The following is a 288,358-nucleotide window of genomic DNA, read 5'->3' as shown; positions in this document are numbered from 1 at the left end:
TGCACTGGAATGGCAGTGCATTCAGGCACTTGTGCATTTTGCCTCCATGCAAAAGCCGCCTTTGCGCCCGGGTATCGATACCGCGACCTTGGGCTCATCAGACGAACTCCAAATCCGCTGAGCCATCGTGAGGAATCACAGCGATCAGAGCTACAATGTGAACGGCACCTATGCATAATACCTCTGTGGAGGGTATTTGGTACATTCACCCTTCTCGCCGACAATTCGATTATTCATGCAGGGGTAGCCCTATTTACAGCGTTTGCCCGCTCTATAAATCAACTGCCGCATGCCTTTTACAAGACGGACTTGAGGGCAGACGAAATTTCTTTTCGCAGTCTGTAACAATGGCGAGGAAATCTTGACACCTATAGACTAGTTCAACTGCAGCCACGCCCAATACATATTTATTTCAACGAAGGAGGAAGTCACTGTTTCGAAATGTAGCTGAAGTAGTTGTATGCGAGAAAAAAAAAATCCAGCGCTTTTGTCATTCTTCGGCTTTAAGGAAATCTAAAGACTCGTTTTAACTGACGTTGTAAAACACTAAATTAAGTCAAAACAAGTGCAATAAAAGTGGTTGTGATTCAGGCCTGCGATTTATGAACAAGTTAGAGCCAGAACTGGTATTTGTTTACAAAATACACAAACAGAGTAAACATCCTTGCCACAACAATGATGATAACGTGAAGCGGTGCGCATGGTGTAATACCTTTCAATGCTTTTTTTCGGTCGAGCTTGCTTTCTTGGACGCAGCTTTAAGCCGGGACCGGTGGATGTAATCAGGCGGAGTCAAGCGGATGGCTTCTACCACAGAAAATGCAGCTTGAAACTAAAAATAGTTCACCTTTTACGCGCAAACATCACAGACATGAGGCCACAAATTTCGCTAGAGCACGGGCGACTGAAGAGGCACCCACGTCAATGAAGGTTTTCTTGAAAAAAGAGCGCATCCAAGCGGGCATGAAGACCAGTGGGCTCCCTGAACTTGAGTATCTGGAAGGAAACGGGTAACGTATAATTTTTCTGGGGTTGTTACTATAACGTGCCCCCAACACTGGATTGCCAGGAATCCGTGCATAAACTAAGCGCCTACGGGATATTGGAAATTGCTTTTCTTTCGGCTGTGGATAGACGCGTCCCAAGAATGCACCTGCATCTTGGAAGGCCAGAAGGAAAACAGTCCTGCTTTCATGAATTGGGAGCCATACTTGGGAGATTTGGGCTGACTTGGTCCGCCCACTGTTTCCTTCAGGATCCATTAAGGTCCCTTGCCGTATTCTGCGCGCAAGTGTGGATTCTCGAGAGATTACCCGCTGCGGCGCTCACTAAATTTCCAACTCGGCGACATCTGCTAGCAGGGCGTCGGCATGGAACGGGGGCGGCGTCGGGCTCCGGCTACTAGTTGGACGCTCCATGCTTGTGTGCCTTCTTTCTTGACGGCTCTCGTGAAGAGAATGGCGCCGTTGCACCCACCTTTGAACAAACAAACAAACAAGCAAACAAAGAAACAAACAAAGAAAGAAGAAACACACAAACAAATAATGAAAGGAAGAAACCAATAAAAAAATAGAAAAGAAATAAACAAATAAAGAAACAAATACACAAAAAACAATAAACAAAAACAAATAAACAAACATGTTTAGGCTGCTTCTGAGAATATTTCTGCTATTCTACTGAACTTGACCATCATTCGTGTGTGTACTACGTCAACAACGCCAGTCGAGAGAGGCCTAGATAGGGAAATAATGATTTTCGCGCGTCACCTGCGAATCTTGCACTTCTCCCTCAGTCACAGACGCTTAGAGGGCAACTGCGATGTAACTGATGTAGCGCTATCGTGGAAGTATAGCATCTCGCTCGCTTGCAAGAGGACCGTGGCTCGAATTCCAGTTCCATGGTAATTCTCCAGGTGCTAAATGAAGGAAAATTAATTCCAGATTTTATCGGTTAATCTAAATGTGACGTACGTGCGTTGGCACATTCTTTGCTTAACTTCGTGTATCTTCGTTAATCTTGGGGACTGTGCTGCCGAGGTAAAGTCGGGGGTTAAATTAAGGTTTACAAGCTTTTTTGAAGCGGAGAAAATGAGAAAGCATGCGCTCTTAAGGCTCCGCATAAATACTAATGACGAGCGCAGCAAAAACTTTCGTTATATCCAAGTCTGTTGTTGTATCCGGGTTTCTCCTTATATCTCTCATTTGTCTTTCCCACCCCTCTCCTACTAGACGAGTCTGTTGTTATATCCAGGTTTTTCCTTATATCTCTCATTTGTCTCTCCCACCCCTCTCCTACCAGACGAATGGGGAGATTTCTCTTTGATTTTCCACTTGTCAACTGCGGCAGGTGGCTATTCTGTTAATTAACCCCGAGACAAGACGGCTTTTTCCCTTGCTAGGTACTCAGCCCAAATACCAGTTCGGTGAGCGAACAGTTCGTTTTTCACTTCGGTTGAGGGTTTTGTATCCATTGCGCACGAATTGACGTTGGTGAAGACGGCGACGTGCGAAGCACAACGCGAGAGGCTTTCCATTTAGCACGCGGCGGTAGTCAAGAGGTAGCGCGCCCGAGTCGGATCGCGGCGATAGCGCTGTGGTCTAATGCAGTAGCCAACAAAGGGATCTGTTTGCGCCGTCCCGGGCTCGAAACGTACTCGTGGCAGTGAAGTGTTTTATTTTAGTTTATTTGCGCTCCGAGGCTTCATCCCCAGACAAGGCTGCTTTTTCGCTATCGAGACGGTTAGTGCTAACACACAACACATTTTAGTGATGTTGGAATTGAATAACAAAGCCCGAGTTGCAGCCAGACGACGGAGACCAGCGTCCTCTCACCAACACAGGATTTGGCCACCCTGAGGTATGTGCACAGTTACAGTAGTCCTTTACAAAATTAGCAATAAAGTTCTAGTAAGTAAGGGTGGCAAGCACGGAGACACGATCGCGCCATTGCTATTCACCGCCTGTTTACAGAAGGTGTTCCGAGGCCTGAATTGGGAACAGTTGAGGATAAGAGTTAATGGAGAATACCTAAGTAATCTGCCATTCGCTGAACATACTGCCTTGCTAAGTCACTGAAGACATGAACTGCAAAGCATGATCAAAGGGTTAGACAGGCAGAGCAGAACGGTGAGTTTTAAAATTCACAGGCAGAAAACCAAAGCAATGTTCAACAGCCTAGAAAGAGAATAGCAGTTCGCAATTGGCATCGAGGTGCTGCAAGTGGCAAAGGGATACGTTTAATTAGGGAAGGCAGTGACCGCTGACCCAGATCATGAGAGGGAAATAACTAGATGAATAAAAATGGGGATGGAGTGCGTATGGCAGGTTCTCTCAGATCCTGAATGGCAGTTTACCAATATCCCTCAGGAGAAAAGTATACAACAGCTGTGTCTTGCCGGTACTCACAAATGAAACGCGGACCGCGGAGTGCGAGACCAAAGATCCATTTTGCCGTCTGCCTGTCGTCAGCAGATATAGGCGCGCTGTTTCTTCTTGGAATCTTTTTTTTTCTGTTTTCTTTGACGTTCGCTTTCTCGTTTTACCGTTGGAGAACCACATCCGTACTTCCCAGCGATCTCAACTTGCGCACCGCTGCTTAGCTGGTGGCAGAGGCTGTAGTCTGGATGATTGAAGCCAGCGCTCTTGAATCCCTGGCCTACTGCTCTCTGATTTGTTTCTATCTTCGTCCGGTTATCAACGTCTGCTTGCGCTGCTAACAGTGAAAAAGACCGGTCGTGTGGCGGTCGGTGTCCAACGTGGCCGCTCCTGAATCACTTGTTTGTGGCGGTGAGCAAATTTTGTCGCCGTACTACCAGCAGTAATGTGGCGCTCCAGTAGCAAAGCGAGAAAACGAAGGGCAAAGAAAACAGCGGCAAAACTTTCGCAGACCGGAAGAGTGCGCCTGCCTCTGATGTCGACAGACAAATGGCGCAAGGAGAACCTTTTGCTACACGCTTCGCTGTTCGCATTTCGTTTGTTGCCGGTAGTAAGCAAGCCTTACAAGCAATGCAAAGCGGGAAAGAAACGGGTGAAAATCAGGTAATTGCAGATCTGTTGAAGGACCAGGGGAGATTGTGCTAGAAAAGCTGGCCACGCTGCACACGGAATGTCTTATGACCTCGGGCATATCGGTGTCTTGTTAGAACGCTAATATTATCTTAATCCATATGAATGGGGATGTCAGAGGTTTAGAAATTTTCACAGGGATGAGCTTAATTTCCGGTGCCAGCAATTTACTGACTGAGATAATTGCTGGTATGATCGGAACAATGTTAGATTTCATCAAAGAAAGGACCAGGTCGGAAACGCCACTGGATAATATGCAACATTCACACTGTAAATCAGGTGATAGAGAAATGCGCAGAATATGACCAAGCCCTTTATTTAACCCTCATAAATCACGATGAATCATTTGACTCTGTCATTAGAGAAAAAGGGTGCAGAAGAGGCATACATCCGCGTACTGGAAAATATCTATAGAGGCTGCACTGCCCCATTATTTTGTGTAGAGAAAACAAAAAAAATCGCTATAAGAACAGGTGCTAAGTAGAAAAAGAGAAACACGATTTATACAGCATGTTTACAGGATGTATTTTGAGATCTCGATTGGCAAGAATTGGGGATAAGAGTTAATCGAGAAAACCTAAATAATCAACGATTCGTTGACGACATTGCCTTGCTAAGTGACTCTTAGGACGAATCGAAAAGAGTGATGAATGAGCTAGAAAGGAAGATGAGAACGGTTGGTTCTAATATCAACATGCAGAAAATTAGAGTGATGTTCAACGCTCTCGAAAGGAAGCAGCAGTCTATGATAGGCAGCGATGCGTTGGAACTGGTAAGATGAACATCTATTTAGGGCAGGTATTGACCACTGATCCAAACCACAAGAATAAAATAACTAGGATAATAAGACGCGGTACAGTGCGTTTCGCAGGAATGCTTGGTTGACGAATGGCGGTTTACCGGTGTCCCTCAAGAAAAATGTATACAATAGCTGTATCTTACCTGTACTCACCTAAGCGGCACGAACGTGGAAACGAGTGAACGAAGTTTAATTTAAATTGCGGCTCACACAGCGAGGTATGGAAAGGAAAATGAAAGGCGCAACTTTAGGAGACAGGAAAAGAGCAGTGTGGCTTAGGGAACAAACGCGGGTTAATAACATCTTAGTTGAAATTAAGAGGAGGAACTGGGCTAGGGTAGGGCATGTAATGCCAAGGCAATATAACCGCTGGTCCTTAAGAGACCAGCGGTTATATTGCCGCTGTTACCTTACGGGTAACAGAGGGGATTCCAAGAGAAGGCAAGCGTGGCAGGGGATGGCAGGAAGTCATGTGGCCGAATGATATTAGGAAATTTGCGCAGATAAGGTAGACGCAACTGGCAGAATACCGGGTTAATTGGAGATATATGAAAGTGGTATTTTTCCTGCAGCAGATGTAGCTACGCAAGTGATGACGTTGATCTACACGGAGAATACCATTTTGAGCAGGCCCCTGTGAAGAGCGCACAGGCGTTCGAGGAATGCTTTGTCTCACTTAGAATTATTAGAAGGAAGTATTAAACAGAAAAAGTGAGATATTACCTACACGAGTAGTCACATTCTGAAAGAGGCAAACTGGGGTGCGCCCCGTCGCTCGACAGTGGAGGGAGGATGATGTGATGGTTCCATCGGGTGAATTTGCTGGTGGTAGAAACACGCAGTAAGCTAAACAGCAGCGCCCATTCAGCCAAGAACAGCATGCCGATATTGATGCCGTCATCGGCCTTCATCACAAGCACGTGGGACAAGCCACTCGCATGTTTCATTGCACCCAGACAAGGGACGTCAAGCAGCAAGAAATGGCTGCAGACAGATTCACCACATATTCCCAGATTATGGGCCATTATTTGGGCGTCGGAAGAAACTTCGGACCCAGATATCCAGAGACGCGCCCTTGGACAAGTCGGGGATGTTGTCGGTGGCACAAGGATATACTTGCGGTTGATGAAGACTGGATCTTGCGAAGCTGCACTCCTTCGCTGAGAATGCTGAACTGATCACCTGTCCGCGGCCTTGCCGTTTGAGAGCCGGATTCGTGCTTGTGCTTTGCATGATAGACAAACGCAACTGTCGGCGTTGTAGATCGGTTGTGGTGTCGTGAGCCTAGCGCTCGGACCTCATCCCGTCATCCAGGATTGCAATGATGACCCGCCCAGGTTTCTTTTTTGCCAATGCTACCCCCTTGATAGTCTCGCTTTCCTCGTCATCCTGCGTTGAAACCTGAATCCTGAAGCTTCGATCATATCATCCGGGAGTTGGCCACATTTTACATTTACCTTGGCAGCCTGTTAGAGCGATGTTTTTATTGACGGTGACTGCGTCGAAGGATTCACCGAACCTCTCCGCTTCTGAAGCTTGTAGCCTGCTTTAACTTTCGCAGACTGACTGATGAGTTTCACGTAAGAAAGCAACATACTGCTTCCTATGAAGCACGCCGTAGTGCAAGACTTGACATAGATTTAGGCCTCCCCGTGTCCTTCCCTGTGCACCGAAACCTAGCACTTAGCTAATTTGCCTTTTGCCTCTGTCTAAACAGGGTTTCTGAGGCCGGTATCGAGGCTCTCGCCTGTGGCTCAGCAGCAGGATGGTATACCTACAGCGCCACCACGGCGGCTATTCAAATCCCGCAGCACACTCAACCTTCCGCACTGAACCACCGTCTCACTCCTCTATTTTAATTTCTCTCTATACTTGGCATCTTATACAGCTACCTTCAGGTAGTTTCGGTAGTAGCTAAAATTAGCCTTGGTACATTGAGCGGCATGTAGCATGGCAGACGCCGCGGCACATCGGCGCCAACAGACGGGAGGAGCATAAGAAAGGACAACTGGTACGTTCGTGGTGAGTTTGAAATAAAGAATTGATTTGGTTTAAAACTGAGTTCTAGATGGGGAGACCGACGCAGGCAAAGGGAAATATAATGGATGCGTGTGGCACCTGTTTGAAGCTGTTGCTCGAGTGTGCGTTAGACGAGTTCATTACTTCTACTGAGATACGTTCGTAGAACCTCCCATAATTAGATTAAATTTAGATATATTATCCTCTAAAAGACAGAAAGTAGGTCCTATTGGCTTTTCGAAGCACACTTGAGACCTCATTTTTCAGCAGTTACGGCAGATAGCGCATTCACGATTATTTTAATTTGCATACTTGCCTCTTTTATTATAACTATAATTATTGTAGTACACTCATTATATATAGTTCTGTAATTATTTTTTATGATGCCGTACTTTGTCTTCCTGTTTTCATAGAATGATACTCTTTCAGGAAAACCCTACAGTGCAGATATGCGCCATTCTTGTGCAAAAGCTTGGCATCCCTCTGTAGATAAAGCTAAAACGAAAGTGAGCAATTAATTTTTTCTTGTTCGCATAATGGCCAAACTGTTTCAGAAACTACCACTTTGAGATATATAAGGCCCAGGAGAAAGCATATGCTTATTTTAATTTCTTTTGGCCGCATCAACATTCACTAAACTGCAACATCTGTTCAGTACCTACTGACCATGTGCTCGATACTGATATCAATCTCTTTATTCTTTGCTTGTAACGTACGTTGCTTCTATGGCCTTCTTTTATGTCTGTTCTGCACGTCTTTTGGGAAAGTACGTTCGACGACGGTCCACCTTATGCAATCTCCTCACAAAGTAGAGCCCAGGGTGTCGAACCGGAACTGAACCACAACCTGAAACCGGAACCGAACCCGAATTTTCGCCCGGAACCGGAACCGAACCGAACCTATATTTTTTTCGCCATCTTGGAACTGAACCCGAACCGGAACGATTCAAAGGAACCGTTCCCAACCGGTTCGGGACCCGGTTCAGCCCCAGTTTTTTTGCATCCCGGCATACGTCTTGTTTTCCGACAAAATGAGATGATCTATCGCATAGATTTACCCACCCGTAGCTGTCTGCGTTGGGACGTGAGAAAATTGTACCCAGTATACGAGGTCTGTTAGAAAAGTATCCGACTTTATTTTTTTTTTCCAACACCTGAAGGATATGAAAGAAGCACGCTCGCATCATCCGACCTTGAACCTTCGTGCGCATGCACGAATTTTTTCCCGCTTGTCGATAGCGTCAGTCGCTAGGACGGAGCGTTTGAGTGAGGCATTGCGCAGTGCCGTCGTCGGTTTTTTATTGCAAGGAAGATGGCGAAGCGACAGGAGCAGCGCTACTGCATCAAATTTTGCCAGAAACTGGGCGACAGACAAGTGAAAACCATTCGGAATATTCAGACGGCTTTCAGTGACGATGCTATGAGCAGTACACAGATTAAGCAGTGGTAATATTGGTTTAAAGACGGCCGCACATCGGTGCAGAGAGAGCCAAGCTCCGGTCGGCCATCAACATGCCGAAATGACCAGGTCATTGCCGAAGTGAACGCTGCGGCGATGCGGGACCGTCGTGTGACTATCCGAGAAATTGCGGAAGAGGTGCACATCAGCAATTTTTCTGCACATTTTATTATCACCGATGATTTGGCCATGGAGAGAGTTTCGGCGAAATTCGTGACGAAGCTGCTCATGGTGGAGCAAAAGCAGCTTCGTGTTGAAGTCTCACAGGACATGCTGGATTCGACAAACAGTGACCACGACTTCATCAACACCATAATCACTTGTGACGAGTCTTGGGTGTACGGGTACGACCCGGAAACCCAATCCCAGTCATCAAAGTGAAAGCATTTCACGTCACCAAGACCAAAGAAGGCCCGCCAAGTGCGCAGCAATGTCAAAGTGGTGCTGACTGCTTTCTTTGACTCGCCCTGTGTGGCACACTTCGAGTACACACCCCACAGGGTCAAACAATGACCAAATAGTACTACAGGGATGTCCCCCGTCGCCTACGTGGCGCTGTGCGGCGCAAGAGACCGGAGTTGAGGTGAACAGGAAATTGGCGCATCCATCACGACAATGCTCCTTCACATTCCTCTGACTCGATTCAGACTTTTTTGGCGAAAAACCAGACTCCTGTAGTTCAACAGACTCCTCACTCTCCTGATATGGTCCCCTGCGGCTTCTGGCTGTTTCCCAAAATCAAGAGGTCATTGAAAGGAGTGCGATTTCAGACAAGAGAGGACATTATGGCTGCAACGACAGATGAGGTAAACTCCATTCCAAAAGGAGCCTTTTCGGAATACTTTCAGCAATAGCAGCACCGCTGGCAGAAGTGTGTGGAGTCCCAAGAGGACTACTTTGAAGGTGATTAGGTTTCCAATGCTCCAGTTATGCCAGTTTTTTTTCTTCGGCCAAAGGTCGGATATTTTTCTAACAGACCTCGTATGCGACAGCAAACTTACAGGAGATGTGGTGCCTGGGAAGAAGCCTAATTGACCCTTCTGTAATGTACTACAGCCAATTCTAAACACTTGTAGAGTACGGTCCACTGTTAAAGGAAACATGCGATCGCGTGGCCTCCGCGCTTCACGGAGCGCTGCCGCCGAGAACTTGTGGGAATTGTCGGCACAAGACGCATGCGCAGTAAGCACGACGGCTGGTCACTCCGCGCATGCGCCTGATGCCGCCTATTCTTGCCGCATCCAGGCGGCAGGGCTTCCTGAAGCGCAGAGCACAAGCGATCGCATGTTCCCTTTAACAGTAGTCCGTACTGTACGTCAGGTTTATGTAAAATCTTGAGTTAGTACTCCTCCCCTTTTACATATTTGCGTAAATCTTTAATCAAACTCCTAGGACTGCGCTCATTCGATAAAGTACTATAGACACCAAACTTTTGCTTGCGTGCTTTCTTCTTTAAAAAAATGCGTTAGACGTTGCTGTACATGGAGCACCGCGTGTTATTCACCAACACATAATAAATAATGCATATTTGATTAGTTTATGGGGTTTAACGTCCCAAAGCGACTTAGGCTATGAGAGACGCCGTAGTGGAATGCTCCGGAAATTTCGACCATCTGGGGTTCTTTAGCGTGCACTGACATCGCACAGTACACGGGCCTCTGGAATTTTTCCTCCAAAGAAATTCAACCGCCGCGGCCGGGATCGAACCCGTGTCTTTCGGGTCAGCAGCCGAGACCATAACCACTGAGCCACCGCGGCGGCAATTTATATTTGAATTTCTTCTTGACTCTGTTTCGGTTTCACCAACATAACGATGGGTGACGTGTAGTGGGAATTAGGTCGCGTGAGGGGCTATAAAACGGCAGTATAACTGCTGATACGTCGTTCGTTGTAATGATAGGTCTTGAAGCCGGCTGATTTCAGTGCTACAGTGAGTCAAAAGAACGCATCAGCGTTTGTATTAGTTTTCCCGTGCCTCACGTGGCCTAATGTTGAACTCACGTAACAGCCATCATTCGGTTGATGAAACCGAAATAACATGGATGAATAAATTCTTTTCTGAATTATTTAGCGGCCGTAGCCGAATACCACACGGTGATCTATGCATTATAATATCTATGGCGTCATTTGAAAGGAGAAAACACGCAATAAAACTGGGTGCCTATAGGCATTTTAGTACCGATTGTGAATGCCTTCCTTTTCTTTGCGCCATTTCCCAAAAATAGACGAAATATTAGCGCGAGAGCCCAACGATGTTGTCATGGTGGTTTTTGAGAAAAGGAAATGGCGCAGTCGGTCTCACTTCTTGATGGACACCTGAACCGCGCCGTAAGAGAGGGAGGAAGGTGGGGATGAAAGAAAAAAGAGAAACAGGCGCAGTAGGGGTGGGCTCCGGAATAATGTCTACCAGCTGCGAATCCTTAAAGGGCAACTGCATAGGTTTTAGAAATCGACAAGCTTAAAAGGGTCGAATGTGTGAAACTTCCAGGTAAAGTATGCGAAGTCCTTTTGGCCTAGTATTTGAAACGGTGACGTAATCAACAATTAAAATTGCGACGGCCTTCAAGCTTCTCCGCAGCGCACAACGCTAAGGGGGGGGGGGGGGGACGCATGGTGACGTCATCGAAAGTATCCGTACATTTCCAACGCATAAATGCCTTTGAAAAAAAAAACCAACGCCACCGAAGTCAAAGCCCGCCGAGCGTTGTATGGCAGCGTCCAACGAGGCACGGCAGGGAGCGGCTGACTTCAGCAGTAATTTGAAATCATACCTTCCTTGACATCACATTGAACTTTGCCGCACTCCACTGTTGCTTTGAGGAGAAGTGCAAAATTTAATCGTCGATTACGTCACTATTTTAAATGGTAGTGCAAAAAACTTAGCATGCTTTCCCTACAACCTATATAGATTTGAATCCTTGAGTATCGCGAAATTCTCAAAAAGTGGCGCAGTTGCCTTTTAACGTGCTCTGACATCGCGCAGCCCACGGTGCCCTTTGCGTTTCGCCTCCAACAAAACGTGGTCGCCGGAGCCGAGTTCGAGCCCGGGTACACCGAATAAGTAACCGAGCGCCCTAACCACTGAGAAACCGCAGTAGGTAGTGCAACATTTACTTTTGTAGGCGCTCATTGTCTGAGAGAGCAAGTTCTAAATAAAACCCCTCACGATGGGTCTCTAGGGCAATAAAGAAAAAAAAATGGCTCAATGGCTATGGAGCTCTGCTGCTGATTCCAAAAATACAAAAACCAGTGTGACGTCGAAAATCCCCAGCTGGTCTCCGTTAATCTGGAGCCCTCCAACACACCGTCTGTAATGTAGCCCCAATGTCTACTCGACACGTTAAACCCGAGATATTACTACTAGTGTTACCAAAAGAAGGTTGTATAAATTGGTGCAGCTTCTTTTTCTTTTAGAATGCGCATTTCTTATTTGCACGCGACGGAAATCAGCAACGAAAGGCGGGCTCTTGGCAATGGTGGAGATGTACTAATAAGAAAAAAAAATAAATACCGATTACACAAAAGGACGATGCGGAAATACATGCGCTCGCTGGCATGCGATAGTGATTCCGCCCAAAAAGATGCTACTGCGATGAAATGTAACTACGATGAAGTGATTTCGTTATGCCGATTCGCTGAAATCGTTCTGCTTCTACGAAAGAATTGCTGCCAGTCGCCAGCGCGCGGCTCCATCCGCTGTTCTCGCACTGCTCGATCTTGAATTCTCTGTCTGGCGACAGATATCTACTTCTCGCAGTCATATTTGCCGTTCTTAGTGTCTGACACGACAGGCTTATGCTTTTTTGGCGTTTTCTTCGTAGAACGCTTGGCTGACTGAATACGTTGAGCCTTCACAACAATCTCCCTCGGCTATATCGGGTACATGCGGGTGATGAGGGGTGGAGAGATGGGTGAAAGTTTTTGAAGGTGCTTTTTTACCAATGAATGCTCTGATGTACGCCCACCGGAGTGTCAATCAAGGATGGAGGCTGCACGCACGCAGCGAAGTTATTTTTGGGAAAGCAGGCTATACTGCTTCCGCCGTAAAATGAATAACTAAAAGAGTATGCATAGTCTAACCTCTGACTCCGAGCGGGATTCGTACTAATGGCGGCGCAACAAAAAACTTTGTTTAGAGATGCTTTAAGCTATTCGGCTATCTTGTAGGCTTTTTTTTATGGTTGTTGCATGGAATATTTGGAACCTCTCTGACCCTCCTCATGCCTTACTTCACCGCGTCGATTTCAGCGATCTCGGCATAAGGCATGCCGCCATAACTCCCTGCCTCCGCCCGCACATGCTATACATATATGCATACCACGCGACTAGCATGGCCAGCAAGGATTTAAGAATTATCTAATCGCTGTTGTGAGTTTATCCGCGACCATGATCAGTAGCTTCGCTTTTGACGATGCCCCTTTCTCACGCGCACCGCGCTTCTTCCATTCGGGATGCTTTGCCGAGCCGGCGAACGCGTAGGCAATGATTGTCCTCGTTGGCCATCCACGCGGGTTTGGCCGGCGGTTACTTACTATTTGAATAGAAAATTACAGCATATCGTTACCGTGCTTTTTTTAGCGTTTACAGTGTTACCGGACGCCGGACTTAACGGTTAGCGCTGCGCACAGCAGTGCCGCCTTTTAATTCCATTTCTGGGTTGGCATGTTCTTTCCGGGGCGGCGTCGTGAGGGTTGATTTCATTTGCGTGCTTAGCGGAAGGACGACCTCTACAACCTCGGGGTAGTTCACCACGCCACCTCGTTCGCTATAACCGAGTGGTGTGGCCAGAGTTGTTCGCTCTATCTGCGACGAATTTCCGTTGCCCTTATGCATATTTTCATAGTAGCACCACACCCGCTCGCAATAAGCGAGCGTTCGTTATATCTGCGGCCATTAAAGTGGGCTCGACTGTACATCCGCTGATTTGCTTTAATACACCAGTATCAAGAAAGTCTAGGTAAGGCTGTATATGTACGGGGAGAGGAAGTAATGCCCGATCGCAACATTTGTCATCTGCCTTGTGGAGAGGCCGTACAGGTAAGTAAAAGCGAAGAGTAAGAAAACTGAATGAATCAGCACTCGCGAGCATGTCCATTAACAGGGTTATTAACGCGTTCACTGTGTCGTGGCCCACCGGTGGGTCACGCAACGCAGTCGAGCCGTGCTGGCGCAAATAACGAGGCGTTTCTTGCAGTGCAGCGACGATATGCTTCTACAAAATCATGAAAATGCGTTTCCACTATCATATCACAGATGACGGTAGAGATTAAAGCGCGCCTGTATTTACTGACATTGGCGCTTGCAATGCGTCTAATGATACAGCTGACGGTTATCAGGAAACGGCGCAGAAAATGTTCCAGCTACCTGCTCCAGCCTTTTGTTCGGGCGCTTTCCACATGCGCAACGTACTTTTGAAAAGCGCTCACAATGTGCGCAAGAGCTCAGCTGAAGAATTAGTCTGCCCTATTCGCAATATGACTTGGCTCACTCTCAGTGCCAAGCCTCGTGGTCCTCATCCTAGGGCTTTTCATTTTTTACGAGCATTCAAAAATTGTCATGGACTGTCAAAAATTCGACGGAGGTACAGAAAACCAGAAGAAAAGACCCTGCGGCGGAAGCGGATCCGCCGGGACACATGGCAGCCCAAACACGTTGTCATCCACTTCGTGCGGCACAACTTCTGCTCCAGCGAACGTTGAGTGTTCAAGCAGCGACGATGACAGCCTCGAATAGTTATTGGAAAGGTGTTCTGAACTGTGGGATGGTGAAGCGTTTGCGGTGAAGCGGTATCTGAGAATTCGGAAAGTGGTGATGTTCAGGCTTCATTACCTGCCGAAAGCTGGAATGGGATAACGACTAGAGTTTGAGCGATGTCGTATTCGAGCCCTCCTGTGCAAATCAACCTCCCGACTAGCAACGATGCTCTCAGCTTGCTTTCTCTTTTTTTGACTGATGACATTTGGGACATGATAGTCCATGAGACAAACAGGTATGGGAAGCAGTACATAGACTCGAATGTCGTACAAGAGCAATCGCGTGTGAAGAAATGGGCTGAGACAAACGTGCAACAAAATGAAAATGTTCGTTGGTGTACTAATCTGCATGGGTCTAGTAAGGCTGCCTAGTCTGCAGCACTACTGGGCAAGAAGCGATCTGTACGGCGTAAACTGCACTCGCTAGAACATGGCCCGCTACTGATTTCTGCTGCTACTAGGGTTCTGGCATTTCGCACATAACGAGGAACCGAGCGCGCAGCAGGACTGTCTCTATCTTATTCGACCCTTGACGGAAAAAATGAATCGTAATTTCTGCTCAGTTTTAGAGCCAGGCAAAGAGATTGCCATTGACGAAACGATGATTCCGTAGCGTGGGCGCCTCACCTTTAGGCAATACATCCCTGGTAAAGCCGGCAAGTATGGAGTCAAGCTACACTGGCCTGCACGAAGGAAGGCTATACATTGAAAGTGCAAATATATGCCGGAAAATCTGGCGCCATAGCGGGCATTGGGCATGCTGAAGAAGTAGTAGTAAATTTGATGGCTGGCTTCACTGGCTGTGGTCGCACACTTTTCGTCGACAACTTCTACGCGAGCAGGGTGGATGTTTGGGCGAGTTGGTTGCTCATGATGAAAAACTGTAGCGCTCGAGACGAGGACACAACGAAGACGACAACACATAGCGCATGTGTTGTCGTCTTCGTTGTGTCCTCGTCTCGAGCGCTACAGTCTTTCATCTACGCGAGCATGCCGCTTGCGTCACGCCTGTTGTAAGATGATACATTTTTATGTGGCACTCTCCGATCGAACCGAAAGGGGCTTCCGAAAGAAGTTACACAAGCTACAGTAAAAAAAAAAAGGCAAGTCATTGGTCTTGAATCCCACAACGGCGTAAAGGTGCTGAAATGGTTGGATAAACGGCCCGTTCTCATGATGCCAACGGTTGCCGAGCATGACGCCAGCCTTGTTGACGCCGGAAAAAAAAAACGAGAAAGGGTGAGCCAATCATGAAACCGCGCACAGCCCTCGACTACAACGCGGCGAAAAAGGGCGTAGACTACAGTGACCAAATGACGTCCTACTACTCCTGCCTACGAAAAGGGCTCAAGTGGTATAGAAAAGCTGCGGTGGAGCTCATCGTTGGAACTGCATTTGTGAACGCATGGGTTGTCCGTTCGATAGGGGACGGTAAAACGTCGCCAATCATCGGATTCCGCGAGGAGTTGGCACGCGCACTCTTCGCCACAGCTCAGATTGAGACCGAAAGGACACGTGGAACAAAGCGCGCCCATACGCTGGAGAAGGCCGATGGACATGCACGGTCTGTCCGAAGGAGATGTACTGGATGCTACGCATCGCTGAGAGCTCGCAGAAGCACAGAGCAGGCAAGCGTAATGCGGAAGAAAGTTGTTACATTTTGCGCAAATTGCGCGGGAAGGCCATTTATGTGTTCGCCATGTTTCAATCTTCTGCACGAATAGAACTCCGGAACATAGACTACGTTTTAGACGTCGTGATCTTGTGGCACGTAACCCGTTTAGTTGCAAATGCTGTGATTTGAACTGGTTTTTTTTTCTTCGGAAAATTATTCTGCAAGTACTTCAATAAGATATCGAGTTTGAGGTCTTGTTCTTGAGTCTTGGTGCTTAGTGAATGCTGAAACGCGGGGTCACATGGCGTTGCCCCACACAGTGGAGCTGGTCAGTGGGTAGTAAACGTAGCAGGCAACAGCTTCAAAACGCAAACTATTGTGGAAACTTGTGCATGCCCAGGAAAAGAAAGAAGAATCAAGAGCGCGAGAGCAACAAGCGCCTCTGGCACTTGTTCGGACCAGAACGACCGCCGCGCTCTGGTTAGAAAAAGCAGAAATTTTGTAGACCGAAAGGGCGCCGTTTTTCAAGGACATCCCTGAGAACGTGCTTCAGTCACGTTCACTGGGGATGGAGCGAGCAGAGTCGCGGTAATAAATGACTCCATAAATTCTCCAGATGCCATATGCTACAAGAATCCATTATCCATTTTGTTTCTATGATCCATTTGGTCCTCTACGTTAGGTCATTACTGTTCGATGACGTAGCCGTGCCGTGCAAACGTCCGAGGAAAGCGACCTGACTATTGGCTCATCGGTGACCGGACCTCACTATTGGATGCACCTTGCAGCCAATACTGAACCAGAGCACGCAAAAAATGGCGAAGGTTATCGTCAACGCGAGTATCCGCTGTCTTTCATTACTGTGATTGGTCGACTGCTGCTTTCTTATGATGATTCCATCACGCTTACGTCACGCGGAATGGAGCGAAAAATGGACAACGGATTCTTATAAATAAGGCCCCAGGTAAAGCAACTTCCCATAAATGCACGGGCCAAGTGGACCAAGCGATGACTTTCTGCGCTAGTATACATGTTTCAGGTAGCCCGCACCAGCTATAGGCCACCGGAAATGCCAGTAGAGCCATCTTTCAGCAGGTGGAAGAAATAGGTTCAGAAGTGTGCCCCACCGGTGTGTCATGCCGCACCCGAGGGAAGCATCAGGTGACTCACCGGTGGGCCACGACGCACAGAGATCAAAACTATGATAAGGGGCTAAGCAGCCAACGTGTTAAACAGAACACTTGTCTTATCTACTGGGGGAAGCAGTCGTTGCACTCGCTGCAATGCAAAGCCAAGTTGTACGACACCGCTACTTTTTTCACCCACCTGTGATGTTCGAACAATTGCTCATTGCTTCCCCAATTAGAAAGACAAGTCTTCTGTTTAATCACCCTGATCGAATTTGTAGGGAGATGGTCGAGGCCTTTATGATCAGGAAGGAAGCAGATGAGCGTGTTGCTTCACCATACATCAGTTTCGTTGATAAGGATCCAGGCTTTCTTGGCAACTGTGTGAGCTCCAGGAGATAGGGGAGCACTGTCTACTATAGCATATAGTCTTCGAATTTCGTTGAAAAAGATGTCATGACTCGAATATGATTTGCATGCGCAGTATGGTTTTTTTAGTTTTAATCTTTGCTCTTCTGTTTTTAGGATTGTTCACGGTGTCCTGCGCCTTCATATACGTTTCCGAGAATGTAATAACCTGTTGTTAGTCAGCGTCTGTGTAGTCTCCAGACTTCCTTTTGTCCTTTTTCACGAACCCTTATCAACTAGCCCAGTTTTATGTTCTTGTAAACAAATCTTTGGATTTTTTTATTTTGTACCGTGATGTGCAAGAACAAAGAAAACGCAAAGCAAGGTTTACTGAAACCCCTCGGCGTTATAATTTTTTTTTGTCCTGAACCCGTTTGAACCGGTTCGAGACGGTCCGAACCGGTTCGAACCGGAACGGAATGGCCCTCTGGAGCCGAACCCGGAACTGAACCCGAAAGGCGTGAACCCGAACCCGAATCGAACCCGAAAAAATGCCGGTTCGACACCCTGGTAGAGCCCTAGTAATACTCCAAATCACTGCACGCAGTTAACTCTGGCCATGCTGCTATGACTGAATGCGAGAGCTGCGTCTAATAGCCTTGTGACGCACGGGTAACCTTAATGCCCGTTAAGTTGATGGATATCGATGTTTTCGACGGCCATTCAGATACGCTGCTGCGATATGAAGAATCGCTACGGTCATTGAGTCATGCGATCCAAAAGATGATGTTAAGCTCAGCAATACGCAGTAAAAACGCTAAGTGGAGCAGTAATAAGCCAATAGTCGCGTGTTGATGTAAGTGTAACTTTTAATTTATTGTTTTGCTCGAAAAAAAAAACTACTGATATATTTTGCACAGCTCACAGCTTGGCACGGGCTTTAGACGGCGATAGCGGGGCGACGATGGCTAGCGATACGCACTTCGTTTTGTGTGTTTTGCTATTGAACCGAAAATAGTTTTAATGTTTATTTTCCAGTTTTTATCGCTTCCTGTTTTCAAATCCTTCGTTATTCAAATACTCATTGGCATACTCTTGAATTTATCCTCATTATGTTCAGTGGTAACTGAAAACTGCCGCCTGACACCAGGCTATCTCCATTGAGCTCGATGACCATTGACTCAATCGTTGTTGCAACTGCGTGTGCAATTATGTGCACGTGCCGGTGTAGGCTAAGAAAATTGTCATAAAGCAGACTCTACGGCGTTAGTAAATGGTTTGGTCTAGTATACTTGCGGCAAAAGCTCGTTCGACATGGCTCTTGCTCGAACATCAAGTATCAGGGCGTTTCGAATACAGCCCGTGAAAATGGTCGCACTGGGCAGTCTACATACGGAAATCGACCAAAAATTCTTAGGCAAAGAAGTCTTCAACTAAAACATTGCAAATAATCACACAGGTGCGAAGAAATCCCGCGTCTCACACGACAAAAAAGAGCAAATAGTAAAACATATACGCATTCATTAAAATATAGAACGTACACATGTGCACTAAAGTAGAGGCCACGAGAAGACTGGCAGAACTACATTACAGCATTACTTGACAGTGTGCTGCTGCTGTCGAGATATATACTGTGCGCCCTCCTTAATATGTTTACCTGCAATTATGGTATCACAGCGCTTACAGACAAGGACACAGATGCACACACACACACGAGCACACACACTCACAACCACAAAACGCGCGCACACGCACACACACACAAACACACATGCGCGCACACACACGCATACACACACACGCATACACACAAGCGCACACACACACACAAGCGCGCACGAACACACGAACACACACACACGCGCTCACGCACACGCGCTCACGCACACGCACACATACGCACACACGCGCGTGCACACACACGCGCACACAAAAATGCACACACAGACGCACACGCGCACACAAACATGCACACACAGACGCACACGCGCACACAAACATGCACACACAAGCACACACGCGCGCACACACAAACACAAACACACATACACACGCACATACACACACGCACGCACGCGCAGAAGCACACAAAGACACACACGCACACGCACGCACGCACAAACGCGCACATACACGCGCGCACACACGCACGCACACACATGTGCACACGCACGCACACACATACACACACGCACATAGACACACACGCACATAAACCCGCACACACATACGCACACACACACGCACATAGACACACACGCACGTAAACCCGCACACACACACACGCACACACACACACGCGCGTGCACACACACACACACGCACGCACACACGCTTGCGCGCACGCACACACACGCACACACAACTGCGCTGACAGTTGTGTGTTATGGGAGTTCTATTTCGTCACCGTAGTTCTGTGTGTGTGCGTCTTCTCTGTGACCTCGTCTGTAGGCGCTGTGATTCAATGATGCCTGACAAAACCGAACTAGCCCAGTGACACACCGTGCATGCTTACCTGAGCACGCCCGTGCTCTTCTGCAAGGCACGACTTGACCCATAGAAAAAACGCAACGGCCACAGGTCGGGTGCCCTTTCCACTTTTCCACACTTCTGTGCCTTTTCGCTTTCTTCATCTGTTAAGAAATTAGATGTGCTCAGGAAAATTCCTACTTTAGTTTCCTATATGAGATATGCGAGTGAGTGCAGGCCCTAAAGGAATCACGCGTGCCCACTCGCCATTTGGTTTTGCAAAAAATGGATGTTTTTGCTGTAGTAAAGAGCAGAAAAGCAGATAACTAACTGATATTCAAGAAGTTTTTGACACTCCGCAATAATAGAGAAGAAAAAAAACAATACTTAATTTTTTTTTTACTACGCTGTTCCTGAAGGGTCAACCTGGTACAAGCCATGTGCCGACGGCGTTATTAGAGAAAAAGCCACTGTCGTTTTCCGCATTCAAAATGATCCCGCAAGATATCAAGGAACTGCACGACATGCCGCTTTGATTACATTACACCAAACCGACAAAAAGCCCATTCGGCAGTCCGAAGCGACGGGAGTGGTTTTGGAGGCAATATTTTTCCTATAAAAGCCGAGGCAGGCAGGCAGGCCTTTCCTCCAATGCCAGAGTAGCAACCATCGAGGAAACCTTCTTGCCATTTAATAGAGCTGCGGACCAAAAATCGCCGAGCTGTGCAGTATTCTAGACGATGGTCTCCCATGCGTCTTTTGTACGGCAGCCAAATAATACCTTCGCTGTCGTCGATGACAGTTAAGGTGAAGGCCGTTTAGGAGGACGTGGGTTAGAAAATAACTTTTTCAGGACCATTTATAGATTGACTCTAATCCTTAGCATCAATATTTTTGGCTGCAAGCTAAAAGTTAGTTGACTCCTTTTTTTCCCCTGGTTTCTTTTTGCGACAGCCTGGGATACAGATTATCTTCGTCCACATGACGCCACCGCGACACAGACGGCAACGCTCTTCTTCCGCCCTTCCTATCGGCAACCGCCTGGGCCCACACTGCGACGCCTAAAATGGACCTTACTGCCAGTACTGCGGCGCAACAGGGACAAGCACCGACCTCTGCACATCCCAGATGCGGTGAGCGGCATCGTCCGATAGCCCAGGATAGGAAAAAAAGTCTTCTCCTTCTCATTACAGGGATCCGACGCTAACGTCGTCACATGGACTTATTATCACCACTGCTCTCCCTTATTTTAAAGGCCAACGAGCTCTCCATCAAAATCGACATTGCCATTATGAAGGTCCGACATATCTTTAAGTTTATCACGAAGTGTTAGTTTTATTTTCGTTCAGTCGGATGAAATGGGTACAGACATCAGGAGATGGAAACAAGGAAAGGATCAATATGACAGGTGTCACTAGAAAAGGCTCAACGCCTGCATATTTCAGAAGGAAGAGATAGAAAGGACGTGGAATTAGAGAAGAATGAAGAGAAATGAGGCGCCATGTTGTGACAATGAGAGCAAAAGCAACAAGGGAAGACAAGGCGCACAGAGCAAAAGAGAGATATGCGAACCAACACAAGAGGGTGTTAGAGATCTATAAATCAAACAATACTTCACACGCATGCTCTTTGCGAGTAGACGTTGCAGATAGAAAGGCGAATATTAACCGAGAAATAGAATCAAAAGAGAAAAATGTGCGATTTGCTCAGAGGGTTCCACGTGTTTCGAGCGAAAGCTATATACAGCAAGAAAGGTGAACGACATTTTGCAAGTACAGCTGAGCTCTCCCTTACTTTAGCTCCGTTTTCTTTGAGAGTCATCTAATTATTGCCCAGTTCTCTGTCTTCAGCGAAGTGTTTCGTATGGCGGACAGAAAATCCGCAAGGCCCACATCGTGTGCTTCGCCATTTGGCACCGCTTAACATTGTCTACAAAAAAAAAAAATGCACGTTGTTTCGTCACGGGTAGAGGGATGGCGCATTCAAATGTCCGATTGCGCCATGTGCTTCGTCTCCGAACGGCCCTTTTTCTCTCGCTGATTCGCTATGTCCGCCCGCGGTTGCTAAGTTATGTCTATCTCCGAAGCCAGCCAGCAGCATTATGCGAATCGTCGTAAACAATGAAAGAAAGCGAATGAAGCCTCAGCCTCCAGGCTCGAAAGACAGTTTTGCGGACCGCCGGCAGTATCCGGAGTTGCCGCAAAGCACGGACTACTCCCGTCAACCGCCCCACGTCCTCCCATCAACCGCACGAATGAAAACCTGTAGGAAAGTGGCCGTTGCAATAGCGGGGGAAATATACGAGCTGCGCGTTTCCGCGACGTGATATGCTGCCGACAAGTGCTATCAGATAGAGGGCAAAAAAAAACATAAACGCAATACGAAGTAACTGGAGTAAAGCACATTTGCCGGACTTTCTCCCCAGCCCCTTCCCCAGCCTTCGACTCTAGAGGGACTGTTTCGACGGGTATGCACTCTTTACTCTCCTGGAGTGGACGTCCTCTTTCTAAATTAAAGCGGAGCCGGTGCCACGGTAGCAGCAAGAAGCAAGAAAGTAATTTAATTAAGGTTCGCAGCTTAAGGAAACACACAGCTGGTACAAGTTCGAAGAGGAAGAAATTCTGTGCTACTCTTTACGGGGGAACATGACAACAAGCTTGGCTGTACGGGTAAAGTCCCGACGTTATGGCCGACAAAAGCACGGTTAAGAAACACTACCAACTACTGAAAACTTTATGCCGACGCGTACCCCGGTCCCGTCCACATCCTAACGTTTGCGAAGCAGATACCTAAAATAAAAACAGGCACTCTGACTCCATCTTCCCGATTATTCTATTTCAGTCTGTGTTCTGATGTCTCCTGTTCCAAATGTCATGGTCTATATGCCGGTCTAGAGAACTGCCTTTTCTGTCCTGTCACCCTATCTAATCATACCCTTCCCTTCACCCTCCTCCTGGAGTGCCTGGCTGTCGTCACCGCAGCTGGAAGAATAGGAAGCCTTGTTCAACCAGGCGGAGGTTATGACTAACGCTTATTATGCATTCTTTAATAGAGTGTATCTCTTTCTGCCACATGACGGGACGGGCGCCCAGGCCGTCATGTGTGTTCTTATAGCTCTCGATTTCTTTTAGTTGCAATAAGCTTTAATATTGAGCCATGCAAACTGTTTTGTTACTTGGTACAAAATTCGAGTAGACTTTTTTACCTGACGCCCTTCCTGGTAATGAGGCGGCTCATAACCTAGCTCGAGAACTGTCTCGTCGAGCTGGGCTGTTCAGCCCGCCTGCCCTAAACTCCGGCAAGGATAGGTTGTTTTCTTACAGAGAAATCCTGCAGCAGCACAAGCTTTCAAGACTCAGATTCCACCCAGCAGATGAAACGCTCTCCAAACGACAGGCCAAAGCCTGGCGTAAACTTCGAGCTAACACCTATCCAAATCCCCTATTGTGTAGCTTCTATTTGGAAGGACTCTACCCAGACAAATGCAAAATTTGTGATAGCAAAGCCAATCTAAATAATATGATCTGGAACTGCCCGCAGTCTTTACCCGTAAGTCACTTCATTACCGACTCTGATCATTGGGAGGCTCTAATGCGCAGTCCCGATCCGGGGACACAGGTAAAGTTCCTCCAGCTGGCTGAAGACGCCGCCGCTGCCCAAGGGATAGCGGCCGTCATTTAGGCGGGGGGCGACTTCGGGTCGCTCCTCAGCATCCGCTGGTAATAAAGTTACACCACCATCATCACCACCACTTGAAGCCCTTCGGAGGAGGTGATTTAGTGGATGAGAGATTCTAGTGCTGAGTTCTCGATTCAGGGAACGAATCCCGGTCACTGCCGTCTCCTTTAAAGTGAAGAGAAATGTTAAAGTTTCTGTGTGCGTCGCGACACCAACGACAATAAAAGACCATGTTTCTCGAGATTAATTGGAAGCTTTCTACCATAGAGTCCCACAGCCTACGGGATAAATCCCGCATACAAACAAACGTTCTTGCCTGACGTTTCTGCTGGTATATGATGTGCTAGCAAGAGAATGAAGTCAAAAGCAAACGAAGTGCTCCGTCGATTGTTACTCGTGTTGTTTATTGCTCGTTCACAGTGAACTTGCTCGATGCTTTGAACAAGTATGAAGGGTTGATTTATTGTGACACGCGGCTGATTTATTGCGACAGGCGTAGGCGGCGCGCTGGGTTGAGCGGCAGCGGTGAATGTGCCGGCTGGTTTGCGTTGCCCGTTCGTACATGAAGCAACTTTCGAAAAACACTGCGCCTGGGCCCATGTGCAAGCAGCCACTATGAAAAATGTGCAACAAGTCAACAGGCAGTAGTACAAACACTTGGCAAAGAATGCAGTGTGTCCGTAACTGGCCCCATTAAACCTAGGTTCAGCAGGATGGACACCAGAGCGGGCCGATGCAACATGTTGTTGCAACATTTCGCTTGGACACTGATATAGACAGAACGTTGATTGGTCTCGTTGATTGGAATATTAGATCGACTTACTTCACTTCATCGTTCAATGTATGGATATTGAGCAGGCGCTCACGTTTCGAATGAAAAGAAAGCAATAACGCCGACCAAAAGGCAGTTGTCAAAAGATGCAATTTGATGCTTCGGCTTCCGTACGGAAGCGGTACGGAAGCTGAACCGTCAAATTACATCTTTTAACAACTGCCTTTTGGTCGGCGTTATTCTTTTCACATATGAATCTACTAGCCGACCAGACGAGATTTCATCAAACTTTAGATTTCGTCAAGCCTGAGCAAGTAAAAATTAGCAGCAAATTACAAATGGGAATAACTGGTAATCATTTGCAGTGTTACATACAACCTTTCATGCAATTCTTTCATGCGCCAAGAAATTAAAAGGGAGTAGCAACAGACCACTGAACTTCCGAAGTCTAGTTTTCAGATGATCTCAATGCTCGGAAACCGCTACTATGTTTAGGCAAACGCCAGTGACAAGAATCGCGCAAGCTTTGCTGCAATAAAATAATAAAAAATGATTTCATCGCTTACACCTCGATTATGCCTAACTAAACATCGAACTTCGGTAGGGAGAGGGTTGGAAGGTGCATTCGTGTTAATACAAAATAAAATGAACAATGATTGAGTGGGAGTCACAGCCTGCTCGCCACCATTTAGAAAAGAGGACAAGGCAAGTCATCATGTTGGAACGATGGCCAATGAAATAAGACTCTCCATCAATCCTTGTTCACTTTGTTTTGTGTTATCGAAACAGCGAACTTGTTTTTTCATCCTCTTGATAGAGCTGTGGCTAAGTGTGAAGACAAAGTTTGCGATTTTCTGAACTGGCCTAACAAACGTTTTGGGCTAACTTGTATCATTCGTATCTTAATCAGAAGTGCAATATCATTGCGCGATCTGAAACACAATTGTACACAGAGCGGTTGACAGGCCGCCTAACAACCAGCTCATAGCTTGCTTCCGCAGCACGGTAAGATGACAGAAAAAATGGCCCTATCATAACATTGAAAACGCTTGAGCTATTACTAGTAAACCTTGCTTGAAAAAAAAAAAACAGATATTAACAATTTTGACGAAGTGATCACGTCTCATCATGAAAATACCCCAGCGACATTCGAAAGGGCCGGGAAACATCTCGGACGAAAAAACACCCCTTGGAAAGTGTTATCAACCACGTCCGTAACTACGTCACATATTGAGGCCACTGAAAACACATGGAAGACTTTTTTAAACTATATTGTCGGAAATACCGAACTGAAGCTTTAAAAGCGTGAGCTTCCTGAACCAGCAGCTCAACATCTCGAACACAGAATATTTCAGGAAAAACTGATGCAAAGCAAACATGGCTTAAATGTGGCTGTGAGCTGCAACGCTACGCAGACACCATAAACGTTTATGGGCAATACATTTCGCAGTTTATTCAAATGGTTTATCCCTTAACCGTGTATCTCCGCAAGGCCGTAAACTGAGGATGGAATGTTCAATGCAAGCACTCGTTCAATAGAATGAAGAGAAAAAACCTTAACCGAGGAGGAAGTATTGACAAACTGTAGAAATTTAGTTGCAGCGTTTTAAACAAGGGCATTGCAGCTGGTTTAAAACAACCAAACAATAACGCCAAAGAACATTCTATCGTAAACGAGTTTCATAAACTCCTGAAACACGAAATGAACGATGCAATAACTAAGTGTGAATGTCTTTGTTCTCTACTATGCGGGCAGGTGGCGTATGTATATTTAATGGAAGCCGTCTTGCGGTGGTCACCGACTATGTCGCCTCAAAATGGCTTCAGAACGTCAAGAACGGAGAAGGCCGCCTAATCACGTTGTTCCTCACGCTCTGCATTAATGATATCAACGTGGAAAGAAAACGAGGATATAGCATTGAAGAAGTCTACGCATTTTCTATGATCCCAGGAATTCCATATAGATAACTATAGGTGAGCTACAAGAACTCCAAACAGACCTCCCAGAATGCACGTATTATCGTGATCAAGAGTTCGCGGGGCCCATGTTTTCAGAAAAAAAGTGAACTGTAGCCCTGCCTCGCGACCAAGTCACGTGGTATTGTTACTAGCGGACAGTGCATGCAAGTCTCCTCGTACCCTCACATAGATCAGACGACTGGGTTACGCGACTACGCCGAAAAAATTCTGAGGCGATTCTGGGTGGATCGTTTAAATGCGGTGAAATTTTATTTTGCTCTCGAGGCTGTTGCGGTTAATGTCCATAGCTGCAGAATTGTCAATTCTCTACTTTATAATCATAAATCACTCGGAGTCCTCACACCACTACTGGCGCCATGGCGCCATGACGCAGATGGCGCCATGACGCAGATGGCGCCATGATGCAGCAATTAAGCGATGTGCCACTGCCCCGCCAGATGGCCGTTTCAAACACAGCCACCTGCGGAGGTTGCAAGACTCGGGTTGCTCTTCCTGGGCAATCTATCGCGACCAGTCGTTAATTTAACTGCCGCCTGTCAGGGCTGCCAGGTTGTGACTACGTCACAAGTACACGCGCGCGGCGGTCGCCGCTTCGGCTTCCACAGACCCTTGTAATGCTAACACATTAATATTTTTTTTCTGTACGCTGGCATCCCCTATTAGTTCTATTTCTACATTACAACAGTTTAAATGGCCTGTTCCTTCTCACAAGAAAAAGAATCAAGGAAACGTACGCGCTTTGGGAGCTGTAGCTTTGCTTTCTGAAGAGAGCCGCAATGAAGGAGTTCATTCATTTGGCTGTAGATTTTCCCCCGAGGGAGCTTTGAACATAAAGTCGAGACTTGTTGCCCTGAAGTTTCTTCTTGAAAGCCATTTTCTATCCCGGCAATGAGTCTTTTCGAGACGGCGAAAAGCAGAAAGGTTAAAAGAATTGTTTTACGAGGGCGCGATAAATCAGCCTAGGCCGTCCTAATATCCTGAGTTTAAAGAAATGAATGAAATTAGTGATCAAAATATTGCCACACTGGATGGATGGATGGATGGATGGATGGATGGATGGATAGGAGCGCCCCCTTTGAAACGGGGTGGTGGCAATTGCCACCATGCTCAGCTTTTCTTTCTTTATTATTTTTTTGTTTACTGTGTTGGCAATTCTCATTAAGATTCTCCATCACCTTTGCCTACGGTTTCCTACTATTCTAACCTTACGCCACATCTCTGCTTTTCAGCCACCAATCCTCCAATCGCTTTTTGCTGACTTCCACTGCAGATTTATTTACATGACCATTGTTATCTTTAAACCCTAGGGCCTCAGAAAGAGTGATCGTGCCTGCATCGACATCCGGATGGATACCATCACATTTGATTATGAGGTGTTCAATTGTTTCCACAGATCTACCACACACTGCACATGTGTCATCTTCGTTAAATTTCTTTTTGTAGCTGCGCGTTCTAAGACACCCTGATCTAGCTTCAAAAAGTAGGGCACTGCGTCTTCAGTTATCATAGAAAAATTCTTTCCTGATCTGCCTTTTCCAGAATCGATATAGTTGTACACTATGTTTCTTTTCCATTGAATTCATCCAATTTTTAAATTCCGCGTTTTTAACCTGTCGTTTAATGCTCTTTCTTTCTCCGTCCTCATGACCGGCATACTTACTGGTTAGTTTTCTAGTTCTTTTCCGCCACTGTGAGTCAACGTTCTTTCTGTATAAATATTTAAATACCTTAGCTGCCCATCTGTTATCGTCCAATTTCCTCAGGCGTTTTTCATATAGTATTTTACTCTTAGCTTCCCGTGCCTCGAACGATGCCCAGCCCATATCTCCTTGTACTGCCTCGTTTGTGGTTTTGCCGTGGGCACCTAGTGCTAATCTTCCAACAGCTCTCTGATTTACGTCTAATCTCGACTGAACTTCTGCCCTTAAGCACAGAACCGCATTGCCGAAAGTAAGTCCCGGCACCATTATTCCTTTCCAAATACCTCTTAGTACTTCATATTTGTTGTACCCCCATAATGCCCTATGTTTCATTATCCCGGCGTCTCTTCGTCCTTTTGCCCTAAGAGCCTGTTCATGCTTTTCCGTGTATATCTGCCCTTCGTTTAGCCATATCCCGAAGTATTTGTATTCGGCCACTTTGGGTATTTCGTGGCCTTGTATTGTAAGCACCTGATCAGTTGTATCGTTAAAAATCATCACACCTGATTTAGTTGCGCTAAAACTGAATCCTAGAGCGTCTCCTTCGTCTCCACAGCAATTAACCAAAGTTTGTAAATCTTCCTGGCTATCTGCTAACAGTACAATATCGTCCGCATACATTAAACCCGGGAGTCGCTGCTAAACTACATTTCCGCCTAATCTGTACGATAGATTATAACCCAGATTACTTTCTTCTAGCCTTCTTTCCATATTTATCACGTAAAGCATGAACAGCAGCGGTGATAGAGGGCAACCTTGCCTTAATCCTTTGTGCACCCCCACAGTTGTGGTACTTTTTTTCCCTTCCCATGCAATTTCAACTTCATTATCCCGGTAGATTTCCTGTAGAAAATCAATTACCTCATCACCAATACCTAAATCTTTCAATATGCTCCACAGGAGTTCCCTGTTCACGTTATCGTATGCACCGCTTATGTCTAGAAAGGCTATAAACAGAGGTCTATTTTCCGCCTTAGCTATTTCTATGCATTGGGTAAGCACGAACAGGCTATCATCTAACCGCCTACCCCTTCTGAACCCATTCTGAAGTTCTCCGAGTATCCTATTTCCTTCTACCCATGACTGCATTTTTAATTTCACCGCCTGCATTGCCAGCCTGTACATAACAGATGTTATCGTAATCGGACGGAAGGATTTTATGTTCATCTTATCTCCTTTCCCTTTATAAATCAAATTCATTTTACTCTGTCTCCAGCTGTGCGGAATTTGCTGATTTGTTATGACTGCCTCCAATGCTTTTATCAGCGCGTCCTTGCTTCTTGGGCCAAGTTCATTAATCAGCTTAATTGGAATTTCGTCTATCCCTGCGGATGTGGTTTTAGGAATATTCGCTTCCGCCTTTTCCCAGTTAAGACTAGTCAGTTCTAAGCTGTTCTCTTTTGTGCTGTCCTGTGTTGCCGCCTCACTTGGGGAGATTACCCCATTGGCGTCGCTAAAAGACGCAGCTATAAATTACGTAATGTAGTCCACAGCGTCGTCTCCCTCTAAACATTTTCCCTAAGCATCTATAATCTGTTCCTGCTTTCTTTGATTTGTTTTTCCCAACCAGCTTATATGGTTCCAGAATTTTCTTGGCCCCCCTTTATTTGCCTCGCGAACTTCAGCCAGCCATTTATCAGAGGACTGCTTTATTTTAGCCTGGACTAGGACCTGAACTTGCTGTTTCTTTTGTCGATAAGATTCCCATTGTTTTCCTATTTCCTCTACAGATAACTGCGCCCTCTTTGCTTCTCTGTGTTTGATTTGATTTGATTTATGGGGTTTAACGTCCCAAAGCGACTAAGGCTATGAGAGACGCCGTAGTGGAGGGCTCCGGAAATTTCGACCACCTGGGGTTCTTTAACGTGCACTGACATCGCACAGTACACGGGCCTCTAGAATTTCTCCTCCAAAGAAATTCTAGCCGCCGCGGCCGGGATCGAACCCGCGTCTTTTGGGCCAGCAGCCGAGCACCATAACCGCTCAGCCACCGCGGCGGCCGCTTCTCTGTGTTCCCTTGAAGCCACCCGTCATTGCTTGATGGCCTCCTTAATTTCCATATTCCACCAGCTTCATGGCTTCCTCTTCCCTCTCCAGCGGTTGACTCCTTTCACTTGTTTCATTTTTGTAGCGATGAGCAGTTCCAACTGATTATAATCCCAATTTTCCATGTGGCGTTTCTCAATTACTTCTTCTATATCGGCTGATATTAGCGCTATTTGTTCATCATTTAATTTTGCGTTGTCTTTTGGACTTCGTTGCATTTCTCTTTTGACTAGGGCTCCCAACTGTAGACTAATACGTTTATGATCACTTCCTAGGCTGTCCTTCCCCTCTTCGTCTATTTCCATTATTGCGAGCTTGCTATAGATGCCCTGCGACATTAGACAGTAGTCAATGGTTGTTTGCCTGTTACGGGATTCCCACGTGATTTGTCCCTCACATTTAGTTTCTCTATTGACAATAACTAAGTTGTGCCGCTCACACAAGTCTAGCATTAACTTCCCGTTACAATCTGTGTATCTATCCAGATCCTCGATGTGTCCGTTCATGTCTCCAAGCAAAATAATATCGACACCATCTCCAATCTGCTTTATATCGTCATTGAGGCACTTAACTAGATCCTTGTTTTCTTGCCTGCAATTGTCCCCGGTCCCTAAATAAACTACCCCTAGCCATGTCCTTTTGCCAGCAATTGTACCTGATACCCAGACATGTTCTTTGCAAGTTGATTTTATTCTTTGCCAATTTGTTCCTTGATGTATCAGCATATCTACTCCTCCTCCCTTCTTCTCCGTTGTTGTTCTGTTGCACCCTTCCCAGACATAGCCATCGATGAAAGGTGGATCTTCTAGATCCCTCAGATGTGTCTCGCATAGAGCGTACACACCTACTGCTTCGTCCTTTAACTGCTGTTCTATTTCTAGCCATTTCGCTCTCTTTCTACCCCCTTGCATGTTTATGTAACTGATCCTGGCGTTAAATTTCTTTTTCGTAGTTTTCTTTCTGGGCCTCCTAGTGGCCATTTTGTTGGGATCAGCCGCCATTGTTACATTTACATCGCTTCTACCTACCCCTACGCCCTGAGCCACCGTGGACCCCCTAAAAAAGCTACCGCTCGGCCTCCCAGGCGCCTGCCTATCTCTTCTCCTACCCTTCCACTGAAATGGATGCCATCTCGTCCAAAGTCTCTGCCCGAACCTGCCCTGTGCACTTCCTTGTTTATTTCTACCACCTCAAAGCCTTTCTCGAGGCCTAACTGCCTTATCTCGCGATTAAGATTCACAACGTCTTTAGCAACCTCTACATTCCTTCCTTGTACCTCCGGCACTGTACACACCACGATCTGCGCTTGCTGTGCTGTCGCCCTTATACCGTAAACTCCCTCAGCTAATGTTTTCCCAACTTGTGCGGCGTTACCATTCAGGACATCATTTAGCCCCGCCGCTACCACTACCAAGTTACGCCTTGCAGCCTTCTCGGAAGGTTCACTTTTAGTCGCTCTCAGGACATCGTCCATTGTCTTTCCTGGAAACACCCCGACTGCTACCCGCCTATCACCCTTCACCCGGTCCAGAATAGCTCTTTTGCAGCGCCCCATGTTTGAGTCACCAGCGATAAGCACTAGGGTACTCTGCCACTCCCTCCTAACTTCCGGATCTTGCTGCCTCTTATCAGCGACTGTGCCCTCATTTCCTGGAAATATCTCGGACCCCTTCTCAGTACCGCCTCTCGAATTCCCAGCTGCCACCTGTGCATAGCTGTTCCTGCCTGAACATGTCTGACCTACTGGCCCCTCGCTGTCCATGCCAGTGCAAGCCACATCCACGTGGCTGGCGCTGGAATGCCCGCCATTGTGGCTTCCAATGGCGGTGTCAGCCGTTTTTGACTCGATCTGAGATAGCTGTACTTGAAGCTTACGCTTCTCTGCCCTCTCTATCTGTAACTCTGTTTCTAGAGCATCCATCCTTAGCACTAGTTCGCTGTTTGCCTCTTCAGCCCTGTCCAGGCGTGCACCTAATACGCAGAATTTGCACATAAAATCTGCGCCTTCGGCCTCCTCCACTGAATCGAACCGCGTTTCTTTTCAATTCACCGATTCCTCACACTCCATACATCTAACCTTCAGTAGCTTAACCATCGTAGCAACACTCGATTATTGCTTGCACCAAATGCCCAGATATCTACACGCTCAAGACGAAAACACGTGCAAAATTAAAATAAAAGTCTGGCTACCGCAAATGCCGATTCATCACTTAGAAAAAAATAGCTATCTCTCTAAAAGTTAACGCACAAAAAAAAACACTGAGACAACTGCCGGTCAAATAGTCCCGGCCGAAATTAGGTCACTGACCTAAATTCTATTCCTTAACCTGCACTTCCCCTAACAGCCTAAAAAACTAAACGCACTTTTAAAACTATTAAAGGAAAGTACTCATCTATTTTACGCAGTCGCTCTCGCAGTCTGTCCGGTCCCGGTCTCCACGCGTGATCCGAAGAGCACCAAAAACGCACGTCCGCACAGCACGGCTGTTAACTGGCAAGTTAACTGGCACTCTGCCGGCGCCACCTGGTGGCCGAACCTTGGCTCCCAGCGCGTGGCTGAGCGTCGTCTTCGTTCTGCTTGAGCACCGCGGTTCGGCGGGCTTCGTCCTAGGAAACGCTGTGCTTCCCGCTTTTCGGCCGTGTTTGTCGGTGACATTTGGTGGAGCCGTGCTGGGTACCATCCCATGTACGCTGACCCCGACGACAGCCGTGACGCTTCTCCCCGACCCGCGGACGCCACACCCGTCCACAAAACGAGCCGTCGCCTGCGAGGCCTTGAACCTGAGTTTAAGCCACTAACAAGGCCTGTGAGAGCTATGACGTCCACCACTGGCAGCCAGACAGGTCAGTCCTACGGCAGTGCCCCGCCGTGCGTCCTTCTCGCACCTCGGTCGCCACCATCCTTCCACGGCGACCGGTTCGAGGATGTAGAAGACTAGTTGGCCAATTTTGACCGTGTGGCCGCATTCAACCAGTGGGAGGACGAGCGGTAGCTGCTGAATGTATATTTCGCACTGCTCGACTCGGCGAAAACGTGGTTTGAGAACCACGAGGCGTCGTTTTCCAACTGGGCAGCTTTTCGCCGTGAGAATATAATAGCTTGCTTCTGGAGCAGAACCAAGAAAACCCCGCAAGTTCTAGCGGCTACACATGTGTCGGATATCACTAAGACGCAGGTATCCTCTGGCCTTTCTGAATAGTGGTATTCCGTTCTGCCCGCACCTGTGAACCAACAAAGCGCGGATCGTGGAAGAGGCAAGGAAAGCTGCTGTTTTTAATTTTCTTGCACATCAACAAGACAACAAGATGCTTTAGGACTGGGGGTTTCTTCGATTAGATTTTAAGCTTGATAATGTGTATACTACGAGTATCTTTGACATCTCGCCAGGGAAAAGCATGGCTAGGTAGCGGAAGGGCGCCACAAGATTCCCCGGACATTGCCTTTGCATCACGAAAGTTACATGTAGAGGGTGCTTCACCTAAGGCTTTACACAATTTTAAAAAATAGGTTTTTTCAGCACCCCTCTTCTCGGCATAGCATTGTCAGCGGTGTAGTACATCAGAGTAAAGCTAAGACGTGCTAACTAGCAGGCTGGTTAACTATATATTGAATAGTTAACGTTTAACCATTAAAGAAACTCTTCGTAATTATTAAAAGGCGCGTAACCCACCGTAAGTAATAACCATATCAGTTTTTAGAATTTCTAAAAAGCGGTTACCCTCGGTGCTGTGGCCCAACATGTTTGGGCTATTTCGATAAGTTACGTGCTCTGGAGAAGTTCCTTTGCCTGCAAGCTCCTCTATAGCGCATCTAATTCGGAGCGATGTAGCAAAAATTTGTTGGGCCACAGCGCCGAGAGTAGCTGCGTTTTCGAAATTCTAAAAACTGATGTATGTTACGGTTACCTACAAACTTCACAATAATTAAGAAGCCTAACTGTAACAGTTACAGTCAACTATTCAGTACTAGTTAACCGGCGTACTAGTTAGCACGTCTTAGCTGTGCTCTGATGTACTACACCGGTGACGATGTTATGTCGCAATAAGCGCCTTCAAACTGAAAATGACTATTTTTAAAATTATGTAAAATCTTTGGAGAAACACCTTGTATATGCGGCGCCTGCAAAAAACTACCCAGTTCAAGACAGTGTTTTGCGAGTAGATGGTCTTCTGATGCTTTTTCACAGTTCTGCTACCACTCCTCCAGAAATGTGACAGTTCTAGTGGGAAGATGATGCAACATGTGGCATTTCACGAGATCCCGTGAAAGAAAAGGACGGGGACAGGCGTCTCTGCAATAAATGCGCTTATTAAGTTTGGCTTCAAGTTCGCGGCATGACGCCTCCCCCCGGCATAACATGTCTTTCCTCTCTCATTTTCACTGTCATTTTCCAGGAACCTGTCCTGCACCAACGTTAAACCAGCGAATGCATTGCCTTTGTTGCTGCGCTGTCTTGCACAGGCAGGGTGCTGCGGCATTCAAAAGAAAAATAAACAAGCGCTTGCCGGGGCTTTCTTTTGTTCTAGACTTGACGCGGGGGTAGAAATCTGAGCGTTATCGCAGGGATCTTTTTTGTTAACGAGGTCGCACTTTCATCCGCTCCTTTGTTGCGCGTGAAGAGATTCTTCGCCTCTTTGTTAGGCGCCTTCATTGTCTCACATTATACGGGCCCCACACTGCACGATGACACACTGATGTCGAAAGGATGCAGGATTTTTGCGATAAAGGGAAAAAGCCAGGCTACCTCTCTGTTCGCTTTGACCTCACCAGGCATTCTTTATTTCTCTCTACGGCGCCCTTTATTTCAGGCCCTCACGAGTGCACCGCCCTCTAGAACAACGTGGACGACGTTTGCAGTGATGGCAGATTAACGAAGTCTCTAGCTACATGGCTCGCGCACCATGAGGGAAAAAAAGTAACAGACACCACTCCAAGTTCCAGCCCGTGCCACTCTGTGTGGGGGCGCCATCTAACAAAACTCTTCTGGGGTAGAGGCCACCGCACTGGGCCCGTTTCGACACCAGAAATGTTTTGTCAGGTGGCGCCTCTACACATAGTGGCACGGGCTCGAACTTGGAGGGGTGTCTGTTACTTTTGCCTCCCATGGTACATATATGTCTTTTATGGCTCAGGCCAGCGTAGGCAATACTCGGCGGCTCATGAAGCAGAAACTTTCGGTTGCGACTCGCTGCGACGTCTACGTCGACTCCATTTGCTGAGGAAAAACGAATTTCTAGGGGACACTTAAGCTCCGCCTTAAGGATGTGACGCCATAGCGTTAGTGGGTTGATGGTCATGTATGCGGAATTGGTCATTCTCTACTTTGTAGTCCTAGATACCTAGTAGTCATACCACTCCTGCACAGTGGTGTAGCAGTTAAGCGCTGCGCCACTTTCCTGCGATGGTAGATTCTGCTACTGGTTGGACTTGCGCGGTACAGGTTGCTCTTCTCGAGATACTTCTCGCCACCATTGATTGATTTACTTGCTCCCTGCCACGCTAATCAGTTTGTTCAGAATACGGGAGGCAGGTTGTGATTACGCCAAAACTGACGCCTCCTAGGTGGCCCATTTAGGTTGCTTCTCCCATGATTTTATCGCTCACAGCGCCGACGACGACACGCCGGATTTTCTGCAGGACGGGGGAGCCTTAGAGTTATCAGGTTAAAAATCCCATCTGTTTGCTGCTGTCGCCATGCAAAAAGTACATACACCTTCCCGAGCCGGAACTGGAACCATATCCGAGGAGGTGGGGTGTCTCGGGCGAAGCTACATGGGCGTGTTGAGTGACGAGTGTCATGTGGTGAAGGTTCGCAGTGAAAAATGCAGCTGACTCTTGTAAAGACGAGGCAGCGGAAACTGACCAGAGGAGTGGGGTGGTTAAGGGAGTTCTGGCACATTTCCCCTGCTGACGCAGAATGCAAGGAGAACGAATGGTTCTCGCAGAGCCAAAGCAACACACAGCGAGAGTGTGAATAGGGCCAAAGGAATGATAACGGCGGAAGAGGTGAGTGCCTATACTGCTGGCGAGAGTGTAGCGGTTATCAGTGGCAAGCAAGGGGTGGTATTATGTAGGCTCAACTTCGGTAGTGCCAGGTGACGCTATTTTACCATGAAGTAGGAATTGTTAAAGAAATATAAAGAAAAATAAATTGCAAGCACGGCGGCACCTGCCACTAACCCGTTTCAAAGCGGACGGTATCTTCATCCGTTCGTCACCCGTCCGTCCGTCCGTCCGTCCGTCCGTCCGTCCGTCCGTCCGTCCGTCCGTCCGTCCGTCCGTCCGTCCGTCCGTCCGTCCGTCCGTCCGTCCGTCCATCCATCCATCCGTCCGTCCGTCCGTCCATCCATCCATCCATCCATCCATCCATCCATCCATCCGTCCGTCCGTCCGTCCGTCCGTACATCCATCTATCCTCCTTGTGGTCGTCAGCCTAAAATGACATCCTGTAGTAAGGCCACATGACCAGCTGTCTGCAGTCACGTGACCCATTAACTGTCAATGAAATATGCGCCCTACTGACTGATCTGTAATATGCCATATTAAACCCCGCAGATATACAGTACTTCATGAACCCTTCAATAGCTGATGCTCAAACACATGCCGGAAAACATGACGTCCGATCGACATTTTTCCTTCCAATTGTGTTTTCCGCTCGCTTACTTGTAACAAACATTTGCGTCGCTTGTTATTTGAGAGAGAGCAGCGGGCAAGGGTTTGATGCATTACAAATAGTCTGCGGTCACTGGAGGGATAACTTTAGTTAACGTTTCGTAACCGTGATTACCACGCACGCGGAAGGGCAGGCGAATGCATGAAGCTCACGCCTTATGCGAGCAGGTCTGATCCCCACAGCCAGTGCTACTGCCGCAGTTTAGTGAACGCACCGAAACATTTGTTGCTAGAGCGAAAGTACCACTTGACTAGCAGTAACCACAGCCACAAAACTGCGGTTAGGTTTGGTTTGGCTTATGGGGTTTAATGTCCCAAAGCGACTAAGGCTATGAGAGGCGCCGTAGTGGAGGGCTCCGGAAATTTTCGACCACCTGGTGTTCTTTAACGTGCACTGACATCGCACAGTACACGGGCCTCTAGAATTTCTCCTCTAAAGAAATTCAACCGCCGCGGCCGGGATCGAACCCTCGTCTTTCGGGTCAGCAGCCGAGCACCATAACCACTGAGCCACCTCGGGGGCTCCAGATATAAAGAGTGATTAGAAGGGTAACCTGTCATCGAAAGGCATGAGGGAGGAAGACACCGTTCGCCCTGTCCAAGGCGTAGTCGTAAGCATGATTACCTATGGGCTCCCTTTTTAAGAGATTAGAATCGTTGATAGAAAGGACATTGATGCTGATGATATCAAGACTTAAGACCAAGAGGAGAAGTCATCGCACGTAGTCACCACGCTATCAACCACACACTCACACAGAATAACATGGACATCAACTCGAGAAGGCCTAGCCTGAAAAGAGGTAGCGATTGATCAAGCCCGAGCTCTCAGAAACCGGGCGGGTCCCCATCCCTACCCCACCCCCCTCCTAGGACCGTATGGCGACAGGCTAGAACACTTTAGACTAGAAAGAAGGCATTTCTCACCGCCACACAAACAGCTGTTCTCCTCTGGCTACACAACTGGCCACACAAACAACTGTCGCCATTGACTGGAGGAGAATACAAACCAACACATATCCAATTCTTCACATTTTACACAAGATCATACCTACGCAATACCCAAATTACTGTCTTTGGTGCGGAGCAAGTCCCACGCTCTAACATACATCTTGGATGCCAGGACAAACTGGACAGAAAGTTAACAGTGCCACACCTGACACACGAGCAGTGGGAGGAGGCCCTTACCAGCGACAACCTGGATAAGCAAGCCTGGATCATCTTGCCAGTCCGCAGGTCAGCTGCCGCCAGCGGAGCCCTGGACCAGAGGCCCCCGACCACCCGGCTCCTGGAAATTAATCTCTTCAAATTAAAAGTGTTCTCTCTCTCTCTTTACTAGTCCTGAAGATGGCAACGTCTGTCTGGGCCTCTCAGACTCCTGCAGGAATAAAATAAATATTCCCGCGACTAGGTTCCAAACCAGCCACGGCCCGAACGGGCAGCTTCGCTGGCCAGTGCACGAGTGCACTACGCTATCGCCGCAGCCGATCACGCCTCATGTCAAACTCTCACACTCGCGCACTGTGCATTCCACGTCTTCACCAACATCTGTCCGTGCGCAAAGGTGGCGAAAGGAAAGGCGCATAACTGGTCCCTGGTCCAGTGGACACCTCAATCGAGCTTTCAAGTACTTGGCGGTAGTGGCAGAGAGATTTGCGCTGCTTGTGTTTGCGTTGACAACGTTGTGGTGGAAATGTGGAACTGCAGCAATAGACCGCCAGCGTTTTATGGGTTCAGTAGCGTTGGCGTTGAAAAACTTGTAGACTCCGTTGATTTTGAGAAAGGAAATGTGCATAACAGGCTCCCTGGGTCAGTGGAGAACTCAATCGCGCTTTTAGGTAAATGGTGGTGGTGTCCATCTGCATTTTACGCAGATGTGAGTACCGGGATAGCCCGGACAAGCGTGTCGTCATCTGGACCCCAGCAGATGCGAGACTAGAGGGAAACGCGGCTGCAGACGCCTCAGCCCGCGTTCTCAACCACCGGGCATCGCCTGGACACTCGCCCCCCGAGGTATCAGAACCTAACCCGTCTATCACTTGCAAAGAAATTGTTCAATTATATCCCCTCAATACTTGAGCAGCAGACTTCGTCGCGAGTAGCACAGCTCTTCATGTAGGTGGCGCTTATTGTTTTCAGCTAGGGTTGCCCCTTGATGCAGAGTTAAATTGTTGTCAGTCACTGCCAAATTTCATGGTGCAGAAAACAACGCTTTGACCCAAAAGCTCTGAGCATGAAGCTTTGCTCGCATGAAGTCCTGCTATATTTTCGTGCAGGTCTGCACTGCTTTTTAAGGCGAAAGCCTTTAATGCCTCATACTGTTGTGACCGAGGAATGTTAGCAAATGAGTCCGCGTTTCGGCGTCACTACTTAAAAAAGAACTTTGTCAAGGTTGTGAATCGAACCAAGGACTTTGGCATTTGAAGTGGAGACGCTACTACACTGTCACGAAGGCTCAACGGTTTGGGCATGAATAAAGGCGCATCTAGTGGTTGCGTGGGTTTCATAAATGAAATAAAATGTATAAAAGAAAAGAACAAAGTAGTAAACAATAGAAAAGAAACAAAAATAAAAATAAAGGAAAAAATAAAGTATGAAAAATAAAAACAAATAAAAAACACAGTGCGCCAGGAAACGCTTTCGCCTTGCACCACTTTAGAGAGCCAAAGTGCCCTCTGAATTTTTTTTCATCTCTCCATATTTCTTTGTGGCCTCCAGTACTGCTGCACAATAGAGGGCATAACGCGCATAACTTGCTTTACGCATCTATTCCGATTACAAAAGCAAATTTTGGGAATGATCAATTTTTCTTCCGTGCTAAGACTAATACTAATACTCGCAAAATGCTGTGAATACATAATCTCGGAATTCTTCGTCCATCAGACTAATACTAAGACAAGCAGCTAACGGAAGGAGAAGTATACCGAGTCGTGCTAATGTTCATGAGGATCGGTTATTAGGGTTACCTGGTCCGAGAACTTGAGGCACACTAGCTCATGAAGTAAGGTTTCCTAATGACTACGAGGCCACTAATGAACAACATTGGCAGTGGCATTAAAGGTTTCATGATGTGCTTGTTCACTACGTGCTTATTATTGAAGTACATTTATTTGAGGAATATCTGCGGTTCTAACTTGCAAATCAACGTTTTGAACAAGCTACTAGCTGCTAATGCTATTGGTTAAAATATTTTTTGTACACATTTGTCTAAGCAAATTAATAAAAGTATTTTAACGTGTTGAATGGTTGATTGATTGCTTTATCGGTATCAATACATCAGGATATTCCTGTTGCGTAGAAGTCTTTGGGCGTATGGCACCACTTGTGTCCTCTTCTTTCCGGCCATGCACACACTGAAGACATGGTATTTTTTTTGGCGAGTTTATTTTATGGAACTGGTTCTCGCAAAATGCTTTGAATACATAATCTCGAAATTCTTCGCCCATCAGTTCTTGATTCTGGATGTGAGACCTTTGGCGAAATAAGAGCGCCAGGGAGAATTATAATGGAAGGAGAGTATCTACTTACTCCCATTAGAAAACTGGCGCCCAGAAATCAGGGAACAAGTCAGAAAAACGATTTGGCCAGGTTCGCTGGTCAGATGGCGCACTAGTTTAGAGAGAATGGGACAACATTTTTGTAGTAGTGATACCAACTGCAGCTGCTGCGTTGCGAGGCGCCGATGACAAAGGGTGCGAAAGAAAGAACGCATTGGATGTACTATCGCGCTCAATATGAGTTGCAACGCGCGGTCATCGACCGGGGCTCGTTCCGTGGTGTGCCTCCTCCAAACAGTCGCTCGGAATTCTGGGAGAAACTGCTGTTCTAGGAAACAACAGCACCCCCGCTCAGGAAAAAGTTTCTCCCAGAATTCCGAGCGACTGTTTGGAGGAGGGACACCACGGAACGTGCCCCGGTCGATGACCGCGCGTTGCAACTCATATTGAGCGCGATAGTACAGTCCAACCTATTCGAACGGTGAACAAAAACAAAAAGGAGAGTTTATTGGCGATGACCTGCGTATATACAGGGTCTGTTCTGAATGTAGTAGGAATGGTTTTTTCCTGGGCGAACGGACGGACGAGAGGTGGTCTGCGCGTGCAGGGTCGTTGAAGGGGGTTATTGGGAATGCTGGGGAAAATTGGCAGTAGGCTCTCGGCCGTTGAAGAGAGGAGGTCGCTTGTACTGTGAACCCCTGTCGAAACGTCTCATCACGCAGAATCGTCGAGCGTTTACTCGATCAGCGATACGCGATCAAATTTTGAGTAAATCTTGGTAAAACGGGCAAAGAGACTCACAACATGATTAAGGAGGCCTACGGTGACGCTTCGATGGGTAGATCAGGTGTTTTCTGAGTGGCACAAGCTTTTCCGAGAAGGTAAGGAAAGAGTGGAGGAACGCGACCGCTCCAGATGCCCTTCGACCAGCAAGACCGACGAAAATGCGTAGCGAGTGAAACATTTACTTGACAGTGATCGTAGAATGAGTATCAGAATGATTGCTGATGACTTGAGCATTCCTCAATCTCAAGTTTTTGAGATCGTGACAGAAAACGTATCCATGAGGAAAGCGTGCACGAAGTTGGTGCCGGGAGTGTTGTCAGAGGAAAAAAAAGGCCAACCGGTAGGATCTTCGTCATCATGTGAATGAGGACCCCGATTTTTTGTCCAGCACAAGGCGGCAACGCTGCCTCAGCCCCCCTACAGCCTCGACTTGGCCCCGCCAGACTTTTTTCTATTCCCGAGAATAAAATCGACGCTCGAGGGGAAACATCACGGATCGGTAGAGGTGGTTCAACAGGCCGTGACGAGGGAGCTAAACAGCATTCAGGTCCAGGCGTTCCTGGAGGCGTACGAAAACTGTTAAACTCATTGGCAGCAGCTTGTAGGTGCGGAAGTGTGCTACCTTGAAAAATTGTGATCGTTTGTACTATTCTCTTGAATAAATTTTGTTTAAAAAAATGAGTCCTACTACTTTCAGAACAGACCATGTAATCTCAGCCAGTGGGCGTACATAGTTATTGGCAAAGGAACTGACGTTGAGAGGCTGCTAGTACAGCATGGGAAAGCCGAAACACCGGAACAACGCAGTACTGTTATTCAATTTGCATCCCATGATGCGTCGCTTTTGGGAACTCTTCAAATTCGGCTACAATAATGAACGCTTCTGTGGGCTCGGAAGCCCCTTGACTTCGTCTTTCAGGTGACATACTGTCTGGGAGATTTTTAAACTGATGTCGGGAGGACTTGGTAATATGCATGAGGTGTGTTAATCCAGAACGTGGTTTCATATTGCGACTCGTAACTATAGCATCCCACGTGGAGTAGTCGAGCTCTTGGTCATCAAAAATAGTCGCATCACTTTGATGTCAAGGCAATAAAAAAGAAGGATGGATGAGATGAGTACAAAGCTGGTGAAAAAATCCCATGTCATTAGCACCGCTTATGAGTCTTGTATTGCATTGTGCCTGTATTTTCTTGCATTGAATTGTGCGCCCACCAACACCCCTGGGTGCTCTCATAGCTTCTAATGCGCCGCGAGTGTCTGGCTATACTGACCAAGGAAAGACCCTCTTGGCCTGGGGACTTTTGACCAACCCTGTATACTGCGCAGTCGCAAAACTCCGGGTACGCAACACTCAGTCCAAGGCGTCTGTAGACGTTGTCCTTGCACTTTAGCTGGCTGTAGCCAGGAACTATCAGCTCTATGAACAGCAGGCCGCTGCAAGGCAGAATGATTTTCAGGCAGGTGTTTACATGCGTCCGACTAAACCTCTATTATGTAATGATTTTTACAACGCCAGAGGTAGGGCGGCCGCCACTAGCATAGGATAGGGACTATTGGAGATAAGTGAAGGAAGCCTGTTTTCCAATACACACTAGCCGTCTTGTGGCGATCATGAAGAAATCAGCAATAAAATAGAAGTCAGTAAATCAGATGCATCCTAGGCAGAGTCGCGGTCGGATCTTAAACTCATTTCCTGTGACAGTAGTCGGTCGACTATTTTTCAGAGCCGGCAGGGCGCAAACACCGCCGATAGTTTTTTGCTTTATCCGTAAGTCCTTTTTATATTGTGACGAAGATGAAGCTGGCAGTGGCTTCAACTTAGTCACAATATCACAAAAGGGGCTGTAGTCTTGTAGAGCTCCCCGAAAGCCCGCGAAGATTCCCTTTTCTCCAAAAGTTACTCCTAAAATTCGCTGAAGAAGTAAATATTGTCTTAGTAGAGCAACATTGCGTGTACAGCAGCACCTGTACCGCAACTTTCGCCACCAGATGTCGCCTCAATCGGAGCTTGCCAATTCCTTTTCTGCCCCGCTATTTCGATATTGCGTTGCGCTGTTAACAACAGTGCATATTTTTCAATTTGAATACATAGAAACCCCCTAACTGCTTTAGTATACAGTGCAACCACATTGCTCGCATTAATCAGTAGCCGTCCCGTCGTAAGCCCTGATTCCGGATTTGCAACTGCCGCTTGCTCGAGTTTTAATCCGGCTTTGAAGCGACTGTTGATATCTTTCAGCGCTGCTGTTCCGTTATTTTACTGAAGTGTATATTAAGGTGCACTGCCTCTCATCGGTTCAGCCTCTGTACAACATAGTAATCGCTACAGAATCTTTAATAGCGACGTTTACTTTTCGTTCGTTTTTATTTGCTGCTAAGCCGCTTAAGTTGATGGCATAATGAAGGCGACACAGGTCCCGAGTCAGTCGCGGAGTGGGTTTTCCTACTTTTAAAGGAGCTAGGATACTGGCGGCAAAATTTTTCTGGATATTTCATCACTAAGGTTAGAAAAAACACCCGACTGAAAATGGTTGATGTTTAGCTAAATGCCCTTTAACGTTTATAGTTATGCGACAAACACATCACAGGCTGTAAAATATTCATGACCATAAAGTGAAACTGACACACGCGCTTCTACACGAACTTCTGGTTGCTCAGTAGCGTAGGCAACAACAGGGACGGAACTAAGTAAATTAAGAGATCAGAAAATCATGCAAAACCGTAAAGGACAGGCTGACAGAATAATCACACCTACCCGGAAACTATTAGGTCCTTCAACAACTTAATTCGCAAGACAGGTCGGGTAGGCGATGAGTATTGCTTCAAATTTTCGTCTTCAATTCCTGTCCTCTAGACTTTCAACTTTCACCTTTTGTCGGCAGCTTTTCTCTCAATCACTTTCTGGCTCAGCCTAATCGTCTATCTTAGACAGCGTTGACTGCAATGCGCTTCCCTTCACGTCATCGCTTTGGCTACACTGACAATTTTACTTTTCACCTTGGTCGAAATGTGGCCGCAGAGGCCAAATTAGATCCCACGGCTTTGCGTCCAGGAGCAAAGCGCACGATAGCCACTATGCAGGAAAATAAATGAACAAACAGATAAATAAGTTAACAGAGTAAGTTCAGAGAGTCACACTGAGATACTTATGTGTGGGTGTAATAAGAAAAATAAACGGCCTATAAAAGCACAAGACGTCGATAGCTGAAAGGCGACTTGCAGGCCATGCATTTTTTCTCTTAGGCTTCTTCACCGTTTTCTCAAGGAGTGCACCCTTTCATGTCACTCACACCCCACCAGTGGCATGGCGAGGTCGAGGTATGCAAAGGCTTTTGAGCTAGTTTAGCATGCCCAACGACCTCATTGACAACGCTCCTGAAACTAAAGATTCGTCAATGGATCTTCTTTTCTTCATAGAGGACCTAGAAGCTATGTTGGCTAGTTGCGTGCGGATATCATCACCGGAACCCGATGGTGAGCCGCATCCCGCTGTTGTAAACATACGCCAGGAGGCTTGACGTGTTCTTTCGAGTCATTATATTAAGTCATGTTTAGAAGGGTGTGTTCCTAACGAATGATTGTCCGGTCGCTTTGTTCCACATCTAAAACCTTGCATCTCGTCACTTCTCTTAACAATATACCGCCGAAATGCTCAGGAGAGCTGCGTCAGAAAAGTAATGGAAATGATGAATCTTACATGAATGGAATGGTTTGGTTTGGTTTAGTGTGGTTTAACGTCCCAAAGCGACTGAGGCTATGAGAGACGCCGTAGTGAAGGGCTCCGGAAATTTCGACCACCTGGGGTTCTTTAACGTGCACTGACATCGCACAGTGCACGGGCCTCTAGAATTTCGCCTTCATCGAAATTCAGCCGCCGCGGCCGGGACCGAACCCGCGTCTTTCGGGCCAGCAGCCGAGCGCCGTAACCACTCAGCCACCGCGGCGGGGCACATGATTTGAATGATACCAGGAGAATCGCCAAATATATCCTATGTTAAGGCGGGTTTTGCCGCGGGTGCTCATCTATCGGTAGTGCTGTTGTGCAAATGATGAAATTAGTGGTCGCCTGCTCCTTTGGATACGCAGTTATTTATCGATCACGTAACCCTTTGTGCGGTCTGGGGACGGACTAAAGTCTTCTCACTGCCCTCCCCGTGGAGTGCTGAGCCCAGCGCCCTTCAGCATTGCACTTCTCGGCCTTTTCGACTTATTGCCACAATCTGTCCAACTCGATGTGTAGACGGACGACATCAGTATCTGTTAAACGGGCGTGATGCGCCCAGCAGTCCATGTCAGGCTTCAAAAGGCGCCAAAGACATTTACACCTTACCTCCTTCTTCAAATAACTTTTTTCCGGGAAGTGTTCCTTTGTAACGTTTACAAGCAAGATGGTATCATATTAAACCGTAAACATAAATAGCCAAGCAATTTCTTATGAAAGCAGGCATTGTTTTCTTGCGGTTATTAATGACCTAAATCTTTTATGGACCCCTCTATATCTCGTGCACGCGGAGGACACTGATAGCGATTGTTGAAATGCTTTTTTTTTCTTTCTCACTGCAAAGAAATAATGCGCATCCGTGCGCTCGATGCAAAACGAAACGACGGACAAAAGTGTTGGGGCGCAAGCTCCAATGGGCGCAAGCTAAAATGATTGCCGAAATGTCTCTGTAATGTGGCAGCCTGGCACGGCCGGTAGCAGGTATCCTATCACTGCTAACAATGCGGTTAGTATTCTGTGGGCACATATTCGACGCTTCCATCAGTGACTTTCTCACCCTCTCGCCAGCAGTCCTGATTCCAGGGCCCGGGCCAACCTTCACTAAATTGCTTGATGTTCATCACACCTTCCCGCCGTGGCAGTTCACACCAAACTCAAGACTGTCATGTACAGTCTTCGTCAAAAGCCTTCAGCCATGACGGCACCATTAAAAGCCACAGGGCTTTGAAATGCTAGGAGAATGTTTCTTACCGCAGCAGGGAAGCTTGCACGTGTTCTCTGAATGCTGGGATACCGAAGGAACTAAAAAAAAACATTCATTCCGCTGCAAATGAACGCTGTGCCCGAGAGACATTTCATGGGGGGTATAAATTGTGGAGCCTGCATCAACCTCAAGCAGTCCTTTCTATAACTGGCGTAAGGAAGAAAGCAGATTTGTCGTTGTGAGCATTACAAGAAGCCACTCTAGTTAATCTGCATGTTGACCGCGTACATGCACTGCACGCCTGCACTGAAGGCTCTCTCAACTCCACAAGGTTTTCGGGCTCTTGGTCGGCCTCGTAATGTATATCATATTCAGTGTAAAAGCATGTTGCCAAACTTTTTCGATGAATGCGGAACTTTCTGTCATACGTGCCATGATTGAATACATTGTCCAAGAAAGGCCTCCGCAATGGTCTAATTTCCCTGACTCAAAAACTGACCCTTTAATACATAACCTACCCTTTTCCCCTGATCTAATGAACAACTAGTCACGGAAATCCTAAAAATAAACAGTTATGCCACCATAAAGGGCAGGACGTTTACAAATGGCTAGCAAGAGGCTGTGAGATCACGGGAAACCACCCTGCGGATGATGCCGCCCGGTTTGTCCACAGTGTCAGTGTTTATGTACCCATACCTATTTGGAGAGGTTTCACAGCGGGTAGATAACGAGCTCTTTTGTGAAAGATCAAGCTTGCCTCATAGTTCAGACCAGTTTTCTGACAAACGGCTTAATCCTATGGGCTCTAACCTATAGCTAAGTCTTATTTCCGCCTTAGCTGGTCTGAAGATGTGAAGTAGCTTTGATTGTCGCCTATGGTTTGGGGTTGCGTCTAAACTGTAATACTCCTTTCTGAAATATGCGGCTGACAGCCCTGCCTGCGTTTGCTGCAAGTGGGAAGAGATATCAGAGCATGTACGCTGAGACTGCCTTGCATTTAGTTGCGAGAGACCACCGCTATATCTGCACTGCACTGGACCATCTAAATCCTGGCCCTGATGACGGAGAGGAAGAGGAGAGGTTGGTGAGAGCAGACGCAGTCGATTGTGATGGCCTGTATGGCTTTGCCGTGCACTAAGTCCACATTTACTTTAGATTCGTCATTTTTAACTCAGCTGTCTTCCGTATTTCTTTCCCGAGTCCTTACCTCGTTATTCGATAATCATTTCTAACTCAGGTCTCTTCGCCTGCATATCCTCTCTTCCCTTGTCATAATGCAGGGTAGAAAACCGAAACCTTCTTCGGGTTAGCCACTTCCCCTCATTTTTTCACCCTCCTTTTCTTATATGCTCCGAGTTCTGGTCGGCTATCTTGAAAATATCTAAGCGTAACGCATGAGAAACACGTATCTTCTTGAACCCTTTGCTTCTATGACGAAGACGGACGTTGTCTAGTGACATGACGGTGAAAACACTGTCTGATCTTCCAGAAAGATAACGATGCCATTGCCTCCAACGACCAACTACTGTAAGTAATTTCAGCTCATTTATAGCGCAGTTTGTGTTTCAGAAACTTCCAAGCGAAGTTCACCACGGGATATTCTTTACCTTATCATTCTGGTTACTTTAACGCATCCCCGAGGCTGAAGTTCAGAACTTCGCAATAAAGTATATATATATAATTTGTAAGCCTTAAAACTGCTCCATATTGTGGTTTGGTTACGCGTTTTTTAAAATTAAATTAAATGCTTGTTCGCAATGAATGTCCCATTACTACCTAACATTCTTGCGAAATATACCGTCATTGGAAGGACACCGCGCAAGAATGCGGAATGTCTGAAAGTAACAACTCCAAGAAGCTTTACTCAGCGGCCTTTAATACATTTCGACGGAGCGCTCAATGTTCTTTCACTTAAAAATGAACGATGCATCTTCTTTAACGGGCATCTTTGTACGAAGAGAAGCAGTTATACTTCTCTGCGGACCTGGTTGAAAATCGGCGCCATACATCCTGCCAAACCGTTTCTCACAGTACAGTGAATTTTCGATACCATGATTTAAATTTGACTGCAAGCTCACGGTACTGACTACACGGAAGCTTCCACTCCGTTTGAAGCATACTCCACCACCGCACTTCTCATTGGGCATGTGAGGGAAAAAAGGGAATAGGGAACGAAGTGCAGCAAGTTAAGCGAACAGGTTCGCAGCCGTGCCGCCAGGGGAAGCAGCGGCGCCTCGGTAGACGTCGCCACCATTTGTTGCACCGTCCGCCCGAAGCGCGCGGCGATCGCACTAGTTTTAGCGCCGTAGTCGATCCAAGGCTGTGGGAGAAAAAAGTCCGAAGGCGCCGCAGCGCTGTCTTCGCCACCACGTGCTCCATCTCGGGCCTCCGAAGCCGAAGGAAGCAGGGAGAGAGAAGAAAGAAAAGGGAAGGAGAGAAGAAGGAAGCAGAAAGAGGAGTGCGCGTGCGCACTTTGCCGCCGGCGCCTCCCGGAAAGCGTCGTTCCGAAAGGCTTCATCGGCGGCGGCGTTGCGTCCGTTTTCCTTTCGCGCGGCCGCTGGAGTCTCCCGCTCCCCCTCTTTCTTCCCCCACGCGAGTGGCGGGTTCCCCATTCGCCGCCGAAGCCCCGCGCAGTTCGGTTGCCTCCGGCAGTTCCGGAGGACCCGGTTCGGCCGTTCCCGCAACAGGCGTGCCACACGTCGTGCGCTGGGTCCACGAGGAACGCAGCCGCTCGGTGAGTTGCGCGCTTTCACATCCTTTGGATATTTACCACTAAGATTTCGATGAGCTTCGGTCGTGACGAAAGGATGTAGAGAAAGCACTGACATTTGTCCTTTCAATGGGTGCCTTTGGATAGATACTTGTGTGTTTGTTCGAACGACTGCTAGGATCAGACAAGTGCCTCGATGTTTTTGATTTTAAAGGGCGACCACTTGGTACGTAGATGATATGAGGCCGTTAACAGCGACACGCAGAAACCATTTATATTTGCCAATTTTTTTCCAGGCCAGTCCGGGCCTCGCTTTTCCTGCCTGCTCGAAATGCGTATACCTGGCTCGCTTTCTGTCCGGGCCCATATCGCTTTCTAAAGTGGTCCTTAATATAATGCGTATTGCAGCATCGAACTATGGTATTTGCCCGAGGAAATGTTTCTTCCGCTGAATTTCCCTGATGTCAAGCATTTCGGAATGATTGAGCCAAGTTTGGCTCCAGGCCACGGTTATCGTAGGTAGCGCAACGGCTGGGTACATGTCGTGCCTACGTGTTGGTCCGAGCATCAAAGCATGAGAACCTCATTTGTTGGCTACTATATCTAATTTATACTTCTAGGTAGGGTGGCAGTGTTATTATATAATATGCCGCTTGCCGTTACTCTTGGTTGTGGCTAGACTAGAGAGGAAAAAATCAAGGCGGTAGCAAAGAAACTCCTTTTGAGCGGGAATATTTTTAGATGACTTCGTATAAGTCGCGCTGTTTAAAACACGCTGGGTAACTCCTTGTTCGGGCGGCAGCTGTGATTGACGCTCTTGCATAGTGACGTCCGAGTAAGTTCATTCAAGAAGGAGGTCATTCCAAGTTCCCTTGGAAGGTTCTCAAAATGGGCGCCTCTTGCGAAGCCGGTCGCCCCTCACCTGAACATCGCTTACGCGCTGAAAAGAACACGCCCGGCGCGGCAATCGCAATGCAGGAGTTGTCAGATCTATTTTCCGGCATCACGTGGTGTTTCTTTATACTTTGTTCAAAAGTTGCTCTTGTAAATACGCACTCACCGCTTCTCGTTCGAGGTAGCGAGGTAAAGACGGCATTGTCTTTCCGTAGAACGGTTGAAAGGTAAGGAAGGAATATACTGCAAGGCGCTGCTGAGAGCCAAGGGAGGGGGGGGGGGCGATATTTAGCACTGCTGGGAGAGGGCAGCTTGCTGAAAAGCTCACGACAGTACTGATGGGATTAGTTGTAAGAGGTCTTGGTCTCGCTGCAGTCCTCACCTCGGGGATGATGATTAAGATCCTGACCAGCATTGGAGGATCATAAAGGATGGCACGCGTGTTTAAAAACGCACGAGAGCTGGCGAGAGCGGTTCAGGGCTGCTTAGGAATTCTACATGTGCAGCCGTTTTGTTACAAATTTAGAAAATCTTAGTGTTTAAACAAGAAAAAAAAATCTCTGCCATTCTTTTTTTTTTCACCTTGGCCGCTACACTTCCTGAACGAACGAAGGAGGAATATTAAAAAATAAATAAAACAAAAACTGGAAGGCAGTGCGGACTTTTTTACGCATGCAGTGCACGTCGATTCATCATTCGAATTCGAACACTCTGGAAGAAACACAAAAAAGGAAGAGGATATGTGGTGTAGCGCATTTTCTTCTAATCAGGGCTTTTGCATTTACTTAGTTTCGAGACAAAATATCACTAAAGCTCGATTACTGTTCCCGACGGAAGTTAGGTTAACTAATTTGGGCGAGGGCTTGAGGAGATGCGGGGAGACGGATATTTCCTAGTAGTACCAGCCTAAAAGAGAGCATAATATTTTACACAGTTAAAGATTGCGGGAGCGTCCTTGAGCCACCACTCGTTAATTATGAGCGGTGACTAGGTCAGATAACTATAAGCTTTACTATGTCTTTTTTTGCGACACAATAGACTCGCGCAGTTGTCGAAAGGTCATCTTCGCGATTGAAAAGGATCAACATTTGCCCCAGCGGGCGCTGGTTGATAGTTGAAGATAAGGACTAAGACCGGTGGAGGAGGCAATAATGGGATGTCAGCATTGTTCTCTAAATGGTTTTCGTTTGGTGGAAAACCGGCCTAAGTGTTCTACTGGCGAGCAACCGCTCTTTAAAAAGAAAAATGGTTCAAAGTTAGCGCTGCGCCCGTGTGTGTTTGCGCTTTTCGTATGCGCATGCATTCCGCAATCTTCATCTAAGCTTTTCTTGGCGCGGTTGTGGTCGTGCGTCGCGAAAAAGCCCGCGTACCTCGTTTGCGCGCATGGCACAGAGTAACAATAAACAAGTTTTTGGCCGCCGATTCATTCCAGTTGCCTCATAGGCTCCAAATATCGGGTCATTTTGTTGGGAGGGATTACCCATATAGGTGAAATTTCAGGAGCATGAGCCACATGATTACACGATGCTTATTGGCTGTAAGTACCGATACCAGAAAAATAAGCATATCATTATAGAGTATTTATGGACGTAGAGAAAGTACCCTTCTTAAGGCTTTTAAGCTAGCTGGACCACGGATGATCTAGATGTAATCTGGAAGGGAATTAAATACAGCGGTTTGATCAGAAAGGCGTCCGAAGCTTGGAAGGATTTTAAAACGGCCTGAGGTGCGATGAGATGAGGCTAGAGGCAGAGTTGAATAATTGGCCCCATGACTATCTAACTTATAAATGGTCAAAACTGTGTATTTTTTTCTTTTTTTTAATATTTACATTCTTGTACAGGCACACCAAAGCCACAAGAGGGCTTGTAGGGTGTCGCCCGGCAGCAGCGACATTCCAAGTGCACAATTATACAACAGCGAACGAAACACACAAATTCAAATTATGAACTCAGAAATAAACAAGAAATAGGTACTGCAGCTCCGACCAATTAAGTGATGGTAAACTTAGCTATGGAGAGGCAAAACGCCAGGTATGGAGATTAGATGCTCACAAAGGCGGCCAAGGCTGGCGCAGAAAGTCTTATAGGAGATCAGTAGGGGAAGGTTTTGTCCTGCGGCGAACCTACCAAAGCTGCTATGTCGTCGTTTTGATTACGTGTGATACACCAATGTTGTGGGTAGATTCCACACTTTTTATCGGCGTCAGACCACCCTCACTCCTTCAGTTCACCTAACGTTCTATGTCACTGTCCGGGCACCCGCGCACTGCACGGCGTCTACTATGTGGGTGACCGACCATAACTCGTTTTTCCAAATGCGAGAAAACAAGAAGAGATAGAGAGAAAAAAGAGTGAAGGTAGATAACAATAGAAGCACTTGTACAGCGTCAGCAGCCAGAGCCATCCCCCCCTCACCCCAACCCTTCATCATCTAGATCTCGCTGTAGGAGTCCGCATGGCATGACGTCATTACACAGCGATTGCACCTGGCTGCTCTTGGACTACCTCATGCATTGCTCGCATTAATAACTGTCATCGTTACAATTAAATCAAATCGCAACTGAGCTCCACAATGATTCTCTTCTGTCATTCTGTCTTCGGCATTTCCCTTGCACTTGCAGCCGGCGCTGAAATTTGACCACATTACGCAAACGGTCCTTCCCCCTTCTTGCTGCATCTTGGCTTTTAGAAAGCGTAGTGGTTATATCACACGGCAGAGAGGCCAATGAGCGGGCAGTAATGCTTATTAGTAAAATCGCACTTGATGAGCGCGCGGTCAAATGTTGCGCTGTCTTGCGGTCACTATGTTCGTCTGCTGCCCAAAAGTGCAAGCCGTAAGCTTCCCTCTCCACGCCAAGCGTTAGTTTGAGTGAACTGGTGTCGTTGCGGTTTAACTGCGGGTGGAAGCGAGCGCGTTAGATGCGCAATTAGGTCGCCGCAGTTAGCGGGGTTTGGGGCCGCTATAACCGCCACTCTCCGTGATATCTTTACAGCAGCGTCATCATCGAGACCGCTAACTGCGCTTCCGCATGAAGGGATTAGAGGGCGCGAAAACGCTCGGTTATAGGGGAAGCCCTTGTAAGCCCCGGCGTAAGCCGTTACAGTTCACGCTCTCTAAACCTTCTCTTATCATTTTTACCCCCTAGATTATGGCCAGTGCAGGCTGCTTTAGACATCTGGGTTAGGCTCAGGGAAATGCAACAGTAAACGAAACAATGAGTTTGAACGAAGGAAACAGTAAATTTTGTTGCTATTTCTGCTCTCATCCTGAAAGTGTGTTCAGAGTACTGCTTATGCACCGGAAAAGACTAGAAAAAAAAAGGTAAATGCGTGCTTATTACTATTACAGTGCCATCAATGGTGGAATGCATAAAGTGTGTTTGCTTTCATGTTCCTACCAACTGTACATGCAACTGGCGCATTGAAATGTGAATCAGCCTCACTCCGCTCATAAACCTTTAATTGTAGCCAAAGAGCGTTATCAGCGAACTCGTTTCTGGCTGAACAGTTGCCGGTGCACTGTTATATCCTTAGATTGCACCATCGAGACAAGTAAAGCTCGATCGTGAACATGATGCCGCAGAAGCCACGTAGACTGCGATGGGTCTGATATGGATCAATACAGTGACGAATCTTTTCCAAAAAAGATACACAAAAAAATGCCAAAAAAAACACAGCATCAATAACAAGAAAAGAAGAACTGAACTAATAAGATGGAAGGGAACTGATTTTGTTTTGGTGAGCAGGCAGCGTGTTATGAACGTGTACTGCTAGATCCTGTTAGAGTAACTTGAAAAAAAAAAAATGAATCGAAATATTCAATACAGACTACTCATATCTCGTCCATCATTTAAAACCATTAGTGTTGATAAACTGAATGACATTGCGCTCTGTTCAGCATTTAATCGAATAAACTGGCAACTTTTCTTACATAGAATATAAATAAGGCAAACGTAAGGCCGTTAGGTCTGTTTCAAAATCTGTGCTCCTTGTGCAATCTACCTCGTCTGTCTACAAAGGGCGTTACCATTATCAGATAAAAAGCTGGCATGTTTTTATTTCCAACTCGTGGACAATCTCAAATGGGCTATTAACGTCACCGTGCCGCAGCACAAGAAATTGCGCCACTGGCCTCACGTCAGTCTGCCAGTCCGACGTGGCTCCGTTGGCAAGGTTTGTTAAAGCAGTCTGAAGCTAGCTTTAGCGCTAACGCTTTCACAAAGAAAGAAAGATTTCAGCAGGATCGAGTTGCGTTCCACGCAGTTTTCATGTCATTACATTGTTTTCAAACACGATATTCTTAAAAAAGCAACGTGCCAAGGCGGACTATTGCCACGAGGAAATTGCTCCGCAACAGTAACGAAGAAAATCTTACACCCGGAAAGCATTGAAGACATTTTTATTTCACAGAAAAATGGTGGGAGAGCTATCTTATTTCTGCGCTGCAGTAAGACTTAAGGTTGTGCATTGTAGCTAAGGCACTGCAAAAGCAAACATGCAATAACTAATGCCTACGGAGAACAACAGAGGAATATTTTTTATCATCGTCTCACATAGACTATATCATAGGTCTCCTTTAAAGCCTACATGGCGATGCGAATGAGATGTGAATCGACGTATGCACACACGTCCATAGACCTGTCTAGAGCGCTTGAAAGGCGCTGTGAAAGCACACTGGAGTCACTGAGGAAGCGCCCAGGGCTCGAAGCAGCGACTTATTTTGCGTACATATTTGCATGGACCATGGTTTACTGGTCATGTCTGAAAATGCTACATCGATCTCTGCAGGAAGAGGCAAGTATCACAAACGCGCAACAAAGCACGCCTTTTAAGCTCTCTACTCAAGTGGGTGGACATCTGTACGTGTCGGCCTCATGATGTCGGTGCAGTCCGACGCTGGAGGTAGCCGTGACTCTTCTGAACGGAAGAATTAACAAAAAAATTTGCGAGGGGGTTTCTGCACAAATAGAGCAGGGGATGGAGTTCGTGGCGGGCGACAATAAACGGCGAGCAGAACAGCGGGCAGTGCAAAAGACGGCCAGACCAAACGAAGCCATCTCGTGCAGCGTGGCCGCACTTCGTCTTTCATCGGCACTTCGTCAGTGATCTGCCTATAGGCGGTATCAGGCGCGGCCGTCATAGTTCGCTACAATTGAGAAGAATCTGAGAAGAGGGAAATATGTTCTGTAGACAGCCAAAGCAGGCTACTCATACGCATTTTGATCATTCATTGCTTGCTCATTAAGCTTTGTTAAATTTTAAAAACAAATAAAACATGCAGAACATGGTGGTAAGCGTCTCACTGATGCCGTGTAGGCACCGGATGGGCTTATGTTTTTAAATCATCCTTCATTGTTGCATTTTTGAGCAAAGCATAGATTACCCCTGTTTTTATTTTAAAAATGAAGCCAGTATCGCGCAGCGTTGTACATCAGCCTATCTCCATGAACGTGGGCCATTGATGTTAGGTTAAGATAGTTAATTGCATAGATCAGAAAATAGAGAGCAGATGGGACAGCAAGGCAGCTGAAGTGAAGTACCAGACGGAAGCAAGAAAAGAAGTACCATTATTTTGTTCAGCGCGAAGCTGCTATGACACCCAGTGTCTTTTTTCTTGTGTCCTGCACACGTTCCACTGCACTAACCTGGCATTGAAATAGCCACATGGCATAATTAGGCGATCCTCAGCTGGCGGGATGAGCCTCAGGTAGGGATTGGTGCCACGACACCCAGTGTCTTTTTTCTTGTGTCCTGCACACGTTCCACTGCACTAACTGCACTGCACTAGTCCACTGCATAATTAGGCGATCCTCAGCTGGCGGGATGAGCCCCAGGTAGTGATTGGTGCAAATGCAATATGATGAGAAATGAGGTTAAGAGCTTTCAGCCTCCCAAGTAAAAAAAAAAGAACAGCAAAGTTTCTGCCGTTATAGCAGATTTTCTGTAACGTGTCCAGCACACTCGGACAAAAATTTTGAAAATTAGAAAATTGTAAGATACTCTTATGAAGATATTGAATGTAATGGTCTATTCTTGTGATATGTTGCAAAATACTTCTTTTAAATCGTTTCCATCGATTGCATTGAGCAGTGATGGCTGTCATAAAAATCCAATAAGGAACGCTTTTGATGCAGGAGAAATGTTAACACAAAAAAGAATGAAAGACTCCCGTCGTGTGGTCTGCGGATATATTGATTGTTATAGTAAAATCTTAGAATATATTCAAAAATTGCGTTTATAAACGGTTTCCTGCTGAAAATTTCGTTTGTCCAGAATCGTTTGGTACGTGTCTCTGACAGAAAACTTCTAGTAACAACAGCAATTTTTGTAGTAGCAACAGAATTTTGGGTAGTTACTAGAGAAAATTTCTACAGTGCTGCAAACTTAGGAAAAGTACTACAGGACTGCAAACTGGAGAAAAGTTCTACAGAACTGCGGACTACAGAGAAGTAGTACACAAAAAATTGCAGTAGTACAGAAAAAATAACAGAAAAATCTGTCGTTCGGACAAAGCTACGGAACATTTTGCCGCATTTTTGTACATGGTTCTATCGTTTTTTTTTCCACTGGGAAGTGTTATGAACTCGCAAAACAGGAGTTCCAAACTTATCGCACAGCTGTAAAAGTGAACCCTTGGCTGAACGCCACAAATACCATTTGTGGCGTTTCCCCTCTCTACGGCACATTTTAGAAATGTTTCGAGCGCAACCGAAGCTCCAGAGAACTCTAGGATGCCAGCTCACAACGAGCGTATCCGAGCATACTCAAGCACGTGCAGTCGCTGAGAACGAGAATTTCGGTGATGTGCATCCGGAATGGAAACAAAAGAGAAGTCTATTGAAAAGCCTGGAGGTTTGTGAGAGCTGCTTGCAGTTAGGCATGCCATGCAGAGGCATAAAAGCACTGCGAAGAATTTCAGGAAAGATTAAGGTGCAAAAATAAGCACCTCCAGCAGGCACACTTTGGTGAAGGTGCGTCTGTCAGGAGCGGCGCTTTGCTACTCTATCTCTCTGCCTCGTCAGCTCTTTGAGGGCTCAGTTGAGAGCTTTGACCTTTTAAACATTCTGGTGGGTGTTCAGAAAGATGACAGTGTAGTGTGCCAAGTGTGACAGGTTCCGCTACCGCCATGCGCCGACACTGCGCTGCGCCTGACGACGACGAAGTTATGCGCCGACACTACGCTGCGCCTGACGACGACGAAGTTCCCCCGCTCTCTTCTCTCTTGGTGCTGGCTACGCCCGTCTACGCTGCCAGACCCTGCACAGCGGTTCGGTCTCTTGAGGACGCCTAATAAACGCACCCCTACAATTGGTGGAGGTGCGGGGTTCGTCCCCTACCAACCTGGAACTTCGGAGCCGTACGCTGCCACCTGTGTCAACCATGCCAAATGAGACTGCCCCAACACCGGCGGCCAGTTCAACCACCGTCATTTGTTCTGGCGCCATCCGGCAGCGTGACCCTGCCCTCTTCAGTGGCACTGCCGACCAAGATGTTGACGACTGGTTGTCATCGTATGAGCGAGTGAGCAGCTACAACAAATGGGATGACACTATCAAGCTGAGTAACGTCATCTTTTATCTCACGGACGTGGCGAACCTCTGGTTTCGAAACCATGAGGCGGACCTACCCACTTGGCCCGTATTTAAGAAGAGTTTTGCAGAAGTATTAGGCCGCCCTGCGGTGCGCAAGCTCCGTGCCGAACAGCGCTTACGGGACCGCGCTCAACACACCGACGAGACCTTCACAAGTTACATTGAGGACATCGTTGACCTCTGCAAACGTGTCAACGCCGCCATGCCAGAAGCGGACAAGATCCACCACATCCTCAAAGGCATCGCTGACGACGCATTTCAGATGCTCCTCGCGAAAAATCCTACCACCGTCAGTGAGGTTATTAAGCTTTGCCAGAGCTACGACGAGCTCCGCAAGCAGCGCGCTTCCACACGGCGTGCCGGTGTCTGCGACGAGGCCCTCTCTACACTAGCCCTGGGCGGTACTTCTCCTGAGGACACCCCTCTTCTCAACCAAATCAAAGCCTTCGTTCGTGAAGAGGTCGCTCGCCAGCTGTCCCTCATATCACATTTTCAAGACCCCGCCCGCCAAGTTCCTGACTCGACCCCGTCTTTGGCTCCTACCATTCGCCGTGTCGTGCAAGACCAAGTCGCTGACCTGCTACCGTCAAGCCCTGTGCTCCTGCCTGTGACAGCACCCCTGACGTACGCCCAAGCAGTGGCCAGGCCACGACATACGCCGGCACCCGATTCCTACCAGGCCGCCCCTTCTTTCCGTCCGCCGCCGCCGTCTGAGCCCCTGTCTCAAGCTCCGTTCTCAAGAGTTCGCCCACATCCTGCGAATCCCTGGCGTACTGCGGACAACCGACCCATCTGTTACGCCTGTGGTCGGCCCGGCCATGTCGCGCGGCTTTGCCGCCAGCGCCTTCCGCCTTCTCGACCTGATCTGCGCTCCTACCCGTACGATGCCGAACTATCCTCGCCGAGAAGTCCACCTGGTCCCCCCTTTGTTTCCCCTGATCGCCAAATTTACACCACTCGCCGATCGCCTTCCCCTCGACGCCGTTCCCCTTCTCCGATGCTGCGACGTTCTAGCTCCGCACTTGAGGGAAACTAACAGCCGCAGTTCCGGGGGCAAGAACTGCGCTTGTTTCGAACTCCTCAAGTCCTCCGAGTCGTCCCGCTAATGTATTCGTAGTGTTCGTGGAAGGTGCCAAGGTTCTCGCCCTCGTCGACACGGGCGCTGCAGTATCTGTTATAAGTGAACCTCTCTGCCGCCGACTCCGCAAAGTGACTACCCCACTTTCTGACTTTTCGCTTCGCACCGCCTCATCACAGCGCATTCATCCCTCAGCCGCATGTACGGCCCGTGTCCTCATTCAAGATGTTTTGTACACCATCGAGTTTATTGTGCTGTATCACTGCTCACACGACATCATCCTGGGATGTGACTTCCTTTCGACCCATCGTGCCGTTATTGACTGCGCTCGAGCTGAAATCGCCTTTTCTCCGCTGTGTGACGCTCCCTTTTGCGACGTACCTACGCAGTCTGCCAAACTTGTGGTCGCGACTGATACCGACATTCCTCCGTTTTCTGCTGCCCTCGTACCCCTCTCCTGTGCCGGCGTCACTCATTCAACTGTTTTCTTCACGCCTTCCGAAACCGCTTCCCGCCATCCCTGCCTCCTGCTTCCCTTTGCTGTTCTGACGATCGACCATGGACAAAGTGCAATTTACGTCTCGAACCCATCTTCGTGCCCGTCAGCAGTGCTCCGAGGTGAATGCCTCGGGCGTATTGAAGAACTTGATTCCTGCCTTCCCTACCCTATTCTTGATACCACCGCTTCCTTCGATGTCGATGTGCTCAGCTCCTGTGATGTTAAGAATGATCCACCGCCCTCCGACGTCTTCCACCGTGCCATTGACGCTGACCTTCCACCCGCGCTACGTGATCAACTCGTCGCCCTCCTCCAGCGCTGCAGGTCTTCTTTCGATCTTCCTGAGACTGCCTTGGGCCGTACGTCTGTCGTTGCGCACACCATCGACACCGGTACACACGCCCCTCTTCGCCAGCGCCCCTATCGTGTCTCGGCTTCTGAGCGCCGCGTCATTTCTGATCACGTGGACGACATGCTCCGTCGGGGTGTCATACAGCCCTCTCCCAGTCCCTGGGCGTCTCCTGTTGTGTTGGTAAAAAAGAAAGATGGTTCCATCAGGTTCTGTGTTGATTACCGCCGGCTGAACAACATCACACGCAAGGACGTCTATCCCCTGCCACGAATCGATGACGCCCTGGACTGCTTGCAAGGAGCTGAGTATTTCTCCTCGCTGGATTTGAGGTCAGGTTACTGGCAGGTGCCTATGGCTGACACTGATCGCTCAAAAACTGCCTTCATAACACCTGACGGCTTATATGAGTTCAACGTCATGCCGTTTGGCCTTTGCAACGCCCCGGCAACGTTCGAACGCCTGATGGACACCATCCTTAGTGGACTCAAGTGGGAGAGTTGTCTTTGCTATCTCGATGACATCGTCGTCTTTTCTGCGGACTTTTATTCTCATCTCATCCGCCTGGAGCGCGTTCTGACTTGTCTTACTGACGCTGGGCTCCAGATGAATTTGAAAAAGTGCCGCTTTGCTGCCCGACAACTCACCATTTTAGGACATGTAGTCTCTAAAGACGGCATTCTTCCGGACCCCGCCAAACTTTGTGCAGTTGCCGAATTTCCGAAGCCCACCTCACTGAAGCAGCTCCGTAGCTTCATTGGCCTTTGCTCGTACTTCCGTCGCTTCATCTTAAATTTCGCCTCGATCATCGCTCCTCTGACCCAGCTACTCGCAGGCAGCTCCAACCTCTCCGCTTGGACGCCTGCTTGCGATGACGCCTTCGACACCTTGCGCCGCCTTTTGGTTTCGCCTCCTATCCTGCGCCACTTTGACCCGACTGCGCCTACTGAGATCCACGCTGACGCCAGCGGTATTGGACTGGGTGCCGTTCTCACCCAACGCAAACCTGGCTTCCGTGAATATGTGGTCGCCTACGCCAGTCGGACCTTGAGCAAAGCGGAGGCCAACTATTCTGTTACCGAACGAGAATGTTTGGCCATCATTTGGGCCATTGGAAAATTTCGTCCCTATGTCTACGGTCGCCCGTTCTGTATAGTAACCGACCACCATGCCCTGTGCTGGCTGGCCTCTCTCAAAGACCCGTCAGGCCGCCTAGCTCTCTGGGCTCTGCGATTGCAGGAGTATGACATTCATGTCATTTACCGCTCCGGCCTCAAGCATAATGACGCGGACGCTCTTTCCCGCTCGCCGCTACCTAGTGCTTCATCGCTTGCTCCTGTGTCTGCTTACGACTTGTCCTCGCTTGCCACTGCCGACATGTCAACCGAGCAGCAGAAAGACCCTTGGATCGCCAGTCTTATTAACTTCCTTTCGAGTCCTACGACTGATAATTCGTCCCGTTCTCTCTTACGTCAAGCCCGTCACTTTTCTATTCGGGACGGTCTCCTCTACCGTCGCAATTACCTGTTCGACGGACGCAAATGGCTCCTAGTGATGCCCCGCCATCTACGCACCGCCATTTGCGCCGCTTTTCATGCGGACCCACAGTGTGCCCACGGCGGCGTGTTGAAAACCTACACGCGTCTGCGTCTTCGATTCTACTGGCGTGGCATGTACCGCTTTGTTCGCCACTTTGTGCGATCTTGCCCATCCTGTCAACGGCGTAAATGTCCGCCTCACACCTCGCCTGCTCCACTGCAACCGTTACCCTGCCCTGCCCGCCCGTTTGACCGCGTTGGCATAGACCTCTACGGCCCCCTCCCTCCCACTCCCGCTGGTCACCGCTGGATTATCGTGGCCGTGGATCATCTCACACGTTATGCTGAAACGCCTCCATTACCATCTGCCTCCGCCCGCGACGTGGCTTCCTTTCTTCTAAAGAACCTGATTCTTCGCCATGATGCTCCTCAAGAACTGCTCACCGACCGTGGACGCGTATTACTGTCTGACGCTCTTGAGGCCCTCCTCAAGGAATGCCGCATTATCCATCGAACCGCTTCGTCTTACCACCCTCAGACCAACGGCCTGACCGAGCGTTTCAACCGAACCCTCAGTGACATGCTGTCCATGTACGTCGACGCCAACCACTCCAACTGGGACCAAGTTCTTCCCTTCGTCACCTACGCATATAACACTGCGACACAAACCACCACTGGATTCTCTCCCTTCTTTCTTCTGTACGGCCGCGAGGCCCCCTGCACGATGGATACTCTTCTTCGCTACCGACCCGACATTTCCGAGTCCACGCCACTGTCCGACGCTGCCAGGTACGCCGAAGAATGCCGCCAGCTTGCTCGCTCGTTTACCACGCAGACCCAGTGACAGCAAAAACATGACCGCGACACTTCCGCGGCCTCTACCTCCTACCCTGCCGACTCCCTTGTGTGGCTCTGGGTGCCTCCCACAACTCCCGGCCTTTCGCGGAAACTGCTGCATCGCTATCATGGTCCCTACCGGGTTCTCAAGCAAACATCTCCGGTCAATTATATTGTTGAGCCTGTTGCACCCGCTGCGGACTTGCGTCGCCGTGGCCGCGAAACCGTCCAAGTCGACCGACTGAAGCCGTACTACGACCCCTCTGTTCTTCCTTCCCCGTAAGACGCCAGGATGGCTCCTTTTCACCCGGGGGAAACTGTAGTGTGCCAACTGTGACAGGTTCCGCTACCGCCATGCGCCGACACTGCGCTGCGCCTGACGACGACGAAGTTATGCGCCGACACTACGCTGCGCCTGACGACGACGAAGTTCCCCCGCTCTCTTCTCTCTTGGTGCTGGCTACGCCCGTCTACGCTGCCAGACCCTGCACAGCGGTTCGGTCTCTTGAGGACGCCTAATAAACGCACCCCTACAACAGTTTTAATTCAAGTCTCGTCCACTGGCACTCAAAATACCAAGCTTCTTGATCGCTTACGTCCTTAAGAATTTTAGGCTTTTGTCCGGAGTCCCATTCCCCCCAGTCATGTAGAACCGACAAAAAATATTATGCCACAATGTGAGACCGTGGCCCTAAACCACCAGAAGTAAGCACCGTGCATACTACGAGGGCTTTAGAAAACATTCTAGTGTCAAGAACACTGCAATTACAAATTTTGTTTGAAAGCTTATTTTGAGTGCTGGTGATGACTGTTGGCTTCGTCCAGCTTGGCACATCGAGTACAACTAAGGGTGCTCCTTCCAGAATCACTTCTAGGCTGTTGACAATTGTCATGATGGTCAGCCTAACTGCCGTTCACTGCAGGATAAAGATATCTCCCATATACCTCTAATTAAGCCTTCCCTGTGTTAGCTGTGGCCACCTGACCCCCGCAAAGTTCCTAATTTCATCCGCTAACCTGACTCTCAAAGCACCCTGCTACGTTTGCCTGCAACTGGTATCTAGTCCGCTACTCTTAGCTACCATCAGCTATTTTGTCTTCGCATTATATGCCCTGCCCAAGCCCATTTATTCTTCATGATCTAGAGTAGTATGTCATTAGGCTGCGTTTGTTCCTTACCATACACGCTGTGAATGTTCTCTGGTGCACTCCTTGGGATTTGACAAAATTATGCAGAAAAAAACAAAATGCGTCGATCCGAACGTCAAGGATACTCTGGGTTAAAAGTAAACATTTAGTTTGCCTCCTAGGTATGGAGAGCTTCAGTTGTACAGCGTCCATTTCAACGTCTACATGGTGAACGCTTACTTTGACCGCAATACCCCACGCGGAGCATTCCCGAGAATTCCTTTCCGAAAAGCATGCTGCGGTGGCCCACTGACGACGGCGTTCAGTTGGTGAGTCCGAGGCCGCGGCGGCCTAGTTTGAAGGAGGCCGAATACAAAAGACACCCTTGTGCTGCACGCTGTAAGCGCTCGTTAAATAACCACAGGTTCTTAAAGTTAATATTCAGTCCTCAGCGGCAGCGTTGCTCAAAGCCCTCACGTACCTTCGTTACGTTAAACCCAATATACCCTAAGCAGTCCTACGCAATGAAGGCGCGTGCACGACGCCTTTTACGCTGATGACTGTTAGGGCTAGCGGCAGAGAGCCTTGTTAATGGACTGAGTGCTTGCGAGTGCGACTGAAAGTTTTTGCTTGTTGAAGAGGAACCAGGCATCAAATAATATCATTTCCTGCTCTAAAAAAATGCTTCTTTGTGAGGAAAAGTTCAAAATTGGAGGAGCCACTTAGCCTCCGCCTGAAGGTTATGACGCAATGGCGTAATTGGTAAATTCCTACATATCCAGAAGGTCATTCTCGACTTTGCACTCATAGATCCCTGGTAGTTCTTATACCCCCCCCCCCCCCCCCCCCCCCCCCCGCCGTTCCCCTCCTGAAGCATTGGTGCAGCGGTTAAGCGATGCGCTACTGCCCTGCGATGGCAGGTGCTCCTAGCGGCGGAACTTGTGCGACCCAGGTTGATCTTCTCGAACGACCATGTCATTAATTTGAGTGCCACCTGCCACAGTGGGCAGTTTGCTCACTATCCGGTGGACACGTTTTTATGACGCCACAAGGTCACGTGCCCTATGTTTTTCGGTCAGAATGCTGACGCTGGATTTTCCGGGTAACAGCGTCTTTAACGATATCACGTTAAAAGGCACAATATATGGTTTAGAGCACATCACTCACTGTTGTAGTAGACAGGCGTTTAAAATGTCTGCGGTCGCAAGCTCCAGCAAGGCAAAGCTCAAGATAAGGGACGGAAGAAAACATAAGCCGCAAAAACGGTCATCGTTCTCGCCTCGGCTTGATGCACGCCGGGTCTGACTAACGCTGCCTGTAGATCGACGAGGTGCAAAGTCCTCCCAGACCAAGTTGCGCCACCCTAGAAACCTCGCCGGCCGAACACGACACGCCTCTCTCGAGCCCTTCACGTCCAGAGCGCGCTGGTGGTGACGAAATCGCTTACCGTTGTCGCTGTGCCAGCTGCAGTGCCACTTTTAGAATTCCTGGCGGGAAAAGGCAGGGCTGAATATATCTGATTCCGAGAATAAGGAAGAGAAGCAGTGCAGTGAAACATTGCAAGCTGTGCACTGCAAAGTGTGTAAGAAATTTTTTTCTGAGTGTTGTTCACGAATCGCCGGCTTTCGAGGCGTCCAGCGCACATTCCAAAGGACGAATTTTCTTCTTTACTTTAATCCAAACAGGTCTAGCAGGTTTAGCAGGCGCCTTGTGATAAGCGACTGCGTGTCTTACGACGAGTAAGCTGGTCATGGCTCTTGTTCGGACAGTTTTTGCTGTCTAGTTATTTTTCCTGCGGGTTCTTTATCGCATGGTTTTCTAACGTAATGCAAAGTTTCGCGGCCTTGCAAGGAATGTTTCCCAAACCTTGACACGGGCTTGGTACAAGAAGGGAAGGGCGAACGTTGATGGAAACGATGCTGGATAGAATAGTAAAATTAGGGCAAGAAAACAAGTCGCGAAATGCATAGTTTAATTTAATTTTTTTTTTTTGACAAAGTAGAAAGCAATACTTTTTTGAGAAAAGGGAATTTCTTACGGCAGTATCCGTGGGTGCTCGGTGTCTCTGGAATGTTGATTTCAGGCATAAATAACTGCGCCAAAAAGTGAGAACATTCGCATCTCAGAAAGGGATGACACCACGCTCGAAAGTAACAAGAAAAGTGCAAGTTACTGAATGCAGTGGCGCTAGAAACAAATTCAAAGGTTATTGAGGCTGCAAACGTTGACAGCCTTAATGGTGAGCCTTACAGAAACTTATGCACAGGTTTAATAAAAAAAAAAGATAGCAGCACAAAAGACGATGAATTATATAAAACACTCTCATTAGTTCTATATGCTAAATTTTCCACTTTGTTTCAAATTAGAGTGCCCTCTTAATGAAAATCTGAATTCTTCTGGATTTCGTATGCACAAATTAAAACTTTCTCGTGAACGCTCCAAAATGTTTTTGCCAGACTGTTACGGTCCGAGCAATTCCGCTAATTTCACCTCAAAGCTGGTCTTCCAGGAAAGTCAGAAGGATAAAGAAAGTCGGTCGGAGGAGTGAAGACAAAGCTCACCGGATCAAAAAACAACTTTTTTTTCCGTGGCTGATTAAAAATTCACGAGGGCGTGAGCGCAATAATCTCCATAGTTGACTTCAGGGAGTGTTCAGTGCCGCGGCCTTGGCAGTGATCAAGCGCCCTCCGCGCAATCTGTCGTGCTCCGTCAACACCTTTGCGGGCAGCGCCCGAGCCGGCCGTCAAGCAGCCGCTTTCTCTCCACTCATTACTTTCCCGGAAGGCGCCGCTCTGTCCTGTTTACTGGCCTGCAACCACCGAAGTGAGTGCAGGACGCGCCCGGAGAAAAGTGTTTGCCGTTGGAAAACTCGCTTTTGGCGCTGCCTTACCTTCCATGCGGTGGAATTTTCCTTTCCTCCAGGAATGCCATTAGACGTGCGATTCCCGAGAATTCGGGTTGCTCCATGAGAAAGTTTAATTTTTTTTTTACTTTCCTTCCGCTTGCCTCGCTTCCGCATGAACCGTTTGGAACGAGCACATGTGGTTCCTCTTCCACACGCATATTTTGCGCGGAGAAATAAACACAGGGCCACGGAGTCACTTTATGAGGAAGAAAACTTAGAAAATAAGGAGAGTTTAAGAGCAAGCATGTCAGCCGTGATGGGAATGAAAATGCCGCACCTTTTACGTAAGACAACTTCTGGAAGTCAGGGAGAAACAACGCTGACTGCTCTGGACGCCGTGTTCGCGCTGCTGTTGCTGCACGCACTATGGAAACATCTTAAGGGAAACGAAGGCTCGAGGATGACATAACATCGACGAGTTGTGCAATATTATGCGAAGTGCTTTTCTTGAACACATAGGACTGCACAGTTATATGCCACTTCAATTACGTTAAATGTATCAAGGCAGATAACTGAGCAAGCAGTAAACATTCATTGTGAATAGCACATGCGTTACAAACACCTTAAAAGTGAATGTTATTCTATCTCAAATTATTGTCATTAGTGCTAAACGTGTGACTAAAGACTGTTTGTTTCTGACATTAATAGGAAGTAATTAAATCTATACTTTTTTGCTCGCGACGTATAATTACTAGAAGATTGACAACATCTTTCGCACTTGTAAAGGCTGTGTTCCTCAGGCTCTTTGTTATGCTGTGATAATTTATTTTAGACTATGCTGTGTTGTGTAATGTAGTGACATGGGGTCTTTGTCGTCTCGAATCGAGATACAGGCTATGAGAGTCGTCGCAGTGGAAGGGTTGGATTACTTGAGACCGCCTGGGGCAGTTTAATGTACGCTGATATCGTAGAGCACACAAAAACGTTTTTCCTTTCGCATTCCTCCTGCATCGAGACGCGGCCACCACGGCTGTGATTCGGTCCCAAGTTTCTGTGCTCAGCAGCCACAGCCGCCACCACCGGGGCAACTCGAGAGAAGAGAACAAATAGGTTAGCGAGTCATTATGCCGATTGGAAGGAGGTGCCGAGAAAACACCTTGCAGTTCCGTCCCCCATTCTCGCAAAACGCGCCAAGACTTTTCCCACTGTCGGTGTCCTCCAGGCACACGAACTGGTGCCGCGACATGAGCTGGAGCCCTGAAGCCAGTGGACTTACAACGCGTGCGGGAATCATGCTGCTATTTTTATGCCGGCAACTGTTCTGATTTTGTTTCATCGTTTTGCAGTCGTAAACTTGCATGGTTCTGAATTGTGTGGAATGTTCCAGTAACACTAATCTGAGGCTAGTTTATACCAACAGTCAGCGGCACCGATCTTCGAATCAAGAAATGACCGTACCCGGTTGATGGAGGCGTCCTCTTCGACGAATCAGTAGTTGTAGCGTTCGGCTGCTGGGAACGAGTTCGCGTTTTCGACCCCCCTGCGGTGGCCACATATCTGAGTACAATAAATGCCGAGAAGCCCGTGTACAGATAGCGCGGTGCATGTTAAAAAAACCAAGCGGTTGAAACTGGCCTAGAACCCTCCCATATGGGAGCACCACATCGTTACTTTTGCACGTAAAACTACAAGAAGCGATAATGAAGGTCCCTGAGATATTCATTTTGCAATTTTTCGCGGTGCTTCGGTACTGCTGATTTAGCCGCGTTGATTACCTAATGCTACGTCGGCGCTGTGCAATACGTAATATTGAGGAAAGAATAGATCTTTCAGGAGGCATATCCACCGGCATCTCTTTTTCTCTGGCATATTTCCCTCCCTCCTTAGTCTTGTCTCCGACGGTGCGGATCTGATCCCAGGCGAGAGTTAGGTATTTAGTGCGTATCTCACAGAGCACACGCATTTTGAAGGGACAGATCGCCGAACAAAACAATAATAGCCCTGTTGTAACCTCTCACCCGACAGGATATCAGGATGCGTCTGGAAAAGTGTCTTCTGATAAATTGCTTGGGCCGTTGAGGAACGCTACTGTTGTCAACAGTTCTCAAGTACGCCCCCCCCCCCCCCCCCCTTCCAGAAGCGAGAGCAGCAGAACTGAAGTCATCATTGTAAACACGCAGCAGCTTTTCTACTACTGCTATCAGAGTACGGAAAAGGACAAATACATATACCAAACAGAGTAACAGGTGCCGACGTTAAGACAAATATACCTCCTTTCATAACGTTTCTCTCAGTGCGCAATGACGCTAGAGAGCTAAAATATGAGGTTCTCTGTTGGTTAGGTTCGGGATCTTTAGCTGTACGCTACCTGGACATTCAAGACGCTGCCAAGCAAAACATTTCCGAGACATCTGACGTGCTGATGGCCGTCATATTTCACCCCATGACAAATAAGCGCAGACACGCCTTCAGGGTAAACAGGAAAAAGAAGAGTACGGCAGAGAAACGAATGGCCGGACTGATTCCCTCGGGGAAGACGGGAATGGTTTCGCAGATGAATGCCCTGGCGGGGCTTGAACTCTATATCGATTCCGGTGATAAGTTGGGCAGAACGCAGAGTATAATTCAGGGTTAGGTTCGAGCGCGCATCTACTCAGAGAATTGCACATAACGGAACTGCCCACATTTGGTCGGCTCCGTCATGGCGCAGATGCGGGAAAAATGTGCGCGGTAAACAAGCTGTAATTAATACGTCGCGGATGGTGCAAGCCTAAACACGTCCGCCGGTCACTATATCACCAGGGTTTCATACTTGAACGTTCAATACCAGGCCTAGGCTCCTTTTGCAACGGATCCTTTGGGTTCGCAACGTGGCGCGGGATTCCTACTCGGGCTCTAATGGGCACGTTGCCACAGACCAAGGAGTGACATGACAAAGCTAGGATCTTTTAACGAAGCCACCAGACCACAGTCTCACGGGCGCAAAGAATGCAATTTAAGCACATTATTCTTCCCAAGATACGCTGGCACACACGTTGTTAGGCAATGAAATTTTCCAGCTCTCCAATTATACGTGAATTAACTTTGAACCTACGGCTTTTTGAAGAATTATCATTTTCCAGACTTTTTCACGATTGTAAAGGGTGCAAAAATACGGGAGTAGCGCTTCGTCAGCAGCCAGTCAGAATTTCAAGCCTAGATCTCAGGCAGCGCCTCTGTAGTCTGCTGTATATAACGAACGGTACAGGAAGCGAAGTACCGTTTTAAGAAGGTTATTGTTGTGAGAGCTCCTGATATAAAATTCCTTGTAGGGCAAGCTTGTGTGCAACCTTGGTTCCTTCTCCTCTCTTTTTCGGGAGTGCCTCGTGATGTTTGATGACTTAAATGCTTTCCACACCGCCTGGGCTGACCGAGTCGATACAGCCGAGGCGATCGCTTTACTGGAGACCGTGGACGCCGCACACCTTGCTCTAATAACCGATCTCTCAATCCCCACAAGACTAGGTAATAGTGTCTCCCGTGACACCTCTCCGGGTCTCACTTGCACTAAGAATGTCACCCGCGCTACCTAGACTAACCCTGAAGGAAACCCTAGGAAGCTAAATTACATACTCTCAATCAGCATCCCCTGCGCACAGCACCTAATTTCCCTCGATGTCATCAAGATCATCAATTGTGAAGCCTGTGGAGCCGCGGTTCCCCCTTCCGGCTCTCTTACTGATATCGTGTATGGACCCAAACCCTCTGTGACACCCATCAATCGCATACGCAAACCCTCCAACAGATCATTTACCCCCGCTTCCCCCACCTCTGGGAGGCCCATCGTGGCCTGCTGAAGAGATGGCGCCGACAACGACATAACCGCAAACTCAAAAGCACATAGCTCAGCTTACCCTACAAGTCTAGGACTATGCAACACTCAGCCCAAAAGTGGCATCAGTTTTGTGACTCCCTCCATCGCACCCTCAATACTTCCAAAATGTGCGCCATACTCCGCAGCTTTCTACATCCTGAAGCTTCAAAGGCGTCGCCTACCAATAGCCCCTTTCAAGAAGTAGCCCATCATTACACTGGCACGGGCCAAGAACTTCTTGACAGCCTTCGCTCCCAATATTTTGGTACTCGACAGCCATTTACTCCATCTGTCACTTATACCGGCCTCCACAAATTAGAACGAGACGTGCCTATCACTTATGACGAGATCTTTGAAGCCGCCCCACTTGCAGCCGCTCTATTGCCCTAGGTGCGACAAAATCACTAACGCAGTGCTACTCAGCCTCTCCAAATACTCCCATGAAGCCGTTATTCAATACATCTATGACGAAATGTGTACCCAAGGCACAGTAACCCCCTGTGGAAGCATGCAGAAGTGATACTTATCCCCATACCCAAAATACCACCCTCCCTCACTGCTATCAGGCCCATACCGCTCTCCTCCTGCTTGGGCAACGTATACGAGTGAATCATCCAAACACATCTGCATAACTATATTGAAGATGAAAATTCCTTTCCCTCTTTTGTGCTCGGTTTTGGACCAGGTTTCTCCACGCAAGACGTCATTCTTATCTTCCAACACGATGTCCTCACTGGGATGCCCCCGAGTGGAGGACATCTTCTAAGACATGATATTATGGACGCCTTTGACATTTTCCTCTGTGCCATCCTAGAAGGTCGAAATAAGGTACACTGTGAAGCTCGCATCTTCCAATACATCTAGACCCTCCCACCACCCGTTACGCTATGATAGGCATCGGACCTACCAGATCTCCTTTTCCAACACTTGAAAAAGGCACTCCATGATGGCACCCTCTCTCCCCCCCCCCCCCCCCCCATACCACTGGCATTCTGCGCACGTCGCTGGTCATCGCAAGGGCATGCGCGAGGACGACACTATTCGCTTCGTCACGGCCCTGGCCATGAGTCGAATGCAATATGATCTCTCATACCACAATGGTGATCACATTTCCAAAATCAGGATAGATATCCTTACTTGTACTTGTACTTGTACCCTCTTTAAAACAGCTCTGGGCCTCCCCATGTGTACTTCCAACACTGAATTCCTTGCTCTAGTTGTTCACAAAACGCTTTCTGAAATCCAGAATGCCGTTCTGAAATCCCAACGGACTCCTGGAAACCATCGCTATAGCCAACATCATCAAAATGAACGGCACCCAACACCGTGGCTCCCACATTTTTACCAACTCTTCAAGCCCCCAAGCCGCTTGTGGAGCCTATACGAGGGCACGAGTTCCGCACACGGCTCTTCGCGTATAGGGCGCGGTAATCTCCAACTTGATCATGTCACCACCTAGGTCCCAGGACATGGAGGTCATGATGGCAATATTAGGGCCAATGCCCTAGCTCGAGATTGTATCTACTGAGCTGGGTACACTGAGTGTACCCTCTACCGCTTCTCAAACCATTTTAAAACCCGTCTAGAGAACCTCCGCCTGCATAGGTGTCTCTACCCCCCGCCACATAAGCAACTTTCCCTGGCGGACTCATACCACTTAAGACGCATCAAGCACTCACTTCCCCCAGTCTCCACCAGCTACGCATGATTCAGCCAACATTACACGCAGATGCATGTCCCTTGTGTGATGATATTCCCACATTTACACACATTACATGGACATGCACAGCTAAAACCAACCACTTAAAGCCGCACAACGCGGCGCTTGAGCAGTGGCAGGTGACGCTGGCCAGCAGCGCCATCGCCAGAGCGTGGGCGGAAGCTGCTATAAACGTGGAGAACCCCTCTCCAACAATCCGCTCCAGTCTCCTTGTACATAATAATTCTTTGTCCTCTCTCTTTTACCTTGAATTGAGCCATCGAGTAAAAGAAAGTGCTGTAGACCGGTTGTAGCTGGACACGCCCTTTTTCGTATCTTCATTTCTTCAACAGAAGAGTGCTATTGTTCTTACCGTTCTCGATGTAAAGCCAGGATAGCAAGCTGGCACTTCTAATCCAGACCTCGCGCTTCTCCCTCTATCAGCTTAAAACAACAGCAGCTCCAATCTTACTCAATAACTTCAGTGTTTCCCAATTTTCGGAAGTGCTCATAGTGATAGTAAAGGATGAAGGAAACAAAATGAAACGAACTCTTAGACCCTGGTTAGGTTTCAAGAGGATGACCACAAAGCTGCCGTTTCAACCACGAAGACGTTTCGCGTGGTTGGACGCAGATGGGATCGTTCAAGTACTACAGAATACCAGCCGCTTTCGTTCCCAAATTCTTTTTAAGAAACAAACACGAAAAACTAAAGGGCGCAGTTGTGTATCCAGTGAAGCTCACTTTCGAAACACGATATCCAGTTCGGAAACAGGAAACCGTGATCTCAATTTATTCCTGCAGGTTCGCTAGGAACTGGATATGTGAGGGCACCGTAGGTTGCGCAACGTTGAAAGCGCAGTTTCAAGATTGCGGTGAAGGCATCGATATGTAAATAAGGAGCGGTCACGTTAGCTTACGACCGATCCAGTGAGTTTCTCAGCGCACTCGAGAGGAGACTATTGATTACGCTTCGGAAGTGCAGAAGATTGGTGCGTTTCTTTCTGCCCAAAAAATGAAGATAAAAAACTGAGAAGAGAATCGAATAGGGGAAGTCTGAGGCATGAGAAAAACTTTGGCATCCGCCAAGGCCAAAGCATCGTTGTTTTTACTGAGCACAGTTTCGTTTCCGCTTGGCATCGCTTCGGGTCTCGGAGGCCATTGGAATGCAGCGGCACGTACAAACCGGAGCAGATAGTGAGAGAGTCAGAACTGCCGAACGCGGTCGTCGTAGCGCCTTCCCGTTGACTCGAACGCTCGTGTGCAGTGGAGGTCCGGGAGGACAAACTTCTGGTTCCTCCCTAGTTTCACGGGGAAGAAAAAGGAACGGCACGGATGCTTAGAGAGCTATATTATCCCTAAGCGAAGAATGAGCAGAAAGAGAGAGTAGGGGAGGAAAAAGCGCGCCTCGGATCACAGAGTCTTATGCGCGCGACTTCCGAGTGAGCCGCTGCTCGCGGTGCAGCCTGGACGCGGTGAATGAAATCGGCTTCCAGTGCTGTCCAGTGGACCTGGAACATTGCAATTATTTTATGTTTGCTTGCTGTTATACTGAACCGGAAGGAAGCAGTTTAATGCCGAGAGAGTGCTGTATTCGCGCCAGTGGACTTTTTAGCGAAAGTCTTAGAACACGGTGAACCATTTGTGGGATTAAGGAAAACAAAGCTTACAGACTTCGGAAACAGCATGAGCTTTAAATTAAGCGTGTTGACTAACTTTGCCACTATAAGGTTTCGGTGCTGGGCCAGGTACCGCATAAACGAAATAGGCGCTGAATTACATTAAGAGCCAACATCTTCAAGGCCGCCTGAATGTATATTAACTTATACAGTAAGGATACGGAAGAAAAAGACGAATACCGGACTTGGCTATTGCAAGCGCTTAAGAGTTACGCGTCTGCAGGAGCAAAAGAAATGGGGAGGAAACGACGGGTACCGCACTGCAGTCCGCGCAGAGATAGCTTTTGTGTCAAGGCCGCCAGTAATGCGAATGTATGGAAGAGGCGGCCTCCAATACGCACATTTGTATTCATGAGGATGCAGAGACGAAACCTTGCGCAATGCTCCAGTGGCTGGCTAACCTGATTCCGACACGTGTGCACTGCAAAGGAGGCCGTTTGGAGTACCTGCGGTTGGTGCTCCTCGCGGTAACGCAGAAGTATGCGGCTGTTTCACCTGCTTCGCCCAAGCGTACGCGAATGCATTGCTCACTGTCTTACAAGCCATCGCCTTGCCACGTGGGAGCCTCCTTCAAGCCCTATATTTTACGCCCCGTCCGCATTAACAGGAGCGCGGAGGACAGCCAGAGAACGATCTCTTCGGCATCGGTAGCGGTTTCGGAAAATTCATGTCCGAACGGTTTTATGGTATAGATGCAGGTAGAATAAACGAAGCGTGAACAGGCTATATTTCTTCATTCTGGAAAGACAGAATCTGTCAGACCACACCAATGACAGGCTACGCGAAATAAGTACAAATTGGAGCATCTTTCAGGCCTAGTAACGTCATTGTTTTTTTCAGACATGCATCGTCTTGGATGGAGGAGCTGAAGGCAGATGCACTTTATGCAACTTACGCTCCGCCATTAATGCACTGTCCAAGAGCAATGACAGTATTACGGGGTGGTAATTGTCGAGGGTCAAGGCTAAAAGGATCTGCAGTCAAGACACGCTCCGCCTTCTAAGGCTGTCCTTCTTTCAATTGACATTTACCTCTCTGTTTATACAGCTCTTAAAAAAAAACTCCCACGCTTCACTTTCGGGGCGATTCGCGAACTTTCAGCGCGAGGCTAGGTGTCTATAATAAAATCAGCATTCAGGGCCACCACCTGCGGAGGGAAGACGTAACGCACGTTCCTCTACTCGTCTTTTCTAACTGCACTTTGATCTGTTTGAGAGTTCTAATGGAACTTCTTCGCAAACCAAAGCGCACATTAGACCTCTGGGATAAGTGCAGCGTTTAAGACGAGCGCCAAAGAGCTCTGCATTTAAACACGAAATAACAGCACAACTAAACTCGAAGTATCGAGCAACATGCACACTGACGCTCCCGACAGTTCAGCTGTGCCCCGTTTGCATTTCTGCGGAACGTGCTTGTTACCGCATATGAGAAGCGTCCGCATAGGGCCCGGGAAATCTCAAGTTCTGATAACTGCTAAACGACATGCATGAAAACGCCAAAAAAGTCTTGGTAGTCTTCCTAGCAAATATTTGCTTTTTATCGAGTATAAATCCACCTTCGACTTCTGGCTAGGACGGCCCAGCCGGGCACGCAACCCCGCACGTGTGCTTGAATGCGGGGTACTGTTGCACTAGCTAGTATTTAGCTTTACAATGAATATTAACTCGTCAGAAGCTTTTCGCGTCCGCAGAGCTGCCGCCGTTCTTTTCACAAACCCTCACTGATGTGCCACGCGCGTGTTTCGTCGCATTCCGAAGCGATTCCCGCAACAACAGTTGTTTTTGCCTTTTGGCGCTGTCGGCCAACGATCTCATTTCCTTTTTGCTAACGCGACGGGAAATTGCATCGCGGTGAAAGACGCAGCAGCAAAAGAAGGCGCAGGACTTGTCCCCCCTTGACCCTCCGAACTTTCGCAGTCCGCAGCGGTCGCTCGGTGGTTTACTATCTGGGATACAACATCGCCTGGTTTCCTGTCTACGTGACACGCGATTGAGGCTAAAAGAACCAAAGAATAATCGAATTGCTTAGAGCACGAAACATTTAGCTTTTCTTGCGAACATCTTGAAATCGTGGTCGGGAGTGATTGGTGCGCTGGAAACAGGCTGGCGGCAAAGAAAGGACACGCACACTCTTTGTGCGAGACCATCGCCTTTCAGCCCGGACGCACTCCATCATTCACGGTGACAGGCACTGCGCGTCAAACTGCGTTCTACCGTAATTTTACCTTTTCTAGGACTGCCTCCGGTATCGGGTTTCACTTTTTGGCTGAGAGGAAAAGGAAAATAACTGCCGCTCTGAGGCTGAAGCCACTCGTTGTAGCGCTTGTTGTTGAGGCAGTGAGTAGCCTTTATTCAGTGGAGCTGACAGGAAGGCCTAGTTAGGGGAAAAGGGAACTAGAGGCAAGGAGCTAACATGAAACGGTCAGTGCCTGCCTCGCGTGCAAATTCCCAGATGGATAGTAGCGTGGGCTGGGCCAAGGCATCGTTACGCGGTATCCTATTTAGTCAAATAAAAATTCCAGAGAAGGAAATGTGAACCGAAGGCCTGTGAATAGGGTTCCTCGATACAGCCTCCGGGAGTATCGAGGCTGTATCATTATTTGGATGCATTCATTACTTGGATGGACATTCATTACTCGGATGCCTCTGTACAGCTCCCTTTTGTAATGAGCTGTATGTTCGCTATTTTTGGGCACGGGCTGATTTCACCATCTAAAAATATTTATCCGGAACGCAGCGTTTCCGGATCCTTTACTCATCAGAGCGTTCAATGCTGCTTCCATACATCGCAGTCTTGTTAGGGAATGATTTGTCCCTTGTAGGAGTCGACGAAACCCCTGTGGCGTCAAGATGGCGTCTTTCAATCGGACAATGGCGGTTTCCACCCTACCAAAGGAAGCATTATCCGGGCACATGTATTGCTAGAACACCCCCGTGGAGCTCATCGAGATGCGGCCTTGTTAAAGCGCAAGTGAAGAAAAGTCTGCGTCGGTTTTGATGCATCAGTCTCTTACGTCACAGAGAGTGTTCGTGGTTACATCGCAGAGCCTTGACGCAACGGTGCAGACGCAAAACATTGAAGAGTTTCCAGCGAAGTGCGCATGTTTCGGCACCTCTTGAAGAAATCAGTGCAACCTGGAGGAGAGCCAGGAGTGCGGGCATTTCTGTTCAACTGGTACGTGTTTTATCGTTCACAGTTCAGGTAGTCGCTGATATTCTGCCAGGTGTTGATGCATGCAGAGAGAGAGACAGAAAAAAGAAGAGCGCTGCAATTTCTATTTGATTTTCGAGGTGCTTTACGTATACTTAGTTTTGTTTGATGCGTCAGTGGTGTTCTGGTTACCTTTGATTTATTCATCGCACGCTGCTTAAACTGCCGAAGAGCTTTTGCTATCGTGAAATCCTCGCGCGATCAACGGCATCTAGTCACCATTTCCTTCGCTCGCGTGCATACGAAGGGCGGTACGAAAAGGCAGGTCGTCCAAATGCAGCTAAACTGAAACTGCTGTTCCCTGGCGTCTTTCTCGTCTTCCGACTCGCGAAGCACTCGTGCCCAGAAAATACTCGCGAAAATCGAAGGGCGCCTGGCCGTGGCACCCAGTGTGATATAAGCACGGCATTTCGAATCTTGACCCGTTTGTATTTCTTACTCGCTATATTTTGTCACCTGTGTTGCTTTGTTTCTTTGTTGAGTTTCTTAAACTATTTTCTTCATATTGAATTCAAAGAAAGCTTGAAAGGGCCAGCATCGACTGGATAATGCGAAAAATAAAAAATAAAAGTGCGAAGTGGACTTGCGTTTGTTGCGGTGTTTCCGAGGGCTTAGAAAGAAAAGTTTCCGGAAATTTACAGGAGCAGGTCAAATGGGTACGTGTTAGTTTGTTCATGTTAAAGGGTCAGTCTACTGAATTTTATTGGCCATATTTTCTTTGCGGCAACCGATAGCTCTTTACTCAAATTACCGTTTAGCCATGTGTGGTGCCAAGAAGTGCGGTAGAACATTTTAAAATAGAAGTTATTGATGTGGGAACACATCTGTATGAGATGGTAGTATTTTCTGGCAACCAGTAGCGACGATCACGACTGATCCCGACGATTTCCGCCGCGCGGCGAAAAACATGGCGGCTCCCTTCGAAGCCGGACCTCTCGCTTGAGGACTGAATTCTCGTTGTTGCTGCCTTTTTCAGTGCGTTCACTGGCCATAAATAGGGAACCGGCCTTTCGCTTCGTCTCACCTCGCCTATAAGAAAACGAATAAGTGATAAATTTGGTTTATATTTAAATAGAGTGACGATTTTGCCGTTTCTAGGCTTAAGAGGATAGTCGGTTTGTTTACAGTAATGGTTCCCGTCCTTAGAACCAGATGGCGCCACCATAGGCTGAGTTTATTTTTGCGTCTGTGCTAGCATACGCTGAACTAAAAGTGGGAATGTGCCTGCGTTTAGCGTACGTATAACTATAAATATTCATGTAATTTACAGAAAAAGCGAGCGGTACGCCTTCTACAGCTTACTAGAACAAAACGTACGTTTCTGTGAGATTGTGGCATACTAACGGTACGTAGTATATTCACTTATGCTTCTACAAAAAAAAGACTACCACCTGCTTGAATAAAATGAACGTTTGGGGTCACCACCATTCATTTTACGCGTCTTTTAACACTCACACACACACACGCACACACACACGCGCACACACGCACGCACACATGCACACGCGCACACACGCACGCATGCGCGCGCGCACACACACATTTTGTAGATTGAGGCATAAAGTACTGTTTTAAATTGTAGAACGCGGATTTTTCTTTTAAAAGTTGTGAACGATATAAGAGTGAAGTCCCTGCAGATTCATTGTTCGGTAGAGCGTACTTGATTTACGTCGGAGGATACAACAAAAACAAGATGAATTAACTAATATTACATAATCAACCTTTTTAAGTTTTGATTTTAGGCCACATGAATAAGTTGTGAAGTTGAAGGCTGCCAAAATCGAAGGAGAATCCAGTTATTGAAATTTAATTCTGGCACCGTGGTTCGCAATACCGAACATGACAAAACCGCTTTTCAAAGCTCGTGAAGTTGGCTTGCTCACCTGGTATAAAAATTAAAAAAGCGTCGCTCGAATCAAATTCAGATGTTTACGTTCTTTGTGAGGCAGAAGGGGTTGACGGAATTCAAGTGATGATACCAAGCGCGGGGATGTCATTTTAACAATGCGCAACGGGACAAAGCCAATTCAGCGTCCCATGAAATCCGTGCTTTTCGTGCTCATTATCGTGAGCCACGTTAAGGAAGTCCCTTCAGTTCGCAATACAGTGTAATATAAAGTTAATTACTTAATTGTACTTACACAGTCGTCTTTTTCTTGCAGTCTATCAAGCAAGAAACGTCCGTCTTGCCTTACGGTCAGCCCGTACAAACGGCACCGACTGATTTTCATCGAAAAATTTGTATTGTATCAAGCACCCCTTATATATGTTTCGCAGCAGTTTTGCAAAGCGGAGCCGGGGAGGATAAAAAAACGCAAATAATAATAACAAGCATCATCTTCATCATCATAACCATCAGCCTAACGGCGTCCACTGCAGAAGAAGTACGTCTCTTATATCCCTCTAGTTAACCCTGTGCTCTTGAAATTCTAGCCACCGTACTCAAGTAAACTTTCTATCTCATCAGGCCACCTGGACTACCACTGCCTGCTACACTTGCCTTCTCTTGGAATCCACTCCGTTGCCCTTAGCGACCATCAGTTAACCCGCCTTCGCATTACATACCCTGCCCAAGCCCACTACGTCGTCTTAATTTTGAGTCGGTTGTTCTTCACTTGTGTCAAACCCTTTCCGCTAGCATGCACGCTTGTGCCCCATGGGTGAGTACCTCTAAGATACAGCTCTTGTACACTTCTCTCCTGAGGGACATTGGTAAACTGCCATTCATGATATTAGAGAACCTGCCAAATGCGCTCCACCCCAGTTTTAAACCCCAATAAACCAGGCTTATTATCCTAGTTATTTCCCCTCTTGATACGGATCAGTGGCCACTACCTGGCTTAAGTAGACGTATTCTCTTACCTCCTCCAGCACTTCGCTACCAGTTGTGAAGTGCTGTACTCTTGCGAGGCTGCTGAATATTTGTTTTCAGCGTGTCAATTTTTTGACATTCTGCTCTGCTTAGCCGGTATGGGTCGTCGATCATGTTTTGCAGTCGTCCCCTGGGTAAGTCGAGAAAGGGATGTCAAAATAAACCAGAGATTACTAAAGTATTCATCATTAAGTTTTATCCCGAACTCTTCGCAGTCCAGATCCCTGAATACTTTTGCGATGAATTACAGGTATAGGGAATTGAAGTGGACGCGATGAATTGTAGTGCAGAGAACACATCTATCGGCCCGGCATCCTTTCTTCTCTGCATTTTGATACTATGTTTATGGAGGATTATCGTGGCTGTGGAGGAGACGTAGATATTTTCCAGAATCTGTTGCATATGCCTCTTCTACACTCTAGTTTCGTCATGCAGGATTGACTGCTGAGGTTTAGACGGAGTAAAACGATTTCTCTTAATCGATTAATGTTAAAAATTGGAACCGATTACATTTCCGTTCCATTTCTCTACCGCATGATTGATGGTGTGAAGAAAGTCAAATGTCGAGTAGCTTTTGCAAAAAAAAAAGAAAACGTGTATACATGTAAATTACTTCCAGACGCAAGAGCGGGTAACTCGTGATAGTAGCCTTACACATGAAAATAAATGACCGCGCGTGTCTCCCGGTATCTTTAGCATCTTCGATATTGGAGAGAATGGCACCCGCAATCGCATGCGAGTGAACGTGAGTAAAAGCAGGTCCATCGGATACACTGGCCGAAGGGGTAATTTCAGCTCAGCGTCATTCGGAGACAATTCTATTTTGTTTTCCGCGCAAAAGGCCTCTTAAGTCAAGGGTCCACGAGAAAAGTTTGAGCGAAGTCCAGGCGTTAAGTGTTCCCTGCCTATTTTTTCTTTGCGTTTTATGCCGTTACTCTCCCTCTATATAATCGCATGTAATCTTGCATTTCAACCAATCTCTTTTCTTTCTGGAATTCTGTTCACTTCCTCTTTCATTGAACCGGCAGGTGGTGTTTTGCCTCTGATGTTGGCGGCGGAAAAACTGTTAATTTTCCTGATTATGTTTCCTTTTGTTTCCCCTGATGTGTACAAACCGCATAAGGACATTAATAGCCCGAATCACAGCACAGCACAGCCAGAACACTGGTGTGTCCTTGAGGAACTCTTCCGCACTCTATATGGAAAACCACCGCCTTGCTGCCGTCGACGTTCGTGCGGAATAAATGCGCATGAAGAACTATCCAGCAAATAAGAACGAAACAAGTAGCCGTAAGCGAACGTCGTGAAATGTTGCGGGGGGAAAGAGGTGGGAAATTGAGGGAGAGGACGCAGTGGTCTCTGTGTGTGGCATTTTGCGTTTTGTGTGGACGCGCGCGTGCGTACCCGCATGAGTTGTCGGGGGGGCTGTGTCTGACACTCGCCCCATAAAGAAGAGCGCGTGCTACGTGCGCGGCCGCAGGCTTCGCGCTGACGACACAGCATCGCCCACCCTTTCTCTATGTATTCGGCGCGCATTCAAGGACGTTGGTATAGAATGACGCGCTCTTGAAACGCGAGAGCAACGTCCTGCTGGCGAACAACGCGGAGGATGTCAACGGCCGTCCTGCTCCCACGAGCGGAAGGCGACATCTTGACGATAGCGGGGAGGTGGAGGAAAAATTTGTAGAATTGATGATAAATAGAGAAATGCTAAATAGTGAAATACATAGACAAGAGACCAAAGAGAAAAGGCTGGTACCCGTATCCATTTACAAAATGATAGCAAGTCAAAAATAAAATTAAAAAATTCGCTGTGGCTTAGCTTGGTCAAGCCCGGTAATTGCGAAAGGAATATCCGTACCTACGCCATGGTTCAGCTGGTAGTGTAGCTGGTGGTGGTGCTTGTGGTTAGACTTGTGGTGATGCATCTGTTATACAATCCAATCCAATGCAATCTAATCTAATCTAATGTAATCTAATGTAATCTAATGTAATCTAATCTAATCTAATCACATCCAATCCAATCTAATCTAATCTAATCTAATGTAATGTAATCTAATCCAATCTAATCTAAGGCCGCCGGTGGTGGCGCCGCCACTACTCGCAGACGGCGCCAGATGGTCGCCCAGCTCTTCGGCGTGACGTCACACAAAGGTCATGCGAAAGGTCATTTCATGTGCACCGCCGTCATTTCAAGCAAAGGCTTGAAAGTGCAAGTAGTAAAGCTTTCGCTTTAAAAGGGCTCTGAATATGCACGTTTTCATACTCGCGTTTGGGTAGGCCTAAACAGCTCAACGGAAGGATCTATGAGCGGGATCCATTGCTTGATCCTATATCGCGGCAAGCAGCCGCCGTTTCGGGATTATCTCAAACGTGACAAACCGTAAACTATTTCGCACCTTTAATGTTTTCGTCTTGAAAGAAAAAAACAAGTACAGGTTTAGTTTGTTTTGTAGGTGCGTCGATGATAAAAGCGCCAATTGTTTGTTCCTAAGGCTCTAGTTTGAAGAAGTGGCCCGAATGATGTTCATGGGATCAAAGGGATGCTTTTGTTGCCCGAAGAGCTACTTTTGCGGCGGAAATGTGTTATGACTGGAGATAATGCATTTGTATGGTCACAGATACTAACAGGTTGATGCGCGCAAGTAAGTCTATCTGGCGTTTTATCCGCGAAAGCTTCAGGGATAACTGAAATACCTTTGCTCAGTGGCTCAGCGCTGTTGGCTCTCACTAGGGGTTCAGATTCACTGGGTAAGAAAGCTCAGAAAATGGAGGTGATTCCGGACGTTACTGTTCTAGCCACTCGTTCCACTTTGGAACTACAATACATGCGGGATACATATAGGGGAGATTGATGCTTTAGAACTGCCTGACTTGTGGTTTTCTTGTGGAAAGCTCCAAGGCTACATAGTTATTTGACCACGTGCTATTGGCTCTTCGATTTCTTCCGCGGCTTTCTAATGCTGATTCCCGTATATCCATGGCCTTATCCTCTGTCGCGTTCTTAGTTTATACCATATACTCCGATTTTCAGGAAGCTAGAAATAATTTTTTTTCTATTTCACTAACGCGTCAAAAACAGCAAAACTCGGACAAGTAAGCGGGACCGTTTTTCACTGTATTCGTTTTGCTTTAACTAAGGATGGCGGTCAGCAAAAAGGCACTTTTATAAGAGGGCAACCTTATTCCGAAAACTATCGGTGTGTTGTATTTCACCGTGAAATAGTCTTTTTTTTAATTTATAGCTGTGAAGTATAGACACCGATTATCAAAGTTGCGAATTGGAATACAGTGCGAAGTCTAAACTCTAGCTCTGCGCCATTATCACAATACAAATACGAGACTTATAGCTTAAACAGTTAAAGTGAGGCTGAGTACCGCATTTGTGTTCGGCTCAGCATGATGCCAAAAAAAGTTCTCGATGTGGCAAACGTTTTAAAACGCTGAGTTTAATAAAGCGCAAGTAATAAATTATAGTCGCTAATATGATATCAAAATACTTTTAAGTTTATTTTGAGCAGAGTAGATAGAGTGTCTGCTGCAGGGGCAGAGGCTAAAAGCCTTTGTGGCTCGGTGGTAGACAGAACTGAAATTACATCTGTACCTAAAAAAAAGTACTGTGTATAAAAAAAAATGAAGTTTACAGTATTTTCTGCTACAAATGAACTTTCAAAATAGAGAACAAGATGGAATGTCGAGAAAAAGTGCAAGGTATTATCACTGTGCGTGTTAATAAATTGGCATTGGCAGGTTAAACTACACAGTGGGTGAGTGTATATTTGCAGGATGTTTCTACATGTTCTGTTAGCAGCATGAGTCGTGCAAAGTCTGGCTCTGCCATACTTTGTGTTGGAGATCATTTGTGTGCGAGAGAACCGACAAATGCTTCATTCTAAAGAATGGAGTGTCATGCTGGTACATTAATAATATGCAAATCATTGCATGCAGAAGGCATCAAATGGATAAACCTCTGATTCGGATGAATCATTTATCGTGGCCAGGAAAAACTACCCAACACACCATTGATTGGTATCAGTGATAATAGAACCTCAATGCATGCTCTTGACAGAGCATGTGGAAATCTATACTTGACCACTGCGCAATTTCATCTGTATATAAGGGAAGGCCAAGCCATTCAGCGCTCGCAGTTAACACGGGACTCATAAGGGCCGCAGAAACCTTTTCTTCATTGCTTTTTCTTCACATTTTTTTTCCAGTCTACTCTCGCTGTCTCCACCATGTTCGCCCCTAGTGTTGCCTTAACACCTGAGCTTTATTGGTTCAATGCTGTTACGGCACCTGCGTAGAGCAGACAAAAATAGGCGAAACACCAAGCTGACAACATTTGCGATGGAAGAAGAGATTAAAAATGTGGCGCCCAGAAAATGCAATCCAAGGTGAACGGTAGGTAAAAGGTTGGTGATTAGTCGTCGCAAATTGTTTCTGGCCAGACAAGCACTAGCAAGTGTCGAACTGTGCTTGGCTGCCGTGTTTACTGGCATTTCATCGGCTAAGGAATGCATCACGATAAGAAATGCAATAAGCACGTTGCGGTTTGGTCGAGAATACTGTAGTTATAAGGGCGCAAACCAATACAGTACTCGAAAGTAACATTTGTACTGAACTACTGATGAACAGGGTGCCGAACTTTCTCCTTTGTAAATATCGCGTTATCCGATAGAGGCCACACGAAGAAGCAAAGTAGCCGGGCAGTAATGGCGGCGGTTCCAATCATCGTGCTTTTTTCAGTTTGGCGCAGCGTCTCCTCACGTTGCAGCTACGGTCGTCACGCCGTCATCTGCGGGGAAACGCGTAAAGTTCCGCAGTGGGTGCTGATTAAAAAAAATGTTTGTCATTGTATGAATGTACTTCTTTCGTCCGTTGATCCTTTCGCAGGCCAATAATTAACCGTAATAATTTTCGGTCGACAGGTAAGAACCACTGGCTCTAGCGAGAGGATGAAGAATAGGCCCTACATAAAGAGATAAAAGGGGCGTATTTGGTGGACGTAAAGAAGGTATTAAGTTGCTGATTGCTTCGCTCGCTTTGTGCCTTGTGACTTCGCGTGCCTTGTTTGCTTAGCTTGGTTACATCAGATATCAAGCATAGGATATCCTTGGCGCTAACTACGTACGTTGATGCGCCTAATTACTAATCAGCTTTATTTCCTTATATGGGGTGTATGATGGATGTTACATAGGATGCACCGAATTGCTAATCAGCTTTATTCTCAAAATAGAGTAGATGACAGTCTAAAGTTAGGTATTTCCATCACCTGCACCTCATGCCAGAGCGTGTTAGCAGCCAACCATTGCTGCCCAACGCCAGTGACTATAGTAGGCGCTGGCGGTGACGTTAGCCCGTCTTGGTGACTTCTTTCGGCTAGTCCTTAAACCCTGTCAATCCTAAATGTTATGCGAGGTTTGGAAGGATATCGGGCCGGCCTTGGCTTGACACTTGTAACTGACGTGACGTCCATGTTGCATCGAGCATTTTTGCCTGCTTGGCGCAATATTCTCTCAAAATTTAGTGGAAAGTGCGGAGCGCAGAAAGGCTCTTCTCAGCGACAATAGATGGCTTCAGATCGTGTTTACTTCAGACGGAGGCGCCAATTGGGATTAGTGACCTCCACTCTTGGTGCTTTTTTTGAACAACGGATAGAAATTGTTTGTGATGAAAAACATTTCTTGCGTGATATCGCTGCTTTTGAAACCCGTATTTTGCTTGCAAGAAGTTCTCTGCCCACTTCTTTAACATCGATTGGCGCGTAGTTCATTGCGGGCGGCGTCGCGCATTTGAATTGCCTGGGCGCGATTGAAACAACCGAGATTTGTGTAATTCAGCAGGAAAATACAGAAACAATGGCCTGCAACATGTTTTCTAAAGGAGTGAATCATTTAATATGGCATAAACAACGAACCAAGCGGAAGAAAAATAACCAAAATATTGCTAGAATCAGAAAGGAGACACGCGCCCTAGGCAGATAGATGGCAGGAAGAGAGGCATAGCAGAAAAAAAACTATTTAGCCGTCTAAGCAGGCCTTCGCTGTTGCACTGAATTACTCCATCCGCGTGGAGTGCTTGCCAGCGTTCTCTGATTAGTTTGAAAAAAAAATTGTTGGCACACGTGTGACGTATAAAAGGGGCACTTCGGCTTTCTAAGCGGGCTTCATCTATTAATATAATATTTGAAGCTGAGATTATGCATCGTTATTTTTGTAACCCATTTTCACTCAGTATTTCCTCAAAGACAGCGGATGAACAGAAATAATCAAAAGACGGTGAAATGGGTGTGTTCGCGAACTAGGCTGTGAAAAGGCAAGTAGAAAGAACAAGGACAAAAGAAATTATTAGATTAACGCCAACCATCTATCGATAATTGACTAGTTCGTTTTTTTTTTACAGAATGTTGGGTTATGAACGAGTCTCTTCAACTTTTAGCGCAGCAAGTTCCTATCTGTGGCATAAATTTCTGAGGCTGTTTCACATACCTTGTGAGGTGAGCCTGATAGCGGCTCACCGAGCGATTTGTGTGGCAAAAATAGCGCAGGTAATTCGAATTTTGTCCCGCCGCTCTCTCTTCCACGAAATGTTTCTTTTCCAACTTCCGTGTCCCTCCCATCACCCTTCTTTCATTTCGAAATCTTAGTTGTGCGTTTCGCGTGCGAGGTGGCCAACCCGCTGTCGCGCAGTAGATGACCATGCCTAAATGCTGCTGCCTGCAAAGGTGTTGATGCTGCTCCGTTCACTTTTCAGCAAAGGGCGAAGTACGCTCTACAGGAAGAAAAAAAAGGGGGCATTGAACGAATAAGGGAGCAGATGCAGTGTTAGTTAAGGACCGAGTTCCACTACCGTGGCGACGGCCCATTAACAGATCGAGTGGCGTTCAATATTAGTAAAATGTTGAAATGAAGAAAAAACTTCTATGAACACGCATACTTATTTTAGTAGCTTGCCAGGTAGAATAACAAGCTAACACATTGATAGATATGAAACAGTGCCTTCGTTTTCTAACCGCGGCTAGTGCCCACGGCCCAGCCGTAATTGAGACTACAGTGATAACATTAATGACACAGTGATAACAATGTTTTTTTCACCACTGCTATTACATTTCTACACTACAGAAAAAAAAAACTAAACTTAATATTGCGACTGCATCAGAAGCTTTATGGGGCGAAAATGCGTCTTCGGGCACAAAATTCGCCATTGGCAGGAATGATGAGATGTCACCAGATTGAACGTGAAGCCCCTTTTGATAAAGTCATCAGCAGCCGCTAACGCTATCGCTCTGGTAACACATAATGGAATTAGCTGTCCCAGTGATTTTTTGACTGACTCTGTTAGAACACCGAATTTATGGAACTGGGTTAGTAAGAAGGAGTACCGGTGGCATCTGTTCACGTATGGCCTGCGTCTGCTTTCTGGGGATATTTATTGCACGCGCGTGCGTGAGGAAGAGGCTCCACTTGCTCTACTTGGTTCTACTTGGAAGAGGCTCTAATTCCCTCCCTCAATGCGGAGAAGCACTGAGGGAGGGAAGGGGAAGCCGCAAAGCCAGGAGCGAATTGCGCTCGGATAGCGATGCAATAACGGATGGTCATGAACCCACGGGTTTTAGAGCATCTACGTGTGTAACGAGGTTGTTGGGACGGAAACGGTAACGACATTGGTAGAAGTGTCGGATTGGAAATTGACGTGTAGAAATGATAACGCTCTTCTGCTGCGTATATTTAGATAATTTAGCACAATTTCTTTTGCATATAAGTTTGCCTTAATGTGACGTTCACTCTAGGCTTCCAGTGACGAGTCACTACGCAAGAACCCCTCTTGAGACACACATTGACGAAAAGACTTTTGAGAAATTTTTAAAGCTGAAAAGTTGCTTCAATGGTAGTGCGGAATGACATATGTGCTTTGCACGTGAATTTGCGTTCACTTCGAAAACTGGACCAATTTTACATGGCACTAAATCTCAGGAACATGCTTTCGGAAGCAGAAGTATCCTCAAAGCATAAGAGATAATTCACAGATGATGCACCAGATCCCAGACCGTAAAGAGCATGATTCATTGTATATAGGGCGTTTTTTTTTTACTGTTTCCGCTTGTGAATAAAAGTGAAAGAAAATGTTCACGCACTGAAAAATTTTTTCTATGCTATCATACACTTCTTTGTGAGTGTTCATATTTGTAGAAAACAAAACTCAAGTTGAAGGAGCTTAATTTCTCAGCCGCGCCGGCAAAATATAAGATGAAATGGACACTAAATCTCTTACGTGGCAGCTGGCCGCCTCAACCTCCGCTGCGTGCGGTGCATTTTCATTCGAATCAGTGCAGCTCCTTTTTGCTTGTCCATCGCGAGCAAGGAGGCGCTCCTGCCGAGCCAGCAGAAAATTAAATTCGGTGCAAGCGTGCGTGCTATCGAGGGTGCCATCGAAAGAGCCTTTCACGGTGACCTTGAAGGGAAACGATCCTTTTTATGGCATTTTCCAGTCGCGTTGCAAATGTTAAGGCAACTGCAAAGCGATGTAGGAGCGATCCGATGTTTTTATGTACCTTCCGAGTTTCTCTTCCCGTTTCCAGTAGCGAGGTCATTGTTGTTATCACTATTGTTTTCCTTTATCCGCTTCATACGGTGCTGCTTCTCCAAGCGTTTTTTTAGTGAACTTTTCTTGCTTACGCTTCAGCTCTGCTTTCACGGGTCGGAAAAGGCTGTTACCCGCAATGGTTGATTTTTCAACGTGCAGTCCAGACATCACAGGATCGACAGCGAAGAAGAATCGCGGGCCTCCAAAGAAAATTGCCACGAGCTTTGTACGGCAGCATTTGCGCGCCTACATTGGCGAATGATCGTCGAGGCAGGCACCGAAAAGAAGTTTAATGCTCTTTAAGTCCTGGTCTTCTCTTTTGGACGGCTGTAACTTACTCACGTATTCGTCTGGAATCGGAGACCGGAGATTAGAATCAATCGCCCGTCGACCCGGAATAAGAAGCCGTACAGCATACGACAGGCTGGAGTGGGGTTGAAGATGGCAGGAAGGAAGGAGAGTGCAGTCAGGATTCTTTCGCCGGCGCGCAGCGAGCAGAAGTAAGCTCCAGTGGGCGTCGCACTATGCAAGGCACAAAGCAAAGCTCGCTCTAGAGATTGGTCGCCGAAGTCCCTCTTGACTTACCTCGCCTGGTTGGTCTCATCGCTGCTTAGTCGCTTTGTAAGCCGTCAGAGGCGATCGCTGTATTGGTATCATAGTAACACTACGCAATGCTCTGTGAAGCGTTGATGACGAACAAAAAGTGCAGCAGTGAAAGCTGCTAAAACATAGAGGCCTTGCGCTTCTTGAGCTCAGCTGGGGAATAAAATGTTGCCTCCACCTTTGCTGCCTTTGACGATGCGTCCAGAGACGCAAAAGGCGCTTTACTTTGCTCTTAAGTTGATTAAACTGGTCCAGCGAGTGTTTATTGAGCGTCAGCCCATGGGCGCGGCTCTGCGGGCGCCCATGGGCTGACCGCCTGGCGCCCGGTGTCCGCGTCTAGAGAGCTGATGTTCTCACCACCGTGGTGCCGCAGGCATTTATATTTTCCCATTACTAATCATGGATATCAGGTGCAGGGATGATCCTCTACAATTTTCGCTCTAAAAGTAAAGATCTCACTTCTATAAATCAAAAGATAATTAACAGATGCTCTCAAGTCGCCCGTTAATTACCACTTCGAACCGTTTTATAACGTGCGCCACGGCTGCAGTCACGACTGTATCAGTACAATTTAATCTCAAAAGCCCTATTAAAAATAGAAAACTTCGGGGTCACTTATGCTGAGCCTTTAAAGGTATGAAGCTATAGCAATTATAGATTCCGCGAGCGCCTAGGATAGTGTAGAATCTCTGGCTCTACTAATGTTACCAGATTTTATGACGCACCAATTTCGCATGACGCAAGCATGCAGATACCTTGTAATCATAATTTATGCAAGTTTTTGATCACTTTTCAATTCCAACGCTCCACGTGTGACGTGAAAAACCTTTCCGACCAATCCGGTGTTTGCGACGTGACGCCACATTTTCCGCTGAACAGGAGCCTTACAGTTGCCGTTCTAAAATTACTGAAAGTATTTTCTGAAACAACCTGTCGATCAAGGAAGCCTCTCCAGCTCATTCTCGTCCATACACATTTCTGTTACGCTAACATAAAATGCATGAAAAGTAACGTAGTAGTAATCGATTACTTTCTCTGATACTGACCAGTTCCTTCTCATAGACTGTAGCTGACCGCACTGAAATCGGCTACATTTCTGATGAAATAATCGCTATGGGAATCGGTTACTTGTTTCGTGTAACGTGTACAACACTGGCCTTCCAAGGTAGTTGCTTTGCCTAAATAAGCTGCCGTCTCCCAGTGGTCAGTCAGCTTCAAACTGTCTCGGGCTTCACCTCGAGGTTATTTATGATTTCGATTTTTGTGTTTCTTTTTTAATCAACATAATAAAACAATAATCGCTATCAGAAGTTATTTCTTCCTTCGAAGGCATAGAGAGTAGTGTGCCGGAGCATTGGGAAAGTTTAAAGAGAAAGAAATACCTTGTGAAAGTAAGGAAGGAATTATCTTGTGGTTCCTTATGGAAGCAGCCAAACTTCAGAAATATATCGTGATTAACGCTTACGAGGTAATCCTTCTCTTAGGCCTGAAGATAATGTTCCTTATGGGAGCAGCCAAACTTCAGAAATATATTGTGATTAACGCTTACGAGGTAATCCTTCTCTTAGGACTGAAGATAATGTTCCTTATGGGAGCAGCCAAACTTCAGAAATATATTGTGATTAACGCTTACGAAGTAATCCTTCTCTTAGGCCTGAAGATAATGTACCTGTAGTGAATTACAATTAACGCGCCTGAACTATTATGAATGCGCCTCAGGTTGCCTCGATGGCAGACGAAGAAGTTGACGACGAAGTGTGCCAGCGCGCGCGGCTCCAGCTCTCTGGCTGTGTAGGCTGACTGTGATTTTGCTGCCGTCCGCTCAGCTGTTTGGTGAACTGTATAGCTGAGTTCACTAGTACGCGAACCCCCTTTCATTTGGTGGAGGTTGCGGTCGTCTGACGCCCTGGACCTTCGCAGCCGTCTTCTCCCGCCGCTCACAATGCCTAAGGACTCCGTGCCCAGTCCTGCACCACCCACCCCGACCGTTCTGTGCGCTGGAGCGATGCGGCAGCGAGATCCCGCTTTCTTCAGTGGCACCGGCGACGATGACGTCGAGGATTGGCTGGCATCGTACGAACGGGTGAGCACCCATAACAAGTGGGACGATGCACTCAAACTCAACAACGTCATCTTCTACCTTTCGGACGTTGCTAACCTATGGTTCAGAAACCACGAATCCGACATCCCCACGTGGTCAGCTTTCAAGTCCAATTTTTCTGATGTATTTGGCAGGCCTGCGGTGCGCAAGCTGCGCGCGGAACAACGCCTGCGAAGTCGGGCGCAGCTGCCTGGTGAAAATTTCACCAGCTACATAGAGGACGTTGTGAACCTGTGCACACGAGTTGATGCCTCTATGTCTGAGCGCGCCAAGATTGAGAACATTTTGAAAGGAATCGACGACGATGCGTTCCAGATGCTTCTGGCACGCAATCCCACCACAGTCGCCGACGTCATTACTCATTGCCAGAACTTTGACGAACTTCGGAAGCGACGCATCCTCACCCGTTCTCCGCTCTCGCAGCAGGAATCGCTTGCTTCCCTCACATCTGACACCGACCCGGCGCAACTGTCACCGCAGATAAAGCAGTTTGTTCGGGAGGAAGTCGCGCGTCAGCTCTCGTTGATGCCCTCCAGTCACGACGCTGCGACTCCTCTGGTGGCGCCATTGCAGGAGGTCATCCGCCATGAAGTTGCCGAGGCTATTCCTACTGCACATCCAGTCCCTTCGGTTGCTCCCTTAACCTACGCCGAGGCTCAGTATCCCCAACCATCTCCTATACCCGCCCGGATGACCTACGCAGAAGCAGCGGCGCGCTCCGTGCCCCTGACTGTTCCACCTCGTCAGCCCGTCCTGCGCCCCGCCCCGTCTCTACGACCAGCTCCGGTTTCTTCGCCGTCTCCGCAGCGGCTTTACAACCCTTGGCGCACATCGGATAACCGACCCATCTGTTACTCCTGTGGGTACGCGGGACATGTCGCCCGCCACTGTCGCCGTCGCATTGTGGCATCGCCAACCATCTCAACCCCTGTGCATCCATCCCAGATGTTTTATTCGGCTTCTCCATCCTCGCCGCTGGACGCGTACGCCCCCGACCGTCGTGCTTACGAGACCCGACGTTCTCCATCACCGCGCCGTCGCTCACTGTCACCAATGCGCCGTCGCCCTCCCTCCGCTGAAGAGGGAAACTAAGATCCGCAGTTCCGGAGGCAAGAACTGCGCGCTGTTCGAAAAGCTCAAGGCCTCCGTTTTCCCCACGCAACGTTCTTCAGGTCATCGTCGACGGACTGCCGGTACATGCGCTTATCGACACGGGTGCCTCAGTATCAGTGATTCACGAAAAACTCTGCCGCCGCTTGCGCAAAGTCACGACGCCATTTACGGGTCTCTCGCTCCGCACCGCTAGTGAACAGTGCATTGCCCCTCTCGCCTCGTGCACAGCGCGAGTCATCATTGACGATATATTGTATTCAGTCGAATTGTTGGTGCTGTCCTCATGCTCACATGACATAATTTTCGGGTGGGACTTTCTGTCACACAACAACGCCGTCATCGATTGCGCCCGCGCTGAAGTTGAATTTTCCCCTTTGTTTGACGAGCTTACTACTGAAACCTCTGCCCCCTTGCCACTCAAGGTCACTATCGCTGAAGATGTTGAAGTAGCGCCGGGAGCATCTGCCCTTGTTTCCCTGTCGTGCCGTGCCGCGTCGGATGACACCGTTTTATTTACGCCGTCTGCTTCCTTTGTACGCCGGAAGAACCTGCCGCTACCTTCTGCTGTCCTCGATGTTCGGCGGGGTGTCACGAAGATGCTGCTCTACAATCCATCCTCGTGTGCCCTTACCCTGCTACCTGGTGAGTCCCCTGGCTGCATTCAACCTGTCTGCCTTCTTTCTGCCCTTAATGTCCACGAGGCAGCCAGCGGTCCCTCTCTAAACGCCATGCATTCCGAGCTCGCTACTGAACCTGAGCCTGACGAACTTTTCCGCGCCGCCATCGACGATACTCTTCCGTCCACCTACCGTCAGCAGCTTTCAGCCCTTCTCCACACTTTCCGCTTCGCTTTCGATGCAGCCCATCAGCCTTTAGGCCGTACATCAACCGTGGCTCATCGCATTGAGACCGGCTCCCACCCGCCTTTTCGGCAGCGCCCCTATCGCGTGTCTGCGGCTGAGCGTCAAGTGATAAGTGAGCACGTTGAAGACATGCTGCACCGTGGCGTCATCCGTCCCTCTCACAGCCCTTGGTCTTCTCCGGTGGTGCTGGTCAAGAAGAAAGACGGTTCTATCAGATTTTGTGTCGATTACCGGCGACTGAACAAAATTACCCACAAAGACAATTATCCGCTTCCCCGCATCGATGACGCTCTTGACTGTCTCCAAGGCGCCGAATACTTCTCCTCTCTTGACTTGCGTTCGGGCTACTGGCAGGTCCCGATGGCTGCCGCTGACCGTGAGAAGACCGCATTCGTTACCCCCGACGGCCTTTATGAGTTCACCGTTATGCCATTCGGCCTGTGCAACGCGCCAGCTACATTCGAAAGAATGATGGATAACGTCTTACGGAAGCTGAAGTGGCATACGTGCCTCTGTTACTTGGACGATATCGTTGTCTTTTCGGTAGATTTTTCCACTCACCTCACGCGCCTGCAGCAGGTTCTGACTTGCCTCACCGACGCCGGCCTACAGCTTAATCTGAAGAAGTGCCACTTCGGCGCCCGGCAGCTAACCATCTTGGGTCACATTGTATCTAAGGAAGGCGTTCTCCCCGACCCGGCCAAACTTCGCGCTGTTGCGGAGTTTCCCAAGCCGACAACAATGAAGCAGCTTCGGAGCTTTATCGGTCTGTGCTCCTATTTTCGGCGCTTCGTCCGCAATTTTGCGTCGATCATTGCGCCACTCACGAAACTGCTTGGAACAGACAACCACCTGTCCGCTTGGTCCCCCGAATGCGAAGACGCGTTCACCACACTGCGCCGTCTTCTTACCTCGCCACCCATACTTCGCCACTACGATCCGAGAGCCCCTACCGAGGTGCATACTAATGCAAGTGGCGTCGGCCTCGGAGCTGTCCTGACTCAGCGGAAAGATGGTTATGAGGAATACGTCGTGGCGTATGCGAGTCGGGTGCTCAGCAAGGCTGAATGCAACTATTCCGTTACGGAGAAGGAATGTTTAGCGATCGTCTGGGCACTCATGAAATTTCGACCCTATCTGTACGGCCGCCAGTTTGATGTCGTCACGGACCATCACGCGCTTTGCTGGTTGTCGTCTCTTAAAGACCCGGCCGGCCGCCTCGCCAGGTGGGCTCTCCGCCTTCAGGAGTTCGACATCCGCGTTGTATATCGCTCTGGCCGTAGGCACATGGACGCCGACGCTCTATCTCGATCTCCTCTGCCCACCGCTGCTGCATGCTCATCCGTGCCTGAACCCGTCCTCTCGCCTCTTACCGCCTCTGATATGCTTGCGGAACAGCGCAAAGACCCGTGGCTTGCGTCGATCATCGACGTCGTGACCAACGCTCACACTGCTGTGCCTTCGCGCACTCTACGCCGCCAGGCACCACATTTTGCGTTCCGTGATGGCCTGCTCTACCGCCGTAACTACACGCAAGATGGTCGACGGTGGCTCCTCGCGATACCTCGCCATTTACGTTCTGAGATCTGTGCCTCGTTTCACGCTGACCCACAATGTGCCCACGCCGGTGTGTTGAAGACGTTTCAAAGAATATCTCAGCGTTATTATTGGCGGGGTATGTACGGGTACATTCGCCAATACGTCCGCTCCTGCATCGCCTGTCAGCGACGCAAGTCTCCCGCGCCACGTACGAGCGGCCCCTTGCAGCCATTGCCGTGCCCGGCTCGCCCATTCGATCGTGTTGGCGTCGACCTCTACGGCCCGCTGCCCTACACGTTATCTGGGAACCGCTGGATAATTGTTGGCGTCGACCACCTAACCCGATATGCAGAGACCGCCGCACTACCCGCTGCCACTGCTCGTGACGTTGCCCACTTCCTGCTGCATAATTTTGTTCTCCGCCATGGTGCGCCGCGCGAGTTGCTCAGTGATCGAGGCCGTGTCTTTCTTTCGGACGTGGTGGAAGCCCTCCTCAGAGAGTGTCGCATCATTCATCGGACCACCACTGCCTACCACCCTCAAACTAACGGGCTGACTGAGCGCTTTAATCGCACTCTCGGCGATATGCTCACCATGTACGTCTCGTCAGATCAGTCTAACTGGGACTCTGTACTGCCTTTTGTGACGTACGCATACAATACCGCCACCCAGTCAACCACCGGATTTTCCCCTTTCTACCTGTTGTATGGCCGTGAGCCGTCCTCCACAATGGACACGGTTTTGCCGTACACTCCGGACGCCTCCGAATGCACGCCCCTTTCCGAACTCGCCAAGCACGCCGAGGAATGTCGCCAACTGGCCCGTTCTTTCACCTCGGACTCCCAAGGTCGCCGAAAGCATGAACACGATGCCCATCAAACCGCGCACGCTTTCTCTCCAGGTTCATTAGTTTGGCTTTGGGTCCCCTCCACTACACCAGGACAGTCTTCGAAATTTCGCAGAGAACATCATGGCCCTTACCGCGTCGTCGAATCAACATCCCCTGTTAATTATATTGTAGAGCCGCTTACACCCTCTTCGGACTTGCGTCGTCGCGGCCGTGAGCTTGTCCATGTCAGTCGCCTCAAGACTTATTACGACCCGCTCCTCTTGCCAGCACCATAGGTCGCCAGGATGGCTCCTCTTCCATCCCAGGGCCATTGTAGTGAATTACAATTAACGCGCCTGAACTATTATGAATGCGCCTCAGGTTGCCTCGATGGCAGACGAAGAAGTTGACGACGAAGTGTGCCAGCGCGCGCGGCTCCAGCTCTCTGGCTGTGTAGGCTGACTGTGATTTTGCTGCCGTCCGCTCAGCTGTTTGGTGAACTGTATAGCTGAGTTCACTAGTACGCGAACCCCCTTTCATACCAAATATTCCTCAATGCTACACGTATTTACAATGCATTGAATGCTACAAATCTCGCATGACGAAATCAAGACATCCAGGTGCTCAGGATAGCGTGGCTTCATTTTTATGCGTACTAAAGTAACCTGGAGGTTATGACGAGAAGGTTTTTGTCCTTTGTGAGGAGACGGATGCAATAATATATACCAAGGTTTCATACGTAGCACGGAGCGCAGTATGATAACTAGGGGAAATGCCAAACAGACTCGTTGAAGACAATGGTGTTTCCAAAACTGCAGTATTGCCAAATAAAGGAGTTCAGTAATAAAACTATGCTCTTGCAGTCAAACTATCGACAGTGTCTGTTTCCGCGTTTTATTACTTCCTGTGAAATGCAACGGGCGAAGACGCGTGGAATCACGTTTCAAACCGTGAGTGGGTGAAGGTTTTGGTGCGCAGTAATTGGAGGCCTAGTGATAGGTACGTGAGCATGTGAGCGTATGAAAACAGGGCTCCTTGATTTTTAAAACCGAATATATGAAATAGAAGCTTAAAAACAAGATCCGATTTTATTTCAAGACAGTACATCGTTTCAAAGTGGGTTAGACTCTCTACCAGGAAATGACTCCGTGCTGACAAACATTATTGACGATGTAACTGTAGCACGGCACCGACACTAAGAGACTAAAACCGGGGACTCACCTTAAACCGTGACCTTATGAAGGGTCTATTTATTGTTTTTAAAGTGTAGATGCCAAGGTCACCGAAGTAATCTGCGAACAGTAACGAGCAGACAAGAGAATGGAAATAGGTGATCATTATGACACACAAGACGGAAGGCAACAGTTACCGAAACCAAAGAGCATAGGTGGATGTCCTCTTTTTAATTGGTGGTTTTTTAATCAATGGGAGATTAACGAAAACAGGAGAAAAACAACCACATTCTGCCAGTGGGTGTGGTTGCTTTTCTTGTGCTCCTTGGTTTCGGTGATAAGACAGATAAGGCATTAGAGAAAGGGTGCTGCCGTTACGAACGATAAAACGCCATGAGCGAAAAATTACACGTTTACAGGTTCCCTGGAGTATTTGCTACTGTTGGTGTTTTGTTGTCGCTAAGCAAGAAGGAAATTAATGTGCGTGATTTATTTTTCACTAAATTCGAGGTTGGCTGGTAGACCGTTACCAATTTAAAATCGCTAATATGCCGCATAATGAGAGACATTTGCTGTGGTGCCTTGCGCGCCGCTTCGAGATCCACTGTTACGGAAAACATTACAAAAAAGAAGTCCTTGGCTTCCCTGCATGTATGCGAACAGAAAAGAACCACAAAAGGAGAATTTCGCGTTAGACTCGCATGCAAAACTTGTTAGGAGTCATCCCAGTCGTACTATATACCAGCGGACAGTCTGAATAAACATTCGTTTATATCGGGAAAGAAAAGGAAATATTGGCCTTCGCACCGTTAGCACCGCATTGCCGGAACTTTCCACAGACATCAGCACACCGTGCCCGTATGTAATGTGCGGTCATTGTCTCCGCCGTTGCTTTGTCGGTGAGCGCATTTCGGTCTTTTTCCATGCATTGTGAACTCGCCCGGAAACATGAAGCCGTCAGCGCATGTGCTTGCGCATGACGTGATCATATCGGAGGCAGCAGCACGTACGCAACAGATCCAACAAGGTTACTTTAATGGACAATTGTAAAAGTTAAAGAATGTGACTCATCACAACAGGAACACGTATTTGCCAATCACCGTAACTGTGGTTAATAATGCTCATTTTTTTTCTATACGTGCCATCAGCAAGGAATGAAACGCGAACAAGGCAACTGAACCACAAACATCAAAGTACAAAGCTCATAGCCAGGCGAAACTCAATACCAGCTCCGGTTATTTTAACTTTGAAGGCGCGAAGGCTCTTCTTCAGAAGAAGGCTCTTCTTCAACCTCGCTTCTGTTTCCTCTCCAGGAGCTAACACGTTCGTATTTCCTTGCTGCCATCTCAGTTTTTTCGTTTGCGTTTCATTAGCTGCTGATTGTGCCTCGTTTGCATGATATGAATTTGTTTTCGCACTTATCGCTTTCATTTCTAACCGCCTATATTGAAGAGCGTCTTACGTTATCAACGCTAATATCCTATCCAGATATGTACTGAACCAAGCAGCCCTTTTGAAGGAAAATTAATATAACTGATTGTAGATGTTACTATCTTTTCTGTTCAAGTAACTGCCATTAACGACCACCAAGTAACAACTTGATGTTTATTGGCGTGTTGTAGCCGGTGTTTGAGCAGGAGACTGCGAGGGGTCGCAAGAGCTTGGCTAAAACTGGACTAAGTCATTCACGAACACTTCGCGCGTAAAACATACAGGGTGCCGTTCTCTAAGAGCCATTGCCTGAATTCTCCTCACTGCAACACTGCGCGAACTTCTGACAAGGAAAACAGATAGAAACTGGTGACGATTCTTCAGTAAATGAAATCATCTGTTTCTATTACGGTAAAACTGCAGTAATAAGGGAGTAATTACTCATTGGTATCCACCCGAGCGCAGCCATACGGCTACAAAGGAAAGCTATACAGCTTTCTCAGAAACTTCGTAGTTGAAGAAAAATTCGTCCTGGTCCGGGGATCAAACACGGGACCGCCGCTTCACCGGAGCAGTCGCTCTACCAATGGAGCTAAACGGGACGGCAAGCTCATGGTAGGGCGAGAGCGAATTGATGAATAACTCGAAGTGGGAACAGTGTTGGTCAAATGTTTACAGGAATCCCCCAAGGTGGAATAGATTTGTAATAAGGGAGTAATTACTCATTGGCATCCACCCGAGCACAGCCATACGGCTACAAAGAAAAGCTATACAGCTTTCTCAGAAACTTCGTAGTTAAAGAAAAATTGTAGCCGTATGGCTGCGCTCGGGTGGATGCTAATGAGTAATTACTCACTTATTACAAATCTACTCCACCTTGTGGGATTCCCCTAAACATTTGACCAACACTAAAGCTGCAGTACTTGCCTAATTTGGTTTTCCACACGACTTAGTGGCGTCTGGTTAAAACTATAGAATTTAAAGTAATTGCAGAGAAAATGTTTAAAAAATACCATTCGTGGATGGTTTACTGGTTGCATCTTTGACGCCGGATGCAGCTAGGGGGTTTTCAAAGCTACAGCTAGTAAGTGCGCATTAGAAGCCTTGTGCAGCAGCCGAAGGTATCAGACTTTTCCCCCCCGCCCCTCGTCAACAGAGCAACAGAGGCAACAGAGCATTGACGCTTGCAGCGGAAGCTACTGAAGCACTGTTGTAAACTTTCATGCGGTCCTACTGCCGTTTCTAGGGAAAAAAAGAAATGGTAGGGTTTAGCGTACTTTAACCGAGTAGACGTGCGAAAGCAGCCGGTTTGGCTCATGGTTTTGCTTGGCTGGTTTGTCGGCTCGTTTGGTGACGATATTAGATTCAGATTAAGCTGTGATCGAAATTAAGTTGATCAGATCTGTTCACAGATGTTTACTACGGCACGTACACGCACAAGGACATAGAGTGGGAACAGGAGACACGCTCCCTCTCTTTCTCCGTGTCTGTATATACGTTCTAGTAAACGTGTGATTACGACAACCAAGTAGCCTAAATGAGAGCCTTAGCCGATCTGTTTGTGCCGTAGGTGGAAGTTGATGAAGACGACGCTGTGTAATGCACAGCGCGAAATAGTGGTGTAGTTTAACACGGGGGTGGTGGTGGTGGTGAAAACATTTATTCAGAAGAGACAGGAGGTGTTTGGATCAGCCCGTAAGTGACCGATCCTTACAAACACTAGGTGGAGGTCCCTAGTTTGGGACCCCAGTGCGGCGGTGATGGCGTAGTGCTTTCGTGCAGTGGCCTGCGAAACTGATCTGTTCGCGACATCGCGGGTTCGTATCCCAGTATCAGCAGTATTTATGTTACTTATTTAGTCGTTTCACACACAAGAAATACAAGGTAGTGTCGCCTTTTGTAGGAAAAAGTTCGAGATCGTAACATCGGTTGACAGTATTCAAGGTTGGGGTTGGTGAGGGTATGAGTGATTCCGCAGTAAAAGAAATTGACCAAGGTCGCAGTGTAACTTATATAAGTAGATTAGTGCACAGTGACGTACGTCGTTTGCAGTTAATGTCTCCTAGTTCCTCTAGGCGCCACGAGATGACTCTTTGGTAAGCGGCCGATTTTCGCGCAATATTTGGATTAATTAGACGGATAAGAACAGACGTCTTGATAACAAAGCAGTTACTCCCGCGTGGCGATTTCTCATTTTCGCGTTTATGCACTCCATCTTTGGGTCGCTCGTTTGTCGTTGCCCTTCGCGTTCATTACCACGCACCCGGTGTAGAGCCCGCATTAAAAAAAAAAAACATTCCCACATGAATGGAGTAGTTGTGATGAATGGTGAGCGGGTGGGTCGAACACCACGAAAAAAGAGCCTTGCGACAGCATTCTGTTTGTATGACAATGAGATAGTTCGTGTTTGTTATTGTTTCTTCGTGCGTCAACAGCGCAAACATGGAATGTAGACGAAAGCGCAGACAAGCGCTGACTGCGAACTGAATTTATTGAATAAACGGTGGACATGTAAATACCGTGGGAAACAAAAACCTAAGAGCAGTTTCAAAACGTAGCCGCAACGACTGAAGCATGTGATAAGTAGGAAGCAACGCAACTGACTTTCTTGTTAACGTGCCTTAGTCACCCTTCTGTGACCTTGTCGAAAAAAAAAAAGGCGAGCTGCTTTGTCTCCCACTTGTCACAGCTGGAAGCTTTCCGGCTGCATTTTCAAATTGTTGTTCGGGGTTTTGTTTCTTACCGAGTTTATATGGGCACCACTTAATGATCAAATTCAGTCGGTTGTAGGCGCTTGTCAGTATTTTCGTCCACGTCCTGTCTTTGTTTGCGCTGTGTACGCAGAATGAATAGTTACCGGTTATCAGCTTGAATCAATGTGGTTGTGGTCTCTGCCGGGGAAGTTTCACTGCTCGCCCGATAGAAGGCACTGCCATAACAGGCTCTATTAAGAGGTGTATGATTGGTGCTTTAATTTACCACTTGGTTCAGTTTATGGTTTATGGGGTTTAAGGTCCCAAAGCGAATCAGGCTATGAGGGACACCCTAGTGAAGGGCTCCAGATAATTTCGGCCACCTGGGGTCCTTTAAAGTGCGCTGATATCGCACAGTACACGGGCCTCTAGAATTTCGCCTCTATGGAAATGCTACTGTGGCCGGGATTATCTGGCCACTTGCGGTCAGTGTGTTTCACGTGTTGTGACCCCATCTATGTATCTTACAGCGTTACCAAGGTCGATGAGTTACGTTTTTGTAATAAGAAAAAGACTGCTTTTATCCAAAAAATCTTTTATAAGGCAGGAAAACGGCGAAAAGATGTTTGGATACTACAGTCTGATTTTGAAAGAAGGCTAAGGTGCGTTCAGGTGAGAGTTTCAGCTGCACAGAACAGGGAACAAAGGCTAACGCACCTGTACTTTCTTTTATGTCGCTACAGCCATTGGGCCTATATTACGCAACGCAGATGACAACAGCTTTGTCTCGTTCATTCTCTTCCTGTGGCCTCGTGCCGTTGCGCTGTTGCAATACAAATCATGTTGGAAGATGGTTTAATCCCCTTTTAAGCGGATTTCGTCCGTTACACCTTGTGCTCACCTGCCCTCACACCCCGTGATTTTAAAAAAAAACCTGTTTCGGTGAAGCACACAGGACAAGAAAAAAAATGACAGTTAGAAAGTCACCTTTGATCTTACACTAGCACAGAGCGGGCGACTAGGCATCCAATCGGGAGATCAAGCCTCAACAGAACCTTTTCTATGTGCCTGCAATGCTATTCTCGTCTTAAGTTTTTTGCTCACACCTCAGAGGTTCTTCTCAATACGACTGTTGTGCATTCGCTTTGGGTAGTTCTTTTCGGCACGAAAACCTAACATGTACCAAGCTACAGCTTGCTAATGCTGAAATATTCAGAAAAAAAAGCTACCAGATGAACCCTGAGGCTGAAAGAATGACCTGTGGTAACCTGTACGTATATTCTCTTTAATCCTGTGCTAATGCCTATCGCAAAAGGGATTACCTTTGCCTAGACGACAGGTTTCAAGGAATCTTTTTGCTCCAGATTAGTCTTAGAAGCACCAGGACTAAGCTTTCTAGTTCTCTTTTTATGTAGACGTGCAGTTGACGTACAGCGCAAGTATAGGAGGATCCGACCGCTATGAAGGGGGGGGGGGGGGGCGTAGATAAAACAAGGGATTGCTGCGAGTGAGGAATAAAATGTTAATTTGCACATGCTTGAGGCCAGAGCTCTGAAGAAGCATTGCCTGGGACCATGGTTTTGTTGTCGTCAGGGAAATTGTATTTGAAAGCAAATTTAACGTGAAAAAAAAAACATATATTCCAGAAAGGATAAAACCTACGGCTTTGTCTGAGAAGGATTGGGGAAGGGGGCAGATAGTTGGCAATCCATGGGTCACTCTTAGTTAGGTGGGCGAATCAGACTGTGAAGTTTGTGACGAGGGTTAATTGGAGAGACATGGAAGAGGCCTTTGCCCTGCAGTGGGCGTAGTCGGGATGATGACGATGACGGCGACGCCACTCTTTGCACACTTCTGGAGAGCGCAAAAATGAGAGGTAACTCCTGTGCTTCTTTGTATATTGTTTTACGATTACTATGGTTAGGCATTGCAACTTGTTGAATGGTAGGGCAAAACAGCGCTGACGGACGGGACGGAAGAAGATGAGGCAAACACATGCGCTGTGTTTGTCTCATCTTCTTCCGTCCCGTCCGTCAGCGCTGTTTTGCCGTACCATTCAACATGAACCAACCAGCCCGACTCAGCCCTCTCCTCAACTTGTTGACCATATATACCTAGACACAACTCTGTAGATAAAACTGCAGATAAACTCTGTAGAGATTAAAAAGTAGGTAAAAATCAAATATGGGGACTGTTTTCGACAGTGCGTATTCATCTTCATTTATTTTCACACCGCGTTTGCCGCACTAGAGTACTGCGGCAAACAGTACTTCACTTCGAATGTCTGTGAATGTCTTGTGTGTTTCTTTGTGTCGCTCGTCTCATTTTCGCGGTGTCTTCATCCTGCGGTGAAGAACTAAATAGCCTGTTCCTAAGGGCTGTAGTAACCAAGTGAGTCTCAGCAATTTTTGTTTATTTAAAAAAGTTAGCACACGGTTTATCATGGCTATGCGGGGAATATCGTGCAGTAACACTACTTACTGTGGACACTTTAAAGTCTTCACGTGCTGTCAACGCGAAAGCATTTTTTGGCTAAATGTCGTTACACTAAAGGTCTTAACTCTAAAGGCCTTCAACAGAAAGCCTTTTAATAAATAAAGGCCTTTACATGGAAGGCATTTATCATGAATGTCTTCACCTTAGAAAGCCTTTACCTAAAGGTATTTGAACGGAAGGCCTTTTTCTCAAAGGTCTTTGACGTAGAGGCCTGTACCCTGAAGACAGTTAGCTTGAATGCCTTCACTCCGGTGTACCCTTCACCCAGGCCTATCAGGTGTACACGCCCGGCGGGTTGTCAACAACCCAGTGGGCATATGGTCCGCCTGCCTCAAGGTAGGCTTCAGGGAGGTAGTCTTAGTCAGGCCGCTGTGAATGGGTCACGAGAGGCACTGCCACCGCCGGTGTGCTCCGCCCAGGATAAAGAGGGCGAGAGCAAGGAGACCCTCTCTCTGAGACGTCCTTTGACAACAAAGTACGTGAGGACCTAGAGCGCCGTTCGTTCTGCCTGCTGCGTTGTTGTATTAAAGCCTCCGTGCTACGGCGGTTCATGCGAGTAAATGGGGCGGCGAGTGTGAAGCCGCGTGGTGTTCTTTCAGTCCTCTGTGGTATAGAAAATTGCTTAATTATCGAGATTCTTCATCATAATGTTTACATTCAACACAGTCTAGATATTTTGCGTATTCTATTGGGCCGACACATAAGGTTTCATATTTTCAGTGGGCTGCTCTTGGTAACGAAGAGAAAAGAATTAAATGTGACCTTGACTGGACTCAGAGCACCCTTGTGCGGCAGTAAACTCCATTGTAATATGTTGCCCATTTTCTGATCGTTCATTTAAAACACCACCAGAGGCCGCAATTTCGACTACAAAGGCTCCCTGCGAAAAGAGCCCGCAATCATCGTTTTAGTACAACGTATCTCAATATACCACGGTTCTTTAAAAAGAGGCCACTTTGTATTTTTGCTTGGAGTTGCGGTTCTTTCAATAAATGCGCAGTCAGGTTGCGCTCTGGCGCGTCGCAAGAATCCTCACAGCTGCTAAAAAAATCACTCTTGCTTCGGGCAGCATCGCCCTGGCCACCGCATTCACTCGCACAAAGCGGCTTAGCGCGGCGGCCGGAAGACACGCACACATCGGGAGCAACGAACGCAAAGTACGTTTTCACGGGCGCTGTTATCATGGGAGTGCCTAGAGTGTAGGGGAATGCTTCCCTCGCCCTCCTTTATCTTTGGCGCGCCGGCCGTGGCAGTGCTGCTACTGCGGAGTGCGGCAGCACTTCCACAGCGGCTTGACGTTTTTTTGACCAAGACTGTGCATACGTATGCTCGAAATCGAAAAATGCGCCTAGTTGTGCTACGGCACAAAAAAAAAAAAATCACACTGTAGTTGTCGTGACCAAGGCATTTCTCGCTTTCTTTTTTGCGGCTTATATTCAGATGGGGTTCTGGTTTCCGCAGAGTTCGAACGCAGAAGCTGGATGAACAGAGTAAGAGGATTTTGCCTGCTAGTATAAGAACACGAAGAAGCTATGCTCGCAGACAGAGGGAAGCCAGCGAAGTTATATCGTAGAAGAAGTTTCGGTAGACATCTTCGTTTGTGGGCGTGTTTTTGAGACATTCGCGATAAGTGCGTGAGTACTTGGAGAATGAAATGTGATATTTTCTGCGAATTTGAGCCTGTACTTATGTCGATATATTCACGAGGTGAAGAAACACGTGCGAATCGATATCTGTTTCCAACGCGGTGTCGGTTCCTTGGACAGTTGTGACTTGATCATGGCCTTTATAGGACTCGTCACATGCAGATTCAGTTTAGGTGTGTGACATTTCTCAGATGCCGCTTAGAAATTGTTTTATTCTTGCTCTTTTCTCCAGTGTAACCATAAACGCTCCGGTGGCCTCTATATAAAGTCGCTTCGCGTAAACATGCCTCCAAGAAGCTGTCAGAAAATAGAAATATCTGTGTTCGGTACACTATCCGGAGAAAAGCACTCAGCTCTGCTCGGCTGGTCGGAAGCACGTTTTCTTTTCAGGTGAAACTGAGTATTAATGGACGAGAGCAAGAAGAAAAGATCGCCTCTGGGGAATCTTTGTTTCCAGGCTTTAGCTGCTCGCAGCAAAGGGTTCAGTGAAGGAAAGAATACTTTATAGGCACAGGAGTGACTCTTTAGCAGGCTGGCTATGAAACTGCGATGAAATTACTTGCTAGGAAACTATATATGAAGAAGCCAACAGTAGCTTAAACTCCATGTAATTACAGTTACATGGAGCAAAGTACCGGCCGCAGTATGTTTTTGAAGCCCGTCACTATTGATGAAGTTATTGCAGCGTTTGTATCGCTGAAAAATAGTAAGTCAGAAGATGCTCTTGGTCTTCAAATCACACCAGTTAAATATGTTATAGATGTAATAGCACCCTATTTGATGCACATTTTTAACGCCTGCCTGTCGCTCGGTCTGTTCCCGCGTAGCATGCAAACCGCAAGGGTTACCGTGATCTATAAAAAAGGAAACCGAGATGAATAATCAAATTATCGTCCTATTTCTATTCTTCCTGTCATTTCCAAAGGATTCGAAAAATTAATTCTGCAACGCTTGATGGCTTTTTCTGACAAATATAACATTTTAACTCCGGCTCAGTACGGTTTCCGAAAAAATAAATCAACCGAGTTAGCTTTGCTTGCTCAAAAGGAGCTGATATTACAGAATTTTGAAAATAAAAATATCGTGTTAGGCCTCTTTTTAGATTTCACGAAAGCCTTTGATCTCATCAATCACCGCATCCTGCTTAAAAAGATGGAATACTACGGTTTTCGCGGCAAAGTTTTTTCTTTAATATCTTCTTACTTACAGCATCGCACACAATTTGTCGATATTCATAGACAACGCTCAGCTATTAAACCAGTAGTTTCGGGTGTCCCTCAGGGGAGTATTTTAGGGCCCTTCCTGTTTCTAATTTATGTCAATGAAACTGTTAATATTGACAAATCTGCTAACTATATTATATACGCCGACGACACAAGTGTGTTTTTTTCTGGATAATCGAGCATCAATTTAGCCGATCGTGCAAACAGGACACTGGGACATATAAATACTTGGGCGACGGAGAATGATTTAAAGATCAACGTTGCAAAGACAAAAGCAGTGATCTTTCATCCACGTCAAAAAGATATTTCTATTCCATCCCTTGCAATAAACAACACTACAATTGAAGTGGTTCCCCATTTTAAAACACTAGGGGTCATTTTTTCAGAAAATATGTCGTGGGACGACCACATTACATATCTTTCCGGGAAGCTCTCGCGTACGACTGGCTATTTGCGTCGCTACTGTTCATCTTTTCCTACATCAGTTAACGTATTGTTGTACAATTCCCTTTTTTCCTCGGTTATGAATTATGGCGCGCTTGTCTGGGGAACCACAACGCTTGATAATATTAATAAACTTTTGCGTTTACAAAAACGTGCTATCCGCATTATTGCAAAAGTCCCTCGTTACTCACACACAGCCGAATTGTTTAAGAAATTTAACATAATCAGTATAGAGTCTTTATATTCCTATAGACTAATTCGTCACTACAAATCAGAAATAATTAAACACGACAATTCTTTAGCAGTGCTAGCCGCACTTGCTGCGAACTATCCTGTGTATTGTACACGAAATCCGGAAAAATGGAAAGTGGATGTATGCCGCACAAATTACGGGAAACAAATGTTGAAATATCGTCTGCCAGCTATCCTGAACGAACTCTCCGGTGATGATAACCGAGACGTCCTCAACAAATCGTTCAGGGATCTACGCAGCATGTTTCTGTAATCAAAAGAATTGTACGTGGCGATAAAGTGAATTTCTTTGTTTTTGTTTGTGAAATAAGCACTGTTACAGAGATGTGTGTTATTTTGTTGTCGTTTTTTCTTCCCTTCACTTTCGTGCCGTGCATTTTTTATACTTAGCCAGCTTTGTGCACTACATTTTTTTTTTCATGATCCGGACACCTAAAGTTTTGCTTGCCTTTCGTTTCTGCCTAGTGGGCAGCTGCGTTTTCTGCGTTTTCTGCAAATTCACTGCCTGTATTTTAAACATTCTGCGTATTCCACTGTATGCCTTGTAAGGGGCACGGACCTCGTCAAGCCACCTTTGGTTTTTTGTCCGTGCCCCTAAGCATCTCAGGATGTTTGAATAAATTGATTTGATTTGATTTGATTTGAAGGACAGCATAAGAGGAATTTTTTTTTGTTTTCTTAATTCGTAGTGTGCATAAATGGGAAATTAGAACTGTAAACGTTATATGGCTGAAAGATAATTGATTAGAAAGTAGAGCAATAACAACCAAATGCCGCCCTGGGGGATTCGATTCCACAACCTCCGAATTTCGCGTCTGGTTCTCTGCCAACTGAGCTACTGCGTTGGCTGTCCAGTTTTCTGTTTTTGTGGATCTTGACGCTCCGCGAAAGCTAACCTTGAAAGTTTTTAACACCGTCACCGTCGTTCATTGCGGCGGACGTAAGAAATTACGAAACACTACGTGCAATCGAAAGCTCACAGGCCGGTTACCACTTGGTAACACGATGTTCAGGGAGCACTGCTATAATATTTTAATTTCACGACGTATTCAGACAAAGAATTTGAGATCGACAGGCATACATGTATAATTATAGAGCACGCTTTTTTTGTTTTCCGCTCACACTCGTTCTACAACTAGCGCCCGCGTCCAGTCGACCCACACCCTCTCCTTGCGGGTGACGCGTTTCTCAACAGCCGATGCAGACGGTAACCAACCTCCGAATGGTTCCCGTGGCAGGCATACCGTGGTTGCGCATTCCCCGCTCTAGCTCCCGCTCTAGTCTTTTCACATTCATCACCACCGGGATATGCATTCTTGCGCTCGAGCAATACCGTCCTCTTTCGACTGTAACCACCTACCAAATGGTTTCCCTGGCAACCGCTTTTCGGTTGCGCGTTTTTGCGCTCTAGCCATCATTACGAGGATTGGGGACAACTGCGTCTAATTCTCTCGGTTGTCGGCTCAAGCCAATGACCTTGAACATTGAAAAATAGTGCGTTGACACCACCAATGACGAAAAGAAAAAAAGGGAACAATCGAATGGCTTTTGCATGCCCGGGATTCTTGGACATAAGTCTCAGTTTTGAGGCAACTCTGAAGTATTGTAAGGTACTGTTATAAAAATATTGAATATAATGATCTATTGTTCCGATGTGCCGCAGAATATTTCTTACAAGTTTCTCGATCGCTCCCATGGAGTAGTTAAGACTGGTGTAGGAAAGCAACGGGAAACGCTTTTTACTATAGCAAAAACGTTAATAGCAAATAAATGAAAGCTTGCCCAAGGGAGATCTGAGGATTTATTGATTGTTATAGTGAAAATATTACGATAGATGATAAAATTGCGTCAATGATAAAATTACGTTTGAAAAATGCGCTTGTCCACAATTTCTGCGTATGAACAGAATCTGAGAGGCCGCTAGGCTTGGTGGCACTGGCTGGAAGCTGTACCGAATTCGTGCTAATGAGCATATTTTCACGGTAACCACCCTCCAGACGGTTCAGATGACAAGCACCCTCCGGTTACGCACTACTACGCCGAAGAATCGATGAAACGGACGCTTAAAAGCTGTCGCTGTAATTTAAAAACTGCAAGTTTTAATTTGTCGCGTACAGCATCCCGAAGTTATACATGGACTATGAGGGATGCCGCATTTTAGAGATGCCGCAGTTTAGCTTGAGGTCAAGGGAAGTTCCTTCTCACTGTGCATGGCTGTTTCTTCATTTCACCTCCATCTAAATATGGTTTTCATGGTCGGCATCGAACCCGCGACATTGGAATCTGCAGCTGAACGCCAAACCACCGCGCCGGTTAAACAATCCATAGCACTACCACATGCATCAGCATTAAGGCAATTGATTAAGGCTTACCAGAATTGCACATGTATGTGAGTCCGGTAATTTGGCCTTTTTTGTCTTTGCCTATTGTTTATCCATTGCATTGACCACGTATTCTTTTTTTGCCCGGAAATTATTCTCTGTGTGGTTAATATTTTAGCTGTGGGGCAGAGCATCTCCTGCAGTGGATACTTGTCGTTTGTGTGCTCGACCGTTTTCATTAAATATCATTGATAATACCCAGTCACCAATTAAGCCGGATGTTTGCACATGAGTATTCATAAAATGCAGCGCATGGTACGTGCGCACAGCTTACTGGCATTGTCCTGGGTGTGCATGCAGTTTTGGCAAAGAACAAAGCTCCCTCGGAGCCCTTCCTCCAACTTTGACCTATGGTCTACGGTCTATGATCCGGCGGCTGACTATAAGAGGGCTTGAAAAGACAAGCTGCAACTGTCCCGCAGTGTGATGAATGAACCGAGCAAGTTACGGAACGTCGTGTTTTTTCTTTTGCGCTTTTCGTTAAATCTTTTCGCACTTAAATTAAAGTGCGCAAGTCTAGGCAGGTGCTGCTGGCTTTCCATTAAAAAGCTTTGTACAAGAACTGCTTTGTGCACATACGGATAACTTAGAAGTGAGGGGTGTACTTTGAACTGTGCAGTTGCTGTCAGGCTTCGGTTCTTTCTCTCCAAATGACACATGCTTTATTTTTTTCCCTTTACATATGTACGCCTCCTTTTTGTGTCGCGGTGTGCCTCTTATCAGCGCACTTTGTCGCTTGGACTCTGTGCCACATCCCAGATGTGAGGAAGTTTTTTTTTTTTTTGCATTGGTTGCGATGGCACATATTCACGCAAAGAAATTGGCCAGTTTCGCGCATGCGCAAAGAGGAGATGGAACTCCTGCTCTCAGTTCAGTGGAACAGTCACAACTCAGAAAGGAACAACGAACCAACCTATCGATGTGCAACCGGGGCGCTTTGCGCACAAGATGACTGAATACTGCTTGTCTACTCGGAAAGCAATCTGGTGTCCTACGGTGAATCCTGCCAAGACACAAATACTCTGGTCTGGCAATGGCCGTTCATGGTTTGCTCTTGAGCTCGCGCAAAGCATTGGGTCAAAGTAGCGTTAAATCGGACTCTGGTTATAACAATACGTTATCGAAGAGGTGCTATGAGTAAATGCTATACATTTTGATCCTGCTTCGGAGATTGAATTTGTTCCAAAGCGCGGAAGCGGAGGAAATTTTATGCGGACTCCAGTGGCCCTGTCGCGTTAAATGTAAGTCTATAAATTATAGAAATTGTTTATAAGATATAGCAAAATTATTGCTACATCTATGAACTATAGCTGTAAATAAAATGCATACATGCAAACATTCATTAGGTTTTTACAGTCAAAGGCTCTCTGCACGGCCGCATACTGGAGTTTTAATTCATATTTGTTATTGATAATGACACAATGAACGAGATCGGAAGAGGGAAAAGAGCATCCAAGAGGAAGAAAAAAGGCGTTTCCGCCTTAGCATGCAAGATATTCAGTGTGGAATGAGGCAAGCATGGTAATTATTATATATTGACACAAACACATTAAGAAATGTTTGTTAGAGAAAAATTACATGTCAGTACAAACTACACGATAGCACAAACACACGCGGGAGAGTGCTAAAAAGCTGTGCAGGGTTTCGACACTGCGAGAGGAACGCTGGTTTTTATTATATATATTTTTTTACTTTTGCCTTATGCGTTTTGCCTTACGGCCGCAGCAGCGACATCAGCGCGTTTTGAACCGAGTGGGGGCTTTCGGTCTCTTCTGCACTGGCATTCGCCATCTTTGACATTGTGCCGACTTAATCGAGGATTTTTTAACTTCGGGACAGCACAAGGGGGCTGAAAGAAGCTAGGAACACTCTCACTCACTCACTCACTCACTCACTCACTCACTCACTCACTCACTCACTCACTCACTCACTCACTCACTCACTCACTCACTCACTCACTCACTCACTCACTCACTCACTCACTCACTACTCACTCACTCACTCACTCACTCACTCACTGTCACTCACTCACTCACTCAGATCGATCGATCGATCGATCAATCAATCAATCAATTAATCAATCAATCAATCAATCAATCAATCAATCAATCAATCAATCAATCAATCAATCAATCAATCAATCAATCAATCGCATTGGGAACAAATCTTAATCACTTTCTCTGCCAGAATTTTTTCTCTATGCAGCTGGAAAAAAATCTGAGCCGAGTCTTGCACAAGAACTGCCATCTACTACAACACATCCGAAAAGTGTGTCGTGCAGGGGAAAACTCCATTCGCGCAATGTGCAAGATGACAATTTGTGCCTTTATTATCTCCTACTTTGTCCTAACGACGGGCTGATTCTAGCAGCCCATGATTCCCTCTGGCTCTCCCCGCTCAACTACGGAGGAACTGACTCAGATTCCCAACGGGGACAAAAACAGCAGACATATCCCCGTGTCAGGAAACACAGACTACTATTCGACACCATTGCTTGGGCGGGCAATACGTGGTGATCGCCGGGCTTTTGTTTTCTCCGTTGACCTCGGTTGTTGCCGTTGACACGGACACATAGAAGCGAAAATGAAGCAACGAGGCAACTCAACGAGCCCAGGGGAAAAGGCAGCCGTTTCACGTTGCTTTTTCGTGTCTGAGCGTGCGTGCGTATGTTTGAGACGGTCGCAGAGATGTAAGAGGCTATAGCCGAAGGACTTCGTTGTGTCACTGCTGAGAAAGGGGTGTGGGGGGGGGGGGGGTGGAAGGCGACAAAGTGGGGCGAAAACATTGCTTCCGCGGTGCGTGACGGCCAATCTCGCACTTGTTGGCCGCGGGGGATCAATCGGGGCGACGCGCTTCTTTGACGCCTGCTCGCTCCCGTAACCCACTTTCTCGGTGCCGCAGTCGGCGCAGGCTGCTGTTTCCGCGCCGGCGATGATTCGCCCCCTTTAATGCATCTCCCTGCATCCCCATTCCTTCGAGCTCATTGTCACCCATTGTCTCCTTTCCTTCTTCTCCCATTTGTTTTATGTAGTGGTAGCCGCTGCTCTTTTCAGATAATTTTTTGCTTAAATATGAGACCCGGCGCGGAATCCCAGTGCGCGAGTGGGTTCGCGTTCTTATTTGTAGTGAATTACGTGGTGTGCTTGCGCTCTCTTTGTTTGTTTGCCTGACGCAGTTTTTCCCCAGACAGTTTCTTCCGCATGGCGGGGTGAACAAGAAACGACCGATGACCCGAGTGACTTGGCGTTGCGATGTGAAAAGGCGGTCTTATCTCTTTGTCAGCGGTGTCCTCGTCCATCGTGTGTCCACAAAAGTTTGTTCGCTTTGTCTACAGTCATTGGGAACCGGTGAAGCGTATTAGTGGATGGCCAACATATCGAATTCCCGAGGGAGAAGTGCTGAGAAAACATACAAGAGAATCTCGGGGATTCTAGGATGTTCCATGCTTTGATTTATTGAAGGAGTGTAAAACGCGACGTCATTCATTGGATACGAAAACACGAAAACATCGTTAAATATTTGACAGCGGGTGCACTAAATACTGAACGTGAATGTCCGTCACGTCAGACTTGCAATGAGGCCCCGCAACATTATTGTATATTGCGGTTTTCTTCTAGCATTGTTTCGCCTGAACACTCGTTAAGAGAGCTCCCCCACCGAAGTTGCCACCATCGTCGACCCATTAGTATTCAAGTGGTTCTTCGATAACAGTTCATCATGATTTTTATTGCATTTGTTTTCTATGTGATGCCCACTACCTCATGTAGTGCCTCAACATGAGAACCTTGAGGAATAAAAAAGAACAAAACAAAAAAACAAAACAAACTGATAAAACTGAAACATCTTCCCCTTCGCCTTGCAGCCTTTCTCCCCAAAAACTGAAAAAAGAAAGTTACTCGCCAACAATACGCGCTTCAATCCCTCGAGGTCAAACATCTGTTTGCCCCAGCTGTGGAGGTGGCAAGTATAGAGGGACGCGGTTTTTACATTCCACAATGGCGCGAGTTCCACTGCCACACTGTAAGAAACTGCCAAGGCGGGGAAAGAAAGGAGCGAATGTGGGGAATTTTTTTTAATTGATTACTTATGATTGGTTAGTGCATTGGATCTCTTTCAAGCGCAAGATTGTTATTGTCGACCTCGAGCTTTAATTTCTTGACGTGCTTTGCTCAATTAACAGGGCAAGAACGGGGACTTATTGGTTGTTTACTCAGCAAGGAACCGCGCTAGACTGGTTAAAAAAGAGGAATGCACATGCAAAGAAACGACTCGAAACAATAAGCGTGTACTCTCAATTGATTTTGTCACTCTGGACAGAAACACAGAAAAGAAGGTGTGACATGTAGATATGAAATCGAACCATGAACTAAAAATTCTACAAGAAAAATTCCAGATGGCACCTGTCTTCTTGCGGTCAGCGCGAAGTTCCCTGCTGTTGAAATTCACTGCAGAAAAGAACTATCGTTGCGGTGCTCACAGAACTTTCTGATCCACTAGTCCGAATCCTGTACGTTTCGATGAGTCCCCCTTTTGTCTGAGTCTCTGCATGAGCAAAGCTAGGCTCGAATTTTTTTACTACTGTGAAGATAGGAAGCAGGGCTGCCGCAGGGCGTATGTTCTATATATGCCTGCTGGCCTGTTCACTGAGTGAGTCTGATGTGGACACATCTTCCGATTTCTCCAATGTATCGCACATTTTCTTCTCTTTTTCTGTGTCGGGTATTCTGACTGGTTTTAAGAAGAATCGCTGGACCTATGAAAATGGCTTATTGTGCTCAGTTTAGTTGCTGGAGTCAACAAATCTTATTTCGTCAGCTATCGCGCATCTTGGAATGCAGTGCTCTTTTGTATTGATGCTGATTTGAGCGCTTCGTCTGTCTAGGCGTTCCCTTTCGCTTTGGTTTGTCTTTCCGCAACCATACTGGCAAAGCTCTCTGCATACTTTCAGTCAGTAACGCCTAACGAGGGTTGACGTTGTGGTTGTAAGCTTTGCAATAAAGTTTAATCCCTACGCTCCACCCTGACCCATTTTTTTATTTTAGGCCTTTCATCAGCTCGACATTATTTCTCACGTGGTGTTCTTGAATTCGAATGCATTTGTTCTACGGATTCTTAAATGATTTGTTAAACTGCTGCCAGAAAAAAAAAAAGAGAGAAAGCCTCTCTAACAACTGCAAACGTCCGACCGGCGGCCTATATCGCCACATTATCTGACCAAAATATGCACGTATGCAGGTCTTTTCTCAGTTTTGCAAAAGAGTGCGCCGTTATTGAGAGCCAATTCCGGCGAGCATGCTTAGCCAATGACAATAGTTTCAACCCAATACCTATGACTGGTCGCAATGCTCCTCACTTTCCACGATGTTCTTCGCTGATATCAATGGGTAATTTTGTATTTAAATCCGCAGATTTAAAGCCTGCCACTCTGTATTCACCTAGGGAATGAACACTAAGAGAGCACCTTGGCCGTTTGCAAAAATTCGACCTCCTAATATTGTGTACTGATGACGGGGGGATGTGGCTTGTATCTTCTAAGGAATGAAGAATTAGTCCTCTTTAGTGGTACTTCGGTCACAAGGTCAGAAAAGCAGAGTTTCAAATCATCCACCGTCACATACATACCAGAGAGCTTTGTTATCCACCCGAAAGGCGAACCCGAAAGGCTGCTAACAGTAAAGATACCTACTTTGCAGCCAGTTATGCCTTGTTCAATTCATTTGTCACTATGATGTATGCTACATGGTATGAGATACATCTTTCCTGTACTAAATCAATGATGGTTATTTCTTGATAGGACGCCCAAAATGCCTTAGAATTGCGGACGGTTGCTTTCTAGCTGGCATTTTTTTGTTAAAGCTTATCCCATACTCTAAGCTGTACCTTGGATGTTTATATTTCCGACATCCTCTTTTTGAATCGTTTGACACAGAACATCCTCTAAAAGTAACTACCTAACATTGTGAAATTCTGTGGTAACCGTCTTTTCATCACGGCTCTCTGCTAGACAGCCACTGCTTCTCACAGTTACCGAGCTTGGACGAAAAAGACCACATTTTGTACAGGCAAAAAAACTGGTACGTGCACTGCTTTGACGTCAGCAATAAAAAGTGAATGAAATCAGAATTGGAGCTATATTATAAAGAGTTGAGGAGTGGTGCATACGGATGAAGTTTTATAATGGCTGCTAGAGTGCCTTGGGCATTGCCCGAGAATTTCGCTCCGACCCAAGACTGAAAAACAATTTAAAAATTTTGCGCTGCGTTGTCTAGCAATTTTACGGCCCACAAAAAATAACAAAATACGGCACCTGCCTCTGCAAATTAAAAAAAAATAAACCATGCGAGCCTTGGCGTGGCCGTAAGTCTGCAGCGATGTTAAGATCGCGGACTTCCGAACACCGACAGCTTCACGCGCTTGGTCTGCTTGGACTTTAGCACAGCGCTCGAGGTCGAACCGACAGCGAACGTTGATAAGTTGCACACCACTCTAGCACCGTATAAAACTTTTTTTTTGCATTGTGCTGAACGCACAGATGATAGTCGCAAGGCATCGCTGGGGCCCTACTGCCTCTGCGCGTCTGAAACCAAAGGCTTAACCGCCAAGGGAGGCTGACGTCTGCGATAGAAACCAGCTCGTTCTCCGCGGCGCTGAAGTTAACGCTTCAGTGCGCAGAATAGGCACTCGTGGGCTCGAAGCGTTGAAAAAAACAAAACGCTGAAGGGGCTGCCCGGCTGCGATACACAAGCCACGAAAGGCGCTGGACACGCTACAACATGCGAAAAGGAAAATCTGCTTCTGTAAGCTACTTAACTTTCTTGCCACTTCCAGGTCTACTAAGGCACGGAAAGAAGCGACGCAGGAAGTGCGGAAGAGAGCCCAATTAATCTTGAGCGGAGCGTCAGGTAGATCGCGAGAGGTAATCAATTTTCCTTTTATCTCTGAAGACTAAATCGAAGGAAGTTGTCACGTCACGTCGAATTTCGTGAGATTAGAAAGGTTTAAAATTTTTAGTCGGTTTATAGTTTATGGGGATTCAACGTCCCAAAGCGACTCAGGCTATGAGAGACGCCGTAGTGAAGGGCTCCGGAAATTTCGACCAACCAGGGTTCTTTAGCATGCACTGACATCGCACAATACACGGGCCTCTAGAAGTTCCCCTCCATCGAAATTCGACCGCCGCGGCCCGGATCGAACCCCCGTATTTTGGGTTAGCAGCCGAGCGTCATAACTACTCAGCCACCGCGACGACGCAAATTTTTTGACCCTTTGAAGGAGCTATGAAAAATTTTAGTACACTGAGAACTCGCAAGACGTTTTCTGAAAGTATGCTACACCTATCAGTGATTTCTTTGTTTGGAAGAATTTTGCATATTTCTTATCATGAATAGCGCGCTTTTTTACCAGTGCCACTCATGCTTAGCAGCCAGACTTCTGAGTCGCTTACCCACCCGCATCGTAGCCCAAGTCATGGGCTTGCGCGCATCCGAGCTCGATTGCCCGTCCGAACTGACCGAACTGCGGCCAGATTTCTCCGAATTAATGAGAGTGTAATGCCATAGAATATTACATACATTGGACGGAACCATACAGGGTGTCTGAATTGTTCAAATGGGCTTAGGCAGGGCATGCAATGCGAACGCAAGGTAGCCGCTGGTCCTTAAGGCAAACGGAGTGGATTCCAGGAGAAGGCAAGCGTAGCAGGGTGCGGCAGGAAGTTAGGTGGTCGGATGAGATTAAGAAGTTTACGGGGACACAGTGGCCGCAGCTGGCACAGGAGACGGTAAATTGGGGATATATCGGAGAGGTCTTTGCCCTGTACTGGGCGCAATCAGGCTGCTGATGATGATGATGGTCACTTCGATAGCAGGAGGTTGAGGCGTTTGGAGAGGATCAGAACAGAAGATACTGGCGTATTAGATATTGCTTTCTCCCTTTTCTTGGTAAGTCGAAAATTATCGTCACAAAGCACCCGCAAGACATCTGGTGTTCTGCGCACACTCAGTAAAAATCAGGACGGGTACTGGTGGCTATGATTACCCGCCGACGTTGCACACAGCATTAAAACTCGTAGACATTTAAAACGATGCAAGACGGCAGCGAAAAGCCTAACAGGACATTTAATAGCCGATGCATCCTCGTGCAATGCCTTTCCAGCAGATCGCGATGAATCTGCCTGGACCTCTCCCAACGTCAAACAGCGCTAATTGAGGACGACATTGAGGATAACATTTTGCACACAGCACTAGCAGTGGACTGGCTGATTACGCAGGAACCAAACCTCTGCCCAGTGAAATTAGAGCTAAAGCTGCGCATGTTTTTGAAGAACATAGTGCTGTCGCAACGTGCACCTGCAGCATGTATTTCAGATAGAGCAAGGGCGCTTATGGCCGAGCTTGCACAAGAAATTCTTCACTTCCGTCAAGCAAGCAAGTGGCGGCCATTGCCTCCCCCCTTCCCCTCTGGTATATGCGCCCCAGGAGTGGTTGAACTGTCCAATCGCCGACATGCTAGTCACGTACATCGAAGGAAACGCAAGGTGGGACTGCCTTTATCCACACGTGAACTTCGCTTGCAATACCGCAATGCAGGAAACGATGTGGATGGCCCCATTCAAACACGTGAGCAGAATACAAGCCAACACCACGCTAGATGTCATCCTGCCGAGCATCAGAAAAGAAGAGGTCCTAGACATAGCCACTTAGCTATAACGTGCGCAGAAAACCGACTGCTTGCCCAACTGCGCATAACAGGCCAAATGGCGGCTGACGGAAAAAGAATACAGTATAAAAAGGCGCAAGAGACTAGAAGCCTCGATATTGTATGTTCGTGTAGGGCTCTATCCGCTAAAGCGGGTTCAGTGAAAACCTTTTGTGCCTGCACTTATATTTCCGTGTAAGATTCTTCAAAGAATCAGTGAATTTCTCTCCGAAGTCGTTCTCTAGCTTGGTGTCGTCATCTCGGCGATGCCGCTGTCGCTCAGCACATCGCTCGTTGAAGGCCGTACTAGGAACGCTGATGACACTCTTTCCTTCTTGTTTCGCTACTTTGCACTTTTTTTTCCTTCAGAGGATCTCAGTGAGGCTGCATTGCAAGACGTTATATTTCCGTTTCGAAATAGTTTGTCACCATTGCCGGACGCCTTCACTATTGTCTGTTCTCTATACCTGGGGCGAGTTATGAATCGTGTGCGCTTTAGACGTGACTAGATTGTTCGCAAATGATCGCTTTGACGCGCGGCCCATTATGAGATATCCCAAGTCACTCAGTAGTGTAGCGCAGTGGACGGCCACAGCCAGAACAGTTCCAACAACGGCCGTATTGCGCGTCACTCTCATCGGTGCCAAAGCATTTTTTTCGGGGTCACAAGTTCGCCAAATGAAGAGCGCACTTTTAGCCCCTTTTCGGTACATTCATGTAGCTCGTTGCCTGAATACCGGCCGCACAATAGAGAATTTTAGTATAGCATTGGCGCAATGGCTGACGTAAAAGGAATTTCATCAGCGTGCCTTCAAGGGCAACTGCAGCACTTTTTTGACAATTTCGCAATATTGAAGGATTCAAATCTGTAGGTAAAGCATAGGTAGTTAGGTAGGCTGTAGGTAAAGCATGCCAAGTGTTTTTGCATTAGCATTCAAAATAGTGGCGTTATTGACGACTGAATTTTTCGCTTCTCCTCAATACACTGAGAAGTCCAGAGAAACTCAGCGGGACGTCACGGAAGGTATGAATCCAAATTACCGCTGTCGTCAGCCATACCCTGCCCTGACTCGTTAGACGCTACCAAACAACTCTCGGCAGTGTTCGCCTTCGGTGGCGTTGGTTTTTTTCCTTCAAAGCAGGCGTTTGTGCGTTTGAAATGTACCAATACCTTCGATGACGTCATTATGCGCCCCCCACTTGGCGTTGTGCGCAACGGAGAAGCTTGAAGGGCACCCGGATTTTAATCGGCGATTACTTCACTATTTAATGTCCTAGCCCAAAAAGACGTCGCATGCTTTACCTGCAAGTTTCACACATTCCACCCTCTTAAGCTCGTTGATTTCTAAAACCTATGCATTTTCCCTTTAAGCGAATATGCCTACAGAAAGTTTTAGTATAGTGTTCCGAAAACGTTAAATGCCTTATGCTTTCAAACGAATGCGGAAAGTTCTTTTAAAGTGGATGCCAAAAACATTAATTTACAAAAAAACATTATACTACAGAGTCTTTACAGAGTTTTTAGAGCCTATAAATACAGTAACACTTATTTCCACCAGAAAAATGCCCAAACAACGCCTTGGCGAATAAATGTGTAAAATACGAAATGGCAACACTGTTGCACCATCTAGCTAAGCAAATGCTAAGTACCTACCGCTCAGGCTAGAATACTTTCCATCAAATGGCATGCAATGCTCGAAATACTTCTGTAAATTTAATATATTGGCCATTTAAATTACCGAAATACATAAAACACAGCCACGAAGCTGGAAACCTATTTATGCGGCTTTCCGAAACGGTTGGAGCGCATAGCGGGCGGCCCATTCACGCTTGGGCGTACGAAAATTTACAGTGTATCTAAAAAAAAAAGGATTAATTACTGCTTACACTTTGTCGTCGATGCAAGGACGCTCCTAGGGAAAGGCGACAACATCGATAGTGGCGCGTAAACTTGCCGAACACAGTCGTAACGACTGCTTATTCGCCTGAAGTATGTGGTTCCCCGTTGAAGGGCTCCGCCATGTTTTCACGCTTGATACGCAAAAGCCCCAAAACTGACTTCTGAAAATTGCTTGCGGATGCTAACGCTATTTGCCTGTTAGTGTTCTGTCTGTTAGTGTTAGCAGATCCTCTATTCTGCTGAGCATGCAAACACGCAAAGGCCGCTATATTAAAATTTTCTAATAGTGTGCTGGAAAAGCTTGTTTTACGTGCGGGGCGTCTCTTACTTGCGTTGAATGAGTATGTGCGGTCGTTGTCTGAGGTTTAAGCTATGCGGATTTGTGGTAAAAAAGTTATTGCTGCGTCACCTGGCTCTATTCCACCAAACGAATGAGTTATGTCTCACGAAAACGTTTAGCGCACTCACGACGAACGACAAGGTAGCCAAGACAACACAGGCGCTTGCTTTTTCGTGATACATTACCAACTAGCTCAGATGTCGATCCTTCATTGAATGACTTATGTCCCTTCATGTTTTTGTGCTTTGCATTAACCTGCTTTGCCTGACTACTAACCAGAATCCCGTTAACTCTTTCGATGTCTGTAAACGTACGTGCTTAATGAGCACAACGTAAGCTGTCAACGTTGAAACGGTAAACAAGTAGAACATTTCTAGGAATCGAATTTAGAATCTTTTACGTTTTTAAATAAAAAAATAGAAATGGGTGTTTGTAGCATGTCGTTTCTGCTTCTCTGCCACTCTACAGGTTTTCAGCAACAGCCAGTAACGTCATGGCGGCCAGGTAGCAAGTTAAAGTCTCTGACTGACTAAGGTATCAGATATATAAGGCTGACACCAGGGCAGCAAGACTGGGAGTGAACCGAAAAAAAGATTCTTAGAAAAAGTCCCAGGTAGTTGAGTACTTCATGTGCAAAAAGAGGTTTCAGTGTCCCTGATCGACTGGCAACGTCCCGAGCGGACATCAATATTAAAGAGAGAGCCAGGACGCAACAAATGCAAAGCAGCCTACTCTTGATACTTTTCTTGGAGTTCTTAATCTCCATTACAAAGGAGATTCGATCGAAACGAGAAGCGACGAATTCAGATTTACTCTTTAAAGCCCCTATTGAGGAGCTATACAGCGGATGGCGAAATCAGCTCGCGATAGCCTTGATCGTGGGTGGTACACTATACCGTTCAAGTTAGTTCTGGTCGATGAGAGTCTTTGAGAGGCACCAAGGAAACTTGTAAGAAAAAGTGCCCAGTTCACGTCGAAGTGTTCCTGCTCTGGCGCACCATCCCAACGGGGACAAAGAACTGCAAGGTGCTTGGGGTGAGCCTGGTATGTCGAAGATAAAAATGGTTTTGTAATTCGTAATAGAGATTTGTTCCCTTTTTTTCCCGATGGTCCAGTAAGGTTAGGTTTAAATTCTTTAAGCCCAGCTCTGCGCACTTCTCGAAAAATCATTGGTTGTAAAAGAAAAATTCCCCGGCCCTGGTGCCAGCCTTTTTGGGAAGAAAGCCATCAAGGCGCTCTTTAAATTCTTAAACGACACTGGCTTGAGCGCCAGACTAGACACTCAGTGTGCATCCGGTGTTATCAAGTAGTAATGGCTCCCGCGAGCACACTCCATACCTTGCGCCATTTCTCATGGTCCTTTCTCTTTCTTTCATCCCCCTCTCCTCGTGCAAGTGTGCCGCTAAGTGTAGCGCCTTGCCTTTACAACGTTCTTTCTCTCTCACTCATCGCGCTAAGAGATTCTGGTTTGTTTTGCACAGTTTTGGAGTTTTGATCATATTTGGGCCTTTTATTGTAATGCTACTGCGAAGGATATCCTGCATCAGCGGCCAACGTATGGAAAGACGCTTTTTCTAACACAAAGGGCGAAAACAAGTATTGTGCCTTAAAATCGACGTCGGTACAAACTATGTTATCGGAATGACTGGTTTCAAAGCATCCTTTTTTCACCTGTCTTAAAGCGCCACCGTAGTTTCCAAGAAATTTCTGGCCAGCAAACGCCAAACTCTAGCCATGCTTAGTGCATTCTTGATTTATAAGGAACAGCTGATGTTAAAGGACTGCTTCGCTACTTCTTTCCGCTATCGCTAAATACGTACGAGAGGTTGATTTATTTTGGGCGTTAATTTTTCTTACAAAATGACGTCCATTACTACAGAAAACTCCTGGTCGAGCGTTGTTAGTGAAAGCTTTGCATATTTTGTTTGCAAGGTAAGCCATCTTCTTTAAGATCTTCTTTAAGGTAAGCAAGGTAAGCCACTTACGGACAGCTTGTCATCAGGAATATTTCTCAGTTGCAATGAAGCCACATTTCCTATCTCTAAAGCTGAATGTTCGGTGAGTAAAATAGATATATTTTCACAAGTATTTAGAAAGAAAAGTATAAAAGTGGTCCTTTGTAGCGTTATGAAACCTCTCGCACGGCCAGAGGTTGGGCTGCCAACTTGGACGAAAATCGATTTCCTTCTCCTGAGCTGAACAGAGTGCGTCAGTTTAGCTAGCGATCACCGTTATCTGGAAATTGGAGCAGCTGCTAGTTAACACCGCTAAGCGTTGCGGCCTGTAGCACTTCAGTGGAATAAGTCGCGTTTTTTTGATGCAAGTAATCATACAGATAACGGACTGGATTTTTCTGCAGAATTTATGCTCGATAGGTGACCTCCCGCACATAGCTCGAGGCAGCGGCGTCTCGATGCCTCGCCTAACTTTTGCTGCAAAACCATCCGAAATTTAACGCGTTGGTGTCAATATTGTAACGACGAAAGCTTGGAGCCCTTCTGGATGACAAGAAAATACGTGTTTTAAGGACTCTATACCTCGAATCGCTTTTTGACAGCGACTTTATTGACGACACATGCTAGGCTTCCCATTATTTAATGCCGTATTGATCGAAACAATGAGAAAAATGATCCAAAATCGAAGTTTTCACAGCACTCTTATTCGATCTACTGCTGTAGGTCTGCATACATACGTCGCATCACGAGTGGACCAGCGCTGCATCCCACATATAAAGAGGTTGTCACATTGAGTCATCCCTATCACTCTGTGCACTTCTTTTTTCATAATTGAATACAGTCGTTAGCGTACCGTTCGCCTCATGGTACGGTAGCACATCAGGTCAAAGAAGATGCATTATCTTTTTTTTTTTTCCGGGCTCAAGAAGCTGCACCAGCAGCTGTACTGCATTTTCTACCAGCGCATCTTTTTCCTTGTCGACCTGGTGTCGAGATTTCCTGCTCATTTCCCCATTAACCTTCTCCAAGCCGCAGGCAGATGTCACTGAACACCAGAAAAGCGCACATCGTGGATAAAACATGCCATCGCTTCGTCGAAAGTCTTGTTGCCTTATTGAAGCTATAAAGCCGGTTTCTGGCAACTAGCCTCGAATTAAATGACTGGTAGGGTTTTAACGTTTTTAAACCCAGCAGATGTTCGAAAGCCTGTCTTTAGCCTGGTTGGCTCAACGTTTTGCTTTGAGGGTCGTCGACATGTCCGGAGAGAATATTAGACTCAGGTTAAGCTCTGATCGAGGTCAACCGGATATGATTTGCTCATTCTGCAGGTGGAAGTTGATGAATTCGACGATGTGTTGGAGAACACGAGGCCTGATCGGCTGCGGTGATAGCCTAGTGCTATTGTGCAGTGGCCAGCGAAGCTGATCTGTTGGCGCCATCATTGGTTCGAAACCTAGTCGCGGCAATATCTATTTTATTTTGCATGGGCTGTTGCTATGCTAGGACTGGCCAAGGTACCCTCAAGGTCACTTTCCCATTGGCTACAGCTCGCTGGCGCGACGCTCACCGGAACTTACCCGAGCTTCCTCCCATTGTCTGCAGATGGCGCGACCCCCCCCCCCCCCCCCCCCTGAACTAACCCGAGGTTGCCCGAGTTTCTCCGAGGCTTCGCACAAGATTCTTGAATGGGACCACGTTAAGTAATGCTTTCGCACTAAAAATAAAAAAAAAACTACGCAAATGAATACCATTCGATTTTGGCTTGACTCTTATCAGCAGGTCGCATCACTGGCTACGTGACTGGCTTGCCCACAGCTTTGGGAAAGTGGTGGACCTTCTCTGCGTGCGTCAGTGAGCTTTCCAATTCTGCATCAGGTTACCTGTGGCAAGACCAACAGCATCAGCTGCATGATCAGATAGGGTTATCCGGTCTGCGCAAACACCGTCTTTCCACTACACCCAATGCCTCCACACCAACTATGACCATTTTGTCCTCATAATCAGAGCCATCGCCACCACCAAAGATGAGTACAGAAAGTGTAAATGTTAGAACGTCACAAGGTAAGTTGTTGCGTTCCGATATTCCATGACTACAGGGCAACGAACGAGATAAGAAGAAAGACAGCGCTGTGTTGTGTCTCTGCCTGTGTCCTTCTTCTTGTCCCGTTCGTTGCGCTGTAGTCATGGAATAAAACTCACACCATCTGCGCCATTTTCGGCCGTGCGACAACTCTACGGGTCACTGCTCTCATTATTTTACTTACATTAGAATAAACACACCTTTTCTCTGCGCAACCTTGTCGGTCGCCTTCGGGGAGCGGTTATTTTTTTATTTGGTTGTTCAGCCTGCACCTCTCACGATAGACCGTCTACCCTCGTGGATGCAGAGCTGTAGCGCCGGCTCGGGTCTTTACTGAGGGCAGCGAATTGATGGGCTCTTGTTGATGGTGCGCACTCTTCTAATTCCATTCCTTCCTCTTAGGCGCGGTGAATATTTCAGGCCACTTATCGACCGGATGCGTTTCCCTCGTTCGAGACATCGAACTTGCAGCTCAGTCTCTCTGTGAAGCCGACGTCTGGCAACCGCGCACTCGATTCGCTCGTTCGTTAGCTGTACGCTGGTTCCGAAAACATTCGTTCCCTTTTTGCGGCACGTTAGGCTCTTTTTCACTCTTCTCGTTTCCTCGTTCCTCAGTCATCTCCTTTGTGAAGTTGTATGGGGTGAGGCACTGGCCAACGATTTTCATGTTTTTGTCTGCTTATGGACACACTCTTTGACCTGTTGTGTGTTTCCGCCGCAATGTTTCGAACGGTTGATTTTAACGCGGTAGAATTAAGGGTCCTATTGAGCGGCAAATCCGGCGTCGTCTCAGTCGGCGGCGTGAGCGCCAAATCCCCAGTAAAGCAACCTAGGTGGGAGGTGGATCACCTAGGTCACGTGACCTGCTGACGTCATCACAACATGCCCAGAGGACTGTGAGCAAAGTGCCCACCACGACAGGTTGCGGCTAAGAGCAACCTGGGTCTCACAGTCCTCACCGGTGATTGTGTCTGAGACAGCCACCTGTCTGAGAAATGGCGCATCACTTAACCGCTGCATCCCTGCGCCAGGAATGGCATGAGCTCTACCCGCCATCTATGATTGTAGATAATAACCAATACTGCATATATGGCTATTAACTGATTAACGGTATCACATCATACGCTGAAGGCGGAGCTTAAGTGTCCGCTCAGGTGTTTTGTTATGTCTACTTAATTTTAGTTTCTATATTTGCATATTGTCATTATGTTCTATCCGAAATTCGTCCATGTTCGCGTACCTGTTCATGTGTATAGGGCGTAGCGTTTTACTTCAGCTAGTTATTTTAAAAGTAGTTAGGAAAGTTGCCCCAGTGAACGCTGAAGCAGCATTGGTTACGGTAGTCTCACGTAGATGTGCCACAAATTTTATTTTGTAACAGCCGTAGATATCTTTACGATCATCTCATTAGCGTGTTACCGGCTGCAGACGCGTGAAGAGAGGTGGAGAGATGTTGCGCGGCAACACATTGAAATCAAAAGACTCAGATTCCAAAAGATGGCTTTGACAGAAACAGCGCGAAGAACGTCAGCGGAACACACACGCTCTCAACATCTTTTTGTGCTAATAGGAATGACGCATTCAACTTCGATTCTACTTTTTGGAATACGTGCTGCATAAATACAAATAATTGCTTTACGATGTTCAACTGTAAGAAACATTAGAAATGAACGCGAAATTTCTTTTTCTTCAAAGGTTGAACGTAGTTTCTTCTGCACGCTATCGGTTCACAAAACTTACCTAATTGATTAAATGTACAGCTGCAGAAGTGCAGCTGCGCAGAAACAACTTTGAAGTTGCTGTCGTTGGAATTATTATCCAACGTCGCTGTTCAAGGGTCATTCTGCAGAGTTTGTTTACTGTTTTGACGTACTGCTACTGTAACGGTGACCTGGATGCGAGCGCTTAAGCATTAAGAAGTGACGTATTTTGACCTAGTAATCAGGGACATGAGGTTCTGAAATTCACCGTTTGGGGAACACGAAGTACAAAATTACAGCGAGCACGTAAGACTCCTTACATGCTTTGGATGCGAAAGCATTTTTCAATTTTTATTTCATTATTGTTTTTATTATTTCATTTTTCACTTCCTTCAAAATACCTGCCTATTCATTAGCATAGAGTTCTAAGGCGACGCATATACTAGGTTCACCTTAGTTCACCAAGAAGCAACGTGATGGTTTGGCCTAACGGCTGCATGATCAAGTCACAGTCCTAAAGTCCTCGGTTCACTTATCGGCACCTTTAGGAGGAATTTTATTTTTATTTGATGCCACATTAAAATCACCTTAGATTTTCATAACCACTGCTGCTGGCCAAAGCCAATGCCCGGTTTAATTGCCGAGGAGCCAAATGACGATATCGCATTAAAAGAACAGAGTTCACCAAATTTTCTTTCAACACTAAGCTATTACCGTCACCTAATAATAAAAACCAAAATTGCGGTCATGTACAGACCCGATCACACTCGTCTAGAACGCTCGAGCCGTGCTGTGAACCGGAAATGAAGCGAAATTCAAGAACAATTATTGCTTTTGACTGATAACAGTGGCGTTCGAGCGCAGCCGAATAGACATGAGCACCGCTCGAGCGGTGTGGAGAAGTGTTATCGGATCTGTACCGGCTTGCGACGCTCTAAATTATTTACGCCTCGAGATCGCGACCATGGCCAGGGCGTAACGGTAGCCGACAAGGCTGCTAGAATTGTTTTCACTGGAGGGCGAGTAAAATACGCTGACTGTGCTGCCTTTACTCGTCGCCCGGTTCCCTGCAACGCTTTCGCCCACGGCTACGCGTTATACGGGTTCCGTTCCCGTGTGTCCGCTCGCCAATGTTCCCCTGGGCTTACCGCGCCAAACAGTCAGCCCCGATCCATCGGGGCCGCCGATGTGAATTGTTCTCGCCCACCGGACAGGAGGCAGACTTCGGGAGCTCCGCTGGGAATCCAGGCCACGAGTGGCGTTTATGGGCCGCCGTCAAGTCCCGTTGGCTCAGGAAGGAGTCGTAACACTGGGGAGTAACGGCGTGGTGGCCTCAAGAGCAAACAAGAGGAACAAAAGAAACAGAGGGATTACGACGTTCCTTCACCGCACTGAGAACGGCGACTTGTGAAGGCCGAGTTTGGCGGTGTAGAGGGAAAAAAGATGACGCGGTTGCGCGGAAAGTGCGATGGGAATGTTAGGTTTACTGGAAGCCGCAACAGGTTGTTGGGGAGCATCGTCGGTTTGGGAAGGCTCGTTCGATTAGGCCATCAGGACGCGTCGAAGGCCCAAATGAAGCGCGCTAACTTTGGAGATGCTTAGCAAGAAGAAAAGCGAACGCTTTTCTTATACGATACGGGCCTCGTTTCGCAGCGGTACGTGAAGAGGTTTTTCTTTTCGCTCCCTGCTCGGGTATTGAAATTCCGAAGAGTTCTCCGTGCCGCAGTAAAGGCAAAAGACAGCAGAGAAAGACCTCTCATTTTCTTCTGTATGGTTCACGGGTAGAGGTGTACAACTCGGAAACGGTGGATTCCTCAGGGAAAACAATACAAAAAGAGAGAACATTATTGCAGAAGAGTGAATTAACACTGACCGGTAGAAAGTTGCCCAGAACTATTGCTCAAGAAACGTAGCATTTTGGTGTTATGCTTAAGCATCCCAGTCTGCGGGGTCTGCGGCAGGCTTAGGCCTCTGGTTAGTTAGGTATTGGGCAATCATCTCCCGTCTATGAACACCACAAATTAAATAAAAAAAAACGTTTATGCTCCACGATTTCCGTGACTCTTGGCTTTCATTACGCTTAGTTAGGCTTAGTTTGTTGCACTCAAGAGCACTTTCAGAGACTAAAGGAGGCTCTTGGCATGGGGCTCTTCAGGGTGCTGTGAAAGTTGGATAAAAAAAGACTTCGTTGTTTTTATGCCATTTATGCGCGGCCCACTGACTAGTTAATTGGTAGCAAAAAATGCCAACTTAGTCGCTAAGCTAACACAACATTGACTATCTGGTGCATATAACTTGGCAGAGATGACAGGCATTGTAGAAACGTCTATATCAGTCACCCGAGAGCAGACTGTTTCCGCTGCGCTAAGGCCAAAGTGTTGAGAAGTTCGCCTGGCTCAACGACTGCAGAAGTACATGCCGCAATAGTGAACATGAACAAAAAGGAAAGAACAAAAGCAGGTCTCACATTAAATATGGCTACAATAACAGCCCTCGACCACAGGTACAATCACGTTTGCAGTGGCTTCCTGAACTACTCTCGTAAATGTTTATTTCGATTTTATTTAAGATGGATTCGCGTCACATTTGAATGCTTTATTAAGGATACTACTCGTAGTACTACTACTACTGCAACTAATAATAATAATAATAATAATAATAATAATAATAATAATAATAATAATAATAATAATAATAATAATAATAATAATAATAATTATTATTATTATTAATAATAATAATAATAATAATAATAATAATAATAATAATAATAATAATAATAAAGATACCCTACACTCCTTGGCTTCGGTGTCTGTTGGCTTCCATCATGTATATCTCAACAAGCCCCTCTTTTTCTCTTGCCTTGCCTGCCCAATAGCTAACGAGGACCTCGATTCTGGCAGTTTTGATGCCTTTGGCAGCATAAAAGGATTCTCACAAAACTTCCGCTCTCAGCGTTCGACCACGTACCTACCTGGCACTTGCGGTAATACAGTAAGTACTACGTCCGCCGCTACGGACGAGGGTGGCGCTTGTGAACACTCAAAAGTTTCGATTACACTACACATAAATACCTCCAAAAGGAGAAGATTGGACAGCCGTAGCCGTAGCTCGGATGGTAGAGCACCAGACGCGATATTCGGAGGTCGTGGGTTCGCATCCAACCGGCGGCATTTGGTTTTCTTTATCCGGCTTTCTAATCAGTAATTTTTAAAATACTTTTCCTATTAATCTTCTATTGATGAGCACCACCATAATAATAAAAAACATCTATGCTCTTTGGCTGATGCGTTCCGTCATCACGATGTATAGGTCCTTCGAGAGGAGATGTGAGCATTAAATGCACTGCAGAAACTACATAGCGCATTCTAGGAGGGCTCATAAATAGTGGTCGCCTCAGTAGAGTCTTGGCGCCCCCTTTATCGGTTAATTTTCGTAGTTTTTTTGTAGCTAGCGATAGCGCGCTCTGCTACCTTCGCCGCCTTCAATTGGCGTGTGCCGACTCGCATGGCCAGCACCGGAATTTTTTCTTTTAAAAAAGGGTGGCGTCAGCACTTGCTACAAATAGCGGTCGCGGTCGGCTGCATGACCGCCCCTGCATTTATTGCAGTTGCGTAGACGTCACACACCCAATGTTCTGAGTGGCACGTGGTGCGGCCACGTCCACTATACTTATGCACCTGGCCGGCGCTAGTCACGTGGGTCGCTGCAGTTGCTTTAAGAGTAGCTGCCTTCAGCCGCTTCTCTTCGTACTGGACAGCGCTCTAAACGTCTCTCGCTGCCTTCATAAGGTCCCTCTCGATGTTTGATGCGCCGTACACTCGCTCTTCAGCAAACTCCCTAGCTGGTCGAAATAATTCCGAAATCCTCCGCTACGCCACCTCTTTCTCTCTTCCTTCTTTCCCAACCCGCCTCATCCATTCCCTCAAGGTGCAACATAGGTGTACGCCGAGAAGCAAGACAATTCTGCGTCTTTCCGTTCCTCAAAAACGATCTCCATTTTCGGCGTAACTCACCGCGGTGGCTCAGGGGTTGGGGCGCTCGGTTTCCGATGACGTGGGCGATGAATTAAGAAAGCCTGACTACGCGGAATCACATTGCAGCCGAGAAAATTGAATTTAAATCGTTCCCTCCATTCGATCCGAAGTCGGGACGTGCAGAACGAGGAGCACTGGTTGCCGTCGTACGGAATTGGATGACGGTGCAGTGTTCGGTGCCGACGCAGGCATTTTACTTGCGAAATCGGCCGGTTATGCTGAAACTTTCATTTTGTTTGTATCTTTGCCGTTATAATGCCGCAGCCTATCGATAGAAGTCAACTTCTGTTTGTCTTTAGTGTCGCTTTAAGTGGATAACTGTGGGCAGCACCTGCCATGCCTTTCCTTGCATCATAACCTCCGCCTTTGCTCACTGCTGCGGTGTTCAAGGGGAACGAAGATTTCGAAGATACGTTCACTGCTTTGTGTCATTTTGTGCAGAAATTTAGGTGGTTCGGCACCTCCACCGAACAAGAGAACGTTGCTGAACATCATCGTCATCAGCCTGACTACGCTCACTGCAGGGCAAAGGCCTCTCCCATGTCTCTCCAATTAACCCTGTCCTTTGCCAGCTGCAGCCACCGTATCCCCGAAAACTTCTTATTCTCACCCACCCACCAAACTTTCTGCCGCGCCCTGGTACGCTTGCCTTCTCTTGGAATCTACTCCGATACCCTTAAGGACCAGCGGCTGTCTTGCCTTCGCTTTACATGTCCTGCCCAAGCCTATTTCTTCCAATTGATTTCGACTAGGATATCATTAACCCGCGTTTGTTGCCTCACCCACTCCGCCAGCTTCCGATCTTTTAAAGTTACACCTGTTATTTTTCTTTCCATAGCTCGCTGCGTTGTCTTTAATCTGATCTATCTTTGTAAGCCTCCACGTTTCTGCCCAATAGGTCAGTACCGGTAAGATACAGCTGTTGTATACTTTTCGCTCCTGAAGAGACACTGGTTTAATCAGTTCATGTTGTCTGCGTGACCCGTATAGATAGTTGGGAATAAATTCGCAAGCGCTTAAACACGTACGCCTGAAGAAGATTCCCACCTGCAAAGATAAACCGCTGAAGCCATCAACAACTTCCTCGCTGCCTGCAAAAGCCTCGACTCCATATGTCCGTAATATTTGAAGCATTAAATACACATTATATGGGACCGAATTTGGTTCGTTTGGTCGTAGTATCGTCGCAGACACTCAGGTGGCGACTGTAGTGACGCTTCATCCCGTGGTATGTCATGAAAAACGGATCAGATGATTCACTCAGCATTGCTGCGCTGCCAAGGGAATGGCCGGCTGCACTAATACGCCTAATTAGTCAGTGTCCGCGCATGCCTCGGTTAGCGCAGTTGACTTCGAGAATTCCAGATGATCCGGGGGATAGAAGCCCACCTACACTCCCCTCCCAAACCATGAACTTTTCCGCCACTCTGAACTTTTGTTGACTAGCGGCCCGTTGCCACCACACGCTATAATAGTAGCTGATCTCGTCTTGTATTTTGTACTTTCCCTGCCTGCATATGTTCCGTTCACGCCATTGGCGCTTCTGGCCGGAACGGTAATCGAACGAACGGCGAAACCCGCGCCTCGCAGGCGAGCTTCTTGCTTTGTTGTTGCTCGGCTTCAAGTGTTTCCTTGTCCAGGAGGGAATTAACGACCAGCTGTCGCTCTCAGCAAGAGCTCAGGTTTCACTGTTATTGGTTATTGAGGATCTTGCCAACAGGCGGCAGGAAAGGAAGCCGCAATTTGTGACCTTCCACTGTTCATCATTGTACCCTTCGAATTACCCCTGCGTTTCGTGCTGACCACAACGGTGCGGGAGGCGCAATGCGGGCAAAGTACCCACATTGCGTTTTTTTTTTCGTCTTCTGTTTGCATGTCTCCGCTACCAGTCTGAAACAAGAAAGACTGAAAGAAAGAAAGACGAGCAGGAAACACGGGAACTACTCGGAGTGAGGCTATCGACGCGGCCCCGTTAGAGTAATGAGCGTCGACAGGCGGCGGAAGCGGAGACGTGTAATTGCCCGGAACGAGGCGGTATAGACGGAAGAAGCCCGATGCCTGAGGTGTGCAACGCATAGTTCACTCCACCGTTTTTTTTTTTTATGTTTGCGAGGGTGTCTGATTGCTAGCCTATCAAGTAACCCGATTAATCAACGCGTACTTCAGAAAAACGGCTACAAAAGCAAATCCGTTTTTCTCAATGATATAAGGTACTGCCTTACCGAATTCTTGTTCAGAAAACCTTTATTTCAAGCATTTCGCATTGATCGCAGGAGTAATGGATTGTGTTCATATAAGCAAAAGGCGTGTCAATGTGTACATTGAGAAAGACGCACCAAAAGATAACCAATCAGAACTTCGTAGCATGCTGCCGTTAAAGCGCCCTCTAAAATTAGGCATAGCAGGACATAATATCTTCTTGCTTTTATTCCTTTTTCTCAACCTTTGCTTTCCGTAACTGTAGTCATCCGTGAAGATTTTAAGAAAGCAGGATGTTGGAAGAGAAGTTTGAAAGGCTTAAATACTGGGCACGCCACTGCAGCAGTAAGCAGTGCTCATTTTTGCGCACTGGGACACGTGCGCTACAGTGAGAATCAAGTCGTCCGATTCCGCTGCTTAGGCGTATTGCGTGCTAGCCTAAACTTAAAAAGATCTGTTAGAAAAGCAGACTTATTACTGTTGAACATTACTGTTGAATTATTGGTTGTGGAAAAGATGTTTTACTCTTTTTCACTGTGCGAGAGGGCGGGGAGTCTCGTTTTTTGTATGTTAGTTATTTAGGTCAGGAGGAAAAATGAACAGGGGTGTGACTGCGCAAGCGAGACGCAGCTACAGTTGCTATATTTTAATAAATTTATCATTAGACCACATAAGCTGTCAGGCCTACTGGGTAAGTTGTGTTGTGTTGGATTGCATGTTATATCAGCAACTAAGGCTATCATGCTCCAAGCATGCGTGTACTGGGGAAGTTCCTCTCAACTACAGACGTAACGTACGGTCAAACGTCCCTCTGAAGGCCCGTATTCGTGGATTTACCAATTCTTGAGCGTCTTAAAATTTCGCTTAGCCAGAAGAGCAGGTTGGGCTTGTTTGTTTTTCATCCTCAAGTAGCAGCGCAGAGCGTAGACGGGAGAACGATACGAGAAGGTGGCACAACCAGCGCTGGCAATCAACAGCGTTCATATACCCTTGCATAAAGTAACCACATGTGCCACAGACACGTGACTTGCACACCATGCGGCGCACGCACTTCTGCATACTCATGAAAATCACTGCACGTTTAACGACTAATTTTCTTTTTTTTTATTAGCAGCAGGGACAGTGTGCTGAAGCATTGTTCTCGTAGTCTGACTATCTCAGCTGCCATGGATAATCTCACAGACCAGCTGTTCAATGTGCTTTATCAGCACTTTACATCGTTCGAATTCTGCGGCGCGAGGTTTGGGTGGGCAATCTTTGACGTGAATTCCTAAATGCCTGCACGCTTGAGCGACGTAACTTTTGCGTTCTTTTAGCCTTCCATAGAAAGACACCGCTCGTTGTGTCACCTTCTCGTCTCGTGTTCCCGTCTACTTTCTGCGCTGCTACTCGGGGAAGCTTAAACAACTGATGCCCGCAATGGCTGCTCACGTTTCTTAAATTAGGTTTAAAGGGATTAAATGGCATAGTCATTAGGCCACCACTGTAGCATTGCTCGCACCTACCAGCGCTGCACGCCTGCTGTACTGCACCTCTTGTCGGTTTGAGAGGACACTGCACAACGCTCAGAGTGCCCGGCATTTCGAATTTCATCGAAGCGGAGTGAGAAAAGGTTTGGTTTGGTTTCGTTTGGTTTATGGAGGCTTAACGTCCCAAAGCAACTCAGGCTATGAGGGACGACGTAGTGGAGGGCTCCGGAAATTTCGACCACCTGGGGTTCTTTAACGTGCACTGACATCGCACAGTACACGGGCCTCTAGCAAAATCATTACTATTGAGGTTGAGCGGAAATGCCACCCTCGCGGGTCCAGAAATTCGCGAGCACCACCGATTAGTGAATTATGCATTCTAGCGGTTCTTTCGGACATTACGAAAGAGTGTTGCCGCAAAAGGCGCAGTGTGTAGACTCGCAGCAAAAATGGTGGCCTCTTGAGCTTCTGAAAAGACGTCAAATGTCTTAACGAATGCTACATGAGCGGAATCATGCAGAAAACTGAGTAGTGGCAGAAACACACAGCGGATGGTACTTGTTTAAAAGCGTAGGCCTTTCTTGGCTCGTGAGTGGCGTGGCCGGTAGTTGTGGACGGAAGTTTGTGGACGGAAGTTGTCGGCATGAAGTTGTAATGCAAATAAAATAAAATGTAAAAGTTATTTAAACAAAGTTCGATAAGGAACCTATGCGTAATGAAATAAGGTAAAAAATGAAGAAATAAAAACAGAAAGCAGAAAATGAAAAATAAAACCACGACAAAAATCACAAAATAGGAAAAAACAAAAAATGGATGGAGAAACAGAGGACAGCGAAGGGCTTTCGCATTTTCGCTCTTAATCATACTTATTAACTGCAATCCTGTAATTTTTACCTTCAATTTATGTGCCTTCATAGTATTTGAGATCCGATTAATATTGCCGCAAACCATATGTCAAGAACATAAGACTATTCGCCTAAAATGAGCACCGACTGCTTTTTCAGTAAGTGTTCTTATCGAAACAAAATCCCCCGCGGAAATTGGTGCGCTGTGGGTTCTCAAGCATACGTTGAGCACTGGTGGTTGTTTTTGGTGGGTCGCGCTTTTCAATGCCTTGCATTTCACTGCCGCAATGCCCACAGGTCGGCGCATATTGGATAAATAGTTGCTTTAGGGAGGATTTCAATGGTATAGGCTCATCTGCAGCCGGACGAAACTCTGCGCCAGCGCATTCCTCACATCTATGTAATCCCGCTTTCAAACAGAACTTAGGGCGTTTCCTGGAACAAATTGCAGTTAATAAGCTTCTTTATTTTTTACTTATCAAAAATGAACGAAACTCCAACTAAAATCACTAGACCTAAACTTCCGGTGTATCAATGTGTAATCCCACCTTTCCTTGACTATGCACCTGTGGACCGGAGCGTGCACTAAGTAACAATAGAAAACTTGAGGCTGCGCGTAGTTCGTTTCATTTCTCGCCGATATGACCCCAGTTTGTGTTCGTCTTCAGCACTCTCATCAGTGAATCTAGCCACTCTTCCTGTACGTCACCGCTCTGATCCTTTAAACTTTCTACATTGCGTTTTCAGTTCCCATTCTGGCCCCTCGCCAAAGACTTATCTAACATTCGCTCAATCAGTCTCAAGGAGCTAACATCCGCAAAACATTTCACCTTTCTACGCAGGCACTAATTCAGAAAAAAAATTTTTTCGTGTGAACAACAGGTGTTCAGAACTCGCTTTCTGGCAGCAGCCCCGCACTTCCATTCAACCAGTTTGTGGAGACTATTCAAGCTAGGTAGCCCACTATATGGATGTGTCGCCGCGCGTGACTGGTGTATGTGTTTTACTTTGCCTTGTTTTTGTTTTCGACGTTACCATGCTGGTGATGTGTGTATTTTTTACTTTGATATGTACATGAAATATTAAAGATAAATTGATAACTAAAGCTTTAATTCATTGCTTTTATTTTGCTGCTGATCGGTTTTTCAGCTCATGTCGACGTGCTTTCTATCGCAGTAATAAAGTGCTGGGCTGGAGCTGCACATAATAAGATGAGCGAAAAAAGCGAATAAATCGATTTGCAGTCAGGGGCAAGCAAGAAGAGATTATGTGTGGGAGGCGGTTGCTTAAAAAGAGCCTCCCTCGTGTAAAAGAAAGAGCGCCGAGTGTACGGCAACGTAACGAAGTAGCACAAAGCTAACAACGAGCATTGCGGGAAGCAGCGGAACGTGATGAATTTTGCGGCGTCCGCTTACGAGTCCAAGGAAGTATGAGCACGAATTTTTCACGGGCTCCTTTCAGCGTAAAATTAATCTCCGGAATGAAAAGCTAGTCAAGAGCTTAGCTTCGTAAATTCTTCAAGCAACAAAAGAGCGAATAAGGAAGTTGATATATTTGCATCGATTGCAGAGGATAAAGGTACGTTGAAGGGGTAATAGGGGATACTCAAAATTCCGCAAGTGCGCTTTCCCACATAACTATGTTGCCAAAGACAAGATGGCCGACTTCTCTGCAGAAAAACTTCGTGGGCGGATGTGGATAGAAGGGGCGTGGATGGAATGGGCGTGGTGGAAAGGGCGTGGATGGAATGTGAGGAGCGCATTTTGGAATAATCAAACAAAGAACTAGTCCCTCTTGCTTTGTTTCTGCTGGAAAACATGGTCAGCCATCTTGTCTTGGGCAACATTGTTCTGCGGGCAAGCGTGCTTGCGGAGTTTTCAATATCCCTTATTGTTTCAAAGAAGATGAACGCAGTCAACGAGTGGCAAGATTAAAGAAAAAAAATGGAGTATGAACCTTGGGACCTCCTCCTGTATTAGTGTGCAAATAAAGTGATACTGAAAAAAATTGCAAACATTCGTGAAAAACGAAGCGCGGACTTAAGAAAAAATCAGTTTTCCGCGACAAATAGTGCGAACGGGGAAAGTAAAAACAGTATGGAAAACAAAAGCATCCTTGAAACGTCACGCGGAACCATTGTGAGCTCGGCCACTAAATTCTGGTCAGATGACATTGTGGTAACGCTTTGGCTTTACCTGCCGTGGTGTTCTGTGGCGTAATTTGCTGCGATGAAAGCCATGAGGAAACCAGTCCACTTAAAGGTGCACTGAAGAGGATTCTGAACTTGTCTTTTTGCCGCGGGAACTCGATCTACACGTTACTAGCATTCTTAGAAGCTGCGACTTATTGCCCTGTGTGGCCGATTTCCCTAATTAAATCGAATTAACGTCCGGCTCCCGCCCTTTTTTTTTTTGAATTCTGCCTCGTACGATGGGCGGAGTCGACCAACGCTTGAAGTTCCTTTCAGCCAGCTCCATGGAGGCTTTGCTTTCGCTTTATTTTGTTTTTAGGTTTCCATGAATAAATAGTTTCATTCGCAGATAATATAGCCGCAAAATAAGCCCGCAGAAATAAAAATACGCGCAGACTATTTGCTACTACGGACTACTACGTATTACTCCGCCGGTGGCAGAGCGGCAAGCCGCCACGGGACTGGGTGAAAGGCACTCCACGCGTTGGTCGACTCCGCCCATCGTACGAGGCAGAATTCAAAAAAAAGGGCGGCAGCCGGGCGTTAATTCGATTTAATTTGGGAAATCGGCCATACAGGGCAATAAGTCGCGGTTTCTAAGAATGCTAGGAACGTGTAGATCGAGTTCCCGCGGCAAAAAGACAAGTTCAGATTCCTCTTCAGTGCACCTTTAACCACTTGTATTAAACATCAGTACAGCCGCTGGGCACGAATTCATCGTGCCATCCCAGCCACGGCGGCTGCATTGTGGGGGGGGGGGGGGGGGGGGGGGGGGGAGGTAGAATGCAAACACCTCTGTGCAGGGCGAATGCGGTGTTATATCAGAACCCCGGGGACATAAAACTAAGCCGTCGTCTGTGCCGCTACGGCGTGCGATAGTGCACGGAGTGGTTAGCTAGCGCGTAAACAGCAATTAGGCATGCGAAAAAAGGCGGAAATACTGTACGAGACGACTTGCGCAGAAGCATCACAAAGAAAAGACATGCTTCACAGCACGACGACGTTTGTTTTTTATTCTGCCAAAGATGCACAATTGGGGTTGTTCCGAAACGCCCCTGTGTACATCGTCGAGAGGAGCATGGCGAAGGTCGGTCACAGTCAACGCGGAATAATTTGTGGCTGCCTAGGTTTCTTCAAATTATTGAATCTAAACGCTTTATGTCGACACAGAGTGGCGAGGGAGACCGCGCCTGGCAGAGGTCGAGGAGAAACAAGGATGAAGACAGTGCGCGATTTTGGTCAATCATGGATGAACTTGTCGCCCAATTCTTGAGAAAGTCAGAAACTTTTTTTATGTCACGGAAACGAAGGCCCGTAAAAAAAATGGAAACGTGTAATATGAAGGGAAAAACGCGGCAGTTTCCTGCTTAACGTGCCCTAACTGTTAGGCATGAAAACATGTTAATTGTATCTTTTTTTTCTGTCATAACCCACTTTTTCAACTAAAATTCTACTGAAGGGTGACGATATTGACCTCTTTTAAGAGGAAGGAGGGCTTTGGAAGTGCATTTTTAATTTTTTTTTGCTTACAGCGATGAAATTCAGCTGGCTTATTGGGAACTTAATACATAAAATTTTCATTCATATACCCTCATCTTTTTTTTTATTTCGTGGGTTTGATACAACGTACAGCGTACAACGCACAGCGTACAACGTACAGCGTACAATGGCTACAGGCAGCTTACGAGCAGAGAATGCGAGGAGAAAGATTCAGAGTTCGTGTCTGCGACTTCCGTTACTCTCCTTCGTCTGTTTTGCACTGTTTCAGATACGAGACTACTCCCATTGTCGGCTATGCTCGATGCAGCTGCTACTCTCCTATTTCGACGGTAATAACCCGAGACATAAAAGATAACAGTTCTGTTCTTTTTTTCTTGGTGTAAAAGCACTAATCCGGGGGTTCTGACCCGAGCAATATCGTCTATCCTTTGTGTACCTGACAGAGGCCAACCTGGATCGCACAAATTCCAGTGGTCAGCACCTGCCATGTTACACCGCGCTTTCGCATTGTATACGAACGTTGCAAACATTCTTTCTAATTTTTTTTGCAAAACCAGTTCTCATCATGCGGATAGGCTCGCAGTATACTCGTATTGGGGCCCACGGACACAACTACCTGCGCACTGACTGCAAAACTGTACAATAACTTAATCTCGCAAAGGAATCTCATTTTGCTCCATGCACAGTTTAACCTTAACGGATCCGCCAAAAATTAGGCCAACACCGATGCCGCTTCGAGTTGTTGGTGAATTCTTTTTTGCCTTACCGTACATGCAGGCCGTCCTAGTTTTCTCAATTGGTGGAGCGACTGTCCAGACGAGGCGGCGGTCCGTGGTTCCAACGCCGGACCAGGAAGAATTGTTTTTAAACTACGAAGTTTCTGTGGAAACTGTGTAGATTTCCTTTGTGGTTGTATGGCTGTAGTTGGACGGGTGATAGTGAGTAATTACTCTCTTATGACAAATCTACTCCACCTTGGGGATTCCCCAAAATATTGGACTAACAGCGAGATTTCTGTGGAAACTGTATAGCTTTCCTTTATAGTCGTATGGCTTCAGTTGGATGGATGCTGGTGAGTAATTACTTCCTTGTTACAAATCTTCTGAACTTTGGTGGATTACGCTAAACAGTGAACCAACTATCAAGCTTCTGTGGAAGCTATAAAGCTAGCGTTCTTTTGTAGCCGTATGGTGGCGTTTCGGTGGATGCTAATAAGTAATTACTTCCTTAGTACAAATCTACCACACCTTGGTGGCTTCCCTTACTCTTGAACCAGCAGCGAAGCTTCTGTATACAATCGTATGGCTGCAGTTGTATGGATGCTAATGAGTAATTACTCCATTATTACAACTCTGCTAAACATGGCCGGCTGCCGCTAAGCAATAAGCGAATATCAATCTGTGCTTATCAAATGAATGGTGAATAAAAAATTTTGATTCTGATTTTAGCTAACAACTATTTGAAGCCTATAGTTAGTTTTTCTTGGTAGCCGTATGGCAGCGTTTGGGTGGATGCTAACTCCCTTATTGCACCATCTCATTTTGCCTCCCTCTGTGGGGCACAATTCGACCTTTTGAAGTTCTTACTGTTACTATGTTTACGAAGTTCCCATCAGCTGGCCTTTTGATAATTAGTAAGCGCGATGGCAGGATGCTAGCATACATTGTATCGAAATTTGTTTGTGGTTACTTGTGAATAATTAGTAAAATAGTAAATTGCGAATAGAATTTTTACTAACGCCCCTCTGGTGGAAACTATAAGAGCTACATCTTAGCGGTGGTGTTGTATGGGTAAGGAACATGGAGGCTAACGAAAAGGGCCACCAGGCCTTCCTCGTCGCGGCGGGTGCGCGCACGCCAATGCAAGCATAGGGCAATGGCTTTTTCCTTATGCACAAATTCTGGGCAGGGATGTTTTCTGAACGGGCAGATGTTTATTAGCGAAATATTGTAACGGGGCGGCCAGCCGAAGAATGAGGCGTGGTGAACGATGGCGAAGAAATGCTTTAATGGCCGCTGGCCTAGCGCGAGCGCTCCGTCCCGCGCCACTGCCAGCTTCGTCTTCGTCACAATATTTTCGCATATTGCAAGGTTGCGTAGTAACAATCAATATATCCGCATATCCTACCTCGGGACGCTTGTAGTTTTCTGCCATTTGTAGTCAAAACGCACCCCAGTGGTTTACTACGGGAGTCGTAACTACTCGACGAGAGAGCAGAATTAACTTGAAAAGCAAGCTTTTGCTACTTTACGGAAGGCTAGACCAATCCCATCAATGTGTTCATAACACTATAAAAACATTTCGCATTGCCTCAGGCCTAAAAGTGATGTCTAAGAGAGTTGGGCTTGCGATCATATATCATCCCGTGTGACAAAGCGATAGACATGACACGTGACTCAGCAGTAGTTGTGATCTGAAAATAATTGCACTTTTGCAATATCTATAACAATGCAAGTAAAAGCGTTTGGATCTTGAGGCCCCACCAGCAGACGCTGCTGTACTTCCTTCAGGAAGTACAGCTGCCTGTCGTGGGCACAAAAGCTCATTGCTCGAGGCACGGTACTGAAAGGAAAACAAAATAGCGCCAGAAAGACACAGGGACATAGAAGAGACAAAAACCACCGCGCTGACTCAATTTCATTTATAAGAACGGCAATCGATAGGCCAGAAAAGGGGTGTCCATTTTTGTGCATATTTAATGACTCTCCTCGGGAACAAATAGTGAACTGAAGTAAGCGCGGTAGTGTTAGTCTCTTCTATTTACCTGTGTCCTTATCGCGCTGTTTTCTCCGCTTTAAATCCTAGCTATGAATTGTCGTCTGCCAATCAGTCTCTTTTGCAAACTCGTGGCATTTTTGTTGGGACACTGTATATAAAAAAAGTTAAAACGCCATTTGCAGGTTTAAACGTCAGGCTAAATGGCTTATCCGAACTTCTATAGTGAAAGCGTTCTTTAAAGGGCTATCCCTTCTGAAAGATCGTGCAAGAATTCTGTGCGCTTAGTACAGCGACTACACAGGTGGGGATTTAGTTTCCACTTTCAATGAACGTCATAGCAAACATGGTTCGTGGCCAGTTAGGTTTCTGTCAGCCTTGTCCACGAAGCGCTGTCCGTTCAGTCTAGAAAGAAAGTCCCCGATAAGGAACTTAGATGACATGACAGAACAGTGACAAACAAACATATTTATAGCAGCGGGCTCTCCACTCTACTGGCCTTTCGTCAGCAAAGGTGCAAAAAGAGGAGATGCCACGTTTTCATGCTTCACCTCCAGAGTCTCAACACGGACTCCGGCGCAGGCGCGTAGCAATGGTGTCACTGCCACCTCTGTGTTTTTCTCATTGCTGTGGTGAACCGGACGCCTATATTGTGCTGCTCAAAACATGCAGCGGACGGGCGTAGCGTGCCCACTTCTCTCAGAGGACAGAGGTGCCACACAGCATAAAGGAAGAAGTCATTTAACCGCGCGAGGAGCGGCTATCAGAGAAGGAGGCTTCCCGCTACCTGTTTCCATCTCTCTGTGGTGCGTAAGTGGGCGACAAATGGAGATGACGACCGCTAGGAACGTTTCCAATCCACTTTGCTGACCAGACACATGAACAACATAGAACTCTGTCATGAATGAGTATGGTTTCTTTTAGCTTTTTATTAATAATAAAAACGCCTCTACGGTGGTGCAGTCGTCTCTATTAATTGCAATGCTAGCGCCAGAATAGCCAGCAAACAACTTCAAAGACATGAGGCAGCGTTGGCGCGTGGTTCGAAAGCTATGATGTCCATGTATCGTGTATAGCAGGATCTAGTGCAAACAGTGCACCCTGTTACTAAGCGGACGATTCTTAAGACTCGGCAAATAGATAATTTTAGAAAAGCGGCAGCAGATTGGAGAAAGAGACCAGAAATGTAAAACAACTGCGAAACGAAGACATTAGCGAATAGGGGAAGCAAGCATGGGGTGAACGGAACCTTCTTGGAAAGCGAAGAGAACCCAGAGGTTCAGCGAAGAGGAAAGTAAGGAATACAAGTTTGTTATCTCAGATCTGCCTATTGAGGATGACGAGAGCTTGGTCTGTTTCGACGCAGTGTCGTTATTTACAAGTGTTCGAGTGCCCCCGTCTGTGTCCGTTGCTCGCAGCGCACTACAGAACGATCCAACCGTGCACGAATTAACACAAGTGAACATCGACGAAATACGCCGTATTCTTGACTGTTGTCTCAGAAGTACGTATGCGTATTTCAAGGGCAATTTTTCAAGCATACAACTGGAACTGCTATGTGGCGTTGAGTTCGATCACAATGGGTAACTATGGAGGACACGAAAACGCGGGCGCTTATCAGCTCCAGCACACAGGCATAGTTGTTCCTATGTTCGGTAGACGTTTGCTTCTACATGATCAAAATGTCTCAAAAAGAAAATCTTATGTTCCATCTGAATTCAACTGAACTGGCGGAACAGGTTACCATAGAACGTGACCACCAGGATGGCCTTCCTTCTCTCGATGGCCGGCCGGCCGACCGGCTTCCTACTCGCAAGTCACGAAAAAGGCTTTGTGTCTACAGGAAGCCAACTAAGACGGCGTGGTGCCTCCAATCACCCTCCTCCCTACAAAGCATCTGTCGTAACTTCTTTATTGAACAGAGTGGACGCCATCTCTTCCTCGCGACAGAAGAAAAAGGAACCAAAAAAACCGGGTCATTGTTGACTTCCAAAGAAATGGAGACCCCGCATCTTTCATTCGACATACCATCCGAAAAATCAGGGGGCACTTTGTTGACCTAAAGTGCGGTGCCTTAAGCGTGTTGTTGCTGCTGGTGTCACTGATGTGTGGTTAAGGTGTTAAGCTTCGCCTCTAAGAGCGGAATGCGACAGCCTCTTGCAACGCTGCCAGGGAGTCCATTGAACGCCATCGCCCGTTCGGCTCTATGCCTTGCTCGTCGGTAAATTGGTTGTTGAGGAAAGGAAATGTACCTGTCTCTCATATCTCGGTGGACACCTAAACCTCGTCGTAAGAGAAGGGAGGAAGATGGGAATGACAGAAGACACCGTATTCACTAGACGCGCCTTTGTTCATTCCAAACCATTGAGTGGCATGGCGGAGTGGTAGCGTGCTCGTCTCGCACTCCGGAGACCGGGGTTCGATTCCCGAGCTCAGCCAACTTCCTACTCGGTTTTATTTATTTATCTGGTCTGACTAGAAAGGTAAATTAGGCTAATTGGTTAAGTAAGCAAATAACTAAACTCATTCGCACTTACTTGGAGCATCACTATACGATCCCTTTAATTGGTTGCATGGTTACTAGCCAAAGTACAATTGGCCCCGTTTGAAATTCGCGCACTGTGACGTCACGACCGTTTCGACCAATTGAAAAGCATGACATTTCTGTCGACAATCCCTGCTTACAACGACGAGGCATTAAAGGATTCTGCCGTAATACGCAACGAAATCAATTTTGCGCCCAACGACGCATGTGCCAGCGGAAAAAAAAAACGAGTGTGCATTCCGAGCGAAAAAGTTGCCAGCGAAACCTCAGCCCGCATTCTTGGGAAAAAGAGAAATGTGAGCAATATACAATCCGACTTTCACCTTTGGACGCCTACTGCCCCGCCTGAGAGACCGTCATCCTAAAGATCCTTTTTTAGATCACAATCCTTTTTTAGTGCCCGGCTTCGCACGTTGGGAAAACGAAGAAGTTCGCGGAAAGGATGACCACACAGATGACGTAAGAAAAATGAACATTGAGCGAAGCGAGGGGCCGCGGCCGAGAATTGGGAGCCCTGACATCACAAGATTTACTTTGACGGAACTTTCGTGCAGGGGATCGAGCGTAACCCGCACGGAAGCTGCTGCTTGGATCATGGCACATTCTGGACTAGCGAGAAAATGTTAATCGCTCCCTTATAATCCTACCATCTTGCGACACCCATAGTTTAGGCTCAGTGAACCAGTGATCGATTATACATGTGTTTAAAAGTCAAAGCTGCGATTCGCCTGCAGTCACACCCTCATTAAGAAACAGGACAGATTTGGAAACTTCCGTGTTTGCTTAGAAGAACTTTGCTGGCGTTCTCTTCTTTCCGTAAGTTGCACTCACTGAGCTCGTGGCCTTCGCTTTCTATGTTATATTGGCACGATGTCTTCCTTGTGGGGCGGGCAGAGATCCTTTGAAACGCGCTTTCGGTGCTGTGGTAAGCTGTTCTGGTCGTCATGCGACTGACTAGGCCGACTTCGGAATCTTCTTTCTCTCTGCTGTTCTCACGTTTCTGTAAATAGGCGTACATAGTCTTTTACGGCGAGAGCCGTTAATGGGAATCCACAGCGAGACGTCGTGTAACTGAAGCCCGTTGTAGGTGCAGTTGTAGTTGTAGTAGTTCGTCCCGCTCATTTGCTTGGTTTGTGTTGGCTTGGAGTATAAGTGAATACGGATGCAGCCAAGGCAAGCCAAATGAAGAGCTAAGTGAAGTCATAGAAAGAGAAGAAGGAGGAAACAGAAGAAGAGAAGAAGAGAGAAAAGGAAGGACACCGTCGTGGCGACCGAATTGGACATGTCGGCTGCCATCGAAAGCAGTTCGGCCAGTAATCGTTACATTGTAACGTTTACGAGCATCCGTTCTATTTCGCGAAATAGCGTGTCAGTTGTGACCGACGACCGTAAGGCACCACGACTTGAGTGAGGTCTTTGGTGCAAGCTTTTGTTCTTCAGTGTACTTAGTTGGCCTTGTGATAATGGGGAGTAAGCATGGGGCCCTGAATGAGTTTCAGCGTATAATTTGTCGCAGGACTTGTCGATGGATTTCATCCGAAAGGTGCCCGGGATCTATGTTTATGGATTAAGCAAAACATAGTCAGGTGCAAGGAATCAGCTTTTCTCCGGAACCCTTAAGCTGCTTGTATAAGAAAACTGGGAGGAAATTAAAAAAAACAAATCACGAAGCTCATGTACCACAGGGTAGGTCATGCTTTTGACGTCTTCTGATAAAAATAATGCTCTTCAAGGAGGCCGTGTGCACTGAGACCGGAATATTCGCATTGAGAAGCCATTGAATCATTTGGAATAGGCTCCCTGCAGTTGAATGTATATACAGGGCGTTTTACGCAAGAATTCACACGATTTTTAAAAAATAGGACTTTGAGCTATAAGAGCGCATTTTTCGGTAAAGCATTTTTAGCGGTTTAGTAAATTGTAGTAAATCCGAATAGGGTTAAGATGTGCTTACTAAGAGGATGGTTAACTAATATTGAATATTTAACTTTCTAACTATTACCGTTAGGCTCCATAATTATTGAGAGGCGCGTAGCCCACCGTAAGTACTATTCATATCAGTTTTTAGAAATTCGAGAACACGGTTACCCTCGGCGCTGTGACCCAACAAAATTTTGGCTATTTCTGTGAGTTACGCGCACTGGAGAGGTTGCTCTGCCTGTAAGCTTCTCGAAAGCCCATGTGTTTTGATGCGATGTAGCGAAAATTTGATAGGCTACAGCGCTGAGGGTAACCGCGTTTCCGGATTTTTAAAAGCTGATATGAGTATTACTTTCGGTAAGCTACGCGCCTCTCAGTAATTTATAACCATCACTAACAGTAGTGGTTATAAAGTTACCTTTTTAATATTAGTTATGCATCCAGCTAGTTAACACGTCTTAGCACTATTTTGATGTACTACATCGCTGACTATGTTATGCCGAAAAATGCGCTGTTCTAACTCAAAAAACCTATTTTTAAAATTATTGTAAAGTCTTAGGTGAAACACCCTGTACATACTTCAGTATTCGGGCCGAACTTTTATTCGTTTCGGCAAGTTGATGATTCCGTTTCACTAATAGGTTTCAAACCAAGTGCGACCACTTTCCGGGCAGGATGGCGAGTCCTTGACCAGGTCAGGCGAGCTGCGGAGTTTTACACGTGCCCCCCACTCCAACGCTTTCCCATGGGCCATTCCAGTACAGCGAGGTACGTTTTTCTCTGACACGTGCCACCAGCCAAGTGCCTGCCCTCGACATTCGTATTTCACAACGCTAGCTCCGTCAGCCGTCGACGGCGGCTGGGAACAGCACGCCACGGGGCTGTTTGCCGTCGCGTGCGCGGTGAGATTCGCCGGCAGCTCTGACGTCCTGGCCCGCCGGGGACCAGGGCTGCAGCACGGACGAGATTCGTAATTAGCCACTCCGGTGACGTTCTCGAGTGACGTGCTGCCGGCGGCGTTGATGGCTTCGACCGACTCCGCTGTGCTGCTTGTGGGAGAGATGTATCTGCCCCGGCGTGTTGCTGGCCATTCCTTCAGGAACAATCGATGTTGCGCAAAGGACCGCCACGTGTGACTCATAACCGAGGAGGCAACGAGGACGACGCTGGCCGTATACCTCACTCTAGTGCTTTATGCGTAGCTAACGTTCAACTCTACTGCGGCAAATGAATTGAACGTTGGCTGAAAAATAACGGCGCTGACTTCTTTGCCAAGCGCATTTGAAATTGAGTGATGACGAAGCATTATGATCATCATCATCAGCCTGAAAATGCCCACTGCTGACCCGAAGCCTCTCTCATGTCTCTCCAATTCCCCCTGTCCTTTGCCAGTTCCAGCCACCTTACCCCAGCACACTTCATAATCTCATCCGCCCGCCTATCTTTCTGCCGCACCCTACCATGCTTGCCTTCTCTTGGAATCCCCTCCGCTACCCTTAGGGAGCAGCGGTTAGCTTGCCTTTGCATTACATGCCCTGCCCAAGCACATTTCTTCCTAGTGATTTCGACTATCATGTCATTAACCCGTGTTTGCTCTATCACCCACTCCGCCCACTTTCGATCTCTTAACGATCTCACTGCGTCGTTCTTGCGTGCGTTGCTCCTTAACATAGGCTTAACCCTCTTTGTTAGCCCCCACGTTTCTGCCCCATAGGTGAGTACTGGTAAGATACAGCTGTTGTATACTTTTCTCGTGAGGGATATTGTAAACTGCCATTCATGGTCTGAGAGAACCTGCCATATGCGTCCCACCTCAATCTTATTCTTCTAGTTATTTCCCTCTCATGATCCGGATCAGCGGCCACTACCTGCCCTGAGTAGACGTATTCGCTTACCACTTCCAGCACCTCACTACCAATTGTGAACTCCTGTTCCCTTGCGAGACTGTTGAACATCACTTTGGTCTTCTGCCTCCACCGTTCTGGTCCGCCCGTCTAACTCATTGATCATGTTTTGGAGTTCATTTCCTGAGTGACCCGAGTGACTCAGCGCTCTTCTGAATAATTGATAAAGTTTCTGTTTTAATAAGTGCGTGTCATGCGTACAACGTCGGTTGCGTGGATGGCCTTTGCGGACTGAACAGCGCATGCGGACAATCTAACAAAAAATCGAGAAATTACGTTATCAGGTTCGTGGTGCACGCGCGTTTACTTGTTTTTAAGGCGGCCGGTTTTATTAGTATGCTATTGGTATCAGTAATCTTGGTCAGGTAACTACACACCGATGCGGCTGACGAAAAATGCGTGCCGCCGAGAGCGACCACTCGGGGCCGAAACTCTTACGCGCAAGTGGTTCCCGTCGTAGGCTGTGTGAGCTCTGGGAACAGGAATACTGAGGCAGATTTCCCTGAACATTCCTCTCGAAGTATAGGGGCTATTCACATGACGTCATGGGCGCCATTTTGTTGTACAGCTCGTCGCTTCAGCGGTGCAGGTAGTCAGGAGGTGCAGTAAATTATGTCATGCAGTGTAACCTTGAATGTGATTGGTGATTGGTAATCGATAATTGTGAATCGTGATTTGTTATAGCAATGCGACCTGTGATTGTGACCTTAATCGATTACCGCGATCGGTAATATGATTGTGGATTGGTAATTGATGAGAAATTAGAAAGAAAAGGAATAGATACGTGTGAGAAGGCGTATGCCCACTCGCCAGTTTTGTGAACGCAGTCACCACGCGCTGTCATGCGATATTACCCGGTGCAACGCAGCTGGCAATTCTATATGTGCATAGCTCTACGTAGCCGCAGATTGAGATCACAGATCCCCAGAATGGGAAGCGATTATCCCCGCCCTTTCACAGAGCCCAAGATCCTCGGCCCGTGGCCACAACAGCCGACTACCATCAAGGCTCATAAGACAATGTTTTGTCTTTCCGAGAGACTGCCTTGCTTGCTAGATTGTGACTTTGTCTCTCGTTCCTTCTCTCTTCTCTTCCCTTTTTATCCCCTCATTCCCTTCCCCAGTGCAGGGTAGCCAACCGGAAACCTTTCTGGTTAACATCCCTGCCTTTCCCCCTCTCTATATCTCTCTCTCTCTCTCTACGTAGCCGCCGCCGTGACGCCACCGCACCCCTCTTGATCTGCGCGCTACTTACGTGAAGGCAGTCGCCACGATACCGCAACCCGCGCTCCGCCTTAAGGATATGATGCGATATCTAATGAGTTAATGCTCATATGTGCAGAATTGGTCTTTCCCTACTTACCATTCATAGATCCCAGAATGTCCTCTTACCACTCCTGGCGCAGTAGTGAAGCGGTTAAGCGATGCGCCACTGCCCTGCGCTGGCAGGTGCTGTCAGCGGTGGAATTTGTGCAATTCAGGTTGTCCCGAGGAATCTCGCGCGACCGATCATAATTTAACCGCCACCTGTCACGTTGCATGCGGACACAATATTTTATGGGTACCATCGCGTGTAACCCCCCCCCCCCCCCCCCGCACACACACACACATACACACACGCACGCATGCACGCAAGCGCACACAGAGGGGTTTTCGCCCAATGGGCAAGTAAGGCTTCCGCCATAAAAGAGGGAAAAAGGTATGAAGAGGCGCTATGGCGTCTACACTTATGGCGAAGCTTAAGCTTCCTTCTAATTATTTGTCATACCTTGCCGTGGCCTTTATAGGTCGTGGCAAACTTCATAACCTCCTCACTTAACGCCGACCTTTACCACGTTCCAGAACAGAGTTCAGCCCACTTTTAATGGCCTCATTTATAACGAACGCGTCGCTTGTAAGAACTAAGGCCGCGTTACCGTCAAGGTATGCATTATGGCTGTAGCACAGCATATCAGATAACACGAACAACTGTGGCCGCACCATTCAGTTATAAAGAATGGTGAGGCGGCCCAAACTCGCCCCAGAATTCGAAAAACGGTGGTTCCCACTAGCTCGCAGATCTAAGTGCTTTCCAGCTCCTGGATCACTTCCAAAGAAAGTGTCAATTCTCCCCCCCCCCCCCCCCCCCCCAAAAAAAATGGCTGCTTTCAAATGCGGTTAACAAAAACGACGGCTTTCAAATGCAGTTTATCACTTGCCACACAGCGCTAAGCAGACACTGACACAGGGAGGAAAACAGGACGAGCGCTGTTTGCCCTGTTTGTCTCTCTGTGTCCGTGTCTGTTTAGCGCTATGTGGAAAGTGAGCCGTCACCAACTCGCATAAGCTTCCATTCTTTCAGTTAACCGCCGACTAAGCGCACCAGTTAGGCTACAAGGTCGCTCGGTGCGTCCGTTTGTGCTCGCTAGGAAAAAGCGTTTAAAATGGAAGAAAGGGCGTGTTAAAAGTGAAACAGGGGCAGCGTTGAAAATGAAAGTATATTGCACATGCGCGGTGATCAACCAATGGCAGCAATGTGAGAAGTTTGAATACCTGCCCCGAGGCATGTCTGCTGCTTCATTCAGTCACGTGTCGTGCTTCGCAATACCTAATCAGATCTGCGCTTTTTGCGCCGCTGCTGCGTGCATCCGGGCAGCGCGGCGACGGCAGCGGCAGTTTCTCTGCGTCACCCTTGTGTGGAGTGGTCGAGCAGTGCCCAACAAATGAACACTGAAATGAGACAGTAGCCGATGGTTTTTGGGTAGAGCGCTAGTTGCTACCTGTTTTGTAAGTATATGCGGCTCGATCTGAGCACATAGGTTGCTTCGAGGACCTAGTAAACGCGGCGAGGTGTCGCTTCGTTTGGAGTACAGTTCGCTGCTTGAACACTGTACACAAGTGTGGCGCATGCTGTATGTTCTGCGCGCACATGTGCTTCGGGCGCTTTGTCCCTGCATCCTTAGAATTTGTTGAGGATTGAAGACAAGGATGTGGACCTACCACCAGCTGACGGGAACACCTCAATCGCTGTCCATAATATCGCTTCCCTATAAAGCGGCTGGTCAGCAGCAAGGGCTTCGGTTGGTAGCTTAGAAAGCGGCTTGATAGTGCCTGCTTTGAAGAAAAAGACGTGCACAGCGGATGTCCTAAAGAAATAAACGCTACTCTGTTCTGAGTATGTGTTTAAGCTGTAATAGGGCAAGTCCACTTACTACGAACTTCGGATGCAACGAACGCAATTCACGTTACCGTGAGGTCCGTTGTAAGTGGGCTGGACTATATTTCATTTGATTTGGCATTCCGTCTGTAACTAACGAAGGCGTAACGTTGATTTTATCCACAGGACGGAAAATAATGGCTATTTCTTCCTTTGAAGAGCGGTCCTGGACGCACAGTGTACCTCGAACAGGCGTGACAATAATTATGTAATTATTTTTCTGCCGGAGCATCTACTTGAAGCTGACGTGATCAAGAAAAGAAAAGCTGTGGTTCCGCGCAATCCGCGCAGCGCGTTACCAAACCGCCGAAAACGTCTCCGAAGCGACGCGAAAACTGAGGACGCAGACGTCAACTTTTCTCCGAAAAGCAATAACATTCACAGAGTTCTGACTTCTACATGATCAGCAGTAAATTCGGCTAAACGTAGCTCCGTCCAGGCTGAAGTACGAAAGAAGGCAGAAGGAATTATTGGGACTACAGATAAGACAGATAAAATGTTTATTTGCCCAAAAAGGTTTGCTGATGCGGCGGTTGCAATTCTGGTTCTTCGCAATAACTGATTGCGAAACGAGGCTGAATCTCGGGAGAACCACATCACGCAATCTGCAGAAAACTAAGCACCGAGAGAAGATTACGAACGCACGAGCTGTTCCGCTTTTCTCTCCTTTTTTTTTAATTTCCCGCTCACTGTTTCCGGGACAGATAAGGCAAACGAACGCAGTGGGTGCTGTTCGCGCCGCGTTTTCTCCGCAGAGGTTGTGTAACAGCTCGTTTAGGACGTCTCTGCGTTTTTTCTTTCTTTCGGCTATCTTTCTTCCGGGTGGAATGGTCTGAGGTAAATTTTTTCTGAAAGCCGCGGCGCATTCTAATCTTGCGCTTCCTGCTCAGGCGCAATCGGCTTGAGCGAGGAACTCCGCTTTTCTTATTTAGTCTACTTCCCCACTTTTGTTGTCCTTTAAAGAACAGCTGGTTTATTATTTCATCAAGTGAGCTCGAGCTAAACCCGTTATTCGCCTCAGGTGACTTCGGTGCGCCTGCGTCTTCACGCAGTCGGCAAGGCCAGTTATGAAATGCGAAATTGGACAGAGTGAGCTCGTTGGCACATTGGTACGAAACTGTGTTATATAACGTTCGTCGACTTCAATTAGGTCGACTGCAAAGAGGGAAGGCAATGGTAAACAAAGCTAAACAAACGGAAGAAAATTAAAAATGTTCGTGCTTAGACTCATCATTCCCGGTAATCTCTCTAACAAGCAATCGCTAACCAAAACGTAACGACAGGGAAAGCAAATACAACTACGGGGATGGGGATTGGGATCCGCGCTGCGCAACTAAGCGATAAATGGGCAGCACTAAATGGGGGCCGATGATGAAGGATGACGCAATGGGAGATTTCCGTCGCCGTTGCGGAAGACGTCCGCTGTTTGGGCTGTAATCGAGAGCTGTTCCTAAATAGACTGGGGCAATGTCAGCTGGCTCCTTACGCGCTGAATACTGTCCGCGCACGAAAATGCATGCGCAAAGTGTCCGAGCTCAGTGTTGCAGTATCCTGTGATTTGCCACCCCGCAATTCGACTTCGTCACCCGCATCTGGACATCACCACCTGTCGTCGGCGTCATAACTAAATAGTGTCGCACAATCGCACGGGGCAAGGATGATTAGTGGAGACGTGGATATTGAAGCACAAAATTCTTCGCTGCTGGCGGCCAAAATTTTTTTAGAAAACTAATATTGTGTTCGTGTAAAACCTTGTTGCACGTTTCATTTCTTCAGACTACTCACATACTTAGAATGTGATTGCATTAAAGAAGCTTGCCGACAATTAGAAGGCTTGTCTAACCGTCGAAAACTTTGTAGACTAACACTTTTTTACAGATATTATCACCACCATCGCTCCTCTGTAATTTTTTCAGCTTATGGTTAATCTTCTGCTCCTCGGACATCTCCACAAAGTTACGCGCATCTCGTGTCGTTTATTGTTATTCGCTTGGTCATTCGTAACATGCACTATACCACTATTATCGAGTGGAACAGCTTACAAGTGCGCGTTGCCATTGAACCGGATGCTTCCAAAATTCATAATTATAAACACAGCGATGTGGAGATTTACATTTTTTGCCTTGTCGATTCGTTTCTCACTTTTACATACGTATTTCTTGTTGGTCTGCGCTGTTTATGAAAGAAAGTTATCTTTTTTGGGTGTGACCAGGTGTTCAAATTAAACTGAGCTGTACTTATTCATTTCATTCTTAAATAACAGTTTCTCTAGTTTCCTGTACCTTCACGATTGATTTTTTTGTTTTTTGTATTGACTGAAGTGATGCTCTCCGTTACAGTTTTCAGAGGTTGTAATGTCTGCTACTTTTATTTGGTACCTAAGCTTTGTATAGCAATGTTCTCACTCTTTTAAGTTTCTCTACATCTAGTGTCTAGTATGTGATTTATACTACCATTTTATAATTAGTCGGTTGATGGTGCTTTTTTGTTATTGGCGATCCTACCGTTTTACTGTACGTTATCCCCATTATATATTACCCGATAAATAGAATCTTTAGGGGTCTGACTTCAATAAATATAATAATGCTCATTTAGTCGTAACATCGAGTGGCAAATGCATGCTCAGATTTGGTTTGGTTTGGTTTGGTTTCTGGGGTTTAACGTCCCAAAGCGACCAAGGCTATGAGAGACGCCTTAGTGGAGGGCTCCGGAAATTTCGACCACCTGGGTTCTTTAACGTGCACTGACATCGCACAGTACACGGGCCTCAAGAATTTCTCCTCCAAAGAAATTCTAGCCGCCGCGGCCGGGATCGAACCCGCGTCTTTCGGGTCAGCAGCCGAGCACCATAACCGCTGAGCCACCGCGGCGGCCGCTCAGATTTAAGCATCTTATTTCAGCATGGCCTCCACTATGCAGGGCTCGAACTAGATCGCACTGCATCTTCCTCTCTGTATAAGGGGCAAAAATATGATTAGCGATCTTTTCTGCACAAGGCGTAGAGAACGCTACTGTTGCGGCGGCAGAGGACTTCATGTACCCTGCCAGATCAGTTCAGAATGATTCGAATGTTACCATGTGCCCGCATATGCATAATACTCCCCGAGTTCACCGTCCCAAAAATCTAATTAGGGTACCTAGCGTACCGAAGCGCGATGCGATACGTGATTTTAGAGTTGTATCCTAGTTGCTGTTTAGTTAGCGTAAGATGAGACCAAAATAGCAAAAAACTCTGACAGGCCGAATTCCGCTTTGGCAAATTCTCCTGTTATCTACCTTTCTTTGGTGTTTTCATCACGCGGGCTCTGAGTGGCGCCCAGATCGTTTAACTGCGCAATCAGCGAAATCGAGTGCATGACAACTTCCATAGCAGACGAGTGAGAAACCGCGTTTAGTTGATTTCAAAGAGATGATTAGTGTTCAGGCAATCAGTTTTAGAGAGATCTGAGGCACCATCAGCTAGTGATTGCACAGGTACATGATGCCCTTCAGGTAATTAGCCCGAGAACCTGTGTACCCCTTATTAGCCTAGTCGAGGACCCATTAGCGATGGCTATGTCCGCGTACTTTCCCGACCAGTTTTTTTTAATACACCGCTTCAATTTAGAACAGGCCTTTTTAAAGGAATGAGGTGAATCGATGCTTGTCGTTTTGAATAAGCGCGTCGCCACCAAAATTTCGGCGAAGCAAACATGACCACTCCTGGTAGGAGTGTTACAGGGTCCGCTTTCAGATAGAAGGTAGCCAATGAGTGCGGTGAGTCACGCTGTATGGCCTTAGAAAAGCAGAAATTGTTTGAACAGGCGGAAGTTCATGTGAATTACGCTCTACTAGTGAAGCGCAAACAAATCACGGTAAGACGAATATGACGCTAACGATTCCGGTGTCTTTTCTTCCATACAGCAGGCAATGAAAAGACGGGAAACAGTGGGTACATAGTTTCTACCGCCTTTTCTTTCAGAGTGATCAAGTGTCATTAAGAACAGTGAGCGAACTGACGTAAACTACAAATGGTTAAAGAAAAGAGTGCGCCTCAGGCGAGTGATTTTTAGTGGTCCATGCACGTGCACTTTACGCTTGCTGATTCCCGCTCTCCTTTCAGGTATTCTTTGGTGTGCGCTGTGACTGGGCCTGAAAAGCTGCTTGAATTTCAAGACTACCTCAAGACTCGGGACGTTTGCGCGGAAGAAAATCTGCTACAGTTCCTTCGAATGCGACTTCTTCAATTCTCTGTGGAACGATCGTCATATCGCTGATATTCCGAAATTCGAGTTCATGTTTTCGAAACTTTTTTACATCAAACGACGAAGCCTATAGATAAATGTATTTGGGCATCGCTAACTACCATGCGGTCACACAGAGTTTATAGCTGTTATAAACAGAACCAACCGTGTGCGAAGAGCCTGTTTTCTTCCAGCCCTCTACAAATCACGTGAGCAAACGTGCAGATACAGCGACAGCGGGAACGTAGTTAAAGCGTCGTTACTGTACGCGGTTATGCTTTCGCACAAAGCAAGCAGCAGTTGAACGCGCTATTTAGCTAGAAAGAATGAAAGACGATAGAGCTTGTATTCTCATTGTTCCGAGCGCTACAAAACCTCGACGAACGGACGTGCGAAGTGCGCCGATCTCGGAGTCACTGCTTCGCCTGCGCGCTGGTGTGTCACTGAGAGGACTGCGACCAACAGAGTGCTGCACTAAACGCTTCATCACCAGGACTGTCTGCGAGAGTAACTTTGTGTGGTTGTGAAGCGTCGCTTCAACTGGCTACAACGGTTGGTTGTATTGCGCGTCCGCGTTGAAGAACTGAAGCGAAAGAAGCGGTGAAACAAGAAGCTCGCCACCATGTACGGGCTCATCTTCGAGAACCTGAGCCAGTACGTGATCTCGGTGTACGGCGCCGATCGCTGGGAGGAGATCCGACGCCGCTCTAGGATAGATCTGGCCTCGTTCAGCACGCACGAAGTCTACCCGGACAACTTCGTACACAAGCTCGTCAGCAAAGCATGCAAGGTGAGGCGATTATCCTTCATCGAATGCCCTCGCGCGTAGCTACGCTTTCTCTTGTGCGTATTGTTGTAGGAAGTTTCAGGATTTCAAAGTGAAGTGTGCTAATGCTGGCCACGGCAGTTTTTTCATTTTTTTCAAATGCAGTTAGCAGTAGAAAGGCAAGTGGATGTGCTGACGCAAAATAATATTTCAGATTTAAGCATTGGTTGTAAGGGAACGAGGTGGTACGTATCTGCAATTACAAGCATCACATGATAAATAAACATCTTTTCTTGTCTGCTCTGTACTGTACCCATGTATGTTACAGCAGATTCCTTGTAATTTAAATATTTCAGACAGCTGACAAGACATTCCAATCAACAGACCTCGTAACGGCACTTTATAGTTAGGGGATTCTGTTGCGCTGTATTAGGCTGAAAGACGAAATGAGTGCCAGAAAACAGAGTTCACTAAACCGGCAGAAAGAAAAAAGAACTTTGAAGGATAAAGAACAAAAACTGTTTTCTGTCTTTAGATGCCGAAATCTTGATGAAAAAAGGTGCGGGGAATGGTGGCGACTTGGTGCATCTTTTGTGGTTGTAAAAAAGCTCAAATTATGAGCCTCGCTTTCTAGCGGGGCAAACTTCAAGGGCATCTTCGATGCTCACTGCGCACGACATTTCAGCGGCGAGGTGTAAAAGTGGGTGGGAGGGGGGTGGGGGGGGGGGTGCAGTAGAAAACGTTAGTCATCGGCATCTCTCTGCCGATCAAAAAACAAATGCGGTGCAACGCCTGGCCCTTGTCGACATATCACAAGAAGGCGATGGCGAAACGGCCGATGCGTCGTCGCCTTTACACCCCAGCACAGCTCCCCAGGGTCCGGTCCTGGCTACGCACCCAAGCTTCACGACAACGTGACCGCACTTGACCGAGTGTCGTAGCAGCAACGGGGAGAGGGGGGGGGGGGGGGGGGGCACGGCGGTATTGGGGCAACGAATTGCGGAACGGGCAGGACTCGTCCTTCTTGCCTGTTTTCGTTCCTCCTTTCGCTCGCTGAGACTCGTGTCAGCGTTCTTCCCACCGCCTCGGAAGCGCTTAAAAAAGATTGATCGTCGTTCCGGCGGCGTGCGCGCCAGCCAGCCGTCGGGGTTGCATGCAGAACCCAGCGCTCCGACCGCTGGCATTCGTCGGGGGCAGCTGATTTCCTCTGCGAGGCGGCGGTGGTAGCGCGCACTCTTCGAGGCAGCTGCCGCGGGGTGATCCTTCAGCGGCCTCTCTGTCGGGGTCAGCCCGGTCGTAGCGCATGCTCCGATGGACGCCAGCTGGACCGTGCGCGTGGCCATCGTTGGGCAGCACGCGCCTGGCTGCTCGTAGGCTTCGCTGCATGCCTTGGCAACCGTCTTCATGATGCCATTCGACCGCAGGCTCGTTGCGAAGTGCCGCAGCACACGAGGCTAAAATTGTGAAGAGGTATCAACGCTCGTAACAATTGAGCAGTGTTGCGCACCATTTAGCACTATCCACCGCAAAACAAGTTCGCCATTTAGCTATTCAACGTCTTACAACTTTTTGAAATGGAGTGGTAGTTTCGAGTGTGAGGCGACGGCTTCCACAGGTGTGCGTGCAATTCTCACAGTCGCGAGCCAGCCACACGAAGCCTGAAGTCGTGGCTTCGCGGCAGCGAATTCTACTCCACTTCACGAAGTTGTGAGACGCAGCGGAGCTCCAGGCTGATTTCTTGTCCAAGCTTCGACGGTGATCGAGTTCGCTAAACCTGAATTCGGTCGAACGGCTCCCTGTGTATGCCATAAATTGCATGGCTGAAAGTGGAAGGGAAAAATAAACGTCGCGAAATTATTGGCAGTGGCACGCTAGATGAGCCGCGAAAAACCCTTTGAACAGAACAAGTTCCGTGTCCAGGCCCTAAATAGATGAAGGAGGACCTAGGCTCCTCCAGGACGTGGAGTGTGGAGGCTAGGTCGTCCAGTTGCGTGTAGGTGATCACACGTGGCTCGCGGGAAGAGGAGCGAGGAGCTGGTCGTCTAAAAGGCAGCGAACTCAAATTCGTTGCCCAGGAATATATGTGGAGCATGACTTGCGAAAGTCATTCGTACCGAAGTACGTCCAAAAGTCTGCGGGCAACCCCACAGCTTATGAAAAGCGCAGGAAAGTTCTGCACTGCAATAACCCCTTTAAATTACCCGAGGCCGGCCTTCTTTCATAACGCACGATTGCACTTTTTTTTTTCAGGATGACGCCTGACACTGAACATTCAAAAATATTCTTGTATGACATTAAGTGTGTGGAACAGACTTTATTTGCTTAATAGTACGGTATATCTCTTTGCAATTGTTTATGTGGGGACGTCGTGCACTAATTATGTTTAGCTGCAAAGGGCGCAATTGCTCTGTACCTTGCTAATCAAGTTTTTTCTCCTTTTGATGTTCTGAGCATGCTTTTTTATTACTTTTCCTTGTACATAAAAAATTGCCTTACTCAAACACACTACCGAAAGGAGGATATTTTGCTTTTAACCTTTGTTTACGCTACGGTCGTCCAGAGGCGCATCATTGAAATAAAACTGCTCAAGCAGCGAAAAGAATTTGTTTAATCTCTCTGTCACGACGGGAGGCAGTTAATGAAAAACAATCTAACCTCGAGTATTATGCCGGACTAACAGGATGTCCTGCCTTTACTACGGTTAATAAAAAAAAACCGTTCATTCAGCATTACAGCTTTAGGCTGCGAATTTTATATGTTTTAACCTGGCATTGTTATGCGGTCTCTGGCGGGAGACCCTAAAGAATTAAAAACAAAATATGCCAGCTAGTTCCGCTTGGTTAGACGACCTGTGATACCTACCTGACTTCGCTGCTATGCACGTGATTTTGACTTTGCTGCAGGCTCCTAATTACTGACAAAGAGGGCACGGAGCTCGGTAACATATTTTATCAATTTTAGCGACATCTGAGTGAAACTGTTACAACTGGTAGAGTACGGTTGCTTCCAATCTCGTTCCAGTTTCACGATCGGCCATTTTATTACTACTTTCAGCGTTTATTAGAATTTTATGGTAAAATCACATCTGCTACCTTGAGGTGGGGGGGGGGGAGCATGGAGGGGGGGCGGGGAGTATGCTGTGGCCGGATTAACTTATCTCAGATTTAGTGTATCATTAGGAAATACATAGCCATGGGAAACATATAGTTATTTCAGTCGGGTCTTGACATGGGGCTCACCAGAAGAGAACATCACCCTAGCGAATTTGTTGCATCAAGTGAAAGTCAGCGTAGAATTAAAATAAGAAATATCCAGTGATTCGTTGAGTAAAAAAATATAAGGATCGAATTCAACTAGAATTTTAGCAAATGCGAGAATTTACGTATTGCGAACAGCCTTGTCGAATAGGAAAATTTTATACCTTTCAATCGTGAGCGAATATTCTCCCGCATTTTGAAGCTTATACCCTATTCGTACCTAAGAAAAAATTCCGGGTGCCAGCGATAACCAAAATATATTATTCAGGAGTGGATGCTCTGTGCACGTCCGCAAAAAGCTTTGCAGCCGCAGGATCGAAAGCTCTTTTTTTCTACTCCCTCTCTCCATGCTCTCTGCTACGCATCCCTTGGGAAACATACAACGACGTTACGCGGCGCATAGTTATGTTAAAAAATACGCGGCAGAACGCATATTTAAGTCAAAGTGACAAATAACTTTAAGGCGAAGTGCGACAAGCGACACCCGTGGGAGGTACTTGGCCATTGGGAGGAGAGAGATTATAGACAAAGTAAGTAGCTTGGCAAACTGATCAAACCTCCCTGTTGTTGGACAATATATGCGTAGTTAACTACGTGAGAGAACAGGGAATAATCATTTACTTCCACTCTCACTTGTGCTGCATACCTGAGGCGTTTTTTTAAGAAGACTCCAACACAGAGCTGTGCATTTTAGTGCGCGTGGGCTGTGACGCAGAATGTTAAAAACTTAAGCGCTCGAGAAAATTAAAAAACCCGTATTGCGTGCCTGTCCGACGCTACCTGCCCTGGAGGTGAAGATGTGAGGTAAAAGTGGATAGGGCGGGAAGAAACATGTGGGTGCTACATGTGGCCTTTGCTTTCATTAAAAATAGAAGAAACATGCCGTCAAAATAAAGGAAATTAAAAGGTGCCGAGGTTTTTAATCAATGACGGGAGTCTGAGAAAGCTGCTTTAAGTTAGAAAATCTGTTGTTGTATGGTTTCAAATGAAATGAGAAGTCTCTCGAAACGGCGCTATGAAAAAACAGCGCAGGCATAACAACACACATCGAAACAACGCTCAATAAACGTCCAGCGAAAGAGAATCGCAGAGAAATAACACAACGGCGGCTAAAGAGCATACTGAAAGTATACATCTCGCGTGAAAACAGCGCGCCAAGAAATCAGCGTGTTGAAGAAACAGGACCGGGATAAAACAAGTCGGTGACAGAACAGCATAGCTCTGAACGATGCAGGGTAACGGGACGAGCTTACGAGAGTGCTGTAGACTGCCATAGGGAAACAACTAAGCGGTTACTTTAGTGAGAGAGTGAAAGAAAAACAATGAGGCTGGTTATTGCTACACCTGTACGCACTCTTAAGCGATTGCTGACCGCAATATACCCGCCTAGGAATGGCTTCGTTTGTTTCCATCTCGGACACTGAAAGCTCTATGTGCTTAAAGTAGGGAATTCTGATGATATTGTGACGGACTAGAAGATAATGAAGCGGGCAGTAGCGCGGGCAGGAGCACTCGTGCTAGACCCGCCGCCATTAAATCCTATCACCGCCATCTGCCATCACATATAGCTCTTCGGCTCGCCGTCCCGTAACAATGCTTTCGACAGTTTCCTGCGATGCGGCACGTTAAGGTCGGGAGTAGACGGCCTTGGAGAAGGAAACTGGCAGTCACGAGATAAAGAATTTGCGCATAGAGCGGCTTTCGCCTTCCAATATTTCCGAATGTTCCAGAGTGATTTCAGGAAGCATGCGGACAGGCCATTGTGAGCATTCATTCACTTTTTTTTGCATAATATTGACCGATCCACGTATTTACTTCACGGTGGACATTGGCAAACGCGTATGCTTCGTTGTAGTGTATCCGAATTAGTTTGCGCACTGCAAATTAGGAGATAAGAATTTTTGCTTTGGGTTGGCTTGCTGTTAGGCCTGTGAGAATACAAAAATTACGATCACAGTTAGCAGCGCTAATTTCAGGTCTTGCCTCTTTTCGTTCTTTCTCGTTCTGTCTATACTGAGCGTTTTCAAGTAGACAAAAATGTCCCACCAACTAGCGTCGCTTCGCCAGTGAGCTAACTTCACTAATCTATACCAAACAAAGCCGGAGCCTTGACCAGGCTCTGAAAACAACTTGCATACATGGGCCAAGCTTCGGATTTCGTGCAAGGACGAGCCCCGGTTTGTTCCAGCACGCTCAAACATTCAACCTCGTTGCGAACACTCCAAGCACACAAAAGCGTTAAAGTGGGCTGTCGTTATAGTGTATAGCACTTGATAAACGATCTCAGAAAGTGGTCACATGAGTACTTGGGTTCTGGTGGATTGCTTCGAGCACGTACTCGTCAAACTTATCCTAAATGGAAGCCAGTCTGTGGATGATAAACGTAACAGACATTACAGTCACGAACTAAAATACCACTGTTGTCAAATGAATTAAAATACGTGACAACCTGTGCAGTAGCCATGGCTCTTTTCTCAAGATACAGTTGCGGCTTTCGGTGTGCTACACAGTCAACAATCATTTATGAATCTTTACTGATTGCAACATCCAGCCCCGCAGTTTGTTGCGCTTTCTTACTAGAGATACACGTGCATTTTTTCCCTCTACGCCGCTCTATAGCCTCGTTTACATGAACCCGACAGCCAACACGTCTCGTGTTAAGCTGCACCACACTCTCGCCCTCTGCACTGGAGAGCGTCGTCTTCATCAACTTCCATCTGCTCCGTCCCGCGGCACTGCCTGCTGACCGTCGTCTTCTAGGTAGCACAAATCAGTGCTTTCGCTCAGATTCGAATGCAGTAAACATCCTCTGCAGATTTTTTTTTGCATGTGCTGTTCTGTCAGCCTGCTGCTTTCCTTATGCTGTTCCGTGGCGGTGCCGGTTATGTGTGCTGGTTTTTTTACACTTGCTATTTTGTCGCGCACCATTTCTTAGTTTCCCCTCTCGAAGCTTTTGTTTCAACAGCGCTTGAGCTGAAACTGGGTGGTGTTCAGTTGGCGAGTATGCTTTCGAAACGGCAAGATATGCTCAAAGAACCTGAAATGAAAACAGAAATACCTGAGCTAACGACGCATGGGCAGGTTAACTGAATGCAGGTAGTGAAACCCCATACAAAGGTTGCGGTGGGCCCGAGCGCACGCGGTATGAAGCTGAGGCTGTAGAAATGATAAGGAGAACGGCTTACTGGTGACATAGAAAGCTTACCGGGGACGCGTTTGCATCCGATTACATCTACGTACGTTCACTGTGAGTTTGCGATGGGCTGTGGGCTTAGACCAGTGTGAAAAGAGGATATATCTGTTGTGCCTCCATGAAGTGCGCAGGGCTGGAAAAACACTGTGGCAAAGCCACACGCCAAGGTGGGGTACCATTAAACGCACTCTGGGTGCAGTGCGTTCTCGAAACAGATGTTGCTGGCCGAGCTGTAGCCTCCCCGGCAGCCATTTCAATGCCGCAAAATATAAGGCATGTAAAAGGCATCAACAGGTTTAGTTTACACGGTGTTTTTACATTTCTTTATTTCAGGAATAGTCGAAAGAACAATGAAAAAACGAGATCAGATGCAGCTTCTCTCCACTCAGAAGTTCTTTGCGGTCAAAGGAAGTGTTTGCAGTTAGATTTCTGAACAGGCAGGAACTTGTCATGACCAGCCTTGACTTGCACTACCCCATAATAAAAATACTCATCTTCAGCTCCACAATGTAATTTAGCTTGTTTTTTGTTTGTGTTATTTCTCTAATGAGGGAATGTTCAGTTTTTGCATTCTCATACTTTTTCAATGATTCCGTTCATTGCTAGTTGCCATTTTTGTGACTGCGTGTAACATTGTGCTTTCTCGCTCAGCGCTGCATAGCCTAAAATGTAGCTCGTGGTGCCGAAGCGCAAGACCTGTGCGTGCACTTAGCTTCATGTGTCGAGAGGAGATTAAGAAACTTGCAAAGCCCATTTGCGTGTTCCTGATTGTCGCTGGGAAACACTGGCACGGGGTTGCGAAAGAGCTGCACTCGTGTGCAGCAAGCTGTTCCCCAAAGGCGGTAGTCTTAATTAGCTTTACTATGAGCGACGAGCTCCTCAATGAGCGGGAACAGTTAAAAACAACACCAAAAAAAACAGAAGGCTACAGAAGCCCCGTGGTGTGAAAATACTCCAAGCAGAGTATACAAGCAAAATATATAAATCTGTGACTTGCGTTTGGATGTTCGATGCTCAAGCAGCGCGAATACTTTAGGAAATCAGATCTGACGCATTTTTCACTTATAAAACTCATAGAAAATACCTAAAGTTTTGCCTTTTTGAAGAAGAATTCGCCCGGTTATGATCCAGGGGCTTGAAGCAGGCTAATTTGATTTCTGGAAGCCCGTCGGTAGGCAGATTCCGGTGCTCGCAAACTGCCTAGTGGCGGTGAACAATGCGGGCGAGATTACTCTGCCCTCGTTATTGCTGGCAATTACTTTTTTCGTAAAGTGCGTACCATGTGTGCAGTAATTTTGCGATGCAAGAACCAGGTACACAGAAGGAGCAGTCAGAGGGCTCTTCGCTGCTTCGTTCCAAGGCTTTACAGGATTGATAGCAGGAACGCCAAGTCCAGCTTTTCTTACACATTGGTTGCAGTTGTGAGGCAACTGTAAAACCTTGTAAGATAGTCTTAAAAACATATTTTTGGGAACAGTCTAAGCCTTTGGATGCGTGGTGAAATCTTGCCTTTAATGTTTTCCCTGCGCTCGCACCGAGTAGTTAGGACTGCCGTAAAAAATCAACGGGGTGCGTTTTTTTTTCAATAAACAGCAGAAAACTCCAAGCTTCCAGAGAAGGGACCTGCGGATATGTGGATTGTTTGGTTTATGATTCATTGGGGTTTAACGTCCCGAAGCGACTCAGGCTATGAGGGACGCCGTAGTGAACGTCTCCGGAAGTTTCGACCACCTGGGGTTCTTTAGCGTGCACTGACATCGCACTGTACATGGGCCTCTAGAATTTCGCCTCCATCGAAGTTCGACCGCCACGGCCGGGATCGAACCCGCGTCTATCGGTTCAGCAGCCGAGCGCCATAACCACTGAGGCACCGCGGCGGCATATATGAATTATTATGGTGCAACTTTATGATAGAAGAAAAAAACTGCGTTCATAAACGAGCTCCCTCTTAAAAAATGCACCCGTCCAGAGATAAAGTGTACATTAGAGTTTAGAAAAACCAAACTTTCAGTAACTATTAACTCGCCTTTCGTAGCGTGATCATTGTCCTTAAATACCAACGCTTAAGTAGCTGCGAAAACTTTTGCTTAAAAACAAGGCGCAGAAGCAGTCTCAGAAATTCAAAGCCCAGCTTAGAAAACTTTCTTTCGTTTGTTGGCCACAACTGCCCTTGCACCGACCGATTCCACCAGCATCATCGTTATTACAACAATCTTTTTGACTCAAGCTGCGAAGCACAAAATTAATGCGCGCAACTTTGCGGCATTTAGCCAACATGTTTCCTGCGAACCGCCATAGAGGAAAGCTATTACAATGGTGCTATCTCTTGAGGTCAGCTATAGTGTTATCACAGATACGAAAATAAAGAGAAGACCTACAAAAGTACACTAGCCTTGTGAGTGCAGGAGAGTTAGTTTCGGTTTGGCGACAAGCCCGACAAAGGCGCTTAAACTATGACAATGTGACATAGTTACTAACCTGTTAGTTTGGACCAACCTGATGTGTGCTGCATGACGGCATGACTGCGCAGGTGCTGAAGGTGAGCGAGCGCGAGTTTCTGGAAGGCATGGGCGTGTACTTCGTCTCGTTCCTGGCCCAATACGGCTACGACCGCGTCCTGTCGGTGCTGGGGCGCCACATGCGAGACTTCCTCAACGGCCTGGACAACCTGCACGAGTACCTCAAGTTCAGCTACCCGCGCATGAAGGCGCCCTCGTTCTTCTGCGAGGACGAGTCCTCCACGGGTCTCACGCTCCACTACCGGAGCACACGGCGAGGGTATCTCTGGTACACTGTCGGTGAGTGTGTCCCCTCTTCACCCCACTCGTCCCTGTTATTCTTACGTCTTGTGAAAAGTGCGGTAGAGAATTTTCGCTTGAAGAGAACCAGAAACAAAGAGGTCCTCAGTGGCAGAACACATTTCCATTCTAATCCGTAGGAAGTTTGACGTGCACTAAACTAATGGCCATCTGCTTGGGGCGCAAAATATTCGCACTCCACCGTGGGAAGCTGTAGTGAGTGCTGCAAGAGCTAACGCGTTCTGTCTTCCTGTGGTGAACGGTCGGACGAGAAGAATAAGCGGCATCTGGACTGGTTGGTACGGTGAGATAATGAATAAACAGCGCTAAAGACGAGGACGAAGAAGTTGCGAATCAGCGCTCGTCCTGTTTGCTCTTCGTCCTCGTCTTTAGCGCTGTTTATTCATTAGGTCGCAAGAGGCATGGCAACCAGTGGCATTCAGTACCTGCTGTTTTCTTAATCACAGCATCGAAAGGATAATTGAGCCTTGAAGAAAAACCAAAGTTTGCAGTTTTCTGTCTCTGAGAGCGCAAGATATTATTCCAGCGATTGCGAACGAGTTTATGGGAAGTTGGTCCTCACGTTTGGTTGGCCGATGTGCAGATAGGAATTAGGCGAGACCCACTAATGTCCATTTTTGGGTGTAAAACACGAAATGGGGAGTACCGGTGACAAACTATGCCTGAGGAGTGGCCTCATATGCAGAGGCTGTCTGTGTGACTGTATGTGAGGTTGCTTGCAGGGTCTTCTTGCAGTCATCTCTGCTTGAAGTTCTCTGCTTGGCTTTAAGGCATATGCGTTAATCCTCAGTTTTTCACGCCAGTTTCTCAGGTTTGCTTATAAATGCCTCCACCCTCGGTCGAGGTACGTCGCAGCAAAAGCCTTTTACGAGTCGGGCAAAACAGGTGTTTCTTTTATTTTGTGCAGTGAAGTAAAAAAATATACTGCGAATACTTTCAACTTGATTCGGCGTTTTTTCTTCCGAGTCTATTTCACGAGGACGGAACGCTGTAATCGTCCTCTTGGCACGAGGTAGCGCTGTTTTTTTTTTCACACGAAAGCTGAAATAATGAATGTACACACTATGTGGAATATCCCTTCTATTTACTGCTGTGCCGTTGTGAGAAAAGGCACATAAATTGTTACGTTTACTTCGGACTTTTGTAAATATTATTGTGCGCGCGCTGAGCTAAAGCGGGAGTGTAAATGAGACAGAGAATGGCCACCCAACATTGTAGCAATAATACTTCATAATGCGCGCAGCTTTTTCCACACAATATTTTACCTCTTATAAAATTGGTCATGCAGTTGTAAATATTAATCGGACCGATTTCTCTCTGGACAGAGGAGTACCCTAGTGTTTTTACGGAATTTCTGCGGTAACTCCTGAATCTACACGCTTTTAGGTAACGCAATTATTGCCCTACACTGAATTTTTGGAGCAGTGGGTGACTTGAGTGCCACAGGATACATGCAAGAAGAGAAATAGAAAAGCTAGCAAAGTGGCCTGTGTCATTCTTAGAAGGCGTTCTCCTTTTCTGTACCTTACATAAAAACGATGCGAGTTTTTGCGCGTGCAGGCCAAATCAAGGAGGTGGGCCGTCACTTCTACAACACCGACGTGCAAGTGGAAGTCTTGAAGGAGGAGTCCATCTTCAACACCCTGCACGTCATCATGAGGCTCAACTTCGACAACATGGCCTACCAGCCACCGTCTTTAAAGCTGGTAAGCTGCTTCGTGCATGCCGCACGGCCCGAGGCACTGACAGGATAGCTCAAGCAGGAAAACTTGTTTTGCTCTTAACTCACTAAGGAATCACTGTAGAGTGATTCCTTATCTGCTGAAGGCGCCCATACTCTCGCCTTCGGCAGAACTAAGCCTTTACTACCGTAGCAAATGTCCAGGGGCTCAAAGCAGTTTTTGAGGCACGGAGGCCACAACTATGCTGCATTTGTTCGGACTGGTAGCACGCTGCTGTGGATCGGCAGGGTTTCTTTGTAGGGTATCATTTCACCATTGCTCACCATGCCAAGCTTCGCAGCCATGCAACGAGAGAATCTAGACGTTTCGTTTGTTCCGTGTTGCAGAAGCTTATCTCAAGACTTGCACCCTAGTTACGCAATTAAAATTAATGAAGAACACACAGTAGGGTTTCGAAAGTGTCTGAAACAAACGGCATAGAAATGAGAACTTTGCCCATCATCCAAGGCTCTGTTGAAGCGCAGCTAAGATGATGTTCTTTGGAAGAGGTGCGATGTGTTTCTCCTTGTTGACTGCAACCGCTAAACGAGGTTCGAAAGTTATCTTTTCTTGTAGTTTTACTGACGGTATTAAATGTAAAATATAGCGCAATACTACCCTGCTGAAAAAAAGTTCTATGATGCAATAACCTCATAGAGGCTTCATCATAAAATATCATACAATATGTATGATACAGCATGCAATTAGAATGATATTGTACGACATCTCTATGATGGCTGTATGATTTTACATAAATGTATGACATTTATATGATAATTTTCTATGATTTGTATGATAATCTATGATATTTCTATGACAAACTACGCGTTTATTGCATCATACAACTTTTTTCAGCAGGGTAAGGGGTAGCGTTGCCACAGTACCTGAAGTACTTGGCACCTTATGCTGTGTCCGGCAGCCAGTTTCTTTCAAAAGCTTTTTTTAGAAGGTTATACAAATTGTAGACAGAAGTGCAAAATTTTGCACATTTTTATGAGCTCAAATTCTTATTGTTCAGTGTGTTGCACATTCTTCAGTTTCGTAGTTTCAATTTGATGTACATTTTCGCCCGTTAAAAGCGTTAAAAATGTCATGAGCAGGCAAAAATACGTAACTCATGGTGCATTTAGGAACATAAGAATTATCTTTTGTAACGTACTAAGAGGACCTATGCGTGATGACACGCTCCATCGGTGCACTGTTACCCTGAAATTTAGGAGGTTTGGCGCTTTTGGCTTGCAGATGTGTTGCCTAGTTCATAGAAAAGCTTTTGTCGACGGGCAGACGAGAGCAGCTTATCCTCTTTAGACAATAGAGTAATGTTCGCTTTATTTAGGAGCCCCATGCTCTTACCTTGGGTGCCAATGTGAATTTTAGGAGTGACTGCCCAGGAATAGGATTAAAAGCAGACTAATGGTGGCTTCGGTCAGTACAAGGGGCTCCTTTGCCCGATGAAGACATTGGTATTACGATTGATTCATTTGTCTCCTTCACGGTATCGCTCAAAACAGGTCTCACCGCAGAGCGCGACGAAACTTTTGAGAATATCCCAGGGCTCTTGGTTCTCTTCTTGAGGGTAAGCGCTGAACGAACTATAATGCGTGGTATTTGCAAAGCAGGAGCTTGTGGTTGAACTGGCAGTGATGAAATAAGCCTGGAGAATTACTATGATACAAAGAACAAACCCTGAAGAATGACTAGCTTTTTTGGTGTGCTACGGTGGGGCCCTCAGCAGAAGCTCTACAGGTCAGCAAATACAGCGGCTTTATCGTGTTCTGCGCATGCGCGGGCTGCTGGCACTGCCGCACGGCGCTCACTGAGGCTGCTGGCTTCCAGTACTACCCATTGACAAACGCGCCGGTGGTGTGGTGTGGCCAAATACTTGTGCAATGTGTTGTTGTTCTCATTTTGGGAAAGTCACTGTACTGAATCGATTAATGGACTCAGCAACTGGAACGCTGAAAATTTTGCCACGTCGGCGTATAAAGGATTTGCGCTGATGTTGACTCGAAACGGGCTTCATGTGGAAGTATAATGCAGCGTTCGCAAGTGCTACGGCTCTGGTTTTAAAAGTTTTTGCTGGCGTTTGCATGCAAACCTTGCAGAAAAACGATGGCGACAGCAGACGTGAGCATCCAATGCCTATCAGGGCTGGATGGCGTATTTCATATTCTGGCAGCATTTCGAAAAGGTTCCTCCACAGCACTCTTCACCCTTCATTTCTGTGCTCACGTCACATTGATCTGTGATCGGTCGACAACTGCGTGCTAGCAGTGGGACTGTTGCCAAGTCCTCGGGCGAGGCATCGGGGCCAGAGACCTAGAAAGTCACGAAAGGAATATGGCTACAATCTCCTGTGCACGCCAGAAGACGTTCATACGGGGATCCTGTGGATGCGGTCCTCATTATTCGAGGCCTAAGCAAGCTCTTAGCACGTGGTTCTTTAGAAATGAAAATGAAAATTCACCGGAATTTATACCTCTTGAAAAATATATGTTCGATAGTCGTGATTTATGCTCTCCGCGACATGTAGCAGAATTCCCATTGTTTTTGAAGGATGGAGAAATGTTTAAAAAAGAAAACTCGAATTTTAGTGATAGTTTGTGTTTAAACTGTACGATTTCCCCACTGTGGACAGTTAGTTATACAGGCTGCAGTGTATAGCCCAGAGGTGTCAAGGTCGTTCTCAGGCCGAAGGTTTGGCTGGACCGTTGCCGCGTGTTGGAAAGTGACCTAGATTCAGCTGAGCCACATCCCGCTTATACAAGGTAAATTTTCGGAGTAGTATCTAGGTTCCTTAGTCCACTAACGGACCTTAATTCAAGTAGCACGAACTAATGCCTTCTTCCGAATTGCTCCTCGTTCCCTGCTAAAAGGTGATAACTGATAATTATTTCACTCGTTGAACGAGACATTTCAGACACCATTTTATGTCGACGATTCCAGACTTAATCGGGCAGACAGGTTCCATTTCTTCTTCCTCAAATTCGGCTTCACGTTTCGCACAGCAATTTGCTCTCGACCGCAGCAACTCACAAAGTAGTGTTAAGACCGCTTTACGACCCGCAGTGTTCATCCCCCGCAGAGTTTTCTTTTTATCTAGCGCCACTTTTCACCAACTCTTTCTTGCCGCTGCTCAAAAAAGTACCGCGCTCGTCGGTTGCGCGAAAGAATAGAAAGGCCAGTAAAGACCGGTCACTAAAGGGGAGGTCGTTCAGTAGAGTGGCACCAAGTGGGCCTCGGCCACTGTAGTTTACGACATGACGTGGAAGGCCGTTAGGGCATGTTAACCACCGCTTTGTTGTCCGGCTTTTACGACGCGGTTAGGCCATGAGACGAGCGCGCGTGCTGCCACGCGGATCAGTGACGTCTTCGACTGTCGGCGGGGGCACGGGCGGCGCACGGTGGTTTCGCGAACTCCGCCACTCGGTAGGTGCCGATGTCCCAAGGCAGAGGACTGTGCTGGAGCAATGGGTGATAAATGAGGCAGGCTACGTGACCAGGGTGACCTTTTTGTTCTTTTGATGAGGCCAGTAATGCGGCTTTTATAGCCCATAGCTTTCTTAGCTGAAGTTGTCGGAGACAAGCTAAAGCAACCCTACAACACTGCACTCAATGAAACTGCAGCTAAAAGAAAAACAGAATAAGGACTGCTGGTTTTCGCGCCGAAAATAAAGATGGGTAAGGGTTTAATTCTGCTAGTTTCCATCACTGTTTCGTGCAAGTGTACATAAATGCCCAAAATGCATGTCGAAGAAACACCGCGATTGCTGCGGGATTGTCAAATACCGTGAACAATGGTCCTGCTTTTCTGGTAGAGCCAGAGCGTTGAGACTTTTGCGACGTACCACGAACGGTTAGGTCTAGGTACTTGTTATCTGTTTTTCCATGATACATTCCACTTAAGTCCTAGCACGAATCTCGTCCGGGACGGCAGTTGAAGGTCCTGCCCGTTCGCTTTGTCGCTAGCGCCGTTATCAGTGCCGCGCGCTTTCTGGCACCCGCGGCGCTCTGCGCGTGTCTGACTTTTTTCTGGTTTTAAGATTTATGCTGTTTTCCCCGCAGCTTCAGTTTGAAATGTGCTGTTTACTGCATGCGCAGTATAATATTCTTTCAGCGAAAAGCCGTCGTCTCTGTGTCTGCGTGTTTGTGGCGCCTTCAGTCTTCAGCGCATGATTGCAGCGGATCCGGGCACATTTCAGCCACCGTCCTTGTCAGGAAGGAGCCTCGTTCGGAGTACGTTATCATGAGTGCACCCTTGGGCACCTACCGGTAAAAGTGAATCTTGCGCTCAGAAGTCTCCACCAGCTCAACAGCCCACTTACCCATTGCCAAACTCTAAGGAACTCATCCGTGCGAATGCCCAGGGTGGGCTCCGGGTAACGGCTTGCACCGTAAAAAACCATGTATCTGTAAACGGTCAGATAGAGATATTTGAACGAGCGTCAAGTCCAGGCTTAGGTCAGAGAACACAGAGTGGTTAACATTGACACGAAGCCTTCCACTTTGTTGTCTTGTGAAGACAGGGTACATTTTGTAGGTAAGCAGTAATTAGCTAAGCTGCGCATCATATGCGGATGAAGGAACAAAGAACGAGTAGCGTGTACGGGAACGGAGAGGAAATAAAAACGACATTGGTCACATAAACTTGCAATCACGCCACTCGAAAAGCATAATTCACGAGGCTACTTATTCACATTGTTCTTCCGATCAAAAGTGCGTGAAAGGGTGCACCCGATATTGTGGCCGGATACAGTCAGGAGAAGCTATCACTGCCGGTGTTGAGGTGGTTACGACGAAAAAAAGAGGCTGAGATAGGAAAGAAAGCGAAGACAACCAGCCTCTAGTCTGGCGGGCTACATCGCACAGCGATACGGGTAAATGAGCAATGTGGGCCGGAGAGCAGAGTTGGACGAGCAGCGACTGTGCCCACGAGGTCTAAAAGAGTTCCAGCGCTCTGTCAGATTTAGGAACTTGATACAGAGTATATTACCTTTCACCACTCGACTACACAACGAGCACAAACGATCCCGCAGGTACATTGCATATTCTGATGTCATCACTTTGAAGAATGGCGTAGGCTTTGTGCGCTGATGGCTAGCTTGGTTTTGGCTGTTTTGTGTCTACGTGTTGCCGCTTGGAGGCATGCTGCGAGAGTAAAAAGTTGGTAATCTGCACTAAGCGACATTGCTCTTGTTTTTTTTTTCTTGGGCCCTCCCTTTATTTTCTTATTTCCCTGCAGGTACGGTTCATGAAGCTAAAATGCAGCACACGTATCTAATGAAGCACGGAGATTTTCATTGAATGCAGTTTAACTGTTAATTTTATTGACCTGTCTAAATTATGCTTATCGCATTTTGTGGCTCTTTATGACGGTTGTACTCTTAATTATCTTAAGATTATGCTTACAGATTGAAGAATTTTTATTCATTTGTTCATAATGCATGTACCTGTGTCCCTGCACTTTTAATTCAACTGGTGCTGTTGTTGGCAAACGTTCTTGCGCTCAGGAGTTCAAGCACCGGCCTTTTCACTATCCACCCATTGCTTGTTGCACAGCTAAGCGTTTCGTTGAATATGATTAGGCGTATAATGAATGCCGAGATTTTCGAATGCAGGACTTACGATCAATCCTTGCTACTTCCAGACGAACTTGCCGTGCAACTATACAGGCTAAGAAATGAGCACGCCAAACGTCTAAAATTTAACACAGAACATCTCGATGCTTTTGCTGGGTGCTCTGCATTTGATGGTATTAAGCATGCGCTAAAGAGAAACGTTTTATTTATGGCACTGTTATCTGCAGAGACCTAAAGCGCCCCAAAGAGGGCCACGAAGTGCTCTTTCGGAATCGCAGAAACAGAAAGGATTCGACACATTGGTCAGCATAAAGGTTTAGGACTTCTGAGACACGCCACACTGACTGCCACTTCCGAAGCAGTGCCGGTGTCAGTGCCCAAAGGCCGGAACATCGTCTGCCAGGCCCGAAAAACATGAGGACACAATGGAGCGTTGCAACTGTTGCAAATGACTGGATACTTTGCTATGCGAAGAAATCAGTCTCGTAAAGAGCTGGAATTGCGACAAGCAAACTCTGTTCCTGCTCCTTATGGTCTCGTAGCAGCGTTCCAGATGTAGTAAACGTTTGCAGCCAATAGGCATATTCTTTGGTTCGTTTGCTGTGGACGCGTTATTTTGCGACTAAAGCCAGGTAACGACAGGTCATTCCAGCATGCTGCATGTTAAAAAGCTGGCGATTCTTTTCTTACGAGAAATACGGATTTACTGCATTTGCTTGCGAACAGCCTTTAGGGGATGACCAGGCGTTTTTGAGGTTAATTCTGACAAAATTGGAAAGAGTTAATAGGACATCTGGCGGGGCTACACAGGTACGTTCCTAAAACTTAGGCGTAAGAGAGACAGATTTGCTAGCGCTGTCAAGCACCATAATGCAAGGTTCCACAAGATGTTTAATGCGCTGCCGTCTATGATTTACATTGGAAGAAGATAACCTTGACGAATTTTTCCAAATGTGAAGCACACACCACTTGTTTTAGCAAATATAAAAGATGCGTCTATAGAGCTATAACTAGGCGTTTTGTGGGATGACTACGGCCTGTCCTCTTTTTTTTAACAGCAGCTCATCGGTTCATTGCAACTGAACAAATGCTGCGTGACCTATCGTGTGACATGAACAACATCATTGTAATTACTGAGACATTTCATTCTTTGCGTTTTGTGCAACTGGCATGCCCTCGAATTTTGTTCTGCTAGTAATAAAGAAAATCTTCGTTTTTGTTTGCTCACTGGTAATCCTTATTTCGCTCTCTTTCTTTTGCATGGCTCTGCTTGTTTCTGTCAGTTGGAAAACAATGTAGTGGTATCTGCAAAGATCCTGGACTCCTTAGTAACCAGCCGTCGAATGAACACCCAGGTAGGCACTAATTCCTGCAACCACCGAGTTGGCAACATTCGCACTTCGCACGGCCACGGTGCCGCATCGTATTTTTGACTTCATGGGGGAAAACCTATTTTAGTTAGCGGCGTATAACACCATAATGCAGAACTTTCTTTGATACTTCTAGTTAGTATCAAAAGAAAAACAATTCAAGTATAATCACTGCGGCCGTTAAAGCGGCCCCGACACATCTAAAGGAATCATATGTGGTGTACACAACAAACGTTACGTGGATTTAGGCCGGCATTGCTCTGTTCCTGCTGAGGAGGAATTACTGACCCGAAGAAGCACGACAACACAGTCCGACAGAATGGTACAGAACAGAACACACGACCAGTACTGTTTGCTGTGCCCCAACATCATCTTGCCTCGTCCAATGTGTTGTGTTGCCTCCCTTCATACCGCCCTGAGTTGCTAAGGTTCTTCGGGTCAGTACTAACGTTCATCTTTACGAAAAGCACAGTCGACTGACAAATACACGAGACACCCCGTGTAATAAATTAAAAAAACACAAGTGGTTCAGCTTCCCAGCACCTGGTATCAGTGAGAAGCAAGCCTCTAGAGGCCGTGTCTGAGAACGGGGGGGGGGGGGGGGGGTAGGGGGGGGGGGGGGGGGGGGCTCAGTTTTACTATGGCCAGTGGTGAAAATACTTATCTAGGAGTCGTAGGACGTGAGTAGGCTATCTGAAATGAAAGGCAGCCTCATATGTGTTCTCGCGATACGTCCTTCTTGCTGGCTGCGGCGGGGACACACCTAAGAATGGCGTCCAGGGAAATGGGTCAAGGAACCGGAGGATTTTGTTCACAGTCTTTCCCTGGCGCGAAGCTTTCTCTTGTCCTGCCCAGACCTGGTGCGCTGCGCCGATTTGCTAGATTCGGGTCACGCCGTATTCGCCCTGGTCTTCCTGTGTTTGTGCTCGTAAAGAACAAAAAAAAACTCTCCGAACGAACGTAAGCGCTGGGCGTCACCAAAAGCACCATGCGTGTCTCAGCACGGGTTCTTGGCTTTGAGCAGGCTTTCTTCTTTTTATGACATGGTTCCGGTGCAGCTTTCCGTAGAGTGAAGTAGCCCGGTGCGAAGGAACTAAGACCAAAACATTTCTTTACGCTCCGGATACTGGGGACGGAGTCTCGCACGTGCTTTTTTACGTTGGTATAGCACATAAATGATGAACTTTATGGTTCGTTGCTGACGGCTGTGTTTTCAGATGTATTCGCAGCATGTTCAAGATAAGAGAGCAATTTCAATGAAGAATAAATGGGCGCCTTATGTGTTATGCAGTGTTAGAACGCAGCAGCGCGGTTTAAGGTAACAACAAAGAAAGAAGCTATTGATTTCGGTATAGGCGACAGTAGTCCTTAGCAAAAGAACAGCATTTCGAATCTTACAAACCAAGATCAACAGTCCTGCTAAGCGACTTTTATATTTTCACGAAGCATGCTTTGGTTCTTGGATTTTAAATATTTGACAATATGGCGATTGTATTATTTCTCTGTCGTAGAAATTTATTGACAAAGGACACAAAGCTGATTGTTAAAAAGAAAACATCCTTGCGCTCATATGAATGCTTTTCCGCAGGGTAACATGATATCGGAAACTGGAGTGGTCGTGAACATGGAAGGCAGGCAGATATCTATGACTTTTCGCATACTTGATAAACCTTTCTATGTAACGTATATTATATCGCGCAAGTCCAGTTTGCCCTTCTGCACTCTGTTAAGCGACGACTACCCATTCGTTAGAAAATTTTCATCGGCAGTGAAAGTCGGCCAACAGGCTTGTGATTAACGAACTTGCTGACAGCGCCAGTCCGCGCATAATGGCTCTTTTTGAAGAAAGGCAGAGGCAGGGTATAAAACACGCCTTAACCGCCTCTTCCAGGTTTAACGGACAGATGAGCGCCAGTACTTGCTGAAGAACATAGAAGCATGTAGAAAGGAGTGTTCGGGCAGAGTGTAATCCATAGGAGTGCACAATAAAATCGAAAAAGAAAATGTGATAAGGCTATGGACGCCTTGCAGTCTGTACATCTGACTGTGCCTTATACGGCGGGCCCAGGAAGGAAATTTAGTGGGTTAAAAGAAAAGTGCTCGCTTGTTAGGCGTGTTGAGCTTAACGGTGTACAAGCGGCTAAGAAATATGTTTTCACACCTTTTGACTTGTAACATGCATGACAACTTGCTGGCCATTCTAGAGCATTGTTAGTAACGTGCTGACTGCTTTAAGCCGGACTCGGTTGTTTTGCGAAAATGCTGTCTTATTTCACGAAGCTATTTCCAATGAATTATATAGGCCGAGAACTGACGACGGTCTTATGCACTTTGAGCAAGGAGCTGTGCCTGGACGTACAAATGAATTGCAATTTGGGAGCATTCGCATGTTGGGCGAAGCAAGCGATTCAACATTTCTGCCTTGCGCCGCCAAAGTGAAAGACAGTGGGTGCCTGCGGCAATAAGGTTTAACGTCATTCCTACGGTGGCGCACTTATATTTTCGGTGGAAATATTTTGCGTACACTACGCGTGAAGAACCAAAACATTTCATCGCTATCGTTGTTATGGTCTGCCAAATCGAGTTCAATAGGGGACTAATGGCTCTCTTTATAATCTTCAACAGGCCACCAAACTGCGCCAGGCACGGTAACTATCATATGGTAAATATCCTTTCACGTGACCCTCCGCCGCCTTCGGCTGCGTTTCTCGTAAGACGTTGAAATACCTAACGAGAATAAATGCAATTGTGATTCACGAGGTATGCTGAATTTGTAATCTAGACGAAAGTACTCTTTTTTTTTGGAAGTCCTCCTCTTTCAATTTAGGGGTATTATTGAAGGCGTCTTAACTGACGTTAAAGGCCCGAAAGAGATTTAATAGTAAAGTATTGGTGGTGTAAGCGAGAGCTTTAATTAAAAAAAAAATGGTTTCGAAAACTGTCTTCATATGGTGTTGCAAAAGCCCTTTATCCTCAAATGATCTACAAAGGTTGCTTTAACGTTCCAGCAACTTTAATCATGCACTGCAGTTACGTAGCACCTAATTCTTCAGAGTGAAGGGAAAAGCATCACATTTCAGGTGATTTTGCGTGGTGAATCGTACAGGAGAATGCGATTATGTTAAAAAAGTGTTGTGTAATTCATGCCACCTACAATTGTAATAAACGTGTGCCATGGCCACAAAGGCTTTCGGTTCCTACTCATGATGGAGAAAATAGAGCACAGGGAACACACGGGACGGAAAGTAAACGACGCAGACAAGCGCTAACTCGCAACTGAGGTTTATTGCTGACGCGCGTAATATAAGGTAATCACTTTAAAAACATAAAACAAAAACAACCACAAACAGTCCCTCCTGGAAAGACCAAGTCAGAGGAAAAAAATTGAAATTGAAGCATCAGGCGCCACTCATCGCTGCGGAAGATCAGTTAAAAAACCGTTATCAAAACCGTTAGCAGCGATGAGTGGCGCCTGATGCTTCAATTTCAATTTTTTCCTCTGACTTGGTCTTTCCAGGAGGGACTGTTTGTGGTTGTTTTTGTTTTATGTTTTTAAAGTGACTACCTTATATTGCGCGCGTCAGCAATAAACGTCAGTTGCGAGTTAGCGCTTGTCTGCGTCGTTTACTTTCCGTCCCGTGTGTTCCCTGTGCGCTATTTTTTACATCATGAACGTTATCCAACTTGCCCAACTTTCCGCTTTGCTGAATGTGGTTCCTACTCCCCAAGATTCTACCTAAGAGCATATTCGCTTTTTTAGGCTGGATTAATGTTTCTTTCTTCTTGAATTGTTTGTAAGGACAGCAGGTACCAGAAACTGGTACCTGCTGGTACCAGTTAAGTGGTAAAAAAGTGAACCATCGGCAGCATGTTAAGCTTATCTAATTTAGTTGCAATGTAATAACGCTCGCAAGAAGGCCAAGTATGAAACGGACTCCACCATTCTACTAGACACAAAAATTTGAAAACCTAGTGACGCATTGTGAACCAACATAACAAGAGCGAGAAGATTGGGAAAAGAATGTAGTGCGCAACATAGGAAAGTCCCGTCTCACAAGCCTGTGCGCGACACGAAAAAAGAGAAAACGATAAGAACCGAAAAATTCCCTGCTTTCATCAAATTTTTTACAGTACTTTGACAGAAACTAAAAAGAAAATTGTGTTAGTGGCTGCATTCTGATGCACTGTCCAGAATTATTTATACATGGCGTTTTAATTTTCCATGACTCCTTGAAAAGGTGTCGGGCAATCAACAATAAATATTTCAGGCTTCACCATGCAGACATACTTACACCATTATCTGCGGCCGTTGCAGAACAAGATAACTTAGAAATGTAAGGGAAGTAAACGGGGAACAAGATGAAAGACGTGATGGGAGTAATCTTACCGGCGGCGGAGACATAAATTTCTTCTCGCAAGGTTTCTAGACCGTTGTGTTGTTCACTTGAGAAAATTTTCTCAAATTCCATAGTCTAGATATGTGCACACGCATCCCTGGCTGGAAATGAAACTGCTCAAGAGCTGGCTCCGCGCAAGTGGGCGTACCGAGGACTTCACCCCCCCCCCCCCCCTTCCCACTGATAAATCAATGCCAAAGAGTAAGGACACCTCTTGGTGGCGTCCCTGAGGTCTTACATTTCCGAATCCGGTTATGTCTAGTCTTCATTGTCCAGGACAATAATCAAATGAGTGCAAGCTATGTAACGATAAAGCGGATCTCAGCACTTTTTGGAGAAAATACCCTTTTGCCCCCCTCCCCCCCCTCCTCGAGGTAAGAAAATAAAGTCTCTTGACCAATTGGAGGCTCTCCTACTGAGCTCCGATCTGGAGACACAGACAAAGGTCGTCTAGCTGGCCGAAGACGCCTCCAGGTGCCAATGCCTTCCGGCCTTGGCACCTGGGGCCAGTCGCTGTGACCAGTCGTTGTGGTGTGTACACTCTTCTTGTCCCTCGTCTTGTGTGACTGGTTTTTTTCCGTTTACAATGTATCAACTGGATCGTATTTCAACCCTTCTGGCCGTCGTTTAGGAAAGGGGCCGAAATCCCCTCAAACTGTTGGAAACAAAAGTTCTACAATCAAATCCATTCGAATGAAATAGTACAAGCCAACGCGTTTCAACCTTGAGAAGGATGCATTAGGGAGCTCATTTTGTAGGCAAAATGCAATTTTTTTAGAAAACACTCCAGTTTTACGTGGGGGCTAGTCGGGCTGCAGTGTTGCGTCAGTGCCTGGCAGGTCACGAACGTAACCTAAGATGTGCATCCCAGCTGCGCAATGCTGTATTTTACTTAACAATGCTTGGATTGGAATAGCAAAGTAAGAGAAGCGCATGAGGAGACATTTTTCCATAGCGAATGAGGCGACCCTACCGGTATTGGAGAACACAGATCATGCCGAGCTGCAGTTGGAATGCACAGTTGCACAGTTGCACAGCCTAGCACAGTACTCTAGGCGCGTTGCATAACTCGAGAGATAATCATTGCTGAAGTCCAAAATTATACAAGTCCGTTTAATAGCAACTACGGCAACATCTTATTTCTTTTTAAATGAGCTGTCGATCCCTCCAAGTGGTGCTATGTGGTTTTTATCCGAAGCTTGATGGCCGAAGTTTGCTAGTCCGATGTGGGCGCGTCTTTTTTGGGATTCGCTGTAGTGGTCACACCCCAGAACTCTAAATTTAAAATATTCTGTGCGTGCTTTTGTGCGGAAGCCTTTCACGCACCCAGTCCAGCGTCCAAATATAAATATGGGCTGCGAGACAGCAATGCACCCTTGATTTAGTAAAGAGCAGCTACGGCCCTTATTTACTCAAAAAGTGGGTTTAGTTCAATATTTCTGCAGCAAATAGACTTCTGTATTATGGGCATTTGGGTTAAGCTCCATCTGAAAACGAAAATTCGTCTAAACGGATAGATAGTTTTGTATTGCGCAAAGCAGAAGACATTGCCCGATATTTAGTGATATCTTGCGCTGAATACAGAGGTGCCCTACGCTAACGTTTTAGATATATTGTACAGCTTATTATGCGTGACGGGGTTTAGATTAAGTAGTTTGGAAAGTACGTTTCAAGTGAGAAAAGTCTAAACAAGGATACTGATTAGACGTCTTATTTCCATCACTTAATTAAAAGCTACCTATGCTAACGCTGCTCCAGTCCAAGCCTCTGGTGTGTCTCAAATGCTAGCTCGGTTGTAGAATGAATCTTTTTTGGAATGCACCAAGAAAGGAGGGTAGTTCTTTCACAGAAACAGAGGTTCTGAATGGGAGATGGCAATGCACGTGACAAGATAGCAGTTATAATTGAGAAAAACTGGAAAAACATCTATACAGTGCACATTTCATTTAACATATTGTTTATACGGAGAACGAAGACAAAGTAGGCCATTTTCAATTCCTAATAGAAACTATCACTTATAGTAAATTGGCCCTTGGTACAAAAATGACCAGAAAAAGCACGAATTACAGAACTTACTGTTAAACAACTCAATTTATACCCGACTTTGAGCTAAACAGAAGATTACCAGATTTTTTTCACTGAGATTCTTGAAGGAATAAAACCCAAAAACTAACGGCCGAATTAGAGCTCAGGCAGCATCGCGAAACCCAGATTTAGGATGTGTTTATGTGTATTTATACCAGACGAAATTCTGCGTTCGGGCAAGCGCCTGCCAAGTGAAAAACGCTCAGTAGCCTAGAATCGGTCACGATTCTAGGCTACTGACCAAGCATTTACAAGGAAGCTGTGACGAAATGCGATGTCGGAGACAAGTTATCTAGAAGATATGTTTGTGCCTAACTGAGAAGTATTAGTGCCGACGCGCGTTAAATTGAATCCAGGGTAGTATTTTGTTACGCAGGTGATGGTTCTGGTTTAGTTTCACAAATTCCACTTGCGTTGAACTACGCCTAATATGAACCAAAATAAACCGCCGTTTTCTCATATGATCCTGCCGAAGATGTAGCTTCCGCATTTGACGCTAGGATACCACTGAGCCAATTTCAGTGTCTCAGCAAGTTTGAATGGGTGTGTAGATACGAGGCTTTTCACGATCAACAGGGAAGTAGCAGCGGTCTCTCGACGTGGAGACTTTGGAGTTAAGCAATTCAATTTACACGAGTGCCTCGTGCTTGAGTCGAGTACGCTGTAACTGCATAACCAGAGGCAAAAAAGAATCAACGACAAAGAAGATTATGTGGCTTCGGAGCCAGGAACATTATTGGCGCTACCCTTACCAAAGTTTATTTAGACAGTCTACAGACTGCCCATTGCCTTTTGTACAAAGTCTCTAGACTTTCAATAGGCACATCCTATAGACTAGTCCATAAGAAAAACAAATGCTATAGACAGTCTATAGAGAATCTATAGATTTATGGCCATACAGTTTTACGAGATTTTTTTCTACAGGAAGTCAATAGACAAAGGATATACAAAAAGGAACATCTATAGAAAGGTAATAGAGTCTCGAGAAGTCAGTATACAGTGTATAGAACATTTTTATACGGGTATACGCCCTGCTTCTTCACACGGCCCACTCAACTTCCCTGCAAGTGTAACCCTCCTGTGGTTGGCATGTGACAGGACGAGGAGGACATGGTGAGCAGGACGTTGCTGCCGGTGAAGGCGTTCGTGTTCCTCGAGATCTTCCCCTTCTGCGTGGTCTTCGACGAGAACCTCACCATCACCAACATCGGGAACAGCCTGCAGGCGGTCATGCCCACGGTGGTCGGCAAGCGCATCCCCGAGGTGTTCGACCTCTCCAAGCCCATGGTCGAGTGCTCCTGGAAGTCGGTGAGTCGGCAGAGCTCAGTGAATAGTTAGGCGAAAATTTGCGTCGTCGGGTTTAGTGTAATGAAAACGAAAAAGATCAGTCACTGACTAAGTCGCGATGTTACTGACTTTTCGGTACAAGTACCGGTTTCATGCCCGCAATGAAACGACAAAAGTGCGTTGTTCGTTTAGGTATGCAAGATACGACGAATTCCCGCAAGTAGATAGCTGCCATGTTTTCTTGTGATTTGTTTATGGTATTTGGCGTAGTTTGCATGACAAATTATCCCAGCTACAGGCCTTTTCGTTTGCCCATGATCGCTTTTTTGTCAGCTGTGTATGTCGAAATTGTATGGGAATTTTACTATCGCGTCAGGAGACTAACCGTATTTAGGAAAGTCATGATGGCGCTTCTCAAGCTGGTTGGTGAACTGTTCTGTTCGGCCAGGCTAAACATGGCTGTAGTCGGCTCAAGCTGTGCCTGTTAGTGGCTGCTAACCAAATATGTGCCATCAACTACACTAAGCTGCTACCACAGTAAAAAAAAGAACCTGGAGCCTTTTTTTTTTGACGATAGCTTAAGATAGCTACAAAGCCCCATCATCGTGGCCCGGTCAGCACAGCGGCCCTCTTCTCGCTTAGGGTCAAGTTGTGCTACATTCGGCTGTGAGACTTCGGCTGCTTAGCATGCAAAATAGCCTTCTCTATTTTTTTTACTGTGAGCACAACGATTAAAAATGCCCTCTTCCCCACCAGCAAAAAAAGTAAATTGCTAGAGGGCAAATTGTTTGACGTCACTTAAGAAGTGAGTTTGCAAGTAGTGTAGCTTATACTTTTTGCTAATTGCTTATGCATCAAGAGGAGCGAAAGAACTAGCGAACAAGCCGGCACAAGTTTGCACGACAAAACCAGCCGAAACTGTGCAACACTAAGAGCAACAATACATTCCATTGAAGCCCACAGCATTCTTATGGTCTTCGTTTCCTTTGAACTTCATGTGTCCGCTTGTTTTTTTTCGTGCTGCGAGCCTCTTTCCTGGGGGAAAGCCATTTTCTTAAAGATCCACGCTGTTTCCATCTTCGTCACCGTATTTCCGTTTGCCCTAGTTCTCGCTGCGGTTTACTAAGCTGGGAGCGTGCGTTGTGACGGAACCCGTCGGCCTTGTTTAGCCACGCCACATCGAAACGGTCATGGACCTGGCCTCGATCTGTGACATCATCAGACCCACACTGGCTCCTCCCAACCCAATGCTGACGTTTGCAGAAACGAGGAGTCGCCTCGCACCGAGCCCCGAATGCCCCCACGTCCGGCAGGCAAACGTGACCTCGCAAAAGAAGCAGCAAAACTATGTAGAAAGCGCGAACAATGCGTATTTGAGACTCGCTATTGCGAGAGAAAAATATGCGCGATTTACTTGTCTCTGCAAGATCGGGAAGGCGGAGAACAACAGCCAAGGACAGCGAGCAAAAAAGAAAGAGGAACGGCGACACAAACAAAGTGCGTACGAATAGGGCTTCCACGTCGTAACTGAGACGGATGTGCCTTTTCCGCGCCAAAGTAGTTCCGTGCAGTAGTTGGCGCAGCAGGCAGCTCTGGCGCTGCTCTTTGGTCCCCCACGCAACACGCACTGCGTGACGAACAACGCCTGAGAGCAGATCTACGACCACTGCCTTTATCGGATGCATGTGGGTTAGATTTGCCCCTGTAACGTTCGGCAAGGGCTAGTTCTGCTAGCTCGACATGGTTATGCTTCGGAGCAGAGTCGTGACGCCACAGCTTGCGACGAATGCCGGATGGCAAGCCATATTTTGTCGCCTACGAAAAAAAGAGTACCCTGATTTAACCCTCTTTATGCTTTGCTGCTGCATGCATGTAGGAAACATGGAAAACGGCCTTCCGTTCTTTGTTTATGACGCGGCGCCGCACCAAATGCGACATTGGCGGCTGTTGTCGAAATGACGCTGTTTTTTTTCCCCAGTCGGAGCGGGTGGTGGCGGCCATTCGTCGCAGCAAAGAGCAATGGTCGTCAGCGCCCGCGGCAACTTGCAGCCTGGTAGGCTCGATCGATGCATGCCGCTGGGGTGTACGCAGTTCTTGATCCAAAGCCCTGTGAGAACGTGCGGACACGAAGCAGTGCTTTGAAAGGGACAACCTCTGTCCTTGGACATAGTAAAGCGTCCGTGCTTCTTTAGGTTGGCATCGTAACTATAGAATTAACATTAAGCGAACATTGTAGTTGCCATGGTGAATATTTCGAGAACGTAATTTGAATTTTCTTAAATGAGCAACAGAGGCCTGGAAAGGAGGGATGCTGGTACTAAAATTGGGTGGCCATTATAATTTATTTGCGGAATAAGCAGAGCGTATTGACGTTTAAAAAAAAAGAGAGAGAACTGGTATGCGACGTAAATTCTCGCAGAGTGGTGAAGAGTCAGTGTAATTAAGCTTATATATACGGATGGCTGAGGGAACTGTTTTCGGCCACAATCAGGACGAAGGAAGAAGACATCGCACAACAGCGTTTCTAAGAACTAAAATTTTACTGAAACGGAGCACAGTATATACAGGCCTGCTGACACATGCGCAGAGCGCACAACACAGAAACAACCTCAAGGACGCCGGCCACCAACCCGTTATCAACAATGCAACTGGATAGAAAAAGATTTTTTGGTCAGGGAGCGTCGCGGAGGATCCTTCAGATAAGTAGTAGGCCGGTAATAGTACTACGTCGACGTTTTAAGGTCATTATCAAGCAGCTTCGTGCGATCTGTAAGTGGTAGCGTAGGGGCATATCCTCTCTTTGGCGAGATTGCGTATCCTCTTTTCTGAACGGAGCGGCTTTGCTCGCCAGTACAGCACTTAACTATTTTTATCTATGTAGATGGAACTGGCTGATAACAATACTGCATGCATTTCTGACGTGCTACATTTCACGCAGCTACGTGCTGTGTGTTTCACTGAGCACCAGTCCGTCTTTGCAAGGCTAATCCTGTCTCCAAGTGCTCTCTACTGCTTTACTGAATTTGATTTAATTTCTTATCAATAGCTGAGCTGATGAGCACTAACTTTCCAACTGCCGAGTGCATTCCATTCAAATGTTATAGAGTACCTACTTTTTTATCCAGGTGCTAAAGACCAGGTCCATATTGCATTCCTGTTGCGTTGTCGACCAACTCGCCAAATGCCCGGCGCCATCATTCAAAAGTCTCAGTCGATATAAGACACCTCGATCAGGTGCAATTGATCAGAGATAGACTTTCCAGATGGACTCCAGTTTTTTTGTTCTTTTGAGACTTCTCAGTGCAGTTATACTTCTGCGGCCAATGAGAGTGCGTTACTCCTTTTACCTTAGGTGCCAATGAAGGGAAACCATCAAAAGGGAGCTACGTACAGAGCGACGGTTTACTTCCTTGGAAAGAACTGCATGACCTCCCTCATTTTCAACCGTGCACACTCAACACTCTTATTTAACAGGCCATTTAATTACATTCAATATTGACTAAATAAAGGCGGTAGTTGAGAAGGTTAGTTGAAAATTTTTGGGCCATTAATTACTTCTACAAAAGTTCTGGAAGCATGCATCCTCTTCATTTTAATTAAACCAGGGCTCTGTAGCTATCATGACATATTACAAAAGAAAATGCACAGGCGGTCAAACGTTGTGCTGCGACAAATCTTCGTTGGCAATACTTGTTGTACACTTCGCTTTTATATTGATCGCGCTGCCAGTAAGCATTTAGATTTGAATCCGTCATGGGGATGAAGTGGGTCCTCTTCCGTTAGGGTGGAATGTTGTGTTCGGTGGAGGCGTGTAGATGGCAGATGCATTTTTTACTGGAGGGTGGCAGGATCTGCACACACTGGGTTTGGAGGCAGGGGCACTGGGAAGGGAGGGGGCTGCGGACATACACTTATACCGTGGCTTTATCACTGAGCAAGAACTACACTGCTAACACAGTATAATACCTTTGGAATAAAACTAGGAGGGGACACTCAAGCTTCGCCCTAAGGATATGACGCGAGAGCGTAATGGGTTAATTATCATTGTAGCGCACAGCGACGCTGTAAAGCGCAGGCGCTAAGATCGGCGTTCCCAGCCGGCGAAAGAAGAAAGTAACGTTGAACGGCGCGTGCTCAGTGCGCAAGCGCGGCACAGGCTGTTCGTTTCGAGAAGCCTGCCACGCTGGACCTCTTGTTCTGGTGCTCCGCTGCAACCCCGTAGATTCTCTACACCATAAATGGAGGAGACGGTCATTCTACATTCACAGATGCTTCGGAGTCCTTATAACACTGCTGGCGCAGTGTGCAAAGGTGAAGCGACGAGCCACTGCTCTGCGATGGCAGGCGCTCCCAGCGATGTGCCTTGTGCGACCCAGGTTGCTCTTCCTGAGCGACTGATCATTAGGGAGTAATTACTCATTGGCATCCACCCAAGCGCAGCCATACGGCTACAAAGGAAAGCTATACAGCTTTCTCAGAAACTTCGCAGTTAAAGAAAAATTCGTCCTGGTCCGGGGTTCGAACCCGGGACCACCGCTTCTCCGGAGCAGTCGCTCTGCCAACTGAGCTAACCGGGACGGCAAGCTTATGGTAGGGCGAGAGCGAATTGATCAATAACTCGAAGTGGGTACAGTGTTGGTCAAATGTTTAGGGGAATCCCCCAAGGTGGAGTAGATTTGTCATAAGGGAGTAATTACTCATTGGCATCCACCCAAGCGCAGCCATACGGCTGTATAGCTTTCCTTTGTAGCTTTATGGCTGCGCTTGGGTGGATACCAATCAGTAATTACTCCCTTATGACAAATCTACTCCACAGCGGGCAGTTTGCTCACAATCCGGTGGGCAGGTTGCGATGACACCGCAAGGACACGTGACCTAGATGGCTCATGTGTCTTCTAGGTTGCCCTCTAAGGGCCACCAGTCGGAGCCATGCCCGTGATTTTTCGCTCACAACTCCGACACCAACGCCGACCACGCCGACACCGCATTTTCTGTAGAACGAGGCCTTTAACGCTATTGCGTTAAAGTTTACACACTGCGCATGTTGCCAGCACTGTCACTCGTTAACCAACTCGTCTCCTTATCGACCCATGCGGGCGACAGCAGCTCTCATCAATCAAAAGCAGCTTTCCCCGTGGCGCGAAGAATATGTCGCTCAGTCGGCCCAAAGCATGCCTGCTTGAGGGAATGGCTGATCCTCGCACCGCTAGCCCCGCGTCCGCGAAAGAGAGAGGAAAAGAGACCTTGGCCTTGCGCGAGGCCTTGCGAGGAGTTGCTAGGACTTCGGCGCGGGGCCAAAGGCTGCCGCCTCCACCAAGTGACGCCGGGCGGCATTTAATCAACGGAGACACATGCGTGCCGGTCTCTTTCTTTTTTGCTTCCGTGAACCATGCGGCGCTAATGCGTCAATCCAGGGCGGCTTCGGGACGAAGTCGCGAGGCAGCTGACGGTCGGTACATTAACTTGGCCCGGAGCCGACGGGCCGGGAGGGCGCTGTCCGTCTTGCGCGGTTTGAAAAAAGCAAGGAAAAAAAGAAAGGAATGATGAAGGGGCCGCTTTCGCCGGCTTTAATTTGACAGGAGCTGCGACAACGTGAGCAAAACGAAAACAAACGCGAGGATTGTGTTACTTAACTTTTTATAAAAGAGAAAGGAGCAAGAAGCAGGAGGAACCACATGCTCTAGTGGTGCGTAGATTCACTGGGCAGAAAAAAGGAAAAAGAAGGAGCGGAAGCGGCGCAACGAGTCGGTGAAGTCACGAGGGAAAGTGAAATGGGCAGTCATGAGCCCCGACAAAACCACTAACGTGACGTTGTAGACAAGCTCATTTCAGCGAGCGGAATAGCGCTTGCTGTAGTTTGTCTTTGTTTCGGGAGGCGTGCGAGCACGGATAGTTTAAATGAGTCTGCTCAGGCGGCGTGGTGGCTGACTGGTTTGCCACTCGGCAGCGTAATGCAGTGCGCGGGGCGCGCCTGCTATGGACGCTGTGAAGAAAGCTGATGGCCTAATTTTACGTAACTGCGGAAGTAAGAGTGACGCAACGAGATGGTCAGATGATTGCAGTTGATGTGTAGAGATTTTCATGGTTCCTCTAAACATTACAAAGTTTTATGTCAGCCTTAATTAGAACGTTGCAGCCGGCAGATATCGCTTTTGCTGGCTTCGTGGATTTCTTCACGGGGGTGGGGGGGGGGGGGGGGGGGGGCGCCTGCTACAGTAAATAATTTTATGCGTTAAAGTTGGTTGGAGGCTGGATGCAATTTAAAAGGAAAGTGAGGTCAACACCGTATAATTTATGTTCTTAGTAAAATTCTACTGTTTGACTCCTTGGCTCTTAGTGCTTATGTTTTTTGTTCGGCAGCGAAAGACGAATTTATTGACGAGAAGAAATTTATTTTAAAATGAACTCACGTTTTACGCCTCTGTGTTCAAACTCCTGGCGTCAAGATCGAAAAGAACTCCGTGATTACCGTTCTGAAGTGGCTGGCGGTGTACCCAGTTTCACAGTTCCACATTCAAAAATTCAGTGCGCGTCGTTGCTTTTCGCTTGTGGAAAGAAAATGTGGCAGCTATTCTTGTATTTGAGATTTTGTTTTTTTTCTGGCTTATGAAAACTCCAAAGCTCCGCCAAAGCTGCGTACTTGTCCTTGGAAAGTGTCAGTCTTGTAAAATGTCAATCTCCCTAGAGTTGACGTTTGGGGAGGTAAGTTGCTGGGCAAGTTGGTTCTGATATTCCGTGACTACAGAGCAACGAACGGGACAAGAAGAACGACACAGGCAGGGATTCCGTGACTACAGGGCAACGAACGGGACTAGAAGAAGGACACAGGCAGGGACACAACACAGCGCTGTGCTGTGTCCCTGCCTGTGTCCTTCTTGTCCCGTTCGTTGCGCTGTAGTCATGGAATGAGATTTGGGCTTGTTGGTCTGGCTGCATGATTAGCAGATTATGCGCGAAAGGTCGAAGACGAACAACATTCCTGTTGTTTCAGCCTCGCTCGATGGAAAATCTATCCGCGAGGGACCGAACTCCGCTTTGTGTGGCAAATTTCACTGTGGCCCTCGTTTCTATAGGGGGGGGGAGGGGCGGGTGAAGTGGCCAAATGTTCTTTTCCAAACATTTCACACCAAGCCGGGGAAAATGTTGCATCCGTTGGAAAACCAGTGGGCACCGGCTGCACTGGGAATCGAACCCAGCACCTCCCACATGTTCCGATCATTACATCATCATCCATCACCATCAGCCTTACTACGCCCACTGCAGGGCTAAGACTTCTTCAATTATCCCTGTCCTTTGCCAGTTGCGGCAACCGTATCCGTGAAAACATCTTAATCTCATCCGCCCACCTAACTTTCTGCCGCCCCTTACGACGTTTGCCTTCTCTTGGAATCCACTCCGTTACCCTTAAGGACCACCGGTTATCTTGCCTTCACACCAATCATTACATACCTGTCTGTATTTTTGTTCATCTCATCGTTTCGCGCTGCTTCCCTTAATCGACCTCTCTATGCAGGCTAACACAAATTTGCCCTCGGTGTTGCTTGAAAAGCAAATTCACGATTGCGCACCTGATGTTCTTCTCTTGACCTGTTTGTCCGCTATGAACCAATTTCTTCCTCCGGTTGGGGCTGCTGGTTTTTTCCTGTTATAAATTCCGAAAGAACAGGCCACTCTGTGGCGCACTGGGGCCCCATCCGCTCTTGATAAAGGAAAGAGACCAGAAAAAAACTCGGTGACAGACCATTGACATGCAGAAAAAAAATTGAGCTACAATCAAATCTACGCTATAAGCTTCCACTCGACTTTGATAATAAAGGAAAAACGGTCATTGCGTGCTGGTGATATATGGCCTTCGAGTGCGGTCTAGATACGGTGATGAGTTAAGACGCATATAATCTTGATTCTGTTACCTATCGGAAAACTCAAATCTTGTCACCCCTCGCATGCTTCGTAAGACGGTTTCGTACCCCGTACTAAGTGTCTGGTATGACGCCAAACACTTTTTTTTTCCTGTGCTATTCTGTCCCTGAACAGTGGGCTACAAAGTTTTCCAAGAGAGAAAGCTACCTCTGCGTTCTGAGCCAGAGTCTTGTTTTGCATTTTCTTGTTTGAGGCATTTGAGGTTTGCTTCTCACTCCTGGATCGATAGGTTCCACGTGTTATTGGGCCTAGCAATCCAGCAGTCGGCGAGCTAACTGCCGCTATTCTTGAGAGAGTTGGTGAAGAGCGTTTGTGAGACAAAAGAACCAGAAGCCGAAGGCAAGTGAGGCCCAGCATTCATTGACATTTAAGGGCACTGCCCCGCACACGGATCTGCCGCCGGTCCCCGGATAAGTGACCCGCCTACTCGGCGCAATAAACCGACGCTGGCTTCAGGCACTGATGCGGAAACGATGGAGAAGCGACGAAGCAGGGCTCGAACGATTGGCTGCTAAATTTAGTGTGTCCGGCTCCGTGACACGTGTGCAGGTTATCGACTTGTCCATCGTCACTCTCCATGCTACGTAGGAAATTTATCTTTTGTTTATTTTAGGGGTAGTGAAAGCATAAATTAAGCGTATTCAAAAGGTCCAGCGCAACGAACCCCCTTCCCGCCCCCCCCCCCCCCCCCCCCCCTAAAAAAAAAACCGAAAGGTTTCGCGCGCAGAATGGAATAAGAGGTTAGCTTCGCTATGCGTACGTATATGAACCATAAAATGATCGCATATATCAGATGTACAAACTGTTCCAGGGAAGGCTGTGGCTAATTTTCATAAGTACTGCATTAGAGGTAGGAAGCCGGCTTCTAGCGCCGGCAAAATAATACCTGCGCTGGCGCACATCAGAAAAAAGTTTAATATGAACTAGTTAGACGCTCAACTGATTTTTGCTAAATATCTTTTTAGCTATTACAGTTAGATGAATAATTGCAATTAGAGATTTAAGTGCGGTGGTTAATACTAGCTATATCATATGTTGAATTTCGAAAAGCGATTAGCCTTGGCGCTGTGGCTCGACATATTTTGGCTATTTCGTCGAGATACCTGCTCTTGAGGGGTTGCTTTGCCTCCATGCTCCTCTAAAGCGAATGTGTTTTGGCGCAATGTAATCAGAATTGGTTGTGTCACAGCGCCGAGGATAATCGCGTTTTCTAAAGTAAAACTGATATGGCAATTACTGACGACCGGTTACAAATCTCTCGTTGCAACTAGTTGCCTTACTGTGGTAGTTAAAGGGTTATTAATAAAAATTGGTTAACCGGCTAACTGCTTAACTTTATTCATATTTTTTTTCTGATGACCGCCGATGCTGGTATTATTATGCCGCAGAGCCAACTTCATACCTCAAATAGCCTATTTTCGAAAATTACTAGAGCGCTTTCCTGAAATACCTGGTATAGTTAACAGTCAGTCAGTTTAAAAATCACAAGTGATATACTGACAAGGAGTTCCTTAATAAATTGAAGCGGGCGTCCTGCGATTAGAGGAAAATAGTTTTAGCGCGTTTTGAAAGCTTTAGAATAACTCTGGTAAAGCGTGAGAAGAATTTCACACATGCACTGGAGACCAAGCCTGCGCTGTAGGCGTGTTTTCGGACACTCATCAGTGCGCTGTGAAATAACAGCATAATCTGGCCACTACTATACAACAGGAACATTGGCCTCGGTTTGTCACTCCTCAAGCAAGCAGCTAAACACATGGGATTTGTATTTTCTGGGTGAAAAATAAGAGCTTTATCATCTTAGCTTATGTGCACATTGAACCATGCCATTGAAAGTATTGTATTTGCAGTGGCTGGATTAATACTGGCAATGCTCGCAATGCGATGCAGATCATGGGCCACACAAACAACGTGTTCGAGCTGACGTCGCTGGAGGCAGTTCGAGCCAAGTGCAACTTGGACAGCAGCCAAGACAACGTCTCGCAGTGCGACTTCAGTGAAAATGGAGACTTCAGTGAGAGCCTGTTTGCATTCCGGCGTCCTTGTATTCGCCTCTGTAAAACACACATTGCGGTTTCTTCTGTATAAAATGGATGCACACTGACATTTCGCTTTTAGCTCCTTTATATCGCGAATGAGAAGTTCTCTGCAGATAATAAGGGTGAATGACAGTCGCCGCGGTGGCTCAGTGAATTTTGTGCTCGGTTGCTGACCCGAAAGACGCAGGTTCGATCCTGGCCGCGGCAGTCGCATTTCCATGGAGTCGAAATGCTAGAGTCCCGTGTACTGTGCGATGTCAGTGCACGTTAAAGAACGACAGGGGTTCAAAATTATCCGGAGCCCTCCACTGAGGCGTCCCTCACCTCCTTAGTTGCTTTGACACGTTGAACCCTATAAACCGATTAACCCAATAAGGGTGAATGAGCTTTTAATACCCCAATTATGTCAGGATGATAGAAAAGAAATGGTCACCTCCACATTATTTGTGCTAATATACCAACATTCAGAAGTAATTACTACAATTTTGTTCGCGCAGCGAGTGTTTGAAAAAGTGCTCTCACGCCACTTAGCAACAATTAGCGTTCGGTCCATTTGCTGCAGGTAGTACGAGTTGTGTGTAAGCCCGTATCGATGGCCTCGAACCAATGTAAACTCGCAGAGACTGAGCAATTTTTATCGATACAATCATCGGCAGTTTTCTCCCCAACATTAGTCAGAAAACGAGAGGCGAGGAATTATTGGTCGCTTCCTGGAAGACGTACTTTTGCGACCCGTTTTTCTCTCCCCACCTTGCCAATATTTTTTCAAAACAATTTCCCCGAAAAGCGCTGGCGGCTGAAAGCATGCTGACATCAACCCTTATTGCTAAGATCCATGTAGTTATGAGTACACGGCTTGAAAAAAGGCATGTCGCGAAATCGTATTCCTGGTCGCCTACTCACCTGGAATGAACTAAAATATAGAGATCATTCGAGTTACAGTTAAGCAAATAACATTAGATAAATTTTATTTATTTTCCTCTCGCTGCTGCTTTCAGATATCACCGCAGCAAAATATTGCACAAGTTTTCTGCACTTTGTTCTTCTCATTGTGTTTTGTTTTCTTTGCCTTATTCGGGCGCATCCCTGTCCAAACTCATCCGCCATCTAATGCGTATGAACCCTGTAGAAAAGAGTAAGTAAAATGGAATGATCGAAGCTTGATACCTTGTGCGCCGGACCATGCTGCGTACTGCTGTACATAAGCGCCACGAAATGTTGTATACTAGAAAACTTTTAATGTAACGGACTTAGTATTCTTTACCCCAGTACAAAAAAGGCGAATGTCTTAATATAGTCGCTACCTCGTTTGCAGTCACTCACTCACGGTGAAACAGCACAAGAAGCAGGCGAATACAGCGCTCGACCGGCATCAGCGGACTAAGGGCCGCGGGAAGTTGGCGCACGCGTCCCCGCAGACTCTGTATTTGAGGAGGTCTGAACTCTTAAAGGTGCACTGAAGAGGCATCTGAACTTGTCTTCTTGCTGCGGGAACTCGACCTACACGTTCTGAGCTTTCCTAGAAACTTCGATTTATTGCCTTGTGTGGCCGATTTCCCTAATTAAATCCAATTAACGTCCGGCTCCCGCCTTTTTTTTAAATTCTCCCCCACACGGTGGGCGGAGTCGACCAATGCGTGGAGTGCCTTTCACCCAGTCCCGTGGCGGCTTGCCGCTCTGCCATCGGCGGAGTAATACGTAGTACTCGGTAGTAGCAAATAGTGCACGTGTATTTTTATTTCTGCGGGCTTATTTTGCGGCTATATTATCTGCGAATGAAACGATTTATTCATGGAAACCTAAAAAACAAAATAAAGCGAAAGCAAAGCCTCCACGGAGCTGGCTGAAAGGCACTCCATGCGTTGGTCGACTCCGCCCACCGTACGGGGAGAATTCAAAAAATAAAGGCGGAAGCCAGATGTTAATTCGAATTAATTAGGGAAATCGGCCACACAGGGCAATAAGCCGCTGTTTCTAAGAATGCTAGGAACGTGTAGATCGAGTCCCCGCGGCAAAAAGACGAGTTCAGAATCCTGTTCAGTGCACGTTTAAGTGGCTCTTGCTTTTACTTGAGCCCAGTTAAGTTCTGGGGAAATTGCCGGTCATAGCGCCGCGCGACTGCTTGCTGCAGTTGCCGTTGTGGCTGCGGAAGCATGGCCACTAGCTTGTTAATGCCTTGAAGGTTAGTGTGGCAAGGTGCACAAGTCAGGGCTTATGAAGTAGTGGAATCGATGAACTGAGAACTCCCAAACGATGACGCAGTCTGCTACCTCCTAGCGCCGGAATATTTCAATGGGCTTCACTCGGGGTTCAAAGCGTTCCGCTGCTGGCGATAAACACCTTTGTCTTATTTAGCCCATATTTCTCGTCAGACGTATCTATACCGAGAAATAAGCCCCTAGTTTATCTGTGGATTTCTTTTTGCAGATTACGAAGATGCCCTGCTGCACCTTAAGGGACAGATGATGTACATGGACGAATGGAAGAGCATGGTGTACCTTGCTACGCCCGTGTAAGTGATGCGAAACTGCTGCAAGTTCTGAGAAAATTTTAGGCTTCGTGGTTCGGTTGGAGCAGTACAAATGGCATATCCGAAAGAAGACAGACTGCTGTCGTTCGAAAGGGAGGAGACGATGACAGATTGCTCTTCCTTATGTTGCAACAGGGGTTTTTTTTTGAGGCCATGGTGACGTGCTGAGCGGCTGCTTATGCGCTTCAGTTTTATATTATCCGATGTGGGGCCATCGTTTTTGCAAAGCTGCCTTCAAAGTAATCAATGACCTGAGCTTCGAGGTAAGACCACGACCAGCCACTCAGTTGCTGGCCTCCACAACAACACAGGGAGAAGACCAGGCTATGGATCATAATGCAAATGTTTGTGACGTACGAGCGGCATCACACTTATTACAAATTTTATATCCAAAGATATCGAGAATACTAAGAGACCATAAATATTATAATGTAAGTCAATGCATTCCTGCAATACGTGACCCTTTCTTTTATAGCGAAAGTTTACCTGTTAGGCAAAAGGCGGCGAGAGAAAGAAGCTCGAAATACGCAACCGCAAGCAGTTTCGCCATGCTACCATACTCGTGCTGTCAGGCGGCTGCGTAAAGTAAGACCTCGAATGCGAACCCGGCGTCGGTCGATGAAAAAACCTGTGGCGTTTGATGAATACGCGCAGCCAGCAGGCGTTAGGATTCATGAAAATCAAGAAAAAAGCAAACTAACCGGGGCCAGTTTCTAATTTTAGAGAGACACTACGAAGGAAAACCACTGTGACAAAAAAATATGTAAGCAAGGTGCGAGTTTTTTCTTTGAACATTCAGTGTCAGCTGCTGATTCGCTGACCTGCATGTGCAACAGCTGTTCCCTGAAAGCTGGAGTGGTGCTACATTCCGGTGTTTTGTTCTTTTATTTTTGCCAATGTGCGAACTAGGTGAATGGTGAAGGGTCTATGCAAACAGGCGTCCCACACACAGGCGCTGGGCACAGAGAGGAACGAGAATAGTCGATAGGATGGTGCCGCTACTTCAGCCAGTTGCAATCGATATTTGGTTCGGATGCAGAATTATGATGTGCTTTTGGCGATTTCTTCACACTTTTCTTACCAGAAGCTTTATTCTGAATGAAACTCGACTCACGAAAGGCAACACAAAAGAAGAGAAAGCCTTGAACATAAGGCAGGTTTGCCAGTTTCAAAAATAAGGTCTTCGCTAACTGCACCCGTTGAAACAAAGAAAATGATGGACTACGCACATACAAAATGTAGCTCCCGTGTGGAATACTTACTGTCGAAAACAAGTTACTTGGATAATATGAACACCAGAGCAGTGTGAAACCAAAGGTTACTGCGAGAAAGTCCAGACGTTGCGGTTTGATATCTCTCAATGGTAAATTTGAGTATGGCATAGAACCGCCTTCCTAAAGACTCCACTCACGTAATCTTCATTCGAAACATGTACACGCATGAAAAAGAATGTTAAATCGTCTTGGAGTATGAAGGACAAATTTTCAATGAACACCTTGGGGCCGCCAGCTGTGGAAATAGAAACGCTCAACGTCCCTTACAGCGTGATCAGAAGCAGGATGTGTTGCTGGGTAAGTTGGTTTGACATCCTGAACATGCAGCGCTGGCAGACGAGGGACGAAGGAGAGACGACACACACAGGGCGCTGAACTAACAACTTTAATTTCGAAGGAGGGCGATCGGCACGTTTTATAACGCACCCTAAAGCCGCATCTTATCGTTCTTATCTTATGCATCTTATCGTTTTTATCTTTTTATCTCTGTCATCTCGAAGCTGCACAGGACTCCCGGCGCGTGTAATCTCCCTTTTTCACCAAGTGCTGTTATTATGTCTTTCCCCCTGCCCCCTTCACTGGCGATCTTTGCTGTTCGTGTCGTCAGAGGTGTACCTGGCACCTGGCCGACCGGAATGACTGAATCCTTCTTGGGTTTTTTTGCTTCTGTACTGTGTGGGTCAATACGCGCCTGCGCGCTTAACCTGATTTCCTTGGTTTTATTGTTAGTTGCCTTGCCTTGACTTGTGCATGTGCCTACAATCACTGACTTCTTGGGTGCGCTATAAAACGCGCGGATCGCCCTCCTTCGAAATTAAAGTTGTTAGTTCAGCGCCCTGGGCGTCTCGCCTCTCCTTCGTCCCTCGTCTGCCAGCGCTGCATGTTCAAGATGATCAGAAGCGCGTGCAAGGTGGCTGGGGTATTGATCAGCCACTCGCTTCACTGGGGTGCATGCGTTGTGTGACCACAGGATGCGTGACCTGGAGACCATGGTCCTGACGGGGCTCTACATCAACGACCTGAGCATGCACGACTTCAGCCGGGACATGGTGCTAGCAGGACAGCAGCAGTCCGCAGAGCTCAAGCTCGCTTTGGACCAGGTAAGGAGGGTTGGAGGAGGAACACGTGTCTTGCGGGACGCCTTGCGCATGGAGACTGAGGAAAAACAGGGCTGGGGTTGGTGCGTGTCTTCCGATTGCAGGGTGGTGCTCCGAACAGCCGTGGTTTGCAAAAGGAGTAGAAAGGACCGTTGCGTGTTCATGTCCGACTTGCAGTGTATGCGCTCGCCGTGGGACCGAACCATCCGACCCGTGCGTTTGCTTGTGCAGCGCTCGAGCTGCGCGCTCCACCCTGCTGTTAAACAAACGCGGAAGGGGGCTCCAGGGTCGGAGTGGAGCAACGGTGACTACCCGCGGGCTGACACTGCAACAGGGCGTAACGGAAACGACCGTAAACACTGGCGCTGACTATTATCCTGGATTTAATATTGCGGTGCCGTGCACGTAAGCAGGTAAACACTGTGCCAGGAAGAAAAGGAGCGGTCGGCGGCCTGTTAGTTCTGCAGTCCTGCCCATTCAAGCGTCCCAGTGTCCACGCAGTGTTCGTTTACCTTCTTTGCACCGTCTACACGGGCTATGTAAGACAGCTCTTAACGAGAACGTTCGAATGAGTGGACCCTGTTAGGTATTGGCCCCTCTTGCTCAGTTCTTACTGTTTAACTTGTGAGCAATGTTTCAAGAGCCATTGCCTTGCCTGTTCTGACATTCGTAACAAAATATGAATATGCGTTCTTGTTTACGAGCTTCAGTTGCTTTCGTTGTAAATTTACGACGTCGGAGACGATCGGGTGACTGCATTCCTGAATTCGCACAGAGTAGAAATTGGGGCTTTAAAATGGATTCCATGATGCGATAGATCTCGTGATATTCGCAATAGCAATTAGAATAAAGAAGCCATTAAAGATGCCCTAAAGCAATGCTTGTCCGTTCACAAGCCTAGTCATTCCTTTTTGTTTGTGATAATTTGGCATGCAGTTCTCACCATTCGCGATTGCCGCATTTTCATGGTCTTGCTAGGCTGTGGCGCAATTTTTCTAATGCGTGACCTCTCTTCAACGGGAAAGCTGACACTTGGATTGCGCAACAATGCTAAAACAGTGCCGACTGAAGTGGAGAAATAGTTGATAGGGCCATGCGAACGCAACATTTTGCAACCTGTTCTGCGGACAACCACCGCCTGTCACTGTTGTAGCCACTGTGGTTCGAACCCATTCTTAACTGAAGCCGCGTCTATTGTGAGAAAGGTTCAAAAGCTCTGTAACTGCCAGCAATTATCTGATGAGATTGCTCTGCAATAGCCGGTAGCCGTTAAAAAAATCTTAGAGATCCGTTGCTCTTCCAGTACAAAGTAGCTACAACCTGATTCATATTAAAATTCTCGAAGCCAGCGCCTCTTCGGCTTATCTAGATCATCTTCATATATGCGCATGCCAGGCTTCTGACCGAGCTTATAATTCTTGCGTGTACGGCTTTTTCTCAGCTAATTTTCATCCTCCACTTGGCTGAAATTTCATTGAAAGCAGTAAATGCTTAATTAGGACCCGCCTGACAATCACAACTTCAAGGTATGGAGTGAAAAATTACAGATCACTGCGGCGACCCGCACTGGGAGAAGGCGGAAGCACTGACGCCTCCTCGGCACTTGTCGCCTCTCTTTGCCTCTCTTTGTCATTTTTTCTGTTTGGCCATTAATTTCACTACTGAAATACCGTAATTAATTTATGACTTAATTAAATATCGATTTATTTAGTCTTTATATACCTTCCTTTATCTCAATCCTTTATCTTCCTTTATCTCATTTTCGTTTTTCAAATTTGGCGCCGTGGTTGCTTTCCCGTCCACTTACTATATCACCGTACAACCGTTCAATGGTTTTAACTGATAATTAATTAATTAATTTATTTATTTATTTCAATTATTTTTTGTTCGATTAATCATCACTCATAAAATAAATTTCATTTCAAACTTCATTTTCACTCTTTTGCCTATTTTTGTACCATTTTGCCGTCCACAGCTGTTTTCCCGTCCACTCACTTTATCGACGTCCGCGCTATGTCGTCATTTTTGCGTCATTTTTGGCTTTAATTAATTAAGTAATCGTCCTATAGGCGTAATTTGTTTTGCGCAGCATCCTCACGCACTGTTTATCATTACAGCAACTCGTTTGATGCTACCTCTTCTGAGAACGCCACAACTGCTGCGGACACGTTTTGCGGACAAGTTTTTGCGACACGACCCCGCCGACATAGCCTAGAGATGGTTTCGGATTAATAAGATAATCATTCATAAAAAAGGCAATCGTTCATGAAGGCAGTCACCACTGTAGTCACGTAGTGGTGACTGCAGTCCGGAGAGCAAGAATACAGTGAGAATTTCTCTAAACAAAACTATTTATTTGGGCTGACTTGCGCCCACCATGGACTGAATCACTCGGCGGCGACGTAGCAACGATAGTGCTCGGCGGTCGCCGAATAGAATTGCCGCTGCTCTCGGCCGTTCTCTTTTTAAAGCTGATAGCGAATTTTTAGATAAAGCTTGGAATGTTACTAGAACATTCACGAACAACGTAGAAGCGGCTCCGCCTGGATGCGATCAATCGTGTTAAATCTAGGCGTGTCTTGCATCGCAAACAAAGCGATAAAGCGGCGTGCCGTCAGCTTTGAAGAATGAACAAACACTACAAATATTCGCGGCAATATTTCGTAGCCCCAATGTCCGAGGGAGACCAGAGATCGCTCTTATTACCCGTGATTTTGTAATAGTATTTATTTGGAAGTATTGCTTTTGTATTAATATTGTTGTTGTTCTCTTTACTGAGTGAATCTCTGAGCTCTGCAAGGTGTTTCGAATAAAAGTAATAAAGTAGCCACCTTTTATCATTACGAAGTGAATTTATTTTGGGTAGGTTTTCATTAATTAGAGTGTGAGACAGGAGACAGAGCGCAGGATGGAGCGAGCTTTAATGGCACCCGCAAGTATGGCGACCAACCCTTCGAAGAAGAAGATGATGGATGATGATGGATATGTACAGATGAAGACGAAGATCGCATGTTGTGCTTTGAGCGATGATGATGGATATGTACAGATGAAGACGAAGGTCGCATGTTGTGCTTACACTTTCTCCCCTCGCGTACGAAAGCGACCGGCCCGGGCGCAGATTAGAGCACAGTAGGGCGACGGGCAAAGGGTTTGAGGCGTGAAACATGAACAATCTCGGCACCTCGGCAACGACGATCATTAACAGGATGAACAGGGGCAACGCGATAGTTCACCGGGGACGTTTGTTCGAGTACAGTATACGGACCAATATAACGGCTCAAAAATTTTTCACACAATCCCGGGGTACGCACTGGAGTCCACAGCAGTACCTCATCACCAGGGTGAAAAAATATGGCACGGTGGGAGAGATCATAGGTGTTTTTCCGGGAGGCTTGGGAGGCGTCGGTATTCAGGCGGGCAATGGCACGGCAGTAGTTAAGACGAGAAGTAAACTGTTCGTGAGAGAGTCTGGAAGAGGTTGAGGGGGCGGAGAAGAAAGACGCTTCGAGGGTGAAGGCAGGTTGACGTCCATACACAAGGAAGAATGGGGAGAAGTTGGTGGTTCTTTGCACGGCACTATTGTATGCAAAGGTAACGAAGGGAAGCATGGTGTCCCAGTTGGTGTGGTCGGGCTGGATGTAGGTGGCTAGCATATCGGACAGCGTGCGATGAAAGCGCTCTGTGAGCCCATTGGTCTGAGGGTGATAAGCTGAAGAGGTTTTGTGCACGGTTCTGGAGGCGTGAAGAACTTCGGCAAGGATGCTGGAGAGGAAGGATTTGCCGCGGTCACTAATAAGGACACGAGGAGCTCCATGGCGCAGAAGGATGGCGTTCAGGAAGAAGTGGGCGATCTCTGAAGCAGAGCCGGAAGGAACAGGGGCCGTTTCAGCGTATCTAGTTAAGTGGTCGATGGCAGTGACGATCCAACGGTTGCCCGTTGGTGTTAATGGTAAGGGACCGTAGAGGTCAATCCCAACGACTTCAAAAGGGGAGAAAGGACAGGGGAGAGGCTGTAGAAGGCCCGCAGGGGCAGACGTGCTCCGTTTACGACGTTGGCAAGAGATGCAAGACGCAATATATTTTCCAACAGCGGTTGAGAGGCCAGGCCAAAAGAAACGGCGCTTGATGCGGTCATAAGTTTTCTGAAAGCCTAAGTGGCCAGCCGGGGGATCATCATGAAAGGCCTGCAAAACTTCTCGGCGAAGAGAAAGGGGTACGACAGGCACCCATGAGTCACCGAAGGGGCTGTAATTGTGCCAAAGAAGGATGTTGTCGACTAGCTTGAAAGAATTAAGTTGGCGACGTAGGCGGGCATTCGGTGGCCGCGTAGCACCGCTCAGACGGTCGATAAGAGTCCGGCAGTAAGGGTCGGCCCGCTGCGCTGAGGCGAGATCGCCAAGACTGGGAGCTGGCATCAAGTCAATGGGTGCGGCGGTCAAGGTTGAAATAGCCGTCGAAGGGGTAGTTTGGCAGTTTGAGGATGCGGAGGACACGGGTTGCGGATGCGGAGGTTGGGTTTGGGCGAGGGGACAACGAGATAGCGCATCGGCGTCCTGGTGTTTCTTGCCCGATTTATAGGTGACGGTAAAGTCATATTCCTGGAGACGGAGAATCCAGCGGCCGAGGCGGCCGGACAAGTTTTTCTGCGAGGACAACCAGCACAGGGCATGATGGTCAGTGACAACTGTGAACTGGCGGCCGTACAAATAAGGGCGAAATTTCTGAATGGCCCAGACAACAGCGAGGCACTCTTGCTCAGTTATCGTGTAGTTCTGCTCCGCTGCAGTCAGTGTACGACTGGCGTAGGCGATGACTTGCTCGCACGAAGAGTGCTGCCGCTGCAGAAGAACTGCACCAATGCCGTGTCCACTGGCGTCCGTGTGTAAAATCGTTGGAGCATTGTCGTCGAAATGTGCTAGTATCGGATCAGATGTGAGAGCCTTCTTTAAGGTAGTAAAAGCGACCTCACAGGCCTCAGACCAAACAAACGGCTGGTCAGCGCAGAGGAGCTTATGCAAAGGGGCCGCAATAGAGGCAAAGTTGCGTATGAAGCGCCGGAAGTATGACGCTAGCCCCAGAAAACTGCGCAGGTCTTTGACGCGCGATGGGCGAGGAAAATGCAAAACTGCAGCCACTTTGTCGGGATCAGGCTTGACACCCTTCTGGCTAACGACGTGACCGAGTACCTTGATAGAAGTGGAAGCAAAGCAACATTTCTTGGTGTTTAACTGAAGGCCGGCCTCAGAAAGTGCGCTTAATACTTCATCGAGACGAACAAGGTGTTCAGAAAAAGTCGAAGAAAAAATGACTATGTCGTCGAGGTAGCATAGGCACGTTTTCCACTTCAGGCCTCGGAGAACGGTGTCGATCATGCGCTCGAACGTGGCCGGAGCATTGCATAGGCCGAACGGCATAACGTTGAATTCGTATAATCCGTCGGGAGTGGCGAAAGCAGTTTTTTCCTTGTCGGCCTCATGCATAGGTATTTGCCAGTATCCGGATCTTAGGTCGAGACTAGAGAAAAATTGTGCACCTTGGAGACAGTCGAGGGCGTCATCAATCCGAGGCAGCGGATAAACATCTTTTCTAGTGATCTTGTTAAGGGCGCGATAGTCAACACAAAAGCGTACTGAGCCATCCTTCTTTTGAACCAGCACAACAGGCGAAGACCAAGGACTCGAAGAAGGGCGTATGATGCGGCGCTTGAGCATGTCGGCTACGTTATCTTGAATAACCTTGCGCTCACTAGAAGACACACGATACGGGCGACGGCGAATGATGCCCGAACCATCTGTGTAGATGCGATGCTTAGCTGCGTTGGTTTGGCTGAAGGTTGTTGCCTGGGTATCGAAGGAAGCGGCATGCTTGGTCAAGACGGCAAGCAATTCAGCTTTTTGAGTCGGGGTGAGACCGGGGCTGATAGCAGCTGAAATAGATGCAGAGGCAGAGGCAGGGGTCGAAAGAGCGAAGCTTGATGGGGCAGAGGAAAGTACGGCCACAGGTTGAGTGGTATCCACAGAAGCGATGGCTGTGCCTTGACGCAGAAGAATGGGTTCCGGCGTAGTGTTGAAGGCAGTCAGTAGTGAAGACCCATTGGTGAAGCGGAGCAGGGACGCGACGAGAAAGATGCCCCTTGAGAGAAGACGGGGGCTTGGTGTGACGAAAACGTCCCCAGCGTTTACGTGGGCAGAAGCAACAGAGAGGACATCTTCGCAGCCGGGGTAAAGTACATGATCAGCGGTGGTAACCAGATGATGAGAAGGCAGGACAGAAACGGCAGAAAGGTCGGATTCAGAAGCCTGTAGAGTAGGGGGACAGCAGGTAATTACAGCTTGCGCTGAGTGGAGGAAGTCCCAGCCGAGGATGAGGGGATAAGCACAGGAGGGAAGCACAGCAAATACTATGTAGTGCAGGATGCCGTCGATAGTGACTCGTGCCGTACACAATCCGGAAGGACGCATTGATTCATCATTGGCAGCACGGAGAGAAGGACCACTGTAAGGGGTGCGCACCTTGCGAAGACGAGAACATAAATCAGAACTAATTACAGAAATGGCGGCGCCCGTATCGATCAATGCTTCTACTACAGTGCCTTCAATGTCAACGGTTAACATGTTCGATGGCTGTGCAGGAGGAATTGAGAGGGCGGCGTGTGGTGCAGTTTTACCTCCGGAAACTGCACAATTTAGTTTTCCGTGTGGCCAGTTGTCTGGGAGGATGGTGGACGTAGAGGCGACGACGAGCGGCGGAAAGGCGATGGGGAGCGGCGGCGCGACGGCCTGTCGGTCGAGGAGCGGTCCGGAGAGGTAGAGGGATAGGAGGGACGATAATTGGTATGGTCAGCAAACGGTGGGCGGTAAGCGTACGACGAGTGCGGAGCGTCTTGGGAGAAGTCCGCGTACGATGGGCGACGAGGAGGACTGGAGGCAAACGCCGGACGGTAAGCAGGCGACGAGTACGTAGCTCCGTTGCGAAAGTCTGGGTACCACTCGCGCTCGTCGCGTTGACGCCGACGGCACACACGGGCAACATGCCCTCGAATTCCGCAGTAGTGACACACCGGCCGACGTGCAGGCGGACTCCAAACAGGACACATAGCGGGGCTCGGGGACACAGAGACCGGAGTTTGCTGGACGGGCTGTGGATGCGACGGGTAAACAGCAGCAGGAGGCGTCGCAGCAACCTGGGCATAGGTAGGCACAAAACGCGGTACAGGTGGTTCCGCAGCCAAGGGGCGAGTGACCGAAGCGAGCTCGTCTTTGATGAGATCACGCAAAGGCGAGGACGACGGGGCTGGAGGCGGGTGGGAATCAACTGGCGGTAAGGTGGAGCCGTGCAGTTCCTCCCGGATAATGGAGCGAATGAGGGAGCGTAAGTCCACGTCGGGTGAAATTGGGGTGTCCCAGGGGTGGGTACTTGTGTTGACCGTATAATCATATAATTTACTTAAAAGCTCACTCCGTGGAATGAGTCGAATGTACTGAATAGCCCTCTACCAAATGAGATCTACTCAACCAGCCTAATTTCAAGTTATGGCGTTTTCCAATCGGCGATCTGGGGATTTGCTTGCTCCGTGAACAGAAACTGGGATTTCAGTGTGCGATTTGTATTCACATCCACAGCTGCAATGTAGATCAGGAGCAACTCGCTTCGCTGCGGATAGCCCCACATTAATCCACGCAGCGAGGCGATCTTTTTTTTCCTTCTTTTCTTCAATTGAAGTTTCCGGCACCACTGCAGGTTTTTGTTCCTTCGCGGATGTATATTTATGCTCCGGAACACAGAATGGAATACGACATTAAAAATAACTCTTTCACTTCTTGCGTATGCTGTTTTTCTGCCAATAATTTATGCCAAAACCGCGCTGAAGAGAGGAAAAATATATAGTTTTCAAAGTGATTGATCAATTATTGCAATTTTAAAGTCACATATTTTACAGCGAGCGCATTTGACGAAATAAGCCTGTGTCTATCAACAATCTGCTTCTGCCCCTGAGTTGTGAGCCGGCAAGAAACCATCGAGCTTCCAGCCAAGGAGCGCACTTTTTTTTTTTTCGATGATGCAGTAAAGTTAATTCGCATGAACTGGCACATCCATTCTGCGCCGTTCGGGGTTCAACGACGAAAGAAGAAGTCGGCAGTATAAGAGGCACCCGTGGCACGGGGTGGGGACTTCGCGTGGCGTATCTAAGGGAACGGTAATAACCAAGACGAGAGCTCACCGGAATGGCAGGTCTTTTCTTTTTAACCTGAAAAACAGGAGTGTCTTCCATCTCTTCCAAGGCAGCCGGATAAACCCGCCCGTACGCAGCGGCTGCGGCTAGATGATATTATAAGACTTAATCATTCCTTGAGCCGATTGGTCGTCGACTGGACAAAGTATACACGATGACCTCTCAGAGGAAAAGGTAGAACGCGGAAGGGAGGGCAACGCCCGGCGAAAGGTCCGATTACAGAGCGCTGCCTATATTTTTTGCCAGAAACGTATGCGTAAGATTGAATATTTGATGATTAAACACGCACGCACGCACACTCACGAACCACATTTGCTTTTATTAACATTCTTATCTCAGCTAAATACTTGCAGCCTATTTTTTCTACCTTTAGAATCTCTTTCTGATGAAAAAAAAGTGGGGGAGGGATTAAGAATCGGCAGCTGCCCGGAATCTTCTTCGAGGATATCAGTAAGGAAGCAGTGCTGCAATTGGAAAAATGGAGATACCGGTGGAGCATTTGTATATACGGAACCTCGGCCTCTCTCGAAATGTTATTTCAATTATTGGGCATAGCTCAGGTTCCCTCCCTCTGTAAAGAAGAATAGAGTATTTTTGTGTCGAAGAGTTGGTATTTACTTGAAGTAACTTTATCAGCCGCCTCCTTTCCCGAAACGTATTTCTTACTCTCCGAAGCCCCCAGAAAGACTCAGCGTATGGCGCAGCAAGTTTTTCCTTTCTGCGGGCATGACAACTAATGAGTCTATATCGCCGTTAAGGGGTGGCGACTGTTTACTCTTACATGGTCTTATAAACTACCTAAACAAACGGATGAAAACACTAACTATGCGGCATACTGGAGAGATAAATTATGCCTCAGTGGCCCGCCAGTTTTGCGCTAGCGCCTGTGCTTCATACCAAAGGCAACATTCTGTCGGTGCTGACAGTGAAACCACACGACTCTTGCGCAGTAGGCGAATATTTCAATGAAAGGATCTGTTTGAAAATTTTAAAACAACTTAAAAACATCCTTTTTCTGTACTCTGACTCATCCGAACAAGAGTGGAGCCAGCGCTGTGCCGTTTGGGAGAGTGGGATTTGACTGAGCGACAAGTCGATGTCTGAAAACGCGTTAACTCGGAGCGCCTGGGATTCGAGGAGCAAATCGAAGACAAACGGCGTCTTCGATTTTTGCCGAGGGTGACATGGAACCAATATCTCAAGTTGTACCTCTACACAACTAGTGCCCTGGCACATGCACAGCAAGATTCTGGACCCTACTCGTAAGCCTGAAAAAAGAATACTGCCATCGATAGCAATCGATTCCCGGCCGACGAACCAGGATCTTCGATATTTGCAGTGGTCTTTCGCGCCATAACACTTCGCAGTGGCCGTCATGCGTGTATAGAAAAGGGCACGGTGTCACCATGCAGTGTGTAAAAACGCCGCGGTTGCTAGTGGACAGGCTAAGTTTTGCATTCGTCAGGAGAAGAAAACGAGGATAGGAATGAAATGAGATTGACATCAAACATGACTGCCTAGACATAGTGCGTGCTCCAGCCGCATGCACGATAAACATGGCATATGCGGCAAGTCACGTTTTGTCTGCTACGGCATGCCATTGCAGTTAGGCTCACAAAGAAAGAGGAAATGAAGGCTTCGATGGCTGAACTAAGATGATGATGATGAAATAACTTTATTTGCACCCGTCAAGGAATCAGAGGGCGAAAAAGACGAGTCTTGACCGCCGTCATCTTCCTCCCCTTTCAGCAGGCTGGGATCCCTTGGGATTCAGCGGTGTCCAGGGCCAGACGGATGACTTCTTTTTGTTCTTCTTCTTTCTGGCTGGCCATTAAAGCTTCCCAGGACTCTATATTCCTGTCTGGTTCGTTGTGGCTAGGGCATGTCCACACCATGTGGATCATGTCTGCTATTTCATTACACTGTTTACACCTGGGGTCTTGGATCGCCGGATGCCATCTGCTTAGTGCGAGTGGGTTCGGAAAAACTCCCGCTTGTAACTTTCTACATATGACCTCTTCCTTTTTGCTGAGACCCTTGCATGCTCCAGGTAATGTCTGTCTTCCTAATCTGTAATGGCTAAGAATATCTTGGTACGTGTTCAGCTCCTCGCTCGTCTGAAGGGGCTCTCTGCTCGACGAGACCGCATTGGGGTCCCGGTGTGTGAGTCCTCGGGCCAATGCGTGCGCTGTCTCGTTTCCCCGGAGGCCCTCGTGGGCCGGAGTCCAAACAAGGTTAATTAGTTCTGCTGGTGTCGGGCCGGCAGTCAGAATTTTGACTGCTTCGACAGATACCCTGCCTGCGTTGTAGTTGCGGATAGCCGATTTGGAATCTGTTATAATCACCCTGACATTCCGTTGAGTTAAAGCCAGCGCAATGGCTACCTCCTCAGCCGCTGTTGCATCTCTCTGTTGGGTGCTGCAGCACGAGACTCGGACTCCGCCCTCCCTGGTCGCTAGGGCTACGAAACCCGTTCTGCCTTCATATTCCGCCGCGTCCGTGTAAACCACGTCCTGTCTATTGGCTAATTTTTTCTGCAGAGCTTTCGCTCTGTCCTTTCGCCTGTCCTTTCGCCTACCGGATGCATATTCCTTGGGAGTGGTGGGATTCTGATTTTGTTCCTTATGTCTGTTGTGATATTCTCCGTGTGTTTGAGCCGCGCTCGAGGTTCGAAGCCTAGCTTTTCTAGTATTTTTAGCCCCGAATGGCTGCGTAGGAGTCGTTGTTGTTGCGCTACTCTGGTAGCCTCAATGAGCTCGTCTAGTGTGTTTGAAATCCCCATGCTCAGAATTTTCTGGGTGGATGTGTACGGGGGGAGGCCCAGAGCGGTTTTGACGCCTTTCCTAATTAGGATTTAAATCTTGTTTTTTTCTGCTTTGTCTAGACGTAGGTATGGTGCCACGTATGTGATTCTGCTGATTACAAATGATTGAACTAGTCTTAAGAGGTTCGTCTCCTTCATTCCCGCGTGTTTATTTGCTATTCTTTTGAGTAGCCTACACGTCTGGCTTACACTCGATTCGAGTTTTCGTATCGTTTCGGTGTTCTTACCGTTTGTCTTTATCCTAAGACCCAGTACTCTAATCATCTCCACTGAGGGTATTTTGTCCCCGTTTACCGTTAGCGTTATCCCATGTTCATGGGGCTTTCTTTGTCTCTTTTGTGGGCCGAGGAAGAGCGCTTCCGATTTCTCGGCAGAACATTTGAGTCCTACTTGTTTTAGGTACGACTCAATTTCCTCGATCGCTCTTTGGAGGGTACCTTCGATGTGCGCGTCACTGCCTCTGGTAACCCAGAGGGTGAGATCGTCCGCGTATATTGTGTAGTTGAGCCCTTCTATACACGCCAATTTCTGTTTTAAGCCAATCATTGCAATGTTGAAGAGTGTTGGTGATAGGACCGAGCCTTGGGGAGTACCTTTGTTGCCCAGCCTTATGCCTTTCTCTTCTCTTCCCTCCTAGGCTGATAGTAACTGTTCTATTTGAAAGAAAGTCCTTCACGTAGTTGTATACCTTTCCCCCTACATTTAGTGTTTCTAAGCGTTCTAGTATGGCTGCGTGGTCAACGTTGTCAAAAGCTTTGGCCACGTCAAAGCCGGCTATTACTCTGGTATCAGCTGTTTCGTTGTCTAGCACTTGTTCTTTAAGTTGAAGCATAACATCGCATGCAGAAAGATGTGTCCTGAATCCGATCATCGTGTCAGGGTAAAGCTTTTGTTCTTCTAGGAATCTCTTTAGCCTCGTTTGAATAACGTGCTCCATTAGCTTACCTACACATGAGGTAAGCGAAATGGGCCTCAGGTTTTCGAGACTTAGTTTCTTACCTGGTTTTGGAATAAGGACTAGGTTGGCCTCTTTCCACGAAGGTGGGATTCGGCCCTTGTCCCAACATTCCTGCATGTACGCTGTTAGGTTTCTAATTGATGCGTCATCCAAATTCCTCAGCATGCGATTGCTGAATTGCTGATTCTGTCTGGACCTGCCGCAGTTTTAGTTCTGAGTATGTTCAACTCCGCCCTTACCTCTCCGATGGTGATGGGCCCATCTAGAAGAGGATTCTCTGCGCCCTTGTACTCGGGGAGGGGTGTGGGTGGTGTGCACCTGAAGTACCTGTCCCTCACTTCAGAGATTAGTTGATCGCTAGTGTCTTCGTATTTATATACGAGTTTCTGTAGTTGTTGTCGTGCCTCATACTTTGTCTTGTCCGGATCTAAGAGATGTCTGAGCATTTTCCACGTGTTGGCTTTGCTGATTCTGCGGTCCATCTGCTCGCAGATACTACCCCAGTTTTGTCTGGTTAAGTTCAGCGCGTGCTCCTCGATATCTCTATTCTGCTTGGCTAGGAGCTTACGTATGTTTCTGTTCCCCTTGTTTTGAGCAAGGTTTTCTTCTAGCTGCCTTTTCTTGCGCCACAGGCCTACCATACGCCTGTCTACCTCTTCTTGAGTTTCGTCTGCTGCCACCTCTTCGGTGGCTTCTTTAACTGCTGCGAGAATGTCTGTGCCCCAAGATTCTATGTCCCTGATTGCGTCTCGGGTATGAAGGTTCGCCCTGAATAGATCCCAATTTACCGCTGCGACCTTTTTGGATTTCGGTGTGGGCGGTCCGTCTTCTACCACGATCTCAATAATTTTGTGGTCGCTTCCTAGGTCCTCCCCCGCGTTACACCACCTTGCCATGATTTGGCCTCCGGTGAGTGTTAAGTCAGGTGTAGTGTCCCTACTCACGCTATTGCCCTGTCTTGTTGGTTTGATGGGGTCAGTGATCAAGATGAGCTCATTGTGGAGAATGCTGTCCCAGAGTTCTCTGCCCTTGATTTGCGCATATTTGTATCCCCATGCGGGATGATGAGCGTTAAAGTCCCCGACAATGACGATAGGGTTTTTGCCCGCTATCTGTTTAGTTTTTGCGAATAACCTGTCGAAGCCGCAACCCTTTCTCTGTTTCGGAGAGCTGTATACGTTTAAGACGAATAGGCTTTTCTCTTTCCGCTTACGCGGTATCATTTCGATTAGAGTGTGATCTAATTGGACGTGACCTGTCTCGTGCTGCAGCGCGGTAACGTTGCGTTTGACAAGGGTGGCAACCTGCGTGTTGTCCCCTCGGCCCGGGTACGATTTGTAACCGGGCAGCTCCGCGTTTTTCCCGCACTCTTGTAAAGCTATCATTTCGGGTTTGTCTCCGTTTGCAAGGAACGATTGTAAAACGGCCCGTTTACGCAGAAAGCCCCTACAGTTCCACTGCCAGATAGTATTATTGTTCTTTGGCCAAGGCATTTTTGGTTGCTTGGAATTCCGCGTATATCCATTGGTCCCTTTTCTCAAATTCCGCCGTGAGAGCAGCGTCTCGCTTTGCAAATTCTACTCTGATCGTTTATGTGACTTGTTTCATGAATTGCATTAGTGTTCCGTTCAGTAGTTTCATGTCCTGTTGTTGTTTGTCGTTTAGTTGTTCGAATTTCGTCTCAAGATCCGACTCTTTGCTACGTTTCTTTTTAGAGCGCAGCTCTTTGGCGTCCGTTCCTGGGTTTCGCGTCGTCGTCGGCCTCGTAACCAGCTCCGCCCCCAATGTCACGCTTTTCAATTGGTCGAAATGCTCGTGACGTCACAGTGCGCGAATTTCAAATGGGGCCAATTGTACTTTGGCTAGTAACCATGCAACCAATCAAAGGGATCGTATAGTGATGCTGCAACTAAGTTGGACTGAGTTTAGTTAATTGCTTAATTAATCAATTAGCCTAACTAATATAGAGGAGAATGAAGAGGTCAGAAGAAAAGAAAAGAAAGACGCGCGCCGCAGCGACAACAGCGTCCGCGGAAGGAGACGCTGCTGAAAAAAACAAATAAGTACGAAGCCGCGTTCCCTCCACCACCACGCACTTCCCCACTCAGTAAGACGTTGCTCGTTTCATATACGTTGTGTCGAACATCCTAGACAGTTCCAACAATTTACAGGTTAATGACAGAACACTATGGATAGAAATACAAGAATATAAATTTGAAATAGCCTAATTAACCTTTCTAGTTAGACCGCATAAATCAATAAAACCGAGAACGAAATTGGTCGAGTTGGGGAATCGAACCAGGGTCTCCGGAGTGCGATACGAGCACGCTAGCCACTCCGTAATGCCAGCTGAATGGTTTGGAATGAACAAAGGCGCGTCTAGCTAATACGGCGTCTTCGTTCACTCCCATCTTCCCCCTTTCCCTTACGGCGAGGTGCAGGTGTCCACCCAGATATGCGAGAGAGATACATTTCCTTTCCTCAAAAAATAAATTTACCGTCCAGCAAGGCGTACAGCCGAATTGGCGATGGCGTTCTGTGGACTCCCTGGCAGCGTTGCAAGACGCTGTCGCGTTCCACTCTTACAGGCGAAGCTTAACATGTTAACCACACATCAGTAACACATGCAGACAGCCAATGGACGCGTCATTCGCTGGCAGCACTTGATTCATCATTCGACCACAAAGCTTCCTTCATGACTGTCAAGAACTGTTAGTGGAGTCTTTGTTAAAGGAATACGTGTGAAAAATAAAAAAAAATTCTGTGATAGCGCATACATGTGTTGCTCGATTTCTTTGCCTCAATCTATCGAAAAGGTGAAACAGCTTATTTGCTGCGCTCAAATTTCGCATTAGGAAGTAATGTAATCGTCGGTAATTTTTTTTGAAGGGGGTTTTTCAACCTTCGCTGTCTCTACCTCTTTATCCTGCTCCACTTGCATAGGCGCCATTGCCTTTTCCTGTTGCGGTTTGTTTTCCGCGGGTTGTTTAGCTGTCGTTTCTAGCATTTTAATCCGCTCTTCTTGCTTCTTGATATAATCAGTTAAAGTCTTAATCTGATCTGGCTGCTGTTTAATAAGTTCTTTTAATTCTTTAACTGTCTCGGAGTCCTGGGAAACTTTAGCTGGCCAGCTCACCTTTGCAGCTTGCTCCTTGCGTGGCTGTTGCTGTCCGGTTTGTAGCCGGGGGAAGGACTCTGACCGAAACCTCGTTCTGCTGCCGGATCTATTACGGGAGCGGCTGTTCTTTCGGTCTTCTTGCTTCGCTTCTTCAGCCTCCTGTTGGCTTCCCATTGGCGTTTCTTGACAATATAAGGGGTGCGAAAGAGATTTTTGCACCTCTTGTCCCCGGTGTAGTGTTCTTTGCCGCATAGTTGGCACTGCGGTGTACATTGGTGCCCCTCGGGTGGCGATGTCATGCCACAGCCGCGGCACTTGGTCACCTCACTGTCGCAGACGTCCGAGCGGTAGCCAAGTCCTCCGCACTTGTAACAGACCTCATAGCGTTTCTTGTATAGAAAGCACTTGAAAGTGATTCTGCTCAAGACTACTCTGCGTGGTACTTTCTCTTCTTCGAAGGTGATTAGGAAAGATTTGGTCTTCCCCATTCTTCGTGCATCTATGACTAAAGGGTTGAATCCGTTAATGTTCAGTCCTTCTAGTACATACTTGTGTGTGTATTCCTCATCGATTCCATGGATGACTCCCCTGCCGCAACTCTCTGGTGCGTTCATGTAGGTGGTCACACCGCGTTCCTTGTCTCCGATCTTGACAGTTTCAATTTTCTCCACCTTCCTCGCGTTTTCGTAGCTAGTTGAGTGGTAGGTAATCGTTCCTTGCTTGGCGTTTATAGCTAGTCTGTCCTTCAGTGCCTCCTCGTCCTTGATTCCGGCTTTCTCCCTGATGGCCGCCGCAATTCTCATCTCGGTGGTGCTCTTCAGCATTGTAAGTCCTTCTTTGGGACGCAGAACTACTTTCCATCCGGTCGCTGGAAGTCTCGGGAGGTCTGAGGCTATTGAACGTTTAGCGAGTTTCCGTCCCGCCTCTCTGTAGGCTCTCGTGTCGCTGCCGTCGGTCGTCGCAACAGTGGCGGCGTTCGCTGCCGCCGCGTCTCCGGCACCATGTTGGCGTCCTAGGTGGCGTTCGTCGTTCTCCAATTTTTCCGCTCGCTTCTTCAGTCTCATAATCCATTCCTCTTTTTCTTTTTCTTTGGGGTCGATGTCGGTTCCCACCACCGTCACTTCCATCGTCATCGTGGAGCCGGGCGTGGTCGGCGATGGCGGGAGCTCGCCGGTCGCCGCCTTCCCGGTCGAAGTAGGCCTATCGTGGCGTGTAGCGCTGGCGAACTTGGAACGACGATACAGTCTTTAAAGATGCACTTGCAGGCACAAATGTGGTATCCTCGGGTTGCTTGCACCTTAGGAAACAGGTTTCAAAGACATTCACGATCAACGTAGGAAAAAATCCGCCATGAAATCACTGATTTCGCGGAGCCGACGTGAACGCGTCCGTACTCCTCGACGCCCCCTGGCGGACTCCAACTAAGATGAAAAGGACCTTTCTTTCTTCTGCTACAAAATATGTGTAGATAAGTGATACGTTTCATAATTCATGTCAGTTTATAAGCAATAGAGATAGCATGCGATAATTCAGACTTAGCGTTTCACCTTCCCATGAAGGTGTAAAATGCCTTAAAATTCAGGAGGGCACTTTGTTGACCTAAAGTGCGGTGAGGCGAAAGCCTTAAACGCGGTGTTGCTGCTTGTGTCAGTGATGCGTTGTTAAGATGTTAGGCTTCGCCTCTAAAAGTGAAACGCGACAGCGTCTTGAAACGCTGCCAGGGAGTCCATAGAACGCCATCGCCCGTTCGGTTGTACGCCTTGCTCGTCGGTAAATTGGTTTTTGAGGAAAGGAAACGTATCTGTCTCGCATATCTGGGTGGACACCTAAACCTCACCGTAACGGGAAGGGAGGAAGATGGGAGTGAACAAAGACACCGTACTCACTAGACGCGCCTTTGTTCATTCCAAACCATCGAGTTTTTTGTGTGTGTGTGTATGTGTGTGTCTGTGTACACACACATATGTATATATACGCTTTCTCTACAAAACCATGTAAATAAATACCATGTAAGAAAGAAAAAGGGCTGGCATGGCGGAATGGTTACCATGTTCGTCTCGCAGTCCGGAGACCGGGGTTCGACTCCCGAACTGGCCAGTTTCCTACTCGGTTTTATTTATTTATCTGTCCTGACTAGAAGGGTTAATTAGGCTAATTCGGTAATTAACCAATTAAATAATTTCAGTCCCACTTACATGGAGCATCACTATACGATCCCTTTAATTGGTTGCATGGTTACTAGCCAAAGTAGCCAAAGTGCCGCCGCGGTGGCTCAGCGGTTATGGTGCTCGGCTGCTGGCCCAAAAGACGCGGGTTCGATCCCGGCCGCGGCGGCTAGAATTTCTTTGGAGGAGAAATTCTAGAGGCCCGTGTACTGTGCGATGTCAGTGCACGTTAAAGAACCCCAGGTGGTCGAAATTTCCGGAGCCCTCCACTACGGCGTCTCTCATAGCCTTAGTCGCTTTGGGACGTTAAACCCCATAAACCAAACCAAACCAAACCAAACCAAAGTACAATTGGCCCCGTTTGAAATTTGCGCACTGTGACGTCACGACCGTTTCGACCAATTCAAAAGCGTGACATTTCTGTCGACAACTCCTGCTTACAACGATGAGGCACTGAAGGCTTTCGGCATAAAATTTCGATTCTTCTGGGTCTGCTGGACAATTTCCTGGTGCTATCTTCTGTAGATGTGCCAGTTCCGCCAATGGCACGTGCGTCTGCTGGACAATTTCCTGGTGCTATCAGCTATGTAATACTTGTAAAAAGTGCCATCGGGTTTTGACCGGACCATTGCCTCTCAGGAGAAAGTGAAGGGCGTATTCTTGCCTTAGTTGGGGGGCTCTTTGGAACACGGTGCAGGGGATTCCACATTCCTTCATGACTGCCATTGAAACACTCTTCACTTGAACATTATGCCCATCCCTCATGTAATACCCCACACCAAGGGGCATTTGAGGTACTACTAATAAATAAATAAATAAATTACGCCGAGACGAGAAGTAAAAATGAGATGTTATGCCTTGCCACTACTACCAATTTTACGCCACAGCTGGGGGGGTGTCGTGTAGTCGCAGCTGCGATGACTAGTTTCACACAAGCGCACTCGTCATCGAAGCAGAAAAGAGTAGGAAGGGAGTAAGTTGTCCTCCAGCGCACTGAGAAGAGTGCGCTAGAGGACAAATTACTCTCTTATTACTCCCATATAGGCGTATTCGTGTTTAAACTGCCCGCTTCTAGAGCGACGGTGCTGATGGTGATGTTGGCCATCAGTAAAATACTCCGCCACGTGGCAGCACACACAGAGTATATCTTTTTAATCTTCAGGACCAGTTGTTCAGCGGAGTGCTAGGTGGGCTTTTTGGGTCTAACTGAAACACAGGGGAAATTAGAGCGCCGCGAAGCTACTATGTACTCGTTTTTGAAAGGGAACGGTGACGCCCATGAACGAGGCAAAGAAAAGGTAGCAAACGACTGCACTTAACTGCGACCAAAACACTCTTTTGAGTGCGTGGTTTGCCAATGCGCAGTGAAGTTATGCAAAGTCATATAGGAAAGGTGACGTGTTGAAGGAAAGAAAAGTGCAAGATATGAATTAAATGCCTTCAGAAAAGCCTCTTTTTCAGCTACCGTGACAGAGCGTCCGCCATGAATCCACTACTAACATGCGGATGAGGTTACAGCGGAAGATTGTTTGGACAGGCATGCACTTATGCAATATTCATTTTTTAGCGACGAGTAGCCCTGCTATTTGTCCTTAACTGCTTCCTGTGCCAATTTACACGGAGTCCAGAGAGGCACAAAGCAGACCAGAGAGTTACCTGGGCTAGTAAATAAGTGCAAGGTTTTAAAAATCGGATGAAATAGCGCTGTGCATTTCGCCGGTCTGTCACGCCCGTTTTTCAAGATTATCTCGCACACTTTGCCAGAACGGGATTGTCTATCGTGGACTTTCTCAAGTGGTTCTTGGCCACAACCGTGAATACTGTGCCCCTGCACGCGTCCACTACTGCACTTAGTGCGAGATTGCCATGGAAGATGTTACGGTGGATGTTGACAAGACCTAGCCATGTTGGCTTCAAACTAGCTGCACCCAATGTTATAGGCGTTATTGTTTGAATTATGTTGGTATGGAGATCGGACCAATCTAGGAATGTCTAGGACCAATCTAGGTCCTCGGTTGAATATCGCAGTCTTGAAACAGTGCACAATAAAAATTTTAGAAACAAATGTGGCGAAGCGCTTCATCTAAAAAGACATAAAAGATATCCTGTAGTATTTCCGGTATCAGAAAGATGCTGCAGTTCTCACGCTAATGAATTCGGCCTGTGTAGCAACCCTGAAACGCTTGATATACGTGCAAGAAAATTGTTTTCCGGCCCAAACCTGACACATGTATTCCTAGTCCAAAATCATCATCAGCAGCAGCATCAACCTCACTATGCCCACTGCAGGGCAAATGCCTCTCCCATGTCTCCAATTAACCCTGTCTTTCGCCAGCCGCCGCCACCATATTCCCGCAACTTTCTTAATCTCATCCGCCCACCTAATTTTCTGCCGTCCCCTGCTACGTTTGCCTTCTCTTGGAATCCACTCCATTACCCTTAAGGACCATCGGTTATCTTGCCTTTGCATTTTATGCCCAAAATGCCTTTTCCCAATTAGCTATGAATGCCGGGGCGAGCAACCGAACTTTTCCTTTGAGTGGAAGCTATTTTTGTTGGAGTGCGTGCAGAGCGGAGGTGTATTTTTTCTATCAGTACGCGGCGTATACTCCTTCAGAAAAATTGAGCTGCAATGGGCCGCAAAATATTGTCGCAAACTGGGCGTGTCCGTTAACCACGCGTCGGTTTGGCCCGCACAGGAGCTGCAGAAGAGTCGCCAGCTGGAGGAGTCCATGCGCAAGCTGGACATCGAGATGAAACGCACAGACGAGCTGCTCTACCAGATGATCCCCAAGACGGTGGCCGACCAGCTGCGAAGCGGAGAGACCTCGGTCAACACCTGCCAGGTGGGACTATAGGGCCTCCGGTGGCCCCCCCCTTAAAAAATTCTTTTAGACAGTCTATAGACTGTCTACAACATTTTATTATGCCTCGATCTATACTTTGTCTATAGACTATAGACTATTGTCTATAGACTATAGACAGATTGTCTATAGACTGTAGTCTATAAAATCTTTAGACTTTCTCTAAACAAACCTTAGAAAACTGTCTGTAGGCAATACAAATGCTATAGACAGTCCATAGACAATCTATAGATTTATGTCCATGCATTTTTAGATAGTCAAAGTATAGATCATTTTATTATGCCTCGATCTATACTTTGTTACTCAATTTGGAACTCAATTTAGAAGAATACTTACCACTCTGATTACATAATGATCGGTTTTGTATTTTATTGCAGTGTTGTGTTCTCCACGTACTAGTATTGTTCTTAAACTATTTTATTAATCTGTTCCGTGTTAATTTTGCTCACTTCTTTTTATCCTGCCTCAGTTTGTTCTATAGTTTTGTATGAATTGTGCTTTGTTTACTTTTCTTGTTATCAACTGCCCTTCCCCTCTGAAATGCATTCTGTACCCTGAGGGTATCACAAATAAATAAATAAATAAATATAGACAGATTGTCTATAGACTGTAGTCTATAAAATCTATAGGCTTTCTATAAACAAACCTTAGAGAACTGTCTGTATGCAATACAAATGCTATAGACAGTCCATAGACAATCTATAGATTTATGTCCATGCATTTTAGATAGACCAAGTATAGATCATTTTATTATGCCTCGATCTATACTTTGTCTATAGACTATAGACTATTGTCTATAGACTATAGACAGATTGTCTATATACTGTAGTCTATAAAATCTATACACTTTCTATAAACAAACCTTAGAGAACTGTCTGTAGGCAATGCAAATGCTATAGACAGTCCATAGACAATCTATATATTTATGCCCATGCATTTTAGTAGTTTTTCTATAGACAGTGTATAGAATATGCATAGACAATAGGAAGGCAATCGGCAATATAGGAAGGCAATACAGTCTATTAGAAGTCTATAGACTGTCTATAGACAAATTATTTAAAAATTAACAAGGCGGGTAGAAACGGACGCTTTTTGCTGGAAGATAGCCATTGCCGTGCAGCGGTGTGACATTATGCGATTCGTCGATATTTCACTCCTGGTAATCATACGTTCATATTTTATTTTCGACCGCCGCACTGCTACGTGTTTCAGTTCATTTGTAACATTCTTATTCTGCAGCTTTATTTAAGCTTTCGTTTATTATCATATGCCATTACGCATGTCGCCTATAGGTGCGCACTCCCTTAGTAAATGCCACAGACTGTTTTTTTTTCTCGATATTAACTACCATCTGAATTCGTTGTCATCTGAATACGTTTTAACCTCATGAGAAGCTAAAAATATTTAATGGGCTCTTTGCGCCCAAAAATTGGAGTCTTAGTGCTCAGCAATGCCCATTAATTGTAATGAAGACTTCAGTGACAGAAACATTGCATGATCAAGCCGTTGTTACATTTAGTTCCCTGGTGGTACATCGCAATGTTAAAAAATGCTGGCGGCAGTATTAACCTTTCGGCATGAGGCCACTTTTGATACAACGTATTTTTGATGCGATTTAATTTTTTGAATTTTATTTAATCAAATTACTAATCCATTCCTTAATGAACTGCAACAGAGTTGTGTTTCTAATTAACACTGTTAAAAGTATAGCTTCAAAGCTGTAACCACCTGCGCATCTTGCGAAAGCAAAACTGGAAGTAATAAAAACCTATTTTTAGCATTACTGGTTCATTTTATTGTTCATTTTTCAGTTCTGACTTACATTTACCGTTTCTTGCCGTCGATGTTTATTTTTGTCCGTATTCATGAGATAAAACACTCATTAACGCGACGCGAGGCATTTTTACAGCGTTGTACGATTTTGTCAGGACACCAACACTAGTTTGTTTCTATTAATGCTGAGCTAGTTGGTCCATGGTCATTGCCGAAAAGACTGCGCGAAGAAGATAGGACAAGAAGAGGCTCAAAGACGCACACACAAAGCGCAGAACATTTCCAAGCGACTTTATTTCGGGAAGGCAGGGGCACTTATAATGATAAGATATATAAGGTTTGTGAAGTTGTATGGTATCTATGATGACATGAGTGAGTTCAACTGAGGTACGCTAGACGTTTTGAAGCACATTTCGTTCAAACCTGGACCGCAAACGCAGAAAGCTTGCCTGACAGGTGACCGACAGCGTTTCTGTAAATGTTTCTTTTCGGTCTACTGACGCCGTTAAAAATACACAAAGAAATAACCTGCCAACAATAAAAAATAAAGAAACAGCAAGAGAAAGGAGAAACAGAGCTACAAATATGATGGTGTTACTGTTCCTGGACATTGGTTTTCGGAGTTTCTAGTTATTTCTAATTGTCTTTCTTGTTTTTCTCAAACCTCAATTTTTTGCTAATGCTTTTCACCAGAGGAGTGCTAATCTTGGTCTTGTACAAGATTTTTATTGAAACTTTTTAGACTTATTTTCTTATATATACTGTATGGCTGTGCAATGCACCACAATAAAAAAAGGTCAAGCAGTTTATTTTATTACTGCTTGATTTTTTCTGCCTGCACGAAAACCGTTGCTTTTGATTCACTCCACTATTTCACAATGACAATTGATGGCATGATAAGTATTTTGGTCCACTGCACAGCTGTTGTCGTTATGTGCATAGCATCAATAGTAATTGGACTTGCGATCAATTAAATTGAAATTATGAGCGCTAGCGTAAGATGCACATTTAGTACTTTTAAAAATAAAAATAAAATAAAAAGCTTGTTCAACAGCTTTACCATTTTGATTAGGCTAGAACAGAGTCTTTCTTAAGGGAGATAACTAATGTTTTCTTTTTGCTCTTTAATTTTTTTCTCGAAAGTGACCTCAAACCATAAAACAAATTTGATCTACAGCTGCTTCGGCCATGCCTCCAATTTAAAAAAGTACTTATATCTTCTGCCATTGTCTTAAAGCTGACACGTCCGCTAAAACCTAAGTGAATTGGACCGCACCGAGACTTCTGATGTCGCTGAAGTACTGCCGATGTTCGAGCCTCTCGGGTGGTCATTTCTCATGGAGCACAAGAGAGGTCATCTTTTGGCTTTTTTTTTGTTCGCAATCTTAAAGGGAAAGTGAATCCGAAGCTCCTGATAGCCGGATCTGGTCTTTCATTTACAAAAAAAAGAATAATTAATCATTGAACGCAGCCAAAGGGTTATGAGGTCAGTCTCGAATTTAGGGCACTCGGTGTCGGAGAGATCGGCGTAAGGAACAAGGCGAAGGAAGATGTGGGTCCCCACTAAGAATAGTATGAATAAATTGTTCGGCACGGAAGAGAGCTTTAAGCACTTATAATAATACACATTTAACGAGCAAATGGAGCGCGGCTTGACAGACTCCTGGCTAAAACATTGCCGGGAGATTTAAACATTCATTGACGGAGTACTATGACACCGCGACGAAGCATAAATATGAGACTACTCCTTATACGTGGATTGAGCTTATTTATGGCCCCTGACTTAAGGAAAGGGTGAAGTAATCAGAAGATGGGCTTATCTGGAAGTGTGCTTACCTTGATATGCTTGTCTTGAAGTGTGGCTTTCACCGGCTAAGGAGCTGAGGTCTGTACCTTTCCGCTTTCGGCCGGATTGTTACTGCATGTGGAGGCCGTAAAATTTCCGGAGGGCGCTTAAAGGTGCAGTGAAGAGAAATCTGAACTCGACTTTTTGCCGCGGCAACTCAATCTGCACGTTCCGAGCATTCTTAGAAACTTCGATTTATTGCCCTGTGTGGTCGATTTCACTAATTAAATCGAATTAATGTCCGGTTCCCGCTTTTTTTGAATTCTCCCCCGTACGGTGGGCGGAGTCCTTCAACGCGCGGTGTGCCTTTCACCCAGTCCCATGGCGGCTTGCCGCTCTGCCATCGGCGGAGTAATACGTAGTAGTCGGTAGAAGCAAATAGTCCGCGCGTATTTTTATTTCTGCGGGCTTATTTTGCGGCTATATTATCTGCGAATGAAACTATTTGTTCACGGAAACCTAAAAAACAAAATAAAGTGAAAGCAAAGCCTCCACGGAGCTGGCTGAAAGGCACTCCACGCGTTGGTCGACTCCGCCCACCGTACGGGGAGAATCCGAAAAAAAAAGGCGAGAGCCGGACGTTAATTCGATTTAATTAGGGAAATCGGCCACACAAGGCCATAAATCGAAGTTTATAAGAATGCTCAGAACGTGCAGATCGAGTTCCTGTGGCAAAAAGACGAGTTCAGATTCCTCTTCAGTGCATCTGTAAGTCTACTTGCGTGCTGTGAATGCGAAAGCATGTGCGCAGGCCGTTGGGTTGCGGCGATGGCGTGCCTGTGTAATCCAGTGGTCAGCGACGCTGATCTGTTTGCCCCTGCCTGCGTTCGAAACCCACTTCGGTAGACATTTGATTTAAAGATTTTTTTGTTTTGTTTCTTAATGATGTAAACACTACCAATGACGTCATAAGATAACATGTTTTTGCGAACCGTTTGGCGTTGACAACGACAACGCGGAATTTCCCGCCTCATGAACCGTATAATGATTGCGCATTGATAATCTGGAATTTCAGTTGCATACTTTTGTTTTGTTGTAGGATTAAGGCACTGCTAACCTTCTTGCGGACTTCTGGCCTGCACGATAGGGTGTGACTTCACCGAATGCTGACTTTTTAGAGTGTCTTCAATTTTCTGTTACTGCCCTTTCTCTTTCTTTTTTTTTATCCCCTCACCCCATTCCCCCCGTGTAGTGTAGCAAACCAATTGTTATTCAGGTTAATCTCCTTGCCTTTCCTCTTCTACCTCCTCCTCCTTCTAGGAATAGGTCAGACTAACGAACAAAAAAGAACACTTAGTAAGACTGACGCAGCTGGCGCCGCTGGTGACGTCATTTTCCTGGTACGCACCAGTGACGTGCAGAGCGGCGTCGTACTTTCTGAGTTGGAACAGCCGTGGGAAGCTTCCGACACCATTTCCTCTCAGTTCATTGCCGCAGTCCTTCAAGCAGAACTGACAGGCAAAGAAACAGTGTTGTAAATGCTTAAAGGCTTCAAGCAAAACCTTCTCGGCACCGATGGCAACAAAGGCACCTTTGAACGTGGAAACAGCGCTCAGGATCTGGAGGCGCCTGCACGTCGGGAAGCTGCAGCGTTCCGCCGGTTGGCCCACCGCTCTGTTGACGCACTTAAAGCGACCGCAGCCTGACCCGTCGCGAGCCACGTCTGAAGTGGTCGCGTGGGGACACCGGAAGAGGGCAGCGGCGTCGCGCGCACGGTCGGGGGCTTTTAAGCCATAGGCACGCTGTCCTTTCGGTGGCAGTTTAATGCGCCAGTGGCAGACTTTGCCATAGGCGGGTATACGCGACCTTGCGTGGAGAGTTCAATATCGCGGCCAAGTCCAGCCAGGCAACTTTGCGTATTTGAGGCGTGGGCGTCTTCGATTGCACACCGTCGCGGCCGACGCTGTATTCTGGCGTGCGCTCCACTTCTTACATCGTTCTCCTCGATGAAAGGTTTCCTCTTGCCTAAGTGGCTACTGGCATGGCGCTAGCTCCCCGGCCGACATTTCTCTGCTCGCAGATATCGGATAAGCTGTGGTACGAACTTGTTATTGGGGGACCGTCTATTGTAATGGTGTTAAGAGGTTGCCAGAATCGCGACCAATACCGGAAGCGTGGTGGGCTTCCAATGGTGAAAAGCAATGAGATTGCTAAACCAGCTTACTTTGCCATGGCAGCACTTCCTTCCCCTCGTGTACTTTTTATTTTTAATGCTATTTTGCCTGTATACGTCCGCGCATTAATGCAATGTTCAATGGAACTAAGCAAGACGCGGTCCGGATATGTGAGATGGATAGAATGGAAGTCTGTAATCGCAATAAGACCAGAAAAGCAATATTACTCAATGTATGCAACATTATTTTCAACATAACTGTGCGTTGCGACTAGTCCATACACTAAAACTGTGCACCTAAGCTACAGGCGAAGGAAGCCTGTCATCATGCTTCCAAAGAATGTGTGACATTTAGCCCATGCACTATAGTAGACTTCCTGTAATACTTCGTGAAGGTGTAGCCCCCCCCCCCCCCCCCCCCCCTGCCCCTCGGATGTTTACCTTTTTGTGCGCTTTCTTTGGAGGAGATGCATTGAAAATATGCGCAACTATACTTCAAGGAAGGCAAGCTACTGACATATTGACGGCTGCCGATGACGGAACATCATCGTTCGGTTCATGCATTTCGTTGTGGCAGTAGGCGTGAGTAATAGGCTCCTATTTATACAAACTTCACGATTTTACGAAAACTCTAATGGGCACATTCGACCTTCTGCGTATATATTACTTAGATGAAAGCTTCAGATTGTGATTTCCGCCAAGAATCACGCAGTACATGGAGAGTTTTATTAAACTTCCGCAAACTAAAGCAGGTATTGTTCGACGTCACGCACAACGTCAGGAATATGCGTAAGGTGTCGGTTACGTCTGGAATTTCACATTAAGCTTTTTTTTCTGGGAATCGCATCACGAAATGGCAAGTGACCCGAGGCTGTGCTGAAGGCACGGCCCTGGCTACAAGTGAATTTATTAACGTGGCATTTCGGCCCGAATGAAAAGTAGTAAGCGTTCGCTGGACGTGCTGCCCACTTGGCTCGCACTGCGTATGCAACAGTACTTCAAAGAGCGGAGGAAAAGATGGAAGCTTTTTAGGAATGGAGAAATATACATAACGGAAAAATGGCTTCTTATGAACAGGCCAGCTCTTTGTAGGAGAATAGAAAAGAAAAGCTGTTTCGTTGTCGGATACCTGATACGGAGCTCCGTTGCTCTTCGGTTCATGCGCCTCAATTACACCAGGGCGGACTAGGCTGAAGACTGGAGCTGAATACTAAAGAGCCTAGTAGTGATGTTTCTTCTCACTAGTAGTCACGTTTCTTTTTTCTGATGTTTGCAATTTAACGCAAAAAAAAAAATCTGTTCATTTGAGGAACTGAAATTTTAGAAGTTAAGTGTATGCAGACAGATAAGCAAAAGGAGAGGCTGCCCTTTACCTCCACTCAAGGTTGTTCCGCATGAAGTGCAGAATTGAAATAATTGTGATAAAAACAGAGACTAGCAAAGGATGGAGGAATGAAAGACGCTGCAGAGCGGATTGAAGATTTAAGGATGAAGTACTGACTCTGCGCACGCGAAAAAATATATACATCCAGTGGCCTTAATCAGAAGCTCTTCGAGAGCATTAGCGAGTTGAAACTGATGCCCATGCAAGACTAGTATTAATTATTAAGCTCCCGGTGGGAGGAACAACATGTGAGGGAGCCTGACATGCTAAGGGCATACGAAGGTATCACTTTCAAAAACCTAGTTTCTTATTAGCAGATGAAATTATGTTAGTCACAAGCACATCCATATTCAGAAGAAAGACACCTAAGTATTGATACGATGGTACAAGATGTGTTGGGACGCAAAAAAAAATTTAGGAGAAAATATCAGATAGTTCCCGCGGCAGATAGTTCCCGTGGCAGTGAAACGGCGCAGTTTTATATTTAGTATGGTTAAAAGTCATGAACTGGTTACTGAACGAATGTTCTCTGTTTCTAAGGTCAAAGTGTAATTATTCTTGATCTGCAGAATCAGTCGCAGGTTGGTAGATAACACAGTCGTCTAAAAATAAATAAATACGGCGTGAAATTTGAAAGGGTAAGTTGCTGACGTATGTTAAGAACAGTAAGGGTCTTTAGAGGCACCTGATGATATTGCTCATAAGTTTGAAGTGGCTGTGTGAGCTGAAAGAAACTGGAAACGATTAGCAAGAAAAGACGATTCATGCGAGTACATTGACGTTCAGGTTTACATGATAAAGTTTCATGAACAAAAGATTATGAGGAGGCTTAGCGAATGCTTTCAAGAAGTCAAGAAAAATAGCGTCAGTTTTCGTGTTATTAAGATTGGAATGCCGGCCATAAAGTGACACGGTCCGCTGAATTTTGCATAACGCGCCTTAGCGAAATCCATGCTGTGACGAATGAGCTCGATTCCAAGTATTATGAAATTAGAGAATAACTACTTGTTCGTTGAGTTTTCAGGGTACATTCGTGAAGAATATTGGATGGTATATTCAGGGGAAAATTTTTGTTTTCACCAGATTTTTTTATGGGAACAACCTTGAGCTGTCAACAAGCGGAGCCGTCACGGAGTGTTAAAAATCTGGAGCAATGGAAAAAAAGACCCGAGAAAGTTAAACTGAACGGGTTGGCCTGCCTGCATCAAAAGCTTTACTTTACACTATTTGATAGGCTTGCACTGGAGTGGCGCTTCTGCGGCTGCGGTATTGTAGACTTTATTAGTCCAAACAATGGGCTCCGGAGATCAAAGAGCGTCGTGAATGGTTATCTCAAGAACTCACTGAAATGGAATGGACCCTTTTCATACTTGTGCAGCCGGTTTCATCCGAATAGCATTCCCTCCTTATGGCAGAAAGCCACATTTTCAATTAGTATATGCGCAGGTTATGTTTGTATAAACGAGATTTAATCATAGTTTTGCTGACTTCCTGTGACGCCATCTTTAGGGCAGCGGGCAACGTGAGGAAGCGAACGTACAAAGTTATTAAAGGTGTTCACTGGAGAGGCTGGCAGCTACTGCGGCAGTTCGGGTAAAACGCTTACATAGGGAAAAACAGAATAAAACTAGCTCAAACTCTGGCTTCCCTCAAGGCGGCTCATTTTCTTCCGTTCACTGGGCTTTCAGGAGCTGCATCAACCAGGGAACCCGCAGCAATGGTGCTGACGCATAGAGAAAGAGGAGACTATGAAAAAAGGAAAGGCTTAGCAACTTTTTTCACTCTGGTAGACACATGAAGCCCGCTGAGATCGAAGAAATGGAGGGGCTGAAAAAGCAGAGGCGGAAAGAAATCCAGGGTCATCCTGCACTATCTTAAAGCGTGCATAATCATCATCATTATCATCCTGATTACTCAACTGCAGGGCAAAGGCCTTCCCATATTTCCTTAATCCTGTCCAGCGCAAACTGCGGCCACCGTATCCCCACAAACTTCTTATCATGCGCCCACTTAACTTTCTGGCGCCTCCTGCTACGCTTTCCTCTCTTAGAATCCACTCCGTTGCCATTAAGAACCAACGGTTGTCTTGCCTTCGCATCACATGCCCTGCCAAGGCCCATTTTGAGAAGAAAGACTATAATGGCTCATACTGTCGTCCATTAATAAAGCGTGTCACAGGCGTTTAACTCGGGAACTAAAAAAGATAGAAGAAAACCAAAGGTTGGCTCAGATAGGGGAGGAAAAATGAACATAGAAGCCAATTTTGATGACTGTAGATTAATTAGTTAATTTATTATAGGCAATATTGTTGTGATTGCGTCGAAATTGCGCGGATGTCGATACAGCCAAGGGAATGGCGTGATGTCACATCCATCGGAAGTCGTTACGGCACAGTGAAAGTTGTCACAGAATGGTCGGAAAAACGTCAGATTTGTGTCAAATTAGGTGCAGAAATGTGTAATTAAGCGTAATTAACACTTAAGACCCCCGAAAGATGTATAACTTGGGTATCGATATGGCCACGGGAACTGTGCAACGTCACATCCACCGGAAGTCGTCGCGGCATAGTGCCCTCGGCGTTCGCCTCTCAACATTTTAGTTGCCAGGTGTCCTCGCAAATTTGTTTTTCATGAATTCGGCTAGGATGTCATTAATCCGCATTTGTCCCCTGACCTACTCGGTCCTCTTTCGGTCTTTTGAAGTTACACCTATTATTTTCCTTTCCATAGCTCGCTGTGTTGCTCCTTAACTTAGGCTTAACCCTCTTTGTTAGCCTTCACGTTTCTGCCCCATAGGTGAGTACCGGTGAGATACACCTGTTGTATACTTTTCTCTTGAGCGATATTGGTAAACTGCGATTCATGATCTGAGAGAACTTGTCAAATGCGCTCCACCCCATTCTTATTCTTCTAGTTATTTAACTTTAGAGATCAGGATCAGCGGCCATTACCTGCCCTAAGTAGACGTATTTGCTTACCACTTTCAGCTCCCCGCTACCAGTCGTAAACTGCTGTTCCCTTCCCAGACTTTTGAACTTTACTTTGGGTTTCTGCGTATTAATTTGGCAGAGCTTGGGCAAGTGCGTCGAATTCAGCTGTTCCGCAGACCATGTTGTGGAAACTCCTCACTCGCATCCGCAGTGCAAAGGCGCCTGCGGGCATGAACTTTCGCTGGGCTCCACAACATTGTGATAGCGGAGTTGAGGTCATACAAACGCGAGGGAACGGCTCGTCGAGCTGTTCAGCTGGCTCTTGAGCGCATGAGAACAGCTTCACCTGGACGGGAAGCCTTGGCATTTCGCTCGCAGCATATGCTGCGCATCGAACCAGTTGTGAGAGGGGGTATAAATCAACACCTTTGTCGAGGGTATTACCAGCGAGGCACGGCCATTCCGCTTGTGAGGATAAGCAGCTGGCACGCTGCATAGAAATGTGCTCTGCAGTGCGGTTCAGTTCCTAATTTAAGGCGGATCTTTCCTGAAATAAATAAGTACAACGTAGCCGTAGCAATCAATTGGTAAGGGAGCGTTTGAATACGATACCAGCTTTGGACGCAAGGGGAAAATTTCTGATCATGTAAAAAAAAAAGCGGGAGCAATCGAAAAACGTGGAACTACCACGCAACCGCACAGCGTCTGTGGTGTCGTACTAATAGAATTTTTTGATGTGATCAATTGAAACGACGCTGGCAGGTCAAATAGTTTTTTTTGCACTACAGTTGGCTGGTTGAAAGTTGAAAGTTGAAAGTTTATTGAGGAATTCAATCAAAGTTACAATTGTATACAGCGAGAGGTCCCATGGTACAAGACCGCGGGTGGGACCTTCCAAGAAAATGAATTTCAGTATGCAACAAAATACAAAATACACAACACAGTAATTAGCGACGCACACATTAAATATAGGTACATAGTGTAGTATGAGTTACTGAAATATTTTGAAACATTTGTTTAGCATGCCTGCCTTTTTGCTGGTGGACGTGCCACTTCCCGACTCTGACGAAGTAATGCTTATAGGCTCATGCATGCAATTTTAACCACTGTACACTTCATTTCCTGTGTTATTTCATTGTACGTTCCGCATCGTATCGTAACGGCACTGCGAATGACCGAGCGTGAATTTGGTTAGACTTCTGCCCAGTTTTGAGAGAAAAGTATATATTTGGCACTGTAATTGGAGTATAGTAACTCAGACGAGAATAAATACCACTTTTGATTATATTGGAGCATACCTTGTTGATATAAAATTGTTCTCGAGTGATTCTTTGTCCGAAACGTTTTTATTTTCCTCTGTTGACTGCCACTTCTCATAAAGTTAATGCAACCACGCCAGGAAGTTACGAAAGGGTTACACGCATAGGGCCTTCAGTATATTGATGTCCCGCGTTCTTATACTGTCATGTCCCACGCTTTCCTCCTTATTTGCTTTAAACTCGAGCGGAAGTGGATTCTCTAGAGGGTAGCTTTTAGCCGAAGGCAACTTTAGGAAACCGATGAAGGCATATATGTTCTGTCTAGTAGGCTGCTTATATAACAATTATGTCGAGGGTATTGTGAATACTCGAGAGCCATCGTAATTATTTCAGATTACACTTACCCACAGCTGCAGTCTTCGAGTTCAGCGAGAAAGAAAACGAACAGCCAAACACTGCAGGTGAACCTCTTAAAAACGCATCGGGAATAGAAAGAATACCTAGGCAAGTTGATCGAGCGTGTTGTGGGGCATGATATCAGCTGCATTATTATAATTATGCTGCAGCTACCACATCTGACACTTTTCGAATCCCAATGAATGCGGAATAACGAACTTGGGGCATGCATCAATGGACGGCTGCATTCAGTTATGGGCACGGTATTAACCAGGCGGTTTCTGTTACTGCAAACTCTAGCTCTACGATATTGTGAGAAATGAGATAAGCATATGTACTCGCACATTTGTTAGCATCACAATCGCCAGTGAAGGCAATTGTCGCTGAAAAAAGCTTTGAAACGCCCACCAACTTACACCATGCAGTGCTCAGTGTCCGTATAATATGGGGAACAGTTTTTGTAAGCCGGCTTTTTGTTTATCTTTAGTTTCTCTAGAATAAAATATATTAGCCACCAGTTACATACGCATCATCTGGAGAAAGACCGTCTGATTTATTATTTTAAAAGAATTTTGCGGCTGCTGGAAGGAAGCTGGACGGATGGCTTGCCGAGAAAAGCTCGCTCATAAACAAAAATAATGATGTTCAAAGCTTGTTGTCATACACACCAGCGGTAGGAACGTCACCTGCACGTGCACGGTACCGCACTCATTTAAAAGGTTTTTGCTGCACAGCGGCTGCAGCTGCAGGGAGGGAGGAGGAACGCTTTTCAGCACTTGTAGAGTTATTCAGCGTCAGCACAGTGCAAACGGGATTGCAGCCTAGTCAGCCTAGTCAGAAAGGCAGTTTTCATGCTAGCGTGAAGAGTGTTCTTTTTTTTAAGCGTTGACTAACCCCAGAGGAAGCTTTAAAGCAACAATTTTTGCAAAGATTGCACGTTTACTTATTTATCGAAATATCCACGGCACTACTAACCTGTATTACAATGGGGGTGAAGAACAGAACATAGCTACGTGTAAAAGCTGGTATTAAAAGCTGAAACAAACAATGTGGCAGGGACACATCACGGTAAAGACCAAAAAGATGACAGCAAGATACAAAGGTGATGTAATAATGCGCTTGTCATAAATAAAAAAAAACTTCTGTAGGCAGCTTACTACAATATTTTATAGACCACTGGGACCGATATTTCTCCCGAAAGTCTGCTTTATTCGAGGTTCGCTCCTCAGAAGTACCTAATTTCGAGTAATCATTACGTTTTCTCAGTGCCTTGCGCAACGCGTCTGCAAACTTGCGATACATTGCCTAGCATGTTTCAAGGCCTGGAAACCACCCCTACCAGCCGTGCTCAGTGAAGCTCTAGGTGCAACCTTCGCCCGCAGCAGCACATATGCGTTAAGGCCAAACCTGCGCAAACTGCTCGTAATTCATCGCGTCTGCGGCAGCATGTCAGTCATTCGACTTTCCAGCGTAGAGTGCCACACGTTACCAGACCCAGGGACGCTTTTACGCAACTCGCACCGCGCCGCCTTCAGCCCCGATGGCGACAGTGGAGACCGGCTCAGAGACAAAAAAAAAGATTCAGGAGCGCTCATCCGGTGAGGAGTCTAGTTTCAATCTCGGGTGCGATGTTCTCAAGGAAGGCCAGGGAATGCTGCATCTCTGTAGAGCCTTGGCCTTTCGAACGTGAGACGTTAATGAGCGCGCGCTGTACCAGACGCTCGTTAAGTTTCTCCTGCTTGAGCGCACACTTAACGTGCAACGCCATCACGGGCGGAAACAGAGAGGGAGGAACGGCAACGGTGCGTTCCGAAACGGTCGCATTCTCTCTGCCCGCAAGGCAATTGAAGGCGTCCTTGCCGCTTACCCTTGGACGCTTAATTAACCTGCGAGGACGCGCAAATGCATCGGTGCTGTTTGTCTTTGTGCCTTTAAGAGGCTGTTGAGTTTGCTCCATTCGACCACTATTTTACTGTGCGGAATTTTCGCCTGAACTCTAAGCTTTCTGGGCTCTCTGTGCGTCAGGAAGCCATTAAGATCGAAAGGGTCCCTCTGAAGGGGCTCTTGAAAAGGGGAAATTACCATATTGGTTCGGTACTCCGCAGTGAATTCTCTTTGTGAAAACATGATTGCATCTTCAATGAATTCGCTCAAGTAGCGAACTTTGCAGACTTCTGAACTGCTTGGGTGCTTTTTGGAATTACTGAAAGGAGGAATGAAAAACATGTGCGCCGTTTGACGTGTCCAAATGAGCTAGGTGGGAAATTGCAGCCCACGCAGGGTTCTAAAGCGTGCTCTTGATTTGTATAGTTAATGATGGAACCGCAATATTGAATCCTCAGGTTTTATTTTTAACTCTTCCTAAGAGGCACGAAAGAGAATACTTAAAACCGAAGGTGCTCATTGCAAGCGCGTTTCACGTGGCGTGCTTTAATGTTTGCGTTCGTCTAGAGCCGAAAACTTGTGTTTACACTTGCTCCCGATACTGAAACCTCATGGCACTAATACATAATACACTACTGAATATACTATAGATTTATTGATTGAAACACGTCCGATGTCTGAATGAAAATATGTGTCGCTATATAAACCATGATGGTTCGTGAGGTGGCGGCAGACGCGTGCTACATTAATGGCACAATGCTAAATGGCAAATGACCAACGTCAAAAAATAGTATGGTTCTAACGTCGTTAAAGTAAGTAGGACGTGTGAAAGCACTTGAGTCAACACAACTTCAAGAGCAACGCTACGCATTATCTTATCGTCAGCCGCTTTCAGCAGCCGCCCGTGGAAAGGGAGGGAGGGGGGAAGGGGGGGGGACAGAGGGAGGGGGGAGGCAGGGGAAGTTCAAAATTGTCTGTCATTGTGCATTTTGAGACGACTAATAAAATTCTTGCCGTTTTAAGCGCACAAGAAGAAATGATTACACTAACTTTGTCTAACGCAATCGACTTAAACACTCGGACTTCAAAGGTTTGCCGTTATAGCTAGGATTATTAGAAATCTTCGCACTTTTCACGTGTCAAAGCTATCTTAAGCCAAGGTTTTATAAAACTAAAAGGACGCTTAAGCTTCGCGTTAAGAGTAGACGTGATAGCGCCTTCGGCTCCTGTTGTTATTTTTTATTCCATTGCTTTCTCAATTCTCACTGTTACCAAGCCACAACCACATTACCGATCACAGCTATCGAGTACAATCAAGTATACCGACCAGATTACCGAATGCAATCACCAAACACAATTATAGATTAACAATCACCAATCACTATTTAGGTTACGCTGCACGACATACTACGCCTCTAGATAGCGATGCACATTCACACCATTTCTTTCAGTACAATGCAGCACCATAACACCGCCTTTTCATTCCTCGCAATTTCTGGCGCGTAATTAGCAGAATAATATTTGGTGTTATTTTTTAATTCCTGTAACATCAGTACACATTCGAAACACACGTTACTACGTCATAAACACCACAATGCGTTCACCGGGTTCCCCTCTAACACGCTTGAACCAACGACCTTTAAGCCCCTCTTGAGTCCCATTCTACTTAAAATTTTAACCGTTTGTTTAGATATCGCAGCTCTGCCGCAGAAGTTTACAAAGAGCCATACTGTATTGATACCAAAGAACACTGATAAAGAAAATTGCCATATGTGGTGAGCTATAGTCCCATTATGCTATCTAATGTGGACTGAAAGATTCTTGCAAAAGTATTCGCGAATCGGTTACTGTCTAAAGTGTCGACCATCAATGGACCTCATCAGACATGTTGTTTGAGGAGCCGTTCCATTCAAACTAAACAATTTGCTTGAGCAGTATACAGTTCTGCAGCAACTCTAAGGAGCAGCTGGCAATGCGTATAATTGCCCTTGCGAAGGTCTTTGATCGTGCCTGGCACAATATTCTGTTCTCACTCTTACGGCACGTTAATTTTAGTTGTTTACTAGGGAATATGTTTGCTACAGTAATTTCTCCACCAGCTTGATTGCGAAGGGCTATCTTTCACAACCCGTGTCCATCTCTTCGTCCGTGAAACAGGGATGTCCATTACCGCCACTTCTGTTTGCACTCTTCTTGCAGCCGCTATGTATGAGCATTTTACGGTTTATAGTTTATTGGAGTTTAACGTTCAAAAGCGACTCAGGCTATGAGGGACGCCGTAGTGAAGGGCTCCGAAAATTTCGACCACCTGTGGTTCTTTAGCGTTCACTGACATCGCACAGTACACGGGCCTCGAGAATTTCGCCTCCATCGAAATTCGACCACCATGGTAGTGCCATTGCTCGTTTCCGTATAGTAGATAGTAAGTTCAAAGTATTAGCTTATGCAGATAATCTGGCTATTTTCTGCGCTGACAAGCCTATCGCGGATGAAGTTGTTCACTTAACTAAGCAGTTTGGCACAGGTTCTAGTGCCCATATGAACCGTTACAAGAGTTGCACTCTATGGTTTATGTAGTGGGAATCTACAAGCGGAATATGCTGACGTTGCGTAGACATGTGTACTGCCCAAATACATTGGTGTACCATTATGCTCGTACAGACGCAGTAAAAACTATTGGAAATATTGCGCATTTGCCGACGAATTTTTCTTTAACTACAAAGTTTCTGAGAAAGCGTTATAGCTTTATCTATAGCCGTATGGCAGCTCTAGGGTGGATGTCAATAAGAAATTATTTCCTTATTACAAATCTACGCCACGTTGAGGGATTACCCTAAACATTTGACGAGCGCTATGCTCAGCCATTTGTCCCTCTTGGTTTGTCAAATATTCGGCAGGGCAACCGCATTTAACTTGTTTCCGGGAAGAAAAATTTATTATGTTTGCAGATTAGTCACTGCGCCAGGACTTTTATTTATCTTTCATAGGGCTTTTGCAACTTTTGTGTAGGGTTCTTCCATGATACCAATGTGACGTGATTACCTTTTCCGACATGTCAGTGCGGGTGGGCCAGTTTTAGACCACGTTTATATGCTAGAGATTATTGCCTGCTATTTGTTATTTCATGACACTTTCCACCCAATACTTCAAGCGTTTTTGCAGACTGATTTAGTTAATTTTTAGCCCATATTGACTGTGTCCTCTAACTTCGCTGACCGTCCTTGTTTATGGGGGTCCATGCATAAGGTGTATTTTGCGGTACGTTTCCTGTCAGTCCGGTCTTCAACAGAGTTCTTGTTTTCAGTGTCCCGAAAACGCTCGTACAAAAAGGCTTCATTTCAGTGCTCTTACCTCTTTTTATTTACTTGATTTGTACTATTGTATTGTAACGTACTGTTGTAATAGGTAGTTAGAATTGCCAGGACATGATGCTCTTACGCCGGGGCGGAAAATGTAACTTTCACCTTGCACTTACTTTCACCTTGCAGAAAGACTTCCATTAAGACGCCGCAGTGATTCAGTTAATATGGTGCTCGGCTTCTTTCCCGAAAGACGCAGGGGAGATCCCCACCGCGGCAGTCGAATCTCGATGGAAGCGAAATGCTAGGGGCCCATGTACTGTGCGATATCAGTGCACGTTAAAGAATCCCACGTGGTTGAGATTTCCGGAGTCCTTCACTACGGCATCCCTCATAGACTAGTCGCTTTGGGATGAACACCCATAAACCATGACTTCCTTTTACAAGTTAAATACGGAAACATTGCCCCGTGAAGACTTGCCTTCAGAAAAAGGGCATTTGCGTGCCATCTGTGAACTGCTGCCTGTGGGATATTCCTGAATGAACTGAACATTCCTTTATCAATTGTAAGGAAGCAATTCTGTTCTGGGATGTCTTAACGGCCCTTGAAAAAATACTTTTTTCAACAGCGCATGCTACACAAGGACACAAGACGAGGAAACACACACACAGCGCTGAACTGCAACTTTATTTGAGAAAAGGCGCCAACCCCTACATATACGTGTGTGTGTTTCCTCGTCTTGTGTCCTTGTGTAGCATGCGCTGTTGAAAAAAGTATTATGAATAACCAACTAGTCCGTGAGCTCACCCCGGCCCTTGAAAAGGCGGATTTATTTGACTTCCCATAGCATTAGATACCTCACTGCAGTGAAATATGTTCATAAACCTCTTTATATGTTTTTTTTTTCTGATTGGACAACACAGTTTATAGAAAACTAGAATGATGGACCGGCACTGTGAATCAGTTGTTTCTATAAAATCTATTTTCTGCCAAATGATTGTTCAACTGAGAGAAGTGCATGAACAAATCGGCTGTGATCTGGAGTGGTATTTTCTCTTCCTCAAGTGCGCAGGCTTACCTCTCTTACTCTGGAATACTGGCATTGCTCAAGATCGCGTCAGTATGAAACATAAGGCCATTCAAGTGGGACCAGTGGGTGGTACCATTTTGTACACAGATTGTGGACCACCTAAGTGGCGTAGAATGTTCAGAATGGCACCAAACTATTCAGCGCGTTGCGAAGCATACGAATACTAGTCGAATCAAAGCGTAGCATATCACAGGATTCGCACCGATGACCTTTGGTTCCTCAAACCATGGCGTCTTGAGATTTCGAACGTCCATTACGGCCAAAATAATTGGCGTAGCACATTGGAAGTGGTGTCAAACGATTTGCCTTCTTGCGCTGTATACGTTGGCATTAAAAAAGTACATATCCGGATATAACGAACAATTTTACCGGATATAGCGAAGATGGCAAATGACGCAACATTCGTTCGATACTTTTAATGCTCGATATTCATAACCTGCCTCAACTTTCGCTTTTTTTTAGATGTCTTTAGTGTTGTTTCCTAAAACTTTTGAAAACAGTTCATGTAACTATACCATGTTTTCATACAACAAACACAGCGTGAAAAAAAGACCCTTCGCGGCCTTTGCATTACACGCAAGCCTGGCACGCAGAGGGTGTGGGGTCGTACCCCAGTAACGGCTGATTTCTTTTTTCATTTCAAACTTCTGCTATTTTTTCTGACAGGTGCAGGACTATGGCCGACGCCGGATTTTTAGCAGAACGTGGTCCTTAAGCTTTCGCGTAAGATATGTCGGAGCCCAATATGATAACGAACTTCATATCCGTTGTTTCCCACTGCAGTTAGAGTAAGTTACAGAATCTTTATATTTTGTTGAATTGAGTACTTCTTTGCGTTTCGGCTGAAGCAGAATGCCTAAGAAGTTAATTTTATTGCGAAAGCAATACTACTTGCACTTTCACGCCTCTGCCGTGCCGCGGCGGTGACCACCATCGTGCCGCGGCGGTGACCACCATCGTGCCGCGGCGGTGACTACCAAAGCAATACTACTTGCACTTTCACGCCTTTGCCGTGCCGCGGCGGTGACTACCATCGTGCCGCGGCGGTGACCGCCATTGACCTTCATTTGACCTTGATTGCATTAGATTGGATTGGATTGGATTAGATTAGATTGGATTGGCCTGTACTGGACTGGACTGGATTGGATTGTATTAGATTAGATTAGATTACATTAGATTACATTAGATTAGAGTAGATTACATTAGATTGGATTGGAGTGGTTTGAAGTTGACTGAATTGGATTGGATTGCATTGGAATGGATTGGATTGGATGGGATTTGTTTGGATTGGATTGGATTGGATTGTATAACCAATGCATCACCACAAATCTAACCACAAGCACCACCACCAGCTACACTACCAGCTGTACCATGGCGTAGGTACGGATATTGCTTTCGCAATTACCGGGCTTAACCAAGCTAAGCCACAGCGAATTTTTTTATTATTTACTTAATCATGCACTTCAACAAAATACAAACATCTCCGATTTGCTATACAGAGTGGTCAATAGCATGGCTGGAGCGCCGCTCACATACCGGGGACCGGTATATTTTTAAACCAGGACCGAAGTTAGCTGGAACACATGGTATTACAAAAACATCCTCCCTCGACCTTGCGTGATTGCCGGCGGAAGGGTCACATGGCGCTTCCCTCGCAGTACTTCGAGAAGGTGACGATCCTGTTCAGCGACGTGGTGTCCTTCACCGAGATCTGCAGCCGCATCACGCCCATGGAGGTGGTCTCCATGCTCAACTCCATGTACTCACTCTTCGACGAACTCACCGAGAAGCATGGCGTCTACAAAGTAAGCGTGCGCTGTGCACCACTGCTGCTGTGCAGACTAGCAGAGAAGTGATGATTTATGGATAGTTTTATTTAGCAGCGTCTTATATTTCTCTAGGAATAACCGCCAGCACAGGGAGCGCGTACGCCGCACAAGATGTAGGTGCCAAATGTTGTATATACGAAGAGACTAACTGCGGGCTTTTCTACAAAAATGAGGAGCACATTCTTATGGCGCAGCTTTCTAAAGAGAGGTCTATTCCGAGAATAGTTTGATGCGATAACATTGAAAATCTCGTGGAGAAAAAAGTCTGGCGTCTGTCATAAAATTCTCCCAATGACTTGGCAGAAATGGCGTAACCAGAACGAACGTTACGTTTGTAATGCTGACGGATTACCAACACGTAAGGTAATTAGGTGCTTCTGAATTGTTCTACGTGTTGCGCGCGTTATTCTGAAAACGTTCCGGCGCCCTGGGAGTGACTGCGGCTACATCACATTGGCAAACCATGCCGAAAGTATACAAAGAAACGTTGCGATGCTTCGAATTCATAGCGTTCCTGGTGTCTTTTCTTCCACGGTGTAAATGGGTGGCCAGCTTGTGTCAAAAGTTTAGAGCCCAGGGAGTTCGTTTCTAAGCCATTCAGTGGTTATCTTACAGCATCCATAGAATACTTACCTTAGGAGCAGAATCCCTCGTACCTTCAAGAGATTTGGAACGCTGGTGATGCATAATAGGCCACACGGCGTGGCCCAGAAGAAAAATTCCTTGGCCGCTATACTTTGGAGGAAGGGTGTACGCTACCCGACGTAGCCTCGCCAGTAGAGGCAATAAATGGGGACGGCGTTCGACTGCTGCCTCGTGCAAGGCAACGCTGGTATGGATCGGAAAATTCAATGCGTACAGCTACCCCACGGCCGCAGAATTTAAGGTCACGCTCTTGTAATTGAGCCATAAACGCTCGGCCGTGAGGGGGAGCCCTTCAGCAGGCTTTTTTTACAGCAAGCGTACCCAGAAGCCCTATTGTTAAGCTCCCGTTTACACGCTTACATTTGTTTGACGCCCTTTTTAAGTCCCTAGCCAGAGCGGCGAAATAAATAAATAGCAAAATGAACATTTAAAGGTCTTTTGAGTATGACAAAATGATCACTTATTTTCTTCCCGGCTAACCTCGATGCACATAATAACAGTGCCTGGTATACACAAAATTCAATGAACACAAATTTGCGAAAGCGTTGTACGGAAGAGCATGTAGAGAACAGTAACAACGACCGATTCGACGACTCAGCCTTACTTGAAAGATGAAGCTGGGCTATCGACCACGTTTGCTTTATACGCTTAAATGGCTGGCTATATCAGGTCCGTTATTTCCCCCTTCAGGTGGAGACGATCGGCGACGCATACATGGTGGTGTCCGGAGCGCCCGAACCGGAGCCCAACCATTCGGAGAAGGTGTGCGAGATGAGTCTCGCTATGGTCAAGGTCATCGGGGACCTCAAGGACCCGTCCACGGGAAAGAGCCTCAAGATACGCGTCGGTACGTTGCCCTCGCCTGATGTCCGCGCCTCTGGAGGCAGGCTACGTGTCGGTCTAGAAGGTTTGCTATGCGCAACAACTACCATGGGGACTAACTTCGCTCCATTTCACAGATCACTTAGTGAAGTGAAGTTTGGGATTACAAACGTTTCAGCCTCCCTCGCCCGCTGAGGACGGTAGTACTCTACTGAAACGTCCCCTATCTATCACATGAGCGAACTACTACGGAGTAAGGTGTGAGAAATATACGCGAAACGTACGCTTTCCACTTATTTACAGTGTGGCGTCTACATTGTTTTCATGTGGCATGTATGGCGTCACTCTGAGCCGTTCTGTAGCCGTACTTCAGCGTTGGCGTTGCCTGTATATAGGTCACGTGCACTTGTAAAGGTTTCAAAATGAGCACACGCCAAGCGCTCAGAAATATGAAAATCGTCGCTTGAGGCGCACTTCCAAGGTTGCACGGATCCGCGTATATAAAGTTCTCCGTTTCCTCACCCCCTGCAACAGCCATTTGGTAAAAAGGGCATATTCTCGTGAACTCGTTCACTCTGACGCCGCTCGGTAGTATTATTATCGGCAGGCAGTGCACACGGAAAATTTTTATTACGCACATTGTAGTGAAGCTCACCCACTTTAATGTGTCATTACTGCCGTTGCTGTTAACGGAACAATAAATAGCCGTAAAATAGAAACCAGGGAAAATAAAGACCACAAAACAAGTAAACTTATCAAGGCAGGGTGAGGAGGCGTTGGCCGGCACAAAACAGGGCTAAATTATGTCCTGTTGGGAGGCATTAATTAATTAACTGCAGTGGGCGCAACCGGGGCTACAGTTGATGCTGTTGCTAATTATGATCAATTTAAAGGCAGAATCTGGAGAAGCATCAAAACCGTATTTGCTGTGTGGCTGAGAAACATGCAGAAAACCGAAGTAATGTTCAACAGCCTAGCAAGAGAACAGCAGTTCGCCGTTGGTAGCCAGGTGCTGGAAGTAGTAAGAGAATATGTCTATTTAGGGCAGGTAGTGACACCTGATCCAGATCATGAGAGGGAAATAACTAGAAGAATAAGAATGGGGTGGAGCGCATATGGCAGGTTATCTCAGATCATGAATAGCAGTTTACCAATATCCCTCAAGAGAAAAGTATACAACAGGTGTATCTTACCGATACTGACCTACGGGGCAGAAACGTGGAGGCTAACAAAGAGGGTTCAGCTTAAGGTAAGGACAACGCAGCGAGCTATGAAAAGAAAAATGATCGGTGTAATGTTAAGAGATCGGAAGCGGGCGGAGTGGTTGAGTGAACAAACGCGCGTTAATGATATTCTAGTTGAAATCAAGAGGAAGAAGTGGGCTTGGGCAGGGCATGTAATGCGAAGGCAAGATAACCGCTGGTCCTTAAGAGTAACGGAGTGGATTCCAAGAGAAGGCAAACGTAGGGCGGATGAGATTACGAAATTTGCGGGAATATGGTGGCCGCGGCTGGCGAAGGACAGGGTTAATTGGAGAGACATGGGAGAGGCATTTGCCATGCAGTGGGAGTAGTCAGGCTGATGATGATGATGATGAGCAGTCGGTATTAGCAGGGATGGGGCGTGTAGCATTCTCTCGGGAAAAAAGAAAATTGAGGTTTTCCACACGAGGCGCGAGGCAAGAAATTGGCGTTCACCAGCGGCGTATGTGCATCCAGGCGTCCATTCTGGAGCCGTGGTGGCCGGCGTGGTGGGCCTGAAGATGCCGCGGTACTGCCTCTTCGGCGACTCTGTCAACACGGCATCGCGAATGGAAAGCACCAGTGAGGTGAGAGTGCTTTTCATTGACGACACCAGTTGAGACTTCAGTTGGAGCCCGAAAATCAGTTGTCATTTGAAGCGCAGCTATGAGGAGAGGGAAGGAGCTGGGGCACTTAAAGGAGTATAGACTCCTCATTTTGGTGCCATGTTTTCTCCTCTACTATGATGCGGAAGACACTACTGTGAATGAATTTCCATGCGGTATTCGTCTGCGACCGCTAAATAAATTATAATTAAATTTTCTTTTCATTCTGTTTCAGTTCCCGTTTCAGCCGAACGATGCTGTTTCAGTGAACGATGGTTGTGACGTCAAAGTGAGGTTATATGTCACGTGTAACATGCAAAAACTGCGATATAATCGCTGCTTCATCGTTTTAATTCACTACAGTGCTAAAGCCAGCCTTCCGCAAGAGCCGGAATGACAACTAACGTAGAAGCAGCAACTGCGAACGTGGCGAAAGATACCTGTTAATGTTCTGGCTAAATATTTTTAGAAGAATCGGCGTGCACGCTTGTACGGTTCTAATCAACAAAATATACACTTGACCGATGTCTTTAAAAAAAGTGTAAAAATTGTAAAGACGTGTCAATAGGGCGCTATCACTCCTGACACTTTCTATATAGCCCTCTCGCGTGCAGAGAGACAAATGATACTTTTTTGCCGTCATTGTGATAATTAAGTGAAGCTAACATGCGGTCATTATTCTGTTTATTTCAGCTCATTTCTTCCTTTAAAATAAAAGTGGAAATCGAGGCAAAAGGCATGAAACCGGACGAGCCCTCGTCTGCTATCCGAAGTTCAAAGCAGACAGAGCGTTCAAATGCCTTCACAGGGAATCCTAACATTACGAACATAGGGCGAAATAACATAAGCCACAGGTTACCACGCAATACAGAGTGCAAACAAATGCATGATTGAATCCGCGGCAACAGCTGGTAAGGGGAGCAAATGTGTGTATCTGGATGAGGCAAAGTGTTTGAAACAGATAACAATATGCTAGGGCCCGGAGGCGTAGCAAGAGGGGGGGGGGGGGGGGGTGTTTCGGTTTGAGGACACCCCCGACATTTTGTGAGCGCTGCGTCCCCCCCCCCCCCTGCCTTTTGGCCTTTTCGATAAGATTGATTCTCGACAAGATTGACGTACGCTGCCGCGGCTCTATTAAAAGAAGCGGAACTTATTGAAGAAAACAGTTACGCTTTTTCGCTGTCTCACGACGTATGCCACTCCTTTTGATTGTAGGCCCAGTTCACCCAATTAAGAATATCTTTTCAACTCAGGCTACTTTTTCATCCTTCGTATTATCCTGAAATGATCGCGACAATAAAAAGTGTTCTTTTATTTTTAAAGTGCCTCTGCGATTGGGCGTGGGGGCAGGTTCACATGCATAGGGTAGAAGTTATGAGCAATGCCATTCGTCCTCAGTTACTGGCTTTGTTGTAGAGGAGAAGCTTTTGTGTTTTATATTATGCGAAAATATTGTAAATAGTCGCGATTTTTCTCACCATTGCGTTTTGTGAGAACATAAATTTTCTGCACCAGTCTAGTCCTCGGTCTCCTGTGTGTGCTCGTATTTTTATGCAGAGCTCACAGGGAACGAAACAACTAACCCTTTCGGCTTTATTAAAGCAGAAAAATGGCTGAGATACTGTTTCGGCGCAGACTCTCTTAATTTATTTACCGGTGGCGTATAAAACCCCCTGAAAATTATATCTGGCTACACCACTGAGGACCGGAAAAAGCCTTGAAGACTATTTATTACCATATTAGTAAGAGTGTAGCTATATGCATAAAACAATTTGAAGGGCTTAAATGGCAACATAAAATCGGTGTAGGGTTCATGATGAGTAAGTAGCTTGTTTGTAATAAGAAATATTCTGTTTGGATTAAAAGTTCTTATTATTCTTGTTTTATGTGAATGCGATCGAGGGTTATACTGTAGAAATATATCTGCATTATTATTGAAAATGTATTTTTGTTAATTGCGTCACTTTGAACTAATGCACCTTAATTGTTCGCTGGAAATAAATGATATTTGGAAAGGGGGCTGAGTTGGCAGTTCACGTATACTACTTTTATAAATGTGAAATAGATATTGAATGCGTTTTTGCAGCACATGTGACCCGTGGCAATTTCCCTCCGTCGTAACGCCCCACGCTGTTTTTTCATAAAGTAGTAGTGAGTAAAATAATGCATATTTCGAACTTTTTTCTTCGGCCAAAGAGCAGTACGTAGTCTTATACGGGTAGGGCAGCCCATTAAACCTTAAACTAGCTCTGGATACCAACGCCGCTTCCTACAAGGCAGACACGACCCACTCATTCGCTTTCTTTAACGCCCTACATCGCAAGGACAAACGCATTCCAATACAACCTTTTTCTTCGAACTGTAACTGACTGGAACAACTTTCCAGATAATTTTCTTTTATCTATGAGTATGATTGAGACACATATATTAAGGCGGAAGCCTTTAATGCCTCATCGTCGTAAGTAGGAGTTGTCGACAGAAATATCACGCCTTTCAATTGGTCGAAATGGTCGTGACGTCCCAGTGCGCGAATATCAAACAGGGCCAGTTGTACTTTGGCTAGTAACCCTGCAACCAATTAACGGGATGGTATAGTGATGCTCCACGTGAAATAATAAATAAAACAAAGTAGGAAATTGGTCGAGTTGGGGAATCGAAGAAGGGTCTCCGGAGTGCTAGACGAGCACTCTAACCGCTCCGCCGTGCCAGCTCGATGGTTTGAATGAACAAAGGCACGTCTAGTGAATACGGTGTCTTCGTTCACTCCCATCTTCCTCCCTTTCCTTACTGCAAGGTTCAGGTGTCCACCTAGATATGCGAGACAGATAAATTTCCTTTCTTCAAAAACCAAGATACCGACGAGCAAGGCGTATACAGCCTAACGGGCGATGGCGTTCTGTGGACTCTCTGACGCTGTCTCGTTCCACTCTTAGAGGCGTAGCTTAACATCTTAACCACACATCAGTGACACAAGCAGCAACACCGCGCTTAAGGCTTTCGCCTCACCGCACTTTAGGTCAACAAAGCGCCCTCCCTTGAATTTTCCAGAGATTAACTCCAGGGTTTAATGGCCAAAACATGTTTGCATTTTGTTATTTTTTGTGCATGTGTTTCACGCCTGTATGTTACTGTCTATGCTTAATTCTGCTCCTACGATATTCCACTTCCTGTGCAACGATTTTCGTACTTTTATTTAATAAATGCTTTCTATAAAACAGTTCTCTTTTTACGTTTCATGTATGCCCCTCCAACTTGGGCTCCCGCCTGCAGTATTTCGTAAATAATTAAGTGAAATAAACAGGGCGGGAAATATCGATTGAAAGACGATTAACATGTGGAGTTCAGAAAATCTTCACTAAAACAGAAATCTAAACTTTTTTGAGTGAATGCCTATTCAATACATTATATTCTGAATTTCAGTGTGTCCCTTTCTTTAGAAACCGTCTTAGCGGTTGGAAAAAAAGTGAGCATTGCTTTGTGCGTGCTAAGTTGCGCACAATTGTTCTGATGCCCAATACACTGCTAAGATTCGTAAAGATTTGCTGCCGTTTTAACATCGCGCACGTATTTAACTCTAAAACAAAACAAGCGTAATCAGAAAGAATTGTTATATTAGATATATATTTAATTTTCGCAGTCATTCATGAAAGAGAAAAGAGTGTTAGGCGCTACGCGTGAAAGTTTAGTAGCTTGCGCTCCTTATGGCAATTGTGCACAACTTAATTGAGAATTGGCGCCTCCACTATAACCAGCGACGCTGGCATCGAGGCACCCTACGATCACGTGGTCTGGCTAAGCTCTGCTCTACGCGACAAATTGTGCGATCGCTTTGAACGAGTTCTCATGTCTTCTTTTTCTCTTTTTATCTGCAGGCACTACGAGTACACATCAGTCAAAAGACGAAAGACCTTTTGGACGAATCCAAGTGGGTAATTCAGGAGCGCGGAACTGTAGAAGTGAAGGTACGTCCGGCTGGCAGTGAGCGCTGTTGCATAACTATTATCTCGCTTTGATATCGACAGCCAAGTGGTTACCAGTAAAAATTTTAAGGATAAAATGCTAATGGCTTTCATTCTCAGCATGCCCCGTCTAACACTGCCCGAAAACTGCGGCAATATTTGCCTCGCAATCAACGAAAGAAATTACCGTCATATATGCTTCTACTGCCAATATTTTATCGAAACACCCCGAAATCGTCTCCTGCAACTTTCGACTGCAAATAAATTCTTTAGAACGTTTTGAACATCTAATAGGGATATTATAAATATTTCAAACAGCGCCCACCATCACATCCTGAGGTGATTACTGGAAAAGATTACGACAATGGTCCTGCAAAGATCATACGCATTCTCACCATGGTAGTACTGATTTATGGCAGGTTTGAAGGCATATCGTTTTCATGAACCATCAGCACGAAGTACGGGGCTAATGAAGTAGTACACCCTTAAAAGTAACCCTAATTTCATTTCATAAAAAAATGTTATTCGCTACTTGCATGTTCCCTTTCATTTATTTCATGCGCTCATGAGGACATGACAGTGCCCTGCGTATGGTTGACAGTTGTCATCAAGGCCCACGTGATCCACAAAGAGTGTTTCAAGTAGAAAAAGTAAATTATGTGAAGAAAGAACGGCATATGCCATCAAAATAACGCTCAGAGGTTATTGCTGGCGACCACTTAATAAAAGCAATTACACTTTACTTCATCTGGAACAAAACATACTTTTTTGTTAATTATTCCATGTTCCTGGAGTAGGCGGTGCAGAAAAAAATTATTTGGGAAGTTGTGCAGCATGAAAAGTAAAACCGGACAATTGTCGTGAACGCTAAGTTACATTGAAATATAAACAGCGCTACATTTGGTCGCTGGTCGAACACATTTTTAGAAAAACAGCACCCGTTCTGTCATGTCTATCTGTCTTTTCGTCTAAAAATGCAGCGCTGCTTAACCTTCAAGAACAGAAAATGCATGAGAAACTAGCCCTACAACGTGTTTTATTAAGCGAAATAGGTTACATGCAGCGCTTGTTTTCTCCTGCTGCGAAAAAAAAACAAAAACGGGCGATATCTCTGACAACGGGTAGGCTGTGGGCGCTGGGTAGCTTCCAGAACCAGTGCGCACTGTCTCACTGGCCAGTAAGAGAGCGCTGCAAGCACGAGTTGTTCAGGACCCGCAGCCCTCTCGCGAACGTTTCAGATACTGTGGGGTGCATTGAAAGCGAAAAAAATCGCCATTGGGAAAAGTACGGTACTTGTTACTTTTGACGACATCTGCAACCTATATTTGGAAACAGTAACAAATGAGTAATAAGGGAATAATTACTCATTGGCATCCACGCAAGCGCAGCCATACGGCTACAAAGGAAAGCTATACAGCTTTCTCAGAAACTTCGTAGTTAAAAAAAAATTCGTCCTGGTTCGGGGTACAAACCCGCGACCACCGCTTCACCGGAGCAGTCGCTCTACCAATTGAGCTAACCGGGACGGCAAGCTTATGGTAGGGCGAGAGCGAATTGATCAGTAACTCGAAGTGAGAAGTGTTTTGGTCAAAAGTTTTAGGGTAATCCCCCAAGGTGGAGTAGATTTGTAATAAGGGAGTAATCACTCATTGGCATCCACCCATGCGCAGCCATACGGCTACAAAGAAAACCTATACAGCTTTTTCAGAAACTTCGTAGTTAAAGAAAAATTCATCCTAGCCCGGGGTGCCTACTCCACCTTGGGGTATTCCCCTAAAACATTTTACCAGTAACAAATTAGTTTCGGTACTTTCATTAGCCAGTCGGCATTAAATGCAGGCAATTAGCTCCATATAAGCGAATTGAAAGCATTCGTATTCGCCGACCGCGAAAAAATGCATCTTTAGTGTTTTATTTTCCTTTTACACCTTCCACTTTTTTAAAAAGATTGGAAAGTTTACACACCCTAGTTAGATCACTCTCATAATTTCTTCCGACTAGGTGGGTTATCTTAGTGGTGGTTTGGAAACCTAATGGAAATTAAAACGGAGTTCAGCAAAAAGCCCTTTAGTTATCCTAATTTTATTTCAGGCTTATTAGATCAGTGAGAACAAGACACCTTGAATAATGTTTGCTACGAAACGATGATTGAAAGTGTGGGCTTATAATATCTGTCAAGCTTCCGTAGGTTAGCAGACACAGGCTTCGCTAGTGAGCTGAGGCTTCGCTAGTGAGCTGAGGCGTCGCTTACTGCCGTTGATATGCAATTATATTTTTTTCGCAGTGTACTTAACCTTGACCAGTAGTACTCATTTTCCAGCAGTCACTCGATACGACATGTGTGCCGGAAGATTGGATGTCTGCTTATGTAATCCCTGTATTTAAATCTGGACACAGATCCGTTTCTAACAATTACAGGCCAGTTTCACTGAACCCAAAATATTGCAAGGCACTCGAGCACATAATATACACTCAAATTATGACTCATCTTAAACAGAAGAACTTGCTTCATAACAACCAGCATGACATCCGCAAACATTTATCGAGTCAGACAGTTGTTTGAGTTAATAACGGACCTTCATCAAGCAATCCACTCTTCCCTCTAAATTGACTCCATCTTTATTCATTTTTCTAAAGCTTTTGATCGCGTGCTTCTTAACCGCCTGATGATAAAAATGAAGAACCTGCAGCTGGATCAACATACTACGCAGTGAATGAACGCATTTCTAGCACACCGCTTTCAGTCAGTTAAGTTAGGGAGCTTCTCATCAAAACTTACAGGTGTTGCTTCCGGAGTACCTCAGGGTTCGGTGCTGGGCCCACTGCTTTTATTAATATATATTAATGACATCACGTGAAACATAACATCTAAACAGAACATCTAACATCTAAAGTAATATCTAAACCATGCGATATCATTGCTCTCCAGACTGGCTTTGATGAGCTAAATCATTGGTGTGGCAGGTGGCAAACGGTAATTAAAGCAGATAAAATTAAACACCTTAATTTTACCTCCCTTGCAAACTCGAGTCCTAATGCCTACACAGTTAATACTGTCACTGAAACTGCAGCGGCGGTAAAATACCTCGGTGTAATTTTTACTCTAATTTATTAGCCTTGAACACTCATATTGAACTGATCACTACCAAAGCCTTAAAAAACGGTATTCTTAAACGCCTACTGCACCAAGCCAACCAGGACACAAGAATACACGCATTAAACATGCTAATCAGGCCTGCAATAGAATACGCATCAGTCATTTGGAACCCTCGTCATGCCTATCTCATTAGCATGTTGGAATGTATTCAAAACAAAGCTGCTCGATCCATCCTTTCCCAATACTCTCGGCATCAAAGTGTAACAGCACTGAAAATATTGCTTCATCTCCCGCCTCTGGTCATGCGCAGAAAATTCAGCCGTTTATCCTTTTTCCATATGCTCTACCACATCAACTCAGCATTTGTATGTTCACATATTCTCCCGGCATTGAACACATCGGCTCATGTAGATCTTCATGTAGATCACATGAAGATTAAACCCATTTTCGCTCGGACAGCACGATACAAATTCTCACCTTTGGTCCTGCCTGTTGAGCAGTGGAATTCGCTTCCTTCTAGCATTGTGGCTATCGCTGAAATATCATTTCAAACAGCTACTTTGTCATATTTAGAAAATTCTAACATAGAATGATGTGCGTTTTTTATCGCTGTGTGGTTCTTTTTTCTTTTCTGTTTGCTTGAGTGTGGGCTTTTCGGCTGTAACGTTCCGTGAAATGTTAGGCGGCATGTTTTGGAACTTCCGAAGGTGGGATTTTTGTTGTTTTGTTTTGTGGAATTTGCTATATGTGCATTTTTTTCAAGTACTTGTTCGTAGCCATTTCTTTTCACTTTCTCTTATTAACTTGTACCTGGCTTTTTAACTTGTTTATTTCTGTTTTCTGCCCTTTATATGTGTGTTGTATAATTGTTGTTTTCATTGATGCACCCCCCTCCCCCCAAGTAATGCCCTCATGGTCCTTTAATATATTGATATAAATAAACTAATAAGTAAAAGTAGGCGGGGTGAGAGTTTGCTAACTTGGAATATTTGACGAATCTATTCTGTGGTCTAGAATACAAGCCATTTGCGAGGATCTTAAATGTTTCTGTAAACTATGTTTAGAAGTAATTCCTGGTTCCAGCATCTCACCCGAGATCTCATAGGCTGATTTAATAGGGAGTATGTTGAGATTCGAAAACTAATTGTGCAATATTATCGCGTCGCTGCGGTCAGAGGCGCGGACTAAAGACGGGCAGTTTGCAGTCTATTGGATCAAACTCATTCCCGCAAAGAGTGAACATTCCGTTGACGGTGTCGATCACAGCAAAGTGCACTCGGCAGTTGTCGAGGTCATAATAATTACCTATATCAGCCGCGCTCTACATTAAAAAGTTGCAAGACACTTTCCAAATGACGCGCCTAAAATACCGCAAACGATCCAGAGAAACGTAAAAGTGCTGGGTATGGTCGCAATCGTTTGAAAGCGATTTTGTCGCGTCAGGCGTTGTAAACATTAAGTATTATGTCCTTATGTCGGCAACGACAGAAAATCTAAAGAAAAAACATAAAAACTTTCTCAAATTGTCAAAAGGTTCGAAAAACTCACACTTCATGAATTATCGCATTCGAGATCATGTTCAGAAAGATAAAAACGAACCAAAGGACTCACTTTGTGAGGTATCAACTGCCTTCATATGGGGCTGAGAATGAACAGAAAACGTAAACGCGCTAAGCACACATTACCATCACTTGGTCGCGCGTGTGATATGGACTAGAGGAGACGAAGTTTATGAGGACAGAAAAGGTGCGGTAAGTGAACGTTGCCTGAAAGGAAGTAATGAAAGAGTGACAGAACACAGAGAAACTGCGAAAGAGGTACATGGATACCCTTTGTCAAAAGTCCTCAGGCCGAATAGTTTCCTTTTCAGCTGTGGTGTTTAGCACTTATGACAAACCTCGAGTTCTAATTCCCTGTAGGAGGAAGACGAAATCGTTCGAGATCAGAACGCTATCTCTCTGCCTCTGAAGTTTTTTCGTGTTTTCGCACAATCAGGAAGGCGCCACTCCATCTTCGGACCGGTGATGGAAGTGGAAGACGTTAGGCCTCCTGTGGAACCCGTGGGTCTAAGGCAGCAACCCAGAGGAAGCGCTTCTACCAACCGAGCGAAGCAAGCAGCCAGGCCGCCACGCTGTACTAAGCTCCAAGCGAATACTCCTCGGCGGACGATGGGTTCATCCCAGTGATGAGCAAGAAAGCCAAGAGGAGATTTCGTAAGAGTGAGGACTCGTCCTCATCAACTACATCTACCTTCACCACGACGCGCGGCGGAATGGCACATGCAGTCCTTTTTTTTTTGCCTGAAACATCCACCGACAACCTCAACCTGCTGAACGGGCAAGCTACGCAGTTGTTCCTCGAGGCTCGCGTCCAGGGAGTGATCAAGGACGTCAGGATCAACAGCCGAAGGAACCTCCTTGCCATCGATGTGACGGAGCGGAGTGCCTTGAAGTGTATAGCCACTATCACGAAGATCGGAGACATCGCCGTCCGCTCTCTTGTTCTTGAAAACAATTGAACAACCGCTGGCGTCATTAACGACGTCGATGCGACTATCTCTGAGTCCGACCTGCCGATACTCATTAAAACAACAACGAACAGCATCGAAATAACTAAAGTTCAGCGCCTTGGCAAGTCAAGATGCGTCAAGCTCACCGTTAAGGGCGTCTGTATTCGATCGCATGTGAAGGTTAGCCACATCCGGCATGCAGTTTGCCCATTCATCCCGAAACTGCTTCAGTGCCGGAAGTGCATGAAAATTGGGCATGTCAGTGGTATTCGTAATAACACTATAGCGTGCCCGCCCTGCTTTGAACCACATAGGGGTGACATTTGCAGCGCTACTGTCTTGAAGTGCGTCAACTTCCGTGGCCCTTATAACGCTTAATCAGTAGTCTGTCCCCTCCTGAAGGAAGAACGGGCGATGTTAAAGCAAATGGTGCGAGACGATTCAACGCACAGAGAGGCCGCGCTACGGTACGTCAGCGTCGTTTTCGCCGCCGACGATCTACAAAAAAATCGGCTGACAGTGGTTTTGAAGCTCCCATTGCTCTTTCTACTTCTCCTGCTTCTCCACCGAGTAATGTAAGTCCGGTGGCTGGCAAAGCCGGAAAGAGTGCTTCAGAGATGACATGGCCACCACTTCCACAGCTACGCCCGACCTCGGTGTCTGAGCAGGCGCCACATTCCCACTGTCCTACTGCTACAGCCGAGCGAACCCAAGGCCGAGATTCAGCCCTAGGTGAGGAGGCGCAGGTGATCGCCATCTTGAGGTCCCTTATGAACGCCATGCGTGTGATGCTGTCTAGAGTTCACTCCTCAGCAGCGCGGAATGCCTTGCAGGTAATGGACGCGCTTAATCCAGTCCCTGCAGCTTTACAGTAGCAGGCACAATGGCACTCTTAGCATTACTATTTCGAAGCCAAGTCAGAGAAGTATCCATTTTCCAGTGGAATGCACGTGGGCTCAATTCCCGCATTTCGGACATTCGAGAACACGTCTAGAAATCCAGATTTCCAATCCTTGTGATTTTTGAGCACAATCTACAAAAGCCCACCCGAATTTCTGGATATGAAGCTTTTGCATCCTCCATGCACAGGGGAATCAGCAAGGCCATGGTCTACTTTCTAAAGAGCTTACTTATGAGCACCATACGGTTCCCCCTCACAACGACAACCAGTGCGTCTGTTTAAAGGTGGAAAGACGCACTCTGACGTTTACGATTGTGGGCTCGTACTTGTTTCCTAAAACACGGTTTGACACCGACAGGCTGGCGGACTTGCTGGCTGTAACATCTGGCCCTTGGTGTCACTGGAGACTTTAACGCGCATGACGTCATGTGGGGAGGCATCGGAATGAATTCGAAGGGAAGACGTCTTCGCCACTGACCATGACCTACAATGCATTAGCGACGGTTCACCAACGTACATTCGCGGACTCTGTTGCAGCAGCTGTCAGAACTTGGCGTATGTGTCTCGCTCCCTTACGAGACGTCTCCGGTGGTTTGCCGATCGAGAAATGCATGGAAGTGACCACATCCCCATATATATTATTGTTCCTGGTCTCGCTGCGTGTACATGTGCCAAACGCTTGCAACGCATAGACCGGTCTATGTTTAAAACCCTTATGGCAGATGCCTGCAGAGAAGGCATTACAACAGGTATTTTATAGAAAGTGTAAGGTGCTCCTTCACTCCACTGCCAAGTTGAAAGACTTCGATGTGGAGCTTCAGCGCCTCCGATTCCTTAGACACAGAGGAGAACGAAGATACAGCCGCACAAGGCGCTGCTCGACCTTAGGGATGCCCGGCGCACGCAGAAGAAAATCCACGACAGAATTCAAATCTTGCAGGCTTACCGTTAGAACATATTCTGCGAATCGCTGTATCCACGAGAGCCTCTCTCACGCATTTGGAGTGTGGTGCGTGGCCTACGAACACCTCCTCAGCAGCTCCACCCATTCAAGTCTCTTCTCTGGCACTTCAGCAAGGACGCAGCAATGCGGAGATTGGCGAAGACTTTTGCGCGAGAATAGCAGGCCCCAAGAACCCATCCACAACTATGAATTGCTACGAAGTGCCCAGATATAGAGACTCGCAAATGCACCTCCTTTTCTCCATGGAAGAACTAGACGCCGCTATGGCTGGTTGCAGACGATCATCGCCGCCGAGGCCCGATGGTGTAACATACTCTGCACTTGCAAACCTTGCTCAGGAGGCTCGACGTGCTCTTTTAGACCATTTAAACTAATCATGGTGGGCGGGTACAGTTGCGGATGCATGGAAATCAAGTCGCCTGGTCCCAGTCCTTCATCCCGGAAAATCACTGCTTGACCTGCATCGTATTATCCAACTGCGTTGGCTAGTTGGGTGGGCAGACTCATGGAAAGGATGGTACTTACACGAGTTGAGTGGTATCCAGAGTGCTACGAAGTATACCCGGATGTAATGTTTGAGCTTCCAAGTGCACGTTCGTCTACTGATAGCGTGATTGTTCTGGTGTCATCATCTGACCATCAGAAACATCTGAAGCACTTGACCGCGGCGTTGTTTCTGCATTTTAAAGCGGCATGCGATGCCACTCATCGAGTTATTTTGAAGGCTGTGGATTCTGCGGAACTTGGTGGTCGCATATTCTGCTGGATACGAAGATATTTATCCAACCGGTCACTATGCATACTGTGGATGGACCGACGTCTTCAAATTTCACTTCCTATGGGGTCCCACAGGGTGGGGTACGTAGCCCAACGCTTTTCAACCTTGCGCTTGTCGGGCATTATCGATGTACTACCACAGTCGACGCAACGCTCAGTCTATACGGACATTTGTATCTGAGCATCGGGAGTTACGCGACGACAAGTTATAGCAAGGCATGAAAAGGCGCCAGCATTCTTACCGCCTACCTCCGCCTGTAGGGCCTGGAGATTTCTACTGAAAAATGTTCCCTTGTTTCCTTGACACGCAACAGCATGTCTCGTTACCCCGTGTGTACAAATACCTCAACAATGTCCTGCGAAAGAAGTCATCGCTACCTTGGAGTAATCATTTATCGTACGATATGGAGCCCACAAGTCTCGTACATAAAAAGGTGACTTGACACCGATCGTTCACGTTCTCTCCTTTCTCGGAGGGAAGTCGTGGGGCGCATCAGTGCAGTCGATGCTCCAGCTGTACACCGCATTATTCATGGGGCTCCTTCTCTACAGTCACCCTGCACTTGGAAAACCGAGGAAAACGAACATACGGTGTTACAAAGCATTCAAGCTCAAGCTCTCCGGACGTTGCTGGGACTGCCCAAATGCGCATCTACAGCCGCAAGAGTACCCATCACCCAGGAGAACAGGAGAATCCAGTGACTACCTTTATCAGAATCGACGCTTTCAGAAAATAAATGATAAGTGATAAACGATAACTGCTCATAGTCATGGGTCTCATCAACAACTGGTCGCGAAAATCCGAGAGCTACACCACACCGCCATCAATAAAGGGCACCATATTATCTACCAATGGCTGCCAGGACACAGCGGCATCGCTGCAGATGATATTATAATTTGGACCACTCAGAGGAGCCTTGGGGACATGGAGGACCGCCTTCAGCAGGCTGCTTCCATAGTCGATGCGTATGCTAATGACTGTGGGCTCCAATGTGCTCCAGAGAAATCAGAGCTTCTGCATGTCAGAGCGAACCCAAAGGATAGGACAGCAATACACATCTCTCTGTCAGGAGGTCCTATTAGAGAGGTGGAGGAGCTCCGTATTCTGGGCCTTTTCATTCACCAGAGACTCGGACCGGACTCCACTACTGCGAAACTCAAGAGAGTAGGCGAACAGGTAGGCTGCATGATCCGCCGCGTTTCCAACAAGCGGGGTGGTCTGCGGGGCAGGGACGCGCTTCGGCTCTCTATGCCTTCGTGACTAGCCGGATCCTCTACGCCGTGCCATATCTCCGCACTACTAAGCAAGACGAGGCGCGAATAGACGCCATCATCCGCAAGGCAACTAAGCGAGCCCTGGATCTCCCGGTGGCTACCTCTAATGCCAAACTCAAGGCATTGGGGGTGCTAAACTCCTACCAGGAGCTGCGGGAGGCCCACCTCGTGAACCAATACACGCGGCTCACGCAGACGGCTCCTGGGCGCCGCCTGCTAAACCGCTTACACATCCAACACGACTGCACTCCAGAGGAAGCGGAGCGTATCCCAGTACTATGGCGCCATATGCTCTGGGTCTCCCCGCTCTTCCGTAACATGGACACCGACATGCATGAAAACAGACGACAAGCGCGTCTCGGGCTCTTTAGAGACAACACGGCTCCCGACCCGGTGTATATTATGTAGACGTAGCAGGGCCATCGCCCACGGGATTTTACTCGGCCGCTGTCGTTCACCAGGAAATGCACGTTGATGGACTCTCCTTTCGAGCCCCGAATTCAATGCCGGCCGAGGAAGTAGCGATAGCGCTTGCTGCCGCCCACGCCAATTCGAGAATAATCATCACGGACTCCCGAAAAGCATGTGAACATTACTTGGCAGGGGAGATCTCCCCCTTAGCTGCTTGTATTCTACGACGGACTGCCACTGATCCAACACCCAAACGAATCATTTGGGCTCCTGGCCACCAGGGCTTACGAGGTAATGAGGCCGCTGACGCGGCTGCCCGAGCGCTTACTCACCGGGCTCCTCATCCCAGCTCTTCTGGCTCGGAGACTAACCAGCCGCTGCTGCGATTCAGGGAAATATTAACACATTATAGCGACAACCACCGCCTTTTCCCGGCCCCTGCAAAAGGGCTGAGTAAGACGGAGGAGCGAACTTTAAGGCGCCTGCAGACAGGTACTCTACTCTGTCCTGCAATAATAAAACATTACGATCCTAACACGGATGGGCGATGCCCACACTGTGGGGAGACCTGTGATATCTTCCACATGGTGTGGGCATGTACTCAAAATCCCCACCTCCCCCCTTCCCCTACCCCTTCCAGAGAGGCATGGGAGACTGCCCTCCTCAACTGCTCCTCGCTTGAGTCCCAAAGGGCTCTGGTGAAACGGGCGAGAGACGGGGCCTCGTCGTGCGGTGTCCCGGACTAGGGACGCCGACCATGTAGCGGGGCCACTCTGTGGCTCCCAAACTCTTTTTCACAAAATAAAAGTTTTCACCACCACCGGCAACCACCGCGCGTACGAGGCCACACGAACTGCTCACCACGAGTGCAATTTTGTGTGCATTCCTATCTCGAGAGCCGACGCAGCGGGTAGGCTTCGAACACTGGCGCTAGAGATCGCGCTTGCGTTTTGGACTTCCGGACAGTTTTCGAACCAGCGTCTATTATCCATGGATCCTGACCTGAAGTTACGGCTTCCATTCGGCCTACCACGACGTGAGGCAAATTTGCTGTGTCACCTGTGGCTTAATGTCGCATTCACAAATCACTTCTGTACTGTGCTCGGCTTGGTTGCTAACCCTGCCAGTGACATCTGTGGCTGTGATGAGACCACATCTGCTATTCTTTGTGAATGTTTAGTGTACAGTTCTGCAAGTCATTCTCTCCGCCTAGCGTTAGAACCCACCGTTTCACGCCCTCTAACGGATTCTGGGAAACTGGCCGCGGAGATCATCGGCGGTGAGGGACCAGGCCCTCCTGCGGTTTTTGCGAGTGTGGAGCCTGCACGACAGGCTGTGATTTTGCCTTAGCCTTTTCGCCTTGTACCTTTTCTCACCTTGTACCTTTTCTCCCTCACGTTAATATCTCCTCATTACTTTGTCCCAGTGCAGTGTAGCAACCTGGAATTATCTACCGGTTAACCTCTCCGCCTTTCCTTCACCTCTTCCTCCTCCTCCTAGTTGCCAGTAAGGTCAGATAAACCCTTGTGCTAATGTTCAAAGGCCTTTTGATTTTTAAGGTGCTTAGCTTCTTCGGTATCTTCTTGGCGCTAGGCAGCACGCTCAGCGTCAAATCCCGCTCGAGGCTGAAGTTTTTGTTTGCTGTTAGATGCTACTCGCACATAAAATTTCGCGATGGTTCGAAAATGTGCAGCCTGTGGTTCGCCGTGATGTTCAGAGCGGTGTTCGGACGACTTTCGGATAAACAATGCAAGATAGACTGCTGAGAACAGAAACAAAAAATGAGAGAAAGAGAGACGAGCGCTGGTCTGTGGTGTTTCTCTCGTTTGTCCTGTGTGTTTCCACAAAATTTTAGGTGTAATGACCTTCGCGAACTTGCCCAACACTCTGCGCTACTCAGTGTCGTTCGCCTTAATTAGTCGAGAATGGGAGCTAATCGTATTTTATTCCGGAAACAGCGTTACAATATGATTTTAAAACCCAGTAACGCACTCTTTGCTTTAAAAACAATTTAATCGATGCTCTAAAGAACACGCCCGCGTGATATGCTACTTTACCGTAGTTTCTTTGTTCTGTCGCAGGGCAAAGGCTCGATGAAGACGTACTGGCTGCAGGGCAAAAAGGGCGCAGGCAGTATGATCCGCCGATACCCGGATGCTGCTAAACCTAAAGAGCTGAACCGCAGAAAGTCTTCAGTGGGGGCCCGCTCCGTCTACTCTCCCGTCACTTACGAGGAGATCGCCAAGCACTCGCCGTGCAACACTCCACCGCCTCAGGGAGGCACGTCCTCGTCGAAGCCGACCGCGGGCGTGACCCCCTCGCCGGCCACGAACAACGCACCTGGCACCGCGGTCGTCAAGGACATCGGAGGGAACACCGACCTGTCGAACGGCGGTAACTGTTCGCCCAAGCGCCGCACCATGAGTGTTGCTCCCACCACGACCCCGATCACCGCTTCGCCCAGGGAGTCCAATGGCCGGCCCGCCCCACGCAAGACGGCCTGGACGGAACTGGAACTCAAGGTTCCGGCCCAGCCTTTGTCGCCCGCCACGGTGGTGACCATGCCTCCACCCGCTATGCTCTCCGCAGTCGGACTGCAGCCTCCCTGCCAGCACTGCACGCATTGCCACAACAACTACAACCAGCGAAGGTTGGCGGACGCTTCGTCGGCCGAGTCCAGGGGTGATAAGTTGGGCTGCTGGGCGTCTTCGCAGCAGCACCGCGGTGGTGTAGGCGGCCACCTTGCGTCCAGCACTAGTGGCGGCAGTGCCCCGTGTTCCATTCTGTGAGGGTCTGCGTTGGTGGTAGGGCAGTTTGATTCGTCTAGGACCATTACCGGAATCCACTGGAAGTCTGTCACACGGTAAAAGCCATAGGTGCGTTCGACCGGCTTCAAAGACTCTGTTGTGAGCTCAACGTGCGTGCACGCTGTAGTAGGAGCAATGCGTGACACAAGTCACGAAACCTGCTTCTTTGTATTGTGTAAGGCACAAAATAGGTTGGCTGCTAAACAAAATTCCTCTGCTTTTTTTCCTGGCTCTCGGCAGTGCGTACACCCCACAAAAAAGTAGAACCCGAAATGACTGGAGAACCTATCGTAACACGCGCGCCCCACTCTTTCCAGCTGGCCGGTTTACAATGTGCTGCTGTGGTTCTGGCTACAGTCTCTCAAGCACCGCGAAGACTTCCACGTGGGGAACTCATGAGGATTCCGCACTCTACGCTGTGAATGCATATTCTTCGCATCTTGTCATTTTTGCTAACGCTGTGGTAGTTAGACATTATTCATTTCTTGTTTCTGTGTTATAAAAAATGCAGAGCAGGATGTACTTCGCTACTTGATAGTTGTACCACACCTGTGCTTGGCCAAAGGCACAAGTAGACATGAAAAGTGCTGGTGTGTTCGTGTGTTTGCATTCGTGTGCACGCTAACGTCTCCGTTACCCGCTACCTTGTTCGTGCAGTCAGGACTGTTGGAAGAAAAAAAAAGCTTTTCGTTTCAGCGTCTCTACCAGCTGATTCGAGATTCACATCGTTAGGCATGCACAGAAAGCTGTATGGTGTGGTATTACTTTTATTCATCGCACGGTACAAGGTTGCAATGGGACGCATTTACTAGTTGCGGGCCATAGCAACAGGAGAGCTGTGCACAACAGACTTGATCATTTTTGAGCTCGTGGTGAACATGTTCCTTTTTGTAGTGATGGCAGATGCCTTCTGCGCCTAAATATGTTGCATAGATGACTGCGTTTCTCTTGCCTTCGGCTGAACTAGGAAAATTCAACAGAAACACTGGCTGTTAAGCATAAGAGCAGTCCCGGAATATGCTGCATGTAATTCAATACCATTTGTAGCTGTCTTGTAGCAGGAGTTTGTAATAAGTAGTAAGTCCATGTTTTAAGTTTCATGGGCTGGCTGGACATTGATTCGAAGGTCGGCTGCGACTGTGACGACGTGTGTAATCGAATTACGATATTGTTTACTGGCCTGTTTACACACATAATTTCTTTTGATAACAACATCGGCTTCATTTAACCATCCCAATTGCTTTTCTAATCATGCACGAATAGGTAAACTCCTTAAAGACGTTCACGTATCCGATTGAGCATGCTCCGGGTAAGTAGTTCTGTGTTGAAGCGTACGACGCCACTGGTTTCTTGATTGCACGTAAATTTAGTTGTCTTACTCCATGCGAAACCATTTAAGACCTTACGTGAGTGCGAAAATTGTGTTTCCGCGGTTTTGCTGTGAAGGGAGCTTATACTGCCTACGCATGCTCCCATCGTTTTGGCAGTTAAGTATCTGTCAAGCTCACTAGGCCTGACATGGAGAATGAGCCAGTGTGATAGGTTAACGAAACGAATGCCTTAACAATCAAGTCCTAACGCACCTTTCGAATTCATCGAAACCATGTCGTTTGTATTCCGCAGTGTAATCGCCTGTTGTGATGGTTATATGTGCATCCGCTTGATTCTGGCGAGCGAATGCGAAGTGTCTGTGATGTTAGCAACGATGCAGATGGAATGCTTGTCTGTCATCATTGCCTCAAAGGTTCGCTTGCGAGTAATGAAGAGGAGTGATACGCAGAGTTATTCTTGGAGGTGTTTTAATCTGTTTGTAGCTGCAAGGCTGCTCTGGGAAAGAGAAATCAGTAAAGCTCCATGAAACATATTTTCATAAGCATTTACTCAAGAGATAGAAAAAGTAAGGTTTATTGACGTACCTGGGGCGCTAGGTGCTACTATCATGAGTCCCCACACCACCATAGATAGGCGCGAATGTCGCGATATAAAGTGCACTAGTTTTTCAAGTTTGCTACTTTATATGCTGTCGCTATGTTGTCTGTATGAGGGTACTTTAATGAGTTGGCTTTCTCAATACGTTTTGTAAGTCACGCATTTTAACCAATTCTGAAATATCTTGTCACAGATGAATAACATCTTTCTTTTAACTCACGGACGCTCGAACAATATGTTCCAAGACAGTGATTGTGCAGCGTTTATTGGCCAGACATGTGCCATGAATTATTGCTTGGCACGTGGTCGAAATAAATTTAGAGTGCCTCTAATATAGATAGGTTATACTGTGGATGAAGGAAGTTTTCTTCTTTGTCGTTTTGATAGGTACTTCGATTAACACTGATAACTAGAAACCGGAAGTCATTCATTGTAACTTATTCTTGTGTTACCAATCTAGGCTTGGGGCCGTCAATGTAGAGACAGCAGCCACTTTGCACAAGCTTTTATCTCTACTATAGCTCTAAACAAGGATAACTCTATATCGGACGAAAAAGGTTGTAAGCTGTTCCCTAGCGCACGTTCTTTTAGGGGCAGGGCTCACTGCCCAAAACATAAGGTACATTCGATACTAAATATACGGATTTCCCCATTGTAAAATATAAAATCTTACGCAATTAGCAGTGAAAATAGGCTCTTAAAATCGGCACCGGAGTTTTTGAGGTTACCACAGAGAGGAGTTTAAAACCTCGTTTAAGATCTTCGTAACTGCTGTATTCGAATATACGCGGCAAATGCTCCTCTAAGCAGGCCCTCCAATCAATGGCGTTGACCGATTCTCCCCTCCCCCTTCACTGATCCTCTTGGGCCTGCTAGTGTGAAATCGCACGAGGTGGCCGATAAATCGGGAATAAGCGCGGCCTAATCGGATTAAACACGGCGACATGAAAATCCGTCGGCGCCGTTGCATAGGTGAGACATGCCGCTTCGTTGTTGTGTCCTGCAATAGCAGTTCGCATGTTTTGAAGAGAGAATTAGTTTCCATTCCTAACCATACCTTGTTTATTTTGTTTTATAGGGATTTAACGTTCCAAGGCGACTCAGGCTATTAGGGACGCCGTAGTGAAGGTCTCCGGAAATTTCGACCACCTGAGGTTCTTTAACGTGCACGGACACCGCAAGTCCTTATTTTAATGATGGAAATTTTCCACAGGACTTGATAAGTATACCCTGCCCCTTAAAGGGAGCGCACCACAGGAGAGCTTACTAACTTTTTATTCCCATATAAGCTAATTCGAGTTGAGAGAATAAGTGTACGGTCCTTCCTCTCGCACGATACCACATGACTGAGCCTATCTTGCTGTTACACGGTATTGGCTTGGCCTGGGAACCTGCGCAAAAATTTCAGAACATTTTTCTCATTGCAGAAAGTTTTCTTACTCTCTCTGCTCCGATGGCGAAGATACAATGCCATCGTTGTCATTGCTGTCAAGCCCGTCATTATATTGCTTACTCTGAATCCGAATATCATGGAACACTTTTATCATTCTCTTTACTGGTGACTATTTGATAAGCATTTTTGTTTTGCCTCCAGATTTGTTGCCTTCCATATATGTCTCTAATTACGCGCTTTCAGATATAGCAACGATGTCTTCACATAGGGCAGTCGTCTCTTCCCTCAACCAGTCTAGGTGTGTCGTCTTTTGTGACTTTCTACTGCAAGAGGGAAAACTTTCGAGCGAGTGCGAGAATCTCCTGGAATGAAAAACGTGTATGTTGCTGTGGCTGCTGTAGTGCGCCTCAGCCTAACCGCTTCCAGAGCGTGCATAAAAGCGCGGCCAGACATCGTTAGCGCTCTTTTTGTGCGTGTCTTCTGTAGTCAGCGTTGTCCTCACTGTTAGTCACACTGTTGTTGCTGTTTGAAGATGCTCTGTAAGAAGGTTTAATTTCTGAATGAAATAAAAGGAAAGAAAGACGAAAAGAGCAATGCAATAAAGCAAGAAAAGTTGTTTTTCTTGGTTGGTTTGGTTTATGGGGTTTAACGTCCCAAAGCGACTAAGGCTATGAGAGACGCCGTAGTGGAGGGCTCCGGAAATTTCTACCACCTGGGGTTCTTTAACGTGCACTGACATCGCACAGTACACGGGCCTCTAGAATTTCTCCTCCAAAGAAATTCAACCGCCGCGGCCGGGATCGAACCCGCGTCTTTCGGGTCAGCAGACGAGCACCATAACCACTGAGCCACCGCGGCGGCCTAGTTTTTCTTGTATTAATACAGTGCGGTAGTTCGGCTTTGCGGTATTCCACAACACAGGGCATTAAAAAATAGTGAGTGCAGCTTTTATCTTTTCATACTCATGAAACATATACACAATTAACGAGCGGTAGCTGCACGTTAATCTACAACAAGGTGGATAGTATCTGCTCGAAAAAATGCGACGACGATGCGCTCATTTAACTATGATAAGTTACTACTTTTAAGTAGGAAATAAAAACATCAACGTTTAAATTTTCATTGAAACATGCAAGACTATATTGTCACGTACTGGTTACAGCAGTCTGACATGCAGGAAGATAGCGAAAAGGGCTTCTAAGCGAAACTTTTTATTCGGCTGACTTGCGCCCACAAAGAACAGGATGACTCGGCGGTGGCGTAGCAACAGGCGTGCTCGCCGGTCGTCGAACAGAATTCCCGCCGCTCTCGGCCGTGCTGAGTTAAAAGCTGAAAGCAAACTTTCGAGATACGGCATGCAAAGTTGCTACAACAGCCTGGAACAACGTAGAATCGGCTCCTCCTGGATGCGGTAAATAGAGGTAAATCTGGTCCCGTATTGAATCGCAAACAAAGCGATAAAGCGCGTGTCGGCGTTTTTGAAGAACGGACAAACAAACAGTACAAAGATTGCCGGCATTACTCCCCTCTCAAAGAAGCATCAACCCGATGCTTTCAAACAAATAAGGCTGCAACAAAACACAAAACGTTAGTGATGCCTGCGGTACCCGCATTGGAAAAATGCGTAAGCATGACGTCACACCTTCTGACGTCCACGTAACACTTCCACACTTTTCACGTCAACTGAAACTCGCGACCGGAAGTCGAGGCCCTCAAACAGGAAGTCGATCACTTATCGATCACTTCTGGATACCTTTTCTATACCACAAATTATTGCCTTAATCAAGCTCCATCAATTGCCCATCTAGGTTTTCAAACTTCTCGCCATGCTTAGTTTTCATATTTGGCACCACACTTTGGCTCCGCCCACACTTCTGGTCACGTGGTGCTACACTTCCGGCGTTTTCAAATTTGGCCCCACTTTTGCTACGGCCGCGCCCACTTTTTCTGCATTTTTGGCTCTAATTAATTAACTATATATCCCATATCAACCCCCCCCCCCCCCCAATTTCACATACGCGATTTTTTAAGCTCTATCCGATGGTGCCATTCGTTTTGGCATAAACACATTCATGCGGACGTAATCGTGCGGACAAGCTCGTGATGACACGAAACCACAAACATAGCCATACAATGCTTACGCATTAATCAAGCGGACTGTGCACAACAAACACCGAAAATGGAAACACATCATCTTTCAGCGTGCGCAATAGGGCTTTAGACTGGAGCAAAATCGTGGTTTGAGCTAGTTGGTACATATTCACAACTTCACCAGCGCTGCGACGAGGAACAAAGACAGAGAAGGAAGGAGCTTAAGCCCTTGTCCCTGTCTTTCCTTCTCTGTATTTGTTCCTCGTCGCAGCGCTGTTGAAGTTGTGAGCGCTTTAGAAAGACGACATGGATAACTTCTGGTCGTACGCAGGGTCGCTGGGATGCAGTCATTTTCTCAGGGACGACTTCGTAGTGCAGTTCACATTCCCATTTTAAACAATATTATAAAGACAAAACTTCAGACACTTCAAAGTGTTCAAGCGCAAGCTCTACTAATCTGCCATGGACTACCTAAATGTGCCTCAACGGCAGCCACTATTCTTGTCGCTGGGGAGCATCCTGTTACTTCATACATTGCTGTTGAAACAATGATAATACACATTCGGCGCCTTACGCGAGTTCCGAGTCATCATCTTGCAGCTCTTCCCGTACTCAGACCAAATACTACATTTGCAAAAGTTTTTCAAGCTCATCGGGCCTATCTTCCTTTGCAGTTCGCCCATGCTTCAAGACCATGCTCACCCATATGGAGTCTCCATGAACCTCGGGTGCACCTCTCCATTCCGGGAATTACTAAGAAACCTGATTTATGATCGCTTGCTCTCAAACAGCTGCCACTGCATGATCTGCATTTTAACCGTACACACCGCATACATGTCTACACAGATGTCTCGGTGACTTCAACAAGCTCTGCTGGGTCTGTGGTGATACCGGCCAGGTCTATTTTAATGAAGGTGAGGACTACCTATCTCACCTCTTCAAAAGGTGCAGAACTAGCTGACCTATGGGCTGCAGTTCAATTCATCAGTCAGGAATCTGCACATGACTGGATAGTTTTCACCGACTCTAAACTATCCCTTCAAGGCCTGCAAGTTGCACTACGCCGCGGGTCACACGAACAACTCGCTCCAGAAATTCGCAAGCTGTACCATGATACCACATTGAAAGGACATGACACAATTTTCCAGTGGCTGCCGGGCCACTGCGGTATTCATGGCAATCACCAGGCCGACAAAGCTGTCCGTTCTGCCCACAATGACGGAATCCCTATCAATATCCCTGCAACGAGAGCTGACGCAGCGTGTGGGCTTCGTTCCTTGAGGGTGGAGCTCACAATTTCCGCGTGTAACACGGGAGAGTTCTGCAACCGTCGTCTCAGGGCATCGGACACTGGACTGCGCCTCCGTCTTCCGTGTGATGTAGCGCGTCGAGAAGCAACATTACTGTGTCGTCTATGGCTCGGCGTTGCCTTCAAAAATAAGTATGCTTTCCGGATCGCGATGGCCGACAGCCTTTCTTGTGTAAACTGCACCTGTGAAGAGACAATCACTCATCTCTTGTGTGAGTGCCCTATCTTTGTAACCGAATGATATAAGCTGCGTTGTGCTCCGGACCGCCTTGATACTCGCCCTTTCACAGAGGCCAAGATCCTCGGTCCGTGGTCGCAACAGTCGACTGCCATCAAGGCTTACAAGGCACTGTTTTGTTTTTTTAGACAGACGGCCTTGATTTACAGATTGTGACTGTTTTCCGTTCCTTCTCTCTTCACTCTTTAAACCCCTCATTCCTTTCCCCTGTGCAGGGTAGCAAACCGGAATCCTTTCTGGTTAACATCCCTGCCTTTACCCTCTCTCTGTATCTATGTTGATGCGGTTTCGAGCAGTAATTCGGCCTTTTCTTTGAGGACATTGCTTGTAAATGTTTTCACGAGTTCTTTCCTAAATTCTTTCCACGTTCGCATGGAAGCCTCGTGATTCTTGTACCATGTTTTAGCTGGACCAGTGAGGAAGAAAAAGGCGTACCGTGGTTTTGCTTGGTCTTCCCATCGGTTAAATGTCGCCACACGCTCAAAATTGGTATAACCATTCTTAACAAGCACGTTCAGTACTTTGTCAGGGAGGTAGTCGTATTTGTCTACCTGACCACCTGCGTCTATCCGTCGCTCACTCTCTATCTCCAGGGAGTCGAACCGGAGCAGCTCATTGAGGTGCTGCCACCTACCCATCAGCAACCCCTGATCGCTGCTCCTCTGGCACTCTGATGCGTCGGTACGGCCATATGTCCTTGCCTTTCAGCCCGACCTACAGGACGCCTTGTTATCTCTACCAGCATCCTGCAGCCCCAGCTCCGCGTCCTTTTACCCACCCCTGGCCACAGCTACAGCCTCTCAAATCCTGGCGAACGCAAGACAAGGCTTCTAACCCGTTCTCTTGCCTGGCAACTTTGTTACGCGTGGGCTACGTCCACCTGGACTTATGACTATTTCACAAGCCGCAATTTATGCCAAAGAATGTCGCCACCTTGCCCGTTTCTTCATGTCTCATACCCAGCAGCGGCAGAAAAGCAGCAGCGAACAATCCGCACTTTTTCGAGCTTATTATACCGACTCCTTAGTCTGGTGAAGAGTATATTCCTCTAGCTCCGGCCTTTTCTTCAAATTTCTCAGCAAACATCAGGGCTACTACCGCATTCTAAACTGAACATCCTCGGTAAATTACCCCCCTTAACCCCCTACACCATCTACTGATCACCGTCGTCGAGGCCGTGAAATTGTCCATGCCTACCGCCTCAAACCCTCCTACGACCCCGCCATCATTACATCCCCATAGACAACCAGGATAGCGTCTTTTCACCCGGGGTTAGTTGTAAGAGAAAGCTTCGTACCCGGAACGTCCAGGGGCTGGCGCTAAAGGAAGAACGCAACGCTGAGCACGCCGGCACTAGCGTGTGCTTTTGGGAACTCTGCTTATACCAGGGCGCTCTGCCAAAGAATTGCGATGTAACGCCCGATCGGGCGACTTTACTGCAAAATAAATGTATTAGCAAATGAAAAACTAAATATATTGAACGAACTGTGAGCAGGAGTGGTGGAGATGAAATGGCTGAAATAGAATCGCTTGAACCAGGTGCGCAGAGAGAAGTCTGCATGTGGCCATGGGTCGAGGAATGAATAAAGGAGGGTACAGTGATGTGGGATCGTGAATCGGGAGATCTGGAAGGTAATACCCCTGTCCAGCGCGCAAAATAAAGTGCACTTACGAAGAGTGTCACTTGATAAAAGAGCACTCTAGCACAGCTAAACGGCGTAACATAAGTGCACACGCCGAAGTGAGCACTCATGGCGGAGTGCTTCATAGTACACACTTTCAGGGTTGTGTACGTAGACCCCCAGCAGCGACTTCAAAGGCACAAATGTATAGCGCATAAAAAGTGCTTACAAGTTAATTTTGCAAGACATAACGCTGTTTTTAGAAAAAAAAAATATTTCGTTATAGATACAAAGGAGGCAACGAAACAAAGGTGCGAGATCAGATGTAATGTCGCTGCCCGCCGCCATCGTGTTTGTTGTCGAAGTTTTCGATAGTCTTGGCCGGTCTTGGCTTATATTTCATTCCCATTTTTTATTAAAAAATAATGAACCACATTTCATTTGGGCTATCACGTTAAGCAATCGATTATTATCAGTCCTTTTTTTTTCAAACCACCTCTTTGGAAATTCCGCTCATTTTGTGTCGCCATTTTTTTTTTACCACGAGTGCACTTTGCTTTCTCTCTTTAGCACCGCGTAGCCTAAAAGGTCACTCGAGATGCCGAAGCGCACTTCCGGTACATGCGCTTCTTCGGAAGCGAAAGAAATGCGCATAACTGGTTCCATGGGACAGTTGACACCTTAGTCGGGCTTTAAGCTACGAAACCGATGAAGAGCGGCAGCTTCGATAGCAAAAATTCCTGCAGAAATATAAACAAAGGACCAATCCATCAATCACGTTTCACACTCTTAGCCAAACGCCTTCCTAATTAAGGCTCGATCATAGGGTTTCCTGGGAATAATGCCGTCCACCGGTTGTTACGACTGAGAGAAGGATGAAAAGGAAAGTGCACGGGCCTGCCGACTGGCTCCAGCCGAGCCACCACCGCTGCCACGTGCAGATGGAGGAGACTTAAGAGTGAAAGAAGAGACGCGTGTCGCCACAACAGCGCCCGCCGAAGCGAAGCCGCTGGCTGAAACACCGGCACGCCCGAGCTCTGTTATACCGGGATTCCCCCTTTGCCGACGACATAGAGAAACACGTTACACTGCCCATAATCAGCTTCTCCGAACACCTAGTGGCCTACAAGAGGCCAGACAGACATTGAGCTTATTTAATTACTTATTTATTGAATACTGCGGACGTACCGCACGTCCAAGCAGAAGAGGGAAATACATAGAGGGGAAAAAAGCAAAGCAAGTGCGATAGTACCGAACAATATAGATACCAGAAAACAAGAAATGCAAAAGTACAATTGAAAATGCGGTTACAGTAAAGCTACTAAGCCACCAGTAAAGATATCAAGAATGATTATAAAGCAACGGATAGTTCTCCGGTAGAGCATTGCATTGAGAAACTCTTCTCGGGAAAAAAGAAAACTTCTACGTAATTAGGCATGCAAAATAGGTTTCAGGCTAAGGGCGTGCTTATTGCGCGAGCCTCGTGCATAATCGTTAGCGATATAATTTTCGGGCCGAATACCAAGTCGACAGAAGTATAATGAATGAAGGAAGTTGATACAGGATTTCTTCCTTCTATCTGCAAGTGGTTCTAAGTCTGCGGGTTTCAACGTAGTGGAAGAAGAGTCTAGACGCCTGTAACGGTTGTGAACGAGTCGTGCCGCAAGACGTGGCATTTTTTCTAGTTTTGTTCCGCAAGCAACACTACGCTAGGTGTGAGCGATTTCGCGGAGCCCCGGAGAGCTCAAACTGCGCATGCACGAGGAGCGAGTGACGTCAGAGCGGCGTGGAGCCGCCGCCGACTCCTCCGCTGTGCGAGGTGCCTTCGCCGCTGCGCCAGCAGTGCATTCTCCAGGAGGAGTGACGTCACACGGCGCGCAGTTAATCTACAGTGACCACTAGCTGTGTTGTAGTTGAAAATCCTCGACGGAAGCCATGTTGCGCTTTGGTCATTATTTCCTTCTGGTCTTAAAAATTGTACAGGTATTTGGTGGGTACGTGTTCTAGCACTTTGCAGGAGGTAGAAATCAGTGAAATATAGCGGTAATCCGCCTTTTTCACGACCGACGCGACTGCGCATGCGCCCATCCCCTCGCGGCGGTGTCGCGAAACACATTGGAAGTGTAAACAAACCGGCTTCCTACACGGGGTGCGTTGCTGCAGCCGTCGGGCATTCAGCACGACGCGTTTGGCGATGCCTATGACGTGTTGCATACGGCTGCAATGCCCAATATGTAAAGGGAAGCAGTCGGATTTGTTCGCTTTCCGAATGCTTCCCAGGACCGCCTTCGACGCGAAGCGTGAATAAAAGCAGTTCGCTGGCTTGACGATCGTGGCCGCCCTTGGGCACCGTCAAGCACGTCAAGACTGCAGGAATCACTTTGTGACAGGTACGGTCGAGGTGACAGGTACGGTACGACTACCGCATTTGAGTGGAGGCGAAGTACAAAAGCACTAGTGTGCTTTGTATGTCAATGCACGTGAAATAAGTGCAATTCGCATATTTTAATATGGAGCACTCCACTGAAGCGTTCCACGCAGAACATGTGTCAGACATTTAAGTCCTCGTATCAATACCATGGCGTGCGCTCTTAGCAGGCAACTGTTTTCAAGAAACAAGCAAAGGTGCACTGCGGCGGTAGCCTCACACGCTTCCAGTTCGCCACCAAAAATGGCTTTAGGTTTGTATCCTGATAGTGCAAAAACTGAATCGGGCATATTTAAGTTATCTCCATACGTTTTGCAGCGCGCACATCCGTACGGATCCCTACGGACGGGGGGACAGTGGAACGGAAGAAAAAATAGCGGACACTCCATCGAGGCAAAAATGTGGCCGTTTCATCTGTTCCTACATTAAAACACTGCAAACTTGCACACCAGCAATCGCACAGCAGCAATCGCACACCAGCAAGCCCATACGAGTTTGCACATTCAATACCGCGACTGTATGCAGATCGGCCGCCATGAAACTAGGCTACGGCACGATTTGATAAAACTAAACAACACTACCGCCAATAAATGCGAAATGATCGGGGATATTTCACTGAATATTACGTTCCGAACGTAGCCTTCATCTTTGAGCGGCGGCCCTTGATTAGCTGGCGATCGCATCGCATGCCGGATGATTGGAGATAGTGAAGAATTTGCTCTTCGGTGGGCACAGCAACCTGCCTCGACTTCGCACCAGCCATCAGTACGCCCTAGAAATCCTCCACGTACCACGTGCTGCCCAGGACACGCCATCGTCGACAGATTCCAACAAAACATGCTCCGCAGCTGCACTTAGTCCGGCCGGGTTGGGCGCAGGGTACCCTTGCAGTGAGCTTCCAGCGTTGTACGCGAGGTGCCAGCACAGGAAAATGAAAAACGCCGATTACCAACTTAGAGTTGGCTGCCACTTTTAAAGACCGGAACCACGCGAGAAATTTTTCATTCATCTGGTACTATGCCCGACTCAAGACACTTATTAAATATTATTATGAAAACTTTGGCTAGTATTTCCGCGTACATTTCAAGAAAGGTAGTGGGAATATTATCGGGCCCAGGGGAATTCGTTGGTCCAGCAGCAGGAGTTGTTCTACTATTCCTTCTCTGCTAATAGTGACAATTCATTCGACGCTGTTTCGGAGGAGCGAAGGCCTGAGACCAATTGTTGTCACCAAGACTGGTACCCTTGCTCATGTATGATTGTCGCAGTGTAATAATTTTACCTGAACTAGGTATAACATCTGGGAGTCGGGCTTGTGTTGTTGGTCGCGCGAAAGGATGGACCCTAATCGTAGCGTTCAGGAGGCAGTGGTCGCTGCCGAGGGTTTCCTCGGTGTTGACCCAGTCTGCATACTGAATGTTGTGGGTGAAGGTCCAGTCCGGACATGTATCCCTAGTCATGGAGTCGCCGATACTTGCGACCCCGCTTTTCTTCACGGCAGTAACCCCACAACCAAGCGGGAGCGTTGAAATCGCCTACAATCAGGAGGGGGTCCCGACTCGCAGCTCCCAGCGCGCGGCTAATGAGGTCCGCGAATGATACACTCGGCAATTTCGGATAGCAGTATACATTGAGTATGTGTCACGATGGGTCCTGCTTGCGGAGTGGGAGGAGGGTCACGATTACATAAGAACATTAGAAGACCGCCCTGTTCCCCTTCATTCTAAAGCTGGCAAGGCCATCAACACGGACAACCTCCGCCCCATCTCTCTGACTTCCTGTGTGGGCAAACTCATGGAGACGATGGTACACGACAGGTTATACGAGTTCATGGAATCCAAACGCCTTTTCGCAGACACCAAGTTTGGGTTTGGCTCACACAGATCTGCACAGCATGTCCTGCTACAACTCAGTCGGGTTATCCTCGACCCCGTCGAATGCCCTCACAATGACAAGATCGTACTCGCCTTGGATTTCAAGGGAGCATTCGATAACGTTACCCACTAGAACATTCTGACCCACCTCTCTCAAACTAACTGCGGCAGAAACGCCTTTCAAAACATTAAGCAATTTTTGACAGACAGATAATCTCAAATTCGAACACAGGATAAGGAACATGGCCCTGTTCATTTATGAACAAGGGGTACACCACAAGGCGTGGTGCTCTCTCCCCTGTTATTAAGTCTGGTTATGATGCGCCTACCGGCCCAGCTGGGCGCTAACACCGGTGTGCAGCATGCGCTGTACGCCGATGACATCACCCTATGGGCCACAGAGGGTTCCCTAGGAGACACTGAGGCCAACCTGCAGGAGGCGACGACCATAGTGGACCGTTATACTGCCCGCTGCGGCCTCCAATGCTCCCCCCAAAAGTATGATTTCGGGCACATACGCCCCTCACAGAAGTGCACAGCGAAATTTTCATTATCACGTAAGACAGGTTCAATCCCTGCAAATATCGAAGTCCAGGTACAAGGGCTCTTTATACATCAAGACAAACGGTCAGAAACAACATTGGCGAAAGTCCGTCAGGTGGGCCGCTTGGTCCGCCGGGTTTCTAACAAGCGCGGGGGGTTATAATGTAAGGACGGCTTGCGGCTGGCGCATGCATTTGTAACCAGTCGAATTCTATATTCGACTCCATACCTCCACTTGCAGAAGCAAGACGAGGATTCACTAGTAGTCACCCTCTGCAAAATTATTAAGCAGGCTCTGGACCTCCCCGCGAACACCTCCAACAAGCGCCCTTGGGGCTGGGCATGGTTAACTCATTTCGGGAACCCCGGGGAGCGCACTTGACCAACCAATACACAAGTCTCTCGAAGACATCGTCGGAACTCGCCCGCCATCTCCCGATTACACATCCACCACACCACTGTCATGGAAGAGCGCGTACGTATTCCATCCCAGGGGAGATGCGCCCTCAATGTGCGCCCTCTTCCCGTGAACATGAACCGTAAGGACCATAATGTCCGGCGGCTGGCGTATTCTACGGCGCATTCTACGTGGGGTATTCTGCGAGGAGTGTTCTACGTGGATGTCTCCGGCCCCCACCATGGGGGATGGTACACGGCCACAGCCGTACACCATTCCAAAACATTGAACGGCCTTACCTTCCGAGCCCGTTACATAACACACGCGGAGGAGGTCGCCAGTGCGTTGGCTGCATCTGAATCCAACTCAAAAACCATTCTTTCCGACTCCCGAGGGGCCTGGCGGAACGTCGAGCAGGGCTGGTTAGAGTCATGGTGGATAAACAGCGCTAACAAAGACAGAGAACACAGAACAAGAGGGAAGACACTACAAGCGCTGACTCGCAACTAAGGTTTATTAGAAAAACAGAACAAAATATATACAGTAACCACTCTCGACTGCGTACGTCATAACCTCGGGGAAACAGATTACTTGGAAACAGATTACATGGCGTTAAAGAGATATCTAAACAGGAGCGGCGCGCGTGTGCACCCGGTTATTCAAATGTCTAAATTCCAAATCTGACAAGGCCACAGGTTCGCTGACGCACCGTTTGCCGTTTTCTCGAATAAAGAAGGCTTCCATCAGCTCCCGGGTCACCTTGTCTTGATGGCGAAAAATCACATTAGTTTTCGGGAAAAGGGGAGTGCATTTGCAAACCCGGCAGTGTGCGGGTAGGTTATCTCTGGGTAGCGTACCTAGACTACCGCATTCTCCTAAACAGCACGGGGTGTGGTACACGGCCGCAGTCGTACACAACACAAACACAGTTAACGGGCTCACTTTCAAAGCCTACAGCGCAACACACGCGGAGGAGATTGCCATTGCTCTGGCTCTCTCTACTCCCAAGTCGAAACACATCATCACCGACTCGCGAGGTGCCTGTCGGAACTATGAGTTGAGATGGGCTCCCCCGCTTGCCTAGCGCATATTGGAATATAGCTGCCGATGCGAAGATCCAACTCCACGCAACCTGATTTGGGCCTCCGGTCCCCAGGGCCTACAGGGAAACGATCAGGCCGATCAGGCCGCCCGCGCACTCTCTCCCCGGGCTATCTCCCTGTCCTTGGAAGCCTACTCCCAATCAGACAATCTGGCCCTTACATTCAAACACATCACCGATTACTACAAGGAGGAGCACCGTCACTACCCGGCCCCTTGTAAGGGACTGGATCGCGCTGACGAGCGCCTCCTCATCAAAATTCTTACTAACACTGTACTGTGCCCGGCGGTACTTAAACATTTCAACGAATCCTTTGATGGCACGTGCCAGTTCTGTGGGGGGTGGCTGACACCTTCCACATGGTTTGGGCGTGTCAATCCAACCAATCTATCCCCCCCCAACCCCAACCCCACCAGAGAGGACTGGGAGGCGGCCCTGCTCGGCTGTCAGGACCTAAAGACCCAAAAGGCCTTGGTTCATCGGACGCGGGCGGCGTTGCTTGCCAATGGGGCCCCGGAATAGGGGCTCCACCTAGTATTGTTAGGGGAAAGGGCCAATAGGGCCTACCCCAATCACCTCTCTGTAAATATTTATTGCACTATAAATGTTTTTCACCACCACCACCTAAACAGCGTTTATACCGGGGACCTCGCTCACCGGCGTATCATTTGGGCTTCTGCTCACAATGGCCTTGAGGGAAATGCAGCTGATGGCGTCGCCAGCGTGCTCTCTCCCCGGACATTCCCTTCCGACCCCGAAGATCAGGAACTCGAATTCACTGCAGCTTACTCCTTCAAAGATAATGTTTTACTTTATCAATTTGCCCAAGGTCTTTATCCCTGCCCGCGTAAAGGTTTCTCAAAGGTGGAGGAGCCGCCTCTGCTTCGCCTGTACACTAATAATTACGAGGAACTTTAGCGGCTAAAGTGGTGAAGGCGTGAGTGCTGCATTCTGCTACGCGATTGTTCATCTCACATTCTGTTGGTGCATTAATGAACTGCCAATTAATGACGCTTAATGTTTGCCTTTAGGAGTGGAACGCAACAGCGTGTTGCAGCGCTGCCAGGGAGTCCACGGAACGCCGCCACCCGTTCTACGCGATGCGCTGCACTTTGAACGCAACGCTTTTTGAGGAAAGGAAATGGCGCTGTAATTCTCTGTCATCTCGGTGGACACCTTAACTGCACCGTATTAGGATGGCTTCCTGTTGTGTTTGCCGCTGAGTATGTGGTATGGGAGGTGGTATGTAATGCGGCTAATGATTAGTGCATTTGTCGTATTGAGGGTCTCGCGTTCAGACAGCCCATGATTGCGTGCTGCCACGCGCCTGATAAGTGCAGCGACCTGTTTGGTCTCTCTTTGCAAGAGCTGAAGGGTGGCGGCTGAAGGATGGCAGACATCCTTATACGCACGGCTGTCACCTCAGCCCTACGTCTTCCACGGACAGTTGGCACGAAACGTCTCCTGGCCACTACTACCCACAATACAGTGATCGAATTAATAGAGGCTCAACGCACCAACCAATTAGTCCGCCTGAGTCGCACAGAAACAGGACAACGCTTACTGCGACAGCTACGTCTCAAATTACCCATTCCCACCCCAACGAGTACTACACCATATATGATTTCTCTGCGCACTCAGGATCACATATATCAGAAGCCCCTACCGCGCAATATGAGCGCTAGTCTCCATCAGGGTAGGTGGCAGGCACGAGCGAGCTATTACACGAAAACATCCAGCAACCGCTCCGATATCCTTTATGTTGACGAAGCAAAAAATTCGAAACCAGGATATTTCACGGCAGTCGCAGCCTGTGAAGACGGCAAAGTGGGGACCGCCGCAACTATCCCGACTAATTCGCCTGCAGAAGCGGAAGGAGCCGCCATCGCACTTGCTCTGGCCCACTCCACCAATGACAAAAACGTACCTGAAATTTGCAGAGATTCCCAGGCCGCGTACCGCCACTACCTAAAGCGCGTGGCGACGCCGGCAGAGAGAGAGAGAGAGAGAAACAACTTTATTGCCATAGATTGGAGGGATTTAGGGCAGGTGGGCTTGGTGTGGCCCCCAGGTGGGGGCGACTTCCTGGGCCCACGAAATGAGTGCCAGTTGGATGCTCTTGTCTGGCCTTTTGAGGAGTTGGTTCCATCCTTCTTCGGGGGGAGCTGGCAGTAAGGTTCGAGGGGGCGGATTTCCCGCGCAACCCCAAAGGATGTGTGCCTGGGTGGCGATTTCTCCCTGGTAACAATTTTGGCAGACGGGGTCATATTCCCCGTCTGTGATGAGTGAAAGTCTAGAATGGCTAAGGATGGAGTGCGTCTGCAACCTGCGGAGCAAGCTGGCTTGCGCTCGATTCAAGTCGGGGTGTGGAGGCGGGAACTGGCGTCTCATCTCTCTGTAGAGGTTGGTAATTTCGGCAAAGGTCTGGGGAGCCTCGGCAAGAGCGTCTGGATCCGTGGGGCCGGCCGCCCGGTTGGTTAGTCCTCGGGCTAGTCGGTCGACCCCTTCGTTTCCAGAGTTTCCCGCGTGGGCGGGTACCCAGATCAGGTTGATCTTACGGTCGAGAGTGCAGCGGGGTGGCAGATAAAACCTGCCGAGTAATTTTGTATCGCTCTTTTGGAGTCGCTTATGACTGTGCGCGTACGTGGGTCAGCGATGGCCAGCGCGATGGCGGCTTCTTCTGCCGCTGTCGGAGAGTGAGCTACTACTTTGGCGGCGGTGACGAGAGTAGATTGTGGCGTAGTTGCACAAGCCACGTATGTGTTTGCACTTTGCCGTGCAGCATCTACGTATATTGCGTGTTCGTCGGCAAGGTATGTGGCATCTAGCGCTTGGGCTTTCAGCTGACGGCGCGTATCATGGCGGCCAGGTAGCATGTTTTTGGGGATTGGTTTTATAACTAGGCGGCTATAGACCCCTATCGGAATGGGCGTCGTGGGGTGGACGTCGCCTATGGGGTTGATGTTGAGACGGTCAAGTATGAGCCGCCCGTGTTTAGTGCGGGAGAGGCGGTGGATTTGGGCGGTCTTGTGTGCCTCTATGAGTTCTGTGAGCGTGTTGTAGATGCCGAGTTGGAGGAGGTGCTGTGTGCTGGCGTACTGAGGTAGCCCCAGTGCCGCTTTGTACGCTGAACGTATAATGCTGTTCACAGCTTCCTCGTCCTTCCGGCGGAGGTGATAGTAGGGGTAGGAGTAGACTATCCTGCTAATGAGGAAAGCTTGCGTGAGCCGACAGAGGTCATCCTCCTTCATACCTCTGCGGCGGGTGCTGATGCGGCGGATAAGGCCGTTGATCTGATTGGCTGTGGTGCGGAGGCGCTGAATGGCCTCCGAGTTTTGCGTGTTGTTCTGTATTAACATACCCAGAACGCGGATGGTGCGGACCGGCGGTATGGGATGTGTGTCGACTTCTAGCACAATAGGTTCTTGCGGGTCGGGGACTGGCAAGCGAACTCGTCTGTCCCTGATGACTAGTAATTCTGACTTCGTGGAGGAGCATGTGAGCCCGTTCGCCTGTACAAAGGAGTGTACTTTATCGATAGCTGTTTGGAGGGAGTTTTGGATTTCCCCGTCAGAGCCAGAGTTGGTCCACAGGGTAATGTCGTCGGCATATATTGAGTGTTTAATGTGAGGTCCTTTAATGTAGGACCCCTGCCTAAAAACATGGATCCTAACCTGCACGAGGACAGACGAAAAGCAAGGGCCGAGCAGATAGAAAGGAGGCTAGGCCGATCAGAGAACACAGTCTATACGGACGCCTCCATGTACGTACATGCAGGGAAGCGCTTAGCCGCTACGGTGGTAGTTAATAGCACAGGAGACATGGCCACATGCGCCTCAGTGGAGGTCGTGGGCATAACGGAGGCCGAGGAAATTGCCGTCGCGCTGGCGGTAGCAGAAGGCTATAGGAAAGGCCGATCCCTAAGCATCTTAACAGACTCGAAAGACACGTGTAAAAACTATACGAAGGGCAGAATTAGCGGCATGGCCCTCAGGATAATCAGTGGGGCAGCAGCCTCTGCTGAGAAGACACCCATACAACACATAATCTGGGTCCCAGGCCACGCAGGCGTAGCGGGGAACGAAACAGCAGACAGCCTAGCTCGAGGGCTTACATACCGAGCAGGCATGTCAGATGTTCTGGAGCTTCAGCTACTAGCATGCGAGGGGGGATACACAGAGACATTACAACTATACAGAGGGACTAGATTCAAGTACCCACCACCACACAAAGCCCTCACGAGGGAGGAAGCAGTCGGCTGGCGTAGGCTACAAACAAACTCCTTCCCCAAACTTGTACATCTATAACAAGATGTCACCAACACAATACAGAGCAAACTGCCCCTGGTGCGGCGACACACCCACACTATACCACATCACATGGGAGTGCGAACGAAATAAAGCATTCCACCAACACGAATTCCCGAGTGCGGAGCAATGGGAGAGCCGGCTCACCAGCAGCGAGCTCGCGGCCCAAAGGGCCTTAGTGCGGCACGCTACTGATGCAGCGCGACTCAGTGGAGCCCTGGACTAGGGGCCCAACCTTGCTGAAGAGAAGCCTCAAGTCGCCGGCGCCACGAAAGACGACGGAGGCTTCGAATCCGCGAATTTCTTAAAAGATCTAAATAAAAGTTTTCTACTACTACTACTACTATCTCTTCCAGGAGCGGAGGGAGGCCTCTCATTGTAGTGTTGAAAAGGAACGGAGATAGGACTGCTCCTTGTGGTGTTCCTCGGGTGCCTAGTGTGATCTTCTCGCTGTGGAGGTCTGCAATGTGAAGTTCTGCTGTACGGTTATGAAGAAAGTCGGCGATGTAGTTGTAAGTGCGAGTGCCTACATTCATTTGTGAGAGGTTTGCCAGGATGGAAGCATGTGACACGTTGTCGAAAGCCTTGCTGACATCTAGGCTTAGGATAGTTCGTGTAGCTCGGATGGGTCTCGGATCGAGGATGTCGTGTTGGATTTGCCACATAATGTCTTGAGTGGAGAGGCCGGTCCTGAAGCCGATCATAGTGGGGGGAAAAAGGTCCTCTTGGTCTACGTGAGTGTGTAGTCTATTGAGTATGACGTGTTCCATGACCTTTCCCAGGCAGGGCGTGAGCGAGATGGGCCTAAGGTTGCCCAGCTCGAGTCGTTTGCCTGGCTTAGGTATGAAAATCACTTTGGCATGCTTCCAAGTGTCTGGAAGGCGACCCTCATGCCAGTGTTGGTTGAAGAGGTCCGTGAGTGGCTTTGGGCGTGGTGAACACATTTAGGGAGCTTCGAGAAGCCCACTTAGTCAACCAATACACGCGTCTTTCACAGACCACGTCCGGTCGCCGCCTCTTGGACCGGCTACACATCAAACATGACTACCACATTGAGGAAAGGGAGAGAGTGCCAGAACCCTGGAGACGCGCCCTCCGGGTCCGACCCCTTCCCCGCAACATGTCCAGAGAAGACCATAGCGGTCGTCGCCAGGCGCGCGCGGAAGCGTTCGCGCGATACTATGGTAACCAAGAACACGTGTATTACGTGGACGTTACCGGCCCACACCACGGGGGGTGGTACACGGCCGCAGTCGTACACAACACAAACACAGTTAACGGGCTCACTTTCAAAGCCTACAACGCAACACACGCGGAGGAGATTGCCATTGCTCTGGCTCTCACGAATCCCAAGTCAAAACACATCATCACCGACTCGCGAGGGGCCTGTCGGAACTACGAGTTGGGCTGGGCTCCCCCGCTTGCCTGGCGCATACTGGAATATAGCTGTCGATGCGAAGATCCAACTCCACGCAACCTGATTTGGGCCCCCGGTCACCAGGGACTCCAGGGAAACGAACAGGCCGATCAGGCCGCCCGCGCACTCTCTCCCCGGGCTATCTCCCTGTCCTTAGAAGGGTACTCCCAATCAGACAATCTGGCCCTTACATTCAAACAAATCACCGATTACTACAAGGAGGAGCACCGGCGCTACCCGGCCCCTTGTAAGGGTCTGGATCGCGCTGACGAGCGCCTCCTCATCAAAATTCTTACTAACACTGTGCTGTGCCCGGCGGTGCTTAAACATTTCAATACATCCTTTGATGGCGCGTGCCAGTTCTGTGGGGAGGTGGCTGACACCTTCCACATGGTTTGGGCGTGTCAGTCAAACCCATCTATCCCCCCCAACCTCAACCCCACCAGAGAGGACTGGGAGGCGGCCCTGCTCGGCTGTCAAGACCTAAAAAGCCAACAGGCTTTGGTTCAACGGACGCGGGCGGCGTTGCTTGCCAATGGGGCACCGGAATAGGGGCTCCACCCAGTATTGTAAGGGGAAAGGGCCAATAGGGTCCTACCCCAATCATCTTTCTGTAAAAAACTTAATTTCCCATAAATGTTTTTCACCACCACCTCGACGGACTGATCTTCGAGGTTACGAAGCATCTTGTTGGTTATGTGGTCGTCGCCAGCGGCTGCGGTGGTTTTAATCTGGTTGAGGGCGGCGCGGACTTCTAATGCCGTGATGTCGGCGTCCATGTTGGTGTTCTGAGCACCCGTGTACCCTGAAGGGATGGGAATTTCAGTGGAAGTATTGATGTATTTGTCTTTCAGGGTAGCGAGGAGTTCCTCATTTGTGACCTGAAAAGCGTGTATGGCACGGGTGAGGTTCTTGTGAGATGTGGATTTGGTGTGACGCCGGCAACACATCGTATTCTTGCCACAGTCACCTCTCTCGACCGAACGGTTACTCTGTCGTGGGTCCCTGGGGATGCCTCGATCCCCGGTAATGAGCGCGTTCATGCGCTGGCCCGAGAACTCTCCTCCCGGTCCCCGGATGATCAGGCACCCAACCCTGCGAAAGAGGCCCCATCGGAGCTCTCTACATATCATCAAATCACAACATTCTACAAGCACAGCCGCATGACACTACCACCACCCCACAGTACCTTGTCGCCCTCATCCAGCGCCACATGACGACAATTACAGACAGGCTGTTGTATTTCCCCCACCGTCTCTCATGCTTTCACCCCACCTTTCCTCCTGATTGTACCACCTGTGGCGTGCCCAGATCCACACTTTTCCACTACCTTTGGGAATGTCCTTCCCCAAAGCCTGTACCCCCATCCCCAATCCCACTCATTCTTCCTGGGAGGCTGCTTTACAGACCGCTCATCCCGCCGGCCAGAAATGGCTGGTGGATCGGGCTTTACGTGAAGCACAAGCCCATGGACCACCCACCCCAAGTAGGGGACCACTCTGGAAGATTTTTGTTTTTTTTTTTGTGTGTAATAAAGTTGTTTCCATCCAACTGCACTACACAGGAAGGGAGGAAGTGGAGTGAAAGAAGAAAGGGGAAGAGGGGCCGTAATGAAGAAACTGAAAATTGTATTTCAGGAAAGGAAATTACACAGTAACTGTCTCACATATCTCAGTGGACACCAGTCGAAAACTGTATTTGAGGAAAGGAAATTGCGCAGTAACTGTCTCACATATTTCGGTGGACACCCGTTAAAATTCGCGCACAGCGACGTCACGACCATTTCGACGAATCTCAAACACGGACAAATTTGCTAACACGTCTTCGTCACGACAGTATGAGCCATTAAAGGATTTCGCCTTAATACTTTGCTGTGCTCGAAGCTCTCAAACATTTCGACCCTTCTTGCTCGGGCAGCTGTCGGCACTGTGCGGAGAAGTCTTCGGACACCTACCACATGGTGTGGGCCTGCCCCTCCAACCCTGCTATCCCCCCTCACCCCAACCTTACCCGGGAGGACTGGGAGGCGACCCTGCTCGGCTGCTCTGACCTGCAGGCCCAACGGGCCTTGGTCGCGCGAGCCCGGGCGGCGGCCGACGCCACTGGGGTCTCGACCTAGGGACCTCCACCTCGTACTTGTAAGGGCTGGCCCCCTCTCATGCTCATGCATACCCGGCGCCTCTTATTGCCTGACTTGCTTTTGAACGTTAAATCCATATAAACCATTAAACCAATCATGCATAACCTCTTTAAATATATCCGTATATGTTTTATACCATCACCTATCCAGTGTGCGGAACGCTTTCAGGTTGCAGACACCAAGCCGTGCATAGTTGCCCGTACGCCATAGCTTTCGCTCTCAAACCAGGTTCAGCAGTAGTTTTTTTTTTAATGCAACTAATTTTTTCTTCCACTCCCACTTTCCTTCCTTCCCTGACGGAGCAGTTGACATGTCGACGGGGAAGTGGCAGTTACTGAGTCATTTCAATGCCTCAATAAATCACATTGATGCGTATTTCTCCCTGTGTACTGGTGTTGCCCAGCACGAGTCCTTAGAGCAACGATAAGCCTTTACTCGGTGCTAAGGGTGTCGAAAGTTGAAAATTAAATAATAAAGACCTGCATGCTGTAAAACGTAATATGGCAGCTGCTATGACAATATCGATATTTTAAAATAATTCGTTTCTGAAGTCGAAAATTGCACTTTCAACCAGACCACCGTAGTAAACTCTGTGGAATGTCGTAACGGTAGGAAAATGAATTAAGCGGTTTACTAGCATTTTATTTTGAACAGGTCTGCTCTGGTTTCCGGCTCTTTGAATGGAAAGTGGTTTTTGAAGTGACACTCCGCAGTGGGAGTTGGTTTGGTGTGTGTCAGGTCGTTAGCAGCAGTTAGGAGAGGCGCCGCACCCTGGAGGATCGCCGTCCCGGCGCCGCGCTGCCCGCCGGCTCCAAACGCGTGCGTTCGCACGGGGAGTCAGACGTGCTGCTCGTCGGCACCGGCGATTTTCAGCCGGAGCAGCGGAAGTTTCCGCCTGACCCTAGCAAGATCATCCCAACGTGAACCGAAAGCTGTCGGGAACATCTGGACACCAGTCTTTTCCAAGGTGGGCCCGGTTAAACACCTTTTTCGGGCAACACATGGCCCGATCGGGCCGGTGGCGCGGCTAGGCCTAACGGCCGAACCGGTACCCGGCACATCGGGGCCTCTGGCCACTGACGCCAGTATGGCTGCTGCGCAAATCTCCTGCCGAGGCTACGACCCCCGAAAACATGCACTGGACAACGGTTAACCCAGCGGCAACCGAAGGCCCAGTTTCGGCAACGGTTACCCCAGCGGCAACCGGAGGCCCAGATTCGGCAAGATTTCGCAACTGAACGCCGCAGTGCTGCGCCCAGCGCAAGACCAAGCCTTAAAACCGGCGTCCGTAGACGCGGCCGGCGTTCACGCCGGAAACCAGCAGTCACCCGCCCCGCGCGCGGCGGGCCGCAGTCGGCGACTGCTCACAAAGTGGAAACCGCCTATTATTCCCAAGCCTGCTCCAGACGACTACGTCGTCGTCATCAAGCCCCGGAGAGAGAGTGAGAAAACTTTATTACAACAGGAATTCGGGGCACGACCCCACTCCACTCAAGTGTTTATGTTCCGAAATCCATAACACTGGCAGCCCGGCCTGTGGCGATGGTCTGCACGGCCGGGTGCTCCGAGCGCAGCAGGGTCTCCCAGTCCTCCCAGGTCTTGAGGTTCTCTAGGTCCCGCGGGGGAGGGTCCGCCGGGCAGAGGGAAAGGATGTGGAGGCAAGAGGCGAAGGGTTCTGGGCATAGAGTGCATGCCGGAGTGGGGAAGGAGGGATGATAATGGGCTAGGTTAAGGGGTGAAGGGAGTGTGTGTGTCTGTAGTCTGTGCCAGAGTGTTGCGTGTCTGTTATCTAGGGAGGGGTGGGGCGGGGGGTAGAGCTGGCGTAAGGCTCTGTGCGCCTGGGTCAGCTCACTGAATGAGTGCATGCGCTCCTTCGTGAATCTCCGATCAGAGGCCACCTGAGCCCGGTTTAAAGAACCTCGGGCTAAAAGGTTGGCGGCCTCGTTTCCGGGATTCGCGGAGTGCGCGGGCACCCATATCAGCTCCACTTGGCGGGGCGGGGGGGCATCGGGCGAGTCCAGTATGCCAAAAGCAGGGACATGGACTCGGCCTCGAGCAAAATTTAGAATCGCAGTTTTAGAATCGCTTAAAATGTACCGGGCTTCCGTGCCGGTTATAGCAAGGGCAATGGCGGCTTCCTCTGCAGCCTCTGGGGACGTGTCTGGAGGGAGAGGTAGTGTGAAGAGGGCGGATAAAGAAGAGTCCACCACAGCTGCTGTCGCTTCATCACCCGTGCAGGCAGCGTCCACCCATACGGCGTCCGGCTGGGGGCCGTACGCTCGATGGAGTGCCTTCGCACGGGCTCTGCGGCGCTGCTCATGGTGGGACTCATTGTGGTGCTCATGGAGCCGATGTGGAGTGCGTCTTCGGGTACCCACGGCCCTTTCTTTGTGACCTCTCCGCCTGAGCTAGGCCTCGCTCCGCTGGGAGCTAGGCCTACTCCGACGGACGCTTCCGCCACCAACGCCAACATGGAGGTGCAGGTGCAGGGAGAGGTTATTAACCCCAACGACTACGACCCAAGGGACTGGACGCACATTCTTAGTGTGCCTGCCCGCTCCAAGGACGTCCTTTCAACAACCCGACGCCAGGAGTGCGCAGCCTCTGCTACCGGTAGCCCCAAGTCTCCATGCCTTGAAAAGTCAGCGCACCTGCAAGCAACGCGCACAGCTGCACAGCGTTCGCGGCAGCAGCCACCGCTTCAAGATCGTTTTTAGATCACGAGGCGGGCTGCAGCTGGACCTGCTTCCACCCCGACAACTACGAGAGGCCATCCTCCAAGCGGCGGCCCAGCTTAAGGAGCCAGCGCGTACCCAAATCAGGGTACACCCGGTCAACAACACCTGCACCGTAAGCACGCCCCTAAAGGATGACGCGCTCGCTCTGGTTCGGGTGAACATCATCACACACCAAGGCAAGGAATTCGCCGTAGCTCCTTACATAGCCCCGCCGGACGGAGCAGTACGCGGAGTCATCTCCAATGCTTATTGGAATGAGACCCCGTCAGAGCTCCTGCAAGACCTGCTCACCGGCAACCCAGACGCCCTCATCGTGGACGCCCGCCGAATGGGCTCCACGCGTTCCATCTTAATAACTTTCCGGGCTGGACCTGTCCCACGCACAGTTCTTTATGGAGTAGCCCTCCACAGATGCACACCGTACCGAGGGCATATAGACGCCTGCACGAACTGTCGCGTCCCAGGTCACAGGGCGGATGTGTGCGTCCATCCAAGGTCTCATAAGTGCCCCCGCTGCGGGCAGTCCCATCCCAAAGAAGATGTGCCCTCATGCACCCCCAGCTGCATTCTCTGCGGAGGCCCTCATATGACCGGAACTGGCAACTGTAAGGCACGGGGCCGTAAACTAGCGTCCACGAGGAACGCTCTCTCTCCCCCTTCTTCATCGCGGCTTTCCCGCTGCGATCAACGCAGCACAAGAAACGGACGCAGCTCGACGTCTTCTCGGTGATCGTCTAGAACCAGACGGAATGACAGCATCAACTCCTCGCGTCTCACCTGGGCAGACCGCGTTTCTGGCAAGGCTACCCGTCATCCCCCACCACCCCAGTCCTCCCAGGCAGATCCGAGAGACCAGGAGCTCAAGGTCTTGCGTGAAAAGGTAAGCCGCCTTTCCTCCCTCCTAAGCACCCCCGCCCCCTCCATGCCCCCTAAACCCGCACCTGCTGTCATTAACTCGACCCCATCATCCACAGACACATCGAGCACCCCTCCCGCAAAGAAACAACGCACCACAGACGCCACACCCCCTCCCGTACCCTCAGAAATAGACGCTAAATTAGCAGCACTCGAAGCCAAATTTGACCACAAACTAAAAGAGCTAGACGCACGCCTCGAGGCCAGATTCAATCACCTTGCCGCCACCCTCACCGAAAAACTTGAGCAGCGCATGGACGCTATGCTTACCAAGATGATGGAGCTCTTGGAACATAATCTTAACCATCACTTCACCCAACTTCAAACCCCCTCCACTCCCCCCATCCTTCCTCCGCAAGCACAAACCACCTATCCTGAGCCACACATACCAATTGACACCCGTCTTACTTTATTCACTTTATTTCTGGTAGAAGGCAAGTATACATCATGAGCAAGAGAGTTTAAAAGGGGATTATTCTACCAAGGAAAACGAGGCAAAAGGCGTTTCATCTACGCCTGACAAGGCCTCGCCTCCTGGCGAGATACATTGCACTCTCTATGCTACAAAAGCCGTTGAAAAAAAAATATATTGCACCATTCATTACGTGCAGAAAACAGAAGCATTGTGGACAAGCATTATATGAAATTAAAACCGTAAGTACTACAGAAAACAAGAGAATTTTTCCTAAAAAAAAAAGCTTACATCACAACCTGTTAGTTATTATTGTGTCAAAAGGTAAGAACCACAGTTGCATAAATATTTATCTCAACAAAAGATTAGCTCCTAACCAGGAAATTATTAGTGTCAAAAGCATGAAAAAGCAACATTTGTATCGACATATTTCAATAATCTAACAAGGAACACAGCAATACAAACGATACACAAACCTAAATGAGAAAACAAGGAGACAGGTCATTTTTTTCTACCAGGAGTATTTTTTTTATCCGTGCTTTATAAGTATACGGTGACTGTACATTCACTGCGATGTCAATGAGCTCTGGAAACAGATTTTTAGAAGGACAGGAATCTGGTAGTCTAACGATTGTGTACCATAGGAAGTTCTGACTTTTTTCTTAGCAAATGAATTTGCCCTAAAGTTATAACCGCATTCTTGACGTCGGTACTTCCCAAGAAATGAATTTAGGTTACTTGTTATATGAGTGAATATGTTCAGTGCCAAGCGCTGTCGAAATATACTTGTAATTGCAAGTATTTCATTTTTTACGAACAGTGGAGCTGTGTGTTCTCGCAACACTGCATTTTCTATGAATCGGATGCATTTCTTTTGAAGAATATGAAGACGTTCCAAATTACCAGTGGTAGTGGTGCCCCAAACTAGTATGCAGTATTGCAATCTTGAATTAATCATGGTATAATAAAGCTGGCGTTTGAACCACGCTGGGAGCATAAACTTAAATCTATTTAGCATTCCAATAGTTTTCGCGAGGTCCATAGTCAAATAGTTTATGTGGTGTGTCCAGTTCAAGTTTTTGTGGAAATGTACACCCAGAAATTTCTGAGCGCTAACGCGGTTTAATGTTTGCCCCTCGAAGACTAGTTTAAGTTTAGTGTCAATCGCCTTATTTTTAGCCCGAAAGATAATGTAGTTCGTTTTGTCTGTATTGAGTCTTAACTGGCTATGCTGCAACCACGTCGATAATTCTTCGAACCATGTATTGGCATTCTTCATTAGGGTTATTAGACAATTGCCGTGGAAAAACACATTAGTATCATCAGCATACAACACTATTTCGGGGGTTTGGGGTATTGGTACAATGCCATTAATATATAAGAGAAATAGGAGAGGACCTAAGATGGAGCCTTGGGGTACGCCATATTTAATTACCTGTGCTGTTGATCTGCTGTTATGAATGCTAACGAACAGGAGGCGGTTGTATAAATAACTTTTTATCAAATCAAGAGCTTTGCCGCGGATTCCATAGTCGTAAAGTTTACTAAACAATATATCGTGTTTAATGGAGTCAAATGCCTTCCTGAAATCTAGGAATATACCTAGAGTATATAGCTGTCTCTCTATGTTTGTTATTATTTTTTCCTTAATATTCAGTGGTGCTGATTCAACGGATTTCCCTTTTTGGAAACCATACTGTTGGTTTGAAATTACACCCTTAGAGGACAAAAAACTACTGATTCTAGTGTTGATTATTTTTTCCGCCACCTTCGCGAAAACTGGAAGCACGGATATCGGGCGATAGTTACCAAGATTGTTCTTTGCCCCGCTCTTATGTATTGCGCACACTCGGGCGATCTTCATTTCATCAGGGAATGACGCATGACGCATTATGCAGTTGCAGATATGACAAAGTGGTATGCTCAAAATGTCGCATGATCCTTTCACCGGACGGACTACAATATCGTCATGACCACATGCGCAAGTATCTTTGAGGCTTTTGATGACTGTTTCGATTTCACTTGGCGTGGTTGGAGACAAGAATATGGAACTAGTTTCTATCTTAGTTATGTAACTCCTAGATGAACAGCTCTGCGTGCTCTGTGACGCACCAGATGCTAGAAAATGACCATTAAATTTATCTGCCAGTGAAGGACCTGAATAGGTTTTGCCATCAATGACTATTTGCTGGGGAACAAAATCTTGATTTTTACACACAAGAGAGCGCATAAGTGCCCATGTTTCTTTCGGACAGGTATAAGCTGCTGTAAACTTGTTCATGTAGTACGATGTACGGGCTTTCTTTAAGTCAGCGTTTAACTTATTCCTAACCTTTTTGAACTCTAGGAATTTAGAGCTATCTTTAGTCCCAATAAATGAGTGGAACAGGTTATTTCTATAGTTCAGTCTATTGATGTATTCATCTGTAATCCATGGTTTTCTCCCTTTCTTATTTCTTTTTATTTGCTTGAGAGGGAAAGCAATATTATATAATTCTTTTACTGTACGAATGAATGAGTTATACGCATCGTTCGGGTCGTCGGTGCGCAAGACGTCATACCATGTTGTTTCTGATAGAAGGTTACGGAATTGCGCAATGCCATTATCTCTGATAAATCTGCGCGATGTTTCAGTTTGGGGCCCGCTATGTCTTTGGATGATAGGTAAAAGACAAAAAAATGGCATGTGGTCACTAATGTTCACTGAAAACACTCCAGAGCACACGGTGTCCTCTAAACAGTTTGTAGGGCATAGATCAATTAACGTCTCGCTGTCTGGTGTTACGCGTGTTGGGATACCAATCACATTAACAAGTCCTATCGAATGCATCGTCGCGAGGAAAGCATTGCAAGAATTGTCGAAAGAAAGCATGTTTATGTTGAAATCGCCAGGCATGACGAATGGAATATGTAATGAGAGCAGGTATTCGCCGAGTTCTTCAAAGAAGCTTAAGAATGCGGAAACAGACCCTGAAGGTGGACGGTAAATAACAGCTACTGCAAAAGCATGACTTACAACTGTTAGACATTCGTAGTCTTCTGTGATAAGTGTATATTCTGGAATAACAGTGTACATAATATCTCTGCTGATATAAAGTGCCACACCGCCACCCCTTTGCCGCTGACGACACAGTGTTTCGCAGTTATAGTTGTCGACGTGCACAGCATCTTGTGCGTTTTCGAACCAAGTTTCCGTGAAGGCTAGTATGGAAAAATTGTGATTCAGTGCGTCCAAATATGTACCAACATCGATATGCTTATTTTGCAAACTTCGGGTGTTAAGATGGAATAGAGATATAGATTTCCTCCGTGGTTGCTCTTTTATAAATTTGTTGAAAGAGTTTGTGTCATGATAACAGCAGTTACAAGACTGTCCAGCCATGATGATAGGCGCTCCTCTAGACACGTGACTTATTCAAGCGATCAAGCGATTTGCGTGATGTCATCTTCTGACTTTATGTGGATGGCCGCTTCACCTTGCTTTTTCCTGACAAGGATCCTGCCATTTTTTTGCCAAGCAAACTGGTACGAACGTTCCTTTGCCCTCATCTTAGCCAGCCATCCTCAATCCCCCTACCATCCAATATGGCGGGGGGGAACACTAATTATTATAGTATTCTAGTTCACTATACTAATTATCTACCCATTTTAACTTGGAACTGCCGCGGCTTCCGGGCAAAGCGCGCGCCTCTGCAACTTCTCCTTCCCACCATCACACCCACGCCCCACATACTACTTCTAAGGAGACTGCACACCGGGCAACCCTCCCAAGCTACACATCTACACACTCAGATACCACTAACACACCCAGGGCGTCCACACTCATCCACCGCAGCCTCACCAACAAAACTCATCACATCACGTCCGAGACGCCCTGCGTGATCACAGAACTTATACATCACACACATTCACTTCCTTCTATATTAAGGCGGAAGCCTTTAATGTCTCATCGTTGTAAGCAGCAGTTGTCGACAGAAAATGTCACGCTTTTCAATTGGTGGAAACGGTCGTGACGTCACAGTGCGCGACTTTCAAACGGGGCCAATTGTACTTTGGCTAGTATCGTATAGTGCTGCTCCAAGTAAGTGGGACTGGGCTTAGTTAACTGCTTAATTACCAAATTAGCCTAATTAGCTTTACTAGTCAGGCCATATAAATAAATAAAAGCGATTAAGAAATTGGTCGAGCTCAGGAATCGAACCCCGGTCTTCGGCGTGAGAGACGAGCATGCTATCCACTCGGCCATGCCAGCTCGATGGTTTGGAATGAACAAAGGCGCGTCTAGTGAATACGGTGTCTTCACTCACTCTCATCCTCCTCCATTCCCTTCCGGCGAGGTTTAGGTGTCCACCGACAAATGAGAGACAGATACATTTCCTTTCCTCAAAAACCAATTTACCGATGAGCGAGGCGTAGAACCGAATGGGCGATGGCGTTCTATGGACTCCTTGGCAGCGTTGCAAGACGCTGTCGCGTTCTACTCTCAGAAGTGCCGACCTTAGCATACAACGATACGCTACCCGCCTGGCAGCAGAAGCTGCGCGACTATACCGTTGCTAGTCTTCCAGCTGCGACGCTGCCCCTCCCCGGACGCCTGCGTGCGGACCCGGAGGGGCACGGGTCTTCTTCTGGCGGAAATAAAGTTTCTTCACTCACTCACTCACTCTACTCTTAGGGTCGAATTTTGTGAGACAGTTACTGCGTAATTTCCTTTCCTCAAATACAATTTTCATTTTCTTCATTACGGCTCCTCTTTATCTATCTTTCACTCCCACTTCCTCCCTTTCTCTACGGTGCGGTTCAGGTGTCCACCGAGATGACGGAGAATTACTGCGCCATTTCCTTTCCTCAAAAAGCGTTGCGTTCAAAGGGCAAGGCACCGCGTCGAACGGGTGGTGGCGTTCCGTGGACTCCCTGGCAGCGCTACAACGCGCTGTCGCGTTCCACTCCTGAAGACGAAGCTTAAGCGTCATTAATTAGCAGTTAATTAGTATTCAGGCATTAATCAGTAATTAACCATTGATTAGTGATTTGTCATCACTTAGTAATTAGTACTCAATTATATGTGACGCCACCAGTGCCACAGAAACAGCGAAGGTGGTGCGGAAAACGCTTCCGCCTCTACCCACTTTAGACAGTCAAAGTGCCCCCTGAATTTTTTATAGCAAACATATACCACCCCCCGTCCCTGCCGATGGCCCCGCTAGAATCACTTCTGCGAAAGCTACACCATCTAGCAGGGAAACATCCCCTACTCATCGGTGGGGACTTCAACATTCAGCATACTGGCTGGGGATACACAACCACGACACATCGAGGTCGCAGGCTCTGGCTGCTCTTGTAGAACCTCCAACTCACTGTGCACAACACGTTTCAGACGCCTACAAGGATCGGCACCAGTGTCAGCATGGACACCAGTCCGGACCTGACGCTGAGCCGCTGTATCCGCGGCGTTACCTGGAACAGAACACAACATACACTGGGCAGTGATCATTACATTATACAAATCACTGTCCCGTACAAACCACCCCGTCAAGCAAATACAACACACAAACTCATTAACTGGGATGCCTTTCGCGCTGTACGCACCGCCCACCCAGACACTCCCATCGCAGACGTCGACGAATGGGTGCAGTCACTCAAGCATGACGTTCACCACAACACGCGAGACATTGAAACTACAACCGAAACACCTACCCTTGACAAACGCCTAGCCCACCTCTTTGAGGCTTATCACAGCATCCTAGAACGCTGGAAAGGCAACAAACACATCAAGCCCCGGACCCGCGTCTCGCTGTACGAGACTTTCCAGGAGACCGGCTACGGCCGGGCGTTCACGGCTCTCCTGGGCACGCAACCCGCAACAGACCTTACCATAATACCGGTAAGAGACCAAAACCTCATTATTGTTCAGACTGCGAAACCTGAGCTAGCCGACCGTATCATCGGCGAATTTGAACTTAATGCACCCGACGGGAGGCTCCCCCTTGTGGGGCAGCTGCGCCAAGACGGCAAGGACGTCTGCTACGGCGTCATTACCGTCCGTAACTCACGTAACTACGGACTCGCTCCGTACTAGGCTCCAATGGCGCTACGGCACAATCGTGGAAGTGCGTAAATTTGGGACATCCAACAAAGCGAGACTGACTTTCGCCGGAACAGAGAAGCCACGTTTCGTGCACTACGACTCCGAGCTTGTACAAGTTATGCATTACCAGCAAACCATTCCAGCCTGCCGACATTGCGGTGTGGTCGGCCACCGCGTGGACGCCTGCCCCGGCCAGAGGCTGGTCGGTGGGGCCTGTGCGGACAGCAGGCTCTACTCGTTGAGGGGGTGCGGGCCCCTCACCAGTGCAACCCAAAGTGTTCAGTGTGCGGCGGGGCCCATGCCACGGGGGGGGCCCTGCGTGTACGGCTAAATATCGCGCTATCCAGCCCCCGCATTCCGAGCGCGGGCGTAAATCGAAGCGGAACCGACGCAAGCGTGGCAAGCGTCGCCCGGACAAGCTGAAGGCCACTGCCGACCAAGCCATGGACCAGCCTGTGAATTCCTCTACCGGGAGCCAGGGAAAACCTCCAGCTGCGCCACCGCCGCCTGAAGCCGGTGCAGCGAAGCCCCTCGGACCTCCCCAGAACGGCGGCTCCAAGACGTGGGCAAACGTTGTCAAGCAACACTCTCAGGTGAGCGGCGCGGGCAGGGCAGCTTCTCCCTTCCCTCCCCCTTCCCAATCCCAACCATGGACAATCTCTGCCGAACAAAAAGAGATATCTGCTCTCCGCGAGCAGGTTGCAAATTTTCAAAAGCGCCTCGCAATAGCGGAGGCCCGCCAAAATTCCCCCAACCACACCTATGCCTCACCCGCAGCAGAGGCAATGGAAAGCGACCCAACCCCTTCAGGAGAGGCTGCG

General features: G+C 47.2%; 1 protein-coding gene and 1 non-coding gene across 2 annotated transcripts; one reads left to right on the top strand and one right to left on the bottom strand.

The window, feature by feature from the left end:
• Nucleotides 1–48,335: 48,335 nt before the first annotated feature.
• Nucleotides 48,336–254,598, top strand: LOC149370275 (soluble guanylate cyclase 88E-like). Its single transcript, XM_089561069.1, has 14 exons — nucleotides 48,336–48,444; nucleotides 153,162–154,072; nucleotides 163,029–163,296; nucleotides 164,878–165,023; nucleotides 179,568–179,777; nucleotides 189,567–189,690; nucleotides 192,143–192,227; nucleotides 194,490–194,619; nucleotides 214,614–214,760; nucleotides 234,411–234,557; nucleotides 235,917–236,073; nucleotides 237,767–237,876; nucleotides 241,767–241,856; nucleotides 253,869–254,598. The coding sequence occupies exons 2-14, from the start codon at nucleotides 153,905–153,907 to the stop codon at nucleotides 254,574–254,576; spliced, it is 2,490 nt and encodes an 829-aa protein (XP_089417195.1). The 5' UTR covers nucleotides 48,336–48,444; nucleotides 153,162–153,904; the 3' UTR covers nucleotides 254,577–254,598.
• TRNAS-GGA (transfer RNA serine (anticodon GGA)) lies at nucleotides 184,260–184,333 on the bottom strand. Its single transcript has one exon. It is a non-coding gene; the product is annotated as a tRNA-Ser (tRNA).
• Nucleotides 254,599–288,358: the final 33,760 nt, after the last annotated feature.

The sequence above is a fragment of the Amblyomma mixtum genome, chromosome 1 (assembly GCF_055824585.1).
Source record: "Amblyomma mixtum isolate Tamu chromosome 1, ASM5582458v1, whole genome shotgun sequence".
In the NCBI taxonomy this organism is placed as follows: Eukaryota; Metazoa; Arthropoda; class Arachnida; order Ixodida; family Ixodidae; genus Amblyomma; species Amblyomma mixtum.
This window is presented reverse-complemented; position numbering and strand designations above follow the sequence as displayed.

What these genes read in the sequence shown, in the direction of transcription:
- LOC149370275 (XM_089561069.1), top strand. Translation starts at nt 153,905, where the DNA reads ATGTACGGGCTCATCTTCGAGAACCTGAGCCAGTACGTGATCTCGGTG. An exon ending in TCGTCAGCAAAGCATGCAAG is followed by an intron (nt 154,073 to 163,028) that starts GTGAGGCGATTA and finishes ATGACTGCGCAG; the next exon opens with GTGCTGAAGGTGAGCGAGCG. An exon ending in GAATGGAAAGCACCAGTGAG is followed by an intron (nt 237,877 to 241,766) that starts GTGAGAGTGCTT and finishes TTTTATCTGCAG; the next exon opens with GCACTACGAGTACACATCAG.